At 49.6% G+C, this 243,793-nt stretch overlaps 2 protein-coding genes across 9 annotated transcripts; one reads left to right on the top strand and one right to left on the bottom strand.

Annotated features, from left to right (window-relative positions):
- Positions 1 to 91,171: 91,171 nt before the first annotated feature.
- On the bottom strand, positions 91,172 to 91,924 carry LOC132337207 (splicing factor 3B subunit 4-like). Its single transcript, XM_059865536.1, has one exon. The coding sequence runs from the start codon at positions 91,922 to 91,924 to the stop codon at positions 91,172 to 91,174; it is 753 nt and encodes a 250-aa protein (XP_059721519.1).
- ZNF618 (zinc finger protein 618) lies at positions 91,662 to 240,310 on the top strand. 8 transcript variants are annotated; one of them, XM_059865461.1, is made up of 18 exons: positions 91,662 to 91,973; positions 155,428 to 155,471; positions 169,808 to 170,064; positions 174,107 to 174,202; positions 177,204 to 177,281; positions 184,001 to 184,039; positions 194,400 to 194,483; positions 199,529 to 199,618; positions 200,968 to 201,003; positions 201,747 to 201,824; positions 202,811 to 202,900; positions 210,067 to 210,255; positions 212,898 to 212,981; positions 214,083 to 214,139; positions 220,448 to 220,492; positions 225,341 to 225,418; positions 230,701 to 230,805; positions 231,572 to 240,310. In XM_059865461.1, exons 1-18 carry the CDS (start codon positions 91,923 to 91,925, stop codon positions 233,083 to 233,085), a joined length of 3,015 nt encoding a protein of 1,004 aa, XP_059721444.1. In that variant the 5' UTR covers positions 91,662 to 91,922; the 3' UTR covers positions 233,086 to 240,310. The 8 variants fall into 8 exon arrangements, with proteins under 8 accessions (XP_059721444.1, XP_059721445.1, XP_059721446.1 ...); XM_059865462.1 differs by lacking the exon at positions 194,400 to 194,483; XM_059865463.1 differs by lacking the exons at positions 194,400 to 194,483; positions 220,448 to 220,492.
- The last annotated feature ends 3,483 nt before the right edge of the window (positions 240,311 to 243,793 follow it).

Here is a 243,793-nt window from a genome sequence, read left to right on the forward strand (position 1 = left end):
GCCTCCATAAATAAACCGGCTGCAGACAGGGAATTGTTGTCTGAGGCCCAGCAGCTCCACACAGGAGATGTGATGTGGGGAGTGGATTTGCCACACATATTTCACATCATCTGAGCTCAAGCCCGAGAGCAAAATCAAAACAACTCAGAGGAAGCCGATCCCTGTGGGATTTGGCAGCGAATGCGAGCTCAGGCCCTGCGTGTGTGGCAAGAGCTGCTGCTCTGGGGGTTCCTGCTCCACAGGCTGATGGTGTCAGCTCCTGCTGGAGACAGCGTGGGAACTCCTGCTCCAGTGGCAGAACACTCACATACTTTCATGGAATTGCCTCATTCCCAAGGGTGCTGGTGAGCCTGGGCCCCCGGGTTTGTCAGCAGCTGTCCCACTGTAAACTTATCAGCACCAGCTTTGCTCTCCCAATTCATGGCCTGTTCACACAGATTGGTGACATCCCCCTGCAGCCAGGCACAGTTTGCTCTTCTCCTTTGTGGTTTGAGTAACTTTTCATCACCAGAGAACGCTGGGTGTGCTGCTCAGGGCTGCTCCCAGGCCATGAGGGCGTGGAGCTGCCCAGGCCCCAGCACGGAGCCCGTGGGGGCTGCTGGAGATCTCCCCCCACCAGAGCTGACCACTGACCTCCACCTCCTCTCAACCACCTGCCCATGACAGAACCTTTGTGCTGTTTTCTCAATTTCCTTAAGTTTTGATAAAGATTCTGTGAAAGGCCTTTAGAAATCCAAGCAGGCTTTATCAGCTGGCTCGCCCTCCCTCCATGTGGTCCCTGCTGGCTTTTTCCAAGGTCTCCAGAGGGCTGGGAAGAGCCATTTTCACTTGGGGCAGCCACACGGGCTCTCCTGGAGCAGCTCGTGTCACCTGGTGCCTGTCAGAACCCTGGATACTGAGAATTTTGAACTTTTTGTGCTGAAAGGCAGGACCCTCAAGAGAACATTGCATTTGACCTGGAGCCATAAAGAAAGCTTCCAAAATTGAATAACAGAACTAAGATTATGTGTTTAGAGTTTAAATAGAAGTGTAGCAGTATCTATAAAACTAAGACAGAAATTTTAGGATGGTAGCTAGTCTTTCTTCTTTACCTTCTTCTTCATAAGTTTAAGTACTGTTTTGTAATTGAACAGAAAAGTCCACATTGCAAGACACAGAAGATAAGTTATTGAGTTAAAAGTGAAAAGAATTTAGGTGTCATTTCTTAATTGGGTAGTTTAGCCTTAAAAGACCTTATAGAGAAAAACAGCCATTTTGTAGCTTATAAGCAAAATGCTGTAAAACTCACTTATAAGACTGTAATATAAATAAGATATAATAAACGTCTGAGTCTGAACACAAAATACCACCTTGAGTGCTTCAATCCCAGCCTTAACAGAAGCAAAAAAGAAGTTAAAGAATCCACACTTAGTGGTGTGAGGACTGAACTCACGAGGTGCCCACTCCCCTCCACCTGGGCAGTGCTTGGGCCCCTCCTGCTTGGCCACTCCAGAGTCCCTGGCAGTCCTGGGAGTTTGGTCACCCAAGAAATCCCAACTCCCTGCCCACTTTGAAGCCCCACCAGAAGCCAGGGCTGGCCTTTCATGGACAAAGCCTTCAAGGACGGTGGCCCCTGCATTCCAGAACCCCCCTGCAGACCCCAGGGGGAGATTTTGGCAGGGGGTGGAGGGTGCTGGGGGGTTTCTCTCTTCAGCAGGGAACAGAGATCTCTGCAGAGTGCCCTGCAGCCTTGGAGGATCCTGCAGCCTGCGGAGGGCAGGTTCTGCATGGCAGGAGTGCCCTCTAGTGCGGACCCAGAGCTCTTCCTCACCCCAGCCTCTGCAAAAGGGACCCCAAAGCCGACCCCAGACCCCGGCCAAAGTCCCCTCCCCACGGACCATCTGCACTGACCGAGCTGGGGACGCCTTTGGGGATAGCAAGACTAAAGAGGGACAGGGAGATGTTGTTTTAAAAGTTGTCCTTTGCTTTGAAAAAATTCCTGTTCTTTTAACAGTTTTCCAATAGGTGTGAGATTTCTGCATTGCTTTGGAGAATTCCTTCCTTGGAGGTGTTTCAGATTTTGCACACTTGGTGTCTGGCAGGAAAACAAGGTAGGAAATATCTCCCATCCAGTATCACTGAAAAGTCACAAGGTGCCCAAACGTGTCGCACACCCAGGATGTCACAGCAGACACCAGATCATCTCCTGAAGGAGAAATTCCCTCTGGGAAGAGCCCAGCTGCTGTGGGAAAGCTCCCTGGAAGGGAATGGATGGCTGTCAGCCCTGGGGGGCTGCAGGGAGGGTGGAGCTGTTTTCCTGTGTGCCCCAGAGCCCGACCTCAGAGCTGAGCCAGCTCAGGAGCTCAGGCAGAAGGAGGCAAAAAGCAGCCTCTCCCCACAGAATGTGGATGATTTGGCTACACTGATTTTTGACAATTCCTTCAAGCTCAGTTGGTTTGCAGGGCAAAGGTTAATTTCATTTCTTGGGTTTTTTCCTCCTCCCCCCCCTCCCCCCGCCCTTAAATCAGGGCAAATCCCACTCTGCTTTCTGTTTTTCTGAGCTGTTTCTCTGTGGGTATTTCCAATTCCTGTCCTTATCCAGCTGGGACAGAGCAGAAGTTTGGTCCTGTAGCAGCAGAGGTTGTGCCTGTACCTGGCAGGTGCTGCCTTGGTCCCAGCCTGGGATGAGGGATGCTGCTCCATCCCTGGGTGAGCCAAATTCTCTCTGCCTCATTTACAAAGTGGGAGAATGGCCCAGTCCCAAAATGGCCCAAAAGCACAAATCCAAGGGCTTTAGCTAAATTCCCTTCAAAAATCCCTAAATGAAGCTGTCCTAAATTACACCACTTAGACTAATATGACAGCATCCATGAAAATTGCATTTTCCCAGTTGTTGGCTCCTCCTGAATTTGGAAGCATGTTAATTTTCTAGAGCAGCTAAATAGTTTCCTCTGATGATTAAAAATGAATAATAATAGCAGTGCCCGCCTTCCCGAGGCTCATGTAGGACTTAGCAGCAAGAAATTAAACGCAGTAGGAAATTCCTTGAAAGAGTTGGAAAACAAATGATTGATACAATCTCGCCCTCCCTCCCGGCTCTGTGATCTGCTTTTAGAATGATTATTAAACACAGGGAAATTCATTTGGTGCTGTAACATGAACAAGACAAATTACAGTCTCTGGAGCTCAGTTAATTGCTAAAGAACACTCTGACCCTCCATGGGTTCATCAGTTCTGGGAGGTAATGAGGGGAGCACTCACCAGCCTGGGGGGGCTGCAGGACCAGACAGGGCCCCCTCCCTGGGAGCTCCGGGGGATATGATGGAAAACTCAGCACCCACAACCCCCTCAGGGGGCAAAATCCAAGGGTGGGGATGCCCAAGAGCCGTGGAAGGGATGAGAGGTTGGTGGTCAGATCTCACCCTTGGTGGTCAGATCCCACCCCTGGTGGTCAAATCCCACCTTGGTGGTCAGATCCCACCTTGGTGGTTGTTATCCCACCTTGGTGGTCGTTATCCCACCTGTGGTGGTCATTATGCCATCTTGGTGGTCAGATCCCACCTTGGTGGTCATTATCCCACCCCTGGTGGTCAGATCCCACCTTGGTGGTTGTTATCCCACCTTGGTGGTCATTATGCCATCTTGGTGGTCAGATCCCACCTTGGTGGTTGTTATCCCACCTTGGTGGTCGTTATCCCACCTGTGGTGGTCATTATGCCATCTTGGTGGTCAGATCCCACCTTGGTGGTCATTATCCCACCCCTGGTGGTCAGATCCCACCTTGGTGGTTGTTATCCCACCTTGGTGGTCATTATGCCATCTTGGTGGTCAGATCCCACCTTGGTGGTCGTTATCCCACCCCTGGTGGTCAGAACCCACCTTGGTTTGCTGTGGCTGCTCTGAAGGGTCTTGGTGAGATGTTGAGTTTTCCAAGGTGGAATTCATTTCCCCACATTCAGATCTCTGGAGATAACCCAACCTGCCCAATCCAACACCAGCAAACCCTGAGGGAATTTTCCATTTCCCAAGGGCAGCAGGTGCTCTGGCAGCCCCTCACCTTCCCCAGGGTTTGCCAGTGGGATCCCAAATCTCATGGCAGGTGGGCTTGGAGAGGTCCCGAGACTGCCCTACAAACCCCTGGGTACTGTGAGCTGATGTTTGGGCCAAATTCAGGTGATTGGATTTTTTTGGTGTCATCCCAGAAGTGGAAGTTGGAGATTTGCCTGTGGCCTTGGAATGCTCAGCACAAGCCCTTTGCAGCACAGGAGTCATGATAAATTCATGAGCTCTGGCAGTGCTGTGTGTGGTGTCACAAACAGAGCCATTCCTCTCTTTTCATCCAAACATGCCAAATTTATTTCTTTCTCTTCTTCTTGTTCCCCATTCCATTGTATTAGACTGAGATGTAAAATTATTAATAGAATAGTCCATTAATTTTATGGTATTTCATTATTCAATTATTTCCTCCATTATTCTTCCACATTAAATCTGAATAATTTATTCAGTGAATTTTGCAAGCAAAATGTTCAATGCATAATTTTCTCCTTTGTTAATATTCTCCCAGTTCTAATTGTCCATGAGAATTTGATCTAATGCTCTCCAGAAGAGCGACCCTGAGACAAAAGGCCCAGCACAGAGCTGTGCTCAGCACAACGATGGTGTTGTTCCCCTCTGGGGCTCTCAGGGCTCCCAGTGGGATGGGAAGGCAGGAGGGAGCAGGCTGTACCTGGCACAGCAGCAGCAACTCCCCCTCTGAGTGAGCAGTGCCATCCCACATGGGAAGGGAGTGCAGAGCCTTGGGAACATGAGTAGGGAAGTGCCCACGTGCCCAGCTCCCTTCTCCCAGCGAAGAGCTCTCAGCCCCTTGGGGGGACATCAGAACAGGTCAGAAGGAGCTGCAGTGCCACACTGTGTCAGTCTGTGCTGGGCTCCACTGCAGGCCCCAGCAGGAGGGGGCACTGGGACACATTCCCACGTGGGGTCCCCACTCATGTCACTGAGCTCACACGGTGCCTTTGGGATGTGCTGGAGTTTCCCCTTCCTGCAGGTGGGACTTGCTGTGCCCAGCCTGGCCTGCTGGAATCTGCAGCTTGGGCTGTCCTATGGAACAGGAGATGACCACAGAATCCCCTGAGCTGGAAGGGACCCACAGGGATCCCCCAGCCCAGCCCCTGTCCCTCCCCACACCCCCACCAGCCCCACCCTGGGCATCCCTGGCAGCGCTGTCCAAAGGCTCCTGGAGCTCTGGCAGCCTCGGGGCCGTGCCCATTTCCTGGGGAGCCTGGGCAGTGCCAGCACCCTCTGGGGGAAGAACCTTGCCCTGAGCTCCAGCCTGAGCTGCCCTGAGAGGGCACCAGCTCAGAAGGTGATGGAATGTGCAGGAGCAGCTCAGGGTGTGCTGGGTCACCTCTCACCTCCTTCAGTGGGACCACGGGCTGTGTCCACATCCCACCCCAGCCCTGTCCTGGGGAAGAGGAGGTCCCAGCACTGGGCAGTGCTGATGGTAAGAGCAGGATTAAAACCCTCTGGATGGGGCTCCTGACAGCCTGGGGCTGCCCAGGGACACCCTGAGCCAGGAGAGAGCAGCTCCTGTGCTGGACATTCAGCCTCCTTGGCTTGGACAACACTCCCAGGCACAGGGTAGGATTTCTGGGGTGTCTTTGCAGGGCCAGGGCTTAGACTGAATGACACTGGCAGATTCCTTCCAGTCAGGATGCTCTGTGATTCTGTGGCTCTGGTCAGGATGGACTCAGCCCTCAGCTGCCTTTCCCACACAAGGAGCCCGTGCAGGTGACAGGAGGCCACACCAGCAAGGAAAACTGAGCTGATCAATCCCCTGCTCCAGCATGAATAATACCAACAACTCCTTTGCTCAAAAGCAGGGGAAGTTTTAGCTTCAGCTAGGGTTTGTTTCCAGTTTTCTGCTGTGCATTTTCCAAAACTCCCTCACTTTGCCTGGCATCTGGCACATCTGGCATTTGCTGGGAGAACTTCCAGTCTGGGAACAGGGGCTGAGCTGAGGAGCGTGGGAGACTGGCAGCACTCAGGCTCTCCCTGACACGAGTGAATGAAATGTAGGAAATAGTAAAGAAGGAGCTTTTAAGTCAGAATTAACTCTCAAGCCAAATTTTTGGGGAACTTCAGGAATTCACTGCCCTGTCTATGAAAGCCACAGGCACTGCTGGGATGTTTTTAGCAAATGTGGGGAACTCTCACAGTTTCCCAAATGAAAATTCAGGCAAACTGAGCCCTTTTATTTTCACTGAAAACCATTGACCAGCCAGTCACCTTCCCTGTTCCCTCACCTCAGCTGCCTGTGCTGTTTTATAGCTGAAATCCAGCTAAAATGGGATACAGCAATTCCATATTTAGAGTTGTAGCCAACATGAACTCAGTGTTGGCATCACAACAGCTCCAATTCAGGGAACATTTTCCCTACCCATGTCAATAAATCAGTGGTAGGAACAGTGATAAGAGTGGTAAAAATAGACTCCCCCAAACGTAAGTTTTCTGTGGCTCAAAGCTAATAGCTGCTGTTTTCTGAAATAACATCTTGGTGCCACCAGCTCAGCAGAAACATAAGGATTATATCAGCCATTGAGTGTTCCCAGCAACCCACATGGAGATTTTCTGATTCATTTGGAAAAAAATCTACACAAACAGACCTGCTTTGAGTCCCCTCGAGGTAGAGGCACTCAAGACACAAAAATACTGGGGCTGCAGTGAGCCTCCAGTGCTCTGGCAGCCCAAGGGCAGAGTGCCCAGCTCAAACCTCTCTGCCAGGAGAGAGGAGGCTGCAGACCCTGCTCTGCAGGGAGGGGGATGTCACCTGGAGCCACAGCCACCTCGTCCATGGGGGTTGGCCTTTTTGAGGGGACAAAGCCAGCCCTCTGTCCCTCCAGGGAGCTCTGCTTTCTGCCCAGGGTGTCTGAGCCATGGCTGCTGCCTTTGCCTTGGTCCCCATGGGGGCTTCTCTCAGCAGATCTGAGCTCTGCAGGGCAGAGAAACTCATTCAGAAAGTGCTCAGGGAGGCATAATGTTCCCTGCTGCCCCAGCCCTGCAGATCCTGGGCTGGGGAAGGACAGGGCAGGGGGACCAAGGGGAGGAGTTTCACACCCCCAAGGGACCTCAGCCCCTTGGGTTTGCCAGAGCTGCAGGGCAACAGTAAAGGTGTTGTCAGGTGCTTGGGCTTCTCCTTCCCCTGCCTGTCCAAACAGATGCAAAAAATCAGCCAAGGAGAGAATGTTCATTTAAAGGCTTCACACGTTGTCCCTGCCAAAAACAGAGTGTGAGGATTGCAACCAAATTTAGCCCATATGCTACAGGCAACAGAGATTTGGAGCTAAATTTCCTCAGTAGGAAGCCCTCTGTTTTTAGGAGCTGTGAAGAAAACACAATGTGTAGATGAAAAATGACATTTTCCATGCAACACAAAAACCACCTGAATCCTGCCCTGGCAGCAGGGTCTGAGCTGGGGACTGAGAGCAAGAGGTTTGCAGAGGGCTTTGGGTGGGGATGTCACCTGCATTTATCTAAAAAGTCTATCCAAAACTACCTAAAAGTAGTTTTCTTCCTCAGGTTTAGGTATGGAGCTCATAACGGAGAAAAAAGCCAAAAAAATAAATGAAGAAGACATTAATTAATTTTGTTAGTATAATTTCATGTGAGGAACAAACGAGATATTGCTGGAATAGTGGTGTCTGCTGAGCACTGACTGCAGACACAAGGACACTAAAAGGGAACATGAGCTTTTCTAATTGAAATTGAAAAGCAGAAAACGGCCCTGCTACTTATTGAGCAGTGCAGAGAACTTGGGAATCCACCTCGTACTTTGGAGCTAATTATTGCTTAATTAGAGCAAGGAGCATTTGCAGGGTATGTGATAGCAGATAATGGCTGATTCTCCAGAGGGGCTCGGGTCGGGGTACAGAAATAGCAATTCTTGCACGAAGGGCAGCTGATTTTATTGGGAAAGGAGAAGTGGCTGATCAGGTTCATGGACAGGGAATGTCTTCATTGGCAGTGTGAACACCAGTCCCAGGGAATCTGGAGAAATGGAGGGGGAAAGGAGGGGAGCTGCAGGAGGAGGTCTGGGGACCGGAGGTGACCTGCAGGAGGAGGTTTTGGGGACAGGAGGTGACCTGCAGGGGAAGGAAGGTCTGGGAACAGGAGCTGACCTTCAAGAGAAGGTTTTGGGGACAGGAGGAGACCTGCAGGTCTGGCACTCCCTGAGAGGGATGGAGGAACCTCCCTTCTCATGAACACCATTTTTTAAAGAAGCACCCAGCTTTCTGTGTGGTCACCTTGGTTTGGGGCTGGCCCTGGGCTGTGAGGGGTGGGATGGAGCAAACCAAACACAAGCAGCAGGTTTGGCTTCAGACTCAACCACAGAGCAAGGGCAAACCTTTCCCAAAGTGTCATTTTGGGTACAGTGGTGTCTCCAGGTGGGTATGGGATATGGGACAGGCAAAGAGGACTGGTGTGGCCCCAAGGAGACCCTTTGATTGTGGGCTCCTTAAGGAGACAAAAAAAAATTTCTTGATATTCACCAGGAAACATCCATCTAAAACTGGGTATTGAGTCAGATATTTGACTTGCAAAATAACCTTGATTTTCTTCTTTGCCTATACTTTCCACAGTGTGTTTTAAAAGAAGAAGGTGCAGCTCACTTTGTCCCACCTCTCCTGTCTCCAACCATCCCTTTAAGAGGGACCAAGGGTTTCAAGGTGTGTGAAAACCATCCTATCCCCACAGCTCCTCTGAGAGATTTGGATGTTTCCCTCCTGCTGTTCAGGACCCTGTCCCAACCCTGCCCCATCTTGGTTTGAAAAGCCAGGTGTCTGCTAAGGAAGGCAGGAGCCTCCCCTGAAATGGAAAATACAAACCCTCTCCCTCTGAATTATTATAATTTTGAAATTAAGGGGCTCTCAGGCAAAGATATGAGAATAACAGTTCTTTACTAGGGGAATTAAAATAAAAATGCAATAGTACAAAACAACAAAAACCCCAACTGCCAGAGTCACAGCAGGCCCTGCCCCCTGTGTGTCAGGGTGGTGGCACAGTCCCATCCCAGGGGGGCTCAGGGTGGTGGCACAGTCCCATCCCAGGGGGGCTCAGCCCTCCTGCAGTGCCAGCTGTGGTTCTGCTGGAGCAGGGATCCTGCACAAGGGGGGAGTTTTCCTCTGCAGCTCCAGGGCTGCTGGAGATGGGCCTGCTCTCCCTCTGGGAATGCAGGGCAGCAGAAAGCTGCTCCTCTGGGAATGCAGTGGGCAAAGGCTGCTGTGCTGTTCCCAGGTCAGATTGGATCCAGGTAGGAATGCTTGGCTCCTCCCCTGGGTGGAGCATCTCCCCATGGGATGATGGAATTTTATCAGCCCTGCAGGGACACTCCCTGGCCATGGACAGAAGAGATCTCCTGGAGGGAGGGTTGGCTGTGGGACAGATAAAGAAAACTGCCCAGTGAACAGACGATCACTGCTCCAGCTCTGACAGATGGGGATAGAACACACACATATCCTACAACCCAGGAACTCCCACAGCTGCCTGTGGAGCTCTCTGTCTGAGCCATCACTACCCTTGGGACACCCCTTCCTCCCCTAAAGTTTGCCCTGCTGTTTAATTTAAAAAGATCAGCCCCTCCTCTCCCAGCCTGGCTCCACAGCCCAGGTTTCCTGTTCCCTGCTGCAGCACAGACTCTCTGTGCACCCTCACTGCCCTCCCTGCAGTTTCTGTTCCCCTTTTCAAACCACAGCTCTTTCACTTGAGGTTTGTGCAGCACTTTATGTGAACATGTGAAACCTCTGTGGAAACACTTGATCAGTTGTTGCCTCAAACCTTTCACAGTTCTCAGTTTCATCACAAAGGTGGCAACACAATGGCTGCAGTTCAGGATTTCTCCACCTCCCTTCCTTCCAGCTAGAAGCAAAATCCTGGCCCTCAAATGCAGGACTTGGGACTTTGCCTTACTTGGGACTTTCTTCACATTTCTCTTGCTCCATTCCTCAAAGTCCCCAGAATTTTCAGATTCTCCACTGAACCACACTCAGCTGCCAGTTCTGTGGCAGCAGTAATTCCATGAGCTCATTCCAAGGTCACTGAGTAGAAACTCAGTGTGATCTACTCCAAGGTTGAGTCCTGAACCCCCCTGTGCCCTCCCCAAGGCCCACAGACCACTCTCAGCACAGGTTTTGCCTGGTTTTCCTGGCTCAGTCTTTAACTCCTTGCAATTCCTGCACTAATCCCCATCTTTTCCAGCTTAAATAATAATTTCTCAGGAGGAACTGAATCAGATCCTCTGCTGAAGTCCATGCAGGGGGATCTGCATTGCCTTTGCCTGCAGGAGCTGGTATTTAATTGAAGGAGGGAACTGGGTGAGCCTGTCTTGGTCTGCCCAGGATAAATACCTTTCCTGTTCCCTCTTACTCTCTATCTTCACTTCTCTCATCTTTCTCTGGAAATTTTTAACTCCCACAGGTTCAAATGCTGTTCCTGCTGTTTGCACACCACCTTTTGCAGATCACACAGAATTTCACTGTATTAAATGCACTGACTCAGGCTTTTGCCTCAAGCATGGGGCTGTCCAGTGCCAAACCCTCCTCCATCAGCCTTTTCTAAAGCTGCTCTGTTGTTGTGGAGCTGCTGCACCTCATCATTTTAAGCCTTGACTCTCTGGTAGCCCCACATACATCCTCATCCCTCTTATTCATAAATCCAACTCCATCTTCTCCTGTAGGACCCCACAGCATGACAGGATCCTCCTCTACTCTCCTCACCTGTCCAACAGAGCCACCTTTGTAGCTGAGCACTTTCCTCCCACCCTCTGATCTCACCATCACTGCTCTGATCCTTCCTGAGCTTGTTATTTGTGGAGCCACCTGGGAATTTCCCCCACCTACTCCTCCCTTCACCTTCCACTGAGTTGCAAATTCCATGGCTTTGCTCCTTTGGCTTAAAAAAATCCCACACCTCCACATTCAGCTCCCTGGGCTTTTGTGGCCAGCTGACTTCACTAAATAATTTCATTCCATTTCTCCTTACTTGCCCTTTATGAAACCAACCCCCCACTTACAGGCTTAGTTGGTTGGGATATTTTTTCCCTTCCCTTTAATTCAAACTGAATCAACCCCTGGTCACACAATCCAAGCTTATTTTCTATAACCACCTCCTCTATAGCCTCTTCACCCCTTGCCAAAACCATGGCTAAAATAGCATCCACCTTTGACTGCTTCCATGAGTAATTGATGCAGAAAGTGGTCATTTCCACCCAGAATTACCTGGCTCCCTCTATTAATAGGATCATTGCTCTCCAGCCTGCACCCTGTAAGATGATGCTTCACTGCCATGTTCTGGTCACCAGAGCTTCCAGGCTGAGTTCTGGAATTGTCTTTACAGAGAGTCCTGAATGGATTTTGTGCTGACTCTGACTGCTGGCACACAGATTTAGGGAGACCTACAAGGAGATCTATAATTCAATGCTCAGGGAGTCACAGCTGGGTTTGGGTGGGGAGGAACAGTAAATCCCATCCCATCCCATCCCATCCCATCCCATCCCATCCCATCCCATCCCATCCCATCCCATCCCATCCCATCCCATCCCATCCCATCCCATCCCATCCCATCCCATCCCATCCCATCCCTGCCATGGCAGGGACACCTCCCACTGTCCCAGGCTGCTCCAGCCCCAGTGTCCAGCCTGGCCTTGGGCACTGCCAGGGATCCAGGGGCAGCCACAGATGCTCTGGGCACCCTGGGCCAGGGCCTGCCCACCCTGCCAGGGAACAATTCCTAATTCCCAATATCCCATCCAGCCCTGCCCTCTGGCAGTGGGAGCCATTCCCTGGGTCCTGTCCCTCCATCCCTTGTCCCCAGTCCCTCTCCAGCCTTCTTCTAATCCCTCTTTAGGTCCTGGAAGGTTTCATATTAGAAAAGTACCAAAAGCCTGTCCAAATTCCCCAAATCTCCCTACAGCAGCTTTGCCATGGGATGGGTGGTTACAGATGAGATTATCTGTGAACAAAACTCACCCAGGGATATCTCTGACCAACCCATCAGAGCTGAGTGAGCAGTGACTTTCCAGTACAGAGTTTAAACCAACCATTCTTGTGTTTCAGTCCCTGACCCACCTTGTCCAGTGCTGGACAGACCCTCCAGGAGCAGGCAGAGCACATTGGCAGAGGCAGGGCAGGAATCAGCCACTGGTTTTTGCTCTTCTTGTCCACAAATGTGACATTTATTAGCAGCAATACAGAAGATAAAGTCCAGGTACAGAGACCATGGCTGTGTCATTTAAACAGACTCTTAACTTCAATTTTCCCAGCTTAGCAGTGTTTAAATCACTCTTTAACTTCCCAGTCGAGTGAGTGCAAAGCAGAATGAGATTCTTCCATGTGTACTGAGCCTTGTGCTCCCAGAACTGCAAAAGGGACACAATTTGGCTTCAACATGGGACATCTCCTGCCTACTTCCATATTCCCCAGGTGATATTTGAGGCAGACAAGGTGTGGCAGTGTCCCCACAAAGGTCTCAGCAGCGCTGAAGGATGGAGCTTCATCTCCCTGCCATCATCTCTGCCTGTGGGACTCAGGTGGACTCTCAGGCCCTGAAAAATCTCCGATTTCTGCAGAGCTCCTTCTGCTTGCCTCTGGACCACTAGAGGGGGGTGCCTGTGCTGCTGTGAGAGCCGGAGCCCCGCGCTGCCACTTTAAAGCGTTTGTAGATAACATGCAAACATCAAACGGGGACTTGAAGCCGTGTTCCCCGGCTGACAAATGGCAAATGAAATAGAAAATAAAAGCTGTCAACTAACAAATGTACTGCTGCTGAGGGTGTGGGGAGCTGGGGAAGGAGTGATGTGGAGGGGAAGGCTCTGGGTGACGCTGAGGAAGGAGCTGGGGGTGACATGGCACAGAAGGGAAGTGGAATTGAAGCAGAAAAGGTGCCAAATCCTCAGAAACTCCCCCTGAAATGCCCTGAAAATTCCACCCTCTGTCAAGTGTCTTGTCCCGAGCATCATGTGTCCCCCAAAGCCAGGCTTTTCTCTTCCTGCATTCCCTAGGCCAGCTCAGCAAAGCTGTTCTCAGGGCTCAGGGTGGGGACAAGGGGAGCTACAAGGTGGCCACGGGGCTGTGTCTGCCAAAGGGCATATGGGACCAAAGGGCTCATCCCCAGGGATCTTATCGCTGTCCTTTGCTCTTATCAGTGGCTGCCCTGTGTGCAGGGAGGGGTCAAGCAGGGAGCAGGCTCTGCTCCAGGGGCTGGCAGTGACACCACAGGCATGGGCATTCCCTGTCAAATCCCAGCAATTCCCCCTGCACAGGAGGCAGAGCTTCTGCCCTGGGCAGTGCCCAGCCCTGAACAGAGCCCAGGGAGGGGCTGGAGTCTCCTCACTAGGGATATCCAAACCATCTGGACACAATCCTGAGTGTCCTCCAGGGGACCCTGGGTGAGCTCCAGAGGCTCCCCCCAGCCTGAGCACTCTGAGATTCTGTCTGTGGTGGCCCAGACCTGGGTTATTCTCCTTTGGGACAGAGGAGGAACTCCCCGGCAGCAGGTGAGGCTGGGAAAAAGCAGGGAGAGGAAACAGGGATGGAGTGAAGGTCAGGGAGGACCTGCTTGTGTGGAGAACAAGTCCCAAATTCCAGAACTGAATGAAATTTCCTGTTGTGACACCTTGTCCCCAGTTTTATCAAACTGAATCCACCTGTGGATGTGCTTTGCCCTCTGTGGCATGGAACAGCGTCACTGTCACCATTCCCACGTGCAGGGAGCAGGGGGCTGCTGTCAGGTTTCCCTGCCACATCCATCCAACCCTTCCCTGCCTGTCTGTGTTGTGGGGGATGTACAGCAATTAACGCCTCACTCCTGTGACTGTTTCCTGGTTCTTGCTTTTTCTTTCATATATTATTCATTTTTCCTACTTGTAGTCGATGTTTGCAAGTCTCCCTGCTTTGAGCTGTGAAGAGAGCACTGGGCTTGAAATGCTTGATGGTGGTGACATCTGGGGTCCTTTGTGTTTGCCTGAGCAGATTTGTGGGAAGGGGAATTGATGAGGCAGGAGGAGAGGGGTGGGATCTGGGATCCAAAGTGCATCCCTGCCCCTTGCCTTGGTTTGACGAGACAGGTGTGTGCTAAGGAAGGCAGGAGCCTCCCCTGAAATGGAAAATGCAAACCCCCTCCCTCTGAATTATTATAATTTTGAAATTAAGGGGCTCTCAGGCAAAGATATGAGAATAGGAATGACAGTTCTGTACTAGGGAAATTAAAAATACAAATGTAATAGTACAAACAAACAAAAACTACTGCCAGAGTCAGAACAGGCCCTGACCCCCTGTGTGTCAGGGTGGTGGCACAGTCCCATCCCAGGGGGGCTCAGGGTGGTGGCACAGTCCCATCCCAGGGGAGCTCAGGGTGGTGGCACAGTCCCATCCCAGGGGGGCTCAGGGTGGTGGCACAGTCCCATCCCAGGGGGGCTCAGGGTGGTGGCACAGTCCCATCCCAGGGGGGCTCAGCCCTCCTGCAGTGCCAGCTGTGGTTCTGCTGGAGCAGGGATCCTGCACAAGGGGGGAGTTTTCCTCTGCAGCTCCAGGGCTGCTGGAGATGGGCCTGCTCTCCCTCTGGGAATGCAGGGCAGCAGAAAGCTGCTCCTCTGGGAATGCAGTGGGCAAAGGCTGCTGTGCTGTTCCCAGGTCAGATTGGATCCAGGTAGGAATGCTTGGCTCCTCCCCTGGGTGGAGCATCTCCCCATGGGATGATGGAATTTTATCAGCCCTGCAGGGACACTCCCTGGCCATGGACAGAAGAGATCTCCTGGAGGGAGGGTTGGCTGTGGGAGAGATAAAGAAACCTGCCCAGTGAACAGAGAGAACTGCCCCAGCTCTGACAGATGGGAATTGAATACACACACACACATTTCCAGCCTAAGACACCCCTGGATCCATCCTCTGCTCCCATCCCACTCCTGCCCAGGCCAGCTCTTCCTCAGAGATGCTGAGGAAGGGTGAGACTTAAATGTTTTTAGATAATGGAATTTTTTTTAATACTTTCTGCAATTATCTGTTCTAAAAGGCTCCTTGTAATGCAAAATACCCAAATTTTGTTCAGCCAAAATACAAAAATCTGAGCTCTGTGTCAGAGAATCACAGAATTTCCTGAATTGGAAGGAACCCACCAAGATCACGGAGTCCAACTCCTGGCCCTGCTCAGGACACCCCAGCAATCCCACCCTGTATCCCGGGGCATTGATTTGATTTCTTAATTCAATTTGCTTCTCACTTTTGCATTTTTAAAATCTATTCTTGTAGGATCTTCTTACAAAAATGGAGAAATGGTTTTTTAAGTTTATTTCCCAAAAGCTCCATGTGAATGTACACTTCCATCAGCACCCAGAATGAGCCTGGAGGTGCTGGGATTTCCTGGAGAAGATCAACCAGACTCCATTTCCAACCAAAGTGAAGCTGATATCAGAAGGAATATTAATGGCAGAGACTCCAATATAACTTTTATTTGGAATCTGCCAGGCAGTGATTTAAAAATGCACCATCTGAGGAGACATTTTCCTTTCAGCATTTAAAGAAGGGTTTGAAATTCAGTTCACACATCACCGATGTCACTTGAACACAGGACCTGACATTTATTTCACCTGGAGCTGCTGAGCCCTGGTGAAAGCAGGGGCTGCAGAACAGAGCTGGCCACAATTGCATTTAAAAAATCCTGCTTTTAAATTTCTGAAACACATGACATGAGATTTGAAGGGTCTGCCTTTGGAGTTAGACACACCCAATATTCAGTAAAATCTGATTATGGCTCAAGCATCAACATCCTGTTCTTTCAAATAAGATTGCCAGAGAACAGAAGGTTTGTCTGAAGATTTTTGAGGCAGGAATGTGTTCAGGGGTAATTCTTGCTTTTGCCAGAAGAATGAAACTCTGGATTTCAGCAGATTTTGGACAGTGGGAAGTCAGAGCTGAAAATTTTCTCAGATTTTTCAGAGGAACCTCACCAAAATGCTGCAAACCACCTTTGTTAATTTGCCCAAAAGAGAAGAAAATACACCCTCACCAATTATTTTCCTTCAACAATGCTCTTGGTGTGCTCTGTCCTCTTTCAGCCATCCCTGGGCAGCATTGGAAGTGCTGATATTCCTATTTATGATTTCTGTGGTATTATCACCTCAGAGGAGGGGGTTTGCTCTTTCTTCCTGAGATTCTGGTCCATGTGTTCAGGGCTGAGGGATTCATGTCCCCAAAACCTCCTCCAGGAAGAGCTGAATGCCACGAGTCAGTGCCCACCCACTGGTCAGAGAAACCCCCTGGAGCATTGCTTTGGTCAGCTCTGTCCTGAAGGAATAATTCTGTCCCAGTGGATCAAATTCCACCCCAGGGGACGGGCTGGGATTATTTTTGCCATTCCACAGAGGTTCAGACCTGTGGGGGCCAGACTGCAGCGGGCAGCTGGTGCCACCAGGCAGGTCTGGCAGCAGCAAAATCAGGTTTTTTTGAAGGATATCAGTTTTATATCTGCATTTTACTCCCGTGGCTTTGCAGCTCGGGAGGAATTTTAAGCAGGATGGAGACTGGAAGGACCTGGCAATGATAATTAATGTGGGAGCTGGGACTTGTCTGTGAGAGAAAACAATAACAAATTTAAAGCATTTGGGCTCTGTCTGGAGCAATCTGTAGGTTTGGGATAATTCTGTTAAAAGGCCTGAAAACCTGAGCAGGAGATGCTCAGTGTGGTTGTATCCACACAAGAACCAAGGAGAAGGAAAAGCTGTCTTGAACAAAACACAAAACCCCAATAAAAATGAAAAACTTCTGCTTTTCTGATGGAAAATTGTAATGAGACTTAAGAAATGTGGGGAAGTTTAAAAGGATCCTGGGGTGGAGCAACCAGAATTTCTCTGGGTGTTTTACAGCTCTGTGATGCCACAGGTTTGGGCTTTGCTCTGCCTGACCCAACTGGAGATGGTTCCTGTCCTGTTTTACACAGGACCTGCCCTTGGTTTCACACTGGAGCTCCTGCACCTAATTCACCTAACCTCCATCACCTGCAGGGCAAAATCCAATGGGATGGAGGAGGCACTTGACGACTCTGACCCTAAAAGTCCTCAAAATGCAGCATCAGCTCAGCACTGGGGCCATTCAAAGGCCACTTTGCCACTCTTGGGAGAAGCCTGAAGGGGCAAAATCAGCCTTTGACTGGCTTGGCTTGGTCTGAGGCATGGCCCAGACCCTCAGGCACCATCAAGGAAGGTGTGATGGCAGAAATGGATTCTCTCTACTGGGGGAGCCAAATCTTTTCATATTAATGATCACCAGGGTTTTGTGCTCCGTGCAGACGTGCCTGGAACTACAGAAACAGCTCCAGGGAGTTGCAAGGTGTACAAAAAAATTACATTAGAAACTGTCCAAATTGGAATAATTTAAAGGAGTTTAAAAAGGGCATTCAAGAATAGACTTGCTCTAAATGTCTCCATGCTGATTTCTCTGCCTCCAAATGTGAGGTACAGGTATTTGTGGAGTTAGAAGTAGGTCAGTTATTTTTGTCACTCATTATTACTTGTGAAAAATGTGTGTAGCAAACGTACCAGCATTCTGTAGCAGCTGAATTTGGGACGCTGGCATTTCTCTTACACGAGTTTGGGGTATAAATGACACTGTTTCCTTGTTGCAGTGTGAAAGGCAGGGATCTCCAGAGTGAAACCCCACTCTGCTCTCATGGAAATGCTCTGAGAGTCTCTGGGCCAGTTTGCAGTCTCAGGGGAGCTGGGGGCACCTTCCTGGAGCTCTGTGAGGTTTGGGTCTCACCTAGGCCACAGGATTGGGTTTTTGCTGCTGTTTGCAGAATGTGTTTGGCCACAGGAAGCACACAGGGCTCAGGGGCTCCTGAGAGGGCAGGGATGGCATCCTGGAGACACCTCCTGGTGCTGCAGGGAAGCTCTGGCTGCCTCTGGAGTCAGCAGAGACTCCAGGGGATCAGGGAATATCCTGAAGGGATGTCCTGGAAGGGACCCACCAGGATCACCCATTCCAGCCCCTGGCCCTGCCCAGCCCCCCACCAACCCCACCCTGGGCATCCCTGGCAGCGCTGTCCAAAGGCTCCTGGAGCTCTGGCAGCCTCGGGGCTGTGCCCATTCCCTGGGGAGCCTGGGCAGTGCCAGCACCCTCTGGGGGAAGAACCTTGCCCTGAGCTCCAGCCTGAGCTGCCCTGCCCAGCCCCAGCCGTGTCCTGGCTCCTGTCCCAGAGCAGAGATTGGTGCTGGTCCCTCCTCTGTCCCTCGGGAGGAGCTGCAGATCCCAGTGAGGTCTCCCCTCACAATTCCAGTGCCCTCAGCTGCTCCTCATGGTCCCCTCTGGACCCTTCCCGATCCCTGTGTCCCTCCTTTGGACACTAACTCATGCCTTAATGTCTTTCTTCTGTCATGGTGCCCAAAACTGCCCCCATGGCTGGAGGTGAGGCTGTCCCAGCCCAGAGCAGAGCTGGACAATCCCTCCCTGGCCTGGCCAGCAGTGCTGGGCCTGATGCCCCCAGGACAGGGATGGACCCCTGAAAGGGGAACACAGCTGCTCTGGAGATGGGGAAGAGCCTGCTCCAGGCAGGTTTTCTGTCTCTGGACTCTGGCTGGACATGGACATGTTCCATGTTCTTGAGAGAAAGATGGAGCTCCAGCAGCAGCAGCAGGGTGTTCCCAGCTGCCCTGGGTGCAGGCAGGGCTCTAGCCCCACTGAGCTGTGCCCAGCTGTAACTCCTGAATGCCCACCCACTGCAGAGGCTCTGGCTGGAGAGTTCCTGGCACTTCCTTCAACATGGGGCTCAGCAGAGGGTGGGAAGAGCCTTGGAAGAGGTGCTGTTCCCTGAACTTCTGTAGAGCAGACAGGGACAGAGGCTTGTCCCCAGGGTCACACAGAATTCCAGGCCTTCTTGTGGTGGGATGAGCTGGGAGCCCAGAGAGGGTGGAACTGAAAGAGCATCTGGGCAGGGATCAGAATAAAGGAACTCTTCTGGGACAGGGGCTTTTTGCTCCTGCTCTTTTCCAAATGCTGGATCATCTTCTGCATCCCTGCCTTGGAGGGGAAGCTGCTTGTCCATGCTCACAAAGGAAAAGAGATTTTTCTTTTTCCCAGGAAAGAAAATGTTTTTCTCATGAAAGAGATTTTTGCTCCTGTTTTTTAATTTAAAATACAACAGAAGCCAACTCTGTGTTAGGAATATCCTGATGGAGAACTCCCACTTGCTCTCTGGCTGCACTTGCTTCCAGCACTGCAAACTCTGGTGGATACATGGAATATTCCAGAAAGAACAGGGGCACTTTTGGGTGCAAAATATTCACAAAACTCCTGAAAATGCCTCTGGGAGGGTCAGGTGACCCCCAGGGTATCAGTGGGATTTCCCTGAGGCTCTCTGGGGTGTGCAGGGATGGGGGCCAGGGTCTCTTCCTGCCTCCAAGTCTCATTTTTCAGCAGCAAAGTGGATCTTCCATCTCTCTTTCTGTGCTGACAACGAGAACTTCACCACTCTTCAAATGAAAATTTTAGCTGTTTTTTACATTAAATGAAGAATTTCTCTTCACTTCCTCATTTCAAATAATTTCTTGGGACTTCGCTTCTTCCTCGGAGAAAAAGACAAAAAGGAAAAGAACCCCAAATAAAAGCGTTTTCTGCATCTTGCGCTGCAGCCTGTGAAAATCCTGGCCCCGAGGCTGAATTGTGACTTGAGTCTCTCTGAGTGATCATTTACTGCATTTTCTTTCGGGAGTTTCAAATTTCGTGTCATTCAACTTCAGAGAATATTCTTTTGCTGTTCCAAATATGAAAATAATGAATCAGAAAATTATTTCTTTCCTCCAGACCATTCATTGTTTCCCATTCCCTTCCCTGGTCCCACTTCTTTTGCTCTCCTTCAACGCTTAATACCCCCCATCTTTGAAGTCTCTTCACAAGAGCCCCTTCTCTCTCTGTAATACCTGTTTTCAGAGGGAGTTCTGCTATTCAGAGGTGCCTAAGGCTGATCCTCAAAGAGGTTTAAACATCTAAATTCCACCGAAATTGAGGCGAATGAGCTTTCTAAATGCTTTTGAAAAGCCGGGGCTTGTACTGCTCCATTAGGTGCATTTGAAAGCCCAGAGCTGAATACAGCTCTGGGGATGTCACGCAGACAATCTGGGCAATGGTTTTAGGAGGTCCTTTGGATTTATTTTATTTTTTCCCCCCTCTTTAAAAAAAAAAAATCAGTCAAAAAGCATTTAGAGAAAATTGTCGAGTCCATTCGGACACACTCTCAAAGTGAATCTGTAATTTCCCTCCAACAGCTGAGTGCGAAAAATTCTTTGAAATATTCCCTCCCTTAAAAAGCAGAAAAGTTGTCCAAAACCCGAGAAATTGCACACAAAATGAGAGATTTTTCTCACCAGGCAAAGGCAGCATTTGCTGTTGAGCAAGTGAGAGCTTGTGAGCTCTTGTGAGCCCTGGTGCTCAGGGCCTTTGGGAGCCCATGGACTCGATTTTCCCTCTGGAATCTCCCATTCCTGAATATTTGCCATCTCTCCAATTTCCCCTTTCCTGTTTAGACCACTCACCTCATCTGATTTGATATTAATGTACCTGAGAAGGAGAGGTTGAACTTCTTTTTAAGACTTGGGCTTTGTCCCCATCAGTGGTTGTACAGCTCCAGCAAGTAAGTTTGTTTATTTATTTATTTATTTATTTATTTATTTCCAAGCTCAAGGAAAATCCTGGGTGTTCCAGTCAATGGTAGCCAAACCCCAATTAAACCAACACAGCCAGAAAGGGAGCAAAAACCAAAAGATTCTCAGTGCTGCATTAAGAAAATATTCTGAGAAAGCCAGAGGGGCAGGATTGAGGAGGGAACATCACCTGCATGAGAAAGGAAACCCGGAGTTCCTTTATCTGACCAGGAAAGCAACGCTCCTCTTAATTATGTAGGAATTGGAAGAATCCTGCTTCCCTTGTGGCTTGGTCCTAGGAAATCTATACAAAAGGTGCAACCTTCCAAAAGCTTTGGCAAATCCCTATTTTCACAGGCTTAGAGCTGGAAATTGCAGCTCGGGAAAAACAAACAAACAAACAAAACAAACAAGGAGGGTGAGGAGGGGCAAGGACATTGAGGAGGTGCAGAGGAATAGAGGAAAATTAGAGGAATAAAACCCTCTTTTAGCTTTTTTTTCCCCTGTGGTTTTTGCTTTGCTGGCAAGCAACAAAATCTGTCCCCAGCAAGGCCAGGAGTTGTGAGCTCCTGAGATGAACTGGGGGCTGAGAAGGCTCCAGGGGACAAAAATCCATCCCCTTTTCCTGCCTGGCAGGGCTGAGGCTCAGCCCCTGCCCAGGAGAGGAGGAGAGGGACTTGAGCATCTTCCCTGTGTCCCACAGGGCCACCACAGCCCCGGGGAAGAGGAGCCCTGGGACCAGGCAAGGGAAGGTTATTTGTGGGTATTGGCACCCCAAAAATGAACTCAGCAGCCATTCCAGAGAGGAGCTGGGCACAGGCAGGATTCTGGGTGGGTTATCACCCCTGTTTCCAGCCCTGTGTGGGTTGGAAAGTGTCACATCCTTCTCTTGGGCTTGCAGGGAGGCAAAAGCTGGCTGGAATCTGTATTTCTGCTGTGGGTTTTAAAAATAAAACCAGAGAGGCTAATTCCAGCCATCAGTCCTCATTTTCAGGCCGGGCTTTCCTCTGCTGCAGCCCCACAAAGCATTTTTAATAACCGAGATGAAACATCAGACTGTGACCTATCACATCATATTGCATCAGTCAAATTGTGTTACATTCAATAATAAACTCCTGCCACTGATGTTCCCCAACGTGACAAGCCAAATAGAAACCTAGAGCTGGAGAATTCAAAGAAAAGTGCAGTTTTGATAAGCCAAGATCTTAAAAATATCTGAGCTGCTTTTGATGGGGATTCGTAGATTTATTCTGAAGTCTGAAACCCTTGGAGAAATTGGCCTGGCTGTGAGCAGGAATATTTTTCTAGACAGTTTGAAGGATATGTGTCCTATAATTGCTTTTAAAATAAACTTCAGCTACTGTTTCTACAAAAACAGCAATTCCTGGCATCAAGTGGGTTGTGAAAAAACAAGAAAAGCAGAACCTAAAACTCTCCCCTGAAATTTAGGCTGACATTATCTGGATTAATAATCTACCAATAATTAATCCAAATATCTGATTTCAGAGTGCTCCAGAGTCAATTCTGTCAAAATAAGAATGGGTGAAAATGGATGGAAAGATCAGAGCATTATTTCTGATTTTTCATTGTCATGTGGTTCAGTGACAAAATTACTTGCAGGGGAGTTTTTTAGCAAAGGGAAGAAAAATCTCACCAATCAAACCAAACCAGCTCATTTTGGGAAGAACATTTTGGTATTTTTGCATTTGGAGAACTTCCTTGTGTTGGGACACAGAAAACTCATTTTAGGCAGAGTCAGCTTTCAAAGGAGTGAAATGAAAATATCAAATCCTTCAACTTGGAGTTGAAATAAAAACTCAGGTATTTGCAAAGTCATCATTCCTTCACAAGGCCTGGCTTCATTTTATTTAGAATCCTGGAATGGTTTGGATTGGAAGGGATCTGAAAGCCCATCCAGTGCCACCCCTGCCATGGCAGGGACACCTCCCACTGTCCCAGGCTGCTCCAGCCCTGTCCAGCCTGGCCTTGGGCACTGCCAGGGATGCAGGGGCAGCCCCAGCTGCTCTGGGCACCCTGTGCCAGGGCCTGCTCACCCTGCCAGGGAAGGTTTTTTCCCACCTATTTACTCTAAATTTCCCTTCTTTCAGTTTGAACACATGACTCTTTTCCCTATTGCTGTTTTCGTACATCCCCTGGTTTTTTAGGGTGTGCACAGGATGAATTTTAGAGCTGTGTGTGCTGAGCAGACTCATTCCCAAATGTGAATGTCTGGGCTAAATGGTTACAAAATGTGGTAGAATCCTGTGGTTTCAACTAATTCCATATCTTGTAGGTATCAGGCAGAGCAGTTCCCAAATGCCCACATTTATAAACTCCTTTGCACCTGCATTTGAGAGATGTTTGTGCATTCAGGTTGCAGACATTTACTCAGAAATCCCTGCTAAAAGCTCCTGTCTAAGAGAATAAATCTCTTTCTGACCAGGAGGTCCATCCAAATCACAAAATCATCAATATTTTAACCTGGGAAAAATTCCTGTTTCCAGTTATTTTGGGAAGTGCTTGGGGTCAAAAGCACTTGGCAGCAGCTGCTTCCCTGGAAATGCACCCAGAGCCCTGTTCCCCTGTTCTGGGCTCCACATTCCCCTCAGCAGTGTTAAACAGAACTGGTTTCCCACATCCCAAGACAGGGGGATGAGGCCATAAATCACAAGTCCTGAGTCATTCAAAGGAAAAAAAATCATGTTTATACTCCAAATTTTTACTGCAAAAATGAAGCAAAAAATTGAAAACAACCAAAGTTTGAAATTTTTATTTACTGGATGCTTTGGCATCTACTCAGAGTATTTCTGTGTTAATGAGGGGAAAAAATCACACATAGTGTATCCATTGTTTTGTACTCCTTTTCCTTTATTTCATATGAAAAAGAGAAAAGAGATTGATTGAGCTGAAATCTGAAGCCAATCTCAGGGGATTAGTTTCATATTCACTTAGTTTCCTGTAAAGCTTCTGCATTTATAGTTATTTTTAAAGAAAAACTAAACTGAAGGTTGAAAGCCATTAGCAATAACTCACTTGGATTTTAACTCATTCTGATGTTTACTTATTTTGATTTTAATGCACTCTGATATTCTTATGCCATTTGCTGGCACATTTCCATATATTCAAGGAGCTGAATTGTTCTGATTTGCCAGTCTGGAGCAGGAAGGAACTCAGAGCACCAGACCCACTGAGGACCCAAATTCTTAAGATTGAATTGAATTTGTTATGTATTGATAAAGGTTTGCTTTAACCCCTTCAGGAGCATTGCCTTTATCCAACCTGACAAAAATGCCTCCAAACTCACCCCCAGATTTCTTGATGGCCATAAAATCTGAGGCAAAACGAGCAGGGATATTTTTAAATAGTCTGGAGGTGCAGAGCAGGTTCCACCCCACAGGTGCTGGGCGATAGGAGCTGTGTGTGACCATCCTGTCCAGGAGCTGCTTTCTAGAGCCTGCACATCCATTTGGAGAGCAAAGTCTCCAGAGGTGCTGTCTCCAGCAGGGATGCTCAGCAAGGGATAATTCTAATAATAAAAATAAGAAGAGTCTGGCTAATTCAGGTGTGGGGGCTCAGCAGCTCCAGCAGGAGCAGGGAGGGTGGGTTTCGCCCAGCACCACCACTGCAGAGCACACAGAGCCAGAGGGATTCCTGGAAATGCAAACCCTGAGCACTGGGAGGCCGTGGGGATGAGGGAACAGCCACGGGCTCTTCCCTCCCCTGCACAAAATGCACCAGGAAGCTCCTGGAGGATCCCACTCCAAAATCCCCGATTGTCCTGATAGGGAGGGTTAAACTCAAGCCTTAAAGGCAGCCAGGCTTCCCTGGGCAGATCCTCATTTTCTCCTTGCAATGTCCTTTAATCTTCATGCCCGTGGAAGTTACTCTTCTTCAACCAAATTCAAACCTCTCCTCAGAAGCTGTGAGTGCACTTCTGGCAGGGAAGAGCCTCCTCCAGGCTGGGCTTCCTCTCACAGGAATGGCACTGGCAGCAGATTTCCCAGGAGAAGAGCCTGATTTGACCCTCAGCACCATTTCTCTCAGAAGTCACAGGGTGGCACTGGGGTGTGACATCCCCTCTGTGCAGTGTGAGCACTTGGGGAGTCACAGATCCTGAGCTGTCAGGGGAGGAGTGGCAGCATCTGAGAGAACCCAGGAGAGAACAGCAAAAGTGGTGAGAGGTTGGAAATCATGATATCTGAAGAGATGTTAAAAGAATGGGGTTCCTGTGATCTAAAAAAGTAGAAAAACAGCTGTTTCTCATGGCTGGAATGATTTTTAGGAATGATTTTTAGGGGAAAATCGCTGCACTGTCTTTAGGATTTCAGGATGGTTTGGGGTTGGGCTGGATCCTGTGGAGGAGTTGTAGAACCTCCTTTACTGAAATATCAGGTCATGGGGGAGCAGTGCACAGCAATTCTCAGGGCACAGCAGGGCACCCTCAGCAAAACTTGCTGAGAGGAGACCAGAATGCAACACCCAACTTCAATCAGGAATGAACAGCAGGGCTGTTAAAACACAAATCATGCCAATCTAATTTTGTTTTATTTTGCTGTGTGGCTGAATGATTTCAGTTCTGTGGCTTTTTGCTGGGAAAAGGAATATTTCCCAAGTATTTTATAGTGAAGTCCAGAACACAATATGTTCAAGATAAGGTTTCTCTTTTGTGGAATAACCTGATAAACTGAGGAAGAGCAACAAACCCCAGCTTTGGAGGGATTTGCTCCTGCAGGAGGAGTGAAAGCACTAATTGCAGTGGAACACTTTAATGAATGCAGCAGTTCCACAGGCAGATTCTGCCCTCAAATGTGACTCCAAGCACGAGCAGTGAAATCCGTTGCACAATCAGAGTTTTGCAGCTCTGCATCATCAGCCTCCCACAGACAGGAGAGAATGGGAGTGAGAACTGCTCTCCTAAAATATTGTTTAAATGCTCTGCTGTGAAATTCTGCTCTCAGGCTTTGGCAGTAGACCTGGACCTGGATGTGGCACTGGTGACAGCACCACTGTCACCAGCAGGGACGTCCCAGCTGGAAAAGACAGGCAGGGTTTATGGGGTGCAAGATTCACAAGAGATACCAGACATTGCTGGCAGGAGATGCTTGAAATGCTTAATTTGCGTTTAATTTTCCTTCCTGCCCCTTGCAGGGTCAGGATGTCACACCCACTGTCACACCTACTGCTGCTGGTGCTTTTGCAGAACTGGATTTGAGAGCTGTGCTGGACTGTGCTGACTGGAGACAAGCCACAAACTTCAAAGCAGCCTGCAGATTTTCCAGCCCTGCTCTATTGAATTGAGTCTGTTCCTGTCTAGAAAGGGATTTAAGTTGTCCTCCTCCAGGCAGCAGCAGCTCACCATACAGAGGAACCCTCTGGGGTTATGGGGGTTTCTCCAAGGGTTTGATCTGAGATATTTCTGCAGTCAGAGCTCCAGCAGGTGAAACTTGAAAGGTTTGCACTTCTGTGTGGACATCATCCCCAGTTTCACCCTGCAGTGTCCCTTTGGCACGAGGAATAGATGTTCAGGTTATCCTGAGGGAGGCTGAAGCTCTCTTGAGAGTCCGTACAAATTCCATCAACTTCACTAAAACCATAAAATGCTGCCTTTTGAGGCAGGGTCAAGTCAGGATATAGCAAAGCCCACTGAGAGCAGGGGTTAACCTGTGCTGGGGCACAGACCAGGTGCTTTACCTCGGAGATGGGAGCCTCATTCACCTGGAGAAACACCAGGGCTGCTCTGCTGCAGCCTCCTGCTGGGACAGAGGGCAAACCCTGCCTGGCTCTGTCTCAGAGCCATCCTGCTCCTGCTCTAAACGCAAAATACCTGACATTGCCACTTCACATGGGAAACCTGAGTAATGTGGAGTAGTTCCAGTTCAGAGCATGAACATCCAACCTCAAACCAGCTGGGGGGGGAGCTCTGAGGGTTCTCTTCAGCCTGAGAGCAGAAGCACGGAGGTGGTGCCAAGGAAAAGACAATTACTGAGAGTAATTCCTCTTTTGGGGATACTGAGGGTGTCCCCTGCTGCTGGGGAGGACACCAGTCATCAGATATCTCAGCAGGGTGCCAGTGTCTGGCTGAGCAGGTCAGAAAGGGCAATTCCTGCCCTGGCCCATGCCAAGCCCTGCCTGTCACCTCTTAAATCAAGGCAGTTTTGTCCTTCAGTCCCTGTCCTGCTTTGGGGAGAGCCTGGAACTGATACTCCCAAACTTAACCAATCCAACCTCCCCTCTCCTGATTGCTCTCTGATCCAGAGCAATGGGAAGGAGCGGTGAGGAATTTACTGCTCCTGGCAGCTCCTGGTGTTCCTTTAAGATCCATGGAAAACGTGCAGTGGTTAAGGATTAGGAACTTGCTCCAATGCAGTGTTTGTGCCATGGATTTGTGTTAATTGCTTAAAGAACTGCACCTGTGCCTAGCACCTGCTGAGCTGGGAACTTCAGGTGGCTATTTTGGGTATTTTGGACCTTAGTCTAATCCATTCATGTTGGAAATTATCCATCGTTACCTCTTCCCTGCTGCCATCCCATTTTTCTGCCTGTGATGGGCCCTCACTCCATAAGATTCCTCTCAGGGATGAAGATGAAGAATTATCAGCACATATTTTGCTCTTTCTATCTAAAAATTCCCTTTTAGAGATGATCACCTTCATCATAAATTGCAGCAGGGCCTCATGCCGAACAAAATGAAACGGAGTTGGAAGCACCTCTGGTGCCTCTGACCTGCATGAGCTGTGGAAAGCAGAGTCCCAGTGGCCTACAGGTGGAGCAGAGGCACCAGAAGGGCCTTTTGGAGCATCTCTAGCCCATCTGAGCAATCCCTGTGTTTGAGCCCAGCAGAGCTCAGGACTCAGCCCTGGCTGAGCCTCCTTGATGAGGAGTTGGAGCTCCTGGAGATGGTAAATCCTCTGCCCTTCCACCAAAACGTTCAGCAGCAGCCCCTGCAGAGCACTGGGCTGGCACAGGACTCAGGGATGGCTCAGATTTCTCCCAGCCTTGCTGGGGGCTGTGCCCCAGCAGGATCCCTGTCACAGGGTCTGGATAATACAGCAGGAGTGTGGACAGAGCTCAGGCCTGATGCCAGCCCCGAGCTGGCACTGCCCACACAGCCCAGGGAATGCTGCTCACCCTGAAACTCACTGAGAGCAAAGCTCTTCTTTCCCTGAACTGGCAACCTTTGGGGAAAACCCCAAATATTTCATTAACCCTCATGGCAATAACAAAGAATAAGCCATAAATATCCTGCAGCTGCACCCCATGACCTTCAACCCTCCCTCACCCTGGGCCTTGGTCCTGAGCCAGGGTCAGGGGAAGGTTTGGCCACTTCATGGGCCACTTCATGGGCCCTGTGGCTCATCCTTATCAGCATCACAAACCCCCTCTTATCACTGATCCTGGGCGAGCAGACCCTGCCCTGCTCCCTGCACACCCCACAGTGCCCCTCTAGCACGCAGCCAAATTTGTTCCCAGCCCAAAGAACTGAAGTGTGCAGAATAAACTGCAAAGAGCCAGGCAGAGCAGTTCTGGCTGCAAGGGTGGCTGAGTGCTCTGCTTCTCCTGTGAAGTGCTGTCAGTTCAAATCCAGGCTGGAATCTCAAATAAAACAAACTTGTTTTTCCTGCCTGGAAACTTCCCAGGACTTCCAAGTGATCTGGTGTCACACTGCCAGCAGAACTGGGCAAATGATTTATTCCACAATTTTTCTTTCTTCTTTTTTTCCCTCTTGCAACATCTGTGGGTAGTTTAGGATATTGCTTGATCAGATTTCTTTGATGAGATGATGGCAAGGCTTTTTTCCACTTTATGGTCACTCCACCAGGAAAATCAGACTTTTCCTCACTGGGAGCTGTGGTGCAGTTTCTGTTCCTATTGCAGTTTCTTGTCACCCTTCCAGGCTGCACGAGAAGCCCCCAGAAGTTCCCCAGGCACACTGTGCTGTGAAAGATGTGCAGAACCCCAGGTGCTCAAAGCAAAAGCAGCAAGGGCTTGGCTGAGCCAGCTCCCTCCCATTTCCCTGCAGGATGCACAGATAGTGTGGCCCTGAGCCAAAGGAGGGGCCTGGTGGATGTGGGTAAGCTCCAGGGCTGGGGTGATGTCCAGAGAATTGGTGTTTGCCAGCCTGGAGGGTCAGTCCCTCTCTGAGGCTGGGAGGGGCTGGATCCACAGCTCAAGGTGCCCCAAGAGCCATCCCCAGTGTGAAAGACCAGGGCTGAAATCTTCTCATGCTCCAGATTTGCAGAGTCCTACTGAAATATCTCTCAGAATCCCAGAAAGATTCATGCCTTGAATTGGGGGAGACCTTAGAGATCACCCAGCTCCTTCAAGTTCATCCAGGACACCTTCCAAAAGAAGGTTTGAGGGACTCAGATCAGCTCAATGGCCTTGGAATGGGTATTCCAGAGACCTGGGAGTGGCCACAACTCCAGAAGAGCTGATGTGTGGAATCAAAAGACCCCTGGGGACTTTAAGTGCACATGAACATCAAATTCACCTACAAGGAGGGGGCAAACAGTGGAGCAGCTGGAGATTGAGTCCTGCTCAGAATGGGTCAGGCTTTAGAACAAACCAGAGAGAAGGAAATATTAAAGGTGTGGTAGGAAACGGGATTCTGTGCAAAAAGGAGGTTGCCTTACAAATAATTCAATCTGCTCTTTAAATGCTCAGTGTATCAGGCAGCAAGATGCAGCAGAATGTTTGAGAAATAGATTGCATTGAGGAAAAAAAATTCTATAGTGCTGATAAGTGGCAGCCAGCTCAAGAAAATTCACTAAACAAAGCCAGGCAAGTGGGCCAGCAATAAATGTAATCCAGGTGAGCAGGCTGGAGGTAGAAAGCAACAATAACTGCAGGCAGCCATGCCTAAATGTGCTGACAGTTCCCATTATGAGACTCAGTTCTCACTTTTAGATAACTTTGCTACTTTAATTCACTTGGGCTGCAGCTTTCCCAGCCAAGGTCTGCTCCAGACTGGGTTTGAAAAATTGCTGCTGTGGATCAGTGCTGGGGGTAAAGTCTCTGGGTATTTATTAGACAAGAATGACTCCACATCCTTTTTCTCCACAATGCTTTAAAAATCAGGAAATTCATCCAAACACTATGTTAAAAGGGAAGTGAGGCTCTAAAGGGAAGCATCAGAGGATGTGGAAGTGGCAGCAGGGAGGCTGTCCTGCTCTTTGGTGCTTTGGCTGGAGAGCCCCAGCCAGGCAGAGCCCTGCTGTGGTGTCACTGCCAGGAGTAGAGACTTCCCAATGCCACACAACACCAGATTTTCTATTTTAGCCTGGGAGACAGAAGATCTGTACAAATGCATCTCTCCCATTGCAGCCTCATTTGCAATATTTATTGCTGTTTGTGCAAAGGCTCAGCAGTGAGGGCAATCTCCTGTTTCAGGTTTGTTATGGCTGCTTCAGCTGCATCCACAAATGGGCTTTGGTGCCTAAATATCTCTTGAGTTGTTTAAATCAAACCCACAGGTTCCCCTGACATTTCTTAATGCTCCATTTAGAGTCATCTTCTCTTGGAGGGACCTGGACCTTCTGTGCTTTATGGGCTGACCTTTCCCAAGTCCTGGCCTTACAGGGCTCTTCCTCTGCTCCCAGCCCTGACCGGGATCTGCTCCTGCCCTAAACCTGAGTTCAACTCTCTGGGTCTGATCCAGAGGCTCAGACCTTTCCCAACTCTGCCAAGAGATGACCAGGACATCTTGGCCCAAGAGGAGAGAGAAACAGAGTTTCCTGTGCCTGGAAGGCGCCCTGATGAGCACAGGCCAGTGTGGACTGCACAAGACCCTCACTGGGCAGCAAGAAAAGAGCCTGAGATGCTTTTGCTCCAGCTCCACAGCTTTGGCGCCTGCTGGGAATCAGGGAGAGCCATGGCAGGAGGGGGAGGCTCCCTTCCAGCTCTAGCAGGGCTGGGTGATCTGCAGAGCTTCTTTCAGCCTCAGGGACTGAGGCACCTCACAATTCTCTCATACTCTCATTCTCTGGAGACCCCTTGTTCTCTGCCCCCCACCCAGGAGTGAAGGATGAGATCCTGTATTTCACACAGACTCCATAGACCCCCCCAAACCTGACTTGCTATGAAAAGTGCATGCTGGTGTTAGATGACAGGATTCTGGGCTAATGTCAGGCTGATTTGATTTTGGGTGAGTCCTTGGAGCAGAATTCTGTGATGCTCAGAAAGACTTAAACCCCAGGCTGCCCTTGCTGGGATTTTCAGCTTCTCCTTTTCACACAGTCCCACAGTGCAGGGCTGGGTGGGGTAATGGAGAACACTTTTATTTCCCTCAGTTTGTCCAATATTTGGCCGTTGTTTGTGGCAGGATGTGACCCTTTAGAACCCTGTTGAGCTGCCTGCCAGTGCTCTCAGCTGCAGAAAAGCTCCAGCCCTGCTGCTCCACGGAGATCACCTTTACCTGGTCTGTATCCTCAGCTGAAGTTTCAGTGCACATCCCACTTCTCTCAAACATGTTCAATCTGCTTTTCTGAATGCTCTTGACCTTCAAAGGCAGCTGAGATACTTCCCAAACAGTGATGTCCATTAAAAAGGACAAACTTCCCTGCTAGAGCTAAGATGCTGATTTCCCTCTGCAAGCAGGCCAAAGCCATGTGCCTACATCCATGTGTCCCTGAATTCCTGGGGATTTGCAGCAGCAGTGCTGATGTTCCTTCTGACTTGGTGGTGCAGCTGAGATACTTCCCAAGCAGTGATGTCCATTAGAAAAGCACAGACTGGCCCCTGGAGCTGGGCTCCAAAGCAGCCCCCCAGTAACACCAGCAGTGGCTGAGAGCTGCTTCTCCCTCCGAGGGAGCTCTCAGCACCACCTCAGAAGGAACCTCAGCAGTGCTGCTGCAAATCCCCAGGAATTCAGGGACACATGTGGATGTAGGCACATGGCTTTGGCCTGCTTGCAGAGGGAAATCAGCATCTTAATTCTAGCAGGGCAATTATCCTCCCACAGGCTCCACTCCTCACTCGAGCACTTGTTTGCAGCACAGTTTCTGTTTTATCTCCCGTTGCATTTCTGGAAAAGCAGGGACACTAAAAAGCTTCTGTGGGCAGGGATATGAGTGGGAGCTGTACTGGTAAAATTATACTGGTGGTGTAATTATCCTGATCAATTTTCCATATAAAAGAGACTTCAGAAGAACTCATTTGTTTAACTGTGTAAGCCTCAGCCTTTACTCCAGTGGCATCTCTGTTCACCAATCAACATAATGAACATAGGCAATTAAGGTGCACCAGAAACCTGGTTACATTTCCTAAAGGCATTTCCCAATGTCCAAATGCTTGATTTGCAAAATTAATGAGCTGCTGAAGTCCCTTGGTATAAATCAGCACATCTCAACTGACTTCAGATGAGATCCCCTCATCCAGCTGACGGTTGGATCCTTTGTTAGCCATGGGCTGCTCTGGGAAGCAGAATGATGGTTATTTTCAATATTTGCAGTTTGATCCTGGAAGTTAATTTGGACAGTGTACCCAGTGATTGAATTTAACAGCAGCCTGGGCATGAGCACTCATGCCAAGGGGAAAAAAGGCTTTTTCCTGTGGGCTGAGTTGTGCCAAGTGAGGTGCCCCACTGTGATGGGCAGACTTGCAGCCCCTCTTTTCATCCAGGCACATTTCTTCCCAGCAAACTGGGTACAAGGTGCAGGATGGGCCCCCCCAGACTCTGGGGAGCAGCAGTGCCCCTGTCAGCAGTGGGATTCTGTGGCTGTGGCACACTTGCCATTTGCTGGGTGAGTCCCATGGAAATGCAGCAAAGATTGTGCTCCTTGATTGCTCAGCAGCAGAAAGAGAAGGGATGTCGGGTCCTCTGCTCAGACTGTGTTGGCTGATGCTGCCCTCAGGGGGTGAGACTCCTCAAACCTCTCAAGTGTTTGTGGCTGATTTGAGTGGAAGTGATTTGCTCTGAACCCTCCCTGTATTTAGTGGGTTCTGCAGTGAAGGACCAGCCCTGCTCCTGCAAGGGACCTGATTTCTGTTCTCTTACCAGCCTTTGGGGCCAGAAGAGTGTCAGGAGGAGAAGCAGTGCAAGGGCAGTGCCAGGGACATCGAAGTCCCCACAGCTCCATCCCCCTGCCCTCAGGGACCTGTCCTTACCCCCACACTCAGATCTGGGAGCAGCAGGAGTTTGTAATGAAAGAAGGAGTTTGGGATCTGAATCTGGTGCACAGCTGCTGGCTGCATCCTTCCCCAGGGCTGTGTCACGCCTCAGACTCCTGTCAGGGCCAGGAGAGATTTATGTGGGATATTAGGAAACACTTTTTTTATGGAAAAGGGTGGTCAGGCTGCCCAGGCAAGGGTGGAGTCCTGGGGGGATTAAAAAGAGGTGGATGTGGCACGTGGGGACATGCTGAGGGAATGGTTGGACCTTTGAGATCTTTTCCAGCCTGAATGATTCCATGATTCTGTGATTATTGGGCTGCCTTCCCTGCTCTTTCCTTGCTTGCTTATCCTCATGGACAAGGCTCCAGGTTACCCTGCACTGATCAAACATGAAAAGCAGGGCCTGAGACCAAACTTCCTGAATTTTTGAGGCAGGAGTTTTGGCCAATTAAAGCAGCTGTACAGAAATCCTAGAGGAGATATGTAATTTTAAATGGATGAGGAATTCTGGCCTTGCCATGACTCTGGGTAACTGCTGAGGTGTTGGGCTTGGGCCTTATCAGAAAGGGGATCCCAGCTCTGCACCTGAGCTCCTGCCATGGAATGGAATGGAATGGAATGGAATGGAATGGAATGGAATGGAATGGAATAGAATAGAATAGAATAGAATAGAATAGAATAGAATAGAATAGAATAGAATAGAACAGAACAGAACAGAACATAACTCATCAGCTGCTGGATGTGGACCAACAAGCCTGAGGTTCTTGCTAGAGCTGGATCCATCCAGGCTTGGGCTCTGCACTTCAGGAAAAACACAGGACAGTTGGCAGTGATTGCTGGAGGGGAGTGCAAGCCAAGAGAGCTGTGGGTTGTTTAAGATACAGTAGAGAAGTTGGTGCTGAGAGCATCTTCAGAGAGGTCTTGTGCAGCCTCTGGGGCAGGGAGGGTGAGAAACGGGGCTGGGTTTGCCTCAGGGATGTTTGGATTGAGTGCTGGGAAAGCCTCTCTAAGGATCACCAAGCACACCAGCTGCACCAGCTGCTTGTGTGGGAGGCTGATCAGCACCTTTGTCCTACAGAAATAAAAACCCCTGAGTTTCACAAAGATCTGGCCAGAGGAGAGACATGGACAAGGTGGGTCTGGGAGGACACCAGTGACCTCCTGACTGGAACTGGGAAGCTCTTGGTTGTTTGTCACAGAACTTTGACAGGAATTCTATGTTCCCTCTCTGTGCAGCATCACTGACACATTTTCATGTCTTGACATGAGGAGAGCAAATGGCCTCGAGTCGTGCCAGGGGAGGTTTAGATTGGATTTTAGGAAAAGTTTCTTCATGGAAAGAGTCGACACAGGCTGCCAGGGCACTGGAGGAATCACCATCCCTGCAAGTGGTCAAAGAACGTGGGGATGTGGCGCTTGGGGACGTGGTTAGTGGTGAACTTGCACTCGATCTTCCTGAAACTCTCTTCCAACCTTCATGATCCTGTGTGGCTCAAGTTCAGCTCTCTGTGGTCTCCACCAGCAGAAAAGTCTGGGAGATCAGCTCAGAGCTCTGTCCAGCAGCAGAAAATGAAATGAAAGCTCAGAAAATTGGCAGCACTTTCACAGCAGGGACTGTGGAGAAGGGCAGGAATAGTGCAAGGAGAAAGAGCAGAGCTGTTGGCCCTTGGTGAAAATGCATCTGAGTGACTCCAGGAAACACTGAGCCAGAGCTTGGCAGAAACACAGAGATTATTGTAGAATTCTACACATTTCCAGAGAAAGTTGCATCTTTTGCAGAGCACAGGCAGGCCAAGCAGAACATCCTTCGCAGCACAAGGACACAGGAGTATTTCAGATGCAGAATCTGAAGCATTTTTGATGACCCATTCTCTACTCACATTCATTATTTAGGTCTGACTGCTTCAGAAACCTGACGGTTTCTCCTTATTCTTAAAGACAGATGCTGATGCTGAGCTGGAAGTTTTTAATCTGCTCTTTACATTGAGCTGACCTCTGTCTCTCCTCCTAAAGGGAGCTCTGAAATAAGACAAATGCAGAGCCCTCGTTCTGGTTCTGTTCTGAGGGCTGCAGAGGCAAAAGGGCTTCATCACTGATGAACAGGTGCAGGAGTCGTCTTTATCTCACTTGACATCTGAGCCAGCCTTATCTTTGTACCACCAGGGCTCTGAGGAACAGGAACTGCTGGAAGTATCCATCTCAGCATGGATAACCCAAAACCCGAGCTGGTGCTGGCCTGCTGGGAGGGGTAACCTCCCGTCTTGGGGTGTTCCAGCTGCTGCTGCTGCCCCTGTATCCCCATCAGTGCAGAGCAGGCTGGAAACAGCCCTGAGAGGCCCCTCCCTCTGCCCCCACTCCACTCCCTCTCTCCAGAGCCAACCCCATCCTCTCTCCTCAAACTGCATCATTGAATGTCCCCGTGTGAAACGACATCGTGCCTGACATCGCACATTCCTCACATTCCTGGCTTCCCCTTGCTTGAATTTCCCTTTGTGGCTCTGATACCCAGACAAAACACACTGGGAGCAATGCTGGTTCTAATTCACTTTTAAATACTTCCAACGCATCCCATCCATCTTTCTCCCTGAATCCTTGAATCCTACTTGCACGGTTTGCCCTGGGCTGCCAAAATGCCCTTTGGTAGCACAAAGGCAGAGGGAAAAGAGGGACATTGGATTTTAGGGCCACTTCCTCGCCAGTTTCAGCAAGTCAGAATAAAACAGGAGCAGAGCAGCCACTGAAGACAAAAGGCTTTGATCTGATTTTATCAGAAATATTGTGCCAATGAGGAGAGGAACGGGCAGAACCTTCAGGGTGAGTGTCAGTATCAGCAGGGTCTGAATTTCCTTTAATGCCTTTCCATTTGCCACATGAACGCTTCTCCCTCCCCATGTCTTCCTTCCTGGGCTCCCTGGGACATTTCAGTCTGGCTGCAGGTGATGGTCTCAGAGCAAAATTTCACTTTCTGGAGAGGCTGCTGCTGGAATCTCCTGAACTCCCTCCTCTGCCCACTCAGTGCCCTTCAATCCAGCTTCAAAAGTCATTTCCCTCCCCAGAGTTTTTCCTTATATATAGAAATGTTTACCCAAAGGTTAAAAATCCATTTACTGTGGCTGGGGAGATGTGCCTGGCACTGAGGGCTCTCTGGACAAAGAAACTGTAATGAGGACCTAATTAAGTGAAAGCTGCCACAGGAAATCAGGGTGGACAGGAATTTTCTGCTGGATGTGAGACTCCAGTAGCTCTGAGTGAATTGGGCAGGAGGGCAGAGCTGGAGGAAAAGGTGGCACTCCAGAAACAAAGGAATTTGTGATCACCCAGAACCAGAAATTCTGAGAAACATGCAGAGCATGGGGGTGTTGGAGACGACTCCTCTCCTGGTGTGAGGCAAACACAACCAAGAAGTCCTAAAGCTGGAGCCACAACCACCCTCACCAAACCTGGCCCAGGGCTGTGGAGGTTTCCCACATTTGTTGTTTCTGTGTGTGGCACTCTGTGCTCGGATTCCACATCTGCTCCTTCCCTGGGAGTGGGGATCCCTGACCTGTGAAGAGCAGGAGACGGCTGGATTTCACCAAAGGAGGTCCCAGCCCCCAGGCCCAGAGAGGCCCAGCCCAGGCTCCTGTGCTGTGGGTCCAGAGGTGAAGGTGGCTCCACTGCAGCTCCCACAGAGCTCAGGGACACTGTCCTACCCATTCCCACACCTTTCATTTCCCAAAGCCTGAAGGGGCTCCAGGAGAGCTGGAGAGGGACTGGGGACAAGGCCTGGAGGGACAGGACACAGGGAATGGCTCCCACTGCCAGAGGGCAGGGCTGGATGGGAGATTGGGAATTAGGAATTGTTCCCTGGCAGGGTGGGCAGGCCCTGGCACAGGGTGCCCAGAGCAGCTGTGGCTGCCCCTGGATCCCTGGCAGTGCCCAAGGCCAGGCTGGACAGGGCTGGGAGCAGCCTGGGACAGTGGGAGGTGTCCCATGCCAGGGATGTAATGAAATGGGCCTTAGAGTCCCTTCCAGCCCAAGCCAGTCTGGGATTCTATAACTGAGAAGGAGCAGAGTGCAATGATTTGTTTATTATTTGAAGGGATTTCAGTATATGAAGTCTGTCTTCTATTTTCCACTTTATTTTTGGTGTATTCCTTCAGGAGAAATCATTACAGATGTTTTTTTTACTCTTAGCATTTCACAGGAGAGCCTGCAAGTGTTTTGAGTGAAGCAGCTTCAGCCAGGTTGGACTCAGATTTGAAACAGGGCCCTCAGGTCCTTCCCCCAGGAGTCACAGGGGATCAGGGCTATAGGGTTAGTGGGAGAATTAAAACAAAGAAATGACAGCAGGGGCTGTGTCTCATCCTGAACTTTGCTTCTGGAGACTCCAGTCTCCTTTAAAGGCAGTGGTTTCTGTTGTCAGGGAGGTCCTGGGGTCCTTGATCCTGCAGTTTGGAATTTAGGGAGCACACAGAGGAGCCACCTGGCATCTGTGCCCTCACCCCTGCACAGAGCCTGACCCCAGTGCTCCCAACACAAACTGTCTCCCTTTGCCATGAATGCATGAATTTTCTCCACATTTTAATCCTGAAGAACCATCTAGACTGAGAAAAAATACAATAAATTATCCACAGAGAATTTTCTGCAGCGTCTCCACGTGATTTTAATTTTCAACCAAAGCAATGTGAAGTGTTTAATGCTCACTTCCAGTTTTTATTTTCTTGTAGGGCTTTTCTCCTTCACTTACCAGCTCTGGAATTCACAGGGCTTTTCCCTACACCCTTTTCACAAGGACTTTGCAGAATATTGTCCATAAATTCTCAGAGCTGTGAAATTTTCAAAGCCTGAAAGAAATAGCATTGGCCACTTTGACCCACATAAAAAAAAATATTTAGTGACAGAGAGATGGACTGGGGGGAAAGAAGAGCTGATTTTTTTTTTTCCTTTTTACAAAAATAATGTTTTCTCTTGTTCCATCTGAAGGTTTAGTGCCCAGCTGGGTTTTTTTGTGCACACAGAACAACATTTTCAGCCTTGCTCTCTCTTCGTGAGCACACCCTTTCCATTCCCTGGCTGTCTCACCTATTGAGCTGCTTCCAAATGCCCCAGAGGATATTTGTGGTTACACAGGACTTGACTTTTTAATATAAAATTGAAATAGAGGCAGCAGAAGAAGCAAAACTGAAGCACCACCAAAAAAATTCGACAAATTTATTTCAGCAGATTTATTTCCCTTTGCACCTTTGAATAGCCAAGGAGTTGTTGTGTCAGTGCCACCCTACAGGATAAATCCCTGTTTTCTGTTGGAGTTTTCAGGAATACAACCACAGGAATACCCCTGGAGCTAGATCATGCCTCAAAAGCAGGTTTTGTTTTGGTTTTTGTTTGTTTGTTTGTTTTTGTTTTTGTTTGGTTTTTGTTTTGTTTTGGTTTGGTTTGGTTTGGTTTTAATATTTTCTCCTGACTGGGTAACAGCAATTCTGAACATTTTGAATTGAAGTGAGGCAGAGCCTGTCAGCTTCCCAAAAGGAACACAAGTATTTCTAAAGAGCTTCTAAAGGAGGTTGCAGGATGTTAATTGCCTATGGATACTGTAAAATGAGAACTAAAATACCAAAGGTTGCCAGGTCCCCTTCAGTCATTTTTTTTCCCCAGAATTCAGACTGCAGCTCAGACTTGTTCTAAAGGCAAAAGGCTTTTTCTTCCATACCTGCAGAGGCAGGATGAGACTTGTCCCTGTCTTTTGCTCGCAGACAGGTCAGCAAACACCATCTCCATCTCCAGAATCTGGGTGAGACTGACATTCTCCTGCACTCATTTCTGATGTGCAACCTTTACAGGCTTCAACAGGGCAAGAAATTAGAATGAACACATTAAAACCTGTAAAATAAGAAGCATGAGCTAAAGCAGTGGAAATCTCCGCATTCCCTTCTATCAGCCTACTCCAACCAGCATCTGAGAGACCAAGTCCTGCCCCACTGGAACCATTCCAGCCCCCTGGAAGCAGAGGTGTAATTCATCCCTGCCTCTTGAGCTTTTGCTGCAGGAAATTGGGAGGTTGATGATGATGATGATTTGCTGTCAGCACTGGGATGGTCACACAGCACAACAATGTCCCCAGCTGGGCTGGGTGCCTCCATTCATCCCTCACCATGAACCACCTTGGAGAGCCCAAACCATCACCTCTACTGGCTCTGAGCTGTGCAGGCACTCCCAGGTGCGCAGGAGCTGCTCCCAGCCCCTCTGCCCATTCTGCATTTGGCCCCTCCAGAGCTGTGGTGTGCCCTGAGCTTCTCCAAGAGCTGGGGCCATGTGAGACTCTCAGGGTGCTCACTGAGGAGCAGCACAGAATTATTTAGAGCTGATCTTGCTGTATCAGAAGCAGCTGGGTGTGAGATGAGTTCTAAGGATGCCACAGGGCAGGAGCAGAGTGGGCTCTGAGGGGTGGGATGACACTGAAGGTCCCTCCTAGCCAAACCAGTCTGGAATTCTGTGAACCCCCAAAGCAGGGGCTGATACCCCACGGCCACCTTCCCTCTGCTGCTGGCATGGCTGAAAATGCCCAAAGCACCCAGATTTTGTGATTAATTGTTGCACCACAGGAATCAGCCATGGCTTGCCTGTCCTGCAAACCCCAAATGCTCTTTGCCCTCCCGTTTGCCTCTTTCCCACTGGAGTCCTCAGCAGCTGTGCTGTCTAATTCTTACCACTCCTAGAAAATAGATTAATACACAAAATAACATCATCAGCAGCAGGGATCTGATAAACTCAATTGGCTCAATGACTGCTGGCAGTGTTTTCCCTAAATCAGAAATCATTCTGGGAGGGACAGGATGAAAGGAAGAGTGCAGCTCAGTGTGTGAGGCCTGTGTGGGTGCAAATGTGTGTGTATATAAGCACTGGCGGGTGTTTTTTTAAATCAGCTCAGCATGCAAATATATATTTCTGCTGAAATGATGTTCAAACAGTCAAAGCAGAAACAGATGTATTGAAAATATAAATACAGGGCTCAATAAATATTTTATCATCAAATATTTCAAAAATGTCATCTTTAAAAACATGAAAATTCAGCCTCAGGAGGACCAAAATACTAAATCACTCTCAAGAAATTCTTAAAAGGGAATCCCTTTCCATCAGATTCCATCTAAAGAGAAGAATGAATTTCCAGGTGCTGTGAGCTATATTTATTTTAATCAAAATCACTCACTGAGTTAAAGGAGATAAAATAATCAGAGAGGTCATTATTAAGCAAGATAACAACTTCTGAATGAATGCTCTCATTAATCTAATTATAAAATGGAATGGTATCTTGCTAATCAGGCTGTTAACTGCACCCCTGGAAGTGTGAGAGTGTAATCACAGTTGTGTGAGCCAGGACAGGGCTGTGGGGAATGAGGGGGAATCACAGCCCAGACCCTGCTGGCACAGCTGAGGCAGGGACCTGACAGGGAATGGGACCTGCAGCTCATCCCCACGGAGCTGAGGGGCATAAAAACTGTTTGAATGGTCCCTCTGCTTCACCCCTGCTGTTCCCTGGCCTTGGGAACTGCCGTAGGCTGGAAATGGGGCTGTGTGTTCTATCCCCATCTGTCAGAGCTGGAGCAGTTATCCTCTGTTCACTGGGCAGTTTTCTTTCTCTCTCCCACAGCCAACCCTCCCTCCAGGAGATCTCTGCTGTCCATGGCCAGTGAGTGTCCCTGCAGGGCTGATCAAATTCCATCATCCCATGGGGAGATGCTCCACCCAGGGGAGGAGCCAAGCATTCCTACCTGGATCCAATCTGACCTGGGAACAGCACAGCAGCCTTTGCCCTCTGCATTCCCAGAGGAGCAGCTTTCTGCTGCCCTGCATTCCCAGAGGGAGAGCAGGCCCATCTCCAGCAGCCCTGGAGCTCCAGAGGAAAACTCCCCCCTTGTGCAGGATCCCTGCTCCAGCAGAACCCACAGCTGGCACTGCAGGAGGGCTGAGCCCCCCTGGGATGGGACTGTGCCACCACCCTGAGCCCCCCTGGGATGGGACTGTGCCACCACCCTGAGCCCCCCTGGGATGGGACTGTGCCACCACCCTGAGCCCCCCTGGGATGGGACTGTGCCACCACCCTGAGCCCCCCTGGGATGGGACTGTGCCACCACCCTGAGCCACCCTGGGATGGGACTGTGCCACCACCCTGACACACAGTGGGGCAGGGCATGTTCTGACTCTTGAAGTATTTGTTTTGGTTTTTTATTTTAATTTCCCTAGTAAAGAACTGTTATTCCTATTCCCATATCTTTGCCTGAGAGCCCCTTAATTTCAAAATTATAATAATTCAGAGGGAGGGGGATTTACAGTTTCCATTTCAGGGGAGGCTCCTGCCTTCCTTAGCAGACACCTGTCTGTTCAAGACAGACATGAAGCAAGACTCTCTGAGCATTCCCAAACAGCTCCAGGGAAGCTCATTCTGCTCTGCAGTGAGGGGTTTAGGGCTGGGGGTGTAGGGAAAGGCACCGAGTTTTGGAGGAAGAATGTTCAGCTGGGCACTGGGCTGAGGAGGGTCTGAGAGGGTTCTTGGGCTGCATTTTTCAAAACCTACTCTGGGATTCACAGCCAGGGATCCTGTCAGCCCAACTGAACCTGGACACACCTTTAAGGTCAGAAATACCTGGGATGATGTAATGAATTCAAAGACAAATCTGGAGCCAGTCCAGAGGAGGCCATGGGGATGCTCCAGGGGCTGGAGCCCCTCTGCTCTGGAGCCAGGCTGGCAGAGCTGGGGGTGCTCACCTGGAGAGGAGAAGGCTCCAGGGAGAGCTCAGAGTCCCTGCCAGGGTCTGAAGGGGCTCTAGGAGAGCTGGAGAGGGACTGGGGACAAGGGATGGAGGGACAGGACCCAGGGAATGGCTCCCACTGCCAGAGGGCAGGGATGGATGGGAGATTGGGAATTGGGAATTGTTCCCTGGCCAGGCTGGACAGGGCTGGGAGCAGCCTGGGACAGTGGGAGGTGTCCCTGCCATGGCACTGGATGGGCTTTAAGGTCCCTTCCAACCCAAACCAGTCTGGGATTCTCTGGGCACCCTGGGCCTGCTCAGACCCTCCATTACCCCAACACCCCCTAATTTCATTTTATGGCATCTTCCCACTCTCTGTGCATGTTCTGCATTGATTTCTCTTTGTGGGGGTTTCCATCATCCAGGAAATGATGGAAACCTTGACCTGTCTTCACCAAGGGCATCCAGACCCCTCCCCTGTGTGAGCCAGATCCTTCCTTTCTGTCACTGAGCAAACAGCCTGAGGGGCCTGGGCAGCTCCTGGCAGCAGCAGCAGCAGCAGCAGCTTCCTCAGCTGCTCTGAGCTGTGTCCTGCAGGTCTCACTCCATTCCCTGCACCATTTTCTTCCCTCAGCTGGTGATTGCTGGTGATTTACCAATGTCAGTGTTCCTGCTCCATGGAACAGCAGGAGAGGATGGGTCCTGAGCTGTGCTGCCTCTGAGGCTGGTTGGAAGGAGAGGAAAGAATTCTCCCTCTCTAAGTGATGCCAGGTGAACGAGGAATGTTTGCCTGGTTTGAAATGTGTACTAACAAATCCATGCATGGCAGCTTGATGAAAAGCTAAAATGACACATCCCCGAGTGAGCTTTCCAAACAGCGTCACGGGATTTTAAATATTTGAGAAGAAAGATAACATTGTACAAATTGTATAAAATGTGGCTGTACCACTGCACCAGCTCTTCAAGGGGGAGCAAAGGTTTATTTCACACTCAGGTGTTTTCATAAACCCCACCCAGACCTTTCTGCATTTTTAGTTCCTAAATTCTTCTACATTCTGACATAGTAATTTATTTCCTTGGGTGGGGGGGGAAGAGAAAAAAGATTTTTCTCCTACTTATTAACACCTGGTAAGAATTTTCACAGCTATTAATAAACCCAGAGTACTTTATTTAACTTGAGCAGATCCAGGAGCCAAGTGATGTCCTACGAGACAAGTTTTGAAATTTCCAGTAAATGCACTAAAAATGTTTTGCCACAAATAACAAGGAAAGTGCAGTTCATTGCAACACTCAATTTCCTGTTGTCTGTATAAATGTTCTACAGGCAGGAGCACTCAGATTTTGAAATATGGAATAAATTTAAGTTTAAATGAAGTAAGAAAGGTTACTGTTGCAGAAAAACTCCTCCTTCCACAAAATTTCAGGTCAGCTCCCCTGGATTATGGAAAGACAGTGCTCAGAAAAGTGAAGTGTGCTTTGGTATTTATTTTAAGGCCAACTTCTATAAAGGGTGGTTCAGTGAAGGATGGATTTGCTGAGTGACTTGGAGAATTCTCCTGAGCATTTGGAAGTCCCATGGCTGAGTTAACACAGCAAGCAGGCAGTGCTACCCTCAGTGGCAGTGCCCTGGTGCACACCCCTCTCTGATACTGGAGTCACTGTACCCCAGGCAGGTTCAGAGACATCAAAGCTGCAGCTCAGGAACACTGGGTGCATTTGGGAACATGGAAATTCAAGATATCACACCCTGGAATGGGAGCAGTGGCCAAGGTATAAACCTGAATGCCCAAATCAGTGCTGATATAGAGAGAATGCTAAGTGCAGGCTTGTCTCACCAAAATCTGCCCCAGACCTTGCTGAAAGCTTGAAGGGAGGTCCAAAATCCAGCCTGGTTTCATCTGGCCTGTTGAGGGAATGGACTTGCAGGTGGTGCTGGATTCTTATTTAGAATATCTGGAGATGGTTTTACTCTCACTGCAGTCACCTGCTCCTGGGGAACTGGATCCGTTTGTGGCTTAGTGCAGAACACAACATCCAAGGGTGGAATCGTCCTCACCTTGAACCAGCTGGGCCATCTCACTCAAGGCAACCTGACACAAATTATCCCAAGGTGCCACACAAACGAGATGGTGAGGCTGAACAGGTCACACACAAGTCCAAGAGGCCTCAGGAGTTGCTGAGGCTTGGTGGGCTCCTCATCATCCTTTAGCCAGTGTTTGTGTGACTGCTGGAGGGACCCAAGAGCACCTGCAGTGTCACAGCTTCCCCTCCCTGACACAAACAGGATGGTTTTGGTGTATTTTCATCACATCTCTTGAGTTCCTCTACATTGCAGCACTCATGTTTGAAGGCAACCATGGATTTGGGATAAAGCAGACTCCTCCAGGAGCCAGCTCAGCCTCCCCAGATGTTTCATTGAGGTCTAAACTGAGGAAGGCAAAATCTGAAGGTGTTCCAGTGCTGAGGGGGGAGCATCCTGTGGAGGAGCAGCCAGCACGAGGCCTCCCTGCACCATGGCACACAGCTCTGTGAGCAGAGGAGCAGCAGGGATGTGAACCCCTGGGCACCAAGGATCCAGCTCTGCTCACTTGTGACACCACACTAAAGTGCCACTCCCCTCTGCAAGGTGCTGACAGCCCCTGGTGCCCTGAACTGGATTGTCCGGGGGCAGGGAGTGTCCCCAGTGAAACCCCATCCTCCACCCTGGCTTATCCCCCTTCACCACACCCCTGTCCTGCCCCAAAACACCCGCTCTGATGGATCCCAGCCCCCTCAGTGCTCCTGGACTGCCCTGCCCCCCATCTCCAGTGCAGCCCCTGTCACTGTCATATTTTCTGAAAAATCCCTTCACCAGGATTTCTTCTCCTGGGAAGCCTCAGAGAAAAATGAAAACAATAATTATCTGATTGCTTCTCCTGTGTTTTGCTGCTTTGGAATGTGGTTGGAGATTGTTTACCCAACATGTGAATTGTTTTTACTTAATGACCAATCACAGTCAGGCTGTCTCAGGCCTCTAGAGAGTCACGGGTTTTTTATTAGTATCTTGTTAAGCCTTCTGTCTGTATCCTCTCTCTATTCTTTAGTACAGTTTTAGTATACTATTCTATAATATCATATCATATCATATCATATCATATCATATCATGTCATAATAAATTAGCCTTCTAAGAACATGGAGTCAGATTCATCATTTCCTTCCTTTGTCCTGGGGACCCCGAAAACACCACAGAGCCCCCTTGCCCCAGGCCCCAGGAGATATCCCCTGCCTGTCCTCCCACCCAGAGCACCAGCAGCAGGCCCTGGGACCAGGATCATCCTCCCCCCATCCCATCCCAGCTCTGGCCCCTGCTCTCTGGAGAGAACTGGGCTGCGCTGCAGGGACTGGGGACACCAGGGTGGGGCTGGGGGCAGTGATGCTCCATCTGCAATGGGCAGGCTCTGGCATGCCCTCCATGGGAGGAATTCTGGAAAGGCACTAAGGGCAAATCCTGGGTGGTGTGCTGCCCTCAGCCCGGCTGCCTAGCTGCACTGGGGGTGTGTCTGCTACATGAAGGGGGAAGCACTTAAGATAAAGAAGCAAATCCACCATTATTAAACATTCCCTTCCACCCTTTACCAAATCACATAATACTGATACTCCCCTATTTTGCCTCAGGAAAGGCACGGTGGGTTAAAATTAACAGCAATTCTATATTCATTGCAAGCTCCTAATTAACCAGGCTGGGCCGTGCTGCTCCAGCCAGATAATTCCCCAATATTTAGCCATTAGTTCTCTCCAATTTGGCCTGCTGCTGCTGCTGCTGCTGCTGGCAAGTTGTGTCTCATAAACAATTATTTTGAATGCCAGCTGTCCCCACAGAGCACAGCCTCGTCAGGCCCGCTCTGCCCGAGCTGGGGAGACAGTTTGACACTTGACATCCCGGTGTGGATGAAGGGGAGGGTCAGCCACAATCCCACTGAGGAGTTTTAATTGCAGCAGCCTCGTGGGCTGAGCCCCAGCACAGCCCTTCCCTGACAAGTGGCTGTTTGCTGCTCCAAGGAGACCCACCCAGGCCCTGCCAGCCTCTGCTTCCCACTGGATTTGCACAAGAGGAGCCTTTGGGGGCTGTGGCCTGGACAGGGGACAGGGCAGAGGATCAGTATGAAGTTGATATTTTACTATGTAGATAAAAAACAGTAAAATGAAAATGCTATAAGCAGGGCCTGGGCAGCCTTTCCAGCCATCCTGTATGCCAGGGCGCTGGAGGAGCTGCCAGGGTTTTTCACCTGCAGACCCCAGCAGGACCTTCAGAGGGGCATTTCTGGGCAGGATTTGCACCCCAGGGTGGGATGTCCCCAGCCAGTCCCATGGGCACTGGGGCTGAAAGCAGAGTCTGGAGTCCCCTGGGTGGGGCTGCCCAGCGAGGCCCAACAGGCATGGATGATCCATGGATGTCCAATTCCATGGCAGCACCAGACAGGGGCATTGTGCTGGGAGCCTGGGACTTGTCCCATGGCCAGCTCAGCCCAGGGGGGGATACAAAGTGCTGGGGTGGGTGGGATCCTCCCCCGTGCCCTCCCTCCTCTGGGACTGGGGATCTCCATCAGCCCAGGATGCTGTGCTCAGGCACATTTCCATGGCCCTGCCTGGGTGTGCAGCTGCAGATTGTGGGTGAGGTGGGCCAAGGAACTGCTTTACTGTTTATTTTAAAGCAAACTTCACTCAAGGGTTGTGTATTTCCAGAAGAAACTTTTATAGTTGAAAAGGTTTGATTCACATTAATACAGAAGAAAGCAGTTGCCAGCTGAAATTCCCTAGAAGAGAGTCTCATGGGATTCAGAAAAGAAGCAAAGAAATGTGCATGTTAATATAATATTCTTTCAGATTCCCACATAAAGCCTTGCATGTTTTTATGCTCGGTGTGGCAGCTTACTTTTATTTTAAAATAAACAAGTGCAGGTTTGATGGAAGAGCACTTGTTGACAGACACATTAATTTCTCATTGGAGAAACAGAGGAAAAGCACAGATAAAGTCCTGAAACAGGTGGGCTTCCAGATAATAAGCTAATGATGCTCTGTGCTCCTCAGTTGCTGGTGTAAGGAGCTGAGAGGCAGCAGTTGAGGGGGTTCAGGCTGGCTCTAGGGCAAGCAATGAGATGGCACCAATGGGTTCCAGCTGTGGGGACACTGGGGGGGCACACAGGAAAAACCAGCTCTGCCAGGTGGGGTTTGGCTGGGGCACTTTGCAGGGATTTTTAAGCAAGTTGAGAAGCAGAGGAACTTTTCTGCTCTGTTAGCACTGCTGAAATACTCCCCCAGTGTCCACCCCTGTCCCAGGTCATCCTCCCAGCAAACATAAATCAGGAACACTTGCCCCTAATCATCTCACAATTATAGTCACTGTCACCAGGAAAAGTTGATGAAATTATTTATTGTACCATCTCCATGTGAAAAATCCCATTGCTGCAGAAGTTGGAGCTGAGGAGTCACCTGGGACAGAAAATAGAACCCCCCCAAAAATTCTAGTTCCAAATCTGTCAGGTTCAGCCTCTGGGTATCAGTGTTGCAAATATTTTGACATCTAAATATCTCTTTGGATAGCTGGGCTGGCTTCAGGGCAGCTCCACAACCTCGTCCCTTGATAAGATCTGGGGGTCTGGGGTTTTCAAGCTGGGCAGAATCTCTCAAGGGTTCACTGACCATTACTTAGTGCCATGGCCCTGACGTCCTTCTGGTGGAATTCCTGGGGAGCACCTCACCCAAAACGCTGCTCTGGACCACTGAGCTGCAAAGGGTTGAGCTAATAGAACCCCTAGACAACCTCGTGCCCAGTACGTCAACATTTTCACCAGGACCCCTGAGTGCTCGCAAGATTTTGAAAAACAGTCAGAAAACAACCCCCAAAACGTTATTTTTTTACCCTGGGATTGTTTTCTCCCAAGCTTTTTGTCAGTGCTGGCCCTCTGACACCTCTCCGATTCAGGAGCACTCTCATAGCTCAGAAGCAGTTCCTTCAGGCAGCAGGAGGATCAAGGAGAAGGAACCTGGAGAAAAGCCTCAGATTCCAAGGGCTCAGGAGCCCAGGACAGCTCCTGGCAATGAGGAGCAGCACTGGAGTGAACCAGCCACAGGATCTATCTGTGCCCCTGTTTGTCTCTGTGAATATTATCTCCTCATTAAAAGAGAGAAAAATAATTAATTAACCAATTAATTAAACTTTCCTTGCTTTTTATTCCAGTCCAGCTTGCAATTTAAAACTGGCCTAGCAGTTAAGATAACAGTAATTAGGAAGGCAGCCAGGTGTACACTGGGATTTCCAGATGAACTTGGTGACTTGGAGAGGGAAAACATTAAACCAGAGACCCTGGGCTGCTTTATCTGGGCCATTCCATTCTCCTCAGGCCTCAAGCAGCTTTAAAGGACCAGGAAAAGGATAGAGAGGGGCCCACATCTGCTGCCTGCAGGGACTCAGCAGAGCAGGAAACTCAGCAGGACAATCCCCACATTCCAGGTGTGTCCCTCCATCCAGGTGAGGGAATTCCCAGATTTGTGCATCACCTGCAGCCTCTTGGCCATGACTGAGGTTCCCGCTCATCTCACCTGCATGAGGGTGAATTTGACCCAGAAAGCTTTTCTTCTACACCTTGACCTTGATCTGCATCTGGAAAAATGAAGGATCCCTCTCCCCTCTCCCTCCCTGCCCAACAGTTCCACAGTAGGTGAGAGCTCCAGCCGTGTCTGGTGATAATGATCCTGTGTCTGTCACAGCTCTGCTGTGCTCAGAGCCTCCTCACTGATTAATGTCAAAATAACAATTTCTGAGCTTTTTGCATGCTTGGGAACTTTTCAGTATCATGCTACCATCAGGAATTATTTTTTTACCCTTATATTTATGCACCATATTACAATGACTTTAAAAATTAAATGAAGATGGAGTTTAGGACATTGGACATTGCATGATATATTCACTCATCTGCATATTAGAGTTCAGAAAGCAACAAATGGTCATTTATTTTTATTACAGGAGGAGCTAACAGAACTGCTTTACGCTTCAGGTTCCTGACGCTCCGTTTTAAAACATTGCTCTGAATCACTTAAAACCTTGCCAAGCCTTGAGCATTTTGTCAGAAACTTTCTGAGTTGAGTTGCTGCTTCAGATGAATGCTTTTATATCCACTTTTTGGGAAACTGACTCTCAAATAGGCCTATCATTCCTTTGGATGCAGTTAAGGGAAATATATTGGTAAGCTAATGTTGAAAAGCTCTCAAAGTTGTTTTTGTTGCATAGCTCTGATCCCTTCTCAGCTGGGAGCAGCACTGGAAGGTTGGGAGGGCTGGCAGTGTGTGCTGGATATTGTTGCTGTGGACAACAGCCAGGTTTAAATGTCCTGAGGACCACAGGAAAGACCAATTCTGCTTTATTTTGGAAGTTCATGAAGATGCAGCTGAACTGTTTGAAAGCCCAGCTGTGCTGCACGTGCTGTCGCAGGACTGGGGTGGGGTCTTGTTCCTGTCCCCAAGGGCAGAGAATGGTGTGGGGCTGAGGGTGGGCATCATTTCCCCACAGCCCATCAGAGGTGGGACCAGCAGGACCAGGGCAGCAGGGCCACAGCTGGGCTGGGATTTTTCAGGGAGTATCAGTGTGGGGCTCTGCCATGCAGGCTCAGTGTTCCCAGCACACCCAGGGCAGGAAAGCCAGAAGTTTCCACCTATGCTGCTTCCAAACACCCTTTCCCAAGGATGTTGGAATAGGGACACCATTCTCCAGTCCCTGGTATCAGCAGGGCTCTGATCCAAGCAGAAAATAGAGGCTGAAGGTGTCTGCTCACTGCAGGGGAGTTGGACCAGATGCCCTTTAAAGGTCCCTTCCAACCCAAACTCTCCCACGATTCTGTGATTTCTGCTGGGATCTGCTGGTTCTGCTGCTGAAGCTTCATCCCATTCTTTTCCAGCTCTCATCAGGCAGCACCTGAGTCTTCCCTGGTGGGTTGGAGTTGGCCTGGGCCATCCACTGCTCTTCCTCCAGCTTTGGGAATGAAGAAGGAGAAGCAAACCCAAGCTGGAGGGTGCAGCTGGTGGCTTGTCACCCATTGTTGTCCTGCTGTCACACTCCAAGATGGGCTGGATCCCCCCAGACCCCTGGGCTCAAAAGAAAAACATTCCCATGCAGTGCCAAGGGGATGGAAGCAGCAAAGGGCTCCCTCAGAGAGAGGAGGCTCCAGCAGGGATGGCCTGGCTGGGTTGTGGGGAGTGTGGGGATCACTGCTAGAAGGTGATTTCCTCCTGCCAGGATCTCAAGGAATCAGGGAGCTGTTGGCAGGGCAGGGATGGGGACAGTGCTGGGGTGGTGGCTGGACACCCAGACTGTGTCTGCACGGCTCTGCTGGGGATGCTCTGCCCGTGTTTCCTGCAGCCACGTCCCTTTTTATTTAAAAATGACAAAACCATTAATTAGAATTTTCTCTCTGAATTTGGCTCTGGAAAAAAAAATTAAAAATGTATAAGGCCCTGTGTAGTGCGTATGTATATTTTATTGCTGCATAATTGGGATCTTCATTAGTTCCCTGGGTGGTGGAGTGACAGGCTTTTCATGTGCTGCAGACACTAATGCAGGGTGATACGGCTCTCTTTTCCTTTTTTTCCGAGATGCTCCTTCCCAAGCCCACTCCAGGCTCCCTCAGAAGGACTCTGTACCTTTTTGGGGAGCACTCTGGGCTGCAGCATCACCGAAAGCCAAGGCTCTGATTGCAGCAGGAGTGAGGGCGGGGGGGCCCTTTGGAGATGGAGAAAATATTAATTATGTTAATCCCAAACCCCAGGGTATAATTGCTGCTGCTCTCAAACAAAATGTTACTTTTATCTAAATGACTAAAGTGGGAAAAGCACAATCCAGTTTAATTTAGCGCTGGAGCAGCCGAGCAGGGCCGGGCGGGGCCAGGCACGGGCGCTGCTCCCAGGCTCGGGGACCGGGGATTTTCCCCTTCCCGGGGCGGCTGACCCAGCTGGGCAGAGGAGAGAGGAGGATGGAGGAACACCGACAACCCACCCAGGCAGTCCCAGCCTTTCCCCCCTTTCCTGCCAGAGCTCAAGACCCCCGTTCCCCGAGGAACTGCAGCAGGGTTTCCCTGCAAGCTGCTGGGAGCTCTCAGCCGGGCAGGTTTCACATTGCTCCTGGGCCCTGCTGTCTTTCAGAGATTGGCCACCGATGATTTCCCTGTTCCTAGGCAAAGAAAAATTCTGTCTTTGTGGCCCAGAAGTGCAGAGGGTGGTGAAAAATTCACATCAGCCCCACAGGCATGTTGGATCATAGACTCACAGACAGGTTTGGGTGGGAAGGGACATTAAAGCTCATTTTATCCCAGCCCCTGCCATGGGCAGGGACACCTTCCAATTATCCCAGGTTGCTCCAAGCCCTGTCCAGCCTGGCCCTGACAAAGACAACTTCCTCAGGCTCTCCAGCCTGGACTTTGAGCATCAAATCCTTGCAAACAGCAGCATCTCCCTGCTATCTAAGCATTTCCAGCTCTTCTTTCTCCCTTCTCACAGTCTGTCTTGCCTCTGGCCCAGGCTCTGATCAGCTCAAATCTCCACAGAGCTTAGTTCTCACCTCCAAGCATAAAAATCATGATGGGTTTTGCAGCTGGGGAGGCCCAGGTGGGACATTCAGTGGGGTCAGGGGATTGTGATAGGGTCCGGGCAGAGCCAGGGCAGGTGCAGGGCACAGCTCTGCTTGTGTGCCACTGGGTCACCCCTGCAGCTGAGGAGCTTCACCCAGCCCAGGCCAACAGGCAGCTGAGAACCTCACAGACACTTCTCTGGGACAGGTTTAGCTGCCTCCAAGAGCCACAGATCACTAAATTGCCTTGCAAGAGACTGACCCTTTATTATTTCAAGTGGGCTCAGTGGGTTCCATGTCCTAACAAATCACATTTTTTTCAATTCTTTGTGACAAACTCTTAAAATTAAAGCTGCAATGGCCTTATGCAAGACAGAGTGTTCTCCTGAGCAGCCCTGACTGCTCCAGGGTCAAACAGCCTGGTAGGAGGAACTTCTTATGCAACAGAGAGAGGGAAGAATGAGAGGCAAAGCCAAGGGACTGCAGAACTGTCATGGGCTGCTCCTGTCCTCAGAGCACGTGGCAGTGATGCTTGGTCAGTGACTCCTGATCAGCTCATCAGAACGTGGAGTTACTGGGAAAAACCCCCTCCACCCCATGGAATACATTCCTGTCACTGCTGAATCACAGGTGGCACCAGCATGCATTTTAAAAAGTGCATTTTTTTAATGCTAAAGAATTGTTGACAAATACGTGTCCCAGTTTTATTAAAGGCTGATCATATTTTTAGTTCTTTGAACAGAATAAAGATGAGCTTTTTCCTTTGCTGTCAGACTCCTAATCCACCACTGTCCACTACTGCAATTGGTGCTTCTGTGAAACATCCAGCTGAGAATCCCTGCACTGGAACAGTCACCAAACTCTCCTCAGGATATGATAAGAATGGAAGAAGGGACCTCCCGAGCCAGATCCATCCCCCTCATCCCCTGTTCCTGCCAATGGTCACCATGGGATGCCAAGAAGAAACAGGATGACCCTGGAGTGACTTTTCCCTGAGGAGTCTCCCAGCTTCCAACAGTCTGGTTTCAGGATTTTTTTGCTGAACACTCCTCTACATCACTGTGTTTCACACAAAATCATTCTCTTTCATAAACTGGTTTCCCTGCTTTTGGAACCTATTTGTCCCTTTGGGCTCCATGACCTCAGCCCCTGTGTTATGAAGTGTAATTATGCATTCTCAGGGATCTTCCCTTTGCTGGCTTTAAACTTCTTGGCTTTTGATTTGAGATGTTCATTGCAGTGGTTTGTGTTTGGGAAAATAGGGAATAACTGCTCTCAACTTGTTCCCCTGTCACTTGGGATTTTGTAGTTCTCTGTCCATCACAATCTTTCTGTTCCCTATGCAACCATCCAAGCTGAGGTTTGGATTTTTTTTTTGTGGCAGTTTCAATAGGAATATATGTCACGAATGTGCATAACACCCAAAATATGGTCATTCCACGGAGTTATAGGTGCAGAAAGTTGTCTCCTGTTTGCTCCTGTTGTTTCCTTTTTGTCCTACCTTCCTTTTGTGAGCACTTCCAGGAGTTGCACTGGTGTTCCCAAGAACTCTCCAGGATGAGGAAATCATTCTACATCTCCATCTTTTTGCTTTGTGCATCTTGAGATCATACTTGGCATGGCAGGGCACAATTCCATGTATCATATGGACTCTTCCCAACCCTCCAGAAAGGGCTAAACAAACCCACAGTGACCAGCAGGAATCTCCCAGGGCTGCCCTGAGTGCTGGGGAATCCATCACTGTGGTGGGACCTGGCTGGAAAAAGCCAAAGCAGAGAAAGAGCAAGCCAGGATAATGTTGGAATGAGTGAATTCCTGAATTCCACCATCCAGAGAGGCTCCCTGGCACTGTTCAAACTTGCCTGGCTCCAGCATTACTCTCTTGAAACCCAGAGGTTTCCCTCCTGGAAATGCCCATTCCATGCAAGTGGCCATTACACCATACAAGGGCCTTTCTTGTTACCTCATGACTGGGAAAACTTTATTTGAAAGCTGTTTTGGAAATCGAAATACTCAAGGCTACATCTGTTCTTTCCTCCAGGATGTAGAATTGCTCTGTTGGTCAATTTTTGATGAGATAACACCTTGTTCTGCTTAGCCCTGATGATTTTGTTCTCTATTATGGTGTCTCCCAGCTTTCCTTCTAAAAACCCAGGGTTCCCATTTCACAGCTTTCTGTATTTCTCCTTCAAGTCCTTTTAATAAATTGGCAAGAAATTCTCAACCTTCTAATTTCTCATGCAGAGGTGAAGTGACAGATTTCCCAGTACAGTTAATAGACTGGAATTTCATTTTTTCATTCCTTTGCTGCTCTTTGGAAAATACCATCTGGCCTTGATGAATTTTTATTATTCAATTTTTAATTTCAAGCCTAAAATATAAACCAGTTCCTCATACTTATCCCTGGTAATGAAAATTCCCCATGTGGGAATATGACTAAATTCCTGTGTTTATTTAAATTTCCTGCAGTGCCCTTTCACAGTTCTCCCACTGAATCCTGATATTCCATGGGCTGTACCATGGCACAGAGTTACCTTCTCGTGCTTGAAAAAGAAAAAGGTTGCCATTACTTTTAATGTCTTGAGCAAGTTCTTTCTCAAGCACAATTTTGGCCCTTGTTAATGTGGGGTTACATTAACTTGCCAGAGTTACCCTTTGAGTTCGAGTTGCTTCTTTTATGCTGCTTTATAGCCATGGCCAGAATGACTTTTGCCCATTTAAAGTTTTCTAATAATGTTCCAGAGCTTCTAATACAGTTTATTTCAAAAGTATCCCAACGACTTTCAATCATTTTACCCTTCTAGCCATTCCCTTTCAATTCCCTTTTAACTAGTCTTTTTTTTTTTTTTTTTTTTTTTTTTTTTTTTTTTTTTTTTCAGTTTCCATTTTAAACTTTATCAGAGTGGGTTTTGCTTTTTTCCCCCCCTCTCCTGTCAAGTATTGAACTTCAATCTATTACGGTCACTCTTCTGTGGGGATGGGTTTTGATGGTTCCCCTTGAACCAGGATTCCTGGACTGCTGCACAGTAAATCAAAAGTCTCTTCTCCTCCTCCCTGTGCTGGAAGCAGCAGCACTTTTTGTCTGAAAATGGAGTTTCAGCCCCTCAGCCCTCTGTAGCAGTCACCAATCACCACAGGGGGAATGAGAGTCTGCTTTTATTGTTGTGTTTTCAGCCCAGGGACCAGCTAAGACTGTTGAGTCTTTGCTGCCTCTGGCACCATGCGGGGGCCGTCCCCACCATTGGCACGACACAGCCACCAGGCCTTTCCTTCCACCCATCCAGGAGATTCCCAGCAACAGGAACTGATGCTCACTGGCACTGTGACCTTCACCTCACTGACCTTTAGGCTCTCCTGAGCATCTCATCTCAGCTGCTATCAGCTACTCTGCTCTTACTACTGAATTCCACCCTGGTGTAGGTGAGGGAGCCTGGAGAGCAGCCCCAGCTGAGGGGCCCACAGCCCTCTGTGTCCCTGGCTGTCCCTCTGTGTCCCTGGCTGCCCCTGTGTCCCCCTGTGTTCCCCTGTGTGTCCCAGTCTGTCCCTGTGTCCCCCTGTCTGTCCCTGTGTGCAGAGGGCAGAGCAGGCCCAGGCTCTGCCCCAGGCCCAGCCATGGCCCCGGAGCCCCGGGCAGGGCCTGAGCCCAGCAATTCCCTGCCCAGGAGGCAGAGCTGCTGCCCTGGGCAGTGCCCAGGGAGGCTGTGGGGTCTCCTCCCTGGGGATATTCCAGAGCTGTGAGCACACACTCCTGGGCCTGAGCTCTGGCATGGTCCTGCTGGAGCAGGGAGGTGACACCAGTGACCCATTGTGGGCCCTTCCAACACAAACCCTCCTGTGGCTCTGTGATTTTGTGACTAATTCTGTGATTGATTCTGTGATTTTGTGACTGTGTCTGCAACTCTGTAACTCCGTGACTGTGATTTTCTGACTCTATGACAGCGATTCTGTGACTCTGCAGCTCTGTGATTCTGGGTCTGTGATTCCATGACTGACTGCAATTCTCTGCTTCTGTGACTGTGATTCTGTGACTGATTCTGTGACTGATTCTGTGACTCTGCAACTCTGTGATTCTGGTTCTGTGATTCTCTGATTCTCTGACTGATTCTGTGTTTGTGATTCTGTGACTCTGACTCTGAAATTCTCTGCTTCTGTGACTGTGATTCTATGATTCTGTGACTGATTCTGCAGCTCTGCAAGTCTGTGATTCTGTGACTCTGTGATTCTCTCTGCATGTCCCACTGATTCCTGTCTCACTGCCAGGTACCAACAAGACCTGTTCAGTCAATACTTTTTGTTAGAGTTGAGTCTACAGTTCAACTGTCCTAATTTTAAAAATTATAATTTCCAACAGCTACAGGAAGTATTTGGTGTTGGTTCAACTGTTTGGGTTTTTTAGGATATTCTTAAACACCAGAGGTCTGTTTTGGCCCTGTGAAAACCTCTAATGGGCATGTTCGACCAATTCCAAACATTTACTCCATTCAGGTCCAGATCCTGATCCCACACACAGTTTTCTCATATATGTACCTGGAGACTTCTATTTCACCTGCACCACTTTGGAAGTTGTACTGTTGAGATCTTACTACATCCCACCCTTGTTAGCAAATTAAGCTGTGTGTAAAACTCCTCCCTTGGTCCTCCTTGGGCCCTTGGTGCTCACTCAGACCATCCCTACTGACTTCAGTCAGCACCAGGAGCCACCTTCTGAGTGTGAGAACAGAGCAGAAATCCAAATCTTACTGGAAAACAAAAAATTATTCTGCTTGGGTTGGATTTGCTGAAAACTCTTAGGGAAGAATGAGATGAATCAGAAATAACCTCCCCAAGTAAATGGTGCAGCTTTCTCAAAAGATTGCTTGAGAATTTAGGTGGCTTGCCAGTATTTTTTTCCCAGCAAAATAAAATTTTAAAATTGAGCCAAACCACTATAAAAAATTCTGCAGTGAACTTTTTCTAACAGTTTTGTGAGGATCAGAACCCTAACCAGCTTCCCCAGGGAGAACACTATTCTAGCACCTCTAGTTTTATGTTTTTAACATTAGGAAATGAAATTCAAGCTTACCTGTATCAAATTCCCAAGGAGTAGAAGGATTAACCCTGGAGACCAAGTACCAGGCATGAGTCTGTTCACAGGTGATCTACTCCTGATGCTGGAACCACAGGAGAATCAAATGCAGTGGAGAGGATGGAGGAACAGTATTCCCAGGGAAGTGGAGAATTGGGAAATAATATCCTTAAAGTGATAAAGCAATAAGATTGTCCCAGATTGCAAGGCAAGATGTATTCTGTTTGCCATCTGGATGGCAGTTGTCTTCTGTTAAATGGGCAGTTTTCCTTATCTTTTCAACAAGCAATCCTCTCTCAGGGGAGACACCTGATGATAAGAGGCCATTGAATGTCACTGCATGGCTGATAAGAGCTACAGCATCCCACTGGGAGATGTGAGCCCAGAGGGAGGAGCCAAGCATTCCTACCTGGATATAGTCTGGAGATTCTGGAACACCAGCAGGGCTTCTCCACTGGATTTCCCAGAGGAGCAGCAGCTGCCTGGATCTTAGAGGAAGACTCTACCTTTCTCCAGGATCCCTGCTCCAGCAGAACCACCCCTGGCACTGCAGGAGGGCTGCAGCCACAATTCCAATGGGACTGCTACCAGCACCCTGACCCACAAGGTGTCTGGTTGTGTTCTGACTCTGCCAGTGTTGGTTTGGTTTACTGCATTGTTTATTTTATGTTTTTATTTTCTTCCCTAGTAAAGAACTGTTATTCCTGCTCCCATATCTTTGTCTGAGAGCCCCTTAATTTAAAATTTATAGCAATTCAGAGGGAGGGGGTTTATATTTTCCATTTCAGGGGAGGCTCCCACCTTCCTTAGCAGACACCTGTCTTTCCAAACCAAGGCAAAGATGTAAATGAAATATTTTTGTCAGTGAAGATATATAGAACAAAAATGGTTTTAAACTTCTAAAGGGCAGGGTTAGATGGGATATTGGGGAGAAATTATTCTCTATGAGAGGGTGGGGAGGCCCTGACAGAGAAGCTGTAGGAGGGGATGCATTTGTTCATCTTGTGGAGTTCAGGGAGAGAGTGCAGGTGAGAGGATCACCAAACATTGCTGGGAGGGAGAGCAGGAACCTCCCTGTGAGCCCTGACAGCAACATCTGTGCAGGGGGAAGGTCTGAGCTAGAGAAAGCATGGAAAATGAGATACCAAAGGCATGGGAGAACTCCTGTGCTCAGTGAGGGTGAACTACATCACTCCAGCTGAGGCCCTGGGCTGGCAGCTCCTTAGCTTCTCCGGAAGCCCAAATGTGGTAATAAAATATCTTTCATTGGAAGAGGTCCCTTGACCCTTGGAACACTCAGGTGGGAAGGCAATTCTCCAGGGCAGTTTTCATCCAGAAGGAGCCATCAGCTTGTTGAGACCTGTTCCTCACTCTGAGAAAGGGCTTTACCCCTCCAAAAAGGCAAATCCTGGGTGTTTGGTGTCTTCCAAAAGAAGCCTGGCCTGAACAGAAGCTCTCAGGAGACAGAGGACACTCAATTCCCTCAGGACTTGGTGCCAGGGTTTCATCACCTCCATTGTTAAAATCCTGGGGGTCATTTAGTCTAAATTTCTCCAGCTTCAGCTCCCAGCCATTAGTTCTTATTATGTCTTTCTCCATTACATCAAAGAGACCTTTAGCACCTGGTATTTTCTCCCTGCGCAGGTACTTAGAGCCTACTCAAGCCACCTCTCCCTCTTTCTTTCCACAATCTAAACAGATTGTGCTTTTCAAAATCATTCACTTTCGGGCAATTTCTCCTGACCTCAAATTATTTTTGTGGCTCTTTTCTGAACCTTCTCCTGTTCCTGTTCCCTTTTACAAGCACAAACATCAGGCTGGCATCTCCTTATCCAGGCTTGATGTAAGCATTTCCATGTGGAGGGGAGAAATCTTCCCCTGCCTGTCCCTGTGTTAACAGAGCATTAACTCTTGGTGCACAGGCAGCTCTCATTTGTTCACTTGCCCACAGTGGGCTTTAATCCATTTTAGCCCCACTGTTTTCCAGGAGGTCCTTTTTGCCTTTGGATGAATAAGCTTCACTTGGCTTCACATCCATACCTGTGATCCCAGGCACTCAGTTTGCTGCCTGGTCAGGCGCATTGCAAACATCTGCTCCTTCCCAAAGCCACTGCCAGCTCCAGCACAAAGGGAAATCAGAATTGTTGGACAGCATCTAACTGCTATGAAACCACATGGACCAACATTTGCTGATTTTCTAGGTGTTCAGTCTGTGGTGGAACCATTACTTTGCACAGGACCATGCCAGACTCAGTCAGAAATAACTGAAATTAGCCCAGTACCCCAACCTGAACATCAACCAGGATTAAAAGTTCACATCAGAGTAGAAGAAGTCGCCTCAGCCTTGTTTTAGGAGGCTGAAATATGATATTAAAATGTTTGGATCTCATAGATATTGCTTAATATTATCCTGCCATAACAAAGGATAGGGAAAAAATGTATCTGCATGCCTTGACAAGCATTGGCACTGAGGGGCTCAGTGCCTTCTTGTGCTCTCCAAGTGCCATTTTGCCATTCAAATGCACATTTGGTTTGGGTGTCTGCAAAGGACAGCAGCCAACTGGAGACTTTCTCTATGTATTTTGTTAATTCCTCATTTATAAACCATGGCTGACAGCTGAGTGTGTGACAGAGTAAGGTCAGACGGGCAGGTGGTGGGGCTGAAACTATGAAATATTTTGCTGGTTTTATTCAATATTATGACAAATAGACCAGATGAATGGGGCTTGGAGCAGCCTGGGACAGTGGAAGGTGTCCCTGCCCATGGCAGGAGTGGGACAGGATGGACTTTAAGGCCCCTTCCCACCCAAACCAATCTGGGATTCCTGATTCTCAGGCCCTGGAACAGAAGGTTTTCGTGCTTCCAGCTCAGAGTCTGTTCAGGATTCTCTCTCTCTCTCTCTCTCTCTTAAAAAAAGAAGTGTCTGTATGAAAAGCATTTGTAGTTATCGTAGAGTGCAGAGCATTAGCACAGCTACAGCTACAGCTGTGTCACTTTGTAGTGCTAATGGTGCATTGTTGGGGTTGAGTTTGCCTACAGTGACAGCACTAAGGAGCTCTGATACCTGGCAGCCCAGGTGTCAAGATCCAGCAGTATTTTACCACAAATATGGGGAAAATGTAACAGATTTATTGCATGTAAACGTACACTGGTGGATTGGAGCACAACACAGTCCTTCCTCCTCGTGTCAGGAGTTGGGCTGTGGGAGGAAATGGTCATTCCACATAGAACAGATCCAAATCACTGCAGAATAACACAGCAGAGTGAGGGGTGTGTTGACCATGATTACAAAATGAGTGTGAGTTATGCAGCAACACTGACATGAAACACCCATGGAAGTGGCTGAAGAAGAGGAGAAGTATTGTCAGGAGGTCAGTTGGATTGGAGGAGGAGAATAAATCCAGACTGACAAAATCTCAGCCCCAGATGCCAAGCAGTCCCAGCAGCTCTGCACTTCCCTCGGGTCAGGAGGGTGTGGGAACACCCCAATTCCCTTTTCCTTTTCCTCTGCCTTCCCTCCACTTCTTCTCCCTATTTGTCCTCCCACAGTGCTGTGTTGGGTCATCAGTCAGACCATGGAGAGGAGCCCACTGCTCACCTGGACACTTCCCTGAGCTGCACTCTGAAAGGTTCCTTGGGGATCTTCCATGGCAGCCTTGGGATGCTGAGCTCCCATCCCAGTGCTGGAAAGCTCTTGAACAGAGTGGGATCTCCACGGGACAGTGACAGCACCCTCTGCCTCACTCCTGCTCTCCTGACACAGCCTCTGGGGAAGGAGCAGAGGCCCCAAGGAACTCTGTGTAAGCTGCAATAACTCAGCCTTTCCTGGTGACCTGCTGTGCCCAGGGATTTATCCAGCAGCCAGTGTTGGGAATCCTCTTTCCATGTGCACCAGGCACCCTCAGGACTGACAGTTATGGTCTGAAGCAGAAAATTCAAACGTTGCCCCAAGTGGGAGAGTGGCCACCAGCAAGCAGGAGCTGCTGGACAGAGCTGGGTGAATGAGCAGCTCCAGCTTGTCCCAGTCCCAGGCTGGGCAAACTCCCCCCTGGAGCAGCTCAGGAGGCAGAAACCCCATGAGAAGAGCCTGCACGGGAACCTTGCTTGCATTTTCTGAGAATTCCTTTGCTTCTTTTAGCAACAAGGTAAAATCCTGGCAGTCCCGAGGGAGCTCCTCACACCCACCCCCATCCAGGCTGTGGCTGCTCTACCCCATCCACCCACTCTGCCAATAACTGAGAAACATCAGCCATGTGTTTTACAACAGATTGGAGAGACTTACTGGGACTTCAGCTGCATCTGACACAAATTTTCCACAACTTACAGACCTTCAGCCCAGCATTCAACTTTTTGCCACTTCCAGCCCATTTCTCCCCTCCCAGCTGTGTGATGGGCAGGGGGTCACTATTTTCTCCTGACATCTGATGCCACCTGCCCTGTTTTTGTGATACTCTCTGAAAAAAAAAAAAAAACAACACCTGAAAGCAGAGACAGAGCCCAGGAAATATCAATCCTAAAGACTTCCAGCTATGTACAAGGCTTGGAAACAGGTGTTGGAAAGGTCAGGGAGTGGGAGCCTGATTGCACTCATGGGTGGTCCTACTTTTCCTGTTCTTTATGGACTCCAGTATCAATGTTTTGCTGATTTAGGGTGATGAAAAGCCACAATGTGTCTAAAAACAACAGAGAAAGGTGAAGAAAGCACCTGCTCTGGTCTGCTTTGTACTTAGTCTTTGGTGTCTGAGAAAACTCTTCCCAAAGTACCACTGGGCCTTCCTTCCCTCTGCACATTTCCCTTCCCTCCATCTCCCTGACAACTCCCTGGGCCATTGGCTGTGGCAAAGGAAGGGAGCACAGGACATTTGCCAATTATTTGATATGAGGTCGTTCTTCCCTCTCATGCCCTCTGAGCAAGGGCCATCTCCCTGCACCTCACCTGCAAGGGCACCCTGAGCTCCTCTGCATTCCTGCTTCACCTGAGTTTTCCCTCCTTGAGCACAGGAAGGTGCTGATTGAAGATCCAGGTGAAAAGAGGTGCCCTGGCACCCTCTCCATCCAGCTGGAAAGGTTGTATTTTCAGTAGCAAATTAAGGAGACTGATTGATCTAATTCTTGTGGCATTTTCCAGCTGCTTTGTCACACAAGGTCACTTCTTTGGCACCCTCATGCTAAGCTTTTCTGAGACACTGCTGCCAGGAAATTCATTATTTAACAAGGGAGTTTCAAAGCAAGGGCCAGGCTTCTCTGTGCTCTGGCCTCTGGAGGGTTTTCCAGCCAGCTGGTGACATTTTCCTCCTGCAGCTCCTGGGAAGAGCTGGAAAGGGAAGAACACCTGGCAGCTCTGCTGGGGTGGGCTGCCTGAACTGCCACAGCCTGCTCTGGCTTCCCAGATCTGGGGAGGACTGAAGGACTGGAGGTGCCCCATGGCAGCCTGGCAGACACCCATCCTCATGCTGGCACAGACCAGCAGCTACTTGGAGCTCTCAGCTGGAGCCTGGTGGCCTCTAAATATGTTAAAGACAAACATCAAGCACAGAAGGCTCAAATGTATTTTCTGAGGGGTCTAGAGAGGCTTGACCCTGCTCCAAGTACCAGGAGGAGGGGATGTGACACCACCCAAACAATTTCCATTGCTGGGGATGGGCACCTTGTCACATCTGATGGGTGTCCCAGGTCCCCCAGTGTCCCCCCTTGCTGATGGATTGTTTCAGGGGGCCCCCACTGACTCCTTTTTCCTGTCTGTGGTCACACAAGTGACATCAGCACATCCTGTGGGAGCTCCAAAGGTGGCCAAGCTCACCTGGGACGCCCTGACCTACAGCCTGGTGGTGTCCCTACAGGTTTCCCAAGCTTGCTGACCTCCATGTTCCATGACTCCCACATCTTTTCCAGGGCATAGTGCAGCTGGGGCCAACATCCCCCTTTCCTTTCTCCCTGAGCAGCCACACAGTCCTGAGGGGCCCAGAAGGCCTCGTCCCCATTGAACATCTGGATCCCAATGGCAGCTGTTCAATGCTGCCCACCAGATCTCCTTGTCATTCTCCTACAGAGAGGAAACTCTTGGAGCTGAGCTGTTCCAGGCAGCTCTGCTTGGCCCTGCACTCTGTCTGGGTGTCCCTGGACCCACACAGTGTCTGAGTGCTTTGCCACTGAGGGGTGGTCAGGGGGGGAACAGCCACCCGAGATCAGGCCCTCACCCCCAAGTCCTGTGTGGAACCTGGGGAGACAGAACACTGAAATCTGTGGAATGCATCTCCTCCCACCACAGACCTGGGCTCCAGCAGGAAGACACTAAAGCCCATTTGAAACAGGTGACTGTGAGCACACTAAAAATGCCTTTGCCTTGGCCCAATGGATTCAACTGTACCACAGTTCAGCTCCCTGTGGTGGCACCCACCTGAATCCTCCTAAGTGGGAATTTCTGTTCCTACAAATCCCAAAATCCCAGACTGGTTTGTGCTGGAAGAGACCTTACAGCCCATCCCATCCCACCCCCTGCCATGGACAGGGACACCTCCCACTGTCCCAGGTTGCTCCCAGCCCTGTCCAACCTGGTCTTGGGCACTTCCAGGGATGCCCAGTGCTCCAGAGCAGAGGGAAATAAGGAAGGGCACACCCTCAGTGTCCTTGAGGCAGCTGAGTATCCTGTAAGTGCTCTGCAATCGAAGACACTTCACCCTGAGCTGCAGAATGCTGGTGTCACACGTTGTGCTCTATAATTACAGCGTTTCCATTGCAGACTCAATTTTTAGGGGTTTATAACTTTTCTTATGGCAGTGAGCAGCAATGACCTGTTTCTGCATTCGAAGCAGGTTTTAAGGTCATTATGTGAGTGTTAACTTTCTGCTACATTGTATTGTAATGGAATGAGTCTTTCAGAGGAAAAGCATTCCACAGGATTGGCAAAAATGAGCATATTCATCTTAATTTTTGCATCTACTTAATTTCAGGAACTTTTATAATTAAATGTTTGGTTGCACTGGTAAATACAAGAAGCAAATTTTGCCATCATGAAAACAATTCCATTCCATCTGTGTGCTGTGCTGTGGAGGAATCAAAATAGCTTTACATGGAACTTGTCCTTAAAAAGCCAATTTTTCCTTGCTGGAAGAGCAGATGGGTGTTATTTTCTCCATGTTCTTTCTCACAGGCATTGGATCCTGCTCTCCAGCTGGTATCCAGGGATCACCTGCTTGGGAATGCGCCCTTCCCCAGGGAATTGCACATTCTCCTGCACTGCTGGATGGAGCTCTGCCACAGCATCAGGAGTGGGATCTGCCACCCTGGGGTTGCAGCAGAGCTGTGGGAGGGGTGGCTGTGGGCAGTGGTGGCCATGGGGGCAAAGCAATGCCCTGCTCTCCACAGGGACACCAGGACTCACGAAATCTTCTGCTTCCCGCGGCTGAAGGACACGAGCCACCAAATGCATAACCCTTCCCCAGGCAACAAAACTGCCCAGGAAACCACAAAGTGCACTGAGAAGAGTCTGTCTGGTTTTTGCCTTTTTCCTAGAAGGAACCATCACATTTTGTAGGATTCCCACTGGGATCATTGCTTGGGTGCTCGGCTGCAGAGTAAATCAGAGCAGTTGAATTGAACTTGAGTTTCTCTCAGATGTGTGATTCCACCTTGACTCACAGCTAGAATTCCTGATTTTCCTTTAGGGAACCACCACTCTGGAGTGGGAAAAGTGGATTGTTCCCAGAGCTATGGATCTTACAACCTGCCTGCAAGTTGTGACCCCACAACTGGAAATCATTTCCTATTGGGAACATTTCCTATTCCTCTAGCAAAATTTGCTAGCATGTTGGACAGGTGGGGGAGAAAGAGATTCATTCAAAGGCTGGGAAGCAGCATTATAATCCAAAACTCACTCCAGTCACTCAGCCTTTTTTATCAGTCCAAAAGATGTAATTTGGGGAACTGGAATGGCAGGTGAGTCTTGGGCAGGTGTTTGTGTGCACTGAGGTCACAGTGAGGATTTGTAGGATGAGGGTCAGAGAGTGGCTGGTTACAATTAGGATTTTTTCCATGGAAAGTTAGAGCAAAGCTATTTCTGAGCCCTTCAACCCACTGCCTCTCAAGCTTCATCCTCTGAGCACCTCTGCTTGTAGCAGTGGGAGCTTGGGGTGTTATTGAACCAGGTGAGAAGTGATCTTCCCCCTGGAGAAGGGGGAAGATCCTTGGGCAAATGGGAAAGGAACAAAGAAATGACTTCAGGGGCAGGGGCTGCCTTAGGCTGTCCTTTTGTAGAAGCTCCCTGGGAGCACAGCCCCTCTTCAGACCTTTATCAGAGTTCACTGAGTTAACTGAAATATTCCTGCTCCTATAGCTTTAATTCATTCAGAGTTGCTCACAAGCTTCTGATAGTAAGACCTAATTTATAATTAGGCTTTATCAGTAATCAGTTAATTTATAGAACCCTAATTCTCATGAAGGTATTTCAGAGGCTTTGCTTATTACAATGTGGAGTTAATGCCCATACACAACCAAATCACAGTGATAGGAGGGAAACAAATTTCAAGGTAATCCTAGTCTGTAACTGCTTGAGTTATTTTCTTGGGGTTTCATGCAGTGGGTGGAACAGACAGTAACATTTCATCCAGCAGCCAGGGACAGGGGGACTTCTGTCCCTCAGAGGTGTCAGGGGTGGGGTATCAGTTACAGGTAACCTCCCCTGTGCACTGAGCCAGCTGTAATCTGCCAGGGATTCCCAGAGCTGGAGAGGTGCTGGGAAATGAGTCCCACACGGGGGAAGGGGAGATGCTGATGGGGAGGGAGCCAGGGCTGAATGGTGAGACTTCACCTCCAAGGCTGAATCAACAGCCACAGAAAACCACAGAACACTCATCAGCCTCAGGTCTGATGGTTCCAACACTGCCAGTAAAACTCCCAAACAGTGGGATATTTCTAGTGGAACTGAGTCCCTAAATGGATGGTCACTGTGCTCTTGTGCCTCTTTGGGATGCAAGCCCAAATTTTTCCTCCTTTCCTGCAACCATGTCACCCTGCAAACCCATCGCCACCTTCCCACTGCCTCTCTCCCTGCTTTCAGACCATTCCACAGCTCTGACTCCTGGTTTCTCACCCAGCAGAACTCTGCTCTCCCATTGTTCCCTCCAAAGCACAGAGGAAAAATCCAGCCAACTCCTTTCTCTCTCCTTCTTTTCAAATCCTGTTACTGATAAGAAAGGCTTACTTATAAGAGAGGGCCTTGTCACATGGCTCTGGCCTTTTAGTTAGGCTAAGGAAAAGGGAACTGTGGGAGAGTGACTCTGCTGGAACAGGGGTACAGAGACATGAGAGATGTGAGACACCTGAGACACATGAGACACCTGAGACACATGCTGTGACTGCTGCATGGGCACATCCTGGTGTATGGCTCTTGGTTGACTTGGGCTTGTTGTGCCTTAGAACCATGTGAACAGATAAGCAGCTAACTGCTGCAAAAAGCCAGGTTTTGGCAATTAAGAGCTCTCCTCTGCACTGCCCGGGGTCCCTGCATCACTCATTACTGCACCAAAATCCCAGCACTGTCCATTGCTCGTGCTTTTCCCAAAGAAGCACAATCCACAAACACCCTTGCCATGCCTGCTCTCAGAGAATTGGTAACTATTTGAAGCCTGAGCCCAGGCCCTGGTGAGCCTGGGTTGCTGCCTTGCAGTGCAGAGCTCTCCTCAGTGGACTGTCATTCCTCCAGTCCTTAAGTCCTCAGAGAACTCCCAGTCAACCAGTTTCAATTAACAGCTCTGAGCAAAGTGTTCTCTGCCACGGCATCACCAGGAGGGCTGGATTAAAGTACGGAGACGAGCAGCTCACCCCGAGGTCCTTCACTTTGGGACTGTGAGGCCACGTGCAAACCTCCAAAGAGGGGCTGTTCTGGTGTGGTAGTGCCTGGGTCTGTGTGTGGCTCAGGGCAGGGCTGTGGGAACAGGGAGGAATCCCCACCCCAGCAGGGACCCCTGGCCTGCAGGAGTCCTGGGCCAGCGGTTGGGTGATGCTGCCCATAGGGCACAGCTGCACCACAGCCCTGCCCCAGCCTGGGGCATGCAGAGCCATGGCCACACGTTCCACTCCATCCCTTCAGCTCCTGACTTCCCTTTGCTGTTGGATTGGGAGTGTTTCATTCACCATTTGTATTTGTTTTACCAAAACCTTGTGAAGGGAGCTTTGTTAAGTCCTTCCAGGTCCCAGCTGCAGCAGCTGTGAGTCACCACCCATTTCACCTCCTTTCCAAAGGCACCACTTTCCCCAATGTTCTCCCACCCCATCATCCCAAGGGATGTTTCTGTTCTCTACACATGCAGCAGCAGCTCAGCTCTGTTCTCCAGCCCCTGCCTTTCCCTTGGAATTCCACCACTCCTCACTCAGATCCCTCCCACTCCCCAGTCCACTCCTAGGACAGGTTTTCTTTGATCCCCAAATGTCTGAGCCGCCTTCTCCTGATGCCACATCAGCCAATTCTCCTTGCCTGTGATTGCAGAGGAGCTGCAGCCTGTTGTTCTTTAATTAAGGTGTATTAGCTATGATGTGTTATTGATTTACTGTACATTTGCATTAGCTGAGTACTTCATGCTCTTATCTGATGGGCAGAGCAGGGATATAGTGCACGGGGCCTCCCTGGAGAAACTCGAGCAGGAGAAGGAGCAGGCCCACCTGGGTGGATCTGCAGAGCTCTGGCTGCTTGGCAGGGCCTCCTGGAATTGCCAGATGCAAATCCAGATGATAAAGCATGAAACCTGAAAAGCAGTTTTATTCAGACTGGCAGAAATTCCCAGTCCAAGTCTTTCACACTCGTGTTTCTGTCTGTATTTCCTGGCTCACAGCACAGAAAGTGCTGTGGCCTGTGCCCCTTCTTGCAGGGTGGGAACTACCCATCTCAGTAAAACACCCAGAAAATTGTGAGTTTATCCTGTCAGGGCAGGCTCATGGTGTGGGAGGTCAGACCTGGTGCTTCTGTGACCAGGGGAACACCCTCGAGGTGTGCAGGGAAACCTGGGGTTGTCCCCACCGAGCCAAGAAGGCAGTTCCTGTGCTCCAGTGGGTCCCTCCAGCAGCTCAGTGAGGCCAGGCTTGGTACCACGCCGTGAAACAGAGCTCAGCACTCCCCCCTCCCACCCCACAGGTTTGCAGGAGTGAAACTCTCAGGCAGTGTCTCCTCTTGCCTGGTAAAGGTCTCCTTGTTCTCCATCGTGTGCTGCACTCAGCAGGTTGTGGTTATGGGGCAAGGAGAGGATGGAGACAGGTCAGAGAGAGGAAGGGGACAGGGCACATCTCAAGAGAGCTCAGTGAAACAGCAGAGGTGAGACAGGCTGGGCAAGAGAAAGTGGGGAAATGGCTCTGTCTGCTGCAGCTGCAGGTCACAGAGGCAACGGTGTAGAATCCAGGATCAGAATCATGGAATCATAGAATCATGGAATTACAGAATCACAGAGTCATAGAACCATATAGTCATAGACAGGGAGTCATAAAATCACAGGATCAGAATCATGGAGTCATGGAATCATGGAATCACAGAGACACAGAGCCATGGAATTATAGAATCACAGAGTCATAGAACCATATAATCATAGAGACACAGAATCATGGAATCACAGAGTCACAGAGTTATGGAATTACAGAATCACAGAATCATGGGATCATAGCATCATATAGTCATAGAATTACAGAATCACAGTGTCATTAAGGTTGTAAAATACCTCCCAGATCATTAAGTCTGAGCAAACACCCCCATGCCCACTAATCAGGGCACCAGGAGCCTGTGCAGGATCCCAGCTGACCAGATCCCAGCACCTGCACCAAGCTGCCCTTCACAGCTTTTGCTTGGTGTTGTGACATCTGTCACACAAAGCCAGGCACAAAGTCCTGAGCCACACAGGACGTGTCTGCAGTGCCTGCACAGCTGTGGGGGTGTGTGATGGGAACGTGGCTGTTTGCCCAGCCCTGGGTGTTTGCATTGGCTGCCCCAATGGAGGAGCCCTGGCTCTGCTCTCCAGGGGTGGCTGGCCAGGACTCTACTCCATGGGGGTCCATGCTGGGTTTCCAGTCCCACATGCCCTGAGCAGCTGCAGAGGTGAACCACACTGACCCCTCTCTGCCTCAGCAGAGTCTCCTTGAGAGGCTTTAACACCACAGTAGCAGCTCCTGTGGGCCAGGTTCTGTGACTTGTATTGATACAGCACCTGCACACTGAAGTCTGAACACTCCATCAGACCTGGTCCATCCCCTGGTGTCTTTTGGGCACCTTGAGGATGGATGTGCCACCCCCCAGGTGGCTGAGGCAGACACAGGGTTGCTGGTGCCACTGCACCCCAGCCCTGGGCTGGTGCTCCAGCCCAGATTTCAATTCCATTTCACACGGCAGAGCTGAAGAGAATCAGAGCTGGTGATGCCCATTTCACTTCTACCAACAATATTTCACTGCTCATCAGTAGGTCAGGGAGAGCATTAGCCCAAAATGCATCCCACAAATAGCTGAGCCACCCACAGGACACAGCCCCACCTCCAGCAAGGCTGAACAAGACATTTTGTGTCACAGGAGGGTTTGCACCTCCCAGCCCAGTGCCAGGGATGGACTCCTGGGGAAGGACCAGACTCATGGGCTGCAGTTTTAACAGCTCCTGAGGCTCTCCTGGAAGAGGAGCCAAACTCAGCCCATGTCTGCAGAGCTGCACAGCCCAGTGGCAGGGCTGTACCCCATGGCAGCTGAATGATGTCCTGTGCTCTGGTCCCAGCTGACTTTGAAAGTGAGGACAGTGACCCTCCATCAGGCTCCTTACCCATGGCCATGATCCACATGTGCCTCAGCACAGGGTACTGCAGCTCAGCCTCAAGGAGAGCTCCCAAAACCAGCCTGAGAACAGCCTCAGCTTGTCCATATTGAAGGCATGGAGGATTTATGGCAGACAGAGCCCAGGCAGATCCCTCAGTGCACGGGTACAGCCCAAGATTTGGGCCAGCTTGGGCTGAGCACATCATCCCCCCACGGGAGAACTTGAGCGTCTGACAGCCTGAAATCTCCAGGGTTTCACACGCACCCTCTGCCTTGGGGGAACAATTTAGCAGCAGAAGTGAACCCCACCCTGCTGGAAAACCCCAGCACACATTGGGAAGTCCCAAAAACCAGGTTACCTGCAGCAAACTTGGTGGATCTGCCCCTGCAATGGTGGAGAGTCTGATCTGCTCCCTCGGCTCCTGCCCACACAGCCAGGGCCACACAGGGCCTCCAGCAGCATCCTGAGCTGCTGAGTGCTCCTGGAGACGTGGCTGAGGTCCTGGCCAGCCCTGTGCTCCCAGCAGGAAGGAGATGGGATGTGGTGTTCAGCAAATCCCACTCCTCAGGCTGCCCAGAGCAGCTGTGGCTGTCCCTGGATCCCTGGAAGTGTCCCAGGCCAGGCTGGATGGGGCTGGGAGCACCCTGGGCTAGAGGATGGTGTCCCTGCCCATGGCAGGGAGTGGAGCTGGATGAGATTGAAGGTCCCTGTAAGGTCCCTTGCAGCCTCCCGCACAAACTCTGGGGCTAAACGAGCAGCAATCATCACCTTCCTGCCTCCTGCAAAGACACTCTGCTGCCCTTAGGCAGAACTTTGGAAACTGTAGTATCTCCTGTGCTCCCAGCCAGGGCTTCCTCAGGGCTTGGGCATCCCATGCCTGTGGTCCCCTGATTGGTTTCTCCTCGAGCCATGCCTTATGAGCTCTCAGGAAACTTATCACACTTGAGATACCCTGAATGGCATAAAATTATCAGGATGGCTTCTGAGGCAGTGTTGGAAACAGAAAAAGGTTTAATAAAAGACAAAAATAACAAAGCTCTTACAGAAAAAAACCCAAAAAAACAAAAAAAAAAAAACAAAAAAAAAAAAAAAAACGAGCCAGAGGCAAGAGGTTCCTGCTCCTGCTAAAACACTCCACAAAAGCAATTATTCCCTTTGTTCTCTTCCTGTTCTAGTGAATTACCCAGGTGGGACCTCTTGGTCTCTGTCCAATTGGACAGCCCCAGGTCTGAGGTGAAGTCCCAAAGGTCCTATGAAGTGTCTTTGTACCAAATTGGGAGAGAAACTTCTGGGCTTTTTGTCTTTTTAAACAAAGAATAATTTAGTCACTCCATAAACAGGGGGCACATTCCTACAGTCCCCTCTCAGTTTTCCTGCTCTCAGTTTTTGGTCTGTCAATGCAGTGTCCAACCCTGTGGTGTTTGCAGAGACACCAAGGGACTGCATTCAAATACTCAGACAGCTGTAAACAAACAGATCTTCAGGATAATTCAAAAGAAAACTGAAACAAGAGAGAGCTGACCTACATTAATCTCAACGAGTTCTCAGCAAAACGAATGTGAAGAGCACATTTCCATATGGGGGCAGTTTCATCAGCTGACAGAGATGAGCTGAGTAACTCAGTCTGTTCTTCACTACGGATGTGGCAGCTATTTTAAATATTTGGGAGTTCAGAGTTATCTGCTCCTGCACCATTGTTTAAATGGATTTGCAATGGTTCTTCATTGACCTAGCTGCAGAAAACTCAAAGCAAATAAAAATGTCAGACCCTCATCAGAAGATCTGGAACAACATCAGCCAACCGTGAGCATCATCCACCCCAGCACCTGGAGCAAAGCTGGGTCTGCATCTACCTGAGATTGTCACTTCTCCTGTGTTCATTACTAGGGGCGTGGGGTCATCTCCACTCCCACACTGGAGTCCAGACTGCACCTCTTGGGCTTGCAGTGGTCACAAACCCAGGACAAACAGCCAACGTGGAGCCCTGCTGGGACCCTGGCTCTTCCCCTTCAGCCCACACTCATGGTTCTGTGTGTCACTGTGCTGTGAGAGCTCCAGCCTGGCTGCTGCATCCAGGGCTGATCTGCCCGTGAATCCCTGCCTCAACTGCCACCCTCCTTCCTCTGGGATTCCATCCAGAGATATTCCCTACCCCAGTTTTAAATCCTGCCTTTGTGGCCATGTGACACAAATGTTCCAGCTGAAGGGACTATTTCAGCCTCCACGAGAACACTCTGTCTTCACAAACTTGTACCTTTTCCCAAAATTCTCCTCTTGGAATGAATCTGCTCTGTGGAAAGTTGGAGGGAAATCAATTGGGCCACATTTGCATTAGGAAAGAAGAGGAAAATTGTACTATTTTCCTACCTTGGAAAAGCCCCCAAACCCCTACATTAGAGATCCTTTCCAACCTCAGTGCCTCTGGTTCTGTGACTCTTCATCCAATGCAAGGAGCTCCTCAATCCTGACACTCTGCATCCCACCCAAGCCACTGCAGAGGAGCAGCAAAGGGGCAGGGATGGAGAGGAGGCAGAGCAGACCTGGGCTGAGCCTTGTGACAGTGTTTGGTGGCCACCAAGCTGATCCATCACGAGAAGAAAAGAAACTGTTGAGCAGACAGACAAACCTTCACAGGCCCAGGTGGAGCAGGTTCCTTCCAGTTGCATATTCCCACAGCTGTGCCATCAGTGAGATCACCTACTGATCCTGGAATTGTCCACAGGGTTTACAGGACTGGAGGCTGTGCCTGGATGCACTCTAAACTTCCTCCCAGCAAACCAGATACAAACACAACAACCCCAAAGGTCAGAGGGGAGAAGCGGGGAGGGATTCTGAGCAACTTGCAGTGATGGGCTGTGGTGTGTGGAGGTGGAGAGGGATTCAGAGGAACCCCCAAGGGAACAAAGCTCCAGCTGTCCCCCCTCACGGGTGACTTGGGATATAAACTATCACTGGTGTGCCCACACAGCAGAGCTCATCTCTGAGTCTGTCACAACAAAGTACAGCTTTGCCTCAGCCATAACCATTTCTAGTTGGCTAAAACCAAAGGAAACTTGGTCCCCTGTTTAATGAAAGGATCTGTTCAGAGGCTTTCATCACTCACAGGGTTTTGAGCAACGCAATGGTTTACGTGACTGGGTTTCATCAGCTCAACATAGTTCAAAACCTGAGTTGGAAAAAAATGGTTCACAAAATGTGATGCTCCAGCAGAAGTAAACACAGACCTGCCAAATTACTGCAGCTTAATGAGTTCCCTCTCGTCAGTTGAGCTGGTCTTGTGTATATCCTCTTTGAAGTCAAATGTACTCGTGTAAGCACCCTAAGAGGCTTTAGGAAGGGATTCCTCTTTGGGCAAAGGTTCACAATGGCTGGTGCTGCCATTGTCAAGAATTAGGTGGTTGCTTTGCTAATATTTTCCTCCTGTCCTTGCCTCCAGTTGAGTCTCTGCTTCACAGCCCAGCTCCAAACAACATCCCTGAGCTTTTATCTGCAGGTGACAAACAGAGGCATACAAACTGGATTGGCAGGAACACAAAGAAAGCTTTCATCTCATCACTGCACGAGGCACTTACAGGAACTTCTCAAGGAAAAAAGAGATTATGCATCAACATTGTGAGCATAAAGACAATTTAAAAGGGATGTTAAGAAACTTCATGTCAGGAAAATATAGAACATCTGCAAACAGATGAGTATTCAGTAATAAGCTACGTCAATGATCTGGGAGGAAAGAGGCTGTTTTCTTGCAGTGACAAGCCCAGAGAACATCCCAAAGGGGATTTGAACAAGCTAAAGTGCTCCTTGTGGTCAGAAAGCTCAGCTGGCTGTGTGCTGCACTTGGGGTTGTTGGGCTGGGCCTGTTTCACCTGCTCCAAGCTCTTTGCTCCTGTCTCTGCCACATCTCCCACCTGAGGCAGGTGTGCAGGTCTGACCCAAGGCTGGGATGGGGAACTGTCCTGGAAGATTTCTGGACTTCACACACATACACCCTCCCCCAACACTCAGTTTCGTGGCAGTTAATGGTATTCTACCTCCAGCTTTGGCAGGGGGTGACAGAAGCAGCTGGACAGTTGCAGGCTGTCCTGTGGTCCCTTCTGGGTGAGTGACTCTGCAGGAACACACAGAGTGACTGTGATTATTATAACAATCCAGAAGGACAGGAAAGTCTCACCTACTAAAGAACAAGCTGGTTTAGCTGGCTATTAGTCCACTAATTAGTGGATAACTAGTGGTAATGCATGTTTGCTCCCAGCTGTCAGCAAACACTGCCTGCACTTGGGCACTGAAGCCTCGGAGGTGCTGCAGCCACCCGGGAAGCACCGAGCTGGATCCATGTGCCAGCACAAACACTGTCAGGTGACAGGGTGACAGGGGCTCTGGACTTCCCTGGCTTGCATCACCTTTGCAGGGCTCTGTGCTCTTGCCTCTGCCAGCTGGATGCAGCCTGGGAGCCAGCTGGATGCAGCACGGTGCCAGCTGGTGGGGCTGCCGCCTTCTCTGGGATGTGGCTCTGACTGAGTTTGCTGCCTTTGGCGCGAGCAGTTGGCAAAGAGATGGCTCAGAGGGTCACTGTGGTCCAGGATGTCATCCCCTGGGACATCCTGACATGAGCCATCCCCACTGCCTGAGGCATTTTGCTGATATCTTCACCAAGCAAGTCCAAAAAGGCCTCCCTGGGGGATTCAGCCAACTGGCTGCTGCCTCTGCCAGATAATTTGTGATACACTTGTTCAAACACCTCCCTGCTCCTGCCCTGTGCCTGGATGCCAGCCTGGACAGGCTGTCCTGACCTTCTCCAGCTGCGGGCTCAACTCAGGGCAGCATCAGTGTCCTGAGAAATGAGGACCTGGGCAAGCTGGTGGATTTGGACCTGTGCTGTGTGCAGTGTTCTACCTCTCGAGCTCAGTGCCAGCAGGTTGGCACTGGCACTGCTCCTCTGGGTTTAAGATGAAATCATTGAGGCCTCAGCACAGTCTGGAGCCTGTCCCACCAAATGTCCCTCTGCACTCCCAAGGAAGGCACTGAAGTCCAAGGAATGTACTGCTCTCTCAGAGTCCTGTTGGAAGTGGCAACCCAGAGCTCAGTCAGGCACACCTGCCGGGCACAGCCCAGAGCTCTGCAGCGTGGGCATCCACCAGAGCACCCCAAAATCCACCCTGAAATCCAGGTGCTACATTTCAAGCACTGGTGTCATCACGAGAGCTCTTGAGCAGTGCCTGCCCTGTTTCTGCAGTGACTCTGAGAAGGCCCTGCCACCTCCAGCCCTGCTCGTCCCTTCCACTGTGGCACAGAGGGAAATGTGTGAGCTGGCTTTCCCTGCAGTGCATTTGGGGTGATCCCAGTGTGCCTGCATTCAGCAGGCCTGGCTGACAAGCAGGCACAAATAGCTGGGGAAGTGGCCACATTTTTTGCCTCTTTGACCATTTGAAAGTGGGCTCCCACTGTGCCAGGAGGACAGGAAGAGCTTCAGGAGCAGCAGGAGGGGGCCCCACAAACCCTCTGAGCACAGGCTGCTGCCTGCACTCAGCTCAGCATAGTGCAATATTTCCACTGAAATGATTTAAACTTCAGTGGGCATGAAGGGTGTGAATTATCTGACTTGCAGCAGATGCCTGGTGCTGTTTTGAGCAGCTGGATGTTTGGCAGGAGTTCCCCCCCAGCACCCCAGCAGCAGCAAGGCTCCTGTGAGCAGCTGCATTGGGCACAGCCCGCGCAGGGACACGGGCACAGTGTCTGCCACGGGCTCAGAGTCCCCTCCTCAGGCTGTCCCCAGGCCCTGCTGGTGCTCCACCTGCCCACCACTGCTGATTTTTATCTCAAGGGATGCCTTCCAACGAGTGCAGGTTGCACAAAACCAATCTGCTTCGGGGCCAGGCTGCTTTGTGCCTTCCCAAGGCTCCGCAGGAAGGCAGGAGCTGTCCGTGTGTCCTGCCAGGGTGTGGCACCAGACAGCTGTCCCCATCCAGCTGAGAAAGAGCTGGGCTGCAGGGAGGGAGGGAAGGGTGCTCAGCACACAATGATGGCAAAGCTGGACCTCTCCCCTCCCATAGCACCTGTGCTGCTGGCCTGGGGCTGAGCCCTGGGACACATCAAGGCTCCTCTGGGGACCTAGGGCAGGTAAAGGAGGAGGAGGAGGAGGATATACAAAACAGTACCCAGGAACACGTGTGTGCTGGGTCTGTGAAGGGCTTTTCTGACTCCTGCTCACCCAGGGAGCACTTTCTACCTGCAAATATCCCCCTGAAGCAAACTGTTTGTCTGTGTGGGAACCCAGGAAGCTGCAAAGCCTTTTATGGACCTGCTGGTCACTGCCTCTGGACCACAGGCACCCAGTTTGGAAAAGTCATCTCTCTGCTTGGAGAAATTCCCCCCAGGATGGTCACACACACGTAGCACTGAATGCACACAGCTCTTTCTCTGTCTTTATTCTTTGGGGCTCTTCCTGTCTAGCCTGAATGAGACAGGTAAATCACAGAATCATTTAGGTGGGAAGGGAGCTTTAAGGTCATTGAATCCAACTGTCAACCCAGCACTGCCCACGGTCACCCCTAACCCGTGTCCCCAGGTGTCACATCCACCCATTTTCCAAACTCATCCAGGGATGCTGACTCCAGCACTGCCCTAAGCAGCCTGTGCCAATACCTGAGCACCCATTAGTGAAGAAATTGTCCCTGATTTCCAACCTAAGCCTCCCCTGCTGCCACCTGAGGCTGTTTCCCCCTGTCCTGTCACTGGTTACTTGGGAGAAGAGCCTGACTTTCCCTGGCTGCCCCCTCCTGTCAGAGAGTTGTGGGGAGTGAGAAAGTTCCCCTTTTCTCCAGGCTGAGCCCCCCAGCTCCCTCAGATGTTCCTCATCAGTCTTAAGTACATGGTCCTTCCTGCCATCAACTGCCTTCGCCAAGTTTTGACTGAATTTCTCCTTAATGACTCCAGCTTTGTCATTTCGGGGATGTTCCGGCAATAAGATATGACAAGGTGTGAATTATAGGACAATAATTCATGCCTGGAGCAGTGTCAGGCACAAGGCTGGGAGCTGAGGGCTGTCCATGCAGCTCAGTGTGAATTATTGCACCATAATTCACGCCGTGAGGACACGCTGAGGGACTAACCAGAGACTATCTACACAAAAAAATGGGTTAAACTCTTCCTTTGATTCAGCCTGCTGGATTAGAGGGGACATTGTACTCTCTGCAACATTCCTTTTGGTCCATCCCCGTGTTTTCTCTGCTGGAGTCAAATGAAAAAGAAAACACCCAGCTGGATGTGAGAGGGTGAGGAGCATGGGGGCTCCTTGCACTGGGAGCCACCAGCTGCAGGCAGAGCAGCTGGCACCAACCTGCTCGTCCTCCCCCCTCCCTGCTCTAAATACCCCACACCTGATCCTAAAGCATCCAGGAGCTCAGCACAAAGCAGGAATCCCTTCCCTGGAGGGTGTCACAAGAGGTGGCACCTGGAGCTGTCCCATGGAGCTTTGTCTGCAGCTGCACCTGAGTACAACCTCCCCCTCCCAGGGCAGGAGCACCCACGGGACTGAGCAAAGGGGAAAAGGAGTTTCTGCAGCACAAGGGACAGCCCAAAACTGCCTCTGCCTGAGGTTGCTGGGCTGCTTCTGCCTCTGCACTGCCTTTGATGGCCAGTCAGGTCCAGGGGAGAGCTCTGGAAAAGGCTTTGCTGAGCATCTTAAAGGCTGGGGTTGCAGTTTTCATGCATGCAGTCCACAGAAAGTCACACTTGTGAAATCTTTAATTTTTTTTTTTTTTAATCTGAGAAAACAGCCCCCAGTGATAGTCATCGCTTCCTAGAAAGCTGCTACAGTTCAAAAATAAACCAGATGACTCTCCAGGGCTCTGTGGGAAGTGATCTGCCTCCAGGAGACCCCCAAACAACTCTGTTTTACAGTAAACATGATCCAGCCTGCCCCTGTTTTGGGGCTTCAAAGACAGATGCCCTAAAATATCTTTCCAGGGTTTTTTCTGTTGAACAAGGAGGCAAATCCTCACCCTGCATTAAGTACTTCTCTCCATGCAGGGCTGTCTCCAATGCCTCGTGTGCAGTGACAAACCTGGGAGAGCCCTGAGGAAGAGGAAGCTCCCTCCATCCCAGAGCTGGCCACCTCAGGGACCAGGGCTGTGGGTGATTCAGGGGTGGCTGCTGACTGCAGTGGACCTAAGGCAAAAGATAATTTAAGGTTATCCAGAGCAAATTCCAAGTTATTGTTTGGGCTTCAGTTGCCCAGTCAGTATAGATCTCATTTTGAAATGTCTTCAGGTTAACTGATTGCTGTTTCAGACAGCTATTGATTTTCAAATAATTATTCTAATTATTTGCCATCCAGCTAGTTTTCTCTCCCTCTCCTCAGGCAGTCTGAAAATATTTCCTTGCAGAGCCCCACACAAGAGGCTGATTTTTAGTGTTTCCATTGGAAGAGGGGGAACTGAGGCAGCACAAGGCTGGAGGAGACCCTGCCTCGTGCTCTGTCCCCGGGAGGGACAGGGGACCCTCCAGGATGTCCAGCCCCTGCTGAGTTCAGGGCTGCCAGGGCACTCTGCAGATTGTCAGCAGTGCCAGGGGTGACAGCTCATGACAGCTCTGCAGGTTGGTCTCCACCAGCCTTGGGAGGAACCTTCTGGAATCTGGAGAGCCCAGAAGAGCTCAGCTGCTCCTCAGGGTTCCTGTGTCCTTGTCCACAGTGGCCCAGAGAGCTCTGGATGAATCCCAGCCCTCAGGACTGCAGGAGGCACCAGCTCTGCTCCAGCCCTGCTGCTGACACCGAAGGGCTCCCTGTGGAACTGAATGTTACAGATTTATTCACCATTTCCCTTGCAATGCCATTCAAATGTGCCAAACAGGACCAGGAGCTCTTTCCCAGGATCTGCACAGATAGAAGATGCCACCTGAAAAGACTGAATTCAATCTATTTTCAGCCTAAAAGCAACCAAAAGGAAATAAAATAGGACAGAAATCTAAAGACAATGTTGATTTAAGAGTCAGTCTTATTCAATAAACTTGACTTTTTAAATCACCAGCTTCCATTACACTCCTCAAAATTCTGAATTACTCTAATTGACCAAAAATATTTCAAATATCTTTATAAATTTAAAAAATTACATATGGGCTGGATGGGATTCCCTACATTATTCCAGTGGGGACAGAGTATCAGCTTACCTGGAATTGCATCGGCAGGGGGCTGGAGAAGCTGGACAACCTTAGGAGGAGCTGGAGTATCTGTACAAACAAATTCAGGAGCTCATGAGTGTGTGAAGCAAGACAGGGAGGGACATTGTCATGGTTTGAGCCTGGCACAATGCCAGTGCCCCCATGAGAATACCTCTTTCCCTGGTATCTACTGTGAGATGTGATCAGAGACAGAGCAGAGCAGGCTCCAACTTAAGATTGAGAGAAAAAAAGACTTTATTAACCTAAAACACACAGAACACAGGATGAAAACCTTCCAAATTTCCTCCTCCTCCTCCCCCCACCAGATTTCCTAATTCCGTTACCACCCTTTAGATCACTCGCTCTCAGTCCATCACCACCCTTTAGATAATCAATTCTCAATTCCTCGAGAAGAGAGGAGTCCCTCTTGCACCACAGACTTCACCCAGGAAACAGTCAAAACTTCTCGTGTTTCTGTGTCACGTGTGGCACCACCTGGAGAACATTTTGCCATCGTGACCTCTTCCTTCCATGTCCAGTGCTCTCACCACTGCACATGGACCAGAGCTGCTTCTAGGGTTTTTCTCTTTAAGGATGCTTCGTCCAGTTCCAAAAAGAGCACAGTCCCTCTCCTTTTGGGACACCTGTCCCCCCCATGTTTCACCCCCTGGGGCTGAGGGGTCTCTTGAACAGAGATCATCTTCCTCTTCTTCTTCTTCGAAGACCGAGGGCACCACCACCACCCTCCTCACCCGTGGTCTCTGTTCACACACCTTCACATCACCACACTCTCCTGGCTCTGAGCCATTGCCTCCCCCTAGAATGCAGTCTCTGTGTCACAGGAACTCAAGGGTTCTGTCCATAGCTATCCAAGAAAAGTCCAGCCAAAAGCCACTCCATCATCTCCTCCCACCTAGGATTCTTCTCAACTTCTCTCAATCTCCTCGACTCCAGGAGGAATCAGCATTTGCAAGGTTTCCATCATCCCAAGAAGGGTTAAAAGTCCCAGGCTCTGCCGGTTTGGTTCATGGACTCCCAGGGCTGGCTGCCCTGCTGGGCACCCCCCCCCTTCTCCTTCAAGCCAGCCGTGCTATCACAGGCACAGGCTGCTCTCTCTCTCTCTCCCCCTCTGTGGGGGGGGATGGGGGATGGCTGCCCGAAGTCTCACAGCGCTCTTCCACCCTTCGGCCCAGCCTTGCCTTACCTCCCTCCGGCCGCATGGCTCCCCTTCCCCGCCCAGCTCAGAGCCAGGCAGGGGAGAGGTCTCCTCTCTTCCAAGACCAGAACCCAAAGAGAGTTTCCCCTGGGAGTTCACAGCTTCTAACTCCCTGTGTTCTCAGAGGCGTATCCATGCCCTCAGTGGACAAACCAGGTGCCAATATTAAAATCTGAACACCGATTGGCATGACCACACCATCCCAAGAAAAACCTCATTTCCTCTCAAACCACGACAGACATAAAGAGAAGGAATAGCTGGGATATCTCCTCTGGCCATAAAGGACAGGACAGACACTGAGATGGAAGGCAGCCTGGGCAGGCTGACATGTGACACCAAGTTGAGGGTGCAGTGACATTCCTGAAGGATGGGACATCACACAGAGGGACCTGGACAAGCTCAAGAGGTTGCCCATGGGAAAATCATGAGGTCTGATAAGACCAAGGGCAGGTGCTGCACCTGGGTCAGGGCAACCGCAGACATGAGCACAGCCAGAACTCCCTGGAAGCAGCTCTGGGAGCAGGACCTGGGGGTTCCTGCTCCTGGGGGGGAAAGCTGGCCCTGACCTGGCTGTGTGTGCCGGCACCCAGAAGGCCAAACACGTGCTGGGCTGATCTCCCAGATTCTGCCCCTGTGTCCCTGTGCTCAGGTGAGATCCCACCTGCAGAGCTGGGTCCCAGTGCAGGAAGGACCTGGAGTTGCTGGACAGATCCAGAGGAGGCCATGGAGCTGCTCCAGGGGCTGGAGCCCCTCTGCTCTGGAGCCAGGCTGGGAGAGCTGGGGGTGCTCACCTGGAGAGGAGAAGGCTCCAGGGAGAGCTCAGAGCCCCTGCCAGGGCATGAAGGGCGTTTGTGAAAAGGAGAGGGACTTTTTACATGAGCACATAGAAAAAGGGGTGCCAGTTCTAAGCTAAAAGAGGAGATATTTAGATGTTAGGAAGAAACCTGTCGCACCCTGTGAGGGTGGGCAGGCCCTGGCACAGGGTGCCCAGAGCAGCTGTGGCTGCCCCTGGATCCCTGGCAGTGCCTAAGGCCAGGCTGGACAGGGCTTGGAACCTGGGACAGTGGGAGGTGTCCCTGCCCATGGGGTGAGAGGGAAGGGAGCTTTCAGGTCCCTTCCATCCCATGAGGAGAGAAGAAGAGGCAATTCTCTCTATTTCCTGCAGTTGTGCCACCCCATCCTGAGCTGGGGGCACTGCCCATGGGGTGCCCAAAGAATCCCCTTTGCTGCAGGACATTGCTGTGGGAGTTGAATGGTGGAGACCTCCTGCAGGCAGTAATAAAACATCAGTGGCATCTCTAAAAATTATCTATGATAATTTTCTAACACAAAAGAGATGGCACCTAACGTGAGGTAATTCTATTTTAGATCTTATTATGATGGATAAAGATGAATTGATCACTGAACTAGAAATCGGTGGTTGCCTGGAGACCGGTGATCATGACCTGATTGCATTAATTATGGGATAATAAAAGACAGTCCCAACCAGTAACATATACCTGGTGCTTCTCCCTGGATCTGTGAGGCTGAATGAAGAGGTGAGGGAAAGTCACTGGGAGGAAAAATAAACATGTATGTAAATGAGTGAAAAATAAAAAGTTCCCACAAAGAGTTCCCAACATGGCTAAAAAGTTCTATTTGTGCCATAATTTTGGAAGAATGGTGTTTGATTTTGAGATCTCTCTTGGTGAAAATGAAAGCAGCAATTAGAAAAAGAAGCAGTGCATAAAGAATAGGTGGGGGGGGGGGAAGAGAAAAACTAGTAATCAGGATAATTTAACATTTCTGAGTGGTGGGAAATGGATAAGGGAAACCAGATGCATTAAAGAAAAATCTGGCTGATGAGTTATAGGTACTAAGAGCTGTTATTATCAACAAGAAAAAGAACCCTAATTGTGGTCCCTGCTTCTACATGAAAAAGATGATAAAAATGATAAAATTAGATGGTAAAATTAATAACAGTGTCACCGAGAGGATCCAAAAATGTCAGAGTGTCATTATCTTGGTCAAGCAGCTCATAAACTCCTCAGGGCATTGGAGAAAGCTTAAATTTAGAGAATCTACAAGAGACTTTTTCCTCTGAGGGCTCTGGGGCTCAGCAGCAAATGGTCCATTGCATCCTGCAAGGGCCTGCTGGAACCCAGCATTTCCCCCCTTCGGGCATGGGGCTGACCCAGGCCCCAGACTGCCCCTGTTCTGAGCCTCTCCTCTGTCACTGCACTCACAGTGTTTAAAAAGAATGTCTTTAAAAATGATGGTCAATTGCCCTCCCTTACTCTGTAGATCTTATCTGGGCACAGCTGCTGGCTCATGGCCTGCTGCTGCAAACACTGGGGGAAAGCCATCAAAACCATGATTATTTTTAATCCAAACCTGAGATTATTTGTTTAAGCACCATTATGAGAAGAGCTGGACCCCTGGCAGCCTCTGACACATTCATCCTTGCAGGCAGTGATGAAAGAAGAAGGGGATCATCTCACATTGGTGGAACGCAGGTTTTGTCTCCAGGCAGGATGGTCCCGCTCCCAGCAATGCCACAGCTGTGTCACCAGCACCTTTGTGGCCATGTCCAAGTGTCACCTGAGCTTGGGAGGAGGTTTTCCACCCTGTGCTCACCCCCAGGATGCTGCAGCCATGGGCAGTGGCCTCGTCCCTGAGCTCCAAGCCCCAGGAGAGGACAGGCCAGCACCCAGGTGGGACAGTGAAAGGGCTCAGAGCCTCTCCAGGTGCTGGAATGCTGTTCCTACACAGACCTGGCACGAGAGCCCCTGGAGCTTGCAAAGGCTTGGTATTGTATAGTAAGCCCATAACTGTGTCACTGTCCCACCACGGTGCTGCAAAATGGGTGAAGGTAGATCCTGCACCCACAGCCAGCCACAAAATCCCCTTTGAGCCAAAACTTACTTCTCTTACTTATTCATTTGCATTTCCACAGTATCAGGAGGTTCCCTTGGGGACCTTGCCAGCCTTGGCACAAATCAGATGCTCCTGGTCTCAAAGAGCTTCTGGTGTCTCCAGCACATGGAAAAGGAGGAAAGGCCCCTCTGCCCCAGCCTGGAGCCCTGCACTGGGGTTGTTGTGATCCAAGTGCAGGACCTGGCACTTTGTCTTGTCGAACCTCCTACAATTGTTCTCATCCCATCCATCCAGCCTGCCCCGATCCCTCCCAGTGCTGCAGGGGTGGGAAAGGCCCCATCCCTCAGGTGCCCCGGGCCCAGAGCCAAGGGCTGCCAAACTCAGTATCCAGAGGGTGACTGAAGGACAGAACCATGGAATGAACTGGGTGACAAGGGACCTGAAAGACATCTTGTGCTACCCTCCTTCCATGGCAGGGACACCTCCCACTGTCCTAGGCTGCTCCCAGCCCTGTCCAGCCTGGCCTTGGGCACTGCCAGGGATCCAGGGGCAGCCACAGCTGCTCTGGGCACCCTGTGCCAGGGCCTGCCCACCCTGCCAGGGAACAATTCCTAATTCCCAATCTCCCATCCAGCCCTGCCCTCTGGCAGTGGGAGCCATTCCCTGGGTCCTGTCCCTCCATCCCTTGTCCCCAGTCCCTCTGCAGCTCTCCTGGAGCCCCTTCAGGCCCTGGCGGGGCTCTGAGCTCTCCCGGAGCCGTCTCGTCCCCCGGCGGAGCATCCCGGGCAGGTGAGCGCTGGGGGCGGGGCGCTGCCCTCGGTCCGCGCTGCAGCTCCTGGAGGGGCCGCAGCAGCTCCGCGCTCGGGGCAGCGGGGCCGGGGCTCCCCGCTCCGCTCCGGGGAGGGCTTGCCTTGCTCTGGAATGCAAAATACAGCTTTCCAGAATGACAGAAAGGTAATTTAAATGTTAAAACATTTGTGATTGCATAAATTGCAAGTATTATTCCAATTGAATTGTAGTGGGATTAATCTGACCTTAATAGAATACTACTAATAATTTATATTATTATCTTTAATAATATTAATTCTACTTAATTTTTTTTCCATTTACTTTGTTCATTTAAGGGCAGCTCCACTGAGCTCTGGAGCATTTAGCTCGTGGTGTGCAGCAGTCACTTATCATTTGCACAAGTGGGGATTCCACCAGGCAATTTTCAGAGAAATAAAGATCATCTTTCAGTGAAAAGAACTTAAAAAAAATTACAGTATTAAATGAGTAGATATTAATGTGTCATATTTAGAATATAAAACAACCCATAATCTATTCTGAAGTCTCTTCCACCTAAACATATACTTTTTTGGTTTTTTTTTTTTTTTCATTCTAGAGGGATCTTTTATTCTGCTGTTTAACTTATTAGGCACTACCATTCCAACTGTTAAAATAAAATTGTTAAGATCATAATGTCAGGGAAATAAAAACCTTGGCAGTAGGATAGTGCCTTGCGAGCAGAGCATCACAGTTTGCTGGGGATTAATCGGAATTGTGCATTTCATTAGAATTTATATCACAAGCCAAGGGATGAAGCATTATTTCATTAAGTATCTTGAAATTTCACCAACCTAATGAAGCTGTCAAAATTCTATTAATAAAGAACTGGAAATATTTATTTGTTTGTTTGTAAGGATGCATTTGCTATTATTTAATGTTGTATTTGCAATTTGTTAATTTACGAGCGGAGGCTCGGCAGCAGCAGGAGGAGAGCGCCGCGGGCTGTGAGAGGGGCTGGCAGCCAGGGGCTCCTGGTGGCCAAGGGGCTGGCTGCTCTGTCCTGGGGCCACCGGACCTGCTCATGGGGAGGGCATGGGACACTCTTTACTGGAGCTCAGCACAGCTACACGCTGCCACCTCTGTTTTAAAATGCATTTTTGAACGTGCCCTTTCCTGCTTACTCAATTTTATCTTATTTTAATTCTCAGTTCATCTCTGAGGGGGTGCAAAGCTCAGTGAGAGCTGTGCTCTGCTGATGGTGAGTGAGAGCTGTGTTAGTTGCTGTTTGAAATTACCACTGCCAGAGAAATCCCCAATTTAGTTTCACCGAGTGCCCTTCCGTGAGGATCCACGGTTTCCTGCCAGTTGCACAACTGGATTGGGCACAGCTCAGACTAACCCGAGGTGGGTCAGCAGCTGTGGCAGGAATACAAATGACAGCATGTTACATTTTGGTCAGGCTCTTTGTCTTGCCTGAGCCCAGGGAAGTTTGTGGGGTGGTTTTGGGGTGATGCTGTCTGCGGTGGGGCGGCTCAAAGGGCTCTCCTGGCGTGTGTCTGGCAGGGACACATTACTCACATGCAGGGAAGCTGGGAGTGCATGGTTTGTGAGCGCAAATAAAATTAATCACACCACTCAGTCATGTATTATTTAGGATATTCTGTTTGTGATGCTGACAAACAGCCAGGAAATCTTTCTCTTCTTCAACCTCCTGCCCCATGGCCCACATGGGACAAACTAAAGGGGTTATAATGAATTTAAAAGACAAATTTATGCTTGTTAGTCAACCCATGGCTTGTGGACCAACTCTCCCATGTGTGTGGCTGCTTCCTGTTGCTCCAGAGCAGCTCCAACCCTCCCAAGCTCCCTGCTCCATGAGGCTTCACCCCAGCAGAGCAGCAGGAGAGCCCCAGTGACACGGGACCACGAGGGCTGGAAGGGAGGCAAATCCTTATGGGAAACTGAAGGAAAACCCTGCAATGAGCCTTGCTTAATAAACTTCCAGTTATGAAGTGTAATCTTGTAAGAGACCATTGTCAAATAAATTCTGCCAGTGAAATTTATATGTAAGATTTCCGTGAGTATTAATTACACAGGAAGGTTGCAGGGTCTGCATTACTCTGCTAATAGGATCTTCAGGAAAAAAAAAGACAGGTCTGCCACAATGTATTAGATTTGTTAAAGAACCAATTTTTAATTAGTTTGAACTGATAAGTTAATTAATGAATTTGCAAATACATACCCAGGACATGTGTTCCACACTTCACACTGGATGCTGGGATTTTGCAGGGTGTACTCTTTAGCGAGGGGATTGTGTGCCTGCCTGAAGTGCAGAATTCAGCATGGATCCCTAAATAGTGATTTTCATAATTACACAATTAAAGCAGAAAGACTCAGTTTAAGGCATGCAAATATTCTTAATTCTGCTCTGCCATGCCACTGTAAAGAAGAGACAGATGAATCTGATTATGGGTCCAGAAAGCTACAATTCCTCTCTAATACTGAGCTGACAGTTGCCTGTTAAGGCAGAGCCGAGTCAGGATTTCCTCAGCAAACTGCCAGCACTTCTCCTAAGTACAATTTTAACTTCCCATTTCTTTCCTTTTTACTGCTTAGCATGGGGATAACTGCAAATCACTTTAATCTAATTTACCCCAAAATAGTGATGATACATCTCTCAGTATAAACTACTTCTTAACATAACATCTCTCTAGGAGTATCAAAATCACATATGATTTTTCAATTAAAGAAGAAATGCAACCTTTTCTGTCTGAGGAATGCTTTGTTATCTTTCTCTGAGCTTACAGCACCTGATGTGTGGATAAAAAATCCGTCTTCTGGGGATTTTCAGCTAAATCTATTATTTAAATCCCATTTATTAAGGTTCTTTGCTTCCGTGTCAGAATTTTCTTGGACACCTTTTTCCTGGCAAACACAGTTGTGGGCATGATGCACAGCCTGAGCTGCACCCAAGCACACAGCCCTGCCTCATGTGCCAGCCTGGAACATCCCTGAGGCTTCTCAGCCAGGCTGGGACAGCACTCGGGGCCTTCTTCCTCCCAAGGTTCTCCCTCAGTCCAGCGTGTATTTCTCAGACACATGAAAGCAGAGTTGTACAAGCTCTGCTAGCAGCTCCAGCATCCCAATATCACCTCCAGTGTGGCCCCTGGGAGGGCAGGGGAGCTCCGAGCATCCTCCTGCCATAAAGGCAGGTGGCTAAACAATAGCAGCTGCAACCCCCCCTGGTGAACCCACAAGTGGGGATCTGCTGCCTTGCACCTCCAGGTAGAATCCCAGAATGGTTTGGGCTGGAAGGGACATTAAAGTCCATCCAGTGCCACCCCTGCCATGGCAGGGACACCTCCCACTGTCCCAGGCTGCCCCAAGCCCTGTCCAGCCTGGCCTTGGGCACTGCCAGGGATCCAGGGGCAGCCACAGCTGCTCTGGGCACCCTGTGCCAGGGCCTGCCCACCCTGCCAGGGAACAATTCCTAATTCCCAATCTCCCATCCAGCCCTGCCCTCTGATAGTGGGAGCCATTCCCTGTGTCCTGTCCCTCCATCCCTTGTCCCCAGTCCCTCTCCAGCTCTCCTGGAGCCCCTTCAGGCACTGGAAGATGCTCTAAGGTAAAGGCAGGGTAGATTCCAACACTGAGAGGTGGCCATTTCATTATTTGTTGGAGGCCAAAGGAAGCTCTTTTTTGTAGCAATAAACCTCTCCCTGTCAGCAGAAATGTGTTGTGTGGTCATTAAAGAGTGGGGAACAGGTGTCCCATGGTTTGGGATTTTATTGCTTTGTTGTTTGCTCTGGAGAGTGTCATGTTTATACAATCCTAATGCTTTTAAAACCAAAGGTTTATTGTTTTATAAAGGTAAAATACATGCTCACATGCTTGTAAATGCTCCCACACCCTGGCATTTGCTCCTGAAATTCAGCTGCATCCTGAGCCCTGCACAGCTCCAGCCTCTTCACCAAGCACCCGGAGCAGGACGAGCAAAACCCCACCTGCATCCCAACTCACACCATCAGCTCCACAGTCAGAGGCATGAGCTCTCCCTGGAATGTCCCCAGGACATGGCTTTATTGGCATCACCCAAACAGAGCCTATTCCAATGACTCAGCCGCTGCGATTTCTGACAAGGCTTTGATGCAATTGAAGGGCTCGTTAATCGTTGTGCAGGGAAAAGCTTTGTACCTGAATCTGAATGTTTTTGGAGCTCCTGTTGTCCACAGTTGGTTTTCAGTGCATTCAGCCCATTGCAGAGATCCCCAGTCTGTGCTGCAGCTCACACTGGTGCAGATTCCTTTGAGTGGTCAGGGTGCACACAGTCCTGGCAAAGGAGGGGACGAAAATGACTACAGCTGGAAAAGGAAGGAGCAGCTCAGTGCTGACAAGAACAAACACAATCCAACACTTCCTTTCCTTATAACCATTGGCAAACACTTCTGATGAGCTTTAATGCCTCAGAGCGAAGCAAACAGACAGCGACGGGGTCAGGAAGAGTGAAGTGGGGATTTATTTTTTTCTGCCAGTCTCGCAAATATCTTTGCAGATAGCAGTGATTATAAATAGTCCTTTAGCCATTTCCTGACTGTGGTTTGCCGACTCTTCCTTATTTATAGCAGTGATGAGGAGTGTTCAGCGTTTTGCCCCAGCACGGGGCTCAACCTCAGCGTTTTGGGCACAGATTCCAAACTTCAGCGTGGGCACTGGATCAGAGGGAACCCCACATCCCTCAGGGATAACCTTTGGCCCAGATGACTGAATGCTGTGATGGACGAAGGGGATTGTGAGCTCTAGAATTACTTAGGAAGACTGCTACCAATAATTTCCTTCTCCAGACTATTGAGCACATATCCCACAGAGAGGCTCCTCGCTGGAATCAGCTTGAGTGCCTTATGCAGAATCCTCATCACCTCGCTGGGCTTTGCCTCCTCTGTGTTGTATCTTTGTCCTCAGGTGAGCTTTCATAGAATCACAGAATCTCCTGAGTTGGAAGGTATCAAGGATCATCAATTCAACCCCTGTCCCTGCCCAGACCCCCCACCAACCCCACCCTGGGCATCCCTGGCAGCGCTGTCCAAAGGCTCCTGGAGCTCTGGCAGCCTCGGGGCCGTGCCCATTCCTGGGGAGCCTGGGCAGTGCCAGCACCCTCTGGGGGAAGAACCTTTTCCCAATATCCAACCTAAACCTCCCAAATTTTCCAAAATGGAGTTAGCTGTGGACTGTAATGCCCTTGCAGGGACTAAGTGACATCTCCCCCTGACTCTTTTGCCTAGCAGCCCGTCTTGCTACCACCATCCCTGACCCCACAGCTCGAGCAGAAGTCCAGGCTGCAGCAAGCAAACTCCAGGACACTCCACCACCTTTGACATGGATGCTGTGCAGGCTTTGACACTCACACAGAGCAGCAACTGTTAGTGCTGCCTGCCTTACAAACAACCTGTGGGGAATACAGGAGAATACAGCCCAGTAAAAGATTCTCAAGCCTGCAGAACCAGCCCTTGCATGTATGTGCACTGTCATGATCTTTAATCATACTATCACTTAGGATTACTGCAGCCAGGACACCCTTACTAGCTCATGGGAGGTGGGTGTCCTACCAGGATGGCATTCCCAGTCTGAGATGACTACAGAGCTTCCCTGGGAAGGTGAAGATGCTGCTTCATCTTAAGGGGAGGAAAGGAGGGAGAAGTCACTGAGTTACCTCTGGCAAGCCCAGTGCCATGCAGATGCTGATGTCCCAGGAGAAATTCAACCTTTTCAGGCTGGGAATCCCACAGAGGTGTGAGCACCACTGTCCTCTCTGCCTGCAGACACCAGAAACTGGAGTAAGAAAAGTGACTGACCTTTCTTGGAAAGCGTGCTCTGAAATGTGTCTGGAGAGCTCCTGGCTGCAATGGGCCTGTCAGCAGCTGTTATCTGGGGAAGGTGTCTGAGGGCACTTCAAAATAAGGATGTGGGTTTTCAGGCTTTGGTCACTGATCATGAGGAAGTTTTGAGAGACAAAGCCAAAATTTGGTACCAGTCAGGACAGAAGAGCCCATTGGATGCTATTGGAGTGGCAAGACTAAAGCATCTGTCCCAAACAGGTCACCTCATCAGAAGGGACTTCAGTCTGAGTGATCTCACTCTGACAGGAAAAAAACATGCTTGGAATTTCCCAGACCTAATCCATACAAATTTGCTAATCAAGGATTTCTTGACTTGAAGGATTTCTGCATTGGACCTCACCCCACCGGAGGAGAAGGGGCTGTCCCTCAGGCAGGAGGGGTCACCAGTGATGGGGTTTGTTGTGTCTGAACAGCACGAGATTGGCAGCAGGAACACAGGTGGATTCTAAGGGCTGGTTTCACAAAGCCAGGACCAACCAGCAGCCAAATCCCTCAGGAGGGAGGCTTTGAACTCTGAGATCTGACCCAGAACAGGGATCTCTCCCCTCTGGACCCCCAACCCCTCCACCCAGAGCAATATCTGTGTTTGCTGAGCAGTCAAGGCAGACTGCAAAGCCATTGCAGAAACATGCATAGCAGAGATCTGGCTGGGGTCTCTGAGTTTCACAGCTGGCACTCCTTTTCTGCGTCTATTCTGTCTCCATGACCAGAAAAAATGGGAGGTTTGGGCTGAGGAAGCTCAGACAGCTCAAACATTGTCCTTCCAGAGGGAAGAGGGTCCTCAAAAGAAGGTGAAGGTATGATTTATCCGCACGGTTCGTGGACATGGGAGGCAGGAGGCTTTTCCATGTTACAAATGGATCAAATGGAAGACAAACAGGGTCAGGCTCAAAGTGAGAAGGTGACGAATAGTTGGCCAAAGTCACCATGAGCTGTGATGGGCTCTCCAGTGCTGAAGATGCTTCAAAGCACCCAGGGATGGCTTGAAATGTTCCCTCAGCCACCAGGGACACAGCGGGACAGGCATCTTTTACCTCCAGGCTTTGGCTTTTGGAGGTCAGTGAGAGGGTTCCCAAAGACAAAGGGATGTTGAGAGTATCTCCAAGCTTCTCCCCGTCCTGCAAACTCTATGTCAAAATGACATTTTCCCCAAACCCTCCTCAAACATTTGTTGAACACCAAATTTTGCTTTAGTCTGTTCCACGGGGGATTCCTCCTGGCTGCGATTCATGCCAGCCTGGGGCTGAAATCTCGTGAGTGGTTTCTGCTTCTTGACTTCCCACATCCCTTCTAAGCTCATTCGGAAAACATCTTCCCTTGCCCAACATCTCCACCAATTCCCCTGCCCCTTTGTTTTAATTTAGCTCTGTAATTACATTATCTGACCATACAGCGATTTGGAATGAAATCTGCATAAAAGATATTAAGAAAAATAAATCTGCGTTTTGCAATATCTTTGAAGTTATCTTTAGGCTGGGCAACAAGAGCAAAATCAGCATTTGGCTTTCGACAAATCCTTGGTTTTCTGGAGCTCTTGGGAAAGACAGTTTCATGGGCTGGGGCAGGAAAATTCACAAGTTCAGATTATTTTATTAATACTATTAATAACTATTTTTGGCACTGCTTCACAAGGAAGAAAACACCAGGTATGTATGAGATGTAATTATGTTTATAGTTAATGCTGTGTGCTTTCCAGGGGAAGAAAAGCACTACTTTTTTTCCTTTTCTTTTTGGAGGAAATTAACTAAGTTTGCTGACAAAATTAGCAAAGTTTGCTGAGCGGCAATGAGCGTTGTGACCACGTGGTGAGGAACAGCTCTTTGTGGAAGGACAGGGTGTCGGGATGAGTTTTGTGCGAGGGTAGAGAAAGGCTTTCCCCTGTTTTGTGTTGTGGCAAAACACATGGGGGGACCAAGAGATGGGAGCTTCAAGGCTAAAACGGCAGGGGGTGATTTCAGCCCTGAGTGTGCTGTGGGGGGAAGAAAGAGTTGGGGGAGAGGAGGAAGTGTGATGCTGCCCAAGCCATTTGGACAATCATGGAATCACAGACTTTCCTGAGATGGAAGAAACCAACAAGGATCCCCCAGCCCAGCCCCTTTCCCTGACCCCTCACCAACCCCAACCTGGGCATCCCTGTCAGCGCTGTCCAAAGGCTCCTGGAGCTCTGGCAGCCTCGGGGCCGTGCCCATTCCTGGGGAGCCTGGGCAGTGCCAGCACCCTCTGGGGGAAGAACCTTGCCCTGAGCTCCAGCCTGACCCTCCCTGACACAGCTCCAGCGGTTCCCTCGTGTCCCTTCTGGCGGGCCATCTGTCCCCTCTTACCCCGCGTCCCTTCAGATGCCGAGTCGTCCCTAGACCCTTCCCCACGTGCTCAATGAGGTGTATGAGGGGTACGAGGCCTGGGGAAGCCGTACGGGACCCCGGCTCTCCCCGCAGCTCCCACCCGCCGGGCTCTCGCCCCTTGCCCGGCCCGGGGGACTCTCCCCGCGCTGGGCCAAGGTCCGTGGGGCCCGGGAGGGGCCGGGGTCCGCAGCCCGCACCCCGCCGCACACACACCCACCGCGGGACACCTCCCGGGGGGCGCCGCGGCGCGGAGCGGCCCCACGGCGCCAGCGGCCCCGCGCCCGCCGGGCGGCGGCCGGGCCGGGCCGGGCTGCGCGGTGCCCGGTGCGGGGGCGGAGGGCAGCGCGGGGCCGGCCGGGCGGGCGGCGGGGCTCCCGCGCCGGGCCAGACTCAGCCCCTTTCTCCCGGCGCCGCCGGCTGCGAGCGCGCTGCGGCTGGAGCTGCCCCCAGAGCGGCTCGTGATGGCGGCGGCGCGGGCTCGGCAGCGGGAGGCGCCCGCCCAGCCCTGCGCGCCGCGCCGCTAGCGGCAGCGCCCGTGCCCGCGGCGGCCGCCCCGGCCCATGCCCCGGGGGGAAGGGGGGCTGCAGCAGCCCGGCGAGCCGCCCACCCGCGCAGCGGGGGCATCGCCCCCACTCGCCGCTCCTGGGAGGGCGGAAAGGAGGCAGCAGCGGCGGCGGCGGCGGCGGCGGTGGCTTTGTGCGCGGCGGGCGGATCGCAGGCCGCGGCGGCGCGGGGCTCGCCTCCTCCCGCCCCAGCCCCATGAACCAGCCGGACGGCTCCGCTCCGGCGGCGGCGGCGGCGGCAGCGCAGGTACGCGGCGGCCGGGCGGCGTGTCCCCGGGGGGAGGCGGAGGGAGCGGGGAGGAAGGGAACGGAAGGGAAGGGAAGGAGGGAGGGCGGCAGCCGCAGCCGCCCCGTCGCGGAGCCCCGGCGGCGCTTTGGCGCAGTGCGCGGGGGCAGCGCCGGCAGCGGCTCCTCGGACCCCGCGGTGCCGGAGCCCGCGGCCGCTCGGACCGGGCGGAAAACAAAGCGGAGCTCAGCAGCCATGTCGGGGACGAGCCGCCCCTCGGCCCGGCCCGGCCCCGCACCCCGGCCCGGCCCGGCCCGGCCCGGCCCCGCCGCACCCCGCGCCCCTTCCCGGCCCTTTTTCTTTTTCTTTTTCTTTTCCTTTTTTTTTTTTTTTTTTTTAATATATTTTTAATCCTCCTTCTCTAAATTTTTCCTCCGGAACGTTTTTTTTTTTTTTTTCCCCCATTTTTTTTTCCATTAAAACGATGCCACCTAGAGGAGACTATTTCCTAAATTAAAAAAAAAAATTGAAAAAAAAAAAGAAAAAAAAAAAAAGGAAATATTCTGCTATTTTAAAATTTTTTCCCAGAAAGTTGGGGCCGGATCCCCCATGTTGGGGTTCCTCCGATAGCTTCCGCAGCGCCCCGCAAATTTCGTGTGTGTCCCTTTGGAGCCAAAGCCCAGCTCATGGAAATGAAAATTAAACAGGAATTTGAATGAATTCAGGTTTTTCTTCCTCCACCCCCATTTTCTGGAGAAAAACGGAGCCTGGGAGCAGCAGAGTGCTGGGAAAGGAAAGTGAGTCAAGTTTTTGGTGGCCCCCCCGGGTGAGCTGCAGGGAGGGATTAGTTTGGGAAAGTGGGAGAATTGCTGTTCCGGAGCAATTAGGAATTGGGCTTCATTGTAATTTTGAACTTGTGCAGCAAGCTCTGCCAAAACTCAGGGTTCAATTTTTTTTTCCTTTTTGCTGCAGTGCTTAAAGTTATTTTGTTTGAAATGAGAAGTTTTGCAGGAAAATGAAGAACCCAGAAAATTTGCTGTGGACACACCCAAATTTTTTTTTTTTTTTTTTTTTTTTTTTTTTTTGGTGATTTTGGATTTCATGCAAAACTGCTGTTAAACAATGAGGTTCTAAACACAGTCCAAGAAAACACGAGGGCAAACAAAATTAAGAGTCAAATGTCAGTTTTATTTTAGAATTTCTTGGCTTTTTGGATGGTTTCTCCCGGCATAATTAAAACAGTTTCCAGCATTTAATTTCCTACTTCTTTTGTAGAGAAGAAAATTTCCATACTATGGTTTTTAGATTTTTTTTTTTTCCCCCTTCTTTTTTTAAACACACTGTAATAACTCCATGTCCTATGGCTCACATAAATCTAATATTTACACAGGTTTATTATAAGGTCCGCCATGATATTATGAATATGCATAATTAACAATATTGTGAAAAAATAATTGCAGATTTTGTGATTTTCATTTTTTTTCAAACTGAAGTGCCTTTAAAGGGCTCAGCCATGATATTTTTCACAATTTCAAAATCCTTTTTCTCCTTGACTGTTAAAGCCTTGCTGGAGTTTGAATTGAATTTTTTTTTTCCATTATTATTTTTGGTGGGGTTTTTCTTAATTGTTTTGTTTGTTTGTTTGTTTTAAATGCTGTCCTATCCTTATTATTTTGCTGTTACAGAGTGCCTGTGAGTTCTGGACTGTGCACACACTGGTTTATTATTGTAGGGTTGCCCTTGAATACTGGGGTCTTGGTATTGATCTTTTTAAAAATAAATAACAAAAGAGCACTGAAACATGCATTGTTTCAAGAAAAAAGCAATCTAGGAGAGCTACATGGCCTTTCCACCCAAAAGTGGGGGAGGGAGAGGAAGGGAGAGATTAGGTCAACATTGAGTTTTACCAACCTTGACACAGTATTCTCTCTAAAATGGGGACAAAATAGCAAGATGGCTGGCTCCACAGCTGCAGCAGTTTGGATTTTTTTTTTCTTTTTGAAAAAAAGCATTTTTAAATTTTAAACTCCAAAGTGAGTTTCTGGAGCTGCAGGGCACCCACCAGCAAAGGCTGAAATCTGGGTGCTGCACAAAATAAAATTAAATTTCAAACCAGAATGAATTTTTAATTTTGAATCTCAAATCCCTGAAAAGTTTTTTGGTTTTCTTTTGGTTTTTTTTTTTTTTTTTTTTTTTTTTTGGTTTTGATTTTCTGTTCCCTGTAATTTGATATTTGATGGAAATCAGAAAGGAGTGGCTGGTGAATTCAGGGTTCGGGGGCTGTTTTCACTTTTCTCCCCTTTATTTGTTTCATGTTTTGAGTGTTTCAAAGCGGGGGGGGGGGAAATGGAAAAAATTTGCAAAGCAGGATAACTCTTGGGTGGAGGAAGAAATACTCCAAAATGTCAACTCCATATTTTTATTTTTGCATTTATTTGCCCCCAGCCCCCCCGAAGGGGACCCACCCTCTTCCTGAATCCCTTTTTTAGCAAATAATGGAGCGGGAGGCCGGTGCCAGCCTGGCCGTGGTGCACTTAGAGCCGGGTGGCACATCTGGGTAAAAATTACACAGAATGCTCCAAATTGGATTAAACAATCCTGGAGAATATTTTATCCATGGTTTCATCCAGGAAGCTGTAGCCTGGTGGCTTTTCTGTGTTCTTACCCTCCAAGAATTCCCTTCCTTGAGCTGCACCCCAGAACTTTTACTACAGTATCACTGTACCCCAAGAAACTGTTCAGCTGTAATTTTTTTTTTTTTTAAGGTTTCATACATTTTTTTCTCGTGTGAATCAGACCTTTTGATGCTGCTTTTCCTTTGCCTTGCCACACTCCTGGAGATGTGGGGAGCATCCCCGTGGATTTGGAATTTGGGATCTGGGGGGGATGCACTGATGGGTGCTGCATTTTAATTGGAATTAATGACCACGCCTCAGTTCTGGGGTCAGAGTGCCAGCTGTGCCAATGATGCCTTTTGAATTTCTCCTGAAGCAGAGGGGTGGAAGCTGAGGAGGCCTGGACTGGAGGTGTTCTCAGCAGCACTGGGGGCGAGGCTGTGTCCTCCTGCATGGGGATGCTGTGGGAACTGCAACCCTTCCCATCTTTAACTCCCTGGGGAGCTGCAGCTTTCCAGCACCAGCTCCTGCTGCTGGCGTTGTTACGGGTCTGAATCTCACCTTTCTGCCTGTCCTTCCAGCACAAACCTGCTCCTGCCTGGAAAAGATTTCATAATTTTTCATTGCAGTCTGCCTTCAGGGGGATTTTTTCCCCCTTTTTTTTTCTTCTGGAAAGTTGATCAATATTTTATCCTTTTCAAAATTACTGTTGGCAGCCTGGAAGGGAAAGGGGAGGGAGGGAGCTCAGCTGAGTGATACCAACAGATTTCTTGTGACATAACTGAAATGTATTTTTTAAAAAAGAAAAATTTCCAGGACCTCATTTTCAGTGACATATTTTCATCCCAGAATGAAAACAGACATAATATTATTAAAGTAGTAGATAATATTTATACAAATGCTGTATAAAACCTTGGGAGGTTATTGCATGACTCCAGGATAATTTAAATATATATCACTGCCATAATGCAACGCTGGGAATAGTTCAGTTCATGGGTGCAGTCACGTGGCCCCAGTGATGCACAGTCAAGTTTGCAATTATGCAAGTGCAGGAGTGAAATTAGAGTGGAATTAGTGTTCTAAAAATTTGATTAATTTAATTTTAATTTTATTTTGCAGGGTAGAGGGTTGAAACCTGCTCTAAGAGTCATGCTGATACAGAGTCAGAATTTGTGCCCACTGTGCCAGGGCAGCTCAGGCTGGAGCTCAGGGCAAGGTTCTTCCCCCAGAGGGTGCTGGCACTGCCCAGGCTCCCCAGGGAATGGGCACGGCCCCGAGGCTGCCAGAGCTCCAGGAGCCTTTGGACAGCGCTGCCAGGGATGCCCAGGTTGGGGCTGGTGGGGTCTGGGCAGGGACAGGGGCTGGGCTGGGCTGGGGGATCCCTGTGGGTCCCTTCCAGCTCAGGATATTCTGTGGGTCAATAATTCTTTGGATGCTGTGCCTGTTCAAGGATTTCCACCTTCCCACCATGGCATGGCAGGACTTGGTACAAGGTCCGGGATGCTGCTCGTGGTTGTGGTGCCCGTGGCACAGGCCCCCCTGGCACAGGCCCCCCTGGCACAGGCCCCCCTGGCACAGCCTCCCTGGACAGGTCCTGCTGGGCCATGCTGGCTCTGGGTCCATGGCAGTGTTGGGTCCCTGGCAGTGCCCATGGAGCCCCTGGTGGCCTCTACTTGAGCATTCTCAGCTTGAGCATGGCTCAGATTTCGGTAGTGGCACAGGGAGTGTGCCAGCCAGCCCAGGGTGCTGCGGGATAAGGGTGTGCAGAAGTGTGGCACTTCCCAAGGGTTTCTGCATCTTCCATTCCCTGTGGGTGCTTCCCTGGGCTCTTTGCTTGCTCCAGTTCATGCTTGGATCCCTGCAGGTGGTAATTTGTGTGCTGGGAGCTGTAAAACAGACAAGGGTGGTCCTGCAGATGTGGGGAGCCGCCCCAAAATGTGAGTTTTGTCAGAGGTTTGCCAGATCAGGCACTATTTGTACATCATGTACTAAGTGGGGTGAGGGGAAGAGGTGCCTGGGCAGGGGCTGCCAGTGCTGCTGGAGGCTGGGCGTGTTCTTGGTAAGGGACGTGGGGAAATGGCCCCAGGAGATATTTATTTCTTGCAATTTCCACATTTCTGTGCATCCAGCATTGTGCATATTTGGAATTTCACATTTATGGGTTCCATTTGGCCATACCATGTTTTCTGGGGAAGAAGTTTCTAATTTTTAAAGGTCTTTTATGGATTAATTGCTAGTCATCTGCCTCCTTTTTGCTTTTGTTTGGTTCCTTGAATGTCTCTTGATTATTTTGTACTCTGTGATGCCAATTTAGTGGTTAACTAGTATGCAAACTACATCTGGACGTGTTGACTTTGCATTAACAATCATTGATTTGTCTGGAACAAGGGAATAGAAATGAATGCTGCTGTTTACCATGGATAGTATATGAAAAATAACCATTTGCAATGTGCCTTTCATCAGGGCACAGGGCTCTGGTGCAGCTTGTCACAGTGGCTCTGCCTCATCATGTGAGAGCTGAATTTTGAAACCACGGCACCAGGAAAAGGGACTGGGGATGGCAGGGGCTCCTGCTGTGTGGGGAAGGTGCCCTGTATAGGGGCAGCTCCTGGTGACTTTGGTTAGCTCTGGTGGCAGTGGAAGTGGGGTAAAGTTGTAACAGAGAGGGAGTGGAAAAACATGAGTCTGTGTAATACATGATATGTAACATATAATATACCCCAGATGTACAGAGCTTTTAGCATGGGAACGTAACCAAGAGGATGCAGAATTTAATAATCAAAAAGAATAAGCAGAAGGTTGAGTTGATGGTGGCTTCAGTAACAGCTGTTTCTCCCCAAAACCTGTGGCTGCAGATGTGTGGAGGGCTCTGGGTGGAGCAGGGTTTGGTGCCTGCTGTCCCTGCTGGCCCTGGGGAAGCTGGGATGTGGCTGTGGCTGTTCAGGTGACCCTGGGGTGTGGGAGGCATTGCTGCACACTTGTGTCTCCTTTGGAAGAGGGGAAAGGCTCAGCAGATGCTCTTTCTGCAGAGGAGGTCTCTCCCCAAGATGTGCTGAAGACATCAAAGCTGCCTTGCACTCGCTCCTTGGTGTTCCAAGGTACAGTCAAGTGGTCTCTTGGTTGAGCTTTGATGTTCAGACCTTGAGTCCATTGGATCCACTCATCCCTGGACCTTTTCTGCTGTCTCCTGCTGAGGGCTTTCACTGCTGCTGCTGGGGCAGGATGCTCAGTGTCAGTGTTGGTCATCCTTTGGGCTGGGCTCAGCAGTGAGTTGCTTTCCACACTGAAATTGTTTTGCCCATGCTGGAACATGCAAATGATGGACACAGGTCATCTCCTGAAATGTGGGGTTTGTACTCCAGCACTAGTGAGAGTGTAAATGCACGGGGAAGTCTGGGCAAGCTGCATGGTGGCTGAGCTACTTGGGTTTCACTTGTTGGATTCTCCCAAAGCGAGCAGTGGCAGAAAAAAGAGATTAAATCAAGAAAATTCTCCCCTGTGCTCATTGACAGTGCAGAGAAGCTTTGTATTCTGAATGGTGCATTTGGGCAAGGAGGCATCATGGAGGGCACGAGCAGCGTGGCAGTGATACAGGTGGATTAGAATCCATCCCCTTAATTAAACCCCCTCTGTACCCATGGAGAAGAGTTCTTGTGCTGTGTGCTTTCCAGATTTTTGGCAGTTGAGTGGCAGTTAGCTCTGGTTCACTGACTGCAAGGGCTTGTGCCAGCACGCCGGGAGCTCTTGCTCCAGCTGGGATGCTGCCTGGGGCAGCCTGGGGAGCAGGGACAGGGTGGGGGGCACAGGGCATGTTCTTCCTGCCTTTGATGGGGTCAGACCAGCTTGATCCCTTGCCTGTGCCTCCCTGGGTGTGGCCTTGGCCGAGGCCAGAGTCCCACCCTGCCAGGTGATGGGACTTGCGGTTGATGGAGCTGTGCTGCCTCTGGAGAAGCTGGAGACCATCTGGCTCTTCTGGGGTGAAACTGCAGAGCCCTGGGTTAGCCTGGCATGGGGCTGTCCCCATAGCAAGGGCCAAGGGTGGCCAAGCCTTGTGCTTTTTGGTGGTGGGAGCAGTGTCACCACACCAATCCCTCTGCTAGAGCAGCTTTCCTTGGGAGTCCCTCCCTTTATTTCCCTCACCTGTATTTCCAGGGCACTCCAGTGTGTGCTTAGAAAGGTTTCTCTGCTGTACGGTACCTGCAAAGATTTCATTATATAGGCAAGGCTTTCCTTGCTTGTGATTCCCAACACTCCTGCTTGTTTCATGTCTATATTTGGCTGGTGTAATGTGGAAAAAAAGGCTGGAAGTGGTGAAGTAGAGACTGGAGAATTTGCCTGCACTGATAAGGGGCTGACAAAGGGAAACATGAATGTCAGAGTGTGGAGCAGAGAGAAGCTGCTGGAGCCTGGAGGAGCTGCCATAGGTATTTGAGGGATCAATACCTGTGCTGTGTTTGTGCATGTGGATATGCCTGGGACACTCCTGGATGCATTGAGGTTCTTGGGTGGGTCTGGGATGCTGCAAGGGATGTTGGGTCCATACTGTGCCTGGACCAGGAAAACAGGAGCTCCGTGGTGTTTTCTGCCCTGGTTTAGAATTCAAGGATGTTATCACACAGGGTTTGATATCTCAGCAACTGACAGAAGTGAGAGCAGCCAGGTATGTCAGAGCTTACCTCTGGCAGTGAGCTGAGCCAGGCTGGATGGGCCAGATGTGCTCACATGCCAGTGCTGGTGTCCTGATGGCACTACTATGTCTCCAGGCTCTTCAGGATTTAATATTTGTTGTGATTTCATTTTACTAGATACACACAGGCAGCAGTAATCTTATGGAAGTTAATTTTTTGCTCTGCATGGGTGTAGGTATCCTTTTCTGCCTGAAAATAGCAGCAGAAGTCAGTTTTCAGAAGTTGGGTGTGCTTGCATTGAAGGGCCATCATTTACTGCTTCCACTATGTTGAGAACAATTTCAGTGCAAGTATTTAATTGCTTTAGACCTATTTTTAGAAATATTAAACCTCAGTTTTCAGAGCTGCAACCAAAGCTAGCAGCTCTGCTGGTGTGGGAGAACCAGGAGGCGAACGTGGAGGAAAACCTGGGGCAACGTGGGCTGGGAGCAGGGCAGGGTGTGGGTGCTGCAGAGCCTTTGGGGTGCACCCTTGAAGTCGAGTCGTCTGTATTTTGGTGAGATTTTTTTTTTCACTACTATTTTATTTACTTGGTTACACGAGGAGAGAATGAGTGAATGAAAGCCGTTTCCAGCAGTACAATTTGTACAGTTTCTTGAGTTAAGTTTGCAGGCTGGTGGATGTAGCTTGGAGGCTGAGCTGGGAGCATCCAGAGAACAGTGTGCAGGCAGCACCAGTAGGGTTCTGGCTCAAAACCCAAGAATAGCTCCTGCTTTTCTGGGTGTAAATCTGTCACTTGAGGTCTGATGTGCCTTACTCTGTGGGCTGCAAATCCTGAGCTTGCACTGGTGTTGGTGAGATATTTGTGATTTTGAGGGTGGAAAGAGAGTTGTAAGAAGGCAGGATAATTATTGGCTGGGAATAAAACACCTTTTTGAATTTGTGCATGCATTTTGGAAACCTTTGTAGGGAGTGATGGCTGGATTTGGATCAGCCTGGTGGCAGGGGGATCTGAAAATCCCCTTGGGAATCACTGGGATTTCTCTTTGCAGTCAGGGGATGCTATTGAAGATGCTGAGGGGCAATGGCAGTGGCAGTGACACCAGGGGACAGGCTGGGACCTGGCCTTTGGTGGCCCTGGGGTTGGACTGGCAGGGCTGAAGTTGGACTTCACCAGGGAAGGAATTAATGGAAGACCACCAGGAAGGTTGCCCTGGGGTGTGTTTTGACTTGACTTCAGGGCATCTCTCCATTTATGGTTAGTGCTACTGAGGTAACTGCTCATTAACTCCAAGGGAGGCATGCTTTTACTGTCTTACGTGCCTTTATTTTAGAGGCCTTTAAATTTGGCTGGTTGGTGATAACAGCACTTGGAATTGGCATTTCTGCTCCATGGGGTTTGTTAGGATGTGCCAGAGACACAGCCTGGCAGGGGACCTGCTGTGCCTGGAGCTGGGGAGGGCACTGGGTGAGAAATAAAAAATATAAATGTACCCAGAGAGCCACAGTGCATCCCAAGGGAGCCTGGCTGCTGTGCTGCTCCTGGGGCTGCTGGCAGATGCCAGGGGATGTGGGAGAGTCTCCTGGAACATTTATTGGAGAACAGCACCCCAGAGGGTGCTGGCACTGCCCAGGCTCCCCAGGGAATGGGCATGGCCCCGAGGCTGCCAGAGCTCCAGGAGCTGCCAGGGATGCCCAGGCTGGGGTTGGTGGGGAGTCTGGGCAGGGCCAGGGGCTGGGCTGGGGGATCCCTGTGGATTTCTTCCAGCTGTGGATATTCTCTGGGATCCACATGGAGGGAATAGCAGTGCCCTTTGTAAATGAGAAAAAACCCTCAAAATTGAGGTCCCTTTTCCTGAAATCTTGGTGGTTTTTTTTTTTAGTTTTTGGGGGTTTTTTGTTTGTTTGTTTGTTGTTATTGTTGGGGGCTTATTTTCTTTTTTTTTTTTTTCCTATGTAATCTGATTTGGTTTAGTTGCCAGAAAGTAGATTTGCTGAGAGTGCTGCGTTTGCTTTTGGTTCCTGATAAGGTGGAGGAGATAAGTCCCATGTTGTGTTGTGGCTGTTTGTTTGTGTGAGTGGGAAATGTTTGTGCTTCCCTCCTTTGACAGGGAGCTCCTGGCCGTCCTCCTGCAGCATAAACACTGCTTGTGATTGGAGTTCATAATGTGAGATTTAAAATGTATAAAATGAAATTTCCTGTCTGCTTTAAGCAGACATATGTCTACAGTTTGCAAATTAACCTAATTAAATATATATGTAGAAATTTATGATATTCAGCTCCTAGCACAAGGTATGCAATTAGCATCTTTGCCAGCAAGGAATTTTCCATTTCTGTCTTGACTTTTCCTCATAGGAGATGTGGTTTGGGGTTTTTTTAAATTTTTTTTTATTTTTAATCTTCAATCTCTAATTTTTGTTCTGCTTTGGAATTCACTTGGGGACGAGTCCTGTGGGGATTTAGACTTGTGGTTAAATTTCCCTACAAGCAGATTTGACTGAAGTTAGTGAAACATTCCCTAATTCCTGGGCTCCAGCCTGTCCCTTTGCCTCTGCAGGACAGGAGGAGTTTGTTTTGTTATGAGAATATCATGAGCAAAATAGCATTCTGGAGGAGAAAATTGCATTTTAATATTTACATTTTTCAAGGCTCTTCCTTCCTCCCACCCAAAAATAGCAAAAAAAAAAAAAAAAAAATCTGTCTCCTCTTGATTTATGGAATTTTCAAGTGTTTGGCCAATGTTGTTTCCAAAAGACCCCATCCCTCTACCTGAGCTGTCTCTATCGCAGGAGGGCCCTACACCAGCAGTACAAACCCATTGTTACGACCTCTCACTAAGCAATATTCTGGCACCAGCAATACTACTTTTAGTTCCTTTTCTGCCAGAGTGTTGGGTTGGAGTTTTTTTAATATTTAAAGTTTGATCATGTTAGAATAGTTTCCTATATAAATAATAATTTGGTCTATTTTGCATATCAATAGTTGACTCCATTTTCTTTACAAAAAGCCTTTTTTTCCCCACAAACATCCCCACTGTTCCAGCCCAGAAGGTACTCTTTATTAGCCAAACCAACCAAGTCATGACGTTCCCAGCTCAGCTATTTTAATGATCCCACAAACCCAAAAAAGCAGTAGGAAATTTTTCAGAAGCAAACTGCAGAAACTTTTCTTTTTTTCTTTTTGGGACATCATAAGTTTTCAACTTTCTGTCCAATTATTTTTGTTACATTTTTCCAAGCTTCAGGCTGTAAACTCAAAGAATTTGGAACTGTTCTTTCTTCCTGGAGATTATTTAGGGGTGTCAAAGGTGGCCCAGTGCTGGATGGAAGAGCCGAGGGCTCGGCAAACATGCTGCCTTCATTCCTAATTTCTGTGCAAGATCTATTGATAGATAATTCTGTGCAAGATCTATTGATAATTCTGCATGGGCAAGGTGACATGTTGGATCATGACCATTTTCCCCCCTTGGACACCTCCACAAGTCTCTCCTCCTGCATTTTCCTTTGACTTTCTGCACTGCTGTGTTTCCCATCTCACTATTTCAAGGCAGAGGTAATTTTGCTCTCAGCTCTGTCCCTTTGCAGGAGCTCTCTGCTCTCCCAGGTTGAGCTCCTTGGTGTCTCCTGCCCTCCCTGGGTGTTTCTGTGCCCTCTCCATTACAGGGATGCCTTTTCAAAGGCCATCAGCAGCTCTGATTCCCAATCCTCCATCACCAGGTGTTGTGAGGTGACCAACTCCATAAATTAGAAGAAGAAAAGGCTGATGCAGGCTGGTTTTGGAGTTTCCTTGTGAGCCTGCAGCCTTGTCAGCTACCCCATACTCAGACCCTTTGTAGCTCCAGCTATGGGACACATGATTTGCTGTCAGAGCTGTATTTTCCACTGCTTCAGGTGTTTCTTGCTCACCTCAGTGCCGTGCCCGCTTTGGAGGCTCCTCGGATCTTGTCCCAGGATGTGCTGCAGCCCCTTGGGATGTGGATTTTCCATAGCGTGGCATTACCCACCACCAAGGCAATCATTTGGATAATTGCAGCATCTGCAATTTATTTAGGCAAATAGGGGGCTGAAAAATATTTGCTTTTGCTTGCTTGTGGGATTTATTTTTAGGGTTTAGCTTTGTGCTTTGGGAAGCAAAGCTGAGCCATCCTGGTGTCCCTTTTCCCTGAGGTGCTCTTTGGGGCTGTTCTGGCCACCCTGTCCACGGCACAGGAGGTTGCCTGGCTGGATCACCCTTCTTGCCCTTGTCTGCTCCCTGGTTTTGTTCAGCAGTCTCTGTGCAGGTGGATCACCGGGCTCTGGGTGAAGCTTTATGCACAGCCACATTTCTGTCCCTGCTCCCATAATGAGTCGCTGGGTCCATCGGAGGCCCTCAGCTGCTGCAGAGGTGCCCCTGAGCCTCCTGCCTTGCTTGGGTGAGTGCTGGTGGCTCATTTGGGCACCTGGGTGTGCTCCAGGGGCTGCTTTCCCTGCGCTGTTCCCTCCCCAGCCCCGCCCGGCGCTCAGAGCAGATGGCTGTGGAACCCCACTGTGATGATGAACTGTTCCTGCCCTTTATTTTCCCTCTCTTAATCAGTGGTTAATCAATGAGGTGACTTCTTACTCCATCCTGTGCATGTGAAAGTGCTGTGAGTGCACTTGCCAAGAGAGCCTTCGCAGAGCAAACTCTTCTGGAAGCCTTTGGAAGTCTGGGCGCGCCACGCCCTGTTCTACCTGCAACTGCCTCTGCCAGCAGGGCTCAGCACCCAGTGACCTTGGCTGCAGGAGCCAGAGTGACTCCTGGTGTTCCTTTCTAATCCATGGGAACACTTTTAATTATTCTGTTTTGTTTCTGGCTTTTTTTTTTTTTTTTAATTACTGTTTATAGTAATTTTTCTGCCACAAAAATGAAGTTCTGCAGTTCCTTGGAGCCTTTTGAAACAGTGGGGTCACATTCAGTGCTAGCTGGGTCATAGGTGGACAGCAGTGATTTTGGGGGTGCTGGGTGATTTTAATACCTTAATGCCTTTCAGACTTTTGGCTGGATGCTGTTGGGTCCTGGAGATTTTTAGTTTTTTGCTGTTGATTTTGCTAAGCAATCTGCAGCTTTTCCTGGTGACCCCACAGTTTGAGGCAGATGCTCCCCTCCTTCCTCATGAAGGAAGAGTCCAGGAAGGGAAGTGCTGAGCCCTATCACAAATGAGCACTGGTGCAAAGAAGTTGAATTTCTATCCTGTTGTTTTATCTTTCTTCATTACTTTATTTATACCAGAATCTGGCAGATTTCTGGTGCTTGTGTGTTTGGTTATTAATTTTTTTTCCCTTCAGTGCCCTGTTTCTCAAAGTCTTTTTCTGGATTGACTCTTTTATGGCTTTAAGTGTAGCTTCCTTGAGTTTATATTCTGCTAATTTGGATTTCTTTCTGAGGGCGTCTTTTTATTTCTAATGGCCTTCTCCACTCTGCTGTTAAACTATGATTTTTGTTTAACAAACCCCCTTTGGTAGGTGATAATCATCTCCAAGTTTTCCACCTCACCTGCAAGGCCTTTTAGCTGCTCCATTAACACTCTTAACAAATTTTCTTGTTTATAGAATCACAGAATGCTGCCTCCTGTGAGGAAGAGCTGAGAGAATTGGGATTGTTCAGCCTGGAAAAGAGAAGGCTTTGGGGTGACCTCACTGTGGCCTTCCAGGGAACCTGCAAGAAACATGGGGAGAGATTCTTTACAAGGCATGGAGGGACAGGACCCAGGGAATGGCTCCCACTGCCAGAGGGCAGGGCTGGATGGGATATTGGGAATTAGGAATTGTTCCCTGGCAGGGTGGGCAGGCCCTGGCCCAGGGTGCCCAGAGCAGCTGGGGCTGTCCCTGGATCCCTGGCAGTGCCCAAGGCCAGGCTGGACAGGGCTGGGAGCAGCCTGGGACAGTGGGAGGTGTCCCTGCCATGGCAGGGGTGGCACTGGATGGGCTTGAAGGTCCCTCCCAACCCAGTCCAGCCTGGGATTCCCTGATGTGCCATGTCTGGGGACACAGTGTGGGGACAGACATGTGTGGGACCTTGAGCACTATTTCTGCATCAAACTGCCTTTCACATTTACAAGTCTCTGTGGGGTTGTCTGAATTCTCCTCTGACTGAAATTGTGTTTCCTGCCTTGGCAGAGAGCTGCAGCCTCTGATGTTCCTTGGCATTTTGAGCATCTCTCTGTGTTCTGCTTTTCTGGGATGGGCTCCCAGTCCATCAGGGTTCTCTGCTACCTTCTGTCATAATAATCTTGTTTCATTTATTGGGCTGTGCTTTGCTTCTCTGGCAACACAGCTCCATCATTCCCATGTAATTTGGGTATGGATTGCAATGCCTTGAGTCTTTTTCTCCTACCTGTAATTTTATGAAGCTCTTCAGGGATACAGTACATTTATGACCTCATCAATAGAAAATGCTTCACTTACACTGGATGTTCCTGTAACTTTGGATGTTCCTGTAACTTTGATTTTCTCAGGCTTTAGTTTAAATAGGTTTTATATGCTGGCATCTGTTTTCACTTTGATTTTGATGGTGTCTGGCTTACTCAGAGGGTCTCCCTTTGGCTCAGGTTCTCCTCAGCTCCCACCCTGCAGCCTGGTTACAGGTGGGATTTCACAAAAAGGTCCTGAGTTTCACTTTTTGAGGCTCTGCTGTCCTCTGTGCCATTTGCAGGCTGTTTTTAGCAAAGTGTGGTCTGTGCCATGAAGTGAGAGCAATAGTCTGGGCTTAAAATTGGTCTCCATGTAGGGTGCAGCTGGTGCAGGGCAGGACCCTGAGCCCCCCTCTCCTTCCTCCCCTCCCTCCCTTGCAGCCTGAGCTTCTGTGAGCAGGGTAGCACCTTGCTGGTGAGAATTAAAACAGAATAAAAGGGAAAAAAGAGAATATTAAGAGGAAGAGATGACAGTTATCCTTGAGTTAGAAGTTATCAAGTGCAGAAAATGGATAAAGGAAGTTAAAAACACAAGGGGAAAAAAAAAATCTGTGACTGTCAGTGCAAGGAACAGTAAGAAAGTATTTGTATTAGGAACAAAAGAAATTTTAATAATGGTTTGTGTAGACTTATCACGGCTGAGGAGAGGTAAAATGCATAATAAAGCAGAAAAACTAGACATGTTTAATAAATATTGCTGTTCCCTATTTGTAAGGAGGAGGAATGATCCACTCTCAGCCCATGTGCACAGGGGCTGAGCAGGGCAGGGGTTTCCAGCTGCTCCTTGTGGTGATGTTCCCTGGGCACTCCTGCTGCGTCTGCCCTTGGGCTCCTGCAGGATTTGGATGCAGTGAGAATATTGCAGAGGATTTGGTGGTGCTGCTGTTGTGCTGCCTTGGCCTGGCCAGGGTGGGGAGGGAGCACAGGGGAGGAGTTGGTGGCACTGTCAGCCTGGGTTTGTTCTCCAGCAGAAGGGATGGAGGGAGTGTGTCCTGAGCTGGCCAAATGGCTAATTTTGTGTCATTCCCCAAAAAGCTGGTGTAAAGCAGGCTGCAAACAGGGCCTGGCATGGCCACAGGCATTGACAGTGGTGGTGGTGAGGAAGGAGGGACTGCAGCTGCCCACAGGGAGCTGGGCAGCAGAGTCGTCTCCATCGAGTGAATTTTGAGTTGGATCTTGGGATTGGGCGCCTGGAGGAATGGGGCTGCATCTGCTTTTGGTGTGGGGAGACCAGAGAGGAGCAGAAGTGCCAAACCAGGCTTTGGGGTGGGAAAGGGACAATTGCTGCAGGGTGAGCAGTGGCACTGAGTCTGGGAGTGGGGGGATGCCAACCAGGGTTGTGCAGAGCGAGGGAGCCGTGTGTGAATGGCTCTTCTCTGCCTGTGCTTTAATACATCATCCCCCTTTTCAGTTCCCTCATTTCCTTCAGAGATGTTGAAAAGTTGGAGAAGACACAGAACGTGTGAGTGGAGTGAAGCGAAGAAAATACTCTCTAGTGTTTGGTGTTAAACATTTGGGGACGTGCACTGTATTTTGGGAAACTCTCTGCCAAAAAAAACCTCACTCGTTGATTTTTATCTTCACGGAGCCAGTTCTCCATGGGTTTAAAAAGCAGAAAATTAAAAAAGCAGGTAGCAGAGCCCTTGGTTTTAGCAAAGTGCATAGCAAGAAACAATACCTGGAAGCAGGATCCAAACACTGAGATGACAAAATGAAGACACAAAAAACATTTCTAAAAGTAGGAGGTGGAAATTTTGAGCAGCAGAGAAGATTGGCTGTTAGGACAAGCTGCCAAGGGGAGCTGTGGGTGCAGCACGCTGGGTGCTTGTTCTCTGTCTGTGGAATAAGTGCTTCAGGGTTCAAGCAGTGAGCACAGGGCAGAGCTGTGCTATGGTGTAAAGAATGGCCATTCTGTGGCTTCACAAAAGACCCCACTTTCTGCCTCTGTTTTGGTGTCCTGTTTCCCAGTGTCTGAAAGCAGATGGTTGGGGAAGGATTGTAAGGAACAGAGGAAATACTGAGTCAGCTTCCCTTTAATTTACTCTCTAGGTTCCACCAAATGGACCCTAAATTATTCTCACTTCCAAACCCTACAGGATGTTCCAGACCCTCCAGACCATCACCCACACCCTGGTGCAGCCCTTGCATGAAGTCAAAGTATTTCCAGGTGGCTTTGTCCCCCTTAGAAGACATATAACTGAAGAAATTCATATGTAATCTCCTGTAACATTGAGCACAAAAGGATATTTGTTTACTTTTTGAGGCAGGAAATGATAATGAATAAGGTAGTTAGGGAACACATGGGGCTCAGTCATTAAACAATCTGCTTTATATTCCTAATGCAAAAGCAATGGGCTGAGCAGCAGAGAGAAGAGTGCTTAGAGCAATATAGAAGAATATGGATTTTTATTGAAGCACTTGTGGTCTAGAGGAGACTCCATTCCCTCTCCCAAGAGGAAACCTGTTGTTGAAAAGGGAACCTATTGTAGAAAACCTCTTGTAGACAAAATGGGAGATATTTACAAACTGCTGCAGAGATCAGAGAGGAAATTTCCCCTGGTTGACGCTGAAATCAGGCAAAAAAAGCAGCAACTGAGCTGAGGTGGCTGAGTGAAGATGTAAACAGTATTAGGAGCAGTAAGCAGTATGCTTTTAAAAAGTATAAACAGTCTGGTAAGGAGGAGGATAGGAAGATCTATTAAAATAAGCAGAAGGCAGTTAAAAGGATAATTAGGAAGGCAAAAAGAAGTAGAGAAGATCTAATTGCTAAGAATATTTTGACTTCAGAGAGTTCTTTAGATATATTCAGAGCAGACAGAAACTAGCAGAGGAAAACTTGTCCACTGAAGAAATGCCAGGGATTGGAGCAGGAGGTCTGGGAAGAGCGTGTTTGTGAATGAGCTGTTGGGTGCCTCTGGCTGGGGCTGTGCCCACAGCGGGTGCCTGGCACGCCTGTGTCCAGGAGCCAGCTTGTGTCCTGTGCTGGGAGCCCTGATCAGCTAAGGGAGCTGCAGAGCCCTTGGGCACCTTCACATGGTGGGGACACTGGTTTTAAACAAAGCTTAGGTTTGTGCAGCTCTCCAGGAGCCTTGAAGTCTTCGCTACAAGGCAGAAAAGCCTTGTGCTGCACTCACCTGTGAATGTGGAGGTGACCCTGCCACAGCCAGGCCTGAGGATTTTTCTGAGGACCTTTATGACTGTCAGGTTGGAGAATACTTCTCAGATGAAGATACTTTTTCCAGAAGAAGACCTTTGAACAGTCATTGCTTTTTCAACCAGAGCAGAGCACTGAGTGCCATGTCCAGTCATTTCTTGAGCACCTCCAGGGATGGGGACTCTACCACTTGCCTGGGCTGCCCCTTCCTATGCTTGACCACCCTTTCCATGAGGACATTTGTCCTGATGTCCATCTTGAGCCTCCCCTGGCCCAGCCTGAGCCGTTCCCTCTCCTCCTGTCCCTGTTCCCTGGGAGCAGAGCCCGACCTCCCCGGCTGTTCTCTCCTGTCAGGAGTTGTGCAGAGCCACAAGGTCCCCCCTGAGTCTCCTTTGCTCCAGGCTGAGCCCCTTTCCCAGCTCCCTCAGCCTCTCCTGGGGCTCCAGCTCCTTCCCCAACTCTGTTCCCTCCCCCGGACACACTCCAGCCCCTCAATGTCTTTCTTGATGTGAGGAACCCAGAACTGGACACAGGACTTGTGGTGTGGCCGCAGGGTGCACAACACAGAGGGACAAATCCCTCTCTATGTTCAGCAGGTGCTAAATCAGAAGGAAAGATAATGCCACAACTAAAACACATTCTGGCTGGAAGTTCATGAGTCGTGCATAAAAACCTGGGGACAATTTATGCAGTTTCTCACTAAGCTCACCTGATTTGGATTTTCCTGCTTTGATCAGAGTTGCTTTTCTCAGCAAGCTGCCCTTGTGGAGAGCTGGAGTGTTAGGGACTCCTTTGTATATGTAATTAAAAGCAGTCTTGTATCTTGATATCCTACTGTGGTTAATGTTTCCTTTAGAAAAATGTGTTGACTTTAACAGGCTGGGAAAACTGGGGATTCTTCTGGTGGCTGATGCAGGGGCAGATAGGCTCCTCTCCACCTGCTTACCCTGGTTTAGAGAGGAGGATCAGCAATGCCAGGAGACCTTGTTTGGTTCCAGTTTTTGTGCTTGTAAGGTTAGATTCTGTGTGTTCCCACACTAGATCAGTTGTCACAGCCTGGAGCAGGGAGGTTTTCCCAGCAGTGGACACTTCCTCTTGGTTCCACCAACGTGCCTCGTCGCTGTCTGCTCACAGACATTTCTGGAGCTTGAATCCCTCCCTACTCTTCACCCAGCTGTCACAACAGTGTGGATTTCAACAAGTTTGGGAGGAAATGAGCAGTGACCCAGCAGCTGCAGCGTGTGGCTGTGCAGGGCTGCTCCTGGGAGCTGTGGTTGCACGGGCAGTGCCTCGCCAAGGGCCGGGTTCCGTGTCAGCGAGTGCCGCGTGCCTGGTGTCACATCCTCACTGCAGGCTGGAATTCGCCTGCCCGGGAATGTGACCAGAGCCATTGTTCCTGGATTAGGACTTGTCCCTTGAAGCATCACACCAGTTGCACAGAGGGTTGCAGACCCACAGCCCTGCCTGTGTGCTCAGCTGGGGGCTGCCAACTCCATCGGCTTGAATGAGGTGTCCAGCTGTGCCCAGCGTTGGTGCCACTTTCTGCACAGCCCCACAGTCCATGTCCTTATCTCAGAGAGGGCCTCCTGATTGCTCTTGCACAGCCCTTCCTTTCTTTGAAGGCAGTGAGGTAGCAAGACCCTTCCATGGCCTAAACGAGATCGTAGGGTGGGAGAGCAGCAGCCCCTGGATTCACACCTTGGGGCTCAGGTGGAGCCAGCAGACCTGGCTAGTTCCATGATGGCAGGTGGATGGTCTTTATGCTCTTTTGTCCCCGATGAAGTGGAGAAATGTCTTAATTATTGAATACTTAAGTTTTCTCTTTTTCAAATGGGATTTGAGAGGTTTCATACTAAATGTTATTAGCCCAGATAAGGAGTTACAGTCGTAGGAATGAAAAAGCTCCTTGTATAGAGAAAGAGCTTGGGAGTGATATTGGGCAAGTTCCAACAGGTCCAGGTGGATGTTTTCCATGTGCCCATGCTGTTTTAATATTAAACCTCTTTATTTTCACCTGCATTAAGTGCTAATGAGAGCAGGGCGTCTGTGGGGCTGAATGGGAAATAGATAAAGCAAGACAAGAACACCCCGTCTGTTGTTGTGCTCTGCTTTCCTCTTCCCTCAAATCTCATATCCTCCAACTTTATATCTCATCCAACAAAATTATGATCAGAGGAAAATGGTAATTTGATTCAAGGAGAGAAAAGTTTAATTAAAGTCCAAAACCAATGTGTGGGAGATATTTGTGCAAAAGTTGTGTAGATCTTGAGGAGAAGCTTTTGTCCATCAGCAGATTTAATTGGCAGCAAAAGAAATTTCGTCTTGTACTGGAAAAGAAAAAGAGGTTTATGGAGTCCTGGAGCCACCAGCCCAGAGAAAGAGGAGATAAAAGCAGGAAATCCTGGTGGAGGGAAGGCTTTGCTGGTGAGATGTTACTGCACTGAGCTGTGCTGGTGCTGGAGCTGCTCTCAAATCCCAGCTTCTCTGTTCCCCCATGCTGTGGTTGGGTGGCATCAGCTCAAATATAAGTGAAGGGGGAGGGAAAGGGGTAGCTGAACGGCGTCTCTTAATGAGCCTGTGGGACCATGGCGGGTGGGAATGGGATGCAGGACACTGTTGGAACTCATTGCACTCAGGAGCCCTTGCTCTGGGACGACGTGTCCCTGGAGCTCAGGTCCTGGCAGAGAGGTAGTTGTGTAGACCTGCTGCCTGTAGAAGTAGTGGTGGATGAGACCAAGATGTTCCCTAAGGTGCTCTCCATGAATTGTTCTGTCACTCCTCTGTTTTGTTGGGGAGAGATTTTTCCAGCAGCCCTCTCCTTCAGAGTTAGTTGGTGGTGTTGCTGGTTTTGATTTGTCTCAGTTGCAGGATTTGTAGTGAAACGTTATTTCCAAAAATAAATTCTGTCTTTTGAACTTTGAGAAATTAATCCTTTTTCTTCACTTTTTTCTTCACTTCCTTGAAAGGATCATTTGGAGTCTTTAAAGCCTGAATAATGCAGTTTTCAGTTAAATTCTCACTCCAGTGAGCCTCCACTGGTTGCATCAACTTTGACAAAAGCAAGCGCAAGAGACACACCTGCACTCAGGTGTGCTGCTGGATGTGGTGTGAGGGGGTGTAACCGCTGCCAGTGCCGGGCTGGGCCTGGCAGGGTGTGCTGACCGCCACCAGCAGCTGCTGCATCCCTCGAGGTCCTCCTGCCATGCTCCTGGCCCGCTCTTGTGTCTCTTGGCACCCACGGGCAGCACCGTGGCTTTGGCCGGTGCTGCAGCCTCGTTCCCCGCTTGGCCGCGGCCGCTGCAGCGCTGCAGATGTGGTGTCAGACTAGCAGACCCAGCCCAGAGACTCCTTGGCTCGGCGTACCTCTGTGGCTGCCTGCTGCCTGCACGTTCAGAGGCATCCAGGATTTCCTTTAAAAATAGCTCTCTGCTTTTTATGAGGAGGATTTTCCGAGCGCAGTCTGGAGGCAGAGCAGCACGTTACAGTCTCGGGTTTGCCAGCAGTGTTACTGAATAAGTGGAGGTGTGAACTCCCTCAGCCCTCGTTTGTTGGATGTTAATGACACTGCAAGTCATTCTGGGGAAGGGAGGAGTGGGTGGCAAGCAGAGCCTGAAAGATGGGAAAGGGAGCCTGGCCAAGAACACGCTGTTGCCAAAAGACCAAAGAGCTGGTCCTCTGCCTTCTGTCTGTGGTCATCTGCTGCTGATCTCATGGGCTCGTGTTTGCTGGAGCCTTCTGGGCATTGATTTATGTCCCTAACCTTGGAAAAGCAGATTAAAAAAATAAAAAAACCTCAGGGCTTTGCGCCAGGTTGGTGAGTAACTTGGCTTGTGGAGGGGAGCAGTGAGTGGGGAGCAGGAAACAGAAAGAGGAGCTGCATGGGTATGAGGAGGAAGGCAGCACACGGTGCCATCAGAGCACTGCAGCCACTCAGGGGCTCACCTCTCTTGTGGTGTAAGGGAATGGGAACTGTGGCATTAAAACCAGAGCACTGGAGTTCAGCAGTGCTGTGGATGTGAAGGGAGAAGTTTCCTTCAGCATCTCTCCCTGCAGTGTGGTCAGCAGCTCGCGTGGATGTGGTTGAACTGCCGTGGAGTTGCTGTGACCTGGGTGGGGATGTTGCTGCAGCATCAGCTCCATTCAGGGCTCAGCTCTGTTCCCCTCATGCTTTAAGGCATGGTGTGATTCAAGCTCAGCACCAAATGTGGAGCTGTCATCCCTCTGTGCTTGCACTGGGGTCTGACCGGGCTTTCTCACACGACTTGATAGCATCAGCTCTTCAGCACTGCTGGCTGAGGTCAGCTGTGATGGAGCTGGGCACTGTGAGTCACAGTGTCTAGCCTGGTTACAAGTAGTTGAAGAATAAACCATTCCCAGGGCTGCCAGAGCCACAGACAGGCGCAGGACCTGGGTTTTGAGCCCTGGAGCAGAGCCACGTCCCCCCTGCTGTGCCCTACCTCCACTGGGCTGGGACCAGACCCTACGCCAGCTCCCATTGTGGCTCTGAGCCCTGGAACAAAAACACCCCCGAGCAGTGCACTCACCCTTCCAGCTGCTGCCAGGCCTCCCCTGAATTTTTATCTCAATAACTGTATTTAATGCCTGAAGACTTGGGGAGCTTCTGCCTTGCAGCTGGAGCCATGCAGTGGCCATTGGAGCCCTTGCTTTCCAAGAAGCAGGTGGACCTTCCTCTTAGGATGAAGCCAAATGGAGAATTCTGTTTTAGGATGTGCTACATAAAAATATTTGTGTCCCATCTTACTGCCTCCCCCTGCAGTGTGTGCAGGGCTCTTGTGCCAGGTCTGAGTCCAGGGCAGTCCTAGAAGGCTCCTGAGAAGACACATGGAAGCCCTCAGGCTCTCTCCCTTAGCCCTTTCCAGCCTTCTGCCCTCTCCAGGAGCCTTGCAGCCCTGCTGCACCTTTGGATGTTGGCTTTGAGTGACTGTTTGCTCACAGGTGTGGTTCTTGAGCAGATCCCTCAGTGCCCAGCCAGTCTGGCTCACACAGAGCTGTGGGGTCCAGCAGGGGCTCGTGTTGGGCAGCCTCACCCCACAGGCAGGAGGATCCCAGCCCCCCTGTCGTGGAGTGCCAGCAGTAATCCAGAGCTATGGCATGAGAGGACACTGATGTCCTGAGGTCTGACCTGACCTGTCCCAAGGGGCTGGAACGAGGGATGTGCTGGGCAGCTCCCCCTCTTATGCTCCATTTCTTCCAAAATTTGCAGAGGTTTCCCAAGGTGCAGCTCACCAGGGGGTACAAAGGGTTGGTGACAGGAAATGGGGTTAAAACAGCTCTCTGTTCCCTGTGGGGCAGGAGGGAGCTGTGCTGGAATGTGCCTTTGGTCAGCACACCGCCTCAGGAAAAAGGGTAAAATCCCAGAATTAGGCAAATGTGCAGCTTCCCTGTGATGCTGTTGTTCTTTATGTGAAACTTCTTGATCAGCAGAGTGACAATGGAAGGCAGCACCTAATTTCACCAGGGACCACAGTCATTTCTGAGCAAACTCTGCTCTGTTTGCTGTGGTACCGAGGGGATGGCTGTGAATGAACCAGCTGGGTTTTCTGTTACACTGAGAATTTATGACAGTGTGTTCTTAGCCTGGCAGAATCTGGTCTGCCTTTCCTTCTCCCTGGTCCATGGGACAGGGACTGCTGGCCCTGAGCACTGGATGTGGAGGTAAAGGACCTTTTGCCTCCTTGAATTCTGGAAAAAAGCACACTTGACTTTGATGTCTTAGGGGTTTTACCTCATAAAATGTTGGTGCCCAGAGCTACATGTGGCTGCTCCATTGCCATTGTGTCTGATGGTTTATCGAGACAATTTGGGCCATTTAAATTTCCACGAGGAGTTTACCCTGTTACTGGAATTCTTTGGAGCTCAACTGAAAAATAAGTAAGTTGATATTAGTGGTTTAAAGTGCTACTATGTAAAAAATGCCTTTTTGAAAGTTAAATTTTTTTTTAAAAGTTAAATAATAAAAAAAGTTAAATAAACAGTATGAATATTTAGGAAAACACATTAGGTACATCTTTACCCCATTTCCCAAATTACTTTAAGCTTCTGCCTGAAATGCCAGTGCCATGTGCTTCCCTGCCTCTGCCCCAGCACTGGCACAAATCTTGGTGCCATGTCTGGTGGTGCTGGAATGAAGGAGTAGTGAAATGAAACTTGGTGGATTTACATTCCTTCCTCACTACTCCCAGAGTAGTTTTGGGACAGGATGGCCAAGCCTGCAGGCTTTGGTAGGGATGGGTTCCTGGCACAATTGTGGTTTCTGTTTATTTTGCCTTTTTAAATGATTCCTTCCCTTTCTTCTCCTGCTGGTAACTTGCACTTAGCTGATGTTTTCCCTGCATGTAAAGGGCAGCTGAGATCAGGTTCAACCCCTTCCTAACACAGAGCATGGATCTGTTGGATCTTTTTTATAATTCTATTCTGACTTGAGTGGTTTGCTTGATTTTAGGGGTTTATGCCCCTTCTCCCCCTCGGTGCTGCACATCTCCCCCTGCAGAGCTGTGAGAAGCTCCCTGGGAGGGGTTGCACCCCCCAGCCCCTCCTCAGAGCATGGTCAGCACAGGGTATCCTCACCCATTTCAGCTTTGCTTTCTCTGGGAGGTTTTGTTCAGTCCCAGCTGCTCTTGGCAGTTTTTTACTGCTCAGTTTGTCCAAGTCCCTCTGAAACTCGGCTGTGTTGCAAAGATCTGTGATGATATTTTCATGGTTGAAGTGTGTGGGTATGAGGGGGCAGAGGAGGGACCAGCCAGGGGAGCATGAGCCCCAAAGAGCCCCAGACCATCACTTCCCAGGGAGGTTTAGAGCCCTCTTTAGTTCTGCCAAGGAGAGCTTTGGCTCCCAGCCCCTGAAGATGGCCAAGTGTGTGTGGGAAGGAAGTGTTTCACACCTTTTAATGCAGTAATTAAAATGCCTTTGGGGGGCTGAGGTCTCCATCCACAGTGTCAGGGCAGCTCGGTACCCACTGGGTGCCCCACATCACTGCCAGCTGGGAGAGCACCAACTCTGTGCCTGTCCAGGGTGGTGCTGGAGGTCCTGCTGCTCCTGCAGCCATGTCTGGGCTCAGGGAAGGTCAGCTGAGGAGTTGGACCCCGTCCCATCATTGAGCTCTTGGTGCTTCTGGGCTGGCCATGACCAGGTCAGGCAGCACGTGTGGCTGCATGCACATGCTGGCAGGTACTTCAGCAGCTAAATTGTTTTTTGGGGGACATTCCAGGTCCTCCTGCAGTGACAAGAGTCTGAGAAACCCCCTGCCTGTATTTGCCTGCTCAATCCTGCATACACAGCAAGCTCGAGCTGGCTTTCACAGCTGGCCACTCTGCTTTGAGGTGAGGATCCTGTATGATCACATCAGACCTGGGGGGACATGGTGAGATTTCCTCTGACAAAAGGACCATCAGCTTGTTGAACACAGTGTGGGGCCTGGAGTTCTTTATTTGGATTTTTTAACAAGTGTTTCTCTCTGGGCAAGCAGGATGTGGTGTTGGTGTCCTGCTGCCTGAGCACCCTTCCGTGGGTTCCCTGCTTGGCTGTTTCCATCTTTGGCACCACTGGAGGGATTTTGGGGCCGTGTCTCCCATAGGGTGGGGAATGCAAGTGTGGATGGACATGTCTTTGGAAGCACACTGCTGGTGGAGGAACTTCCTTCATTTCATTTGTGCCAAGTCCCCCAGGTCAGCGTTGGTGTTTGATTGCTCTTGGTTTCCCTGGAGCAGTGTGTGTGCTGCTGTGCTCAGGGCAGGATGACAGGCCCCCTGTGCTGGGTGCGCCTTGGGGACCTTTGGAAGGCCCTCCTGGAGGGGGACACTGTGTGTGTGTCATGTAGGGCCGAGCTGGCAGGGTTGCTGGGAGCAGGAGCTGCTGGAGTCTCCTGTGTGAAAGGGGAGGGAGTATCCAGAGAGAGAGCTCCCACCAGGCCCTCAAACTGCTTCCCCCAGAAACCCGTGGGCCTCCTCCCTGCTGGGGGGAGGCAGCCCCAGTGCATCCCTGTGGTGCACCAGGAGGGACCCACTGCAGCCAGGGCTGCTGGCAGCCTCCAGCCCTGCTGGCCCAGGCTGCCTGTGACCCTGCCTGCCCATTAAGCATTAACAGCTTGCCCCCAGCTGCGTGGGTGGTGGGTAAGGCTGTTCCCGTGATCCTGGAGGAGCCTGTGCCTGCTCCTACACTGCTGTGCTCGTGCTGCTGCTTGTGGGCTCCTGTTTGCCAGAGCTGGGGTGCTGCTTATGCCTTATGCTAATCACCTCTGGTTGTGCTCTTCTGCTCTCCCGCAGGGGAGAAAAGGGCTTTTCTGATCTCAGGCTCAGCAAAGGGAATGATGCTCTCCTGTAGGCCAGCACTGGATGTCTTACTCCATCCAGGAGCACAGCTCACTGTGTGAGCCACACAGAATCCTCATTTGAGACCCTGGAGTCTCAGCTCTGGGCCTGCAGAAGCTGTGGGGATGGTGGTGGCTCTTTCCTGGTGGGAGCCAGGCTCTCATCCTCAATTAGTGTGTGTGCTTTGTGTGCATCCTTTAGCCATGAGCATGCTGAGGGATTTTTCCCATCTCCTCCTTGTGCTCAGGGCTGATGAGGGAGACGCTGGAAAAAGAAGTTGGTTTGGTTGATGAGGTGGGCATCAGTCAAAGGTTGGGCTTGATCTTAGAGAACTTTTCCAGCCCAAACGATTCTGTGATCCTGTGCAGGGTGCAGGTGCAGGGTGTGGTGGCTGTCCATGGGAGCTGGCCTGGACGGCAGCTGAACAGTTCCCAGTGGGGCAGGGGATGCAGGCAGGGGATGTGATTCAGGTGGGGGATATAATTCAGGCAGGGGATGTGATGCAGGCAGGGGATGCAGGCAGGGGATGTGATACAGGCAGGGGATGCAGGCAGGGGATGTGATACAGGCAGGGGATGCAGGCAGGGGATGTGATGCAGGTGGCGGATATAATTCAGGCAGGGGATGCAATGCAGGTAGGGGATGTAATTCAGGCAGGGGATGCAGGCAGGGGATGTGATGCAGGCAGGGAATATGATGCAGGCAGAGAATGCAGGCAGGACAGGAGGCATCCAGCTCTGAGCAGCTGCTGTTTATTTGGGAAAGGAAATCCTCCAGCTCGGGTCATGCTCCTTAGGAGTGTGTCCTGTATAGCTGGAGCAAACTGATGGAGATGTTGGGCTTTTGTGGACTGTGCTGTGAGTGGTTTGAAGCTGCACTTGAAGTTTTATTTGACTGGAAAGCATTTAGGAAGTGATTTTGAATCCATTTGGTTGATTCACTGCTATTCCTGCAGTAGGATGCAGAGCAGTGATTCTGTAATTAATTTAATTACATGCTTATTCAATCTTTCCTAAACTAGTAAAATTTCAGAATGCTTTTGAATTCAATAAAATGTGATTTTTCAGGGCCAGGAGGAAGGGAAGGCGGGGAAATTTCAAGTTCTGTTTTCTCCCTTGGTTGGTGTTCCAGCACTCTCTCCCCACCACTGCAGCGTTGGCGTTGGGCACCCCCAGCCTTATTTTGGTTATTTACCAAATTCCTGCCTCTGCTTGGAGCTTCCCTGCTGAAATGGAACCTTTGAAAGAAGTTTCACGAATAAAATCATAAAAAGCCTTTTCTTGTTCTTTCCCCCACCTCCTCCATCTTTGCTGGTACCTAATGTTCATTTCTCTCTGCTTTTATTGCCTTTGAATTTGGCCAAAACAATCTATTATGTAATTGGGCTAATGAGTTCCAACCCACTCTCCATCTTTCCCTCACAGCATAGTGAGCAGCTAATCTCTTCCCAGTTTACCTTTCTCCCCTTTTCAGTTGTTAATTTCAAAGTGTCATTTCCAAATATGCCACTCCTCCTTGCTAAGGCTCATTTTTATTTATTTTTAAACTCTGTAGAAGGCCTTGAATGAGTAACCGAATATCTCCTGGGCTCTGGAATTTAACAGTCTTTGCCCTTTGTTCAGCTGGGTCAATGCATGAATTCACAAGTTACTAAATTAAAAAGGAGAAAAAAAAGGAAAATGTCTGATTGTGGATTGGATTTTTTTTCCCCCTGAAGAAATGAAATACAAAGAGGAACTAGTGTTTGCAAATAGTTTAGAAAGTAGTGATTTATATTAAAATCTTGTACCAAGGCCAATTTTTAAAACAGAGCCAAGCATGGAACTGTTTTGTTTTTGTTTTTGTTTTCCAATGGGAAAGTGGTCAAATCCAACTTTCTGTGTTTAAGAAGCTCAAAAAGGTAAATCTCCTTACAGCATAAACACAGGTAGAGTGAACAAAGGCTTGGTGGGCAGAGGTTATAGCTGGAGCACAAAATTACCCCAATGTCAAGATGGTTTCCTTAATTTTTCGTGTCTAAAGAAGAAGATCCTGTCAAGCTGCTGCATAAGCAGTGTGAAGTGGCAGAGCCTGAGTGCACACAGGTCCTGTTCCTGACAGCAGGAGCACCCTCCTGCCTGAACAGACCTCCTGCAATTTTTTATCCTTCTTTACAAAAAATGGTTAAAAAGAGTGAAATTTCCATGAAAAAAAAAAAAAAAGGAGGGCAGCAGTGCTGGCTGATAGGGATGGGGCTGGTTTAGAGCAGCTGAAGGTTCAGCCCTGCCTTGGGAGCCATTCCCTGGTGGTGAGGGAAGGGGCTGGGCTGGTGGTCAGGGCAGGAAAGCAGGCATTGGGATTGTTCTGTCTCCTTGCTGCTCCTCACAAACCTTGGAATGCTTTTCCATGCCCTGGGATGCAGAACCTCCCTGGGAGGCAGGGAAGGAGTTTGAGCCCTGCCATTGCACAGTGCGGGCTCTGCAGGGCTGGGGATCTCCCAGGGACTTACTTCCCAGTAACAGCACTCCTGAAGCTCAGCAAGGGGCTCACAGTGTTTGGGATTTTAGGCAGGGATCCCTTGATTGTGGCTTTTCTCTGGTTCTGCCGTGGCAGAGCTTTGTGCAGGGGCTGTCCCGAGGGCTGGGGAGCCCCAGCAGAACCTTCCTGGGCTGGGTCCTGCTCTGCAGCTTGGCAATATTTTCCAAATTCATGGGAGACCCCTCCCACCCTCCTCCCCATGACCTTTGAGTCAGTTCTGAAGCATTCCTTCCTCTGCTCTGGCCGCTCCAGGAGATGACTTCCATGCTTCTGCCTCCTCCTCATCCTCCTCCTCTTCCTCCTCCTCCTCCTCCTCCTCGGCGTTTTCAAGCTCTGAGAGGAGGATTTCCAGGATGTGAGCAGGCTGCTGGTGGCAAGGGGACCTGCTGGCCTTAGTGCCTGGTGATGGTGTGAGCCCAGATGAGTCCAGTGTGGCTTGAGGATGGATGGGTTTGCCATGAGAAATGGTTCCACCCCAAATTTTAGCTTCTTTCTGTCTTGTGAAGCAATGGGAGTTGGTGTCTGGCAGTACGTGGCAAGAAGAGATTTAAAATCTAGGTTCTTTTTAATTCTTCTTTGAAATGCATTTTAGTGTTTCAAAATTAGCAGCTGTTCCAAATTCGGGTGACTTTGGCCATTGTCTCCCTCAGCTTTGCCTTTGATAACTTTTTTGCATTCTAAATGATAAATGCAACTGGAGACCTTAAATGACCTTAATTTCCCCAAATTGGATGCTCCGTGCCCAGTGTGACAGACTCAGAGTTAAAATTAATATAAATTTTGTAAATCAGTAGACTGACCTTTTGGTGAACTGGAAAGAAATGTCAAATTTCTGTTTCCTTTCCCCCCTCCTGTAATCAGTAGTCTGTAATGAATGAATTATTCCTAATTTCAAGATTGTAGCTCAAAAGGGCACTCAAATGGCTGAAATCCCATAAGAAAGACTGACCTTTTAGTTGTCTCTGATGAAAATTCAAGATTTTTCCTGAATTTAGCAGTCTGTAATGGACTGCATGAGATGTTACTGCAGCTCACAGGAGTAGCTCCTCATTTATTTTCTTAATATATTTATATTAACACTGCATGATCCCCTAGAGCGCCTTCAGTGCCTCATAGGAGCATTGAAGGTGTAGTCAAGATGCTGTGCCAAGACTTCTCTACAGGTACAAAGCAGCTGTGAAATAAATGATTCCCTTCCTTCTCCAGGGGGAATTGATTATTTGTCATCCCCTGCATTTCCCTGGCTGCTCTGAGGCCCTGCTGCAGTTTTGGTGATGTTGGGATGTGCAGGAAGATCCACAGGACTTGGAGGTGTACAAGGAGCAATAAATCTGTGTTCCCCCCAAATACTGCCAATGACTGTGGATCTGATTTTGCTCAGGAGCTGCTGGACAGAGGTCTGGGATTGAAAAAGGTGTTTATCTGATGTGGATTAGCATAAGGCCAGCACATGAGGGTTTAAATGCTTCTTGTTATGGGATTTTTTCATGGAATCACAGAATGATTCTGCCTCCAGCTCTGGGGTCCCCAGCACAAGATCTGTTGCTTTTGGAGAGAGTCCAGAGGAGGCCATGGAGCTGCTCCAGGGCTGGAACCCCTCTGCTCTGGAGCCAGGCTGGGAGAGCTGGGGGTGCTCACCTGGAGAAGGCTCCATGGAGAGCTCAGAGCCCCTGGCAGGACCTCAATGGGGCTTGTAAAAAGGAGGGAGAGGGACTTTTCATGTGGGCAGACAGTGACAGAACACGGGGGAATATTTTTAAACTGCCAGAGGGCAGGGCTGGATGGGAGATTGGGAATTACGAATTGTTCCCTGGCAGGGTGGGCAGGCCCTGGCCCAGGGTGCCCAGAGCAGCTGTGGCTGCCCCTGGATCCCTGGCAGTGCCCAAGGCCAGGCTGGACAGGGCTGGGAGCAGCCTGGGACAGTGGGAGGTGTCCCTGCCCATGGCAGGGGTGGCACTGGGTGGATTTGAGGTCCCTCACAGCCCAGTCCAGCCTGGGGTTCCATGGTGAACAGACAAGGAATCACACGTGCTTTGCCCCCATGGCTTGTTCCTCTGTCTGTGCCCCTAAAGGGGCTTCCTTTAGATACAGGAACATATTTTGTAATAGATAATGAGTGGACAAATTCTGGAGAGAAATGTCATGGAAGTCCCTGCTGTTGTGAAAGGTTTGGCCCCGCTGGCACTGGGCCTGCATTGCAGCACCGATGGCCACCGGACCCCGCAGGGCCGGGCTGGGCTGGGCAGCGCTGGGCCCTGGCCCTTCCCGGGCACCCCGAGCCCTCCAAGCTCCATGGGGAGCAGCTGGAATGTGGGGCAGGGACAGTCGTGGTTGGCCATCACCGACCCTTTTAGAGATGCAGATTTATTTGGGGAAAAGCCAACTCTCAGGTGCTCTGGGCTCCTTCCTTACCTTGCTGGCAGTGACAGAGGTTCCTAAAACCAAATGATACAACACATCCATCCTATAAACATCTCACTTGTGGCTCTTTCACAAAAGAAACCAGGGTGAGATCACTTCTCCTTTTCATTGTCTGGTTCTCCTCCACAGCAGCAGAGTAAAATTTTGGAGGCTGCAATGTGAAAGCAATACTTAAACTTATACCCAGTTTTCCTTTTAATTTTATTAAATCATGAAAATATTTCTAGGAGAAATAGATTTTGAAATAGATTTTGCAAATTGCACTGCCAGCTACTTTAAAATAATAAATGTCCCGTGTTAAATTCTTTGGCACTGTTTCTGAAGTGCCCAAATGCTGGATAGTGGGTTAAACCCTGCTCTCCTGTTGGTCTGTTCAGCTCTTCTCTCAGACAATCAGGCCATGAGATGTTCAGCAAATGTTTTGCTCAGTGCAGTGCTATCATACTGGGCCTTAAAAAATAATAGTAAGTAAATAAAGGGCAGAAAGTTTTATGTCGTTAAGTTTGTATTGTTAATATAAAACTCAAAAAAAAATTAAAATTCCTAATTTTTGGGTATTGGAGCCTACTATAAATTGTGTTACTTAACAGCACACTCCAGGGCTGAGGCTGCTCCACACCTTGGCTTGCGCTGGTGGCTCCCATCCAGCTGGGAATCGTCTCTGGAAGCTGAACCTTTGGTTCAGAAACATTGCTCAGCACACTTCCCACATGTCCCCAGGATCTGGGAATAGTCGAGGGCTCCACAAAGTTTTGGGTTTGTTTTTCAAAATCCATGCTGCTCTCACAGTGGGGCACACTGAGGAATCCCCCAGCTGTGCAGGGAGGTGGCAGAGCTGTGTGGCTTCGGAGCAGTGCAGAAGGCAGAGGGAAGATGTGCCTTCAGTCTGGTTCTGGGCTGGGGGTGACTTCAGCAGTCAGGGAGGGGCTGCACATGATCCCTGCAGCAGCCCTGCCCAGAGGCTGCTCACCCACAGCCACGCAAGGGGCCTCCTCATCAAGCTGCTGCTGGAGAATCAGTTCATGCTCCTGATGATGCCCCCAGCCAGGGGCCTGGGGGTTGGGTGTAGCAGGATTTATCATTTATGTGCTCAGAAATGTGTTATGCTGGCTCTGCTCTGAGATCCACTTTGTGGTAGGGTTTGGTGGGAATGGTGGTGGGTCTTGGTTTGAACAGACAGGTGCCTGCTAAGGAAGGCAGGAGCCTCCCTTGAAATGGAAAATGTAAACCCCCTTCCTCTGAATTATTATAATTTTGAAATTAAGGGGCTCTCAGGCAAAGATATGGGAAGAGGAATGACAGTTCTTTACTAGAAAAATAAAAAATACAAATGTAATAGTACAAAAAAACCACTGCCAGAGTCAGAGCATGCCCTGCCCCACTGTGTGTCAGGGTGGTGGCACAGTCCCATCCCAGGGTGGCTCAGGGTGGTGGCACAGTCCCATCCCAGGGGGGCTCAGGGTGGTGGCACAGTCCCATCCCAGGTGGCTCAGCCCTCCTGCAGTGCCAGCTGTGGTTCTGCTGGAGCAGGGATCCTGCACAAGGGGGGAGTTTTCCTCTGCAGCTCCAGGGCTGCTGGAGATGGGCCTGCTCTCCTCTGGGAATGCAGGGCAGCAGAAAGCTGCTCCTCTGGGAATGCAGTGGGCAAAGGCTGCTGTGCTGTTCCCAGGGCAGATTGGATCCAGGTAGGAATGCTTGGCTCCTCCCCTGGGCGAAGCATCTCCCCATGGGAGGATGGAATTTGATCAGCCCTGCAGGGACACTCCCTGGCCATGGACAGCAGAGATCTCCTGGAGGGAGGGTTGGCTGTGGGAGAGATAAAGAAAACTGCCCATGAACAAAGGATAACTGCCCCAGCTCTGACAGATGGGGATAGAACACACACCCAGCTACACCTTGCAACCTGAGACATGGTGTTTGGTTGAAGGTTGGACTTGATGACCTTGGAGGTCTTTCCTAACCTTAATGATTTTGTGACTCTATGAATCTGCTTCTGTGCTCTCTCCAAGTTGCCTTCCAGTAGCTGCTCTGTTTGTTTTTGTGTGTGATGTGAGACACTTCAGCATTTGGCCTGGCTTTGGTAGGAATGCTTGGAGTGTCTTCCATCCTGGCTGGTGTGAGAGCCTGGTCTTATCTTTTATGTTTATAGAATAATAAAAAAGCAGCAACTGGATAAATTAATGAAAGAAATTTCTGCCAACAGTAACCAAGCACAAAGACAACCCCTCTCTCCTTTTAAGCTCCTCAGTGGCTCACTGAAGGGTGGGAAATGATTCTGGAGGTGTTGCACTTAGGATGATGATGTTGCATTTAGGCTTTTCCAGCTTTTATACACTTTTCTAACCCTTCTATGGACCCATGGTCTGAGCCTGCTCAGCTTTCCTCATGTAGGCACTCTCAGACAGGAGTGGACCAGCTGCCTTCCATTTTTGCAAGGGCTTGATCCTGCATGAAGCTGAGTGATAAACACAGGATGCAGGAGCCAGAGCGTTTCACAGAGGTCTGATGGGTCTGGAGGCAGGCCAGGACTGCTGCCAGACAGCCTGAACCAGGCTCCTACCTGTGCCATGGAATAGTGCTCCCTGTTCTGGGAAGGGCTCAGCCCGGGAGGTGGTTTCCATTCCACTGCACCAGGCTGTGCAGCTCCTCATGCCTTCCCTTGCTCTGCTCACAGCCCCTGGAGAGCATTGCTGGGGTCAGGTGAAGAGCCCAAGCTTCCCTCTGTGTCCAGGAGGAGTAACAGGGGCTGATGTTGTGTCCACAGCTGGATCCAGCAGCTGTCATTCTGCACAGGATGTCTCCAAACACCTCAGTCAGGAGAGAGAGGTTGGTTATGGATTCAGTCATAGAATCCTAGATGGGTTTGGGTTGGAAGAGACCTTAAAGCTCATCTCATTCCATTCCTCTGCCATGGGCAGGGACACCTTTCATTATCCCAGGTGATCTTACAGGTCCGACCTTGCTGATTGTGTTCTCTATTCTAATTTAAATACACAAAAATGCAGCATGGAGTAAGTGCTTGACTCTGAAAATCACTTTGTGAGTAAGATGTTGAAGAGTGAAGGTCTTAGGACATTTTTAGTTGCCCTTCAAATCAGTTTATTCTGTTTGGTGTTTTCTGGACTTCATTAAAAAACAAGTTAATGCTTATTCAGACTGACCTTAACTAGTGACTCCCACAGTTGTAGTCCCTTAAAATTGTATTTAGCCATAGAGAATGGGAACTGTTAGAGCCTTCAGCAGTGTCCACTTAGCTCAAAGCTGTGGAAGATGATTGGAGAAAAGTAAATCTTGTATCCACCCAGCACAGGGTGGGGTTGAGACTTCAGCTGAGCCCAGGTTTTATGGCTCCCCCACACTGCTGGAGGAGGGCAGTAGTTGTACTGGCTTTGCAAGGACGTAGATTAGAGCCTTCAGAGCAGAAGAAGATCTGGCAGTTCAGAGGCCAGACTGTGTGTGGTGGCCAGCATTGGTGCCTGGCATGTGCTGAGCTACTCAGCCACCTCTGCAGGTGCCACTGCCTGCTGGTGCTGCCAGGGGCCTGGCACTGCTGGCCACGAGGGCTCGGAGCTGCTGTGTGTGGCTGGGTGGGAGCTGGGAATCCCTCACAGTGGGTGCCTGCACAGCAAACCCACCTGACTGATTGCTGGAGGGGGATGGAAGTGTCCCTGCTGTCCCCAGAGGCTGCTGTGCCAGGGCTGGCAGTGACCTGGAGCCTGTTCTGGAACTGTTTGCAGACCAGACCTCGATGGGGAGCACAGGGGGTGGGCTGGGGGACAGTCAGTTCTGGGCCCTGCATCCTTGGCAGAGAGAGGCCGCAAGAGGCTGCTGGCTCTCGGGCATTGGTGAATTTTCACCAAATCCTCTTTGGCAGGAGCAGGCAGCTGTGGCAGCTTTCTGATGGAGGATTTGTTGCTGAATTTGTGTTTCTGCTCACAGCAGATCCGTGTCCCAGCGTGTCCCCTGCCCATGGGAGCTGCAGCGTTTTCTGGGACAACACTGAACAGACCCCTGAGAGCAGTCCCTGGTTATTTGTTGCTGTCCCTGGTTATTTGAGTGTCAGTCTGTATAAACACTCCCAGGATAGTGGGCGCTCACTGCCTGCATCCCTCCATCCTGGAATAACCTTCTTAGCTTTGAAAAGCAATCAAATGACCCCGCTTTCCTTTAATCATAAATGCACTGGCAATAAGTGGTTTGAAGAGCTCTTAACATTGTTCTTTTCACTGGCCAGGTTGTCTCTATCTGCTTTTTGATGTTTTGACTATCCAGAAGAGTCTGGGGATGACCTTGGTACTTGGATATCCTCTCCAAAACAAAGGAATGATTTTGTGAATAAAAAGCAAGACTGAAATTCAAGACATAAGTGCCTGGTTCTCACAAAATCTTCTTCTGTGGCTCTGGGCAGGTTATATGATCTGTCTCAGATTTTCCAGCTCAAGAAATGAAGAGAAATTACTTATCAGCTCACATGAAAATTGTCAGTACTAACTGGTGTCTGGGAGACAGCATGATGTCTTAGACATTTTGGTTGGTGTTTCTCATAGCTTTGTGTGCTTACAGTGACTGAGGGAGGTTTACTTGAGCCTCTGGAGCTATCTTGCCATAGAATCTCTCATCCTTTGCCTTGTCCTTCTCCTCTTTAGAGACAGAAAAACATCACCATGTCAGCTTCAGGGTGGCTTTGTCCTGGTAGGCCTGAGTGGGGTTTTGTGTGCTGGAGATGAGCAGTGGAGCATCAGGCAGTGCCCTTAGCAGAGTACCAGGGGTTTTGGTGTGCCTGGGGATCAATTGCTGTGTCATTATAAAGGTGTCTATTTCCAGGTCAGAGCTCAGGTTCCCTACAATAAACTCTCAACACCTTGACTATTTTATCCTCAGTCTGTGGGCGAACTCCTGTAGTGCTACCAGGCTGCCATCTTTCACAGATGATGAATTCCCTTCCAAACTAGCAATAAATAATACTAACAGTAAGAATAAAAAGTTGCTTCTCTTTTCTGTTTTGAGCGCTGACAATAGCCTTTGGAAAGGTCCGGTGTTCCTTGCCGAGGGGGTCGCCATGGCTACTGTCCATGCTGGGTTTAACAGCCCTGCTGGCTAACGCAGCACAAACAGATTTGGCTTTTCCTTCTGCCTGTAATGAATAGCAAACTGCTGTGTATTCATTAAGGGAAGCAAGTTGCAGAGGTTAAGTGTTTGATTTCTGGAGCTGCCGTCGAGGGCAGTCATCAAAAATAAATTGGGCAGCCAAGGAGAAAAGGGGGTTTATAAGACATAAAGTGGGAAGAAAATAATTGCTGCCTCATTCCTTGTTTCTTTCTTTGGGTCTTGCAGCTGTAAGTCAGGATCTCTGGGTCTAAGCTATGCAGATTTTTGTTAGATGTGATCAGATTTGCTGGAGACTGAGCTTTGTTTTTGACAGGAACCCATCTGACTAATTCAGCAAAAATAAACAGAGGCTCTTGGTGCAGTCACCCAGGCCAGGCAGGGAGGAAGTCAGGGCTGACTTCAGAGCCTGAGCAGCACCAGGGACTCCTGACCATGCTCTGTCCACCGGTCCAGCCTGGAAGGGCTCCTCACCACCCAGGCCTGTCACCGCCTGTGAGGAGGGATGGGCACATCTCACATTCCTGCTGTAGGATGTGAGGAGCCTCTTCCTTTGGCATCCTGGGTGCATTTGTTGCACATAAAATGGAAACAGCACAAAATAAAGATGTCACTGATGGTGTCCGCACACTGAACAGCCTCCTCATCTTCAGGGAACACCCCTGGCCTCCTCAGTGGTCCCTCAGGGCAGCAGGAGTGCCCCTCCTAAGTGGCATAAGAGTTTTCCAGCCCTTTTTCCAGGATAATGTCCTTCTGCTGCTTGTTAGTTTGAGGTCTGGTTATTTCCTACTTGCACAGTTTGGCTGCTTAAAAATGCTTCTTGTTTAAATGAATGCAGCACACCCATCAATCCAGATGGCATTGTATTAGTGACCTGTCCTCTTTAATTATGTGCAACTAATTTTTAATTTTATGTTCTCTACAAACATGACTGTGAATGATTTTCTAGCTGCTTGTAAATCAGTGATATTGAATCCTTTCAGGGACTGCTTTCTCTTGGAAGAAATGAGGATTCTCTCATTACAGCTGGTTTTCAGAATTCATCAGATAGCTGTTTTTTAATCCACTTAGTATGTGTTTACATTGATTTTTTTTTAGGGCTGTTTTTTTTAAATTTTTTTTTTTTGACTCAACATCTTGTGCAATAGTAAGCCGTGCAAAAATCTAAGTCTCTTATGCTAAAGCAGTTATCTTTCTCAACCAAACCCATAAATCTTATCAGGAAGTAACTCAAAGTCTGTTTGACAAGATTGGTTTTCTTACTTCTTTCCCATATAAAGACGTCCAGGCTGAATTTCTTGCCACACCATTTTCATCCAGGTTTGCCTAGGTGTTCACACCAGCAGAAAAATTCATTTGAAACCTTTCCCCATGTTTGTCTGTGTGAGGTGAGTGGTTGTATCTGCCATGAGCCTGGGAGTTTCTCTCTTTTGTCTGGCAGTGTCACACAGTCAGTGCCATTTCTTCATAGCTGTATTTTCTGTTAGGACAACGTCACGTGGTGCTGGCAGAGAGAGGCTGAGCTGGGAGGTGTTGGGAAGCTCTGTTAAAATCCATCCTGCTGTTCCCTTGTGGCCTGACCCGCTGACACCTGGTGGGGCAGGACACGGCAGGGGTGTTTATCCAAAGGCCAGTCCTTGTTTGGGAGTGTCACGGGGACCTGGATGTGGGAAAGTTCAGGGACAGTGCAGGGATGGGCTCCCCCAGGTGCTCTGGGCTGGGCCTGTTCCACAGGGGGATCAGCCCCTGCTCCGTGCCCATGGAATGGGCTCGTGTGATGGTGTCACTGCGGTGTCACTGCAGCGTCACTGTGGTGTCACCGTGGTGGTCACTGTGATGTCACTGTGGTGTCACCATGGTGTCACTGTGATGTCACCGTGGTGTCACTGTGATGTCACTGAGGTGTCACCGTGATGTCCCTGTGGTGTCACTGCGGCATCACTGTGGTGTCACTGTGGTGTCACTGTAACTGTGATGTCACTGCAATGTCACTGTGACTGCAGTGTCACTGTGGTGTCACTGAGATGTTGCTGTGACGTCACTGTGGTGTCATAATGATGTCACTGTGGTATCACTGTGGTGTCACTGTGGTGTCACTGCAGTGTCACTGTGGTGTCACTGAGGTGTCACTGCGATGTCACTGTGATGTCACTGTGGTGTCACTGTGGTGTCACTGCGGTGTCACTGCGATGTCACTGCGATGTCACTGCGATGTCACTGTGGTGTCACTGCGATGTCACCGTGATGTCATTGCAGTGTCACTGGTGTCTCAGGGTGGGGTTTGGGAATGAGGCACCACCTGCAGCCATGCTGGCAGCACCTGTCAGTGGGATGCCTGGCAGTCATGGATCGTCCATCCATGATGGATTTCCCCCCCTGGCTCTGGCATTCAGGAGTCAGTTGCCTCTCTTGCAGCCCTGGCAGTGCTTTCCTGGGGAGAAGGATGTGTCAGAGCTGCTGGGTGATGTCTGGCCCGGGCAGGGACAGTCCCACATCCCCTGGGTGTCGCTGGTCCCAGGGCATGCTGTGGTCATACCTGCAGATGCTACCGAAGGCTGTGTTAGCCCAGAGCTGCCTCTGCCTTGGAGCATCCTTAAGGAGCTCAGGAGCCTTTTCCAAAGACCACTGAAGTCAAATGGAAAACTTGATAAGCTGAAAAGCCTCAAGATGAGATTTAGAGGGGAATAGGAGACTCTGAGTGTGTCTGAATGGGTTTGGGGGTCAGGGAGTGCTGGAGGCAGAGACACCTGTGTGTGCCCTGAGCTCTGGGGCAGGAGGAGGGGAGGGTGGACAGGGGAGACCCCATGGTTGTGGTTGGGAGGCAGGTGAGAAGCTGGAGAACGGAGGGGCCGTATCTCATCTGGCTTCTCATTTAGCCTGTTTGGTGTTGCCCTGAGGGCTTTTGGGTGTGTCCTGTCCGTGTTTGCTGCCCATGGCAAATACTGAGCTGTGGAGGGGCCGGAGGGCTAGATCTGCTGGGGGCTGCAGAGTGAGATGTGACAGTGGCCGTGCTGGGGTCCAGGTCCTGCAGGGGGCTGTGTGTGTCCTTGTAGGTCCCTGGTGAGCAGCTGCCCCTAAGCCAGGCTGTAAATGTGCCAGGAGCAGGCCAGGACCTGATGCTAGATTTAAGTCAGAGCCTAAGGCACGAAAGAGCTTGGCAGTGGGGGGCCAGGCTGAAGTCACACAAGCCACTGTGTGTGAGGGTCTGTGAATAAGCAATTGTTTTCCATGCATTGGGCTGAAATCTTTTGTTGCCTTTATGGGTAAGGTGAAACTTGGTGAATCAGCCCCTTTAAAATCACATACAGTGCTGTAGATCTGGAGCCTGCTGCTAGAGATCAGTGATGGTAAGAGCATCAGAAATTTAAAACATCTTTATTTGGATGCTGAAAGCCTCCGTGGTTAATAGAGCTCGGGTAGAAGGTTTTTATTAGAGAGAAACCCCTGTAGTTTAGGGGAAAAGCCAGGCCCCAGCTGATCAAATTAAGCAGAAGCATCCTCATGCATGGGATGGGCTGGAATCACTCACTTCAGAATTTCTCTGCCTCTCTCTGCCTTTCAGCTGAGGACAGCACTGCCACAGTCAGGGCATCATCTTTGCTTTTGCCAGGTGTCCCCACTGTCCCTCTGTGCCCAGGGGACAAAGTCTCACGACTGGATTCTGGTGATGCTTTAAAGGAGAAGATGGCTGGCTCATGGGCTGGAGAGACAGAACCAAAGGGGGACGTTTGGGGCTGCAGAGGAGCAGCAGTGCTTGGTTTGAGAAGAGGCACTTCAGGCCCACTGAGTGAGCAAACAAAATCCTCACTGGGCAGAACTTGGGTGTGGCTCTCCAGGAGCAGCAGGTCAGAGCTCAGATCTGTGTCCAGCAGCACAGTCTCTGTGGGAGTTACTGTCAGGCTCCTTGGGACATTGCCAGGCAGATGGGGTAGATGATGAGGAGCTTGGAGAAGGCTTTAGTATCAGGCTTGGAGTGTTTTTTGGATGAATCAGAGGGAGAAATGCAGAAGAATTCAGGAAAAGGAGAGTTGCAACATCAGTGTGGTGTGGTGTGACACAGGAGAGCAGTGGGGGCCTCTCATGGGAGCTGCTCAGGAAGGTGCTGGTGCTCTGGGATTCCCTAACTCTGGAAGGAGCTCAACACCAACGATGGAGGACGCAGGAGGGATCTGAGCTGGCCCATCCCCTCCAGTGCTGATGCAGGTCAGCACAGATGCTGGGACTGGTGCTCTTACCTGAGTCATGAGCAATACTTTGCCCTATTCAATTTTTACTTTACTAAAATGAATATCATGGACTTCTTAATAGTCATAGGAGCATAAAAATCTCAGTGTATCACAATTCATCATCCTTTAAAAATTGAATTTCTGTTGAATTATGCCTTGCTGCTGTAGTGCTGGGGAAAAGCTCTTATTATTCATAACTATAAATACAGCGATGTTGAGATTTAACTGGTGCCTGAAGGCTTTATGCTGCACTTTCATACTGACAAAGCAAACACTCTTATGGATTGCTTTGAGTTTATGGGGGCAGCTGAGCCCTTCCCCACTGCTGGGAGCAGAATCCAGCCATGCCCCTCCCCAGTCCCCATCTCTCAGTAGGCAGGAAGACTTGGGGTCATTTTTGCTCTTCGGGATGGAGATAAAAAACCACCAAAAAAAGGAAATGAAAGAAAGACATGAATACCCAGTTGGGTGGGTGAGGAAAACCCGTCTGGTTTGGTCAGGGTGCTGAAGGACACGTTTCAAGAGCAGCACCATTTTGGAGAGAATGCTTGGGTTTGGAGAGCAGCTTCCATGGAGTGAAGGACAAGGCACGAGAGGTGGGGAATGAGATGAATCCTCCAGAAAGTGCCTGAATGGTCTGGGGCTGCAATTGGAACCAAATTAAAGAAACTATTTGCTTTTTGGAGTAGGGTTCTCACATCTTCCTCTTTGTGAGCATCAATGAACACTTGAATGTTCCTCCTTGTCCCAGCTGAACATTTAAATAGACTTTGGTTCCATCATGCAGTGGCTGATGGGGACAGCCCTGGCTCGGTAGGAGTTTACTCAAGTTTATGTTTTGCTTTTTGAGCCTCTATTTTGGGCCTGAAAAATGGAAAAGTCACATAATTTGGTGCTCAGCTGAGGCTGAACTTGAGGCCTTCATACAGATTTAACACAAAAGAGAAAGGAGTTAATCTTTTACAGGAAATAATTAACATATGGAAACAATTCTTAAAAACTGGATTGGGCAAATCTGGTCTCTAGGGACAAGGTGGGAAAGATTCTGACTGGATTTGGAAGGAATTTTTTTGTGTGTGGTTATAATTAGAAATTTACACATAGCAAAAGAAGTCTTGCTGTTGGATGTTGGTTATCATGGCCTGTAGGTTGTTTGGAGTTTTGTTTGGTTTATGAACGCTTTTCTTTAAATAGCACTTGAGCCTTGCAGCAGTTTGGCAGTGGCATGTTTAACTTTTGACTTAGTTTGGATGTTCAATATTTTCAGTACAAAAGAACTCTGATACACTTTTATTTTTAATAACAAAAATTAATTATCTCTGGGGAACTGAAATTCTGTTTTTGAGAAACTGCAAAGCCTCCATTTTGGGCTTTATTCCACTGAAAACAAGACAACAAAATTGGTGATTTCATGGTAGTTGTATTTTCCACTGCATTTCAAAACTGGTTTCTGTGCAGGCATGCAGAGCGATGATGAAAAGTTTTAAGAATGAGATACCTGAGTGCAGGGCTGGAGCCAGCCTGGGAGAGCTGGGGGTGCTCACCTGGAGAGGGGAAGGCTCCAGGGAGAGCTCAGAGCCCCTGCCAGGGCCTGAAGGGGCTCTAGGAGAGCTGGAGAGGGACTGGGGACAAGGGATGGAGGGACAGGACCCAGGGAATGGCTCCCACTGCCAGAGGGCAGGGCTGGATGGGAGATTGGGAATTAGGAATTGTTCCCTGGCAGGGTGGGCAGGCCCTGGCCCAGGGTGCCCAGAGCAGCTGGGGCTGCCCCTGGATCCCTGGCAGTGCCCAAGGCCAGGCTGGACTTTGGGGCTTGGAGCAGGCTGGGACAGTGGAAGGTGTCCCTGCCATGGCAGGGGTGGCACTGGATGATGTTTGATGCCCCTTCCAAACCAAAGCAGTGTGTGATTCCATGTGTTTTTCTTTAGTGTAAAAGCCAAGGGTTTTCTGACCTGCCAATCTTGGAGGACTCTGGAGCCGTGGGGTGCAAATACCAGTGCAGAGGAAGGGTTAATGGAAGGGGAGGTGCCCAGGAACCCATGGCTGGGGAATGCTCTGCTCCCTGTGGGTGAGCCATGGCACAGGGACAGTCAGCAGGGCAGGGTGGCACAGGGACAGTCACCATGGCACGGTGGATGAGGACAGTCACCAGAGCAGGGTGGTACAGGGACAGTACAGGGCAGGGTGGCACAGGGACAGTCACCAGGGCAGGGGTGGCACAGGGACAGTCACCATGTCGGGGTGGCACAGGGACAATCACCAGAGCAGGGTGGCACAGGGACAGTCACTAAGGCAGCAGTCCTGGCTGTGGCAGCTCTCACCTCTTGCCTGCAGCACATCTTTTAGATTCAGGAGCAAGCAGTGTTTGTGCTTGTTTTTTTCCATGGGAATGGGCCCTTTATCCGTAAATCAGAGCCTCTCTGGGCTGGTGAGTGGTGCAGGTTCCTCAGGGGTGTTCTTTCACCTGATTTTGGCAAGGCAGGTGGGTGCTGGTTAATGATTGCCTGGGACTGCTCCTGACTGGGCTCAGTGAATGCCTGAGTGAGCACAGAGCTGAACCTGGGCAAGGGACCCTGTCCTGGAGCTCACCCCACATCCAGCAGAGGGAGCAGCCCTGGGGCAGCACCAGGCCTTGGGGCTGACACACCTTGCTCCCCAAACCAGCAGGTGGACCCTGGTCCCCTGTGCAGATTCACAGAGTCTGACTGGGACAGGAATTGAAGGAACTGGGGAGCTGAGCCCAGGTGGTGGCACCTGGGGTGGCACAGCAGCAGGTGGATGGAGGGCAAGGCCTGGATGCCCTCACTTGTAGGATTTCATTTCAAGCCAGGCTTTGCTCCTTGCACGTCTGCTTTTCACAAGGGAGAGAAACCCCAGCTCAGAGGCCCAGGCCTCCAAACAGATGTTTTTTATTTATTAAATAAATTGGTCATTGCTAAAAGATGCTTATAATTATTTACTTCTTATATATCTATGTCCTCTTGACGCTCTTGGAGGGTGCAGGAACCTGAGGTGGGGACCCAGGGGAGCTCAGCCACCCTCCCATGCAGGACCCAACCCCCGGGGCACCCACCCAGCAGCACCTGACACCCCAAAGGCCCTTTTATTTTTATGGATTTGCCAACAAGGCAGTTATTCCAGCATTGCCTGGCTGCTGCTCCTGGCCCTTCCTGCTGCCCGGCTGGCTCCGTGTCGTGGTTTAATGATTGCAGACTTTAGTGCTGGTTAAATAGTGCTCAACAAGGAAACGGGGAAAACCACACTGGGATAATCTAAGAAAAATAAGGATTATAAAAATGGCTCGGAGGTGCTGGCTGCTGGAAGCAAAACCTATTTTGTGGGTTTGTTGCTGCACCTTTGCTTGGAAAAAAAAAAAAAATTGGAGCAGTTGTTGCACTCGTTTTCTCAGCAGATGGGCTGCTCCATGGTGGCAGTGCACCCGTCTGGAAAGCAATTATGTTGCTTGGCCCAGTCTTGATTTGCACTTCTATTAGCACGGGCTTAACTATTGCTGCCTTGGGAGGGAGGCTTCATGGATTAGTTCCTCTTGAAAACAAAAAAACCAAAACAAAATCAAGCCCATGATGCACCACAAAAATGTTTTGTGAAAAAAAAAATAAGGAAAACAATTTTGATGCCATTTCTGTGCCATTTTGATTCAAAAACTGCTGGAAGGTGACCTTAATATTCAGGCTATTGGTGGCAATGCAAGAGAAAATTTAAAATAATATAATGATGAGTGGTGCTGGCTCCACAGCCTTTTTAACAGCATTGTCTGACATGGGGAGTTCTTCTTGTGTAGGTCAAGAAATTCACTGTTAAAATTTTATGTTTAATTCTTTCATTATAAGGAAGGACACGATTCATGACATTGGCATTCCTGTGGTGCTGGCAAGAGCTGCTGGAAAATGATCCACTCTTGGCATGCTCAGGGGTGCCCAAAGCTGGCCTGGACCAGGATGGGGACAAGGCAGGGCCCTGGGCAGGGACAGGGCCCCCTTGTCTCCCATCAGGCAGAGCAGGAGCTCTCCCTCAAGTAGCCCTGCACTTCTGCTCAGGTGTCAGTCAGGGAATGCACATGTGGCTGGATCCATACACAGATGTTCCACAGAGCTGAAGCTCCCAGTCACTTATTTTAGTGTATTTGCTAAAACATTAAGAGGAGCTACCCAAAAAAGCCCTAAAAGAGCTCCTAAGTGTTTTCTTTAACTTTTTTTAGTGCAAGTCTTTATGAGCATGAGGTATTAAAGGCTCTCCCAAAATTCAGATGTGCTGGCCTTGGGATGGGATTTGGGCAGCACCTGCGTGGTGGCTGCCTGGGAGTGGAGCTTGCTGGGACATGGGTTTGACTGGGGCTGGTTGTTAAAATTTTTCCCAACTTCCTCATTGTCACACAGCCTTTGCTTTCTGTCCTGCTGACAGCAGTGTTGAGGAGGACACGGCTTAGCGCTGCTTATATTTATTTCCTAGTTCTGTTTGAAAAGAAATGGGTGGGAGTTGCTATGACTCCACAAGGCCACCAGGCACGTGATACAGGCAGGATTCATTGATGTTATTTCTTCTTCATTTCATCAAAAAAGGATTAAACTTTCTATGAACAGCAGGATAAAGGCCCGTTTGGAGTTGGTTTGTGCCATCCGTGCCAGCAGCACTGGCTGTGCCATCCTCAGCACCTCAGCTGGAATTAACCCCTCACCTGTGTAGCCCTGGGCTGCCTTTGGCTGAAGGCATGCCAGGGGCAGGAGATGGGGGCAGGGGTCTGGCCCAGTGCTGGGTGCTGCTGCACTGCTGGGTGCCCCCTCTGCGCTGGGTTCCTGCTCCAGGGCTCAGGGATGTGCCAGCCCTGGGTGCCCTCTCCAGCCCTGGGTTCCCTCTCCAGCCCTGGGTTCCCTCTCCAGCCCCCGGTTCCTGTTCCAGTTCTGGGTGCCCTCTCCAGCCCCGGGTTCCTGTTCCAGCTCTGGGTGCCCTCTCCAGCCCTGGGTGCCCTCTCCAGCTCTGGGTGCCCTCTCCAGCTCTGGGTGCCCTCTCCAGCTCTGGGTGCCCTCTCCAGCCCCAGATTCCCTCTCCAGCCCTGGGTGCCCCCTCCAGCTCTGGGTGCCCTCTCCAGCCCCGGATTCCCTCTCCAGCTCTGGGTGCCCTCTCCAGCCCTGGGTGCCCCCTCCAGCTCTGGGTGCCCTCTCCAGCTCTGGGTGCCCTCTCCAGCCCCAGATTCCCTCTCCAGCCCTGGGTGCCCCCTCCAGCTCTGGGTGCCCTCTCCAGCCCTGGGTGCCCTCTCCAGCTCTGGGTGCCCTCTCCAGCCCTGGGTGCCCCCTCCAGCTCTGGGTGCCCTCTCCAGCCCTGGGTGCCCTCTCCAGCCCTGGGTGCCCTCTCCAGCTCTGGGTTCCTGTTCCAGCCCCGGGTGCCCTCTCCAGCTCTGGGTGCTCTCTCCAGCCCCTGGGGTCCTGCTTGGTGAGGCTGAAGAGAGCCCTGGGCTGGCTGTGGTAGGAGGCCCTGCTCTATTTTTGTGGATAATGAAGCTCCTGGTGTGTTCCCACCCAAGGCAGGAGCTGACAGCCATTTTGCTTGTCATTAATAGCACAACTTAATCTCCCAACAAGACTTTTCCTGTGATATTGCTTTAAAACAAAGCAAAACAAAACAACCTTTCTTCCTTCAGTATCTCCATTGCACCACCCCCTCCCAAACAAATACAAAAAATCCCAATTCCTCCTCTCCTCTGACGAACAATGACTCATTTATATGGGTTTTTTTCCTATTTTTTAACTGTTTTTTAAATTTGTTTTCATTTTGGCCTGTGCCTCAGTGGGGTGGTGCTGGCAGCAGCACCACTGGTGAGGATTGCCCAGCTCCAACCAGTCCCTGCCTCTGACTCTTTCTAACTCTGCCAAAACTTTTTTAAGTGTTTGGACTGAAATTTTCCAAGCTAGGTGTCTGCCTAAGGAAGAAATTTGTTTGGAGAAGCTGCAGCAAAAACTCTCACTGACCTGGCTGCTGAATGGGCTCAGAGGAAGGAGGGTCTGCCCATGATGAGCCCAAAAATTGAGGGGATGGGGAGGAACCCAGCTTTTCTGAGCCTTAGAGGGGATTTCCTACATTTTCCTGATCTTTAGGAATTGTTGTGGGTTTGAGTCCTTCCCTCCTAAATGTGGTTAAATGTCCCAGGGATTTGGGGCTGGCACCATCACCGAGCTCTTTGCTTTAGGGAAGGAGGAGAACCATGGTTGGTGTCAAGTGGGAAACTGGGAGAACTTCTTATATTTCAGGGATGTGGCACTGAGGAAAAACACCCTGATCCAGCTGAGTTACTCACCCGGGGAAGTACCTGAGGTGTGAATGCTCAGCTGAGCCTCAGGAGTATTGGCTGAGGTGTTGAGCAGAACATCCCTACCCTAACCCAGTGACCCAGGAAAGTACAAATATGGAGGGGGAAAAAAATCCAATCAGAAAAAAAGAGAAAATAATAATAATTTTGGAAAATATTATAAAAATTCTAACTCTAAGTAAAAAAAAACGGGGGGGCTGACAGAGCCCAGCCAAGTCAGTCTGGCTACTAGAAATTTTAATTTTTTCCCCCCTTATTTTAATTGTTATCCAAATCAGATGGAATACTGGACATATTGAGGGTCCCATGGAAGGAGTGATGTGTGTTCAACACCTCAGGGTCAGAGCACGGGGCAGGCTGGTGGCACCTTAGGGCTGGTGGCAACTCAGGGCTGGTGGCATGTCACACAGGGTACATTCCACCCAAACTTTTTGGGAGTTTCTGACTTTCTGATTTTACAACAGTGTTATTTTTTCAGTGTTTTAATGTAAATTCTGCATAAAGTTCTGTTTCCAAGATGGGCTTTTAATCCTGTAATCACCTGATAGTGCTGACCATGGTCTGTCAGACTCCCTGGGATTTATGAGCTGTGGGCTGATGCCTTCCCTTGTTTACTTTCTCTCACTTTATCTGCTAATTTCCAGATTCTTTCACGTTTTTCCTTTCAACCTAATGCCTTAATTTTGGTGCTTTATTAATCTGTCTAATTATGTTGAGTTCAAGTTGTTTGAAATCCACTTATGTTGGTATAGGAAGTACTTACTGTATTAATCAAACGATCCAAGGTGGCTTCTCCTCTGAAGTCCTTAATTTGTGCTATACATATTCCTGCTAATAACATCCAACTTTGTAACAATGCACGTTTCCTCTGGGTTTCCAAGGAGACCCTGAAATACATTAATTCTCTGATTTTTTTCAAGTACACCAATAATTTATCTGAGATTGTGAGATGTTCCCTTGTGTGGACACATCAAACACCAGCAGCCTCCGAAATCCTAGTAATGGTCTTTGTGCAGGGCTGGCAAAAGGGCTGGAGGCAAACAGCTGCTTATCACAGGAACTAGTTCTCGTAAAGATTTCAAGTACATATATTTAATAGAAATGTTTTCATTATATGTGTTAGATATTAGATGATACAATAGGTAATATAGTTGAAATAGCACACTGGATATTTAATACTTATATAATATAATAAATACAGAAAAAAATTTTCAGAGATTTAAAATTTTATTTAAATCAGGTTTTAGGAGGTAGGTAAGGGAGAGGACCCAGGGAGGGCTCTTGTTTTGGGTGGGAAGCATCTCTTGTGTGATCAGCATTTTGTTTCACCTCCGGGAGAAACTAAACCTTGGTGGTGCTGGGTTTTGCTGCATGGGTGTATTGGAGCAAATGCTGTGGATGAAGCTTTGCTCCATCTCTGCAGGAGCAGAAAGCTGTTTCCCACCTGCATTTATGGGATTCTTGTGATTGTTTTCCCTTGCTGGGTCATACAGGCAGTGAAACCTTGGAAAGGGGTGATAGTGGAGATTTCCCCACAATTTTGTGTCCCCTGTACACCCCAGCTCTGTGGTGAACACTGGACGGAGGGAAGGTCATCAAAAACCTGCAGAAAGCAAGTTTGTGAGTCAAACTGGAGGTTCCAGGTGTGGGATGTAGCCCTGGTTGGATCTGTACACGATTCAGAGCAGCAGAACCAGGGACAGGAAGGTGGCACCGAGTTAATTCTGGCTCTGACAAGCCCTGTTGCTGCTGAGATTAAATCTCTGGGGTTTAGTTAGAGGAGACCAAAGGTGCTCAAGGAGCAGCATCTCTGTTGCTGGGACATCAGAGACAGCACTAGCCACGGTGACTCTGTGGGAATACAGGAGAAGCTGTGGAAATTGGAGGCATTTAGGGCAACAAACAGACTTTGGCTGATGCCTCCAGTCTCTCCACATCCAGAGCCGTGCAGTGCCATTGGAAACAGCAGAGAAGTTGTGTCACCGCTGGCAAGATGAGGCTGGTGCTCCAGCTTCTGAGTGCCCTGCTCTGCCCTGCTCTGCTCTGCAGGCTTTGCCCTGTGCTTGTTTCTGGCATGTAAGCTGTGGTTTCTGCACAGATCCAAAAGCGGGGCTGTGCAGGAGCCGTGGCACGGGGTTGGCTCATGGGGACAGTGAGCATCCCTACGGACACCCGTGCCTTTTCCAGACAGCACTTACCTCAATAAGGCTTGGGCACTACTTTTCTCCTATCTGTGCTCCTCTGCCTCTGGAAGTGGTTGTTTGTCTGCTGGGTGATTTGAGAGCAAGAGTTCTCCCAGGTGGACTGCTCCTTCAGTTTTGGGCACGTTCCAGATGCCAACCTCTGTCCTGGCCTTAAGTGTGTCACTCCAAGATTAGCATTAAGGTTTCAAACTGAAGGAGGGATACATTTTTTGTGTGTGGTGGTTAATGATTAATTAGGTCAAATTCTCCAAAATTAGACTGCTGGAGAAGGAATGGGCCATCACTTTGCATTTTGACAAAACCTTATGGCAGAAACTGATGGGGCCTGATTCCACCTCCTCCCTCCTCATGCTCTGTCCCATGCCCCAAACTCACTTTTCCCCAGAAGAGGTTCCTTTTAAAAATTGTATCCATTAATATCCCAATTTCCTTTTTTCCCCCCCTTTTCAAATCTTGCATTAAACCCCTGTAGATTCTGCTTTAAGTAGGCAATTAAGCTAACAACATAATTATATCCCTTAATGCTCATTTTAACCGGTTTAGAGAAGAAACAAAAGAGGAAAGCAGCTTCAAATACAGGGAAATAAAAGCTCTGTTGTAAAGATATTTTTGATACTCGTGATAATTTGTGCAGAGTGCAGAGTTGGCCCATTAGAGGCTGTGGGGAAGCCTGGATGTCACATTTAAGAGCCTCACGGGCACTGTGGGCTTTTACCTTCTGAATGTCCTTTTTCTGAACCCTACAAATTTTGGGGCATCCCAGGAGACTCTAGAGTGTGTCCACTTCATATTTGGCTGTGGAGCTGTGGCCTGATAGGGTTTACTCTTTTTTGTTACCTCTGCAATTACCAGAGGCCGAGCGTGAGGCTGCGTGGCGCTGCTCACCGCGAGCGAGCTGGGAAGGGGCACTGATGCAATTACTGCAGTGGGGCTGGGCCGAGGCTGCCAGGCTCCTCCAGGAGCCCAAGGGTGGCTGTGCCCTCGTGGCAGTGAGCAGGAGAACTGCTGTAGAGCAGGAAAACTGCTGTGGAGCTGGATAACTGCTGTGATACTAGGTAACTGCTGTGGGGCTGGGTAACTGTGTATTTCCCTGGGCCTTATATGAGTCCAATCTGGCTAGCTTAAGACTCTAGCCCACAGGGACCCGCACAGGCGAAGGTAAAAGACGAGAGGCGCTCTTCTCCACGTGGGTGCAAGTATCTTGTTTATTGGCTTGGTGGCAAGACACTCAGGTGATGAGGTCATCCAGGTAGGAAAAGAGGGCAGGGAACTCTCACACAGGAGCTTTTATACCCTAGGGGATGGGGGTGGGGGAGAGAGGACCGGAGCCAATGGGAGGGGGGAATTACCTATGGGGGAGACCATATGTATAACGGGGGGGATGTGAGGGGGAGACCATATAATGAGGGAGGGGGAAAACCCATCTACTTGACCCAACATGCCCAGTAGAAATAGCCCATCACCAGTGCAACAACTAAATAAACTATTTAGTGCAATACAACAGGTAACTGCTGTGGTTTTGTGCAGAGCGCACAGCATCCACAAAAATCTGTCCGCAAGGCACAAAGTTTTGTGAAGCCCCTCGGAGCTTGGAGCCAAGGAGCTGGTTTGGCATCTTTCTGGGGCAGCCACTGGAGTCTGACCTGAGGTGAGCTGGTGAAAGGCTGAGGGTGCAGCACAGGCTCAAAGAACTGTGGATTCTGCTGTCCTTTGTAGAATAGAATAGAATAGAATAGAATAGAATAGAATAGAATAGAATAGAATAGAATAGAATAGAATAGAATAGAATAGAATAGAATAGAATAGAATAGAATAGAATAGAATAGAATAGTTTGGGAAGGGGCCTTTAAAGCCCATCTCATTCCAACACCCTTGCATTGAGCAGGGACACTTTCCACTATCCAGGCTGCTCCAAGCCCTGTCCAGCCTGGCTTTGGACATTTCCAGGGATCCAGGGGCAGCCACAGCTGCTCTGAGCAGCGTCTGCCAGTGTTTTACCACACACGTTGTAAAAAACATCTCCCTTATATCTAATCTAAATCTCCACTTTTTTAGTTTAAAACCATCTCCTCTTGTCCTATCACTACTGCACTGCTAAAAACTCTGTCCCCATTTTTCCTTATAAACCCACATTATGTACTGAAAAGCCACAATAAGATCTCCCCAGAGCCTCCTTCTCTCCAGGTGAGCACCCCCAGCTCCCCCAGTGTGGCTCCAGAGCAGAGGGGCTCCAGCTCTTGGAGCAGCTCCTTTGGATCTCTCCAGCAGCTCCAGCTCCTCCCTGTGCTGGGCTCAGGGCTGGGGCAGCTCTGCAGGTGGGCTCTCACCTGAGCACAGGGCACAGGGGCAGAATCCCCCCTCCCCTGCTGCCCACAGTGCTGGGGGATCAGTCCAGGATCTGTTTGGCTTCTGGACCGTGTGTTCACCTTCCCTGTCCTTCGTTCCCTCACAGTGCAGGAGCCTCCAAGCAGCCTGGCCTGTGTCTGGGGCTCCTGGGAAAGGGGGCTCAGGCCTGGGGGTTCCTGTCTCCTGTGACTGAGCTCATCTGGCTCTGGTGAGGAGCACCAGCTTGATCATGGTCCCTCCCAGGAATGGGCTTGGAGGGTTGCAGTTGGCAGAAGAATCCTGTGTGATTCATTGGCTACTGGCCTTTTATCTGTAGAATAACTGCTAGATAAAGAAGTGAGGGAATTGGATGGATGGATGGATGGATGGATGGATGGATGGATGGATGGATGGATGGATGGATGGATGTTGCTATTGTTTGAGCAGCATCTATTGCATGTCTGCTAATCACCACAGAATCATGGAATCATTTTGGATGGAAAAGCCCCCTAAGTCCAACTTCAAGTCCAGCTATGGAGCCAGCACTGCCCAGCCAACACTGCCCCACAATGGGAGAGCAGGGACTGTTTCCAGTGTCACATCCTGAGTTATCCCTAGTCCCAGCTCAGTCACAGTCCTGGCAGGTGTTCAGTCGTGGCAGGGTAAATTTTGTCCATGGGACACTGCTGGGCTCATGAGCCTGTGCCCAAACAGGCTGGAGCAATCTGACCTGTGCAACCCTCTGAGCCTGGTTGTGGGTTTCCTGCTTTGTCCCTCTCCACCAAAGCCCTGTACTGTGGTGCTTTGCCAGGACCTCAGAGCAGCTCTGAATGCTGTCCTGACTCCAGCCTGGCTCCAGCTCACCCCACAGAGATGTGGCACAGTGGGTGAGGTGATGTATGGCATTTGTGAGGAGCAGGAGATGCCCCAATTCAGTCTTCATTTCAACACAAGCAGATGCTTTGGTGGGTTTGCAATGGTGCAGCTCTCCCAGGCTCCCCATCCTCCCTGGGCCTGGGGCTTTGCTCCGGGCTCCCTCCAGAGGCTTTCCCCTAAACTCAAGAACAGCCTGTGCCCTCCTTTGTGTTCAGGACCGTGTGGAGGCAAATTGCTTCAAAGCAGAGGTCCCTTACCCAGGATGGAATTTGGGGATTGGAGAACAGTCCCCAGTATTCCCCTGTTTTATACAGATGGAATTTGGGGATTGGAGAACAGTCTGTTCTATACAGATGCTTTGAACTGTCACAGCTTCCCATACATTGAATCCATATTTGGAGTGTTATGTGCAGAAAACAATTCTTAGGTGAATTTCTCAGATATTTGAGTAATTCAGTGAAGATGCTCTCAGCCAGTCCCAAAATCAGTGACACAGCATGGTCCTTGGGTATAAACATGGATCTAGAAAATATCCATGGCTGCTGAGGTTATCCATGAGCTGGGTGGCAGATAAAACACCAGGATGTCTGTAATTAAGTGTAGGTGAGCATCAGTTTCTCTTTTCTGAGAAGAGCCTGTGGAATGTGGCACACATTTATCTTTTGCCAGCCCAGCATCTGCTGCAGTTGGTGCTGCCAGGGCACTGGAGCAGGCAGGTGTCCAGAGGCTCTCTGGGGGCATCTGGAGGAGGAAACAGCCCTTGGCCTGGTATTTGTTCATCCAGAGGGTCACAGATCCATGAGTTCATTGCTCCTTTCTCAGCTTGGAAACCCACCCAGCTCCATCCAGCTCTGGTAGCACCAGCCTGTGCTACCTAACCCCAGACTGCATTTGAGAACTGGGCATTAATGATGGGCTTGGGGATTTCTCTCTCATCCTTTGACCTGACCCTGGGCTGCACCAGAATTCTGGGGAGCAAATTGCACTTTCTGGCTTCTCTTCCTCAGGGTTTGCAGCAGCTGCTGGCCTACAGATGGGCAGAGGGCTCATGGTGCTGTCTGCAAAATTCAACCCCAAAAGGGATCCTGTAGGAACATTTGTACCTTTTTTTGCATCTCATTGGAGGTTTTCCAAGACAAATCTGTCCACTCTGCAGGGCTGTGCAAATAATTGATATTCTTGGTTTTCCTGAAGCTCTGAAAAATTGAAAAATTCTTTTTCAGACTGAACCAGAAGAAAAATAGATTGATTTGAATTTTTTTTTATTGCCCAGGAAATAAGGAATAGCTATTTGGGTTTCATAGGCTCGAGTCAAACAGTATCTGGGGCTTGTAAGTGCTTCATTTAGATTTTGAGCACATCTTACAGTTCTTGCTTTAAAAATACATATAGGATATATTTTGCCTGTATGAATCAGAAAATTTTAAATGTCAGGGACTGTGTCACTTCCCGTTTTTTAAAAATCAGTGTCTTACTCTGCTATGTGAATGGTGCAGCAGAAATGATACCAACCCATGCCATGATCTCACTGCAGCTCCACTTTGGGCTGGAAATAATTTCCCATCAGCTCTATGCCCTCATTTGTTTCAGCTCCAGGAATGTTGGAGATTGGAAAGTCACCCTGGTTGGTCCCATTGATGTTTGTCCCCCACAAACTGTTTGAAAATCCCTTTCCTTAGCCCAAACAGTTGCTCAAAGGTGGAGATTTGGGAGTGAGAAAGTGCAGGTCGATGGTCCCTGGTGACCTCCTGCTCTTCCCAGTGCCATGCCTGGGTGGAGGGTTCTGGGGGAGGGCTGAGGGTCCCATCCCTGTGCCCTGGGGCAGTGTTTGGGGTGTCTGGGCAGGAGGAGATGATGCTGCAGCTTTCACAGCTCAAATGGACCAGGAAACGTTGTTTTCCCTCTTTACTTTCCAAACCAGCATCATTCTTCGGAAGCCAGCAAAGCCACCCTCCCTTGGGGACACCTGCTTGGCCTTACTGGGGTTTTTGGTAGTTTTTATTTAGATTTCTTTTTTTTTTGTTGAAAACTTTTTTAAATCTTGGAGGTTTGTTTGTTTATTTGTTGATTTAGATCTGCTCAGGAAGTCAATCTGGTGATATTTATAGGATTTGTGGTTGGCTGATGGGAGTTATTTTGCAAGCAGAATTTCTAAGAATTTTACTTTCAGCCTGCTTTTTCTCCAACTTCATTTCCTCCCCTTCTTTCTCTTTTTTTTCTTTTTACTATTTTTACTTGTTTTTTTTCTTATTTTTTTGGTTTTTGAGGGAGCCAGGCAGACTAAACTCTTTCTGAATTCCCCCCTGTAATTACTGCTCTTTTTTAAGTTTGAAGAAATTACCCAGCTTTGTGTGCCTTCCCCCTTTCTTACTTTTAGACCGATGTGGTTTGACTTTTTTTTTTCCCTTTCCAAAGTAAAATTACCACCATTTCATGCTATTTAAACACACCAATCATACAAAACTGGGAGAGAAGGTGAAGTCCCACAGTTACCCATCCAATGGGGAATGTTTTAGTTTCAACCTCACAGCCTGTCTATAAATACTACATGGCATTTTTTTTTAATTAGGATAAAATTTATATTTTACAAGGATAAAATTTATGTTTTGAAAATGCAAAGCTTTTCCCACAAGCATTGGAAGGAGGTTTTGTGTGCCAGCCTTGGAGGGGATCCTTGGCTGATCCTGGACCTCCTCATGGTGCTGTTCCTGACACCTTCTCACTGCAATATTTATCAAATTATGCATTTCTTTTTCTATTCTAGATCAAATTTTCTGCCTTGAATTGTAATTTTCAAGTGTTTAAATTTTCATTGCTTATCTCAGATTGAAGCTGAACAGTTGCATGTCTGCAGTGCTGCTTGCTACAGAGGGACCTAAAGCGTTCTTCAAAATTGACCAAAAAAAGAGATAAAACCAAACTCACAAGGTACAATTCTGCCCAGGGGTCCCATGGCTCCCACTGACACCCAAAGGGCTGAGCTGGGAGCTGGAGCAGCTCTCTGGGGGACACTCCACAGCCTCTGCAGGGCAGAGTCTCAGCCTTATCAAAGCTTTTCCAAGAAGTGCTTCCCCAGCAGCCCCTCGTGGCTGTGAGATCCACCACAGGCATGTCCCCCTAGTGCCTGCCCTCTGAGCAGAGCTGGGGCTGGGTTTCAGTTTTCCCTTAGTGCTCGGTCTGTTCCCAGAGATCCATCCCTGTGTCTGTGCTGCTGGGAGCACCAAGAGCACTCTGAGCTTCCGTGGGCACAGGGGAGGTGCCTTTGGATTTTCCTCTTCACACAGGCTTGGCTGGCTTTTTCTCAGGATCCTTTGTAAGGCTTAGGGAGAGGGACTGGAGCCTCTGCTGGAGCTCAAGGTCCAGCTGGGCCTGGCTCTGCAGGGCCTGGCTCTGCTGGGCCTGGCTCTGTGGGGCCTGGCCCTGCGGGGCCTGGCCCTGCGGGGCCTGGCTCTGCTGGGCCTGGCTCTGCGGGGCCTGGCTCTGCGGGGCCTGGCTCTGCGGGGCCTGGCTCTGCTGGGCCTGGCTCTGCGGGGCCTGGCTCTGCGGGGCCTGGCTCTGCGGGGCCTGGCTCTGCGGGGCCTGGCTCTGCTGGGCCTGGCTCTGCGGGGCCTGGCTCTGCAGGGCCTGGCTCTGCTGGGCCTGGCTCTGCAGGGCCTGGCTCTGCGGGTCCTGGCTCTGCGGGGCCTGGCTCTGCTGGGCCTGGCTCTGCTGGGCCTGGCTCTGCAGGGCCTGGCTCTGCTGGGCCTGGCTCTGCGGGGCCTGGCTCTGCGGGGCCTGGCTCTGCTGGGCCTGGCTCTGCTGGGCCTGGCTCTGCAGGGCCTGGCTCTGCGGGTCCTGGCTCTGTGGGTCCTGGCTCTGCGGGTCCTGGCTCTGCGGGGCCTGGCTCTGCGGGGCCATGCTGCTGTGAGAGCTTGTCCAGCTGAGGCCATGGCTGCTCTGGGTTGTGTCCTCCTTGCCTGTGTGCTGGGCTTTGGCCACCCCTCTGTGGGAGCTCCAGGCTCTCCTGGCTGGGCTGCACCCAGGCAAACCCCCTGAGCTCCTGGGCTGCCCCTGCCCAGCAGCCCTGCCTGGGAGCTCTGCCCTTCCCCAGCCCTGCCCTGCACAGACTCGCCCTGCGTGGATGGAACTGGTCATGCAAGAGAAGGGGGTTTCTTGGCCTGCCTCCCCTCAGCTGAGCTCTGGTAAGGGAATAAATTAATCCCAGAGTGCTTTGGATTGGGAGGGACCTTAGGCATCACCTCCTTCCAACCTCCTGTGGGGACACCCTCACTATCCAGCACAGCTGCTCTGGGCACCCTGTGCCAGGGCCTGCCCACCCTGCCAGGGAACAATTCCTAATTCCCAATATCCCATCCAGCCCTGCCCTCTGGCAGTGAGAGCCATTCCCTGGGTCCTGTCCCTCCATCCCTTGTCCCCAGTCCCTCTCCAGCTCTCCTGGAGCCCCTTCAGGCCCTGGCAGGGGCTCTGAGCTCTCCCTGGAGCCTTCCCCTCTCCAGGTGAGCACCCCCAGCTCTCCCAGGCTGGCTCCAGACCTGGAGCAGCTCCGTGGCCTCCTCTGGACTGGATTCAGGACTTCCCTGTGGCAGTACCCCAGAGGTGGGCACAGTGCCCCAGGTGGGGTCTCAGGAGGGTGGGAGGAAAGAGAAGAATCCCTGCCTTGACCAAGCTGCTGGGATGAGGCCAGCACAGCAGAGCCTGTGCCTGTGCTCCCAGCCCGCTCTGCTGGGGATGTGGCTGCCCCAAAACTCAACTTCAGCCCTTTGCCACCCATCCCTTCAGCCTGGGGAAGGGCTGGAGCTGCCAGGGGAAGGTTCCTGGCAGTCCCTGTGTGCAGTGGAGCCCTCACAGCCCTGTCAGGTGTTCCACGGCAGAGGCCCGAGGTGCAGAACTCCCAAACAAAATGTGTTGAACAAGGCTGGGATTCCCTGGATAAATAAGTCCTATTTTAATTTTTTTCCCCCATGTGCATTCATAGCTTGCTAGATATCTTTGTTTTATCAACTTGGAAGAGTGCCTGGGATTTTTTAAAAAATTGATTTCCTGAGAGTTTCCTGTGAAATTGGAAGCCTGGAAAAACGGGCGGATTTCTGAAATGCTATCTCATGGCTCCTTCGCCCCTTTTTCTCCCCCCAAGTAAAAAACAACAATACCTTCCTCCCCCCAAGGTTTCATTCCATATACATTTATTCTTTAAAAATATTTCCAGCTGTTTCTTTTGCTGGGAAATTCATACCATCTGTAAACAACTGCTCAATGCACATAATTCTGTTGTTTTGCCCGGTCACTCTTATTTTCCAGCTTTTATAATATGAGAGTTCAGAGTAATCAGTAATGCCTTTTCTCCTCTTCACCCTCAATTTGATTATTTTTCTCATAAAGAACAGAGTAAGGAGAGCACTGAGCAACAGGAGATGGAAAAAAATATTTTGATTACTTTTCAGTTGCTTATAATCAAGGAGTAACTCTTTAAATCCAGACCAATTTGCTGCATTGATTTATTCATAATTTTAATTTCATGACTGTTTCAGGGAAAAACAAAAGTACATGAGGTTGAAGCTTTTTAATATGGGTTTAAACATTTGTAGTTTTTGGTTAAAATTTATTTAATGTTCCCTTTCTTCGGTTACTTCTGCTGGCATGTGCTGCTTAAATCTCCCCGGGCTGCCAGGGGAGAAAAACTGAAATTCAAAGCACCAATTCTGCCATTACTTTCAACAAGTTCATAAAATTACTCATATGAATATTCACTTGACTCAGAGGCAACTGCTCACAGCCCTTAAACCTTTCTGGGGCAAGCTGGAATGTACTAGTGGGTGACAGGGATACCTGGGTCCTTTGGGGTGGGATTGTGCCATTTCCTGGGGCTCAGCATCCACCCAGGCCAGGCCATCGTGCTGGGATTCTTCCCTGCCTTGCTGGTTTTGGTGTTTCCCCCAAGTTTCAGCCCCATGTGTGCCTTTTCCAGCAGAAATTCAACCTTTTCTGTTAAAAACTCTCCAGAAGAACTTTTAATTCTGGGTTACAGAGGTGGCTCAGAAATGAGGTGGATGCAGGCAGCACACCCAGGGAGATAATAAACAGTAGACAAGAAGTAAATCCAGTGAAGCTGAATGAGAAGAATTTCTAGACTTTGTGATTTTGTATTAGTATTGTTTGCCTACCTATAGTTTTAACATCCATGGTGCAACTTGTACTGTCCTAGACCTGAATGTGGGGAGAAGCCTGAGGGAACCCAGTTTGCAAGACCAAACAAACAAACAAAAACAACAACCAAAACCAAACCAAAACGAAAAAATTTAAAAGAAAAATAATTCTCCTGCCAATACAAAGAGAATTGAAATCAGCAGAGCGAGGGCCCCCGGGCTGAGTCTGAAGTGTCACAGCCAGACCAGAGGGGATCATTCCCATCTTGGCTTCCCCAGTGGGATCCTCTGCTCACAGCTGATCTTTGTGTTGGTCTGATCCACCCCCTCACTGGGTTTGTCATTAGTGTTTCTTATTAATTAGTAATTGGGGGCACCTTGTGGCTTCAGGAGAGTTGGCAGCTGTTAATGATCCCCAGGGATCATTAACAGGGATGGCACTGTAGCAGGGGCACGCCACAGCCCAGGTGGGACTGGGGCCAGCCCTGTGTTCCCCTGGGGTGGCTGGACAGGGCAGGAGCCCAGGACTGCAGGGGAAGGTGCTGGGTGGCCCTGCCTGAGTGCTGATCCTGCAGTGCCAGAGCTCTGTGGTGTTCCCTGGCTTTGGGTCCCCCTGGACACGTGTGCCCCTCGGGGTGGTGGCCACCCAGAGGAGGAGGATGTGGCCAGGGCCCTGGCCAGGCTGGGCTGATGCTGTGCTCTCAGCCAGAAACTGCTCTGATTTGTTTTGGGCTCTGCCACCATCTCCAGCAGCTGTTTATTTGCCTGTGGTGGAGGTGCTCATAGGGGTGAGGTGGATGCTCAGTAACCTCAATCCAAACCTGGATTTTGGTCTGCTCAGACACTCCCCAGACACAAAATGTCAGAGGCACCACATGGGAAGTGCTGGGCTCCCTGTGTCCCCAGGCTCCAGCACTGGGATGCTCTGTTTGTCACCACCAGGATGCTGGGGACAGATTATGTCCCTGTAGGTCACAGTCACCTTGGTGCCTTCCCCTGGATGGACTTGCCTGGAGGTCTCAGCATTAAAGAACCTCTTCCTGAAGCTTGGCCTAAGTGATGGGCATGGCCTGCAGTAATGAGCACCTTCCTCTGGCCCTGGAGACCCTCCTGGAGCTGGGCTGGAGCCCAGGCGTGGGCACCAGTCACACAGGGATGGTCCCTGGGTGTCCCCTGGCTCTGGCAGCAGAGCCTCTGTGCCTGCCATGGGAGTCTCTGCCTTTGCCTTCTGCTGCCCTCAGGCAGCAAACCCTCCATGGGCTCATCTCAGAGGGGTCAAAACACTCAGATGTTGCTGTTTACTGCTGGGCTCTGGTGTTGGAACAGGGAACAAGCACTGGCTTTTCCCAGGACAAGGCTGCAGCTGAGTCTAAGGGTGACATTCCCCTGGCTGCTCCCAAGGAATGCTGACACTGAAGCTGCCACCAGCATCCCCACCCCAGGTGTTGCCCCATGGCCAGCATGGGGGGGGAGGCTGCAGACCCCACAGTCGATTTTGGGGGTTGGGGAACCCTCACTCGGGGGCTTGGCTCAGCTATGGGACTGGGCAGATGCCTCAGGGAGAGCTCCCATTTCCTCCTTGCAGATTTTTTTTTTTTTAATTTTTATTATTATTTTGTTTTTTTCTTGAGGGGAAGCTGCAGCTGAGGAAATAGGCAGCACATTCCTCCAGCCGCAGGAACTGTCTTGTTCCCAAGTGGAAAATTCTTCCCTTTTGGAGGCTGCTCTGGTGGATTGGCAAAGGCAGGGGATGAGGAGGGGATGAGCCACAGCAGCCTGAGGCAGTGGAGATCTTTGTCCTTCATGCAGGGGATGCCCTGGCTCTGGGAACCAGAAGAAACGGCCTTAAATTGCACCAGGGAAGGTGCAGGTTTGATATTAGGAAGAATTTCCTCATGAAAAGGGTGGTCAGGCATGGGAACAGCTGTGTGGGGCAGTGGTGGAGTCACCATCCCTGGAAAGGTTCCAGTGTGGATGTGGCACTTGGGGACAGGGGTTAGTGCTGGCCTTGGCAGTGCTGGGGATAGTTGGACTGTGGTCTCAGAGGGCTTTTCCAGCCTCAAGGATTCCATGGTTGTGTGGAGCACAGCTCTGCCTGGATCGGCCCTGGGTTCAGCCTTGTTTCCTTCTTTGGCAATCCGGGCCTTGGGGTTCCTCAGCATCCACTGTGCTGGCAAGAGGAAGCAGAAATCCAGATTAAAAAGGGGCACAGGCACATTTATGGGTCCTTGTGCTCTGCAGATGTTTTGGTGGGATGTGGAGCTGCTCTGCTGTTTTTCCCCCTCCTGTTTAATAAAAATTAAATAGGAAACTGCCGGTGTCTTGCCCTTTGTTTAAAGAAGAGAAAAAGGAAACAAAAAGCACTTCCTGCATTTTCTGTGGCTCTGAAGTTAATAACCCCAGACAGCACAGGTAGCAGGCCTGCAGTTATTTTTATGGCACATTGCTGTGTCAGACCTGTTTCCAGTTGCTTCTCCCTTTGCCAAATTTTAATTATTTGGGGGAAAATTTTCCATGCTGGGTGCTGCTGGCTCCTTCCAAAATTGAATGTGTGGTTTGTGTTTGTACAAAAATTACTCAGCTGTCTTTGGGAGGATGTTTGGGGGAAGCAGCGTGGGGGGGGTTGGTTTTTTTCCTTTTTTTCCCCCTCAGGTAAACAAACAACTCTGTCCTTTTCCCTCTGCAGAGGGAAGGTGCTGTGGGAGAGGGGCAAGTGGGGTCTGCTTCTCCTGCAACCCCCAGGCAGAATTAGGGACCTCTCCGTTTGGGATGGGGTTCAGAGGCAAATCATAGTGGGTGGCTCTGTCGGAATAAATAGATAAATACATGGAACCCCTTTTCCCCCTGGGATGGACTGTGGCAATGCTTTGGGGGTGTCCCAGTGCCCCCATCCCATCCATGGGAGCTGATCCGAGCATGGATACAAATCCAAGTGATTTGAATAATTGTTTCTAATCATAATTTAAGTGATTAGGCAGAAGGCCTGTGCTTAAATCTTCTGAAACCTCATTTCACATTTTTATTGCTTGAAGTTATTTTTTAGTTTTGCTGTAACTGTTACAATGTTGCGGTTTTTTCCCAATATAGTGTAGCCCTCTCTATAAACATGGATTTCTCGGGTCAGTTTTACATCTGCTTGGACTCCTATTTTTTGACACGTTATCCTGTTAGGAGATGTTGACTGATACATTTCTTAATTATCACATGATTTACTTTTTGCTTACAACTCAAGTTGAAGAGCATATGGCCTGAAACCACATTCTGCTTGTGTGCATTTTCATTTAAAAGATATTTATTAGCATTAGTTAAACAAAACTAACCTAAACGCACCCAATATGTAGAAAAGCAACTTCAGGGAGTAACATTTTGAATTGTAAATGATTTTATGGGGCAGATTGTGTGACATTCTCCAGCCTGTTCCAGCACCCCACATCCGGCCTCCCTGCTCATCAGCAGATGCACATTCTGCTCCTCTCCTTTTTCAATTAGAAATTAGGAAATCACCAAAATAAATTCTTTGGGTAAATGGGAGCGCAGGAGATTCTAAAGGAGCACAGGAGATTTCTGTTCCCCTCCACAAAGGTGTTACTTTGCTGGGGGCTGCTCTGACCTGTTTTGGCACATTCTGGTTAAACAGTGATTTCCAGCCTTTCACCCTTCCACTTCCTCGTGGCATTTTAGTCTTCAAATGCCACTTTTTAGAATTAAAGTGGAATGTTTTAGTTTAAATGGATTTTATTTTTGAAGGAACAGGCTGGGAGAGCTGGGGGTGCTCACCTGGAGAGGAGAAGGCTCCAGGGAGAGCTCAGAGCCCCTGCCAGGGCCTGAAGGGGCTCCAGGAGAGCTGGAGAGGGACTGGGGACAAGGGATGGAGGGACAGGACCCAGGGAATGGCTCCCACTGCCAGAGGGCAGGGCTGGATGGGAGATTGGGAATTAGGAATTGTTCCCTGGCAGGGTAGGCAGGCCCTGGCACAGGGTGCCCAGAGCAGCCGTGGCTGCCCCTGGATCCCTGGCAGTGCCCAAGGCCAGGCTGGACACTGGGGCTTGGAGCAGCCTGGGACAGTGGGAGGTGTCCCTGCCATTGCAGGGGTGGCACTGGATGGGCTTGAAGGTCACTTTTAATCCAAAGCAGCCTGGGATTCTGGGGATTTGTTTATGTCGGCATCTAGAAACATTTAATGCAGCTTGATCTGATCTCATTCAGGCTGAGCTTGGTGTTTTTGTCTAATGAATCATCTCCAGCAGCACCCTGGCTGGGTGAAACCATTGAGATGAGAGCCCTTACCTGCTGTGGTTCCTTTTTTTTTTCTCTCTTTTTTTTTTTTTTTCAAAATAAGGAAACTCCCCAGCACTGGGAATTGTTGGGGTGTCTGTGCAGGACCAGGGCTGGGTTCCATCATCCTCATGGGTCAGCATGAGGATGATGGCTGACCCATGAGGTCAGCTATCTTCCTTCCAACTCTGGATATTCCATTGTTCCATGATTCAGCAGGTGATTTTCCCATGGAATTCTCATGGTGGGAGCCTCACAAGGTCCCTGTGATCCAAGATGTGGTTCTTGGGTTGTGCACAAAACCCTTTGTACAGGCAGGAATTGTGAGTTTCCCATCTCTGGGATCCCCAGCACCCCAACAAGGTTTCTGCCCTGGCTCTATATTAAATCTCCTTTTTCCCCTTTTCCCCCCTTTCTTTGTACACAGATCTAATCTTCCAGAAAATGCCCCAAAGGTTTGAGCAATCTACCAGTTGCAGGAACCCATAACGCTTTTTTTTTTTCTTTTTTTCCCATTGTGTAAGCATGACAAATCATTAATTTTTGATTGATTGCTTTGAATTATGGGTGCTCTGACATCCTTTCTGTAGCTGAACAGCTGTATAACAAATGAACATATCAGTGCTCACAAAAGATTGTAGATCTAACAGAAGCAATTACATTGTCAGCTCCTCCCTTCTGGCTTTTCCCAGGCAATGGAGAGAAGAAATTTTTTAACAGAAATTCCTCAAGTGGCTCACAATAATAATAATAATCATCATCATAATCATCATAAAAAAATACCTTTTTGTAATTGAATTAGATTTTTATCTCTTCATTTCCAGTGGATTTCATATTCCTTCAGAAGCCAGGTTGTGTTTCTGCTTTGTGTAACTTGGACAATCCCTTTGAAGAAAATTTTACATGAAGAATTAAACAAAATAAAATCAAATTGCAATTTTTTTTGGTTACTCTTCCTTTAAGATTTCAGAATTGCACCAGTGCACTAAATGTGACCTCCATAACTTTTAAATTAAGAATTTATGCTGGCTTGAAATTTATGAAATATTTCAGCATGAAAGAAAGCCTTTTTCCCTCAGGAAAATTGAGCAATAAATCACAGCACTCTCGATTTACTGCCCTACAGCCAGCCAAAGATGGGATTTTTTTCCTTCCCCCCTTCGTTCTGAAAAAAAAAAAAAAATAAAAAAAATGTAATCATATAAGACAGCTTAGCTGCTATCCTCCCACTCTCTAGAATTTTTAATTTCAGCTGTTTCTGCTTGGATTTATTTCCAATATTCCTGCTCGGCTTTTCAATTTCCTCAGTTATTAAATTTTAATTCAGTGCATTAGCATTTAAATTAAAAAAGGGTTTATTTTATCGAAATCGTTGGCTGGCCCCCATCCTGCTGCACATGAATTGCCTGTTTCTGCCATTTGCACAAAATGTGAAATGCAGCTAATATCTTTTAACTTGTATTTGCACAAATTCAGAAATAAAATTTCTGGGATTGAAATAATATTGTCTTTCCAAGGAAGGCTCTCATCAGTGAGCTGGGGAAAAGGCAAGAGGAGACCCTGGGCCCTCCCTGCTCAGCCCTGCCAGGGCCTGCAGGGGCTAATTAGGGCCCGGGGCTAACGAAGGCAGGCATTGGGCCTGGAGGGGGCCATTCCTGCGTGGACTTTGGGACAATTTGGCCATTCCTGATCTCTCACTTGGCGATGGCGTGGCTCTGCATGCCAGGGATCACTGCTTGAGACTTAGGTGGGGATGGGCTGGGCAAGCTCAGACCCTGCCCAGCCCCGACACCCCGGGCTCAGAGCTGGGCACAGGGTGGGTCTGCAGCTCTGGGGAACCCTGACTTTGGGCTGGAGAGCAGCCTCATCCCTCTGAACCTAACCAGCTCTTCTGTTTTGATCTCCTAGGCCGAGGAGAGCAACAGCAGCGGGAGGAGGAGCTCTTCCAGCAGGTAGGGCTGGGATGTGCTGGGTGAGCTCTGCTCAGTTGTGCTCTCCATCCTGGAGACGGAGTGGCCAAAGGTGGGATGGGTGTCAGAGCTGAGTGTCCGTGCAGCCCTCTTTGGATATGGCTGGGAGGATGGATGTGGGAGGCTGGCCTCATCCTGGCATTGGGGACTGAAAGCAGAGGTGTGTTGTGTGTGCTGTGGGGAGTTCCAGCTGAGTGCCCCCAGGGTGAGGCTCTCGGATGGAGACCTTGGGCTGTGCAGACCCTTCCTTGTGTCCTTTAGAAGGAGTGGACAGAGGTGTCCCACCACCCCACTCCCCTGTGATCCCACTGAGAGGTGTCTCTGCTGCTCCCACTCTGGAGAGGGACATGCTGAGGTGGGTCTGCTCTGGGCTGTGGCCTCACAGAATCACTGGGTTGAAGGAGGCCTTCAAGATCATCGAGTCCAACCCGTTCCCTGACACCTTAACTAGACCATGGCACCTAGTGCCACATCCAGGCTTTTTTTAAACATATCCAGGGATGATGACTCCTCCTGTCCCCTCCAGGGCCTTGAAAGCACTGTGAAAGTTTTATTCCTTAGATAAAACTCATCCTGCTGTGTAAAAGCACATCCAGTGAGATCTGAGAACTGTGGTGCTGATGCCCTCCCTGCCTCCCACTGCTGACCGTGCAGCCCCTGCTGGGTCCAATGCTCCCACTGTGCTGGCTGGTCGCTGCCCAGTGCCCCAGCTCTGCCAATGGCATTTCAGGACAAAATCCCCTAATTTCTGGCAGCTTTTTGTCCAGTTGGCACTGCTTGGCATTGAACATGTCTGGCGTGCCCCTGAGCTGGGCAGAGGGGAACACTGGGTGTCTGTCACAGGGGAAGACGTCTCTGTCTCACTTTGGGCGTGGCTCACCTGTGGCCCAGCAGTGCTGGCTCACTGGGAATCAGCCTGAAGGAAGTCTTGGAAAGAAAGCACAGGCTGAGGAGCAAGGGGAGAGGAGGTGGGCATCACTTCCTTCCCCTGGATTGGTTATTCCAACCTTTAATTCAGTTTTGCAGCTCTCACTGGAGGGTTTCCCACAGCAGGTGGGCAAGTGCATCCTCCACGTGGGAGCTGGCCTTTGGAGTGTCCATCTCATCTTTGGAGTGTCCATGTCACCTTTGGGGCATCCATCTCACCTTTGGAGAGCCCATGTCACCTTTGGAGTGTCCATGTCACCTTTGGGTTGTCAATGTCACCTTTGAAGTGTCCATCTGACCTTTGGGGTGTCCATCTCACCTCTGAGGTGTCTATCTCACCTGCCTGGGCTGCCCTTGGGGCTCAACATCCTCCCAGGAGTGAGCAATGGCCCTTTCCAGGGCAGGGATGGAGCTCCAGGCGAGGTGGGAGAACTTCCCTCCCTGTTCCTTTGTATGTTCAGAGGAGTGTGAGGCTGGTTGCTGCTTTTTTCATTGCAGAAAAGGGGAAACAAACCCCACTTGATCATCTACCTGACTGAACAAAACATGGTCAAAGAAAGGAGAATAACCAAGGCCATTTAAAAATAATAAAACAGAATCAAAACGTAGTATTTCAAGAAAGCCCTGTCAGTGATTGAAGGTGGAAATGTAGCTCTGACTGAATGTGTGAGGTCATCAGTGGATGGAGACACAAAGATGGATGTTTCTCAAAGTCATTGCTGCTTGAAACCCTCAATAATTGCAAACTATCAAGGAAGCTTTTAACAATTAATTTGTATCAGTAAAAATATAAGCAAAAATAATATTGTACAATAGAATATAGTATAATATAATATAGTATAATTTAATTAATATAATATAATATAATATAATATAATATAATATAATATAATATAATATAATATAATATAATATATTTCCTAGATTTTATCTTCCTGCAATATTTTTTTTCACAGTAGCAGGCTTGGTCTAAGGTAATGACTGTGGTATTGGGTCAATCCCATTTTTCTTTTTTTACTGCAGTGAATTGATTTTATTTTGTTTCAAGCAAACCCTGGAAGCTCTGAAGGCCCAGGGGTTTGTGCTCCCACCAGCCCCAGCTCCAGTCCTGTTGCTGCCTTTGGAAGAACAGGGGTCAGGGTGTGCAGCTGGCAGCTCCTGGTGGCAGAGATCACTCACTGTTCTCCTCCCCCATTGACTCCTGTGTGGTTGCTGCACCTCAGCAAGTGCTCAGCACTTAAAAAGGTGAAGAGAATTCTTAGGAGCACAAAAAGCCCTTTTCCTTGAAGGCAGCCAGAAGAGAGATGGCTGCTTGCCTTGGGGAAGATGACAACTAAGAGACAACCTGACAAAGCTGTGCGTGTTTTTGAACACTCCAGAAAAGGTAGATCAGAGGCTTCTTTCTTCCTTTTGCAAGGAAAAAAGAGACAGTCAACAAAATTAAAAAGCAGCAAATTAAAAGCCAGTAAAAGGCAGGATGTTTTCCTGCATGATGGGCAGCAATGTGATGGGAGTGTGATGCCAGGAGCTGCTCAGAGGGGCTGGGAGGGGACTCAGCAGGAACACAGTGACAGGGGTGACATGGGCTGGATTCACAGGATCCCACACTGCCTTGGCTTAGGAGGGAGAGTCCCACTCCATGCCATGGCAGGGCCACCTTCCACTGTCCCAGCCTGCTCCCAGCCCCAACGTCCAGCCTGGCCTTGGGCACTGCCAGGGATCCAGGGGCAGTCCCAGCTGCTCTGGGCACCCTGGGCCAGGGCCTGCCCACCCTGCCAGGGAACAATTCCTAATTCCCAATCTCCCATCCAGCCCTGCCCTCTGGCAGTGGGAGCCATTCCCTGGGTCCTGTCCCTCCATCCCTTGTCCCCAGTCCCTCTCCAGCTCTCCTGGAGCCCCTTCAGGCCCTGGCAGGGGCTCTGAGCTCTCCCTGGAGCCTTCTCCTCTCCAGGTGAGCACCCCCAGCTCTGCCAGGCTGGCTCCAGAGCAGGGGGCTCCAACCCTGGAGCAGCACCATGGCCTCCTCTGGACTGGCTCCAGCAGCTCCAGGTCTTGTGTTGGAGCCCCCAGTGCTGGACATGGTCTGGTCCCATCCTGTGGGTGAGCACATGGCAGGAGATCAGTTCCTTGCTGATGTCCACTGGAGACTTGCTTTAAGCTTCTTCTGAAGCCCCTTGTGCACATGGTGGCCCAGGCTGGGTGTCCTGTGTGGTGTGTGACAGTCCCAGGGGTTGGTGGGACTGGAGAGCAGTGTGGGAGCACCACTGGCAGCTCTGGGCCTCAGGGTGAGCACTGGGAGTCTCCATGAGACTATTGGAGCACTAACGACTTCCCAATAATTAATGTCAGCGTTCAGATGGTGGGCTCTGGATCCTGACAAGAAATAATTGAAAAACCAAATGTGCAATTATGTCTGACAAGCAGCGTGTGCTTTTCTTGGTCACCAGAGCCTTGTGTAGTCATGTGTTAGACACAGTTTTATATAATTATTATTGTTTATGTGGTGGGTGTCAGAGGAAGGAGGAATTTCAGTTTGGAGTCCTCTGTTGGCTATTTATTTTAAAGTCATTAGATTTGTTTTCAGACTTAACTACACTTAATGTGCGAGACTCCTGCTGAATAAATCAGGCCCTGCTCTAGGAGCTGCATCTGTTTGGAGGGAACGGAGCCAGCTGGAAGCTCAGCCCGGGGCTCTCACCAGCGGGAGTTGCCCACAGTACAGATGTAGCTGTGGAGGAGCTCAGAGCTGTGCTCCTGGAGCTGGGGGAATCCAGGCTCCAGGGCTGCAGCTGCACCCAGGGCAGGGCTGGCTCTCCTTTAGGGCAGTGCTGACAGCACTGGGCTGCAGCTCTCAGAAAGGGCTCAGGGAGCTGCCAGTCCAGAGAAGGCTCTGGGTGTTGGAGCAGAGCAGAAGTTCCCAGGGGTGCTTTGGTCTGGGCCTGGGGGTTTCCCAGCTCTGACATGGTGCAGTTTTCCCAGGTACTGCAGACCAAGCCATGGTGCCTCAGGGGTCTGAGTGCTTCAGTCTGTGCCATAGAAGATGTGACTTCCATGGAATCACACAATCCCTGAGCTGAAGGACCCATCAGGATCACTGAGCCCAGCTCCTGTCCCTGCACAGACACCCCAATATCCCACCCCAGGCATTCGTGGGAGCAGTGTCCAAATGCTCCTGGAGCTCTTGGGGCTGAGACCGTTCCCTGAGCCCTGGGAGGAGAAGCTGTTGGGAAAGGGTTGCACCCGCTTTGCTCCTTCTCAGTTCACCTTTCTCCAGCCTCCCTGGTGGCACCTTCCCTTTCTTCCCTGCATTCCTTGCTGTGTCATTTGTGAACACATCCTCCCCAGCAGCTCCTGTCACCCAAGGGAGTGCCCTGGGATGGCATCAATTCTTCTTCAGGCTCCTCTTCCAGCTCACCAGGCCCCCAGCACTGGGGAAGGACAATTTCTGAGGTTGTGGTCCTCTGAAGCTCGGGAGAGGGCTCTACACCCTGTGGAGGGACAGGCCTGGGGCTGGGTATTTCCAGGAATTTTTTCCAAAGAAAATTATTTGAATTGTCTCCCCTTTCTTGAAGAGGCAACCTGTGGGATTTTCAGTCCCATAGCACCAAGAAGCTTTCAACTCATCCTACATCAGAAAAAGAGAAAACTCTCACTAATTAGGCAAGGAATTTAATAAGCCTTGGTGCCCGCCAAAGGGCTCTCACCAGCCATCTTCAAAAAGAAACAAACCAACCAACCAACCAGCACAAAACCCCTCAAAAGTGCCCTGTGGCCAGTTCTAGAGCCGTGGATAGTTCAGTTCTATACAACAACCAGGACAGAAGCTGTGGGGAACCCAGGCAGGTTTCCTTGAAACCCCAAAGAAAGTCAAATGTCCACGTGCAAGGAGATGTCAGTGCTCAGACATATCCCAGCTCTGAGGGAGAGGAGTATTTTCTGTGTAAACCACACCAGTTTGCCCAGTGCCAATGTCTGGGAGAGCTTTGGGTGGTGTGAGGTGGAGAAACGTCCCTTTCTGGAGCCATAAAGTACTGAGATGTGGCAGTTCTAAAGCCTTCAGGAGAGCTGAGCCACCAGGAGATCCCTGGGTCACCCCCTCACTCCTCATGGCATCTTGGAGACCTGTGGCCATTTCAGTTCTCACCCCCTCAGTCATTTTTTAGTGAAGGAACACAGAGCTCTTTTACTGATATAAATAAATCCTTAATCTATTCTCTTTGTTTTCCCCTGAATTTCTTTGTCTCTGTTGACATTTCCACGCTTGAAAATTTAAAGACGCTGGCAGCTATTTCATTATCATCTTAAATTCAGTTTTTAACCTGCATCATTTGTGTGTCGCGGTTTTTATCTGACGGAATTCTTTTGCTTTTGGCAAAGAGTGCGCGGTTGTTTTTTGTCGGATAAGCCAAATTTTTTTTATATTTGGTTAGACTTTCCTCTTCAAACCATCCTCGAGATATTCCTAATAAGGACTGAAGGGAATTTGTTTTGCTAATACCTTAGGAATTCTTTGTGGCTCTTAACTATTGTTCTGGTTTGTATTTTAATGTTTAATTTCCAGGGGAGAGGCAGGCTGATTGGTCCTGGAGTTTACCTTCTCTGAAGGATTTGGAGCTGCCGAGTGTCCCTTGAGAAATGAATGCACGATTAAATTCCTCTTGGACTTCCTGAAGCAGAGTTTGCTGTCAGGAAAGGTTTTGTGTTTTACTAGACCCAGATAGCTGGAAAAATTAAGTATTCTGCTTTGTTTGTTTGTTTTCCCTAGATTTTAGCACTGACACCACACACACCACCGAGTGCTGCATTATGTATTTTGGGGTTTTTGAAAGCTGTTACCTCTGTTTTCAAGAGCTGGCTGCCCTCAGAGGCAGGGGGTGAACTTCCCTGAGGCATCTCTCTTCTACAAAATCTTCATGTCCTTTAAATTTATAAACTCCTTAATAATATTGGTATTTATTGGGCAAATTTCTCCCAGGAAAGCCTGAATGGCAGCTACTGTCACACTTCTGCCTGCAGAAGGACGTGGCCTCATGTTCTGATTTCAGTTTATTTTGGAGGGAGAAAGCAGAGGATATAAATATGTCCCAGATAGGGGCAGGGTTTGGGCTGCTTCTCCTGCCTCAGGGATTTCCTTTGTGTGCCCAGTTAGTTTGATGTCCCCAGGTCCAACTGAGTTGGAGCAAGGGCCTCAGCACCTCCAGGAGCTGCAGCTTCATCCTGGGTCAGAGTAGGAGGGAGCAGCATGTTCAGGGTCATGGATGCCAAGAGGGGACCCAGCAGCCTCTGAAGAAACCCAGCCAAGCACAAGGATGCAGCTCCTAGGCCGTGGACAGAGCCAGCACAGAGACCACAGGAGCATGTGTGACCTCGCAGGGACCTCGGAGTCTGTGAGTCCTGAGGTTCACAAGAGCAGCTTGCATGTGGAAAATGCCCAGAAGCTCTGACCAGCTTTTGCTTTTTTTCTGTTCTTCAGCAGGTCTTCTCTCCTGTACTGCTGGGGGGAGAGGGACTTCCCATCCCCTAAAATAACATCAGGACAGGAGAGAGCAGGTTTTCCTGTAACCTTTCAGAAATTAAGTACACATTTTGGGAATTCACAGTGGCATTGGAGAAGATTGTGAAGAGAATTGAAACCTCCTGGTGGAACATGGATGACCATGAACCCCTCTGTGACCAAGTGAAAATTTGGGTTTCAGGAGTATGAAGCAGCACAAGGCTGTGTCTGTCACCCAGAGTGCTGGTGGCACCCTTGGGTGTCCTGGTTGGGTATCCATGCTCTGGAAAATGGACAGGCTCACAAATGGAAAGAGTCAAGGATCAGAAGGAATATTCTGGTGTGCACACAGTGTACATTAAGGAAGCATTTGCTTCACTTCATTCAAGAGACAGCAGAGGAGGTTTTCTCTCCTGTGGAGGGGAGATTCCCAGTAAGAGAATCTCCTTTCCAGCAGATGCCCAATGACCAGAGGCAGCAATCCACACAAGAAGTACAGTGCCTGTTCCAGAAAATAATCCCTCAGAGGAGGAATCCAGGATGGGGTGGTTGTTCCAGCACTTCACACATCAGCAGCAGGACATCCTCTCTGAAGGATGCAGGCTCAGGCTGCAGAGGGGCTTTGACAGAGGCTCTGGGAGCTAAGGCAGGGAGGGGGGGTTGAATCCCTTGGAGAGGAGCAGTTCTGGACACTATGACACAGGAACTTGGGGTGGTGTCTTTGCCTTTTAGGGTGTGAGGGAACATCTGAAGCTGGGGCTGGAGCCTGGAACCAGGAGCTCAGTTGTAATGCTGGGAAAACAGTTCCTGCTTTTCTCTCTTTTAACCCTGCAGTTGAAAATCTTGTTGTCTGGTGATGTCTGCAGGAGATGTCCCCAGTGAAGGACACCAGGCAGTTCCTCTGCTTCCTGATCTTCTCCACCTCCTCCTGGTGTAAGGCATGGGGCCCAACACCTGGGCTGCCCCAGGAAGCAGATGAGAGCCATGGAGAGGGGTTGGAAGGCCACCACAGCTAATTTATCAGACAAGCAGATTTTCAACTTACATCCTTCTTTTTCTTGTCTCTGCTTTCATCATCTCCATGTAAAATGAGAGTTCATTTACGTCTGTTCTGTCTATTCCACTTCCCATAGCTCCAGTCATGACAGGAACCTTCTGGTTCTTGTGAAACCATGGCAGACATCTGTAAATGGAGCTCAGTTTCAGCTTCTGTCATTTTTTGCTTCCTTTACTTTCTGACAGCGGAGGCCTTTTGATTTAGCCTTGGATGAGCCAACTGCAGGTTGGTTTCCAGAAGACAAGGTGGGACATCCCACTGGTGCTGGTGTCCTGTTGGCCTCTGCAACAGGACCCATTGCTTGGTCTCCATGAGTGTTTTTGGGTCCTTACTGAACCTCTTTGGTGCTGCAGACCAGAAGAGCCTTCCAAGGAGTGCCCAAAGTGTGTTTCAGTTTAACTGGGCACACCCTGTCCTCTGCCGAGGGGTGTCACCATGGAATCACAGAATGGGTTGGGCTGGGGGGACCTTGAAGACCCATCCTATTCCACCCCCTGCCATGAGCAGGGACAGCTTCCACCAGAGCAATGTGTGCAGAGCCCTGTGCAGCTTGGCCATCATTGATACCATCAAGGCACTCATGATCTCTGGGTTTTCCAGCTTAAGTGTTGTTTAGAAAAACCAAAAGATGCTTCACATTCTCTGCTGGGGCAGGAGAGCTGTCTGTAGGTGTTGGTTCAGAGTGGTACATCCTCCTCCACATGTGTTTCCTTTTCCTCTCCTTTTGAGGAGCTGATCTTGAAGACTGATACTTCACTGATCTCACTTTGCCCCTCCCCAAAAACTCAGCAGGATGTGTGCTGTAAAAATAGCCTCATTAGAAGCCATCTGAGTACATACGCAATCACAGATGACTCAAAGGGAGCACGGAGCATGCATGTTTCTGTTGCTGTCTTCAGAGAATTACATGACAAATTATTCCTAGCTGGAAGAAATGTCCTTTTATAATTGGGGTTTTTTTCTCATTCTTTCAGAAGGGAGGAGTGTGTGTTTTTTAAGTAGCTTTTAGTCACTTTCATTATTTATGAGGATGCTACTCCAGATCAGAAAAAGCAAACTGCCAGCGCGAGTTCCTTGTGGCTGCAGCAGCTGACGGGCCCCGTTTGCTTTCACTCATTGCTGTTCTGCTCATCACACCAGGGAGACCCTGCAGGGACCAGAACAGCCTCACGCTGCAGCCTTCACCCCTCTTCCCCCCTCCTGCCACAGGAGATCAGCTGGAAGGGGCTGCTGGATCCGCGGCTGGTGTCACCGTGCAGAGAGGACTGGTGTCAGCACCCAGCCTTTCCCTTCTGTCCTTCCCTCGGGAGGAGTTCCTGGCATTGCCCTCATGGCATTGCCCTTGTGACATTGCCCTCATGTTGCTCCCTGCATTGATGCTGGTGAGGCGCTGCACCCAGAGCTGCTCTGCCCACGTTGTTGTGCTGCATCATCGAGCTCTGCCAAAGCCTGAGGCCTTCGCGAGCTGCCACAGGTGTAGGGCCAAGGAAGCTGTACCCAAATGGGTGCAGGAACCCACTTTTACCCCTGCCTTTCCAGTTCCTCATGCTGAGGCTTCATTAAGGCTTTCTGAAATCTTTTCTGCTTTCACACACTTGTGTCTGACATGAAAGTGGCCGTAACGTCATCAGAAGATGAAAGTCTGATGATCAAAGCAGGCAGCAATGTTGAAATGAGCATTGTGAGCTGGCAGAGCTGGTATTACAGTAATTGGCTGTGTGGCCTACTTAGTGAGAGCAGTGATACATGCAAGTGCAATGTCTGTTTGCCTCTTTCATGTTGGAAATCACAGAGTCTGTTCTGGGAAGTGGAACAGGACCTCACCTGTAGGAGCAACCTGGCACAGAGTGAGCACTGTGGGATCCCAAGGCTTCTGCCTCCTCTCCTCAGCATGGAAGAGCCTCTTGGATTGCCAGGGCCCACAGCTCAGTAAAAGCAAGGCATGGAACACTGAAGGAGGTTGGTATTTCCCAGGAAGGGGCAAAGCCATTGGGAAGAAGTTAGATCCCCCTGTGGAAGGAGGTGGGGGTTAAGCCAGCTGTGCCTGGGCACTCTGCTCCTCTGTGGCCTGATGGCTCTGAACAGTTTTTGTGCTGTGTTTGGAGAACAGGAATATCCTCTTCCCAGGGAACATCAGCCCATGGATGTTTGAATGCAGGTGACCTTCAGAGGGAGGTGCAGCTGACCCCTAGAAGGCCACACTGAGCACTAAACCTGCATTGTTTCCTGGAGAAGGGTGGTGGCATGAGGCTGGGGACCGAGCTCAGAGCCACTAGGAGAGGGTGGCCTGAGGACCCGGCGGTGGGAGGTGACTCTGGCAGGTTCTCCCTTGGCTCCTGTGCGCTGCTGTCTCCACCAAGTGGAGGCTCTGGCCATCACTGGTTCCAGTGTGGCCCCAGCAGTGCCCTGCAGGGATCTGGCAGCTGGGAGAGGTCTCTGTGTGGGCATGGGGGACGTGGGCACTGCCTGGGTCACACTGGGGAGTCCTTCTGCCCCCAGCCCCCAGGACTGATACTGAACTTACCTGACACCCCAAAAGCTTTGAGTATTTTTCTCTCTGTGCCCTCACCCAAACCTGTGACACCTGCTTGGAGCCTTGGGAGCTGCAGAACTGAAAATTCACTCCTGTTGTGGCTCATCCTCTTTCTGAGCCTTTCCAGCAGTTGTGCCTCAGCTCTGGAAGAGCTGTCATGGGACAGGAGTGGCAGAACCAGGCCTGGCCACGGTGGTGCTGAGGCCTGATGTCTTCCCTCCCCCAGGCAGGATGTTCCTTGTCCCCCTGTGTCCCTCGGGGAACTTCTGGAGAACAAGCATGTTCCAGATCTCCTGCTGCTTTACCCTCATCTCCAAGTGGAGTGGAGGTTCTTTGTGCTGCTCAATAGCAGGGGAAGTAAAATTCAGCTCAACACTGAGCAAGAGTAGCATCACGGGCTTGCAAGGGCTGATGCAAGGACCAAAGGAGTGGGAATGAAATGAAGCTTGCCTGGGTCACCTCCTCTGGCTCAGTGCATGTGTGGGTTGATGCTGTGTGTGGTGGAGGCTGTGATGACTCCCATCTTCCAAGGAAAACTGGTTCTGCTGGGGCTCTGCACGTCCCCCCTTCCATCCTGCCTGAAGCTTTCCAGTGTCAGTAGCTTCCTTTTCCTTCCCTGCTCTGGGATGTTGGTACTCTTTCCCCAGCCTAACCAGGAGGCTTCAAACTTGACCTGCTGTGTCATGAGGATCATTCCCTGAGCCCTGCTCTCTCCTGGACCCTTGGGAACATTTATATCCCATTCAGCAACTGAGCTGACTGGTCCTGGTTCTGCTGTAGCCACAGAAGCACGACCTGGATTTCACAGGGGACCACAAGAAAGTGATGCTCGCTCCAGCTGAGAGAACTGGATTCCACCACTGCTGCCTCCTCCTCCTCTGCAAAGTTGTACAGCTCCAGCTAAGGCACCAAGTGGCTTTTGGAGAGCACAGCCCTGCTCCCAGGAGTCAGTGCTGCTGGTTTTATGGTTTCATGTAGAAGAAAGTTGCTGAAGTATTTGGGGCTGTGTCCTTCTGCACATCACGTACCTGCTCGAAGTTAGAACACATGGGGCAATGAATTGCTGTCAGTTAATATTTGCAGGGTTAGGTCCCACCCAGGAGCAGGCATTCCAGCTGGGAAATTCCTTTCTTGGCAGAGCTGGATCCACAAAGTCAGCATGCATGAGGGGAAAAGGTTCTGAGGGTCCATTGGTGTGGTCTAATAATTTATAGATTCCTCAGCTCCAGCCACCAAGTGCGGCCAGTGCATGTCTGTACTGAGCCCAGGGACCTGGGGCCAGCCAGACACACAGCTCTAGGTGTGAAAACTCAAAGGGATCTGTTCTCCCTGAGCACATCCTTTGGAAATGGCTGTTCCAGTGGACCATCATCTGTGCTAATGTTTTGTGCCTCATTTCAGCTGGTTCCAGCTTCCAGCAATGAGCTTGCACTCGACTCTTCCCTGCCAAGTTAAGACAGGACAGTATTTTCTCCCCATGAGGATGATGATATGCTGCAATCAAATCATCTTTTAGTCTTCCTTTTAGCATGAGAAACAGACTGGAAAATTTTGGTCTCACAGAGTCATAAAGTGTCTTTTCCCAGTCTTGAACCATTTCAGTGCTGCATTTTGGAACCTCTTCAGCTTTCCTGATCACCTCTGAAGCCTGAAGCTGCTCGCAGTGTCTGCAGCACATGGGGAGTGGCTTCACCACAGTTTCAGACAGGGAGAAAATTATCTCCTCCTTCCATCTCGGGCACCTGAACCGAAAATTTGGTCAGTCCTTCAGTGCAGAGTGTGGCTCTCAGTGGTTGCAATACCACCAGGGTGCATCCACAGTCCTGGACTTGTCTGACTGTGCTGCAGCCGCTAGTCTTGGGCAGAGCCAGCTGTGGAGAGAGGGATCCACTGGTGGAGTGTCCCATTCACAGCTTTGCTCTCCACCCCTCCATGGCTCCACCCATAATTTTTTAGCAACAGTAGTGTTTAATTCCAGAGCATGAATAAATCTGTCCCACATCAGCCATTCCAGGAATCCTGTGAAAATGCCTCTCTATTCGTGAGCAATGCACATGGAGAACAGCTTTGCCTTGCAGCACGGGGCCTGTTGCTGATCTGGTTTGTGTTTGAATGTGACCCATGCAAAGCTGGCATCATCAGAAAGTCATTGTATTCTTGCCCCTTTTATAATCTCCTCAGAAGGCTCTAGCCTCAGTCTTACTGCCACTGGTATCAGCTTCTAATCCCAGATCACGTGGCTCATGCCTGGATTTTCCTGTTGCTTTGCCCAGGACTGGCAGGTCCATGGCTGTGCCATGGATAACCGCGCTCTCACTGCCTTTCCCACCTCCAGCCTCCCATGGGAACTGGCCTGGATGCCTTTGATCTTCCTCCACAGCCCTCGCTGAGGAAGGAAAGATTTTCCTATCTACCCTACTGTTGCTTTTATCAGTGTTTTGCATTTCATACCCTCTGGGTTTGACTGATCTGAAATCCATCCCACTCTTTTCTGATCCCTGAGTATTCTGTACTCACTGCCTTCCCTTGGAAGGGTGCTGAGCCACGCCATGGTGGCTGAGATGGATGGGCCTGTGGCACACCCAATAATATTACCATGAAGACTGTCCAGTTCTCAACCACATCTTCTTTGTCTCAATCCATCTTTCTCACTTGTAAGAGCCCTGCATGATTTTGGGAGCACGGCAGGGGGGAGTATGTGTGAGAAGGCAGGAAATGAGTAAGAAGGCAGGTCAAGGCTAATTCTCTCTGTTTGGGGCTATTAATTGTACATTTCATTCCATAATGAGAAGGAAGGGATGAATAATAAAATCTCTGGCAATAGGATGTGCCTGACCCAGTTTGAAATAGTGACTCCATGTCCGTGTGGGAGGTTGGGCAGTAATTACTGGAGGATTGTTCTCTCTGTTCCTCTGCTCCCCTCATCCCTGTCCTCCCAGGAGCTCCACACTTTCACCTCCAGCTGCACCATCTTGGTTCCTCTGCGAGCTCCATAACCCGTGTCAGAACCCACTGCAGGGGTTGGTTCTCTAATACTGTAATTCATACTTTGTCCTGACTAACTTTATGATGTTCCAAGCAATGGGATTTTTTTCTCTGTCACTGTTGCACAATCTAATGATCATCCATAAGTTCAGCCTGTTTTTCATTTTATTTTGTTACTTCTGCTGCCTAAAATATTTTCAAATACCTTTGGCTGTTCCCAGTGTTTACATGACTCTAAATATGTCACAATGGTTTCTGTTTCTGGGTAGTCTGAGCCATTAAATATTTAGTTCTGATTTCTGCACAAACTGAACCAGCAATTATTTTATTTTTGTATTGCATGGTGGAGTGTATTAATAACCAGTATAAAAAATTGGGGGTCCATAATGAGTGCTGCTAAAGGAGCTCCACTGGCTTATTCCCACATCCTTGTCTGGTGGGCTCACACCCCCCTTGCCTTTTACCACCACAGCACCTGTTGATAGTGTTTTACAGTTTTGAGGTGTCCAGTTTCCTTTTCTTAAAAGGTTTTGAATATTTGTTTAGATTGCTTTCTCCCAGAAATCCCCAGCTATTTTTTCTCAGATGAAAATACATGCTATTTAACCTGTTTCTGAGCACAGTGGAGCCCCTCTGCCTTTCCCCCTCTCTTAGGCTTTCCCTGTCATCCCAGACAGTTGTATCTGTCCATAACGTGGTAGTCTCCCTAAATGCCCTCATCCTCCAGATGATTCCCTTTGATCAGCACTGTGTATGTTCAGTAAAGCCTCTGAATACCAGGGGATGTCAGGTTGCTTGAAGGGATAAAAGAGACGATGCGATGGAGGGTGGAGATAGCTCCAAATTAAAAATATCAAGGAATCATAGAATTGTTTAGGTTGGAAAAGATCTAGAAGATCATCAAGTCAAACTGAATTCAGCAGTGCCAGGTCCACCAGTGACCCATGTCCCCAGGTGCCACAGGAGAATATGGCTTTGTGTGCACGGACTTGTGTGGGCAGAATACCTGCAGGCAGAGCTGCTGGAGCTGTGCCCGTGGCCTGCTGGCAACCAGGGCAAGTTCTGTGCTCTTCTTTAGGGGTCCAGTGTGTTTATGAGCACTACTGTTGTTTGTGATGTTAAGGTTATTTTCATTACTAGCAAATAATTTTATTGCTTTTGTCCAGTTAAATTTTAATTACTTATCATGTATGGTAGACATACATTAATATACTTCTTTTAAATTACCTGCATAAAGCAGAGTGCCTTGAATTAGGTCCTGTGATGACAAAAAGAGCACTTGGCATTGAGGATTCACATTCTCTCCTCTCTTTCCCCCTCAGGGAGTGTTTGAAGAGGAGCCCGCAGAGCCCAAAAGCCGAGGGCTCCGACTCGGTGACATCTCAGTCCTCCCCCAGTGAAGAGGCTGGAATGATGACTGAAGTGAAAGTGAAGACAGAGGTACCAGATGACTACATCGAGGAGGTGATCTGGCAGGATGACACCAAAGATTCCAAGAAGAACATCAAGGATGGCCCGGGGGATGTGCCTGCGGAGATCTGCGTGGTCATCGGCGGCGTGCGCAACCAGCAGACGCTCGGTGAGGCATGGGCCACCATTCTCTCAGGGGCTGTGGGGACAGGGGGAGGCTCTGCAGAGCTGTGCCTGGACACTCAGCTCTGCTGGAAGGCCCAGAGCCAGCGTGAACATCAGTCTTGGGGTCCTGGCTCAAGATTATTGACTTTCTGTGTCTGTTTGCATCTGGTTGCCCCTAAAGGCTCAGCCAAGCTCTGAAAGAAAAAGCTCCTTATCTTCTTTTGGCATGTTCAGGGACTTGCCCATCAGTCACCTGCAGCACCTGGTGAGCCCAGTGCTGGGGGTGTGTTTGACACAGATGAGGAATTTGGAAAGGAAAGCCTGAGAAACTGATGACATGTTTTGAGGAAAGTTGCTCTGAGGAATGTGGATGCTTTCCATAAATGAGTCTGAGCTCAAGAGCAGGTTTTACAGGTTGCTGTTTGTTTGTTTTCCTGATCACTTCTCAGTTGTGGGAATACTTTTGACTCTGGGCTGGCTGTGGTGTGCCCTGTTCAAAACAGTGCTTCCTGTCCCCACCCCACCTCCTGCTGTGATGAGAAGAAGCTTTTTCTTTTTTCTGTGAACATCAAACTGTCCTCTCCTCCTGCTCCAGGGAAGGGGCTTCCTGTGGGAACCTGACAAGGCACCACTCTTGCACTGTCTCTGTTGTCCCCAGCCTGGAGCAGGTCCCTGCAGTGTCTCTGAGATCCAAAGGCACTTGCTAATAAAAAGAAGGAAGAGCAGTTGGACCAGTTTTTTTTTAAGGGACTCAGGAGAAGGCTGATTTGAGCTGCCCAGCATTGCACTTGGAGTTGATTTGTCCTCCAGGGAGAGAGAAAAGAGGAATTGATGTTGGATTTTCTCCTGGGTTTTGTTGATCATTATCCATACTGCTGGAAAGAAACCCAGGAGATGTCCTTAGCTGGTGATTGTCTCAGAAGCATCGTTGTTCTTCCTGTCCTCCTTTCCACCACAGGACAGCCACTAAGAACAGCAGGGCAGGGGGTCAGTGCTATCTGTGCACGTCTAGGGAAGCCTAAGAAGTCCAAAACTATTTCTGGCATAAAGATGTTACAATTTGGAAGAAATACCCTGTGTATTTTCAGAGTTTTTGTGCCTCTGCAACTCTTGATCCTTACATGGACAAAGCTGAAAAGCATCCCTGCTGCCCTGGCAGGGAGAGGTGGAGCTACGAGTGATGGGCAGCAATGGGAGCTTCTCCTCCAGCCACAGCCACCAGCCCTTGGTGAAAGCATCTGCAGCTTGGCTGTTTGTCCCACAGGACCCTCTTCTCCCCACAGCTCCTGGCTGGGCAGCAGCAGCTGCTCTGCAGTCGGTGTCCCCTGGCAATGCTGGTTTCCAGCTGAGCTTGGCTGCGTTGCTGTGCACTGAGGCGGGGCTTTTGCTCTTGGCTGACTTGGGTGGACTGGAGGGGAAGCCAGTGGGGAGCTGCTGAGGGCACTGGGATTGTTCAGCTGCAACAGAGCAGACTGAGGGGAGAGCTCACCAGGGGTTGCAGCTCCTTGCAAGGGACAGCTCCCATCTCTGCTCCCTGTGACAGGGACAGGAGCCAGGAATGGCTGGAGCTGGGCTAGGGCAGCTCAGGCTGGAGCTCAGGGCAAGGTTCTTCCCCCAGAGGGTGCTGGCACTGCCCAGGCTCCCCAGGGAACGGGCACGGCCCCGAGGCTGCCAGAGCTCCAGGAGCCTTTGGACAGCGCTGCCAGGGATGCCCAGGGTGGGGTTGGTGGGGGGTCTGGGCAGGGACAGGGGCTGGATGATCCCTGTGGGTCCCTTCAGTTCAGGCTCTTCCGTGGTTCTGTGATTCTGTGTTGTTCCTGTGGAGAGTGTTGGGGACAGACTGGTGTAAAGGGGACACTCACAATGTATAGACACTGTGGGGAGAGGGACAGATTCACTGACCAGTCACAAGTGGTGGTTGAAAGCCATATAAACTGGAGAGCTTCTCTCTGGAAGGGCCTTTCTAGTGGAACACACATTGAATTTGTCATTGTAAAGCCTGGGATTCTTTAAAGGCAGTTTGGTCCGGAGGCGATGGGGTTGGTGCCAGTTCCTTTGTGAACAGAGCCCTGGAAGTGCCCCTGTCTGCCATTCACATGACCCTCATTTTTGGGGAGGTGGCTCTGAATAACTCCTGTCTGGCCATCAGGTGCTGTGCTGGGTGTGCACAGCCTGTGGTACCCAGCTCCTTGTGTCTGCTGAGCTCTGGCACCTGGTCCCCTCTGTCCCCCCATGGAAATCACACACAGGCACTGTGCCCATCTCTGCACACACCAGGGTACCTCACACAGGAATGTGCCCCATGTGCCACTGCTCCACTGGCCATTCCAGCTGCTCCACTGGCCATTCCAGCTCTTCACCGGCCATTCCAGCTGCTGCACTGAAGCAGCCCAGAAGTTTGACCTGCTGATGCTGCTGCCGTCTCCTGCCTCCAGAGCAAAGGTTTTGTGACTCTGCTGCTGCTCCCCAGCACTTCCAGAAGCTTTCCTTGCCCTGGGATCTGGGAGCCCTGTATCTGAATCCCCTCCTCCATGCAGACAGGCGAGGCTTTGGTAGGATTTTATTCACCTCCATTGGGGCAGCTGAGACTAGAGGTGTTGAAAATGGTTATTTTCATTGCAAATCCTGATGAAGTAGTGACTCAGGAGTGAATGAACCCCTCTCCTGTGTGGAATTGCCAACCCCCAGCCTGTCTCCTTTCAGGGGGTGCTGGGGACAGTTGGTTAAACAGGGGATGTGTCTGAGCTGGGACCATGGTGCTGAAGGGCACACGTGGCTCCAAGTGACAGTTTTCCTGCAGGGCTTAGCCTTGGAACGTGGCTGGAATGCACATTACAAGATTTACGTCTCTTTTCTGAGTCACACATCTGCTCTATTTATATTTTAGTTGTTACTTGGAGCAATTTATAAAAGGGATTCCCAGCTCAGTTGCTGCTATTCCCTTGCAGTGTTTACATCAAACCAGGTCTTGTGGTTTTTGCCTCCTGTTCGGACCAGCTCCTGTCTCTCCCAGCACTTCAAACTCTGCCTCCATCTGTGTGGAGCATCCCAAACCCTGTGGGGGCTGGAAGGGGCTGTACTGGGATGGCTGGGGACAGTGGCCATAGTTTAGTGGGTTTGGACCATTTTCCTTTCAGCTGCTTTTTCACAGAAGTCTTTCAATCCTGTGGGATCCCTCTCTGGCATCCCAAGCAGAGGAAGCCAGTGGAGAGGTTGGCTCTCAGCTGGCTCCTGTCAGCTGCAGCTGCTGTGGATCCCCTGCTTCCCCCTGTACCCCCCTGCACCCCCACAGTACCCCGGGTGTCCCACCCCTGGGGTGGGGGTTCCTGCCCTGCACAGCTCAGGGGTGCCACATTTCCTGTTCTTTTCTTCTTTCTTCTGGCAAGAGTCACATGCTGACCTCAGGCCAGGGGCACTTGAAGAGCCACAGCACATGGATACTTCTCAGGGCAGGGAAGTCAGGGCAGACAGGCACAGAGGTCCCTTGGAGCTGTCTGGAGAGGAAAAGCAAAGGGCACTTGTGTTGTAATTGGGGAGAAAGAGGGGGAGACTGTTTATCAGAACAGTATTTGTGTCGTGGAAGACTGAGTTACCTGTGAGCTGATCAGGAGAAGTTTGATACAAGACTCCTTAAGCTCTCAATCTGCTCTCCCAATCTGGTGCTTTACAAGGAACATTTTGGAGAGGACTTTTCCAGTACTGCATTAAATCAGAAATGTTTCTGAGACAGAGTGAAGAGAGAATCCTTCAGCTCTGAGCCTCTCTGGCCACCTCCCATGCACACACTGGGTTCATGCCATGGTGCTGATATTTCACTTGCTGAGCTGCTCAGCATATGAAATTCAAGAGCACTTTGGATTCTCCTTGATGAGGTAAAATAGTACTGCAGAAGCCTTAAGAAATTCTGTGAGACCTCTGACATCTTGTCAGGAAGCCACAGGGACAGATGGGTCTTGGAAATTTTTAATAGGCTTCAGCCATCATTATTCCTTGGAAATGCATCCACTTTAAGGGCTTTTTTTCTGATTTCTTTTTGCACAATTTAGATGGAAAAGCAGTGGAACGTGACTCTTCCGTTGGATATACACGAAATCGATATTCAGGGACCTGGATTTTTGACCATGCATTGAGATACACGTCCGGTATGTGATGGAAGGGTGTGAAAGTCTAACCAGGGCTCAGGGAGCAAAGGAAGCTCTGGAAGCAATGGGTGCATTGCCCATATTCCAGCTGCAAGGCTCAGGAAAAGCCCGGCCCAACTGAGTGCACCAACTAACCCCTCCTCCCCTCCTGCTGCCACCAGCTGGGAGCTGCACAACACACCCTGAGTGACAAGGACCTTGCTGCTGGTGTCCAAGGCCACGTGGGTGTGTTCTCTGCAAGGCCTTAACACACAGTGATGTCCTTCTTCCTCCTCTTCACCTTTCCTCCCCTCTAACAACACATTTTTTGTGGCTAGTCACCCCTCCTTTCTCTAACGTGAGGGCCTGTGGTGAGCCGAGCACACAGCTGTGGCTGCTGAGCTGTGGCTGCTGAGCTGTGTCTCTGCCTCAGGTCTGTAACACACCTCCCTCACACCCTCCCCAGCTCCCTGTGATCCTGGGCCACTGCTCTACCACCTGTGGGCAGAGGGTGAGTGCAGGTGTCTCTGTCAAAGTTGACTCCAACCTTCCCTGGGTTCCATTTGAGACCTGGCAGCTCCAGGACACCTGCACAAAAGCCCTGGCCTGGGACACATGGTCCCTCAGGTCCTGCCTCAGCTCCTGCCCCTGGTGTCCAGCACAGCCCCTGCACAAGGTCTGCAGCCCCTGCTTGGGTTCACAGTGCAGAAGGAAGGCACTGCACAGTTACCTGCACACCTGACCTTCTTGGAGAACTGCACAGTGCATTTATATGCCACAGACTGTCTCCAGAGGAAGTAGGAAATACAATAAAAATGGGGGAGAAAATTCAGTCTAGAGCCCCTCACTGTGTTTGACCTGTTTGCACCAACTCACAGAATCGCAGAATGCTTTGGGCTGGAAGGGACCTGCCATGGCAGGGACACCTCCCACTGCTCCCAGCCCTGTCCAGCCTGGCCTTGGGCACTGCCAGGGATCCAGGGGCAGCCACAGCTGCTCTGGGCACCCTGGGCCAGGGCCTGCCCACCCTGCCAGGGAACAATTCCTAATTCCCAATCTCCCATCCAGCCCTGCCCTCTGGCAGTGGGAGCCATTCCCTGGGTCCTGTCCCTCCATCCCTTGTCCCCAGTCCCTCTCCAGCTCTCCTGGAGCCCCTTCAGGCCCTGGCAGGGGCTCTGAGGGCTCCAGCCCTGTGATTAACTCAGTGGCCTCCTCTGGAGCCATTCCAACTCTTCCCAGTGCTCTGTGTGCAGCCAGCACTGTTGGAATGTGGGTGGTCATCAGTCACATCCTGCTGTTGGTTCATCTGAACCTCAGCTGTACTCAGGGCTCCTGTTTGAAGGGCCCAGGGCATGGTGAGCTCTCATCTGCTGCTTTGGGGCTCCAGCTCCAAGAGTTTTCAGAAAAGAATTGTGGAGGTTGGTGGTAAAAATAATCAGTCCTTGAGCATGGGAATGAGGGCTGGCAAACGCTGCTGACCTGCTGATAGCCCAGGTTTCACTAGGCAGCCTGTATGGAGTGACCACAGGTGGTGACTGTCCCACAGCTGAGTATCTATATAAAATACAGTGAGCTATGATAATAAAAATGCTCTGGCGCAGATCAGATACAGCCAAGTGCCTGTGCTGTCAGAATATGGGAGTATTTTTTCAGCTGGGTACTCTGGTGTATCGGACTGTGGTGAATAGCCTCTTTCAGCATCAGTGACAAAGGAGCCTCCCCAGCTCAGGACACAGCCCCAGGTGGTGCTATCAGTGATGGGCAGGGTGTTCAGGGCTCTGACACTCTAAGGGGGGGTGATTTCTTCCCAAGCTGTAAGAATGGGACATGGGAAGGGGAAAAAGGACTGTAGGCATAGTGTGTTCAGACAGCACCCTGGGTTTGTTCCTGACTAGAGCTCACTTTGAGTAGCTCCAGGTGAGTATTGACGTGAAATGCTGTTTGGGAATGTTTATCTGGATGTGTGTCAATGGTTTTGTTCTTGTTTGTGGCTCCTCCCTGAGTTTTGCTGTTTGGCATGGTAAGGATTATTTCAAGGTTGTATGAGGAAACGTGCATGGAAATGAAATTCTGCATTTATACCAAATTAATTCAGCCCTTTTTTCTCCCACCTCCTCTTCAGTCAAGTGATGCTCTCACCCTCACCAAAGAGCAACAAGGGGATCCCCGTTCCACAGCTCTGGTGGACAGTTAAGAAATGCAGTGCATTCTGCAAATAAGAGCCTGGAAAGCGAATTTATAGCCTGTGCATCAAAGTCAAGTAGGAAAAAAGAGGTTGAATCAACTCAAGTAACAAATCTAAGGAAATTTCTGTCTGCCTGTTCAATAACAAAAGAGTCTAAATTCATGGCATAACTTCATCATTACAAATGGTTCTCCCAGCTCTTTTCCTCTGATTTCATTTCAAATGACTGTTTGCAGATGTGTGTTTTCTGGAATTAGAGACACAAATTGAGAAGAGGGACTACTGTGGTCATGTGCTTTTCCTTAAAAAGGGCAAAAGTTCTATTTGTATCTATTTGGTTTCCTCTGGGTGGATATTTACCAAATCTCTGTGGGTTTCTTGGGAAATTTGTACATTGTGCATTTCTTGAGAAATTTTGAAAACTCCAGGCCTCAAGATAACATATTGCCTTCTTTTTTCAGTTGAAAATGATTTTTTCCCAGCTACTAGGAACTTACTGAAAAGTAATTCAAGGTTATTTCTGTCCATAGGAAACATTAGTCATTATTATAAAATTATAAGTCAGGCTATTTTGAGAGTGGCCCTTTCACGTTAGCAAAGTTAAAAAGATACACTGAAAATATAAGTTCAGGGTAATATGCCAAGGAATCTTAAATAAGGCTGACAGACAGAATAGTGTCTGGGATAGTGATTTCCTGCATTTATCTCCATGAACTGTCCAAAAATTACTTTGCTGTCAAGTGCACCCTTTTGCTCCCAGTTTATGGACCAGTGTGCAGGGAGGCTGTTCTCCCTGATCTCTCATGGTGATGTGTGCTTCTCTCTCTTGTTTTTCAGGGTCTTATGAGTGTGGAATATGTGGGAAGAAGTACAAGTATTACAACTGTTTCCAGACCCATGTGCGAGCACACAGAGGTATCTCAGTCCTGCTGCAATCTTGGGAATCCTGGGATAATGCAGATTCAGGGCAGCTCAGGCTGGAGCTCAGGGAAAGGTTCTTCCCCCAGAGGTGCTGGCACTGCCCAGGCTCCCCAGGAATGGGCACGGCCCCGAGGCTGCCAGAGCTCCAGGAGCCTTTCGACAGCGCTGCCAGGGATGCCCAGGGTGGGGTTGGTGGGGGGTCTGGGCAGGGACAGGAGCTGGATACCTGAATGATCCTGGAGGGTCCCCTCCAGGATATTCTGATAGCTCCCCTCTGATATTCTGTTTTCAGGAAGATCTTGAAGGTTGCTCTGCTGCTTCCCTGGTCACCAGTAATTCTTCTCTGGGCTGTCCCACTGAGAGGGGCACAGTGATAAACGTTGGGGATATCTCAGCTTTGTGGCTCTTGACTCCAGCAATATTTCTCCCCAGGTCAGGAGCAGCTCCTGTGTTCAGGGCAGTATTTACTGCCCAGGGCTGTCAATGGCATCCCTGTGTGCAGGGGGAGCTCAGATCACAGAGTTCCGCTTGGCAGGTCCCAGTGCCAGCAGTGTGGTGGCATCTCCCTGAGGTGCTGCACTCCTGCCCAGCTGGGAGTTCCATCCACCCCTGAGAAGTCACCCTGGGAGGATATAAATCAGATATGGGCATTGTGACTGCTGTATTTTTAAGTTCAAATCAAAATGCTCCTTGAGCTGCCCTGTGCCCGTGCTGTCAGCTGAGGTCACTTCCCAAATGCACTCTGTGTGTGAAAGGTCTCGTGCTTAGTCAGGAGTGGCTTGATCTGGGTTTTCTGTAAGGCTGAACAATCCAATATTTCTTAATTGCAGAAATGTGAAAGTTTGAGGTGGTTTATTCAATCAAAGTGTAGTTTGCAGGATTTGGAGCTCTGAAGTACCAAATTAGCAGCAGGGACTGCAAACCAGCTCCTCCTGAGCCTTTCTCTGGGTTTGTCTCCTGTCCCTGAGGTGAGCACTGGAGTCACTGTGCCAGGCTGGCAGGAGCATCAGCTTTAGCTCCTCAGGTGTAACCAGTGGTTAAAAAGCCAGGAATAATGAAGGCTAATATTAAGTATTAAATGCTCAAACTCTCAAAAGTCAGCACATGCACAGCTGAGAAAGTGTTCATCCTTAACTGCTCAGAGTTTGTCACAGTCTCATAACACATCCTTAATTGCATGGTTGCATATTCCTTATGTGCTGCTTAATATCACAGAGCTGCTTCTGTACTTCTGGATACACAGAATTGTTTTCCTATGCTGGTATTTCTTTTCTAAATACCAACAAAATTCCTTAAAGTCCTTTAAATGTAGCTTCAAGTACCTTCATTCTGTGGCTTATGGAAAAAAATCCTAAAATAACAGGGATATGCTTCACCATTAAACCACAGCATTGCAACAATTTTGCAATAATAATTGTAGTATTTAAATGTGGGGCAAGGATTGCTTTTATTTTACTTCTCTTCCCCAAGCACCCTGGGATCTTTAATTCAGCTGGAATTTCAGGAGCTCTGTTAGTATGATGTCACCTCCTCGTGTGTGATCTAATTAATTTGTATTCATTTGTATTTTGATAATAAAATTAAGCAATATATTAAATTATATGGGTCCATGAACATAGACCTGTACATTTGATATCCATAGTTTTGACATAAACTCAATGGAGACATGACCTTACCTTTTGCTTCCAAGGTCTTTGTCATGTGTAGTTGCAGAAGATGAAAATTTTTAGAATTCTGAATGTGGAAATTTATCACTAATTCTCACATCAGTGACGGAGAAGCAGAATTTATATCTGTGATACTTAGAAAGTGTTGGTTTATGTTACTGTAAGTGGATTCATGTAGTAGTTACATTTAAAGTGCATTCAAATTGCTTTAAGACAATAAAAATACAAATGAGTTATTTATTCATCTACACTCTTCAGCAAGAAATGAAACTGCAAGCATGATGCAGCTCTGGAAGTGGGATTTTCCCAGGGAGCTGAGGCACTGGGCAGAGTGTGCCTGGCTACAGAGGAGTAACCTGCAGTGAAAGGTTAAGGATGGGTAGGAAAAAAGAAGGAAGGATTTTTTGGAGGAAAGCCCTGTGTGGTATTATCCAGTGTGAGTTGTGCATGGACTGGACCAGGAATGGTGCTGGGATGGCAGAAGACTGCAGGAGTGAAGGGGATTTTTGTGAAAGATGCTTTTATTATCCAAGGCTTCACAGAGGAGAAGGGGCTGGTGCTGCCCCAGGGGACAAACGGGATAATGTGGTGGGATGGCTGCACTGAGGGTGTGACCCTGCACATTCCTGTTCTCCAGTGATCTCCAGTCCGTGTCTCAGATCCAGTGCCAGGGCACTGGCAGCCAGCTCTCCCAGGGCTGCTTTCCTCGAAGCACTGCAATGTGAGCTCCCTTGGCCCAGTCCATGCAGTCCTCAGCTGCCAGAAACTCCAATCCTGAATCTTTCAGTTGTTTCTTTCTGGCTGGGCAAGGGAGGAGCCGGACTGCAATGGCAGAACCTGGATTCCCTCTTGGCAGGATGGTGCCGGCCATGGTTTTCCCAAGGTCTGGCCACCCCTCAGTCATGTAACATCTGCCTTTCCCAAAGCTGGACTGATCCTAGGAGACTCCCCAGCTCAGCATCAGAGGAGCTAGAACAAACTGAGGCCCCTTTCTTCTCTTTGGGTTTTTTGGCCATTCCAGCAACAATAGCTGCTGTTTGTGATTTGCTGAAGGATACACCCCATCCAGGTCTCTGCTCCCTGCTTGTCTGTGTGGTTCCTGTGTCACTAACAGGCCCTGGGATGGTGCTGCAGGTGACAGTGCAGGAGACAGAAAAGGCTCAGGCCAGGAGAGAGCAGAGAAACTGGTGTTGATCTGCTTTGGACCTTTGTGGCAGAACAAAACATTTGTGTCATCAGCCTGTCTGTCACCACTCAGTGACACAAAATGCAAGGTGTGGGGGGCTCTAGTTGTCCTTGCTCTGGCCTGGGTTATTTCTGAGCTGGTTTTTGTGTCCAGGGCCCACCTGAGCCTTACAGCAGGGGGAAGATCTGTCACCCTCTCTGCTCATGCAGTCAATCCATCCTTATCCACTGCTTGTTTTGCCCTGTGCAGAACTTCCTGTCTTCTCATTCTTTGAGCTGTTCAGTTCCACATGAAGAGTTTCGCCCTGGCAACATCACATTTTTCTTTGCAATGAGCATTTTTTTGAGAAATTTTCTGGATTTTTTTTTTATAGCTGCACCTGCCTCCACTCCAGCTCTCCATGGCAGAAAAGCTGCATTGGAGGTGACCCGTGTTCTTGAGGCTGATTTCTTTTCTTGTCTGCCTTCAGGAGCAGGGGAGTTTATATTATAAAACAGGCCATTTTCTTTGTTTATTGAGCCTTCCCTGTGGTGCTGAGCATTGGCTGGAGAATTTCAGGCAGCGACTGCTCTGGCAGCTTGCAGAAGGACTGAGGCAGCTCTGGTTCAGGACGTGCTGCCTCGCAGGAACAAGTTCCCATTCTGCTTTCCCCCGAAAGCCGAGATCCAGGCACGGAAATCCCTGTGTAAGGGTTCTGCAAAGAACCAGAAATGTAGGTAAGAAATTTCCCCACTATGTTTTATCGAGGAACAAAGGAAAAGGTTGTGTTCCTTCCCCTTCGCTTTCCCAAAACTCACAAATAAAATAAAGAAGAAACCCAACAAAAAAGTTATGTTGTGGAGCTGAAAGGTTCCTTTGTGAGCTGCTCTGCAGCCCTGCAGGATGCCGGCTCCTTCTCCTGCTGGAGTTCAGCTGGAGCGGAGGGGCTGCGCATTCCTGGTGCCGATGGAAGGCTCTGTCCCAAACGTTGCTGCTTCGCCTACACACAACCCAGGGCTTAAAAATGTTTTGCTTACGGTGCTTTTATTTTAGCTGTGTGGGGTTTTTCAGGTCATTAAAAGGTTTGGATTGCCTTCAGGAGTTAGTCAGCTAGAAAGTTCTGCTTTGTACCGTTGGGTCGTGTTTAAGCAACATGAGCAGCAAAGCATCTGCATGTTTTGAGTCAGGAAAATGATTTCACTTTTAGATAACTCCAAAAAAAAAAAAAAAAAACAAGGCTGAAATTGCTTTATTAGACTTTCAAACAGCAAATTTATAAACCTCTGGGCTGAGGCCAAGTAAGGGAGATTTGTACCCAAAGGAGAATTCTTCCAAAAGCAGAGCAAGAAAATAGCAAGGCTCGAGTTTAACCCTCGCAGGATATATCACCTCTAGCCCAAGAATTGGTGGAAGTTCTCTGTTTCCAGATAAGCTTTTCTGGGCTGACGATTTTGCTCAAGTTGTTTTTCATTATTATTTATTTACATTATAAGTTGTTGCATTGCCTCCCTCCAAGCCCCTCAGCTCTCCATGTCCTCCCCACAGGAGGACCAGCTCAGCCAAGGGCTGAGCTGCCCTCACCAGAACAAATCCTGGATTCTCTGAGTAGGGCTGGATTCTTCAGGCCAAGTTTTGAGTTTCACTAGTTAAAAACTTCTCAACGCTTTTCAAGTTTCAGATTAATGTTTTCCAAGAATGGGTTCTGCTCAAATCAAAAAATATGAAAAGGAAGATGACTCATTCAAATGGTGAATATGGAAAAATGCTTTTTTCCAAAGTGCACTTTTTTTGGAGTCTGAGTTAAAGTGGTTTTGTCACTGAAAGGATTTTGAGGTGAGGAGTAGAAAACTAGTAGAGGAATAATCATCCCTGAGGAGAGATGGTGTTCCTGAGCCGTAGAAAGTTGGGATTAATTTGTTTATTTGTTACTGAAAATACCAGAGGATTTTGGGGAGGTCCTTTGCCCTCTGCCCTGCATCCCAAGACCCATTTTCCCATGCACATTTCCCAGTCTGCAGCAGAAACTCAGATGCAGAAAGCTTCTTGGGACAGAGGAGTTAACTGGCCCATTTTCCAGCTTCCCTGCCCACCTCCCTATTCTTACTGACTTTTGCAACTTTCTCAGAAATTTGTCTTTTGTTTCACAACTGAAATTACTTGGTCTGACCTCAAAGGTGATATAGAGTGGGCTGTAAGGGGATTTTTAGTTGGTTATTTTTTAATTCATGAATATTTTAGTCTGTCTATGACTAAGAGTTACAACATTGACACAGTTCAGAAATGGCTGTTGCTCAAATTTTGTGTGTTGCCCGATTCTTGTTAAATTTTACTAAAGTACTTTTTAAAGCTATTTAAATAGTGCATATATTTTTATGATTTGTTCATGCTGTTGCTTGTGAACACCAGGACAGTATTTTGCATAAATCTATTGTGCCATATCTGCTTTTCCTTAAATGATGGTGGGAATTCAAAAAAGTAGCAGCTGTGGAAAAATCCTGGGCTTTGCTGTCGATGTTCTGCAGTATCACTGAGGGTTTCCGATCTGGCCCCTGAGTTTATGAAGTTGTGCCAAATTAATACCATTGCCTAGAAGAATGATCTAATCAGGCAGGTTAATCAAGTAGAAATGTACAAATTCACAAACCCATAATCATTGTTTTTATTATTTTTAAGAAATAAGGAAATTAAACACAAACAGTGCTCATTACTTAAGGTTGAAAATTTTAAATTCAAAAATGCTGTGCCATTCTGCAGCTGTGGTTTCCAGCGCAGTGCAAGCATAATTCCAACAATCACATGGAATGTTTTGCAATGCAGTTATGTTATTAGATAATGTGACATATAGGACATGTAATTTAGGATGAATATGAAACACTTCAAATTGGCTTGGAAATCCTAATTGTTTATGATACTTGACTTGTAACTTTGGGGTTTGTTTTCCAGCTCGCAGCTTTGCCTGTTGCATTCATTTAGGCTTGAACATGATCTCTGCTGTGACCTTCCTGCAGTCCCACACACGACAGTGGAGGGAGCTTTCTCTCCCTTCTTTTCCCATCTACCTTTAGTAAGACCAGGATAGAATCACCCTGGGGGAATTCTTGTGGCTCATCTCTAGTGGAGGCTTTGCCATCACTGCCTGTGGAGTGCAGGCACCCTGGTGGAGCCGGCTGTGCCAAGTCTCACAGGAGCTGAGCCGGGTGCACTGTTCACTTCTCGCTTTCTTGGGTTCACATCACTTGCTTAAAAAATTGTGTCCAGAGGAGGCCATGGTGCTGCTCCAGGGTTGGAGCCCTCTGCTCTGGAGCCAGACTGGCAGAGCTGGGGGTGCTCACCTGGAGAGGAGAAGGCTCCAGGGAGAGCTCAGAGCCCCTGCCAGGGCCTGAAGGGGCTCCAGGGGAGCTGGACAGGGACTGGGGACAAGGGATAGAGGGACAGGACCCAGGGAATGGCTCCCACTGCCAGAGGGCAGGGCTGGATGGGAGATTGGGAATTGGGAATTGTTCCCTGGCAGGGTGGGCAGGCCCTGGCCCAGGGTGCCCAGAGCAGCTGGGGCTGCCTCTGGATCCCTGGCCAGGCTGGACAGGGCTGGGAGCAGCCTGGGACAGTGGGAGGTATCCCTGCCATGGCAGAGGGTGGAACGAGATGGGCTTTAATGGCCCTTACAGCCCGGCCCATTATATGACCGTGGGCAGCTGCGCTTTAACCACGAGCTCTTGTTGGCCATGTCTGCCCTCGCAGTCCCGGTGAGGCCCTCAGGGCCCTCTCCGTCCTGTGAGGGGCCGGGCAGAGCGGCGGGGAGGAGAGCGAGGGAACGAGCGGGGCAGCGGTGGGGGCCAGCCAGCGCGGCCGGCGGATCTAAGTGCTGCTTTTTCTCTTTGCAGACACCGAAGCTGCCTCAGGGGAAGGAGCCTCACAAGGCAGTAAGTACAGCGGGGCGCGAGGGGCCGGGCCCGGCCGGGCCGAGCGGGGGTCCCGCTCCTCGAAGGCCCCGTAGCGCCGGGGCTGCGGCGGGGCCGTACCGCGGGCGGCCGGCAGGGGGCGGCCCCGCCGCGGAGATGGCGGCCGCGGCGGCGGGAGGTGGTGGGGCAGAGCGGGCGGACACGGCGGGGCCGCGGGCACGGCTCGGGCTCTCTCACGGCACGGCGGGACCGTTCCTCACGGTCTGGGGGTCTCACGGCCCAGCAGCTCAGACTTGTCCCGCCCGCGAGAGGGGCGCGGTGCTTCGGGGGCTGCCGGGGAGCGCTGTGAGGGGACCATGAGCGGAGCTCCCCCTGCCTCCTTTGCCGGGGAGGGGCAGGGCATTGCCAGCCTCTAGCGGCGCCCAGCCCTGTATGATTTTTAAACACTAAATCTGCAGTGTGGGGTGTGTGCCCCAGCCCCGGGGAGGGGAGCCAGAGCCGGCCCAGGGCTGAGAGAGGGCAGAGGTGGCACCAGAGGGAGCTGGGGACGCGTTCACGGCCGCTGTGAGGGGTAGTGGGGAGGTGGAACCGGGCACTTCCCGGTGACGGGAGAACTGAGAAATAATGGGCATGAAGTGGAGAGGAGAGGTTGAGGCTGTTTAGGAGACCAGCCTGGGTAAAATCCCGAATAACCAGGACTGAGCTTGGAGCAGACTCAGCTTTGAGGAGGAGGTCAGACCAGAGATCTCCCGAGGCCTCTGCCCACCTGGGTTTTGCTATGTCTTAGGTGAGAGCCATGATTCCCACTGGAAGGGTAAGTTCCCAACATTGGTGGTTGCACACAGCAGCTTGGAAGCACCAAACTTACCCTGGGTGGGTATAGAAATGTTAGATAAATAGTAAAGAAAAATAAAAAGTACAACCAGACTCAGACTACCTTTTCTGAACTCTTTCTTCACTGAGTTCTGTGATAGGTAACAATTGGCATTAGCATAGGGGGGTCTTGGCTTTCTGTCTGCAAAAGGAAGCAGGACTGACTTCACTGCAGGTGGGGAAAGGAGATCCTCAGCCTTGAGCTGGAACATCTCAGTAGCAAGCAGCCATCCCACATCAGTGCGTACACACAGTGTTCTGCTCACAGGGGAGGCTGGGCTCTGCAGCTGAGCCTTTCCCTTGGCAGAGTCCAGCTCTGTGCAGGGCATGGAAACTCCTTCCCAAGCTCCTATCACCTCTGGTGTCTCTCTTTCAGTCACTGCTCAGCTGCCTATTGGTGTTTTACTTACTTTGAGGCTTTCCAGGTTCATCTCCTGGCTCCCTTGCTCTGAATTTTGCTAGCAGGCATGGCTATGTTCTGGGCTAGGTTGTGTGCATCCTGGACTTGCTGTTTGAGTGTTGGGTACTTTTGACAGAGATTGGGAACCACCTTGTGCAAAGAGAGATTTGGTTTTTTTTCCATAAGTCAGCTTCTCCCCTTCCCACCTGTTGTGGAAACTTTTTTGGCTGGAAAAGATAGGGCAGAGTGAGGCGTGAAGAGAGAAAAAGATATGGGGGCTCACACCTTTTTTGTGTGGGCAGACTCGATGTTGTTAGAGCTATAGAAGGATTTCTGTGGATGTAAATGCCTCTTTTGTGGTGTCTGGGTCATGGAGAGAGGGGGAGAAGAGAAAGTGAGAAGCAGCTGCTCCCTACACCTGGCTCCCAAGGAGATGCTTTGGTGGCAGTGGAGATGGAGCAGTAGGAGGGGCGGGAAATGCTTCCATCTTCATGCAGGGTCCAGCCCCATCCCCTGTGCAGGAATTACTTTTTACCTGCCACACTCATATCCCAAAATAGTCTCATCTAGCTGAAAGAGATGTAGGCAAAACCAAGCCAGCAGAATTGGGAGATGGTGAATGGTGGGGTAGGGAAAGGGGAAGAAGGATCCTCCATGGCCATGCCCTGCTGAAGGGACTGCCTGGACATGTTACCTGTCCTGCAGAGTGGATGTGAGACACTGCTGGGCCACTGCTGCTGTGACTAAGTGCACATGGTTGTAATTTCCTGACAGAGCCATCTTCCTCTTCCTTCCTCATGCTGCAGTGAAACAACTCAGCTCTCTTCTTTGCTCCCTGTGCCTTCCCCTCTGGGACTGGATTAAATAGTTGCTTCTGCATGTCTCTTCTCATTTTTCCACTCAGTGGCTCTCTTGTTTCCTTGTCAGTCTGTTTGCTCCTAATTATATTTTAGGAATTTTTTATTTATCTGTCCTTTCCTGCTATTTTTGCTTTGCCTGCTGCTGCACTGCTGTTTTTCTGTGACCTAATCTGGCTGTTTACACCCTCTCTCTTAGAGATGCCTGCACTGTTCCAATCTTCCTCTGCTATTTCTATCTCCTTGGGAACCTCTTTATTCATGGTCTCTGCAGGCACGGTTTGCTTCCCTCTCCCAAAATTTCTCAGTGTTTAAGGGATACAGGAAGATGTTGTTTTCTCTCCTGTGCTTCTCTGTGAGGCATGGATTACATCCATCCTGAACCTGTGAGTGAGGAGTCCCTTGACCAGCAGTGGGGCCCTGAATTAGCTCACATAATAACTACATTATACGACATTGCAACACATTACACACATTTGTGATGTGTGTTCACATCACAAACTGCAGGGTTGGAAAAGCTGATCAGATTTTCTCCATGGCCACTTGCTGGAGACAGCTGTTACTCTCAGCCACCAGTGGTCTCCCAAGAAGTGTTGGTGAAGGCAGCCTTGTGTGTCAGGTGACATCTCAGCTGCTGCCTGTGCAGAGCACCTGGGCTGTGGTTCAGTTCCTGTGCCTGTGCTCCCTGGGCTGCCCTGGAGCAGCCAGCTCTGTGGTGGGAAGCAAAGTCTGGGTGTGGGAGCGAGCCTGGGCTGCAGGAAGATGAGGGACTGACTGGGGGTGAGGCTGTGCTGGAATGTGCCCCTTCAGCTCTGAGGGGCTGTGATCAGAGGGGCTGGTGAGGAAGACCCATCCTGGCCTTTTTTCTTCCTGGGAGGAAGGGAGCTGTGGGGCCAGCTGGGACTCAGCTGAGAGCTGTTGTTTGTTCACTGCCTGCCTAAAGAGGAGACAGTGGTGTTTAGGCTTTCCCGCTGGGAAAGCACTTTGAAGACTCACTTGAGGAAAAACTGTTTCGTTTAGTTGGTTATTTTCAGTCTTTGGCGTTTATAGTCAATAGATGGTGTCTCTGGGACTCCCTTTATTTTTTGGACACATTCTTGAAGAGCCACAGCTCTGTGGTGGTGAGGAGGGGATGTGCTCACAGGGACACGGCTGCATGGCTTTGGGAGCTCCTTTTTGAGCCTTGACTCATGGTCCAAGACCACAATTCCCACAGGAGAGAGAAGAAAACAATGCAACCCACAGTGCTAATGTGTTAAAGAGACTTGTCTGACTGCTACCAACTTCAGCTGGCAGGGACGAGGAAGAGAAGAGGGTGATTTTGAAAAAACTGTCTATTTAATATCTTTTCCTAGACAGGTGTGGCTAGTTTGACACCTGGTCACTGACTGTTCCCATAGAAGAGTCTGGAGGTCTTTTCTGAGATGCTCATATGCCTGTGTGGTTTGTTCTGGACTCTGGGAAGTCCTCAGGGAAGGTGTTTGGGCTGGGTCTGTGCTCTCATTCTCCATGGGAATTCCAGTCATATTTGGGGCAGTTACAAACTGGAACAAACAAACAGTCTCCCTCCTGCTGCTCACATTCCATAGTACATTCTTGGCACCCAGACAGGTCCTGAATAAACCCAGGGGCAAGAGGGGGACCAGGGCCCTGTGGGGGCAGGGACACGGCTGAGGCAGCAGTTCCTCTCACCAGATCAGGTGTTTGCACCATGCCAGGCTGTGGGGTGGGGTGTGTTCAGTGGGTGGTGTCCAGTGGGTTGTGTTCAGTGACGTGTCCCAGGCTGGGGACACAGCTACAGAATCACAGAATCACAGAGGGCAGGGTTGGATGGGATATTGGGAAGGAATTGTTCCCTGTGAGGGTGGGCAGGCACTGGCACAGGGCCAGGCTGTGGCTGCCCCTGGATCCCTGGAAGTGCCCAGGTTGGACAGGGCTTGGAGCAGCCTGGGATAGTGGAAGGTGTCCCTGCCATAGCAGAGGGTGGAACAAGGTGATCTTTAGAGGCCCCTTCCAACCCAAAGCAGTCTGGGGTTCTGATTCTGTGCCTGGAACATTCAGCCTGTTGGAGTGTGGGACCATCCTTTTCTGTGTTGGAAAGAGGAGCTTATGTACAGGAGCATCTTCAGAGTAATCATAACTGCCTTGCAGAGCTTGAAGGGGAGCTGAGTTTTAGGGTTGCCCATGAAGTTCACCTGAGAGTGTCTAGGCACTGGAGCTTTGCTCTGCCTGCTCACTGCTGCTCTTTCTTACAGTGCTCTGCCTCTTCTGACCAGCCCAGGGCAGAACTCGTGTTGCTCTGGCAAATGTTAATATGACACTTGCCTCATTTCACCTCAGCAATGGCCTTTCAATACCAAAATACCAAATGTTAACAGATAGAGCAGGTAGTGCTCCCAGTCCATAGTAGTTCTAAGCCCTTTGTCTGGCTGAGTCTGGTATCGCTTCCCAGAGGAGTTTGGAATTCTGTAGGCAGGCAGGAAGCAGCAGGACAGAGAGAAAGTGACTTGCCAGAGGCAACAAATGGGTGAGTATTAATGGAATAAAGTGCAGGTCCTGGGCTTGCAGCCCAGTTAGTGCTGGGCACAACGCTTGGATTGCATTTCTGTGCCCTGGGAAGGAAACCAGAAAATGCACAGGGAAGTGGGAAGGGAAGGATTTCTAAAAGAAGGTATCTTAAAGTACTGCTGATATATTAACTTCAGGTATGTCTGGTTAGTGGTCTGCAACTTCATGAGTGACCTTTCAGGGGAGAATTCCTAAATCTGGGGGAGCAGTGCTGATTGGTATTCTAGGGAAGAGTCCTGCCATTCCTGGGTTCTTTAAATAGAGCACTGTTAAAAGTGGGAAGAATCAGGATGTGGTGCTTTTGGGAGCCTTGATCTCCAGCGTGTCAGTCAGGCTGGCTGAATCAGGACAGCTTGCTGACAGTGGGGGTTGAGTGTGATTTTTCCCTAGTGACACCTTTTTTGAGGACCATCACAAGCAAGCTGCAGTTTAAAGCAGGCTGTGCTCCCAGGCTGCACTGTGACACCATCCAGGGGATGGGTGGGAAAACAGCGTGGAAAGAGAGCTCCCCTACAAGCCAGTTCTACTGCTCTGCTTGCTTCTGTGCCTGGGCTGTTGCAGTTGTTCCTATGGCGATTCAGGGACATTTGCTGGACGCTGGAAGACCACTCATGGTTGTTTGCTGGTAGATCCCGGCCCTTCTGTCTCCATTTCCTGCTCCTGTGTACCTGCAGTTCTGTTCAAGAGGCACAGCTGGACTTTGTGCTGTTCCTCAAAAGCAGATTCCAGTGCTGAGCCTGGCAGCAAGTTAATCCTGCACAGCTCTCCAGTGACCTCCCTATTTTGGGAGATGCTTCAGAGCCCAGCCTACAGATCCTGTCTGTAAGCCCAGAGCATCCCTGACAGCCTCCTTCCCTTGTGCCTGAAATCCTTGCATAAACAGGAGCAGCTGTCAGAGAACATTAATGCTCACTGTGACCAGCCCCACAGACTGGAAACTCCTGGGCCACATCCCACAAAATCCCAACTGATCCCAAATAACAAAACCTGATTTTTCTTTGTGTCTCTTGGCTTTTCTGTTGTGTTGAGCCCCTTTTCCTTGCTTGGAAGTAATTTTTGAAAAATCACAAATACTATCTCACAGGTGAGGATATATCTAGGTGTTTCAGACCACCCTCAGGCTGCAAAAGAAGCAAAATGTGGTCATTGGAATTTGTCACACAATGGTACCACACAGCCTGATGAGCAGCTCAGGAGCAAATCCTGAGGAAGGCAGGGATGCCCAGCACCTCCTGCAGTGTCACAGGGTTAAAAAGGACTGCTTTTAAGGATAAATAGGATGGCAAGAGGTGCCAGAATGATCTTCAGAAGAAGTACATTTGAAAATCTAATAAAATATATATATTTAATATAAAGACATCCTGAATTTACTTTCTTCTTCCCCATTTGTAGCCGTTCATACTTACTTATTGTATGTACCTGGGTGCTGGCCTAAGACAGGACAGTTGGTGGGAGAGGGTCACTAATATTCACTGGGTCTAAGGATGTTGTAGGCAGCAAACAGAACATTTTCCTTTCCAGTTTCTCAGCCAGATGCCCTGAAATTCACCACCTGGGCACAGATGTACATCCATGTGCTTCCACTGCAGTTACAGTGAGGAAAAAAAAGGAAGTGGCATTATTTATTTTTTTTTTCCAAGATGGAATATGCAGTAAATATTTCAGAACCCCATAAATAAAAAGGATTGATCTGATATTTTAAAAACATATTCCCCTTTGGGCTCTGACTAAGTGTGAGAAAGTTCAGCCTGAGAAGGAGTTTATTTGGAAAAGCAGTGAAAGGTTAGAAGCAGGGATGTGGGCTGGAATATGCCTTGCAAATGTTAACTGTGGAGGCACAGTGCTAACGCATTGCATGTGCAAAAACATTTGGAGAGTTGTGAATTTAAACCATGAAATTAATATAGTCAAAATTAAGTTTTCTTGCCCACACCTTACTCATACAGGATATGGTGTTCGTAAAGTTCTGACAGGGATGGGAAGATGCGGAGGTGGTTTGCTGGTGCTAATTTATGGTTGAGGAAGAACCTTTAGCATCTCTGCTGCTTGATTAATTTGCAACATAAATGTTTCCTTAAAGTAAATGTAACTTTTGATTTCTTTTACTTTTCTGGGGGGTAGCAGAGCAAAGCCCAGGAAGTTGCTTTGTTGTGCTCACTGACACTTCCCCAGTGAAAAGTGTGATACAGTGAGTGCTGTATGTGTGCACACCCACGTGCAGCCACCATGGTGACCTGTGAATCATTTACAACTGCCTGATTCATTTTCCCAGTGCTCTTCTTTAATAATTCTCCTGCTTCTTGGGGAGAACTGTAAAAATGGATTTTATTTTCCTAATGTGTTTGCATTTTAAGTAGGCAAAGTCTCTTTAGATTCCCATTTGCCAAACGAGATCTGCGCATGTAAGTGACCAATGGGCTGAGACCAAGGGTGACAAATTTCAGTGGAGGAGGAAAAATAAGGAAAATAATAAGAAACTTAGTTCGGGGATTTGCAGTGTGAAGAAATTTTGAGTTTAAAACCTGAGGTATTGGAGGTAGTTATCCCAAGATATAGGGATGGTCAGGCTGGAGCTCAGGGCAAGGTTCTTCCCCCAGAGGGTGCTGGCACTGCCCAGGCTCCCCAGGAATGGGCACGGCCCCGAGGCTGCCAGAGCTCCAGGAGCCTTTGGACAGCGCTGCCAGGGATGCCCAGGGTGGGGTTGGTGGGGGGTCTGGGCAGGGACAGGGGCTGGAGCTCATGATCCCTGTGGGTCCCTTGTAACCCAGAATATTTTGTAATTCTGTGACCTGTCCTCTGTCTGAGGTGGGTGAAATTGGGAACAGTTCCTGGATATCCAGTGCGTTTCCATCCAAGTCCTAAAGATATGCTCAGGAACAGGATACACACTGGAGGGTTTGATGTGCTGCAAGTCCTGCAGTTCCATAGCTCTGGAGAGGAGCAGTGTCTCTCTGGGTAGTTTTAATCAGAGATTTTAGAAGAGGAGGCTTTCAAGTTGTCTAAAATTCTGTGATCTTCAGATGATCTTATGTAGAAAATTGCTAATTTTTCTTTCTCAATTCATTCTCAGATGCTGCCCAAATAGACCATGTTTACAGAAATCTGGATGTTAATATTTGGAAACAAATCTCTTACAGAGTTCCTAGGCAGGAAAATTATAGAGAAATATATTTACTTCAATAAAAAGAGGATTAGAATTTTAGTAATCCCAGACTGTTCTGGTCATCCCTCAGTTTGTCCTCAAGATGCCAGGAGAGTTTTAGTAAAGGCAGAAATACATCCCTGGTATATCCAGTGAGTGATGCACTTTTCATCTTCTAATGTGGGTTGGAATTTAGCAATAGAAGAGGTGTACAACAGCCATGCCAGGGATTATTCCAAATTCTTCTTTCAGCCTGACCTTTTTCTGTTCAACTGCTTGTTGGCATCTCAGCAGTGTTGAACCTGGATAGCAAACAAACCCATACACCCTCAGTATTTTAAGTATTTTAATTCTCAGTAGTGTCCCTCTTAAGGATCTTCCTAACCAGAAAGGCAGAGGAATACAGGGATCGCCTGACTAACACCTCCTTTCAGCCTAAGCAGGGCTGGTGTTCTTGATTGCCTTGGGTGATTGTGGGGAGCAGTGTCCTGCATTCCCCTGGTTTAATTTAATTTCATTTTGTTCATTAAGAGGTTTTATGGAGTCAGGATCTCTTCTTCAATGCTGCTCAGTCATTTAACTAGCACTTCTTCTTTCCACTTTGGAAACCAGGCAGTGATAATCCATCTAAATTCCCATCTGGAAATCACAGTAAGAGCAGAATTTCTAGTCCTGTACAAATGAGTAGGAAAAAGTCAGGAGAGGTTTGCTTTTCTTTTATGAAACTCTCAGTGCTACATCATTTAATCCAAGCAGTTGTGAGGCAGATGAATGGTGTGCTCCCAGCCAAACCATTTTTACTCCAGAAGGGGCTTTAAAATAAAATTGTCTTTATTGTGTGTTATGCAGAACTCCACAGTGTGGGCTGAATGGACTTTTTCACTTGAGATGGAACTTCGGATCCTTATTGATAGAAAGATGAATCTTCCCTCATTTACAGGTTATGTAGGTTCAAGTATACCTATTTTTTTAATTGTGCAAATTGAGGTAGTTCATTGCCAGATTGCTGGGCGTAACACCTTAAGAGACACTGATTAGACCATTCTTTATCTTACCCTTATTTACACTTGAAATTTACAAAAAAAGAACCCTGCCCTGCCCTGAAGTGACACCAGAATGAGGCAGGATGAGACAGGATCTGCTCGTGTTGGTACATTGTCTCATGTGTCTGAATTCTACCATGGAGCCTCAATATCCTAATCCATGATGCTGATTTGGGAGATAATTGTAAAATATTAATATTTTTTTCTTTAAATGGCTGATATTTGCTGTCTGTTTGGATTAAACCTGAGCATACTTTTAATTGAGGGAGAAGGAAATTCTTTGATGTGTAACATCCTGAGAATGTCTCTCAGCATCCAGTAAGTAGTGTCCAAAACACCTTTTCCCCAAAACATTTTTTAAAAAAATAATAGAGTTTGTGACCATCATTCTATTCTGAGCAAGAGTTCATTCTCTCAGAAATTAAACCAGGATATTCCCCTCTGCAGGGAAATTCCTGGTAGTCTGGCATCAAGTTTCCAAACCTGATAGGATTACATCCAGGCCTGGATGGTGTGCATTGAAATCTCCATTGTGATACATTGAGCTGACACATGGTTTCAATAAAGTATCACAGAATTTATAGATTCCTCTGGCCACCGACTTGAAAGCTTAAAAATTGCTGTGAGGTAATTCAGCCCTGTAGCTCCTGACTGCACCGCAAGAGCTGGAATGGCCCTGGAATCCTTCATGGAGAAAGCAAGCATGAGCCTGTGGCTCCATGCCCTCTCACCTGTCATTTGGCCCCTTGCCAGCTGGAAGGTGAGCCAGCACCTTGCACCAATTTTTGGGTCATTTCAGGGGATTTGACCCTTTCCTTTGAGGGTTTGGGATTATTCCTGGCTTGGCAGTTTGCATCCCAAGGATGCCCTTGTGTGAAGAATGGGAAGCACAGTGTTAATCCAGTGTGTTCCTCGATGTCTCCTGTGTTCCTGACAGAGGCCAAATGTTTGTGGGAAGGAAGTAAATTATTGTGAACTGAGCGATCTTGAAATAGTTTGCCCACAGGGATTTTTTTTTTTTCCTTATCCCCATTTAGGATCTGGCTTGTGCCTTTGTGTAAGGGGGTTTCTGTCCTTTCCAGAATTCTGGATTTTATTATTACTTAATCCTTACTAATGTTACTCTGGGTACTTTAATCCTCTTAAGGGTTTGCTGCTGACTTTGGGCTCAGTCCTGCTCCCTTTTCAAGAAATTTTGCCATTAGACACCTTTAAGTAGAGTTCTGATGTAAATTGGAGCTGATTTTGCTGGCAGCTCTGTCCCTGGCTGTAAAATGCCTCTGTAAAGCTGTAACCTGTGGGCAAGGCACAGTTCCAGGGGGGAGGAGAGGGGGGTCTGTGCTCCTGCCTGCAGCCCTGACTCTGCCTCTCCTCACTGCCAGTCTAGAAGGAATCCTCAAAAGATGCCAAAGGCTCAGGTCAAAGGAATTGTCTGTGAGCCTGCGCGGGGAATGTTCTGCCAGCTTAGGAGGCCATAAATATGTTCCTTTCCATCTAGGTGCCCCTCTGGCTGCGGAAAGGGAGAAGAAGCCTCTCTCCAGAGCTGTCTTTGTGCTGCCCTGGGTGGAATCCACAGAAACAAGTGAGGGTCCCAGATGTTTTGTTTTTTCCCTGATGTGTTGTAAGGAAGCATTAGCTGCACTCTGGGTCTTCCAGGGGGGCTGCTCAGGTCGAGTGTGCCCTGGACAGAGCTTGGAGAGGTGTTTCCCAGTGGGAAGCATGCAGCATGGTCCTCAGAAAATGCCATCCTTTCCTGTTTCTTTGCATCAGGTGGATTAGTCATGGGGACTGGCTCTTCCTGAAGAGTGCTGGTGTTGCTCATGGTTCCTTCCAGTGAGGCAGATACCCCAGGAAAGGTGATGCTTTTTCCAGGTACTGCCACAGACCCATTCCCCAGCTCTAGCCCTCTGGGTTTGTCACCAACAGGACTTGAGCATCTGCCAGCAGATTTCCAGGAAACAAGGAATGTGAAACCAAGGATCAGAGCAAGTTGTCGACTGTCCTGTGATCCACTGGCCAAAGCTGGAGGGATGATGCTGATCCTTTGTGGTCACTTAAACCCCACTCAGAAAGCCTTTTTGGGGCCAGAAACATGACAGCCTTAAATAGAGAGGTGACATAAATGTAATGCAGCTGTAAGAAATCCAGCCCCTCCCCTTTAAGAGCTGCTCCTGGATTTTCTGTTTGGCAAACCTTGTTTGTCAAGGTGAATGACTTATGTGGAATTGTCATAGAATGTAGGATTTAGAATAGAATTCCTTATGTTGCGTGCTTCCTTTGCCATTCCCAAACCTGCTGGTGCAAAGGAGCCATCCTGATCATGGAGCAGGACAAGCAGTGCTGTCCACACTGCCCTCTTCTAATTTTCCTGGTTTTATCCTGACTGGGACCTGCAGCATTTCTGGATGTTAGGAAGAATTCAGCAGGCTGTTGTGATCTGTTTACATTCCGCAGTTTTGCCCTTCCACATGTGCAGACTGTCCCTGCTGGACTGCTATTCCTGTAGCGCTCTGCCAGAGTAGGATCAATAGCATTCCAGGGTGTCTGCAGGGTGCCAGTTGCTGAGAGCTCCTCTATCAAGTACCTTTTGTGGCTTCTGCCATTTGAAAGCTCAGTGTGAATTCTGGGCCAGGTGGAAATTGTTCTTCACCTTGGACAGGTCCTTGAGGAGCTCCTGCAGCTGCTGTGGGGAGAGCCCATCATTTGGGACCCTCATGGGCTGTGCTGGCAGCACTGCAGGGATGTCAGCTGGATGGATGTTTCCAGTCTGGGTTTCTGGGATGCTGTGCAGAGCTCCTGGAGCCCAGTGGGCTCAGCGTGTACCCAGCTTTTGTGGTATTCCTGCACTTTGAAGGGCGGGTTAGGTGATCTGTATTTCTGGCTGTATTTTTAGTCATTCAGGACTCCTGACCTTTCAACACATTTCTGATTGCTCTTATTCCCTTCCTGGGTTTCTAAAGCAAAATCCACTGAGGCCAAGTGTCCTAAGGAAAGAAGTGTCTTGTTTTGGCTGCCACTGCTGGGCATGTGTTCTCTGCATTCTCTTTCCTGCCAAAATGAAATATGTGCTTCTTTCTCTGAGGAATATGTGAATCAAACCAACAAAAATTCTTCAAATCTTGAATGCAGGATCTGGGAAGAGAGTTGAGCTCAACCCCGGGGCAGGGAGTTCAGCGAGTCCAAGTGAGTGCTGGACACACCACCAGAGCCAGCTGGCAGCAGCTCCTGGAGATGGGAGAGAACAGCTCATTCTCTCTTTTCTTGGGATCTACTTGCAAGCAGAGTGGTCAAAACTTCTTTCAGTCCCTGTGGAGTTATTTCTTGGGGTACTTGAAAAACCTGCTCATTTGCCATCTGAGTGTGCCAGTCCTTCATAGCTGAGGAGCTGCTTTGTAACGAGGCTGTGCCTTGCCTTTTCTACTACTAGCGAGATAAGGTGCTCTATTAAAGTTTATTAAGATGCCTGTATATTAAAGATGAGTTGTGAGCTGGCTAAATAAGTACAGCTTGTACTCACTAGACCTCTCTCTGGAGTCCCTGCTTCTGTTGGAAAGGCTCCTGAGCATGAAGAAGAAAGAGGAGTCTGGGGTTTGAGCAGATGTCTTTGGAGCATTTTGAAGGTCTGTGTTTGCAGCAGGGTCGTTGCTCAGCTGGCAGCAATGATTTGAATACCAGTAAGGGCCAGCATGTGCTGGGGGCCTGAGGAGTGTCCTTTCCTGCCCTAATAGTGCCTGCTGGTGTGGTTGTGCTTTGGGTGGAGCCTTAAGGTGCAGCCCCTGGTGACAGCAGAGACTTTGAATCTGAGCAAACTTGCCTAGGTAGCATTAGCTGTCTGGGTCCACCTCTGCAGAGGTTTAGGGATGGTTTCAGTGTGGGTTTGCAGGCACACCTGAGCACCTGGAGTCCCTTGCAGCTCTTCCCATGGCAAGCTGTGTTGCAGGTACTGGATATTGTGCCCCAGCTGGACACCTTGGGGTAGCAGTTATAACCCACAGCAGGAAAACTGCCCTCAAACAGCTTCCTTTTGGGCACAGCCTGACAGAGCTCAAGAAGCATTTGGCAATGCTCTGAGATTGTTGGGGTGTCTGATCCTTGTGGGTCCCTTCCAGCCCAGGAGATTCTGTGATTCTAAGTGGTACTGCAGGGCTAGTTCTGCCCAGGGAGGTTCTTGCTAAGAAAGCAGTGTCTGCTGGATCAGTGCTGGGTGTGTTGGAAGGCTGTCAGCAGAGATGGCTGTACTGGGTGAGGGGCGGGCCTGGCTCTTGAGAGCAGCATCAGCAGGGACTGCTGTTCTGAGAGGTAAAGCTTGGCTGCACATGGGCAGCATTTTTTGAATTCTCTGTAAAGCTCCTGTGTCTGAGGCTGGGCACTGCTTGCTGGGTGTTCTTTCCTACAGAGCCCAGCTGGACCAGCTGGAACAAATTCTTCTCTGTAATCCCTGGAAATCCTTCTGCCTGTGGGGACAGTCCCCTAACAACATCAACAAACCCCTCCTCTCTGGGGCTGTGCTGTTGGCACTTGTTGCATGTTCCATGCTCCCTGCACTGCCAAGGGAAGAAGTGCCTGCACCCAGCATGGGCTCTGCTGGGGACAGTAAGATCCCCCTAGGACCACAGGTAGCCATGCCTGGCCCTGTGGAATGGTGTGTTAGTTTTCTTCTGTTCTAACAAGTCTTATTATTTACTGAGCTCTTTTCTTCCAAACTAAGACCATAATCGTTTGTGTTCTCTGAACATGAAAGTGCCTGGTGTTTGGGACTGCTTTGAAGAGTTAATCTTCAGTTGGTCCTGTAGAGTTCATTGCACTTCAAAAAGGAGGTTGGTTCCTTGGTTTGGGGACACCCATGGAGGTGGGACTGATGCCGAGTTAGGAGTTTCTCTGCTACTTGACTTGCTGATTGACTGTGCTAATTGTCTGGGGGGTTTTGCAGCAGCGGCACAGGTACTCAGCAGCAATCATTGATCCTTTTCATTGTGGGAGGGGGCCCAGGGTAGAGGGAGGCCCTCAGCACCGTTTTTTGACCACACAAGGAACCTGCACAAGATCACATAAAGGAACAAACACAGTTAAATGTGCCTTGCCAGTGCTTTTGCCACTGGAATGTTGTTACAGGTGTGTTCTGCTGCTCCTCCTCCTCTCCCTTGAGCCGTGCATTATCTGTGCAGAGAGTCCCTTTCTCCTTGCTTGTCCAACCTAGACTTCTAAAAACCCCTTACTTCTAGTTTAGCCCTGCTGTGCTCTGATTAAGATACAAATATTTTTTAGTCACAGAGGTAAAGTTCCAGTGCCCAGGTGTTTAACACCATTTAGATTTGGCAGTTTTCTCTGCTAGATGATCATAGATAGCTTCTACAGTCACTCTGAATAAAGGGTGACAGTGATCCTTTATTTAGTGCTGAACCCCATGTGCTGCTGGACCGAGCAGTGAACCCAAGTGAGTGATTACACTGTACCAATATATCATAGCTTAAAATAGGGAGTGGTTTTAAAAGTAAAGTGATGGAGAAGTAAAATGAGACCTTACTTGATGTGCACAGTCTGGTGTGTTGGAACACAGCATGGAAGAGGTAAAAACAAGGCTTTAACTTTGCTGATAGTGGGAATACATGGATACAACTGCACTGCTGCAGGGAAGCTCCCTGAATGGCAGGTTCTCTGTGGAGCCCTGGGAGCTGCTGCCTGCACTCCTTGCTCCTGCTGGGAAGGAAACACACTGGTTCCAGGATCCTTTGTGGCTGTACAAATGATGTGTTTCACTGTGTTTGCCATGGACTTTATTATGTTTGCCACTTTGCTGTGGGCTCATAGCACCAAGCCATCAGCCTAGGGTTGTCTGACAGGTGGGGTGACAGCTCAGGAAGGGCGCCACCAGGGTGTGTCAGGCAGCAGAGGGGGAAACACCCCACCGAGCTGACCAGGAAATCCTCCTCATACACTGATGTGATAGCTAAGCTAAAGACACTGATCCCCCCATTCAGAGCAAACCAGATCTATAAACACTTGGAACTGCTTTACAACTGTCTGCCCCACACAGCTGTGGTGAAGGGTTGGTTGATGCTGGGATGAAGTGATGGGGTGTAGGGAACAAATGGATATGAAACCAAGCTTCATCAGCCCTCCCTTCACTGAGCACCTTACTGTCCTGTGTGCCTTGGGTTGTTGGGTCTCCTGGGTTTGTTGGTTCTGACAGATCCTGGGTGCAGTTGGGAATCAGTGAACAGCAGCAGTGAGAAGCAGGAGTGTGCTCATACATTGACTCTGTGTAAGTTCTGCCCCTTTGCCCCCATCCTGACCAACAGCTGCTTGTCCCTGAACTTGCTGAGCCCTGAACTTCCAAAGGAGATGCCAGCAGGGCCTGCTGCCCTGCATCCTCATTGCTGTGAGGTCTCTGGGGTCTGCCCTGGAGAGCAGAGCTGTCTGAAGAGGAAATAAATCAGAATATGCTCCAAGCCATATAGTGTGGGGCAGGGGGAACAGTGTGAGGCAGTGGTTGTCTATGTGCCTTAGAGACCTGGCAGAGCACGTGGGATGTGTCAGTGCATGGGGGTGTGTGATTGACCAGTGTGGTTGCAGTGCTTGCCTTTCACCTCAGAGTTTCTAAACTGGTCTCTTTTCTTCTTCCTACAGACAATTTTAGGTACACGTGTGACATTTGTGGGAAAAAATATAAATACTATAGCTGCTTCCAAGAGCACAGAGACCTACATGCCGTGGATGGTGAGTAATGTTTTGACACTCAGACAGCTGAACTAGGCTGAGAAGTCTTTGGGGAAGCAAAATGTGGCTCTGCAGGAGCATGTGGCCTGTGCTGTGCGAGATGTGGCACTGCATGGGTCACCTGTCTTTGCCATGGAGGCACAGTCCACAGGCACTGCAGGGAGGAGTTTGCTATGCCTGATTCTCTCTGTGTGCATAAAAACAATACCTGTGCTGGGATCAGGGACCTTGCAGTGAGTCTGCAAGTGAGGTTCATGGTTAAGATGGAGATCCTGGGACTGAGTACCTCAAGGTAAATGGTCAGCCTGATTATTTGCTGGGAAGAAATTGGTTGCTTTTTGGTTTCTGAATTTACAGGTTTGTTCCCAGCATACTTCTCTGTGAAGTATTTCAGATTTCAGAGTTGGGAACTTTGATTTTTGTTAGTGACTGCAGTAGTGAACTGATGAAGTTGTCAGTGGCCCTTAAAGGGTGACTGTAGATGTGGCCTAGGCTGGTGACACCTGGACAGAAGCAGACACCCACTGCCAGAAGCAGTGTTTCTTTATTCTGCATTGGGGAAAATGAAGTGTCAACATGCTGGCTTGCCCCCTGCTTACTGAATATCTAAAGCTTCTCACCTGGGAGCCCACAGATATTCCAGACCTTCTCTGTGTGTGCTGTAAGCCTGTCAGTACTGCTCCTCACTTGGCCAAGGAGAGTTCTAGAAAGAAGCTGCTTGGAGAGCAGCAGGTTTTGAATGGCTGGGCTGTCTCAGAAAAGCAAGTGTTTTTTCACAATACATGGTTGTATGAAAAAATGGTTGTGTTTACCTGGAAAGTGTGGACATCTGAACATGCTCTAAGGACAGCCAGTGTTCTCCTGCAGGGCACCACTGCCAGCTCCCTTCCTCCTGTGGGGAGCCAGAAGAAAATTAGTGGCACAGACAGTCAGTGTGAGGGGAATGTGGCTGCCTCAGTCAGAAATGTCTTTCTTGTGGCACCCAGGGGCCACAAGAGAGCTTGGAAGGGGCTCCATGAGTGTGCAAGGACTGTCCCAGCTCCTCCCTGGGGCTGCTGTGTTCCAGCACATGCAGGGGTGAGGCAGCTGTGCACCTGAACTCCACCTGGGGCCGTGTCAGGGTCAGAACAAAGGCCTTGAGCATCTGTGTGTATTAGGGCTGGGCATGCTCAACCAGGTCCTGTGAGGATGCTTCAGGGAAGAGGAGGGACTGGGGCACAAAGCCTGGTTTGTTTAGTGGGGCTGAAATGTGCTGCAGCAGTATGTGAAATGCAGGAGGAAAACAAGACCATTTAAGAGGATTTAATTTCTGTTTTGTTTCTTCCCCTCCTTCTTCTATTCTGTGTTAGTTTTTAGTGTGGAAGGGGCCCCAGAAAACCGGGCAGGTAAGCCGAGCTCCTTTGTGTGCTTTATTTCACAAACCTTTTTAAGCATTCAGTAGTTCAGACACAGCAGGTCAATTCTGAACTGCTAAGAGTCAAAGGAGTTTTGTCAGGAATTGCAGTGGGACAGGGAGCATCCTCTCTCCCTCCCCAGTGTCTACAGCCAGTAGGTTGATGCCCAGCCCTAGCAGATACCAGGCTTTTGTTGCACATACAGTTGGTCAGACTTCAGACAAAGAAGCAGGTGTTTCATGTCTGTGGTGATCTTGTAAATTGTTCAAGGCATACACCAAATTCTTCTCTAAAGTGGGTTGGATTTGTTGCTGGCTGTGCTGTTAGCTGGTAGATGTCCCAGGTTGGTATTTGGTAGGTGATGTGCCTGCAGACTGCATTGCCGTGCCTGCTGTCAGCCAGTTCAGCAGCATTAGAGGGGAGATTCCCTGGAAGAAAATCAGGAAATTACGATCAGACTTCACATTGTGTTCATTCAGGTTTTCTCTGCATTTTTAAAACATTAATTCCCACAAGGCCTGTTAGTGGGCTGGGAGCAGGGGTAATCCTGGGGCGCCTGAGGAAGAGGAGGAGGGACAAGTCAGACATAGGGGTCACTGGTTTATCATTCCTGTTTTCCAATCCTGTTACAGATGGTAATGTGATTACAGGTGCAGGAGCATTCAGTGCCGATGCAGCTGTAGAAGGCAAAGCTGAGGTGTTGTCAGCTGTCCTCTGGTTCTGTTCTCTTGCAGACCCCTACGACCAGGCCGTCATTGCTGCTGATGAGGTGAAGGAGGAGGAGCCTGAACCCTTCCAGAAGATTGGGCCAAGTAAGAGTTATTATTGTTTCAAATAAAAAGGAGAGCTCAGGGGTTCACTGCCTTTGGCTGCAGTACCTCTAGAGAAAGCAGGAAGCACTGTTACACAGCGGGGTTGGGATTTGGGTGCTCACAGGTATGTTCAGGCTCAAAGGAGCATCAAACACCAACAGCCCTGGCCCTAAGAACTGCAGCTTTGTGATGTGTTCTACTCAAGAGCTCTGCGAAGAGAAGGGGAGGGGAGTTCAGGGAAAAGCAGTCTGGCAGGGATGAGAGAAGGCTTGAAGGTGCACTGAGAGCTGGCAGGTGATTCATTCATACTGCCTTTGTCGTGGGTCCTCAAACAGAGCAGAGGGAAACAGAGAAAGCACCAGGTTTTGCCAGAGCATTTCCCTGAACTTCCCATTTTGGAAACATTTGACTATCCATGGATTTTCCTTCATCTTGCAGCTTACTGCCAGTTCTGTACTCCCAGCACTGGCAAGAGGAGGGGATGTCAGTGTGTGGTTACACTCCATTATTTCCAGTATCCCCAAAGCAGGAATGAGCACAGTTATTCTAGAAAAGCCCCTTCTCCTGCAAGAGAACTCCACAATCCCAAATAAAAGTTCTCTAATACTTGAACCTGACTGTTTGTTTCCTGGTTTGACTGTTCCTGTTGTCCACACATCCCAGACCTGTAACCAGAGGACAGAACTGTGTCACCTGTAATACAGATTTTAGAACTGGATTCTCTCCCTTGTTTTGCACATTTGTTGTAATTTTGGGGTAATCTTCTAAAGCTTGTTCGGTTCTACTGGACTTTTTATGCATGGTCCATCCCTCTGTTTTGAACTGTTTCCTTTCCTGGGAAAAGGATGTGTGGATTACAGGGCAGGCAAGTTCCACATGCACGAGAAATGTTTGTGTGACCTGACCAGTTTCTCTGTAAAAAGAAACTGGGAGTTGAGTAAGAGGCCTGACCTCCTTCCTGACCTTTGTCCTTGTTCATTTCACAGAAACTGGCAATTACACCTGTGAGTTCTGTGGCAAGCAGTACAAGTACTACACTCCCTACCAAGAGCACGTGGCTCTGCACGCCCCCATCAGTGAGTATTGCTGCAGGGCTGGCCCTCTGCAGGCTGGCACCTCCGGGGCTCTGGGGAGCACCAGGCTGCCCGGACAGACTTCACTCTTGGGGATCCTTCCCCTGGAGCTGTGGGATTGCAGTGGGCAGGACACAGATCATGTGCTGAGCACTGTAAAGCTGAGCTGGGATCTCCTTTCACAGGGACATTATTAGGTCTGGAATGTCTCTCACCTCCTACCCCAGCCCATGGAATTCTACACATAATCCTTGTGGGGTTGATGGTTTAGGCTCTTTTTTAACTGAGGAGATGCACAACATTTTTATACTCCTCTAAATAATAGCTGAACATACATGTTAGAGAAGAAGCATCTTTCTATGAGCTTCTAGAGAATTATTTCAAGCAGTGAGTTAAAACTGGTTTCAAAATCACTTAAATTACCTCACCAGCTTGCTACTGAATCACACTCAATGAATGATTTATTTCAGGGAGCTCAGGACAAAGCAGTTGTCAAAAAACTGCACAGCACTGTGGTCTGCAGTCCCCACACAGCAGGGAGGAGGCTTTAACAAGCAATTCAGTATAATTCAGTGCAAAATTTGACTAAATGGTGAGAGAAATTTTTGCTACCTGCTGGATTTGAATACTTTCAAAGTCTGCAGAGAAGTTCTTTACAGCTGAACTTCCTGCTCCCTTCCCATTCCTGCCCTGAGCTTTGCTGGGTGCCTGGGTTGTGCTGCTCCAGGGTTTGGGATGATGGAGAGGAGGATGAGGGGTGGGATGAGGGACGAGCTGAGCGCCTCAGCCGCAGCTGCAGCCGGCAGGGGGCGCGTCCACCCAAAAATCCCCGGGAATCGGGTTTTTAAGGGATTCTAGTGAGGCGCCCTTGGGTTTATGAGAACATGTTCCACCAGACTGTCACTTTAAAGGTTTGGTGGCTCTTGACAGGTGCCAAGCAGGTTCTCTGAAGCTTGGATATGGGCCATGTTAGAAGGTTCAGGGCATAAAATACGTGTCCAACATCAGCATCACAAAGCTAATCTTGTTATCTGCCAACGGCTGAAGGACGTGCCCCAGTGCTTATGATTGCACACATTGCAGTTATTCCTGTGGTTGCCTGCCCATGGAAGGTCCACCTCTTTGCTGAGGTGTTTTCAGCCCTCAGCAAAGCCATTGGTGACCAGCAGTGGCTGGTCCATCTCCTGCCACAGAGGGGGCCCTTGGGCAGCAGAGCTCTGACGTCTCTGCTGCCCCTGCAGAGAGGTCAGGAGCAGTGTGCAGTGAGCACTAGGCTTTACTCAGCTCTAGCTAATTCTTACCTTCCCAGTGCTTCACATTTCAAGGTGATATATTGCCACTGATGTCTTCCATCTTCCCAACCAGCTGTAGTAATAGCTGAGCTGCTGGTTCCAGTCCAGGCTCTCCAGCAGAAAAGAAACCCCATCTGTGTTTCTCTCGGAGGGGTGTGCCTGCAGAGGGCCCTACAGTTCCAGTGGCCCCCCCAGGCCCTGCCCCAGTTCTGGAGGAGGAGGCATGTTCTGAGTGCTGGGCTTGAGGCCATTCTTGCACCATCATTTCTGCAGCTAAAGAAAAGAAGCTGCCCCTGCTGAAGGCTAGATCAGCAGGCCCTGAGCTGTGCAGATGGGTTTCCAGTCCTTTCAAGTATCTTTAACTGTGAGGACATTCAAAATCAGATCAAGATAGTATTTTCATAAGTTTAACCCCCTCCCCATAAACTTTTATTTTTCCTTTTCTTTTTTTAACCTCTTTTTTCTTCTCCTTGTTCCCATGACCAGTAAGATTTATGATTTACAATGACAAGCCACTAACCCTGATGAGGATATGGGAGAGGGCATGGTGAGCTCCCAATGCAGGCTGGCCAGTACATTCTCACACCTTTCTGCTGCTCAGACTCTGTTCCTCCCAAAATCCAAGGTCCTGTGAGGCAGCTGTTAACACCTGACTTTTGAAAAGCACAGCTGGCTTTTCTTGAATCCTTGCAGTCAGAAGAAGTAAAGCTGAGACTGTGTCTTTACCCTGGTCTTATTTTTCTGGTTATAAAGCAAGTGCTGAAAATTCAGTCATAGTGGAAGTGGGTGAGGAAATCCCTTCAGCATCACCAGTTCAGCTGTCTGGGTCTCTGCTGGAGCACAAGCTTCCCTTCCAGAGCCTGTGTTTCTGGTTTTCTGTCATAGTGAATGAAAAGTCATTGAAAATGGGTAAACCAAAGAATTATATCCTGCAGCTTCAATAGTGTCTTGCAGGATAATTTCTGGTCAGAGCTGCTGGACAGCTGCTGTCTGGAAAAGAGCTCTGCTGTGGACTTCCCTGGAATTGTTAATGCCAAATGTCTCCTTCCAAAGTTCCCTTTTCTGAGTGAGGAGTAGGGGCTTTTTCGTAAGATTAGAACTGGGCTATGACTCTTTAAAATAATATTTTTACGCTGTTTCTGTCAACATATTCATTCTTTCAAAGAAGGGAGTCAGAGGCCATTTCCGAAAAATAGAAGTGGAGTGTGGGCGCATTCATTGTCCCAGTTTTAGAAACATTTCTGAATGGAGATTCATGGGGGAAGGTTCAGAGATGTTCCTGTCCTCCTTCAGGCTCTGGCTGCTGTGTTAGATGGAGCTGATTGAACCACGTTTGCTGGGGCTAGGCTGTTGGGATTGTTTAGAAGGATGGAGAGAGACTGTTCAGGGCATGAAGTGACTGAACGAGGGAAATGGCTTCACACTGTTAGAGGATGGGGTTAGATGGGATTTTGGGAAGAAATTCTGAGTATCCAGTTAAGAATTGGGTGGTGAGGCCCTGGCACAGGGTGCCCAGAGCAGCTGTGGCTGCCCCTGGATCCCTGGCAGTGCCCAAGGCCAGGTTGGACACTGGGGCTTGGAGCAGCCTGGGACAGTGGAAGGTGTCCCTGCCCACGGCAGGGGGGTTGACCGGATGATCTTTCAGGTCGATTCCAACCCAAAGCAATCTGGCATTCTGTGACTCTGTGATGAGTTTAGTGCAGAGAGAACCTGGGGCACCTGGGATGTGAACTGGCTATGAATGCACTGGGAGTGGCATTGAGCTTGGTGAGTCAGGCTCAGGAGAGTGCATTCACCTCTGCCTGGTACCTGCAGATAGAGCCTCAGACTCCTAGGTCATGGAAGTGTGGGGAGAGAGCCCTAAAACCAGCACAGCCCTCCATGGCTCTGCTTCCAGGATGGAAATCTGAAGTGATGTCAAGGCCCTGAGAGTACTTAGAATTCTGCAAGGCCCTGAGCAGTCCCACAAGGGCTCCAGCCCAGCTCTGAGCCACACACCCTACCTGAGCTGCTCTATAGATGTTGGTCTCAGTTCAGTTGTGGACATGACCATGCCTGGCCATGAGTCCCATGAGTTTGTACCCCAATCCACAACTGCATTCCCACCTTGATGTCAACCCTGTCTGGGCACCCTGGACCTTGCTGGGATCACTGGTCCTGGTTAGCCTCAGCAGAGCTGATCCTGCTGCTGACCTGTGGATTGACTTGCCAGCCTGGCCACACACCTGTCTCACTGCCATGAACTTCCCAATGACCTTCGTGATGGAAGCCAGCTGTCACCTCTGGGCCTTGCTCCCTTCTCTCAGGGTCTGTGGGATGGGCCTTTCCATCCCTGGGATCATTCTTGGCTCTCCAGGGGACAGACAGACCTACACCCACCCTGACACCTGTGATGCTCAAGGAAGTTCATCAAGGCTTGCTGCTCAATTCCTTTCTGTACTGGATGCACACTGGATACAATTTATTCCTCCAAAGTGCTTAAATACTGTATTTCATTGAGGCAGCTGCCATTTTGGTAGGACAGCTGGTTTCCACACAGACCCTGCCTAGCCAGGAAAAAAACAGCTCCAGATTCCAGTTGGATGATGTGTCTTTGCTTCCACCAGTTCAGTGAGGGAAATCTGTGAGTTCAGGTGCTTTTCCCAGTGTGATCCCACAGTGTTTTAGCAACAGGCTCCACCTGTTTGTGTGTATAAAGACACATTAAAAATTTGATAGGTATCAGCAGAGGGGTTTTCCTGTGGAAAAACCTGTTTGCCATAGCCAAGGTGTTTGCTCAGAGTATGGAATTTCAGGCCATTGTTAAGGAATCATTTTTCAACACATTCTGTGAAGACAGTTTTTTCTCCATAGGTGATGGTATAATTCCATCTGAACCTTCAAAATGGTTCCCTACCCATCCTGACTAGATCTTTCTAAACAAATACCATACACAAATTATTAACCAGAATTTTTACCTGGAAAAAGTAATGTTGCTGAGACAATCTGGTCCCTGTTGTGGTGGTGCATTGTGATAATGTATGGATTTGGGTGCCAGATTTTCTCCTTGCTGCCACAGCTTGTCAATCACAGTACTTTAAGGTTTTCCCAAAACCAGGAAAGCCAGGAGGGACCCTGTGATCTCTGGACTGCCTGGAGAAACACATTCTGTAGGATTGCCATGATTGAATTGCACACAGATATGCTTTAGAGAGGCATCTAATCTTGCTTTTGAGTGACAGAAAATGCAGCAATCACATAAGGTAATTATTTTGATGAATTATTGCCTCTACTAAATTAAGACTAAAATTAGCCAGCTGTAGCTTTGAGCACTGGGTCCTGTTTATAACCTTGTGTGCTCTTTGAAGGAGGACTTAGTTACTGAGTTTCTATTTCCCTGACCTGGCCTAGCCTGCTCTCCAGGCCCTGGTTAAATCACAGGAGTGACTTATGTTTCCATTGTAAGCTCTGTGGTTCTTGGTAATCCTCTTGTCTCCTCCTCTGAGTGTTCTCCAGCCTGTTCTTCACCCTTGGACAGGGCAGGCCCCAGCACTGGGTCAGGAAGGATCTGAGAGCTGGCACTGCCTTCCTGATCCCTGTGGAAATTCCTGATTGCTCCCCAAGGAGCACCTCAGCCTCTTCACCATCCCCCTGGGAGTTCCTCTGCAGCCAAGCACAGCAGTGACCAAGCTTTTCCTGCTGCCAGGCTGGAGCCATCACTGTTCTCAGCATTTCCTGCATCAGGTGTGTCCTTCAGCACACCCTGGGCCATGCTGCAGGGCTGCAGCACAAAGCCCAGAGCTGACTGACTGCAGACCCTGCAGTGAGAATCACCCTCCACATCACTGCAGCTTCCACTGGGACAGGTCTCCACTGCCTTCTGTGAGGGTTTGTAAAGCTCCACAGCAGCAGTTACGAGGTCACCTGCCCCTGGTGCTGTCTCCAGTCTTGCTGCAGATTTTGAGGCAGGAGGTTTTTGTGGCCATTTAGCAACTCAGGATTTTCAGTTTTAGAAACATCTTGGCCTTTTCATCAGCCTGAGGCTGTGAGTTCCACAGTGAAGGTGACTTTTCCAGAGTGGAGCAGAGGAGCCGTGTGATGCTCTCTACCTGTGTTGCTCAGCCTTCAGAAGAAATTTGGCATCTGATGAGCTACAGACTGAACATTTTTTTCCCAATGAACTGTTAGCTTTCTCCAGATTGCTAGAACTGGTGTTCCTTTGTCTATCTTGCATTGCTGCTCAAAACTCCCTCTGCCTAGTATCAGATGGAGCAGCCATCTCTGTGGGGTCTCAGTTTGAAGACATACTGTTTGTTTCATCTGGGAGGAAGAAGAAGACATTTTGGAGGTCGTCATAGCATTGAGACTTTTGTTGTTACATCCCAGAGCAGTACCTGGGCTGCAGAGGATGTGCAGTGATGCTGTCTGTGTCTGGCACTGAAGAGTTGCTGATGGCTGTTTCTCATGGCATTGATGGGGAATAAAGCAGACATTGGTGGGAATGATCCTCATGGGAAGCAGACTATCCACAAGCTGGAAATTTTCATATCTGACTACATTTTTGCTGGCAGTTTGGCAGCAGCTGGAGGAGGTTTATCCATGGAGATTGAAAGGAAGCATAGAGAGCAAAACAAGCCTTCTGCCTATTTATCTGGCTGGAGACCAAGCAGAGATGTATCCTGACTAAACTGTGAGAAAACCAGTGCATAATTTCCTGCAGAGCTACACTGACACATGAGGAAATGTCAGCTTGGGGCTGTGTGTCAGAGCTAGTGAATCAAAATCCCTGGAATTGCAGTGCCCTGTGAATGTACAAACTCCCAGTCCACAGTGCTGCTGCTGAAGGTGAGAGCCAGTCACAGCCAAGGTGTGTAAAGTCTCCTGGGATTTTGGAAATGAGGATTGTACCAGCCTGGGGGACTTCTCCCCTGTTTCAGAGTTAGGATGTAGTGCTGCCATGGCATTCCCCTGAAAGCTGCTCAGTGTGGATGAATATTTCTCACTCACACTGTGTAGGATGTGCAGGTGCGGCTGTCCCTCCACCTTTAGGCATTCCACAGTATCACTGTAGAAATCACTGGTAGGGAGCTGGGACTGTGGGTTGGTTGAACCTTCTTTTGTTAGTGATTTTTCATAACAAGTGGTTGGAGTAGCACTGGGGCTTCAGGACCCATATCCAAATTTCCATAGAAGAGGCCCCTTAGGAGTGAAGGATGTTCTTAGACAGTTTCTCCATTTTTGTAATAGTTTGTTTAATCCATGTGGCCCAGACGAAGGGCTGTCCTCCTGAGGGTGTTTCAGATGACTTTTGGCATTGACAATTCCTGGTGATCCTCACTGTGTGCTGCAGAGATCAAAATATGGATACATTCAAAGAGCATGTCCCAGTAATATTCAGAATTTCTCCACATGTCACCAGTCTGGAGATGGGACCAAAAGCCTTTACTCACTCTGCCTCCTAATTCCATTCCATTCCCTTCTCAACAGTGCCCTTTCCTATGTATTTGGTCAAAGAGACAAGGAATGTAGCTGGAGATCACTAGGATTTATTTGAGGCTCAATAAACAAAGATGTAAGCTTGTCCCTTCTCAGAGATATGAGGAGTGTAGAAACCTGTTCCCAAAATTCAGTCCATAGAAATGGAGGCCAGAGCTGCAGGTGCCCCCAGCCAGGCCGTGGCAATCACACAGTGCTCCTGGATGGATGCAGGAGCAGGAATGGGTTGGTGGTGTGGCAGTTAGAGGTGTGCAAGGGAACTAAGGAGCTTCACCAGTGTCCCCTCGGGCAAGGGGGGAGCCCAGCTCTGTCCCAGGGGCTCGGTGGATCAGCAGCTCCAGCAGGCCCCGCTCTGGGAACTCCCTGGCTGTGCAGGCACTAGTTCTGAGTGTTCATATCCAGAGTTCTCTCGATCTCCACTCTTCGTGGCAGTGAAGACACAGACGAGCCAGTCCAGCAAAAAGTCCCCGGTGTCCATAAACCGCTGCTCCAGCCTCCTGCACCGCGCGCCCTCCGGCATCCCACCCGCCTCCCAGGCCCAGATGTTCCGCGCTCCCAATTCCGCATCCCCAGGAAGCAAGGCCATCACAGGTACCAACTGCCTTTCAGCTTGCTGAGCTGCTCAGTGTCCAGTCCTGCCCTGGATGGGCTTTCACCCTTCCTGGCCTTAGTCTGCTCCATCCATGACTGTCCCAGAGAAGCTGCTCCCAGAAGCAGTTGAGGGGATTTGATTCTTTATAATCCCTTCCCAGTGACAAGTTGTTTCTGTTAAACATCGTGGTAACCACAATGTGCAAAAGACCCTGTTTCAAATCCTGGTGTCACAAACTGAGAAGATCTTCCTGACAAGGATTGGTGTAATGGCTTGCGAGGAATGGGGATTTTTGCTTGGTTTTCAGCACTGTTTGGCATTTAGTGTTTGTTTCCCTCCAGGTGATGTTCTCAGGGCTATACCTGTGCCTTTGGAAGTGAAATGGAGTACAGGTGTTTTCACAGTGCTCCATTCCCCACAGGAACCTCTGAGAGATAAACAGAAAAATCAGTATTACAGAACCATTACTGAGGAGTTAGAAAATGCAAGTTAGGATTGATCCTCCCATTGTCTCAGTTTCCTCCTTCCGAACAAGACCAAGCCTAAAAAAAAAATTTAAAAGAAAGAAAGCAAAGACTACTGAAAAATAACAGTTAATAAATAGGGTGTGAAACATAGTATGCCATGTGCAGTCCACTGAGAAGCACCTCTTAAGTCTGTGGGATTGATGATAGAGATTCTATCTGGGTGCAGAAGAAGGGCTGGTCAATCTGTTGGTGTTTAAACACCCCTAGAATGTCTGGCATGGACAGATGCTGAGTATGAGAGGTGGCTGTGATGGGAGAGGCCATTCATGCTGAGCAAGGATGGGTTTGTTGGATAACACATACCCACAGCTGTCAAGGACTTGGTCCATACAGAGAATTTTAGTTCACATTCAAAAGGTTTCAATACAAGGAGAGAGAAGAGAGTGAGCTGCCCTCTCAGTGTGGGAAGGGCACAGTAAGACCAAGCAGGTGCATTAAAACAGATTTTTCTTACTGCTAGACACAGGGGAGGTTTTGGGGGAAAAGCTAAGGGATGAAGGCAAAACCACCATGCAAATTCTTTACAAGGGTCTTTGGAGACCTCCATCTCACTTCCACTTGTGACATAAGCCAGGACTTGAACCTGGGTCTCTTGGGAGGGGTGGGTTGACCCAAACCATTTTGCCACTGTCTGATTTTCCTGTTATTTAAGGCCTCTTGTTTCTATTATTTATCTGTCACGTGGCCTAGGTAGATAATGTTTCCAGTTCCTTTTTAGCCCTGTTTGATGTGTTTCTGTTTCAGTTGATTTGGTTCCCAAGTTTGCTTGTTCTCCTGAATTTTAGGAGACAGGAGTGTAGTTGATTGAGAGTTTGAGAAGCCTACTCAGGACTTGGAAGGGTCCACTGAGGACTGGCTGGGCCAAAATCCACAGGCTGGGCTCTTCCTTCAGTTCAGGTCTCTGGTAGCCCCAAAGCCCATGTGTGTGGGCCATGCTGCAGCCCTGGGAGCCTGCAGGGACCCAGGGCCTCTGCCAAGTCCTGACAGTAGTTGTGACCAACTCCAGTGGTCTGCAGGAATAAAATCATGGTCTGGCACCACTTTTCAGGAGTCCCCATCACTCCTGAATTAAAGACTTGTGTCCCCAGCCCTGCCCAGTCTGCAGGCTGGGCCCAGCAGAGCCAGGCCAGGCCATGTCCCCATGAAGCCCTCAGGTGTCAGTGTGCTCCAGAGTGAGAGTGCAAGGCAAGGGCCTGGCCAGCACAGGCCACACACGTTGCTTTGGCCAGTTCATTTTTGTTTAATCTCTAGTTTATCCTTTGAGCCACCACAGTAAATCCATTTGCCTGGATATTGCAGACCCAGTGAAGTGAGACAAGACCTCCTTGCACTGTTGAGCTGGTGCTGAGGGACACCAGCTTGAGCAGGGTGGGAGCCCTGAGCTGTGCTGTGCAGGGATGCTTCAGGGCTTCTGGTCACTGCCAGGGGCAGGAAGCACCTGGGTGCTCTGGAGAGCCTCCCAGTGCAGTCACTGGGAACTGCCCTGTGCTGTGGCTGGAGTGAGCAGAGCCTGGGGGGCTCAGGGAACAAGGGCACTGTTGGGCAGTGTTGGGAAGCACAGAGCTGGAGATCTTCCACAGCTTTTCCTGACATGGTGAGCAGGCCCTGAGACAGCCTTCAGGCTTCTGCTTCAACATTTCCAGGAGAGTGTTTAGGAAGGGGTTGCAGGTGGCTGGGAAGCACAAGGAAAGCTGGCACAGTGCTTCTGTAGGTGACACTTTGGTGTGGTGCTGAGGCCCTGAGCTCAGTCTCAGACTGGTCACCTGTGCTCACAGGAGTTAAGGGCTGCTTGTTGCCTTAAGGAAGAGTAAGATAAGGGTTGGGTTTTTTTGCAGGGGAGGAAGACATGACCTTTCTGGTTCAGTCAGGACTGGTGTTCAGGGGCTCCCTAAGAGCCAATCCAGGCCGCCTCAGCCAGAGGGCATTCAAGAAAAATACCCACCTGTTATCCCTTCACTGAATCTGGCCCATTTGCCTCCAAAATGAGGTATTTGACCTTTCTGCTGTATTTAGGGTCTGTGATTATGTGGCACAGGGGCATGTCTTGCCTCCTGTCTGCCTGGTTCTGCATCCAGTGTTGACCAGTCACCATTCCTGCTTTGTTCTCCACCCAGCAGAAAGTGCTTTCAGCAGAAGAATGGAAGGCAAAGTGCAAAACAACTTTGAAGAAACGAACAGCAATTCCCAGAACTCCAGTGGTAAGTGTGGTCACCCTTTCCTGCTGCTTCCGTGTTCCTCTCCAAGCAGGATCCAGCTGTGCTCAGTGAATTTTGATGTATTATGGGGTACCTTGTTTAAGCTCACAGGCAGCTCACTCCTGGGGTAGTGCCTTATTCTCCCTCCTCCCCAGGCTGCTGGCACCCCAGCCCTGTCAAACAGGCCATGTGGGATTCCTGCTGCCAAGGACCAGGTACTTGAGCATAGATTTTTCAGAGGGGAGCCAAGATCTGGAGAAAGGTGGGATGGAGATCAAGCAGTACTTGTGCTGTGTCTGTGTATCAGTGCAGTCCTGGTGGAGCAAAGACATTTGCAAGCAGCAGAAGTTTGAGGACTGTGGGTAGTAGAGCAGTTTGCAGGTTACAGTGATGCTGAGCATGACAGTTTATTTAAATGTCACTGTAACCAATGTCCAGCTGTTTCTGCAGTCACTCTGTGGAGGTCACAGTGAATCAGATGTGTGTATGTGAGACCAAAATACATGTGCTAAAAGGAATGAAATTCCCCTCCACTTGTGCAGTTTCCTTGCAGTGTTAAGTCCATGTGGTCGTAACTGAACATAACCAGTGGCCTAGACAATTTTGTTCAGATCCATCACCTATAGAGTTTTCTGTGCAAGGTTTTTGTCCTGCCTGTGTATTGCCCAGCCTTCCAGTGGGCCACTATCATTCTCCATGCTCCCTAACTGGAGCAAAAGTGACAGACCAGATGAAACATAATTTTGGCATCTTGCTGCAAAGATAAATAACATGCCAGCAGAAACGCCTGGCCTCCCTCCATTCCCCATCCAAGAGAAGCAGAATATGTGGTGTTGGCAATGCCTCTGGCTGGTTGGGCAGTTAAGGGGTGGGATATCTCCGTGGAGCAGGTTACACAGTGTCTGTTGGGAGTTAGACCTGCCTCAGAAGCAAGTAAGGGGCTTTCTGGAACCATGTTGAAAAGCAAGGATGTGGTGTTGGAAAACCCATGTGTGGTAGCAGAGTGGGTGATTGGAAATGGGAAAAAAGTTGATGGTTGCTAAAATACTGTGTTGTGTTTTGGAGAAAAATTTTGTACTAATCCATCATTCACCACAATTGCAGCTGGTCATTCGGGGACAGAAAAACCTAAAGAAAAGAGGTGCAAGCAGAACCCATCAGGTGAGCTTGTCTCTGTTTCAGGCCCTTAGTCCTGTTCCTGCTGGACACTCAGGAGTCCTTGGGGCTGCCCAGGCCCTGGTCAGTAAGCCCAGCCTGGCTGTCAGACATGACTCAAGGCAGTGTAGTCACTGAGTACCAGAGTTCCCAGCCTGGCTGCAGCTCTGGACGTGGCCCTGGCCTCTCAGCAGCTTGCGTCTTGTCTTCTGGGGGTCTTGTCAGTGTCAGAAGGGTTTCAAAGCCTTTAAGTGCACATCTGTAAATGCCAATACACCACTTGGGGACCTGACTCCTCTGGAGCCATTGGAAAGTAGCAGCCTGAGATTGCACCTATTTTATTCCTGTCAAACTTTGTACAGCCAACAAAGGAAGGACAGAAATATCTTCCTTCCTATCAGACAGCTCGTTCCTGAAGCCAAGAAAGCTGCATTGGAAACCTGCTGGCTGCTCTTACCAAGTTTTGCAGGAGGGGAGATGAACCTGTCCAGGAAGCACTGACAAGAAACACAAACAGTGGCTGTACTGAACAGTCCAAGACTTCAGTTCTCTCTGAACTATTAAATACTGACCTACTGTTGCTGTGACACATCTCCCAAACTCTCCCTGCCATCTCCTTGTACCAGCTTACATCGCACTCATCCTCCTCTGTCTGTTTCTTTCTGGACTGCAACATTTAAAGCACATGAGTGAAAGTTCACAGCAAAAACCAAAACAAAATCAGAAATTCTTACAAGCTGAGTAGCAAGTTTCATGAGATTTGCTCATCTTGTTTCCCTGTAAGGAGTGTTTCTGTCTGCACCACATGTAGCATCAGTTTATTTTAGTGGCTCAGTCGAAGGCCTGGCAGGCTGCAGAGGAGTTGCAAGGTACTCACCTAGACCTTTGATTGAGCAGGAAACCTGAGGAACTCTTGTGAGCTGCCCAGGACTGAGGGCAGCTGGGCTCTGGTGAAAGTAGTTGCTTTCTGCATTAAGCAGCTGACATGCTCCTGAAAGCCAGGCTGATGCATGGGGATGTATAAACTTCTTCCCTTTTTCCTTCCTTTATCTGTCCTGCAACCTCTTTTCTTCCCCAGCCATGTTTTCCTCCTTTGGCTCCATTTTTTGTGCTGCTTCCCACATGTCCCATTCAGTGCTCTTTTCCAGCCCTTGCACCAAGCCATTTCTCCTCTTATTCCTTCCAGTTCTCAGGAGTCCCAGTGGACTCACTGAGAGCAGCCTAGGTGAGCATCGCCAGTCACTGTGCTTGTCACTGGTGGTCAGAGAGGCCTGGAGAGCTCTCTGTGCTCAGCTGTTGAGGCAGAGCTCTCTGCAGCTGCCTTTTGGAAGGTCCTTGCCTCTTCCTTTTCCTTCTTTCCATGGCTGTGTCTCAGTGGGTGTGACAAACCCCATGTGGCTCAGTGTCACATGTGGGATGGGAACTCTGGGGAGATTCTGGCACCATTGGCTTGTCCTCTCTTGTGCTCCAGCCAACAGATTTCTCCCAGGCAGGGAAGCATGTGGTGGTAATGTGGTGGGCAGTAATAGAAGGATGGACACTTCTGTCCTCCCACTCCCATCTGCTGTTTGCTTGTCACCAAACTGCTGCTGTAAGGAACAGTCACCAGGTTTGGGAGGTAAATGTAGGTCCCAGCTGAGCAGCCAAGAGCTGTGTGGCTTGGCCTTGTTAAATGCCTGATGGCTCTTGTTCTCTGTGAGTGTGAGCTTTGTGTCACAGGCTTGGATACAGAGATACCAGAGAGCAGCAGGAGATTTTTAGGCCACCCAGCTGGGGACATTCTGCTTTTTCCCTGTGTCACCGTCCTGACTGCAGTGGCACAGACTCCTTGGTGTCTGGAGTGAGGGGCAGGACAAGCAGAACAGGGAAATCAGTAACTAAAATCACCTAAGATACACGGGGTGCAATGCTGTAGGGAGTCCTGAGTGGAAATAAGAATGGAACTAGAATGGAAGATGGATTTCAGATGTCTCTTCTCTGTGCACACAACCCCAGTCCTTGTCACAGTGAGTGCAGGTACCTGGCATCCTTCTCTGTGTGACCTGACATCTGGCTGCCCATAAACCACAGTTCTGTACTGAGTGCCAAACTCTGCTCTGGCCCTGGGGCGAGTCCCAGCTTTGTCTCCCAGCAGGGTGAGCTGGAGACAGGGAGTGGGTGAAGGTCTCTAGTTACCATCCACATTGTGATTGGAGAGTGCTCTTTGTACTCATGGGAGAGGGCCTCCACAGCCCCTTGAACTTGCTTTTTGCTGAAACCTGGAAGTAACACAGTGCTTTAAAAATAGCATCCTGCTAAAGTGTTCCATTTGCTCCCTACTGCTGCCTCAGGAGCATAGGCAGCAGAGGTCCCAAGTCACACAGAGCTTCTGTTCATCCACTGCTGAGTTAAGGGAGGTCCAGAAAGCAGTGCCATGACCTGATCCTGAAGCATGGAATTGGCTCACTGGGATGAACAGCAGAAGCTGTTATTCCTTCGTGTGCCATAAAGCTGCTTTCAAAGGAGCCCTCCCTGGTGGCGGCCATTCTGCCAACTCTTGACACATGCTGGGGTTTTAAATTCTCAAGAGGCCAAACAATATTTCAAGACCAGCTTGTGCAATGTAAAAGGCAGTGATGATCAGCCTGGGCATGGGTAGGGAAATCCCCAGAAAGGGGCTGAGCTGTGTGTTGTGTGCCATGGTGAAAGTCACTGCCTTCCTTTTCATCCATGTGTGGTTGGAGAGGAGCCTTTGGCTGGGGCTGGGCCCTGCTCTGGTGCCCTCTGTCACCACAGGGCTCCCAGGCTTTGGGATCTCCCTGGGGTCTCCCTTTTTCTGACTCTAGACAGGGACAGTGACCTTCCTCAGGGACAAGAACCATCTCTAACTCAAGTGTTCACAGCCTAATGTAACTTGAGCCCTTGTTTTGGGCACTGTGGATGACTCCTTTGTGAAATGAAGGCCAAGAGGGATTAAGGGAATTGTGAGAATCCAAGAAGTAAAAGAAAAGCAAGAAAGGAGAAAAAAAAGCTCTTTAGTTTCAACACCTTCAAATACAGCTATCAGAGGGGAAATCTAATTGAAATTGTCAGTGTTTGTTGAAGTCTGAATTTGCTCGATGTTGCTGGTGTGAAAGAGAGCAGTTAAAATTATGTAGGGAATTGGGAAATATTTTGAACTTTCAAGGTTGATTTAAGCTGTATAAATATGTCTCAATTTCATCTGCTGCTTTAGGGAACTACTACAGTAAGAACTTCCAGTGCAACAAATTTTAGCATTTAGAGTTTTTAAAATGTCAACACTTTCCATTCCTGTTTACACACGGAAGCTTTGCTTTCCAGCACTGTTTATTCCAGACTGGGGAGAGGGCCAATGGAAATGTCTTCTTTTTTTGAAGCAGTTTGCGCCAAGCTGAGATGAGATTGAGACCAAAAAGATTTAATTTTCTGCATTTGATATAGAGTAAAAATTCTTGGAAAAGCCTAAGAATCTCCTGTTGTCAGGATTTGAAGGACACAGGACTAGATTTTAAACATGGATTTTTAGGAATCACAAGTTTTCTTCCCTGGTGTGGGCATACATCCCCTTCTGCTCACCCCCTGTAGTCCAGCCATAGCACAGCCCATCTGCAGGGGGGTTCTGCTGGAAAGACAGCACTTTTAGGATAGCATTTTTGGTGGGTGTGCAGCTTTAGTATTTGGGGCATAATAATTCTCGATTACTGATTGAAGTCTGACATTAGCACAGCCAGCCCCTGTGCCTCTGCCTCCTGAGGTGCACCCAGCTGCCTCTCAGGCTCTGTCAGCACAAATACAACTTCCATTAACATTGATCTGGCAATTCTCTTTCTCATCTCTGGTTGCTATGTGACTGCTACATATCTCCATGGAGCTGGGAGAGCCAATGGCCAAATTTGAGGAGTGAGGAAAAGGGGAAGGGGAGTTGTTCTGTGAGCTCCCACTCTGTGCATAGCACAGGGAGTGCTGGTGATGGGGTAACACAATTGCACAAATAGCCAGAGCTGCATTTTCAAAGGAGCCTGAAGTGCTGTGCCCAGAAGGAGGGTCAGCAGCTGAGTGCAGTTCCCACCAGGAGAATGAGAGTCACACAGGGAGGGTTCAGTTGAGAAAGTGTCACTTTGCTTGGTTGCATAAATAAGTCACTGTGTCCACTGGGCATTTGTGTGGAATTGAGGTTTCTAGGAATGAACTGTTATTTCTGGTGCCGCATTCATTTAAGCTGTTCCAGACTTCTCACGTTCAACAGGCAGCTTGCAGACAGGAAGAAATATATCTGGGTTAAAATAACCACTCAGCAGCCAGTCTCTGTGGGTGATATCCTGTCAATTGCTCCAGAGCCTTGGGACACTGGGGAAGAACTGAGGCAATCCATGTGAAAGCATTGAGGCAAGGAGCACTCAGCAGAACTGGGACACACAGGCAGGGACAGGGCTGAGGATTGCAGTCTGCAAGCACAGATACTGGGCTAGGCCTGGACAGGGCATGGCCAGGACAGTCCCTGGGAGAGCAAAGTGTGGGCAGAAAAACCTGAATTCTCATTTTTGCTGGAGAATCTGTGGAGGAAAGGATTACAAAGCCCCAGTGCAGGTGATTTATCACTAAGCAGTCACACTCTGGCATTTCTGTGATTCTTGCCTGTGTAGGTAGCTTTAGTGGAAGTGACTGTGCTGTAACAGGGACCTGGCAATGCATGGATAAAAAAATTGTCCAATTATGAATACCAGAAAGATCCTAAGGGTCTTCCTTCACATGAACCAGTGTTGTATTGAGTACCTGAAGTGCTGTTTCATACTGACAGTGCTTTCCATGTGAGTAGGAAGCCAAGCAGAACAAGGACACTATCAGCACTCTGGGCTAGAGAGCAGCCAGAGGTGGTGCTGAGAATTCCTTGGGCTGCTTTAAGTGCTCTGTGCCACTGCAGGGCTCTGTGCCTGCTCCAGGTCAGAATCTCTTCTGGGGGGCAGTGAGGTTGGGGTTTGTCCCTCAAAAGCTGAGGTGCAGCTGGGCTGCTGCAGGAGCCCTGCAATGCTTGGAGCTCTGGGCAGTGCCATGGGCACCTGAGTGTTCCCTGAGGGAGCAGGGCACCTCCCAGAGCAGGGACCCAGCAGACAGAGAGGAGGGTGCCTGGAGGAGCCTGCCCTGCTCAGCTGCTCAGCAGGACCAGGTCAGGGACCTCTTTCAGTGAAGATCTTGCCCCAGGTCCAGAGCTCAGCAGCTGCAGGAGCAGCTGGAGCCCTGCTGGCTGATCACAGTGTGTGAAGTGAGCAGCAGCATTCCCTATGAGCTGGTGTCTCCCATGCATCCCCTTTCCACAGCACTGTCCAGTCATGTCTTTGCCCAGCATCATCCATGCCTTCATCTCCATTCCTTAGGGGCTGGCCCTGCCATCTGGAGCCCTTTCCAGCAGCTCAGGTCCTCAGCACGGGGATGTTTAGCAGGAAGGCTCACTGTGCTTGACCCATGCAGTTCCTGAGGGTGGTTTTTCTTCCAAGGAAACCAGGCCAAGTCTGTCAGAGAGCCCTGAGAGCCTCAGTCAGGGATGTGGCAGCTCACAGCCTTGGACTGGGACCCTTCTGGAAATGCTCTGGGTCCGTGACTGAATATTTAACATTAATAATTAATGATTTCTGCTCCTCTGCAGGGTCTGACCCTAAAGGACCTCACCTGGGGACTGTAGGAAACCACAGATGGTCTGAGGTGCTGGGATCACTACTTCTGCTCCAGGGCACTGGGGCTGGATGCAGACAAATCCTGGTTGCCCAAGAGGCAGCCAGCATCCAGCTTTCAGTCACACCTTACAGAAAAGCAACCTGCAAGCTGTGCTGCATAGGAAATGTGCATTCTCAGCCTGAAGTAACTGCACTGCTTGGGAAGTCTCTTCTTTGGCATCCAGGGAGAGTGAAACAACCTGGTTTTCCCTCCCAGCTTTAGTTTAAAGAAGCAGCATGGTGAAACTGGGAATTTACATCTGAAGCACCAAAGAAAGCCTTTGTAAAGGGTTTCTTGCCCCATGGCTTTTCTTTGCTGGCCTCCCCCCTTGTTTCCATTGCTGTAGTATTGGGTGGGTGTTAAAATCTCTGGACATTTTAAATTGGACAGGAAAGATGCAGAACCCTGGCCATGAGAAATTGGGCAAGGGAGAGAAAAGGGACATGTTGGATTTTGTGTTAAATGGAGCTCCCATCCTGCCCTGCCCTGGACAGCTCTGGAAGTGTGGAGTAGAGACAAGGAGCAGGGAGCAGATGGGCAGAGCTGTGTAGAATGCAGCGAGGTCTCTGCCAGTCTCAATATTTAAATCTCTTTCTTTTTTGCAGAAACCGCAAGTCCCCTGATTTCAAATCCTTTCCCGCTTTTACAAAGTAAGTGTGATGGATGTATGTGGTGCAAAAGGCAGGGACTACCCTCCTGCAGCCCTGCTGCCCTGTCCTCTGAGCAATTTTCATCAATAAATGCTTTTTTATTATGAGTCCAGGTGTCAAAGAATAAAATGCCTCACTTCTGTGGCTCTGGTGTCAGATTTAAATGCAACAGCAATCCTCCAGGGTGTTTCTGTGCAGTCTGGGGCTGCCAAATCACTTCATGTTTAGTCTTCAGGGAGTTTTTTGTGAGCGTGTTTTGAGACCAAGGTTTGAAAATGAATCCATATTTAAGTTACATTTGCACACAGAAAAACTTGTGATCAGGGCTGAGCTCAGTAAACACCTGCACAGAGCCAGTTCCTGTGGCCTGGCATTGGAAACTGGGAGTGAGCAGGACTGGGATGGGTGGACAGGGGGTCTCTGCTGCAGATTCTGCCCTGTGGCCTTGATGGTTCAGCAGGTGGAGCTTCTTCCTTTGCCTTGCAGTGTCTTTGGTTCCTGGCACTGGGGCTGGGGGTGATTTGTGCCAGCCTGGTGGTGTGAGCCAGCCTTGAGTGCCACACCCTGAGCGTGGCCATGGCAGGCAGGAGGACAGCTGTTCTTCCTCCTCTTACAAACCTGAGAGAGAAGCAAGAGCTTTATTCAGGACACGAGTTCATGCAGGAAGGGAAATCCAATTAATGCTATGATATTTGACAAGGGGTGGTGAATTTGGGACTCCCCTTTTCCAAACATACTCCAGAGCACCTTGTTGCCTCTTACTGTTTGAGCTGGCTGTTTTCAAGAAACTTCCACTGATTTTGAGGTGTGCTGGTGGTTTTGTAGGAGCCTGCTGCTTGTTCTCCTGCCTTGTCTCGTGGGTTTGTGTCACAGAGAAGGTGCAATTCACCGTTAGTAAAGCTAAAGCCAATGGAAACATTGGGTGGAAATGCTGAGAAGTTTTCCTCACAGTTGTTCTGCATTTGTTTTTCACCAACATGTGGATAGAAGTGTTGAAATATGGGTTTTTTCTGCTGAGGAAAGAGCAGCCTGGGGGACTGTCCCTGAGTCATGGTGGCACCCTGCTGGGTGTCTGTCACTGCACAAGCACCTCAGGGCACTTGCTGAAACTTTCTGTTAAAGCTCTCAACTCCTGTTCACTCCTGGCTTCAGACCAGGCTCTGCTATTTTCCCTGGCTTAGATGTAGCAGTGAGAGTTAACATGGGAATTAGAGTGATTTATTTAACCCAAGCACAGACACTGGTTTTCCTCTGCCTTGCCTCACACAGCTGCTGCCTTGCTCTGGGGCCTTGCTCACTGAGTAAAGCACTACTGAAAGGGTCTAATTATAGCCTTGGGGAAAGATGTTTTAAATTGTGCAACCAGATATGAGCGTTAGTTTTGTGTGGCTCTGGACACTGAAGAGGTTTCAAGAGCTGCTGGTTGAAAGCTGCTCTCAGAAAACACCTCCACAAGCACAGGGGGCTCATGTGGGCAGCACAAGCTGCCCTTGTACCACCAGCAGCTGGGAGCAGAAGGACACAGCAAAAGGGGTGACCTGGGGACCCTTTGCTGAGCTCAGCCCACCTGAAGAAGATCATATCCCTAAGGCTGAGTAAGGAAGAGCTGAAATTCCCAGGAGGAAGGACAAGCAAAGGTCTAGCAGTGGTGGGAGAGGAGGAGAATGGGGCACGGGTGTGGCTCAGATGCATGTGCAGGGCAGTTCTAGGAACTTTTCCAGTTCATGGTCAAGAGAAATCAAAGGGAGGAGGATTTACTGGATTACCAGCCCAGGTGAACAGAGTTTTCCCTGATTGGGGATACAGATTGCCTCTTTCTTCTCTCCACCTTCCAGATCCCTCTTCCTCTTCTAACCCTGGCACATCCCACCCTCCCTCCAGCCTGACTGTTCCCAGCTCTGAACTCTGGAGCATAAGGGGCTCAGGAGCTGAAAGCTCAGAAGGATGAGGGTTGAGAGAGCTCTGGGAAGTGAAGTGAGTGAGTTCATTCCCGTGGGGATTCTGCACATCCTCCCAAGCATCCCTTCCCTTGGTCCCGGGAAATAGTTTGGAATTGTTGGGTGAATTTAAATTTTATGCTTATTTTTAACATGGCTCAGTTTTTTTGTGGTAAACTTAGACTTCTGTATGTCTTTGTCTCAAAATTATTTAAAAAGAGCTTTGGCATTTTCAGAACATGAAATTAGCTTTTGAAATAGGTGGTGATTTTGTTTCCAAAGTTGGACATTTCTGGAGTAGAACAGAAGGGGTATCTTTTGGAATTGAGATGAAAATCAACACAATTTTTCTGAGAAGAACCACAAATGAAAGATTTTACCAATTCACTGAGTGCACTGATCATCCAGAGATTTGTCGTGCCAAAGGGAGGAGCTTGAGATGAAGAGTTGTGGAGACCTTGGTGGTCACAGCCTGCTGGATACAGATGAGAGAACCCAAAAGAGACTGGGCAGGGGTGAGGGGGAGGCAGGCAAGGAGAGAGCTAGAAAAATAGCACAGGTTTGTGCTGATAAAATAGCTGAGAATACAGCAAGAGGGAGGTGAAGCAGCTCAGGGAGACAAAGAGAGCTGAGAAGGAAGTGTGAGTGAAACAGGAGAGCAAAAAGAGTGTGGGAAATATGCGGCTTGGAGAGTGCTGACTGATGGAGGGGTTTGCCTGCTGCTGAGGCTGAAACTGAGCGGGGGAAGAGCTGTGCTGTGCTGGAATCGTGCTCCCAGGGCAGCTGGGGGCTGTGTGGGGGCAGAGAAAGGCCCTGGCACTGAAGTGGTGAGCAGGGCTTCCCCCACTGCCTCCTCCCCTGCACTGCAGGCAGGGGTGGCAGAAGCGAGTGCAGGTGTGTGCTGAGGTGTGGATGGCAGAGGAGAGCTGCCAGTGCCCAGGGGACTGCAGGGTGACACCTGAGCTGGCAGCCTTGCTGCAGCACTGAGAGGTACAGCAGGGTCTGCTCTCCCCTCTGGTGGAGGGGCAGGGGCTCCAGCAGAGCAGAGGGGCAGAGAGAGGGTCACACAGCTCTTGTGAGCTGCCAGGGGCCTGTCAGCAGCAGGTAGCAGGCTCTCAGAAGTGTGGCTGCTTTCATTAGAATATTCACAGGTTAATTTTGACCCTTGAAGGGGCAGTCAGGCCCCTCGGTTTGAGGTGTTTCCATCTGAGCAGTCTGGGCTCCGTGAGCAGCAGAGGCACAGGTGTGTCTGTAACACAGGTCTTTGGCATTGAAATACATGCCCAAGAGGGATGGTTTGCACCCACTGGGAGCCTTCTCCTCTCTGACAGTTAAAAACAAGTCAAAACAATTAGATTGCACTGTACCTCTTGTGGCGTTGTACCACAACTACCTCACAACTGATGATTTCAGCAGACACAGCCAGTCCCTGCTAATTTCAAGGACTAAAATCCCCATGTGCCACTCAGCTGTAAAAGTCTTCTCTTTTTTTCCACAAGCACAGTTACTTAAGTACTGAATTTCCAAACTTTCATGCTGCAGCAAGCCCAGGAGCAGCATCACAAGCAGGCACAGTTAAAGCATTGAGCACAACTCCAGGCAGAGCTGGCTCCATTCCAGAGGCTCTAGGTTCTGTGGGAAAGGTTTGACCTCATAGCATTAAAGTACAGCTTATACAGATTTGCTCATGCTCTCTTTTATGTTTTTCCTCATGGATTCCTGTAGCCTTGAGGTGGATTCTGGGGTTTTCTCCCTGAGATAGACTTCTCACAAGGTATAGGCAGCCTTTTGCTTCCCTGGGTTTTGGTTCTTCTGTTCTGGGTGCTGGTGCTTCTGCTTATTCATTGATACAGAATATGTTTTTTTCCTTTGAACTCAGATCTAGACTTCTGAAATATTGTAGCAATAGACCCTGCTCTGTGTGTGTGCCAGGCATTTGTATCCACAATTGTTCATATGCCGCACTTTTGTCCATTCTGCTGCTCCAGGACAAAATGTCCCAGTGAGAGGTGGCAGTGCTGCTGTGGCTGCAGGGACAGAAGCAAACTGCAGTGTTCCCAAATTTCAGCACTTCAGTTCAAGATCACATCCGTCAACCAATGCACTCTACTGATACTGCTTAGACAGGCAACTGCACACATTTGCTTTTAGGTTAATTCAGTGGAAGAAATGCACTTTCAACATAGAACAGGGCTAAATGGATCTTTCAGCTCACCAGGGAGCTCTGCACCCAGCTCTTTCCTCACTCCAGCTCGTCCATATTGCTCTGGCACGTGGCTCTCCTGCTCTGCTCTCAGTCAGGCACAGGCCTGGTTCCTGTGCTTCCTGCCCTCCACCTCTGCTTCCCTGGCATCCTGCTGACACCCAGCCCTGTGACACCCACCAGTCCCTGGTGTCACTGCACTTGGTGACAGCCACAAAGCCCCAGCTGAGTTCCCCCATGGCACTGCTCCACCCCCAGCCTCCGACTACAGCATTTGTCACAACCCAGTGCTCCTTGTCTCACTCAGGAGAGGCAGCAGACACTGGAATAGGACAGAACTGGCTGGAAGATGAGTCCAGCAGGCTTTACTCCCAGGTACAACACCAGCAGGGATTCGCTCAAGGCAGGCTGCAGCAGCCTGGGCCAGCAGACCCTGGCCAGTGGGCAGCCTCCTGAAGAAACCCTTGTGCAGGTCCCTGAGATGCCCACCCACGGCAGCAGGGGCTTCCTGTAGTGCTCTGCCTGTGCCCTGGCCGTGAAGTGCAGCAGGAGGAGGTGCCCAGCCCAGCCCAGCCCAGCCCTGCTGGCAGAGCCCTGCCCGGGCCCTGCCCTGCTCTCTGTGCCCACAGCTTACACACTGAGGTATGCACCTGTGCTGCTTCCCTGCAGACTCTGTGTAATTCTTCTGAACTGATTTCTCCCAAACAGAGCCTTACACCTGTGGAGCTTGTGGAATCCAGTTCCAGTTTTATAACAATCTCCTGGAGCACATGCAGTCCCACGCAGGTAAGCTGGGCACTTGGACTCGCTGCAAGCAGAGAATTAAATTCTGTGCTGCTGCCTGGTGCTGACCCCAATGTGTGTCTGTAGGGTTCTCAGTGCTCCCCATTCCCACAGCCCCAGTCATTTCACTGCAACAAACACAGTCATCCCTCAAAGGCTGGAGCACAGAGGCTCAGGGTATATTGTGCATATTGCTCCTTTCTATAGGGAGAGAGAGAATGTGCCATGCTAGCTCAGAGTCCATCACACTACTCATTGCCTTTATCCAGAGCTAGCAGAGAATCCTCACTGCATAAGCTCCTCCAGCAGGTGAAATCCCCCCTTGTGCCAAAGGGGTGGCTCTCATGGAGCAGGGCAGCAGAGCCTTTGCCCACACAAGTCCTGTCCTGTGCTTGTGTCTCCCAGAGTTCTGCAAAGGACTGAAATGTGTTCTCAGAAGAAGAATTTGCCATTTCAGCAGCTGTGTTCAGTTCCCTCTCAGCTACCTACAAATGAGAATTCTTAAGAGTCATTGAGAGTGTTTTGTTTCTAAGTCACTGTTTTTTTTTCCTGTCTTGATACATAAGAGATGATTTTGAAATTTCAAAGCCAAACCTGTTTCAAAGACAGCACTCAGCATATTTAAGAATGTAGAAACAAAATTCATTTTATATTGGCAGATATTTTCTTTTTTTTTTTCCCTTCTTGAATTCAAGTGAACTAACACAGTTTTAAGAACAATTAAATCCCCTTTGACAGACCTGTGTTCTTCAACAGACAGCTGCTCTGTTGAGATGCAGATGCAGGCCTGAGGAAAGTGGCATGGAAGGACAACAGGCTTGAGGAAAAGCATATTTTCCTTTCTGTAATAATGTTACTCAAAGTTCTTATCTTGCTCTTTATTTTAGTCTTAGTCCTAAATAGTGTCACTTGAGTTCTTCATCCATGAGGTTCCTCTATTCCATTTCAGTTCCTGCTGGCAAATCTTAGTGCAGGCTTTGTGTGTTGTTCAGCAGCTACTTTATTTATCATCTGTGTGGTTTACAGTGTCACTTTGAGAGCTCTTTGTTAGCAGAAGGTGTGAGTTTGTGTTTCTGGTAGAGCACTGGGGTTCTGTGCAGTAATGGGACTCTGTGTTACCCCGAGGAGCAGTGGACTCTGCTCAGGGCAGGGCTGCCCTCACTCCCTTTCCTTGGGTCTGTCCTTGCTGGTTGTCCATGGCAGTTCTGCTGCCTCCACACAGTTCCTGACCATCCTGTTCTTGCTCTGGGCTCTGGGACTGAAATGCAGCATTTTGAGTTACAGCTCTGGGTGACACCGAGCGCAGGAGCTGAGGGGACAAGGGCAGCTCACTGAGGGTTGAGCTGTTGCAAGTTTTAAGCTGGTGCTACCTGCAGCTTCCTCCTTGGTTCTTCTTTACAAATGACCCATGGTGCGAGGGCTCCCTGGGAGGGTGAGCAGGACCTGGCACAGGGTGCCCAGAGCAGCTGTGGCTGCCCCTGGGTCCCTGGCAGTGCCCAAGGCCAGGCTGGACAGGGCTGGGAGCAGGCTGGGACAGTAGGAGGTGTCCCTGACCATGGCAGGGGTGGCACTGGATGTGCTTTAAGGTCCCTTCCCACCCAAACCAGTCTGTGGTTGTTCACCTGGTTACTTTGGCCACAGAACAGGGTGGAGGGAGCAGTATCTGTGATTTGGCTCCTGTCACATCAGGGCTCTGAATGGGTAAATCTCCTCATCCCCTCTGCCCAGCTCAGGATTCTCTTGGTAAACTCTGTTTTCTCCTTGCTCCCTGCTCTGTTTGCAAGTCCCATCCTGTGCCTGGCTGAAGTCTCCTGCTGAAGGATTTCCTGCTGAAGTCTCACTGGTGCAGTGACAGCGAAGTGTCCGTGTCTTCTTCAGCTGCTTTCTGCAGCGCCCCCAAGGCTGTCCCCTCTGTGCCTTGCAGTGCTCTACGCTGTCCCCTCCCGTGGCCTCTCGGGTGTGGTGCCTGGCAGCCCTGTGCTCACAGCTCTCCCCTCCCTCCCCGTGTGCAGCTGTGGGACGAGGGCAAAGCCAAAGCAGAGGCAGGAGTCCTGCGGGCAGCGTTGATGGGTGCCCAGCTCTGGGTGTGCTGTATCTGCAGGCAGCACTGAAGGCACACAAGGCCTGCAGGTGCCCTGGCAGCACTTGGTTGCCTTCAAGCTGACAGGAGGTTGTAGTGAGGTGAAGGTCGGTCTCTTTTCCCAGGGAACAACCGACAAGAGCAAGAGGAAATGGTCTCAAGTTGTTCCAGGGGAGGTTTACATTAGAAGGGTTCTCAAGCACCCTGAGCCCAGGGCAGGGATGGAGTCACCATCCCTGGGAGTGCTCAGAGAACATGTGGATGTGGTATTTGGGGACGTGGCTCAGTGGTGAATGTGATGCTGGGTTGGGCTGATGGGTGGACTGGATGATCTTAGAGGTCTTTTCCAGCCTAAACAAGTCTGGGATTCTGGATCCAAGAAACAGCATTGCCCCAACATCTCTGAAGTCTGAGAGTGTGGGAATCTTGCAGTGGTCAGCAGGACTGGTGGCACAGGATGCAGGGACTGGGGACTCAGGCATGGCAGTGGTTTGTCCCTGGTCAGGGAATGTTTTATTTCAGGATGCAGAGAGCCAAGAGGCCAGTATGGGTGAAATGCTTCCTCAGTTCATGTGTTCAGCAGCCTAGTTTGGTTTGTCCTGTCTAATGCAAAGGGCTGATCTCTTCCAGTGGCTGTGCTGCCTCCCCTGGACCCTTCTCACGAGGGACAGAAGCCAGGGAACGTGCTGCTGGCCTCCAGAAGCAAAATCAGGGATATACTGGCTCTTGAGTCATTCAGAGGGCTGAGCCTGGAGGCTGGAAGGTAATAAGGAGAGATTATAGCTTCATAAAGCAGCTACACAGTGAGGAGAAGCAATTAGAATGTAAATTGGGTGCTGAAAGGCAGAAATAGAACAGCAGAACACCAGGCAGGGGAATTTGTTCTGTAATTACACTGAACAATATATAGCTTTGACTCCCTTTAGAGTACTTTGTTCAGGTTGAGTGCTGCCATATAATGCCCTTGCTACAATCTAGGCCTGAAAAACAAAAGGAGGACTAGGCTGAACCTGGATTAAAGGATTGGAGGCATGAAGAAAAATTAAGAACCGTGATCTGTGTAGTTCACAGACTGCCTGATAAGGAAGATGAAGCTGAAATGTACAAATCTCATTAATGCCACTCTGAATGCCAGCAGATATTTGTATATAATAAATCCCTTATTATTAGGAAATAGATAAAAGAATTATGGTGAGGAAATACAGAGGGTTTTTCCCCGTACCCATCCCTCACCAAGACAGGGAGGGCCTGAACCATGAGCAAAGTTAGTAAGCAACATCCAGCATTTTCCTTTGCCCACCCACAGATGTTTGGAGTTGAGGACACCGGTGACATTGGCTCAAGAGCAATTAGTGTGGCAGATGCTGGGGGAAAGGTGATGTGTCCCACGTGGTCACTGGTGGCCTCTGAGGCACCTCATGCTCTTCACATCTCTGCACACCTGCAAAGGCCAGCCTGTGGCTGCAGCTGAGCATGGCAGCACTCCCTGGGTACCCAGCATGGCCAGGGAGCTCTCCAGGCACACACAGGCCCCAAGCAGTGCCAGAGGCTGTCCTGGGCCCTGTCCTGTCCTGTCCTGGATTGCTCTGGGGGACTGCCCCAGCCTGTGCCAGTGCAGTGCCCACAGTGCCCACTGAGCGGCCTGTGCCTGTTGATGGGCAGGTCTGGAGTGCCTGGCAGTGAAGGGCAGAGCTGCTCACACTGGAGAGGACTTGTAAGGAGCACAGCACTGGAGCTCCATCTCAGCCCTGCTGCTCTCCCTGCTCTCCCAGGTTGCTGGCATACTTGGAGGAGAGCAAGAGCAGCTCTGCCCTGTCCTGTGTGTCCTGCTGCCCCCCAGAGCAGCCTGGCAGAGAGCTGTGAGTGCCTCAAGGCACTGCTCCAGTGTGTTTCTCTGCCTAGGGCAGGGTCACTGCACTCTGTGCTGGTGACCCCAGGCTGCAGGGGCTGCCACCTGAGCTGGGCAGGCCGCACTCTCTGTAACATCACTGGAGAGTCAGTGACTCCAGGTGAGTTGAGGTGGTTCTCACCATGGAGAGTCAGTGACTCCAGGTGAGTTGAGGTGGTTCTCACCATGGTGGTTCTCACTCTAGGAGAGGATCCGGTTCTGCCTGGGTGAATGAGTGGCACCCCTGAGTGTAAAAGGAGCCATAATGGGCCACCTCAAAGAGAGGTGTGTCTGACAGGTGTCCAGAATTAGGTGTGATGAGTCCAGCTCTGATGAGCAGATGGCCTGTTCTGTTTTCCTTGGTTTTATTTCCATCCTTCTGCTCAGCCTGGTCATCAGTCTCTGCATCTTTCTGCTTCCCCTTCCATCCCATTTCACTGTGCACTGTTCCTTCACAGCCTGTTTCACAGCACCATTTCATACTGAAGCACACTAAGAACTAGAGAATTTCCTCAAGAGGATGGGGAGAAGTTCTTGGGGCACATGAGAGGAAGACATGGATACAATACAGACTTTACTGATCTTGCTTGCATTTTGTTGTAAGATCCCATCAGACTGGCAGCTGGAATGTTTGGCCCAGTTACATACACAGAAATGGCAGCACAAACACGAAGACTTTGCTGCACTTGGTGTCTGCAGCGTCAGGGTGGGATGGTCTTTGGCCCACGCTCCAGAGGCTTTGGTTTTGTATTTGCAGCCTGAGGCAGCAGTGAGAGCCCCAGAGGAGATGGGCCCTTGCTCTTCACGGGGAAGAAACCAGACCTGAAGTTTGCAGTGAGACCCTTCTATCCAGAGGAGCTGAGTACAGCCTGCTTCCCAGAGAGAACAGGGCAGCCACCTGCAGTGCAGGAAGAGGCAGGCACGGGACAGAAGGATCAGGGATGTTCCACCTCATTCCGGAAGCAAATGAATGGCCCAAGTCAGACTGAGCTTCCATTGCTCCTGGTGTGCAGCTTCAACTCCTGAGGAGACATTCCTCAGGGTGTGCTGATGGCGTCAGCATCCCTAGTGCACAGGAAGACGTGTGGCACATTTCAGCCACGTTTTGGGAAGCGATAGGTTGTGAGTCCAAAGACAGTTTCAAGGTCCCTGAGGGGGCTGTGCGAGCTCACTGAAAGCCACAGAGAGTTTGGTGGGTTGTTGTCCCCTTAGTTAAAGGAACCCTACATAAATGCTGAGCAGTTGAGTAGTTTGCTCTTCTTTGTGCTTTAAGCATTATTTTGTACTTTTAACCCCTCCCTGTCTCTTGCCTTGCAGCTGACAATGAGAACAACATTGCCTCCAGCCAGCAGCCCAGGTCACCTCTCCCCGTGGTTGAAGAAAAGTGGAAGCCACAGCTCCAAAGAAATAATGCCAACAACAGTACGTAGCAGCTTCTCACTTTGTCCCTGGCCAACAGGTGCCTCTCAGGGGCAGCAGTGATGGACACTGTACAAGGCCCTTGTCCTCACCAAACTGTATTTGATTTCACCTTAAATCATGTCCCAGTTGGCAGAGCAGAGCTCCCCTTCCCACTACAGGAGTACAACAAAGAACCCTGGGGTGGTTGGAAAGGTTTGTGAGGAAGATGCATTTGGTAGCTGCTGGAAGAAGGTAACTTCTGATCCAAGGTCAGACTTTCTGGCCTGGAGTTAAAAAACTAATCCAGTCATCATGGTGTGACATAGGCACAGGTGCCCAGAGCAGTTGTGCTGCCTCTGCATCCCTGGAAGTGTCCACGGCTAGGCTGGACAGGGCTTGGAGCAGCCTGGGACAGAGGGAGGTGTCCCTGCCTATGGGAGGGGTGGCACTGTATGGGTTTTGATGTTCCTTCCAACCCAAACCAATCTGGGATTCTGTGATTTGATGTCCATCTTTCTATCTGGACTGAGTTGTGAGTATCCCCACACCAGGGACAGGATGCAGATCTGTTCCCTGCTGCTCTGACAAGAGCAGGCCCTGTCTCTGGAGGTTCCTCAGTCCAGAAACCTTGGGGGAGCAAATCCAAGGTTGGAGTTGTCTCCCATCATCTGGGCATGTTCCTCTTCTCTGGGCTTCTCTGAGAATTGTTTTATGCCTTGTCCCCTGCTCTCTCCTGCTGCGGTGATGCTGACCTTGCCCTTTCTGTGCCCGCTGTGTTTCCCTGCAGCGCCGGCGAGCGGCTCGGTGGGGAACAGCGCCATCCCGGAGAAGGAGCGGCAGAACATCGCCGAGAGGCTGCTGCGGGTCATGTGCACCGACCTGGGCGCGCTCAGCGTGCTCAGTGGCAAGGAGTTCATCAAGCTGGCGCAGACGCTGGTGGACAGCGGGGCCCGCTACGGCGCCTTCTCCGTCACCGAGATCCTGGGCAACTTCAACACTCTGGCTCTGAAGCACCTGCCTCGGATGTACAACCAGGTGAAGGTGAAAGTCACCTGCGCCCTGGGCAGCAACGCCTGCCTCGGCATCGGGGTCACCTGCCACTCACAGAGCGTCGGCCCCGACTCCTGCTACATCCTCACCGCCTACCAGGTGGAAGGCAACCACATCAAGAGCTACGTCCTGGGCATTAAGGGTGTAGACCTTCGAGACAATGGTGATTTTATCCACCACTGGGTGCAGAACGTGCTGTCGGAGTTTGTGATGTCGGAGATCAGGACAGTGTATGTGACGGACTGCAAAGTCAACTCCTCTGCGTTCTCCAAGGCGGGCATGTGCCTGCGCTGCTCGGCCTGTGCCTTGAACTCGGTGGTGCAGAGTGTGCTCAACAAGAGAACGCTACAGGCTCGCAACATGCACGAGGTCATCGAGCTCCTGAATGTCTGTGAAGACCTGGCAGGGTCCACGGGCCTCTCAAAGGAAACCTTTGGCTCCCTGGAAGAGACCTCCCCACCGCCCTGCTGGAACTCGGTCACCGACTCCCTGCTGCTCGTCCACGAGCGCTACGAGCAGATCTGCGAGTTCTACAGCAGGGCCAAGAAGATGAACCTCATCCAAAACCTGAACAAACACCTGCTCAGCAACCTGGCAGCCATCCTGGCGCCGGTGAAACAGGCCGTGATCGAGCTGAGCAACGAGAGCCGGCCCACGCTGCAGCTGGTGCTGCCCACCTACGTCAAACTGGAGAAACTGTTCACTTCCAAAGCCAACGATGCTGGCGTGGTCAGCAAACTCTGTCACCTCTTCTTGGAGGCGCTGAAGGAGAACTTCAAAGTTCACTCGGCACACAAGGTAGCCATGATCTTGGACCCTCAGCAGAAGCTGCGGCCTGTCCCGCCCTACCAGCATGAAGAGATCATTGGCAAGGTCTGTGAGCTGATCAATGAGGTGAAAGAGTCCTGGGCAGAAGAAGCAGAATTTGAACCTTCAACCAAGAAGCCTCGTGCAGCAGGGGAGGCCACAGCAGCTCAGGAAGAAGATTGGTTTGGGAAAAGTGAAGTCTATGATTATTTGCAAGAACCTCTCTTCCAGGCTACCCCTGACCTGTTTCAGTACTGGTCGTGTGTTACCCAAAAGCATACAAAACTAGCCAAGCTGGCCTTTTGGCTCTTAGCAGTGCCTGCTGTGGGTGCCAGGAGCGAATGTGTAAATATGTGTGAGCAGGCGCTCTTGATCAAAAGGAGGCGGCTACTCAGTCCAGAAGACATGAACAAACTCATGTTTTTGAAGTCCAACATGCTTTAAGACTTTCTTTAATTAAAACAAAACTTTAAAACACTGTTCCAAACAAAGAAAAAGAAATTTAAGTTCTAAACACTGTGGACCTCATTATGAATGCCCCTGGAAACCAAGTGCTTTTTTATATATATATAAAAATATAAATATATATAAAATTAAGTTTGAAAGGAAAGCTGAGCACGGGAGAGAGACAGCCCTCTGCCAGGAATGTGCTCCTTTCCATAGATAGTGTGTGGACTTGACAGACTTTTTAATGTTTTCAAGTGGGCAGACGAATGGGAGGCTGATGTTCTAAAGTCTTCAGGCAGCTGAGATCTAAAGTGACTTGAAGTTTCTTTTGTTTCTCCTCCACCCCACCTTTCCTCTTGTCCCCTGGGCCATCTTGCCATGGATAATCAGACTCCATTGACCAGACCAGTTCTGCACTGGACTTTGCTCCTTTGAATAACTGTACACCTTGAGGGCACTTGGCTGCAGCCTTCTTGGCATAGTGCGTGAATCAGGGCAGCTGTGTTCCATCAACACCGGCATCTTTAGAAATCAGGAAGGGAGGCTTTAATGTTTTTGATTTTTAATTTTATTTTTAACCTTTCCATATCCTTTTTTTTTTCCAAAAAACAAAAGTTACTTCTCTGTCTCTACTCCCAGTTTTGAGTTTAACATGGCAGCAAGTGATTATAAGTTTGATTTCAAACTAAGAGAAATGCTTCATGGCAGAAACTGTCAGTAGTTGTTACGTTTCTTGGCTTTATATTTTTTTATAGCAGAACTTCTTTTCTGAACTCCCGGTGTTAATTATCTTTTCTGTGAATTTTGTACATCAAGTGTTCTCAGACTTGTTCTAGAGTAGTCCATTTGCAATTAAATAATATTCTTATGGGAACCACAGCAGTTGTTTATGTGGCAAAGCCTAGAAACCAGGAAAAGCAAATGGTGACTGCACAGGTGGCTGTGGGCCACCAGTGAGCTTGCCAGGTCTGCCAGAGAACCCTTGTACCTAGAGATTTTTGTTAAAAAGTGTCTCAGTGACACACAAACCACCCTTCCCAAGGCCAAGGACAAACCAAGGTGTATGATTTTTCAGGGGAACAAAGCTCACCAGTTTTGTCAGACTGGGGTTTGAAGGAAGCTTAGAGAAGTGCATGGGCTCAAAGATCCTTCTGAATGTAAGTGCTCCTGACTGAGTGCAAAGAATATCTTCTCCTTTTTGTTTGGAATGGTTTCCTCTAGTGGCACGAATGTCTTTTTGATACCTACAGTGCATTACACTACTTGTTCTGTTGCTGACCTGTTCTGGCCAGGAAGGCCACGGGCCCCAAAAAGTTCACACGTAACTGGCTCACCCCAAATGCAATTAGAGATCCCCATAACCCCAAAACATCTCGGTCACTCTGCTGTCCCCAAGGCCAGAGCTCCTGCAGGCACAGCTCCTGGGCTGCTGGACAGGCTCTGGCAGGTTTGGTGCCTCTTGGACAATTCCCAACCTCTGGTGCCAAACTGCATTTTTCACTGCTGGGACTTGTCTCCAGGAGGAAAACTGAAGCAAATTCTTCTTTTTTCAGCAGTCTCTGGTACTTCCAGGAGCTCTGGAGCTGCGGTCCCAGTGGCGTGGGAGGGTCGGGAGGAGGGACTGGCCCTGCTGAGAGCAGGCTGGAGCCCTTCAGCAGCACGGGGAGTTTGCTGCTGGCTGGCAATGCAGGGGGAAACCGGAGAGTCTCTCTGCAGTGCTGCTGTTGAGCAGATGTTAAACCAGGATCCCACCTGCCCAGCTCTGGCTGTAAGAGAAGTTGCGAGTTGCAAGACATGAGAAATAGCAAACCCAATCTCTCAGGCTTTGTGTGCAGATGCCTTGAACCTCACAGGCACTCCCTGACACTGCACTGCCACAGGACTCAGGGGCACAGTTTGCACACTGGACCCTTCCCCACACCAGGCTCACGAGGACAGACCTTGGCACCAGCTGTCTTGCCCTTTCCAGCCCTTTCAGCCTTCCTTTGCCTTGAGGCTGGTGTTTGGGTTGACCTCTCAGCACTGTTACTGCCATCAGACCAAAACAATTGTCTCCTAAAATGTTAAGTTTTTGCCTAAAGCACACAGCCTGCCACATGAACAGGAGCTGCCAAGGCAGAGGCTCCTGGACTCCTGATTTCCCTGTCAGTGGCTGATGAAGGGGTTGCCTATAGGGCCAGCTTTCCTTCTTGCTGGTTTTGTTTTCTTCTGTACAAATCCTGCATGCCTGGCCACCAGTGGTAGCACAGCAGTTTGCCGGGCAGGAGAAACCTGTGGCAGACAAAAATGAGCCCTGAGTGACTGGGATGTGTGCCAGCCCCACTGGTACCTGACAGCAGGAAAACTTGGCTGGTGCATGTCCCCAAACAGGATTAGCTGTGGGCACAGAGGGTACCACACAGCTCAGCTGATGGCACAGGGATCAGGATTGGCAGCTTCTTCTGATGGCACATTACACCTTTTTGTGTGGCTCACCTGAGACCCTGAGAGCTCTTTGATGCTCAGGGGAAGATGCAAAACCCTTGGATTCCTTTGGAAAGACAGTTCCAGCCCCCAGCCCTCTCTGCTAAGGGACATGTAGATGATTTCTGTAGGATTTTTGAACTCGGGCTCGTGTTGTCTGTGTGAGGCATTGAGGCTGAGAAGTGGGCAAGACAGAGTTAGCACAACTGTAAATCCCTGGAGCTGAGAGTTGGGCAAACTGCAGGGATTTGTGCTCAGCAGTGGTGCAGACTGAGGGCGTGCATGCAGGAAGGCCATAGCCACCCCTACCTCCCATCCCACTTCCCCTTTCCCCTTCTCACACTGTGGGTTTGGCACCAGAGCTGGGGTTTTCTGGTGGTGCTGACCAAAGAGAGGGATGGACTGGCCCTCTCCCCCATCCCAAAAACTGCCCCTCTGAGGCAACTTCGGTTGTAGCTGCACTAATGATGGGTGTTAAGCAGTGATGTCAGGCAGATGAGATTCTCCCAAAGACTTAAAAACTCAACAGATGCAAAAGCAAGACAAAACCTAAAGGCCTAAACTGGAGCATTCTTAGAGGTGGTGAGGAGAGGGGCTGCTTGGGCAGCCCCTACTCCAGAGACTCAGTGGAGGAAGGTGCAGCTTTTCCTGACTTGCATATGGCTGCAGGGTGCCCAGCTGAGAGGAGCTGTTTGTGCTGGGCCTGCTCCAGCCTCTCTCTGGGTCACTTGGGCCTCAGTAAAAGCAGAGAAGCACATCTGGAGCACATGCAATTACCTTAACTGCCAAGCTTTTGCTCCTCTTCCTTCTTCCTTCCTCCAGGCTTGAATTCACATTTTGAGGAGCAAAAGTACTTTACCAAGGTCTGAAATTTGGAAGCTCTCAGTTCCTGCTCTGTGGTGCCCCAGAGGTGAGGAGCAGCCCGAGTGTTGGAGGGAGCAGTGCTGGTCCTGGCCTGGGAGACTGCTCAGGAGAGGCTCTGAGTTTGGCCAGGGTTGTTGTGAGGTTCTGCTCCCTTTGAGCTGGGAGGAGAAGTCCTCAGAACTGGGATCATCCTCTGGTGGGTCATATTGGGAATTTGCCTTCTGCTTATTTGTTTTCTTTACTCTCCCTTGTGAAATGTGTCAGAGTGCAGGAATGGTGTGTGGCCTCCAGGCATCCACCCGTTCCTGCTGCTGACTGTGCCTGACCTTGCAGACTCTTCCTGGCTTCACAGTTTGCTTTGGGAGCATTCTGACCTTCAGGTGGGGAACAAGCACCACCAGGTGAACTCCAAGAGGGAAGGGCCTGTCTGAACATCCTTGCTACTGAAGAGGGTGGGATAGAGGCAGAGCTCTTGAGGAGGTTGTTTCTGTGTGGATGCAGCAGCCAGGAGGTCAGGAAGGAGCTGTATCCTGGCTCTCAGTAGGCAATGGTTCTGTTTGGCTTGCAGGATGGACTTGGTGTCTTGCACCTGGATCGAGTTGAGGTGGAGGTGAACTTCCCTTTCTGTCCAAGCTCTCTGTCTGTGCTGAGGAAACTCCTGTGGGTGGGTTTGAACTGGTGCAGTCTGCAAAACTTTCTGTGAAAGCTGACTGTGGGCTCAGGTTTTGTCTAACTCGGTTGTTCCTTCATTGCTGGTTAAGCCAGTTTAGCGTTGAGCTGAACTGGTTTAAGCCTCCACACAAACCATCTGCACTGGTTTATCTGTGCTTGCTGGGCAGAAATGATGTCCAGCAGCAGCTCAGGGAGTCGTGACCCTTAGGTGACTTTTGCAAATGAATTTGCAGCAGATGCTCTCAGACCTTGGGAATGACTGAAAATAGAGGGGAGACGCTTCTGGAAATGATTTGACCTCTAAATGGTGGCATTGGAGTGTCCAGTGAGGTGGCTCAGGTGGGTTGGGTGGTTTTTCTCCAACTGTCTGCAATAACCCAGAAGGTTTAGCATGGGAAGGAATTACCAAAAATGTTTGTGTTGGTGGCTGAGTATGCTCAGAGGGACCAGTTCCACTCTGGCTGTGGTGAGCACAGGACAGGGGACTGGAACCTCCTGCTGCTCCCACGGTGCCCTGGGCATTTCTAGGCAGCACCATGTTACCGGTGAATCAAAAGACATTAAAAGAGCAGCCGGGAGGGTGCTCCAAGGCTGGGAGTGCTGCTCTGTACTGAGGAGAGGCTTGGATCTCTGGTTGCACCTCTTGGCTGAGGGAGAGGCAGGAGCTCCTGTGAGCATTCACACAGGAAGGGACAAGCTGTTCCCTATGGAGTAATTAGGAGTAAGGGGAGAAATAAAAAGATACTAAAGGCAGATTCTGGGAAATCTCTTCAGGGGGGAGAACTGTTCCTCTGGGAGGGGTCTGTGAGGGGAGTGTGTTTTGAGCCCTGTTGTTGAAGACAAGGCTGCAGAGTGGAGCACGCTCCATGAAACACTTGGCTCGACCTTGCCAAGAGAGAAGGAACTGGGTGTAGGGGTGGGAAGTGCCAGGTTCCTGCCCAGAGCCCTCCAGGAGGGCTCACAGAGCCTTTTCCTCCCCATCCTCCCACTCATCACCAGCACCAAGCCCTTGCCAGCTCTCAGTGCATCCATCAGCCGGGTTCCAGCAGGGAGGGAGGTGGCAGAGGGGAAGCCACCAGTGGAGGAGCAAATGTCCTGTGGGATCAGCGTGGGGAGGGTGTTCAGTGTCTGCCTGCTCCTGCTGAGCTTTCCTGTGCTGCTCCGTGGTCTGGAATCCCCTGGGAATGCCCAGAGCTACCGGCTGAGCCCCGTGCCTGTGTGAGACCTGGCGCTGTCACTCTGTAGCAATAAGAACTCTCTGTGTGTGGGACTTGTCCCCTCGCAGCTCTGTCACCTCCTGGGGCTTCTGGAAGCGTCCCTGAGCAAACCCTGAGGCCCAACTGAGCTCTGTGGGACAGGCCTGGGACAGTCTGCTTATGCTAGGCCAGAAATGGTGAACCAATGACAGTGGGTTGCCCTGAAATTTAATTGTATCTATTGAATGTTTGTGGGATTTCTGTTTAATTTCAGGTTTAGTTTGGCTGCTTAGGAGAGTTTTGCTCACATAGACAACAGTGTATCCATAGGCCCTGAGGGGTTCCTTGTCCGTAGGCAGCTGCGTTGGAATTTTTGACTCCTGAAACAAGGAATGATGACTGGCAGGATTTTCTGTAGCATCCCTGACAGTGGGACCCAGATGAGCAGCTCAGGCTTAATGATGGGAATATTGTAGGAATATTGATGAGCATGGACATGTCCAACCCTTGCTTTTTACAACCAAATCTCCTTAAAAAGGCACTTCCAGCCTCACTGGCCTCAAATCCTTCTCACCTCCCAGGGGTTCTCGTGGCAGTCTCTGCAGTGTCTGTGGATAGGCTGGGATTGTTTTTTCGAGTGGGCTGGGGGTGTGGGACAAGGGATAACTTTTCCCCTTGCTGTGTAGAAGGACCTTCCCCCTCAAGGAAGGTGATGTGCTCTGGAAGGAGCAGCAGATTTAGGAGCTGTTTTCCATGGTCCCTTGAAGCTTACTGGTACTTTAATACTCCTTTTTTTTGAATTCTTTGAAGGAAAGCTGGTAGTGGATGACCTGCACAGTGGTGGCAGGTGGCAGCCCAGGCTGTCGGGGGGGGAACACTCTGCCCAGGCCGTGAGGATTGTGCTCCACGCCGTAGCCAGACAGTGTCATGGTGACAGCCAAACATCAGGAGATCCTTGTTTGCAGCCAGTCTGAAAAGAGAAGCTGTTCCTCACTCGTAAGTTCCATTTCCCAAACCTCCTCCTGGGAGCTGAACTCTTGTTTCATCAAGCCAAGGATTCAATGTTCTCCTGGCCCTCCCTGCCCTCAGTAACTCGTGTGCATTTCCTTCCTTTCTGTAGATGCAGATGTTCTAGGCAATACCACAGAGCACCCGCGCTGCGAGTGCGACCATGTCATCTTTAAAAATACAAAAAAAATATACAAAAAATATACAAAAAATATCTTTTTTAGGCCAGAGTTTTCTACAGGTATTAATGAATATTTTTCTTAATCCTTATAAGTTTTATGTGTTTAATATTTCTTAATACCGGTAGCATTAATTTATACTTTTGTAGCAACACAATATTTTTATAAACCGCCACCGCTGGCTTTGTCTTCATAACGGGAAACGTGCGGGCAGCTGGCCCCGCGCCGTACCATGTACTGTATTTAAAAGGTTATCTAATGTCACACTTGCTGTGTTAATAAACAAAACAAAACCTGTTTGAAGTCTCATGTATTGTTGGTGTGGATCAAATGACTCGCTAGAGAGCAATATTGCACGGGGTTGAGTTGCTGATTTTCATTGTGATATGCGAGCGCTTGAGGCCAACTCAAGTTCTAAGGTTTTTTTTCTTTTTAGGATTTTGTTTTGGTTTTTTTGTTTGTTTTGGGTTTTTTTTTCAGCTAAATAAATTCAGTGCTGTTTGAAACTTAGACTGACGTCAAATGAAAAGGATTATTAAAGAAAAAAAAAAATCAAGGTGTTTAAATGTTGCTGTTTTTACAAGTCTGTTGCTGTCTGAATGGAAATATTCCACGAGAGGAGGAATAGTTCCGCTTAGCTTCCAAAGGGGCCGAGCGCTCCAGGCCAGAGCTCGGTTATTTGGAAGTACCTTAGAGACATGTTTCTGCAACATTCTTTTCAGAATTGATGCCAAGGCAGAAGACAAACTGTAACTGTAAGAAAGCATCCGTTGCTTGAGGATTTTCATGTCAGTGTTGTATTTATGGTTTTACAATAAAACAACCTTTAGGGAAAAAAAAGTGTCTGGGGTTTTCTATATTTTCTGTATTTCAGGCTTGTGACTGGGACATCCCCAGTGCTGTTGTGAGGAGGGGAAACATCCATGGAAGTGACCTGGATCCCAGCAGGGGTAGCTGATGGATCCCACAGAATCATGGAATGGTTTGGGTTGGAAGGGACATCCTGTCCCACCCCTGCCATGGCAGGGACACCTCCCACTGTCCCAGGCTGCTCCCAGCCCCAGTGTCCAACCTGGCCTTGGGCACTGCCAGGGATCCAGAGGCAGCCACAGCTGCTCTGGGCACCCTGTGCCAGGGCCTGCCCACCCTGCCAGGGAACAATTCCTAACTCCTAATATCCCATCTAACCCTGTCCTCTGGCAGCTCACAGCCATATGAACTCTGCAGCAGGACAGCTCCACATCCCATATCCCTGGAGCATTTAGAGCCCCCCAGAGCATTTCCCAGAGCATCCTGTGTCCCACACTCAGTTGCCCGGGCTATGAACTGCTCCTGTCTCTGTTTTTGTGCAGCACAGAGGCCCCCAGCCCCTCGGTGTGGGGCTGTCCCTTGAGGTTGGGGTTTCCCCCACCAGGAGGTTCAGCCCAGCTCAGGGTGTTTGTGCCAGCAGCCTCAATGCCAGATCCAGGTTCTGCTCAGGGATCCCACCTGTGCCAGCAGATCCATCTGGGATTGGTTTCTCCTGGGGGAACAGGGGCTTTGGGGGCTGGGTGGGCCCTGGCTCCTCCCAGGAAAGCCGTTGGCAGTGCCCATGGTGAGAGCCCAAAGGGGCACCAGGGACTGGGGTCACAGGGATGTGCTGGTGAGGGGGAACTGACAGCTGGGACTGGGACTTGCTGATGCGCTCTGGAGCTCCAGGACCCACCTCCAAACCAACCTGAGGCCACTAGGAATTGTCCCAAGGGAAACAAGTGCAGAGCCCGGGGTGCTAAGGATGAGGCCAGGCCTCACACTGGAAAATCCCATTGTCCATCACCCTCCATGTGTCTTTTTCTTTGACCTGCTTTGATGTCCTTTGGGGTTTTCTAACCTTGCACTCACCCCTCAATCACCAAAAAAAAAACCAAGCAAAAAAAGCTTTGCTGGAGAATTAGTGAATTTGTAGTGAATTTGTGCCTTGGGAAAAAGCAAATGCAAAGACATGGAATGGAAATGGGTCTGGCCATTGGATAAACTCTTGGCCAGTGGTAAAGTGTGAGGATAAACCAAAATAAGAAACAGAAACACAGCTATCAGTATCTGGTGGTGAGAATGGCTGAGACTTTGCTGGGGATTTGCTGTAGAAGAGGTTTCAATGAAAGGATCAGATGTCCTCGGGTGCTACTAGATAAGAGTTGGGATTTGTTTGAAGATCTAAATGTGTGAAGTGGATAATTTAAAGCAAACAGGCCCAGAAGATGGGATCCCTGGCATGCCAGCAGCTCCCAGCACTCAACTGTCCCTTTTGCAGGAGCCATTTAAAAGGATAAATAAGATTGCTAATGGGAGTAGAAGAGGCTTAAGCTAATCCTGCTGTGTTTCCTGATTCCCTGATTTCTGCCCTAACAGGACAAAACTCCTTTAGCTTTAGCAATGAAGGAACTGGTAGCACTGAGTTCAGGCTCTGCTGAAGGTACCCAGAGTTTTCTCTGCTCTCAGAGGGACAGATGTTTGTTCATCCCAAGGTGCTGTGTAGGAGCAGGGTGGGAAGGAGCAGGGAGCAGCAGCCCGGGTGTGGGGCTGCCCTGGGTGTGTTTGTGGCTCTGGGCTTGGGATGGCCCTGTGCCCCTGGGATTTGGGTGAGCAGTGCCCTGTGACCCACCCACACCAGGGAACAGCTCTGCCCCGGAGCTGCCTCTTGCTGTTTCTCCATCACCTTCTCTGCCAAGGAATGTGCTGGGGGCTGAGGAAGCCCCACTGCTCCCAGGATGGGCAGGGCAGGCCCAGGGGCCAGGCTCAGCCAGGAGTCAGATCCCTGGGCAAGCTCATGGAGATGGAGCAAGGCTGAGGTCCTGAGGGAATCAATCTGCAGCTCAGAGCTCGAATTTGGAGAGGGGATCCAGGGTCAGACACAGCCCAGCAGCTCCATGGGGATGGGGCAGGGGAGCTCCAGCTGGGCAGGCAGGCAGAGCCCAGGGCAGGGGAACAGCATAACTCAGGACAGGGGCTGAGGGCCAGAGCTGAGCTGAACTGGGGCTGCAGGAGTGGCAGAGTGGCCCAGGTGAGGCTGTCAGGGCCATTAACACCCACAGAGCTCTCGGGTCCCTGAGAGGCTCAGCTGTGAGCTGGGCAATGCTCCTGCTGCAAGCTCCTGCCCCTGTCAAGTTTCTCTCTGGAGGTTCCTAGTGGCTCCTGAGGAAGGAGAGCATGGACCAGTTCCAGAATCCCTTCTCCTGGCAAGAACACCCCCCAAAACAGCAAAGAAGAACAAACAAGGAATGAGATTAATTTTAAAAGACACTTAATAGTGAAATATTGACAGAACAGACCAGTGTGAAGTGGTTTGCACTAGAAAACAGACAGGAAATAAAAATTACTAAACCATCAATTCCCCACAGCTCCTCTGCACACTCCCAGAGCTGCATCTCCTGTGCTTTTGTGTCTTCTAATAATTCTATTCCTCCCTCTCCCTTGCTGGGATCCAGTCAGGTAGGTGGTGCCTCTGGATTTGGATTAAGGGCCTTTTTTGTCCAGGAATTTTGCAGCCAGGAGTGTCTGCTCAGACTAAGCACAGACAAATCTCCCAAGGACCTCCAGGATCACCCATTTCCAAACCTGCTGGTGCCTCCCATTGCTGTCCTGGAGGAGCCCCTGCCCGTGGCTGCCCCTGCTCCCCCAGGGCCCTGGCCAAGCTCCCTCCTGTCTGGTGCCACAAAACAGGTCCCAGATTCATTTCCAGAGAGGTGATGGAGGCAGCAGTTGCTCACGCTCCGTGGCACATTTGTCAGCCTGTGGTGCAGATACGAAGATGAAGAGCAGAACAACTGCACATTTCCCCTGGGTGATCGATGAGCTGAGAGCTCCTGAGGCTGAGTGCTGCAGCTCTGGGAAAGCTGGTTTTAAATGGCACCGGTTGTAAGTCACAGCAAATTAACAGATTCTAAGTACCCAGAACATCTCCTCTAGAGGAGAGAGCTCTGTTTTGGGGGAACAGGTGCTGTGTGCTCACTGTGAGGCGTAGGGGTGCTCCTGGGTCAGAGCTGTGCCAGCAGCACTGGGGACACTGCTGGGACTGGGTGAACTGGGGGGGACAGCCCTGAATGAGCTAACTGGGGGAAATGGCTCTGAATTAGTTAATTAGGGGAAAATGGCTCTGAATGAGTTAATTAGGGGAAAATGGCTCTGAATGAGTTAAATGGGGGAAATGGCTCTCAGTGAGCTAACTGGGGAGAATGGCTCTGAATGAGTTAACTGAGGGAAATAGCTCTGAGTGAGCTAACTGGGGAGGGAAAATGTCCCTGAGCTGGGCTGCAGGAGAGCACCCAGGTGTGGATGTGCTCCCAG

The sequence above is a fragment of the Haemorhous mexicanus genome, chromosome 21, assembly GCF_027477595.1.
Source record: "Haemorhous mexicanus isolate bHaeMex1 chromosome 21, bHaeMex1.pri, whole genome shotgun sequence".
Classification (NCBI taxonomy): Eukaryota; Metazoa; Chordata; class Aves; order Passeriformes; family Fringillidae; genus Haemorhous; species Haemorhous mexicanus.

Coding starts and splice junctions, on each gene's coding strand:
- ZNF618 (XM_059865461.1), top strand. CDS start 91,923: ATGAACCAGCCGGACGGCTCCGCTCCGGCGGCGGCGGCGGCGGCAGCG. Junction 170,065..174,106: donor GCGCAACCAGCAGACGCTCG/GTGAGGCATGGG, acceptor TGCACAATTTAG/ATGGAAAAGCAGTGGAACGT. Junction 194,484..199,528: donor GGTGGAATCCACAGAAACAA/GTGAGGGTCCCA, acceptor TTCTTCCTACAG/ACAATTTTAGGTACACGTGT.
- LOC132337207 (XM_059865536.1), bottom strand. CDS start 91,924: ATGGGGCTGGGGCGGGAGGAGGCGAGCCCCGCGCCGCCGCGGCCTGCG.